This window comes from Streptopelia decaocto, assembly GCF_964273445.1.
Source record: "Streptopelia decaocto genome assembly, chromosome: 1".
NCBI classification, from domain to species: domain Eukaryota; kingdom Metazoa; phylum Chordata; class Aves; order Columbiformes; family Columbidae; genus Streptopelia; species Streptopelia decaocto.
The window spans coordinates 86,610,946-86,869,944 of NC_138663.1; the positions used below are offsets into that span (position 1 = coordinate 86,610,946).

Below are 258,999 nucleotides of genomic sequence, written 5' to 3' on the forward strand. Positions count from 1 at the left end.
TTTCAATTCAAAAGGAAAAACAACCCCCAAAAGCATAGGATCCCCCCCATGAAAGAATTAAGGAACAGATTCACAGTGTATAAAGCCAGAGGGGAGCAGCCTGCACACTGATGCTGACCTCTAGGATAGTACAGGACAGACTATTTCTTCCCTGAATTACTTCCTTTTGGAAGTAAGGCACGTCTTTAAAAGAAACAGTCAATCTTAATTTTCAAATTGCCAATGATAGAGAACCTTGCATAGCCACCAGATCTGCTCTTTTGATGATTATCTGTCCTTCTCTGGTAAAAACATGTGTGCCTTATTTTTGGTCTGAAGTTAGCATATTTTTATTTCTAGTCATTGGATCTATTATGGCATTCTTTAGTAGATTAAAACCAAACCAAATCAAAACCAAACAAAACCCAAAACAAATAAATAAACAAACAAAAAACACAAAATCAAACCAAACCAAAAAACCCACAAACAAAACCCAAACCAACCAACCAACCAATCAAAACTACAAAAATCCCACACCAAATCAAAACAGTGCAGGTAGATATAGACAGTCATCTTTATAACATCTTGAAGACACTGAGATTTTTGGATTCTTTTACTCTAGTGCAAGTTTCCTAGCCTTTTAATTATCCCCTTGGTTCTCCTTTGAGACTTTTCCTGCTATTCACTGTCCAGCTTGGATTGTGGACACCAGTGAATATAGATGTTATGGCCACATGATCACCAAACACCATGTCTTTATTCATTTTCTCCTTTCTAATTCACCTCTGTAACACTTTCTGAAGGTCCTTGGGGAGCTTCTATGTGAGTGCATGCTCACTGTGGTCCCCACCACCCTCCAGAGTACACATACAGTGTATTCTGTATGACCTGGTTTCTTTTTTCCAAACAAATCTCTTTACTTCCTAATGTGTTGCTTGCATCTGTTTCACCAGGCAATCTGGTCTACATCACTGTTTTATCTTCTTGCCTTTTTTTTTTCTTTTCCACTCCACAGTCTTTATGTCACATCCAGTCTTTGTCAGTGGCAACCACATAGTTTTCCTGGTCATTGGTGATAATACTAAGTAGTTCTATTCTGAAATCTGACCCATGCAGGGATCCTCATAAAACACACCAATTTAACAAAGATTCCAGATTTATAGTATTGCTTTCCAATTTATCAATTAATTTTTAAGCATTTAACATATATTGAATTCATTTTTATTATGCCAGTTTCTGAACTAAAACACATAGTGTCACCAAATGAAATTCCATACTGAAGGCTGTTTTATTGATATACTAATCTTTGTGCACTCTATTTAGAACTTGATCTGCCCTGTATCTCAAGCTATTTGGACAAGACAGATTTTACATAAAGCCATGTTGAACATACTAATTTTTGACTACAGAAGCTCTGTCTCCACCTCCATTATTTTGCATGCTAGCTTTAGACAGGCATCTAATTATTTCAGTCACCCTGCTTTTCCTTTATAACCGGTGTTGTCAGAAAGCTTTTACACACATCCGTACATATTTTGCATTTTAAAGACTGTCAGAGCTTACAGGCCTCTTCTTCAAGTTCAAAATTCTCCCTTACATCTCTAAGGCACTTTCCTGTGGTCCTTAGGCCAAGGAGGGCTTTTTGCACAATTTCCACCTTCCATGCAGAGTACAAAGCTTCAACAATCTGGACATTTGTATTGGCATTTAAGTACCAGCATGTTCAGAGAGTACAGTGACCGGAGAGATATCCATTTCTGTTTGCATCTATAAAGTGTATTTCATGCACGTGAATGAATGGGGAGCTAAAATGTGGACCTGAAAAATAAATGAAATAAATGAGCGAGTAGAAATATGGACAGAGAGCAACATACTAAGTGTTCAACTGCATCTTTAGCCATCTTCTGTTTCTCAGATGTACAAGGACAAGGTAGACTGTACTGACAGCTTTGTGAAGGGAATGAAGGTCTCAGTTTTGATTAGACTGTGTGACATACAGGACATGTATGCATTTTATGTATGCCATATACAGAACAAACAGTCCCTGTTTGAGCTGCAGGCACTGCTTTTGTGCTGTGTCTCTCACTTCCAACATATGAGCTTTATCCTTAAGATAGAGAAGAGCAAACATTCATCGTGGCCAAGAGTTTTAAAAGAACAGGCTAAGGAGTTCTCTGAGTCACTGACACAGCTTTTAAATAAATCTTAGATTCTTGAGGATTTTCCACAGAAATGGAAAAAAAAAAAAAAGCCAGTCTCATGCCAGTAATCATAAATGATCAACAGGAAGATCTGGGAAACTATAATCCCTTAGAAACTTGGCTTAGCAGCCCAGCATCTGGGGCAGGTGGAGAGAAAAGTTTGGAAGAGATACTTGTAGAGAGAGATAAGATGTACATTTCCCAGTGGTACGTCTAACATCTCCCTGTAGTATGTTCTCTTTTCATTGACTGAAAAGTGGGAAATACCCTTAGCTAATCATTTCTGGAAGAAATGGGAGACTCAGAGTTCAACATATGGAGAAACCCTTTGGTTTCAACAGTCTACTTTTCATGTGCATGTCTGAAGCTGCCAGACACATGCTTCCTTTACATCTAAAGTATTTCTTCTGACTGCTGGTCTTCCTTTTCTTTTTCTTCCCTCGAGACTGGGCTGTGGAGGGAATACTTTATTACAGAGAGTAGATGTTTTGTTTGCCTCACACTTTTTATTTACTCAAATCTGTTGCCTATAATAAGGTCTCTTATTCCACTTGCCCTGGAGAGTATTTACCAGGTATCAAATATCATAGTTAATTTGATGTGGGACTTCAATCCTAAACCACCTGCTTTGATTCTATTTTGCCTAAACTTGCAACAGGCATTAGTCTTGGTGCAGAAGAGGACATTTTTGGAAACCACAACAAAAACGTCCGTTTTCAAGTTACACAATGTATGGCTTTTCTGAATTGTTTTTTATGCACTTGTTCTAAAGTTGCAATTTTTGTGCCTTCATCATGGATGAACATCTGAATTTCACCAGTTGAAACTTCCCAGATGTTTATTTCATGCTGCTCTCATGTTGCAAATAAACAAGTTAAAATAATGGAAGCACAATCCACTTAACACACTTCTGTGTGCATTCATCTTCCAAAACATCTTTAATATGAAAAAAAAAGAGACTCTGGAGTCCTAGGGCTACTAGGCACCTCCATGTTATCAACGATAACGATATCAACGATAATTCCAACATTCAGACCTTGTGTAGGGGGGATGAAAATATGGGGAGAAATGTTACAAAATCAGCATAGTTCAGGAATTTTTAGCTGCCGACATTTGGTTGAGGTGGGCCCCACTGCTGTTCTAAGCAGACTGTGACACTTCTTGGCATGGAGTTTCAGATTGGTGAGTAGAAAGCTGATAGGTAATAGGACTCATGGATTTAATCATGAATCATATACTTGGTTTTGTTCAGTAATTTCTGTCTAGCATGACTGAATAGTGGGGAAATTTAAGCAGTAATAGTTGAAATTGAAAAGGATTTTGATTCCTGTTGTGTTGCCATGACAGTTTTCAATAAGTATTTCAACTGTATCAGCATAAACAGTGACTTAAGCTTCACTGTGATGATCCATCTGTTTCACTCCTTCATCTGTGGCAGCAGTCAATATATAGGCTTGTTAAGCAAAACTTGCTAAATAGATAAGTGACAACACAAGGGAAATGTTTCCTTATCTTTGATTAGGAAATTAGCTTGCATTTTAAAACAGCAAGGTACACACCCATTGTTAGTTTTGTTTTATTTTAATATTATTTTTGGCACATTGTTTTACCTATGTAGCCTGGCATCACGGTGTTATGCACAAAACAATGCCCATGACAGAGCCACCTGCACTGATACCCACATTTTTTGTTGTGTTGATAAAATGGATTTGCAGCTATAAGTACGTCAGACAATTTCTTTGGTTGTGCACAGCTTTCTTCCAGTGGTGAAAGTCTCTGTTCATTGAGAATTCAATGGTCATGGAAGTAAAGAGCATTTGACACCTGTTCTTCAGAAGCTTAATTTCCCAACTCTTTCTTAACAGAACTCCTGCCCAGCCCAGGGAAGACCTGGATTTCCAACCATGGTGTCCTTGGGGTGGTTGTTCCCCTGGGAGGAGCAACTGGATGTGTTGCAGCAGATGCATGGAAGCTTCCTAGGTGGTGGGAGGTGCATTTTAACATGATGCTCCAGGGAGGCTGAGGCTACAGCTTCCATCGGGGATGGGCTTCACCCAAGGAAGGCTGGAAAAACTACCCCTTCACAGGCAGTCTTTCATCCCAGCAGAAGCTGAAAGTGCTGAAAACCTGCCAGGAACTACCCATATGAAGATTATAAATAGTTGAAAAAAGAGATGGGGAAATGGCAGGAGCATAAAAATCTGGCTTCTCCCTTCGTCATTTGAAAAGCAACACCCGGAGTCCAGCTGATAACACAAAGAAGATTCTTAGCTTTGGCTTGCCAGAAACAGAGGCAGGAACAGCAACCTGAACTATGTGAAGTCCAGCAGGTGCTGGCACTGGTAAAAGAAGGGAAATTTCAAATAAATAAGGTGAAGTGGGCAGGCTTCCTTAGAGCACATGTACAAAATTTCATTATTGTTAAACGAGGGAGCCAAGCACAGCTTTTCATTTTCAGCTTCCTGCAAGATTGATTTGACCTGTATTTAGTGAGGGACTTCAGTCTTTTGTAGCCACCTGGAGCAGGGGACAGGCAAAGGCCAAGGTATTTCCCTGTCCAGGTGGCCCTCATAAATATCTCAGCGGAATTTATTTTCTTTCATTTACTTTGGCATTGCTTGGGCACTGCTTGATTAAGGGGTGGTGTGTAGGAACTGACATGCCCAAAGATAGACAGCCACATCTGCTAACCATTTGGATTAATTATTACACCTGTACCGTAAAACACATGTTAATAAAGGGCTGGTGAACAGGTTCAGGTTGCAGTTTTAAAAATGCCCAAAGAAAGCAGAATTCTAGCCACATACAAGAGTGAGCCAAACCTTTTGCTGATAAGATGCTGCAGGTTCCAACTATACACAAGGAGGAGGCAATGTCAGATACACACAAAAAATAAAACATACACAGGAGGAAAGTGCGTATCCTGGCAAATTCTGCCTTTGTAGTCTATTGGCTAGAAGGTGAACGACAGTACACATTCTTTCTTTCCTTCTTTCTTTGCTGCTAGATGTAAAAGGAAAAAAATCATTAATCACTCTGCAGGATACAGCACTTAAATGGGTAAAGTTGCTGAAGGGGTCTGGTTAGCATCAGCCGATTTTTCATTTCCTTTCAGTGGGGACAGTGTGGTGCTCTGGAATCCCTGGAGTCCAGGAGCATGAATGCAGGTATTGAATTTTCAGGAGGAGACAATTAAGACCAAGCATGTAAGATACAATCATATTTAAATTAATTCAGGTACCTCAGCTCAAGACCTAAAACCCTATGCATTGCTCCTTCTTTAGGAGGTATGTTTGAGAGGGCTTTACTGGACTGGCATTAATCATTAATCATACAAGGCTTGTGTCAGTTGTGATGGAACACAACGGAGCCCTGTATTTATCATTTCTTCCACTGAAAAGGTTTACCATATTCTTTCTGTGTGTGGAAAAAAAATTTGCTGAACAAGCTCTTCAAACAGCCTTTGCCAGGTTTTCACAGCCCTTTATTGTGAAATTCTCTGTAACTGAAATGAAGTGGCTATGGGCCCTGACCCTGGTGCCAGCTCTTCATTACTTGTTAGGTATCTCCTGACCAAAAACAGCTGCAGATTTGCAGATGGGTCAAAAAGGAAGAGAGAGCATAGGACCGTTGTGAGGACACCTGCAGTCATCCTCGCTTTCGGCTGTATCTGCAGTTGATGCTGATCCTTATCCATTATCTTTGGGGGTTCCTTTGGCATATTGATACTTATCACTGCAAGTATCACCAAGGAAAGGACACATCATGCTGCTCTGATGTCCAGCAGCCCTGGGAAATAACACATTGTTAAAAAAATCTTTCCAAAAGGATGAACTCAGAGCACGCACTAGTCCTTCAAACCTGCTCAAATAGTACTTCACCAACAAACCCAACAGTTAATACATTTGGTCCTGTCCTTTCCAACTGCTCTCAGAAATTATGTGATCCAGATGAAAGCTGAGGTCTGTGCTGTGCCACCAGACCCTGCAGAAGGCAGGGGATCAGCTAGAGAGCAACTGCATGCTTGGTGGATTGACCATGGGTTATGAACACTGCTGCCAGTTTTGAGGGTCTCCAGTCTGTTTCAAGCCCAGGTCTTCCCTGAGAGAATGGATTCATAAACATCACTACTGAGTCACTTGTAATCCTTTGCTTTTAGACCTTGTTTTACCACGGAGATAGCAAAAGTGTCTGTGGTGGATGCTCCAGTTGAACATTTCCAAAGCTGAGTTTGATACCAAGAGACTAGCAAAAAACTGGCAGGTCAGCCAGCCAGAAGAAATTTTCCACCAGAGAAATTCAGCTTCACAAGGAAGTTGGGCTTTTCACAACCATGGTTCCAGGCTCTGCTAAAAATGCCTGTGGCCAGGAGCGGTTTGTAAGACTTAATAGGCCTGGCTATGGGATGGACCAACAAAGACAATCTGGCCTGCTACAAAGTGAAGGATGACATTTCAAGATTTTTCATTGGTCAGGACAAAAAGATGAAGTTAAGTGTCTTCCTCACCTGTTCAAAGAAATACTTGAATGGAAATACGACAACCTGCAGGGGATGGGTATACAGAAGTATGGTATACACTGTGATAAAATTTTAAGAGGTAACCCATAAGTCTAATGAGGCTATTTGTCTTCATATGTGTGTTTTATTGTCTGAAGGTTACTTTCCCCTGCAGCCTCAATTTAAGACTTTGTGTTTTTCACCTGTATTTGTTGGTCAGTCTGTTCTGTTTGCGGTACAAAAACACAAAGAATTCCCAGAAATGAGTAATATAATATATACTATAATCCTTTCAGAGGATAACATATGTTTTGCTATATTACCTTTTACCACTGCTATAGTCTTTTCCAACTGATATCAGTACATGCAGAGGTTTAGTGCATGGAAAAAATTAATGTTTCAATATATTTTTATGGTAGTCTAGAAAAAAAGAAATGGCTTGTAGCAGAGTGACACTGATGTAAAGGTATCCTTCTAACAGATGAAAAGCTTCTGGGTCTGATTTTGGTTACTTCAATTGCCAGTTTGTTTGCAGTTTTGTTTTGATGTTTAGTTCTTCTGGTGTTGTGTTTTGGGCTTTTTTTGTTTGTTTGTTTGGATTTTTGTTTTTGTTTGTTTTATTTTGTTTTAATATCTCTTGCATATAATGCAGGTTAAATCTTCCTGAAGAAGACTTCAACTCACGGTAATACGCACATGCCAGACTAACTCTTTACAAACCCAAAGACGTGCATATACTTCGATGCTTTGGAGGACTGGAGTTAAAGTTAGTGTTTCAGTTTCTTTATTTTCAAACCATACTTTTGCAGTCTTCTTTGTATTACCACTATATTATTCAAGAACATTCTTGTGGCTACTCTGATCATTAGGGTTCTGACCAGGTAACAGATGCCAGCTTTTAGCAGTTGTAGTACCTGAATTGCAGCGCAGAAAAACTACTGGTACATCAACCACATGCATTTTTCTGTATAGAAATAATCCTTGGAATGTATTAATTGCAAGCTATTGTTTAGATTTACTATCCAGCTCCACCTTCTGGTAAACTTGTATTAAATCTACCTTGTTACATTTCTTTCTACTTGCAGAAACTAAAAGCAAATTCTTTATTTTGTAACTGTGCTACTGAACAGCATTTAAGGGTGAATTTACTGACCTATGTTGACTCTGCCAACCACTGAATTTGTACCCATCATCTGTTTCAGGAATAGATGGAATAAAACCAGCACTTTTGGAGTAAGCAATATGCGAGATCATCTGCTTTATCAAGTCAGAAATTTCTGATTCATGACATCTTTTAATAAATAGCTCCAAAATTACAGAATCTCTTCCTCATGCCCATACTGCCATATTCCTTTTAATCTTAGCGGTTATGAAAAAGAATGCACAAATGTATCTAATGATGTATCCACTCATTTTTGCATGGTTTCTCAAAAAAGATAAGCATTAATGCATTTATACTCAAAACTGAGCACAATGGTGTTTACTTAAAAATTGCTCATTTATGTCTTTGCTTCTTATCTCCCTTTTAAAGCATTTAATGTAGCAGACTGTTAGCTGTCACATACAGGGGACATCCAATGCTACTGATTTACAAAGCACCTAGGAGAGCTACATTCCTGTCTCGGACAAGGCATGGGGATGCTAAGAATTTCAAAATTAGTCATTTTATCATACCATTTATCCAGACTCTTATCTGTAGTTTTTTATGCACGCTTCTTGGCTGTGAACTTGCAGTTTGCTTTTGCACCCTCACCTTTTATATTAATGGGCTTCTGGCATATATGGCTATATCTCTACTAATAAACTAAACAGAGTTGCAACACATGTTCGAGAACTAGTCAACAATAATTTGTAATGTACACTTCTAGCACACTCCTTGACTCAGCTTTCCCAAGCCAAATGAACCTTCATGGACAAAGCCAAGGTACAAGCCTAAAGAACGGTGCAGAAAATGGTAGGTATGCCACTCTCCTTCATAGATCATTTAATTTTTCAGGACTGACATAGTCTATAGCTCCCATTTTCTATTCCTGTGGACACAGAAGACTGACAAACTGGTCCACCACGTGGCTGTGCAGGACATGCATCAGGACATGCAGTCCTGGTGTACATCTTGTGCAAAGCACTGAAAATTTGCAGTTTCTTTTCCACTCACTCCTCACAGCAGACCAACTTTATGCCTAGCTGTTGCTTGCAATGTGCTGAGAACAGGCTCTTTGCTATGCCAGTGTGCAGATAGCATACTTTTCAATATGCAGAAGGCTGAGGACAGCATATATTTCAATTATTTTGTCTCTAACCAAATCCTTAGTTCCTTTCTATCTTTGCACTCAAGCAGTATTCAGCTGTACTATAGCTAATGGGAATTTGTGCAAGAACTTAACATTTGTCTTCCTGCTGAAGGAGAACATCTTATTGTTTTTTTGCTTATGTTACTGTAGGACATAAAACACCTGTTTCTAAACCAAAGTCCTGTAGGTCTCAGGACAAAAGGAAAACAAAGTTTCACCTCTCAAAGTGATCATAAGAAAAAAGACAGAAGATCACACAGATGCAGAGAGACAACACTGGTCAGTCTGATGGGCTGTAACCTAACCATTGTCACTGTAGGCATCACTGGAAGAAAAACAATTGGAAGGAGAACCAAGTCAAGATAGGCATCTTATTTGCAAAGGAATTCACATCTCAGCACTTGGTGACAGTCCGACCAGAACAAAAACCAGAAAAGTTGCAACATTGGGTGAGAGGGGACATGGAGTCCCCCCCCGCCCTGGGGATGCTCTCCTGGCAGGCTGACCCCATGCAGGACTTGCACAACCTTCCAGTTGCAGCAAGCTGGTGCATGCCAGCAACCATGGAAACACTTCTGACACTATCTTTCCAGCCAGCCAAGCCTGAAAGAGGCTAGTGTGGCACCTTTTGTCTATGATTGCAGGGAACTCCTCCAGGAATGAGGGGCAGAAAAGGAGAAAACATGGTTATTAGATCTGAAAATGTAACATGCGGGCTATGGTATAGCACCATATGCTCGCCAAAGATCCAGCATCTTCCAAGGGAATGAGAGATGATAGGTAGTAAGAGATGTGACAGCTAAAAAGGAAAGACTAGCTCCTTGCATTTAATGCAGGAGGTGCAGAAGCAGCAGAGGAAGGTTGCAAATGAAAAGTGACATGACCACAGTGTAAGGCTAGGAACAAAAAATACAAGCTGACAGAACCTGGATGAGAACATAGATGTGGACACAGAAGCTTACATCTCCATCACACTATGCAAAATGTGTATATGATCTGGATGGGATTCATGAGTCACAGGTTCTGCCCACATAGACTCTGAGTGACTAGCAGAATGGCGATGCTGTCCCCAAGAACTGAGAAAGTGAGCTTTTGACAACCTTAATTTAAACTGTTCAACAGCTGAACACAAAGAAACGGAGCTAACACAAGTGAGATATTAACTTGGAAAAGAAAGGGCTTCTTCTCTAGCAGTTATGTGAATTGTCTACATGGAGTGGTCGGAGTGGAGACAGTCGATGGATTTGTGCCTGTGCCTGACTAGAAATTCAAGGGATTTTACATTGAAAGAGGTATCAGAAAGGATCACGCTCATTAGGAAACTCGATTCTGACTTGGGTCTGGCCAGAGGAAAGAGAAGTTACTTCTGAATTCAGTTGTCTGCAGGATATCTTTGTCCTAGGGTATTAAAAATAACACAGAAGAATGGTTGGCCACCACCACCAGAATAAAATGGCTAAAACACTTCCTCCTCTCTGAAAGCTCCTCTTTCACTTGAGTGGAAGGAGACTCACCCAAAAATGCTCTGAAAGTTGTTGAAAAGGAAACTGCTTGGCTAACGTTTCTCCTAACATTTTCTGTTGTTCACAGTCTCTTCCTCTGAGTTATCTGTCCTCTTTTTTTAAATGTCAGTCCTGAAAAGCAGTACTAAGAGGCTTCATACCCTAACCTAGACAGGCAGGGATGCATCAGAGGTATAGGTGCATCAGAAGGTCAGATTTGTGTCTCTTCTTGTTGCTTTCAGATATTTACTTGAGAAATCTAGGAGGCCACAGTTTTCTTTCTAAGTCCCTAATTGTTTTCTTTTCTCACCAACCAAATCAGATGGCCTCTGCAAAGCTTTTCCCTATTGGTTTCATTTTAACCTACATGGCTTTGGAGGTCAGCAGAAAAGCTGTTTTGCTGATCCACAATTTCTTTCTCATTGGTAATTCAGTGCCTCACTTGTTTTTTGGCCTACAATGTCAATAGTTACCACTCTAAAAACTACTGCATCTTGCTTTTCCTCGCCAGTTGAGTTCAAATGTCTTACATACTATGTGGAGGCCCATTATATTTAATCATTTTTAACTCTTTTCTTCAAGCTCAAATGGAAGTTTCCACACCTCTAACGAGTAATGGGATACAAAAATTATAACTGTGATTAAAAAAACACAACTCGTAGTCTGTCACAGTATTTTAAATATCTTTGTGTTTAGATACTCAGTTCAAAATTGTACATGCTAGACCTCTTAGTGGTTAGGGAAAACAGTAGGGAGTTACTAGTCTGGAGCCAGAGGGTGTCTGATTTTTGTTGGAAGCTGGAATATCCAAAGCAGGAGTTGGAGGAGCCAAAAGTCCTTCAGAATAATTTTTCTGTTTTGCAAAATAAACAAAGGAGGATTCAAATGAAAGCAATGCTGGGACAGATTCCCATAGGAACACACGGCATATTCTGGTGGAGTCCTGGGGCTGTTTTCTGCTTTAATTTATATCAGCAGCATAGACGCTCTTTATCATTTACCAGCTGCCAAGTACCATCTGAACCTACAGGAATATGATTCAGTAATCTACAATACTGCTATTTCTTGGTTACTTGGTAGTTTCCCCATTTCTATGCTCTCATTTAACTGCCCTTGTGCATGTGATCTGGCTGACTTCTTCATCAGAAATAATAAGATCCAGTACAATGTCCTGTCTCCTGCTATTCTTGTCTCCTTTAACAGATTTTAACACAGCCATGTTATGGTCCCTGTAGAGCAGATAGTTACACCAATGCCTTATACCACTAATCATCTGTATGTGTTGTACAAGAACAAGCTGTACCAGTGTGACATAGTTGTTGGAATAGCTGTGTCCACAGTTGGGGAGAGATCTATCAACTCAGCTCTGCTGAAATAATAAATCAGTGCCACCTGTACATTCAAATGTGTTCTTAGAAATTGTAGCCATAAGCAGGGAGTTGCCAGCTTCAGAGGAAGGTCTCACCTCCAGTTCCACATCTACCTCGACATCCATCACAAAGGGCCAGCTTAGATCAGCAGGATAGCTAGTGGGAAATTTTTCTGGTTACACAATGGGCCTGGATCTCACTCCTGCTCCCCTGTTCCTACCTCCTTCAGCCCCTCCACCTGCATGCTATAACCATGGCAAGCAACTAGGAACTGAGGGCTGAACAAACTTTGTTCATCTTGCATGACATCAAGACTATTCTGCACTGAAGCCTTTAGGCAATCTCTTAACAGTAGGTAATTGTACTGTCTTTTCCACATATCTAAATGCCTTGTGGCACACAGGGAAGCTACACTGTACAGTGCAATGATGTGTACCTCTGTGTGTGTCTTTTAAGGAAAAAATACATAAAGCAACATTTTTTTTTAAATGATAAATCTTCTTTCCTCTTAAGTGTTACTTCAGCTACTTTTCATTATTTTTCAGGATTAGAATATACCATTCTTGGCTGTTTAAAGCAATACTTGAAGTAAGATATTTGTTTGAATTCTTTCTGCCAAATACATTAGGCTAAACAATGCACTAGCATCAATAAGTCACTTCCCACAAATGGACAATATTTGCAAGGTCATAGGCATCAAATACTGTGATAGACTCAAGGTCTTGCATTCCCAGATTTCCATTTTACCCTGCACAACCAAAGAATTCCAGAAAGGATCCTGAAAAGGATGTCCAGAGACCATTTTCTGCATTCCTCTGCATCACACTGTAGCAACTCCACCTATGGCATCACCAGCAGATATTTTTCTATCTGCACAGACACAGCAGTGAAAGCAAATACCAGCTTCATTTTTTCTGAAGCCAAGAGAGTTGGAGAGGGGCAACACTGAGAGCTGTGGATATCAGTAAATTGAGAAAGTGCTTATTCAAAAGCAAGATTCCACATGCAAAACACAGGTGATCAGAGGTTTAGGTGACAAATTCATGTTTGGACAAGTTGATCTGCCCAGCTGCTACTGAAAGGCATTCATCTCTCAGGTCTCAGTTTCCTTTCCTGGCTGTGCCAGTCCCAAAACCTTGTCACTTGCTGCCATTCTTGTGCTTACCCGATCCCACTGATCCCACTGGATGCTGATTCACACAACTAGCCCAGCAGTAAAGGCAGTATTATAGTGTTTAAACTCCCTATAGCACTATAGGATTAGACTAGCTCCAGAGAGATGTAAAAGAAACAGTAGGAGCACAGAAGTGGGAAGATGTTTATGGTATGGAGAAGGAAGCAGGCCCCACAAACACCTTTCCCAACTGCTGTGTCTTAGGCTTAGCTGCAACTTGGAACAGCACCATTAACCTGCTGCTGATACTTTAGATGGGCATAAGCTGCCACTGCTGCAAAAGCATCAACTTCATTGCCAACTGCTAAACCCTTCCTCCATCCTGCACCCTTCCTCGTGCTACCCTGTCTGCCTGTTCACCCACACGAGCAGCCAGGCAATGAAACCAGAGCAAACAGTTGTCTGGGTATGAGGAAAAGGACAAGGCAGGACCTGTGCTGCATGGATGAAGCAGGGCTGGCTCACTGCCTGCTTGTGAAGCAAGTGTGGAAACCATGCCCCAAGCTGGGACATGGGCTCACTTGAAGGACACTTGCAGCAGAGCCATATGCACCTGTCACATGTCCCAGGGCAACCACCATCCCTCATGGGCTCTCATAGTTAGATAGCTTCCTTTCCCACAAACAGTATTTCCCTCACCATTTGTATACCTCTCTAAGTATCTTTAATATGATATTTTAATGAGGAGCACCAGGGAAACATTTTGTTAGCCAGCACCAGGGAAAACATCCGTTTTGTCTTCAGTATAGCACTGTCCACTCTCATGACCTGTGCCTGATGTTCTAGCTAAATCACCAAGACATGCTGGCTAAGCAGCACTTTGTGGTGTTTTGGGGTTTTCTGTTTTGTTTTTGTCATTGTTATTTGTTTTTGTTTGTTTGTTTGTTAATGCATTTAAAATAAGGCAAAGAAGTGAAAGAAAAGAGTTAGAAGCTGATATGCTAGTCATCATTGCCTGCCATGCTTGGGGATTTCATGGAAGAGACTTCTGGAGGCAAACTGATTAGGAACCGGGAGCTCAGTGGTACTTTGTCTCTGCTCCTTCCATGTTATAGCCATGGCATTGGGAGGGCTGATGAGAAAAAATGCCAGGCCTCCATTTGCTCATCAGTGTCAGACATCTTGCATTGCAAAAATACTCGCTGTAAATTCACTATGTTTTCTTACCATGTAGCATTGCTTCTCCCTGTGATAAGGTACTACGGCATCCTACAGTCACAGTACAACAGCATTTGCTGTTATTATTATCATCACAACCACCTCTGCAGACTAGTTTTGCAACACTGACAAGATCAGAGCTATTTCCCATGGCAGCTCCAACTCACTTTATCTGCTCTAACACTAGCTTCTGCTTGTGCTCCAGGGAACTACATCAACAGGGAAGTTTTTACAGCTTATACCTGTTTGGTAACATCTTGGTATGTGCAGTGGCTTTTCACCTATTGCCATATCATCTGTACTGCACAGAGCCCCAAAGGAACTTCAGGCAGTAGGATGAGGGGGAAGGCTGAGCAGCTGGAAACCTTTTACTGGTGGCAGAATGAACTACCCAACCATTTCTGATCACAGCCTGAGATATGAAAGAGCTCAGTGCAAACAATGCTGTGCTCACAGAAAAACATGTTTTTCCCTGCCTCTGCAAAGGCGCCGTGGCTTGGAGGATGAAATGCTACGTCTGAGTGACGACCGCCTGTCTGAGCCACGGTCTGACCGAGCGCTCCACTTGAACTTGGATTTTCTTTGAACCACAACCCTGCATGAATCCCAAATTATCTGGAGAAGGAAAATTAGGTGTTTGTGGTGAGATAGTCTCCACTTAAATAAACCCAAAGCAATGAGTTTTCTGTGGGATGGGTGAACAGAAGCCTTGTGGGGAGAGGATGGGGAGGTTGGGGTGAGCTGGGAGGCAGACTGTGCGGGATGCTCGGGGAAGCAGGAGGTACAGCAGAAAACAGCCAGAGCTGCTGGAAGTGTCTTGGAGATGGGGAGATGAGCCATGACTCGAAGCCGGAGCAGAGCTGGCTGTTACGTCTCCTGACCCCTGGTCAGACCTGAGGGAACACAGCCTTGGTGCTACCACATGGGATAATTCAGCGCCCCTCCCGGCTTGACCTGTAGACAGGAGTTCTGCCAGCTGAATGAAAACAAAACCTCTCCAGCTACGTACACAGAAACCGTACTCTCTGCTGGAAATGGCTTTCTGCAGTCTTGGGGCCTCTCTCAAAAGCCAAGTCAGCATTTTGCTCCGGTCTGGGTACCAGAACTATGGTCAAATTGCACTGCTGCTTGTTGAAGACATTTAACGGAACTGTTTGCCTCTGGGGAATTAACTTAATTGAAGTAGAATTATTTCACAAGTCTACGACGATTTCACAGAGGTTTTTCTTCAGAAGTAAAGCTGGAGGAGGTGGTCTAACACTATCGAAAGCCCAAGGTTTCTATGAATGAGCCTTGGGCTGTGACCTTGAAATTACTTTCTGAAGTGTTTTTCTTTGTGGTGCATATTTTGACTTAATGTTTTTAAAAGAAGGTGTCAAAGAGAAATATTTCAATCCATCTGAAATTTAATTTTTCCAGAATATTATTTCACAGGAGCGTCTATATTTCAGAGGCAGAGGAGTGCATCCTCATTTACTAAATTCCCACAAAAAAAAAAAAACCCAAAACAACAACAACAACAAAACCAAAACAGTTTTCTATATCCCTCAAAGGTCTTATCAGTCTGAACTAAAAATCTTTATTTTTTAATTCTTCTTCCTGAGGACAACACTATGACAAAATGCAATCCTCCTAAAGAATTCACTTAGTGGAAGCAGTAATTCAGGTGGGCCACGTCTTCCCAGGGGCATGTCTGAATCTCCCCAAATGTCTGACCTCCCTCTGATAGCCTGCACAAATGCTAATGACTCTAATGCCTCTCACACTCTGTGCCTAATGACAGCGACTTCTGTTGCCAATTAGATGAGATTAGGGGAGAGCTGTCTTGTGCATACTATACATGACAGCCTATTCCTAGAGCCGTACATTGCCTCTAAATTGGCTAATGCTGAATTCAGGATGGAAATGGAAAGCTATTTGTGGGAGGCTTGTCCTGAGTCCCCAGCAGGGTGTGAGAATTCATACTTAGTGCTGATGGTACAGTTATGCTTTATTGCTGATGGATGTAAAAGAGGGCTGCCAAGAAGAGACTCCAGAACCATTTCCTAAATATGAGTGATTAAAAAATACTGTTAGAGACTAAATCTGCACTGTTTTCCTGTATTTCAGGCAACTCTGAGCTGCCTAGGGAAGCAAGGACATAATTCACCCTCAGAGTATCATTATGTGAGTTTTTGTACACTAAGCTTCTTATACCCACCTCACAAGAAGGAAGACCAAAAGGGGAAACTTGGCAGGAGAGTGAGAAAGAAGAAAGTGGAGAGAGAAGAAAAACAGCCGAGGGGGCTCACCGGGACCAGAGACTGTGCAACAGAACCGTCACATCAGACCACTTCATATCGCTGCGTGGTCAGAGGCGTCTTATGAGCCCATGAAAATGCCTGTACCAGAGTAATCAAACCCAATTTTCAGGCATTCCATTTGCCTTCTGGATTCTAGGTGGGGACTGGTTTTAAAACACAGATTTTGGAATTAAATGCCCTGTTCTGATTTGTCTTAGCTATTTTAAACGTGACAGTAAATTCTTGCCAATCAAAAATTTCTTTTGGACATTTGTATTACATAAAAATAACTCTTTCTTAGAAGCAGAATTTTATTTTAAAATGTGTAGAATTTTCTTTTTAAATGTAATTTATTTTTTTTCTGCTCTCTGTCAATCAAAATGTTTCCAAGTCTTGCAATGTGAATTACAAGAGACTTGATTATATTTAGAGTTTTGTTGACATTCACTTTGTTCAATTTTTCATTTTTCTTTAAGTTTATTTTGTTCAATTTTTCAGTATTTGTTTCTTTTCAAATTGTTCACAGCACTGGAAAAGTTACAGGAAAAAAACTACAACTCAGTTGCTCTATTTTGAAGCTGATGTAGCTGCATGTTAGCAGTTTCAGTCTCAATTACTTTCCTTCTTAAACTAGTTTTTCTAAGTTGATACAGTCTTAAAAAACCATACAAAGTGAAATTAAAAACTAAAATGTGAAATAAAAGCATTGATATTCTCAGTGGCATTTTCTTTCCATGATCAAAAGAAAAAAAAAACAGTAAAAATAAAACTGTATTTGTGAAAAATAGAAAAAGGTGGGCAAACATCAAAAACTGAAAAATATTCTGCCTTTATTCACCTGAAGGAGAAACAGTTTTGTATTCGGGGTTTTTGTGTGAAATAGTTTAATAGTTTTGATGTTTTTCTAACAGCTTTCTTCCACACATATGTTCGTGCAGTGAAAAAAAAAAACAACAAAACAACAAAAAGGGGGTACGTTCAAAGCTACTCTGTTTTTCTCCAGGACAAATGGAAATTGTCCTTCCTGATGCCTATAGCAGATACATTTTTTTGATTGTACAAACAGAAAACGTATCTACCCCCCATGCACACACATGTACTTCTTAAAATAGGGAGGATTTTTAGAAAGAGGAATGTCTGCAATAAAGTTAGGAGTATATAAGAACTGATTCTCCTTCAGTTTTATTTTCACATATGCCGAGTGACAAAGCCACACAACAGACAGGTCGTACAAAAAAAAGAAAGAATACATATCTGATAGCACATTCTTATTTGTATTTTTCTATTTACACAGTCTCTTACAGAGTTTTGTGTTTGGCAATCTGATCTAGTTTTAACTTTCACCCTCCAGAAACTATATTTCTCTATAGTCTGTGCATATTGTTAATCACAAGGAAGAATTGCTTTTCAGGCAATTTTTAGATCCCCTCTGTCCTTCTGTTGCAATTTAGTTATATCTTATCAGGAGGTTCTGACTGACAGCCCCAGGACTGGACTCCCCTACCAACGAGAAATCTCAAGATGTGATATTCCTTTCCCTTTATCTTCACCTACAGAAAAAATAAAATTATTTTACAGACAGACTGCAAGACATATTTATCCCCTTTGACTTGTTAATTTTGTGTTACCCTATCATGCTAAGATCAATAATTCATTGACTCCAATCTCGAGACTATAGAGGCTGATAAATAATTTTCATCCCTTCATCTCTTACTTCTTTGCCATCTTTGCTGCATTTTGTGTTTACCATTCTGCAACATGAAACCATTATTGAGAACTTTTTTCATTTTCCTTATGCTGTTTTCACTTTATCTACATTCCACTCTTTTCCATCACCTCTTTCCTATTTTTCCTCTTTCCCTCTGTTTGGCTGAAAGTGTTGTACAGGACCTTCACCTAGAGACAGGTTTTGTCATCTATATCCAGGGGTCTCTAAATGCTCCTCATTAGGTTTTATTGGTGGGCTGTTTGAAGGAATAGTGTTAGCCAGCTGATCTTACTAGCTGTGTAGACTAGTAATTTATGTCATAACCACTGTTAAAATCTCCATCTTACTAATTAATTTAGCAAACTGTTTCTTTTTTATCCTAGAAGGTCCCAGGAATATTTCTCATAGTCTCTAATGTTCAGGTTTGTTTCCTGTGGTATAATGAGCCAGGTCTAAGGAATAATTATGACCTGCCATTTTAATATCTCTAGCTTATCTGCTGCGTTGTAATTTACAGAGAATTGTGATACAAAGTTTGCAGAAATCAATATTTCTTTTGGAGAACTCCTTTGACTCCCCACCCCACAGCTCTCGGTTCCTCGGGAAAGTCACACAGCAGATCAGATGCTGGTTCATCTGCAGCCAGTAACAGAATATTTTGGGCAAGTGTATATCCCATCAGGTCAGCTGCTAATATTTCGCTCTTGCTTTTCAGCGAGGCAGGCAGGCATGAGATACTCTGACTAAGACCCGACTTGCACATTCCCACTAAAGCTTAATTTGGCTGCATTGCAACATCTGTGTTGTGCTGAGTCCAGTATCTCTCTGCGCTTCCTGGGCCAGACTCATCTATCATCATAGGCAGCAGTTTGGAAGATGGCAACTGCTGCTGCTTCTGATCTCAACTCACAGACAAAAAGAAAAGAAAAAAAGGAACAATTTGAATTTTAAAAGGTGCCAAATAGCATCTCTAGGCAGAATCAGGCCAGAGTTACTCCCTGGACACTCCTCCCATACAAGAGGTGCATACCCTTGAAATTTAATAAAAAGAGCAAACAACACCCCATAATTCTAATCCCAAGCACTGACTGAAAGGTGACATTACACAATAAGAGTAAATCTCCTGCTCCATTTATCCCGGCCGAGTACCCAGAGACATTTCTGTCATAACTCCCAAACCAAAATAGCAATTGGTGAAATACAACCTGCGTGCTGTTGTCAAAAACAAGTGCGAGTATTGTAGTTAATACTTGGCAGCCGGCCGGGGACCCAAAGTTCACCGGAGGGGCCCTGCTGGGGATTCCTGGAGGCACTGTATAAATCTCCGCTCCCCGCCACCGGCGGAGGCTCAGGACACATTGCACATGGAAGCACCCCAAGAGGTTTATCCGAGGCTGCTGGCAGCAAACACGTGTCACAGCCCAAAATAAATAATGTGAGGAGCGAGGGCAGTTTTTGCTTGATGCAAACAGATAATCAGTTCTTCATTTGATGCACACAGAAGATCTTGATCTGATAATTGTTAACCGATCATTAAGCCTGTCATTTGTATGCCTCTTACTAGGATTTTACATATGATAATTGTGGCCTGATCCTTTCAGCTCTGGGCTGGCACCTGCCATGAATCTTTCCCCAGTCATTTGGTTTCTGACTCAACAGCTCAAATCAATCCACCGCACATCTTTTAGGGAGCCACCCATTCTTACTTTATAGGTTCAGTACCGTGTAGGATTTATCTGTTGCTTCTCTGTCCCAAAGCTTAAATAACATCCACTAATAAAAAACTTTGTCTATGTTAGATTTGAATTGTTCAGCTGTCAGATCTTGTTACACCTTTGTCTACGAGTCCAAAGAGCCCTGTAACATCAGATATCTTCTCCTCACATAAGTAATTATAGAACATGATTGAATCGTTTCTTAAGCTGTTTTACAAGTGAAACAAATAGATCCCTTCTAATCTCTCATAGTAAGCATGTTTTCCAGGCCACAAACCGTCCTGGCAGGAGTCAACAGAGTCAACTGAAGTCTGTGGAGCTACACCAGTCCTTGTTTGCTTAGAATCTGGTCCCCAAAATGTTAATATGTATATTTACAAACTAGAAAGTGTCTAGCTATGTAGCTAGACACATTCTAGTTTGGTGTCTTTTATTCAGTTCAAATAAACTATTCACTGTATTGACCACAAGTGCTCCCAATAAAAATAACATATTCATATACCTACTGAAATATTCAGACTACCTGTAAATGCAAAACTAAGCAAAATTCAGGATATTTGTCCAATAGAAAATGTTGACTTTTTGTCTTCTTATGTTATCCCAGATCAATAGCTGAAAGGTTAATATTTCTCAGAGAAAGAAAATCATATTTTTACAAAAGAATAGCAGAATGTTGCATTTTCATATTCTTCGGTGCAGATATATCGCATCAACACTCACCAAATTAAAACACTTCCACGCAGATCAATGCTGTTGTGGATCAACATTGCTTCATCGTGGTAAATTGTCTGGCAGGGAATGCAGGTTGGTACCCTAATGAATTCCCTTGGCCCTCTGCAAAGGGCCAGACTCCCTGATGAGACCACACTCCCTCTCCCCAGCCAGCTCTTGCCTCCAGGAGCCAGGCAGAAACAGGACAAGAAGCTTGTCTGGCACTGCGGGTAACAGGGACTTGCAGGTCATTTAGCTCTGTTGAAAGGTTAACAGGCTAAGTTGAAATAACATCATTTGGCCCAAGGCTGTACCGAGCTGCTCTGAAACGTTTTAAGTAAGTGGAGCATAGCAGAATTGTCTGATCTGAGTGAAGAAAAACTGAAATATTTCGTACTTACAGTTTGCTCTGCAAAAACTACTGCTGACTGCTTTTCATGCATGTGTATGTACACAGACATTGCACAAGTGTCTGCCTGCATATTGCACATAAAACCAGAAATGCCATATGGACTCCCACATATATATAGATCACAAGCAAACACACATATCCTGAACATACACAGTCAGCATACCTAAAAATTAGATGGCTAGTCTAAAAAATATGTCCTGTCCAAAGTTCCCCCTCCATCAGAGGAGATGAATCTTAGGAAAGGATGAGTTGCTTGCTTTGAAAGTTTCTCTCTACGTACTACGAACTGTGTAAGTGGATGATTTAGACTAGAAGCTAAACTTTAATATGGCTAAAAGATACATTATGCACACCAACATGTGGTTAAAGCACACGAACATTTAGTTATCCCACAGATGTATGAAAGGACAAAGCATGAGTATATAGGACTGCTAATACAAGCACATACCCAGATATCCACCCCACAAACAGAAACAGAAACCCTTTTTACCAGCTCCCAGAATTTAATGCAGGTCTTGCTACTTTCTTCATGCCTTTTCTTAAACCTCAGCTCTTACAGCCGAATGGTCACTGCAGAATCGGAAATCTGAAAATGTTGCTCTTCCATCATAGAAGCTGTAAAGATCAGACTGAGAACATGAATCTGACAAACTAAGAAAGAAGAAAAAAAAAAAAAAAAAAAAGGAGAAAGTGGACAAAAAAACCCAAAATCTGTAATTTTCCCTGATCATACGACTTACTCAGTCTTGCTCCGTTGCTTTTAACACTGTTGGCAGCACTGCAACAAGCCCATACACATTAAAAACACATTTGCAAGGAAAACCTAAAAACATAAATACATGTAGATATTACTGGCATTAACTCAAGTGTGCATATCTTACCACCACTGTGCAAATGTGGATGTACAAACTATATGGACGAGGGTACATTCTGCAAAACATATATATGTGTAACACCTGCAAATGCTCAACAAGCATCCTGCACAATACAGTCACAGCACCACAATTATGCACACACAAATATTGCAAACCCACATACCTGCAGTTTTGGAAGCACGGAATAGTCTGACTTTCTGAGGAGAAGTAATGAAAATATTTTCATTCGTATTTGATACTTTGAAAGCAAATGAAAAATTTTGTTTTAGATCAAATTAAAATGTCAATTTTTGGTTAGAAAAATAATTGAAAAGCTTTTATGTCAAAATATCAATTTAAAATGACAGATCTCCTTCAGTTTCAGTTCAAATTGTTGTTTTGTTTTGAAAAAAAGAAAAAATACTTAATGCTGAAGAAAATCAGAAATGAGCATTGTGTCAACTCGAGACAAAAATACAGGTTGGAGAAAATGAAAACCGACTGGAGAAATTGTAATAAAGAATTTTAATTTAAGATTTCTCTTGGGAACCTTTACTTTCTAGACTGTGGCAATGCACACACACAACTCCCTCTTATTCCATGTACATGTATGATCTATAAGAACATTTCATAAGGGCACACTCCGAGCACTTCACACACACACACACTCATGGGCATTTTGTGTTTGCGCTTTCAACATGTGTGCAAGCATCAAACACGCATTGGCCCACAGCAGACACACACATGTGGTCTCTGTTAAGAAACCCAAGAAATCAAGCCAATTTTAGATCAAGTGAGCTGTGGTCCCCTGGCTCAGGTTCTACTGCAGGTGATTCTATAAACAAAGTTTAGTGCCAATGTGAAAGAACAAATATGCTATAAATAGTTCATGACTTCCAAAACCCCTTGTCTCATTCCAGTCCTTGTTCTAAACCAAACCAGCAGATGGGCTGAGAGCACTTCAAACCCACTCCTTGAAATGAAATACTGGAAATAAAGGAGAACAGCATGAAGGCAGTAAAACAAAATAGGAAAAGGAGCGGGGGGGGAGGAGAGAGAAGGCTTTAATTTATTGGGGAGAGCACTGGGAACGTAAAAAAAGCAGGAGTGGAAGGAAGAAAGGGGACATCACCCTGCTTGATTGCAATTGTCATTAACTTGCAGCAAGGGTATTAAATTGCAGCGTGGGTGCAAGTGCAGGCGGCCCACCTCCAAAACAAACCTCCTCGGCATCTGATTCTTCTCTGCACTGAGTGATTTAATGCCTTGGCCCATGCGGTTTATTTACTGCCTCTTGCTCCATTTAATGGAACCCAGGGGCCTTCACACCCGCACGGGTCAGTGAGGAAGCATTTGTTACCTGTGCCAGGCAGCACACCAGAGGCAGGGGAGGCGGGGAATCAGGCGTTCCAGCACAAAAAGCAACAGTTGGAATATGTGCCGCGGGTGGGGGGATGTGGTGCACTGTGGATTCTGATTAGTTTTATGAAGCAGGAGGTTACTCTGACATCTGGAGGGAGTTTGCAAGGAACTGAGACAACAAGAGGCTGATGCAGCAGACTGCGTGTAATGGGCATTTATACACAGACAGAGGTGTTAGAAGAACTTGTGAAAATCCCCAAATTCTCTGGTGAAGATTAAGTGCCCCAAACACAGTTACGGAGGCAATTGGTTTAACTGTAGCCTTTATAGCTGCTGAATGTCAACTGATGACAGTTACCATCCACTTAAGAGTAAGAAAATGAGAGTATTAAGGTATTTACCTACACAAGAAAACGGTGATTGCAGCAACTAAACAAAGCGAGACAGCATTAATGTTAGGTTTTTAAAATTAAGATCTACTGAGATTAGATAAAAACAGAGTTGTATGTAGTTCAGTATTTCCATGTGCTGAACTATAATTCCGCTGGCTGAAAGATCAGTCTTCAGTGCTGCTGGAAAAGTCTTCACAGAAGTGAAGCAGAAACGGCAGAGAGATAGTGGATCTCCAGGAGAGGTCACTGTAATATGGCAACATATAAAAATTTAGGGTACACGCACAGCAGATGGGGCCATGGAGAGGCAGCAAGGTGGGCTCCAGAGATGGTCATTCTGCATTAGTACAGTGCTCCACGTAGACCCATCCACTTTGCTGAGAAACGTGCTCTGTTACACCAGGGAAAACACTGGTCTGGGAGCACACAACTCAGGAGTAGAGATAAAGACAACTACAGGCACCAGAGACCCGTTGAAGAGCTGCAAACGGTGTAAGAAAAGAGTTCAAAGAGAAGAACAAAAAAAGGAAAAAAAAAAAGGAAACACATAGCATAGTCCTGAGCACTGCATGAGCACTGCACTAAAGCAGAAATGGATTGGTTTTTTTTTACAAGAATCCATACAAACTGCTTTGCTACTGTTCTTCACTACATAGACTTCTAGCAACTAGATGGACTGCCAGACATTACAACAGCGACTATCACAGATTCACAGATTAAGCAAAGCAGTGTTTCAGCAGGCATGGCATACTCAAAAAACATAAGACTTTGGTTTCCTTTCAGAAAAGTTGTGGCAATTATCCATGAAAAGGAAGACCTCATCTCCATCACACAGCCAGTCAGAGGCACTGTTAAAATTGCTAGAATGCTTTCAAATTGTAGAAATTATTCACTACATTATTCCAGGACAGATAAATGCCCCAGAAAGGCACTAGTGAAAATTTTTGGTGCTTAGGGCAAAGCCAGAGACAGTGAAAATGGTAATAGGAAGGAAAAAAAAAGGCTTTGACTTGTGTCCCAGAGGTATCATAATCCAAACAAGAAGTGTCCCAGATTAAATTGTTCTCCCCAGAGAAATCTCATCCTGGGGAAAAAAGTCTCAGGTATGATACAGAGAAAACTTTGTTCATAGTTGTAAGAGTGGATATATATTTTTTTTTCCCCTGGAAGCACAGAGAAACCTGCCCACCTCAAACACACAATTAAGACAGAAGAGTAGAAGAAAAAAAAAAAGCCCATTGCACTCGTCAGCAAGAAGTGAGAGGAATTTAGTCCGGCAGGTTGGCTGGATGGAAACACTTTGTTCGAACACACACACACACACCATGACAACATCTGAGGGCAAGGTGGTGCCCTTCAGCTACAAGAAGGAATTACATTTATACCTTTATCAAAGCACTCACAAACTATAGACAAAATTCCACGCATTTTAAAGGTGTGAAATAACAACCCTTCTCAACCAAAAGAAAGCTTTTGCCTTTGCCCAGGCAATTTTACAAGGAACTGCCTTTAAAAAGCCCACATTATGCCATGTGTCAGCCAATATAAGTTTTATGAGAATATTACACAATGTTAAATATGTAAACAGGTTATCCTCCTTGATTTTTATTTTATTCTAAATAAACATGCCAAAAAAAAGAAAAAAGAAATGGGACGATAAATAATTCTGTAGTGGGACCCTTTATATAAGAATTTACAGTCTAATTCCAGATGAAAATACTGAACATTATGTGAGCATGCTGAATAAAACCTGAACATTGCAGTACCTTGGCACAATATCACTCAGAATCAAAACACATGCCAGAAGTGTAGGCAATGCCAGTCAAATGCATTGAGAAGACGAAAACTGACGTTGGAATTGCTGGATTAGGGCAGAAAACAAACACACTCATCTGCCAGTGGTCTCAAGCTTGCCTGGGATGGTAAGGACTCATGGTGTTTGTCAGGCATGCCCCAATGAGAAAATCAGTGTAACCTTTGCTATCAGGCTGGAAGCAAGACAAGAATGAAAACAGAAAATCCCTGAGCCATATCTTCTAAATTTTAAAGCTTTTAAACCAAGTACATGTAGTGTAGTTTAATGGTTGTATTGCCAAACATTTTGGAAATTTCAAAAGGTATACAATCTGTAAAATAGAAAAGGTACCAAGGAAAAGTTGACAGCTTACCGGCACAAATTTCTTTATTTCATCAGGGTAAGTTCTCAGTTCAGTACAAAGGTGCCATATTTGAAGAAAGTGAACCAAAGGGAATAAAACTAGCTAGTAGGTAAGATATGCTCAGTGAGATTTTTAATAACCATTCTAAAAGCAGAGACAACCAGAATATCTTTCATCACCATAGGTAGGGTCAGAAGATTACGAGTTACATATACAATGCTATTTGGACATCTAACTGGCTTTAGAAATCTCATCCTGTGGTAATCTGAAAAATAAAGAATGTAGTTATACACTGTCTTCCATCCAATACTTTTTCATTAAAGAAAGCAAGTACACACTAACAATCACCACTGGAGAAAAAAAAAAAAAAAAAAAAAAGAAAGGGTAAAATTGTCTAGCAAAAAAAGTTCTTGCAGAGGTGAGCAGAAGATATTTAACAATGAGTGAACTAGAGGGTTCATCTATATCACGTGCTTGATTAGTAGGTTTGGGTGTTATTTGCAGGGTATCCAGCCGTAGCTGATTTCCACTAAAGTGTCTTCTGAGCTTTAGCAACGGGAAGGACAGCTAAGTATAAAACATCAGGCTTCAATTGTTTCAGAGACAAAATCTGAGAGGGGGATCAGTGATTAGAGAGAGTTGCCAGGAAATATTTGATAAGCAGCAGACCTAAGGAACTGTTACGTATCCATTTTCAAAATCCCTTTCTTTCCTGCTGTACAAAAACAAGAGCACTATTTGGCTATGTGTGAGCCACAGAATATGAAACATCTGGGGGGGTGGTTAGACAAAAGGAAGGACAAAGAAGGAAGCACTTATGTATTCCTGTTCCCTCGCTGAAATATGTTTTTCTGCGATATGTGCTCCCTAAGTGTCAGATGTGCTGCAGCATGGGGAAAGTGGCTTGATTCTGTCTAGTGTATCTCTGTTGAGGACTTTCAGCAGAGCAACTGGCCTTGCAATCACTCTGCAGTTATAGGAAGAAACATATTTCTGGCAACATATGAAATAAATTGAGGATGTCATAGAGAAATCTGTCTCACTTGGATTCACATATTTACAGCAAAGACAAGAGAGAGGAAAAAATGGGAGAAAGCAGGTGTCAGAGAATGCCCATTAAAGCCGTTCTCACTTTGGTTGAAATGGGAAATGTCCGTGCAATGGGAGTCTATGCTCCAAATACCAGTCAGAGCTCCATACCACCAACAGGCTCCACAGGCATTCAGCCTGTCCTGGAGCTGGTAGCCCCAGAGTGACGGTGTGCGCTTACTCAGGCTTCTTTGGGATACATAAGGATTTTGAATGTGTGCACACAGTAAGACAGAACAGGCAAGACTGCCATGATAGTACGAGGGAGCATCAGGTATATGATTTTTTAAGTGCCTTAGTGTCCTTTTTTTCCAGAACTTACCAGGCAGCTCCCTGTTGTGGTAAAAATAAAGTTATTTGCTTCCCCCTCCTTCATCCCACTTAGCATCCTCCTGTGAGAAATTATGAGACTTGCCAGCATCCTTTCCACCTTGTTGCATCCATTCATTGTTCCTGCTAATCAATGAGGTGGCAGCTCTGAGCAGCCAAGCGAGTGCTGAGGAGCAGAGGAAAGGAAACAGAGTCTAAGTGGTGGGGTTTAGCCTTTGAGGACTCCTGCAGAGAGAGAACTCACAGGAGATAACTTCCTGTGGTAGCTCCTCTTGCATGACTTTTCCTGTGGCTCTGGTCCATCAGGACTCTTCATGTCACTGATTCTCCTCCAAGATAAGACCTGAAGAACAGCAAGAGCGATTGGGAGGTGGCAACCAGCACAGCGGGAGTAGCTGACAGATGGGTCAGCAGAAAGAGGTTGGAAGGAGTAAAACTTCGTGAGACCGATAGGGAAGGATGCTCACCTAGCTCTACGTTGAGAAAAGAGTATAAGTCCTTCAAGAGAACATTCCCTTTTGAGGGAGGAACAAAGGATCAAGCCCCAAACAAATGATGTCCTGCAAACTCAGATTAAAAGCTATGAATAGTGTACAGACAACAGCTTTCATTCTTCACACACAAGGGGAAGGGCAAACACAGATTTGGAACTATTGCCTGCATACTTTGCATGTAGTCATCTCTCCCATGGTGTATTGTCTCAGATTTGACAACTTGATATATCACAACATCCGCTTCTACTGACTGCTGTTGATTTAAATCCTTATATGCAGCACGCAGACTGCACAGTGTGGCTCATTATTGACTGTCTGGACAGAATACTTTAGCTTCCATGTTTCTGGGTGTGGACTCAAGGTGGCGTTTCCTCACATGTCCTACAAACTGGACCACTTGCTCATGTTTGGCACTATATTCACTTGCCTTGAGTCTTTTTCTGATGACAATGTGACAGCAGGAGAACCAGGGAGAGAAATAATGTGCTGGACACTAGGTTTGACTACTGCTTGCTGTACCTCTGCAAACATCTGTCCTGCTCCACCGCTGAGCTGGAGACCTGGGATAGATGTGTCACCAGCTGCTACTGCCAATTTATGTACCACGTCATTGAACCTTGCTTGGAACAGGTCTAATTGACATACTGCTTAAAACAGTGGTAGCAGCAGATTCCTCCATTTACACAGGGCTTTAGGGGCAGCAGGAGTGCCAGTCCAACACAGGTGGCTTGTAACTCTCCTACCATCACAGCTTGGTGCTAGAGTGAGGAGCTGCAAGCTACGATTCTGTGATTCTATAAATGAGTGGAAGAACCAAACTCTGAGTCCTGCCTTCTTGCTTCCCTCTGCCTTTCCCTAGGCCATTAGCCCAGGGGATTCAGTAGGGAAGAAGCCTGTAGGATTAAGTGCTCCTCAGTAAATACAGAAAACAATTTGCACTGGCTTTGGAGGGGTTTGGGAATTAAACACTGATGGGCCAAAGCCATATATATATATATCATGTGCCATCAGGATATGATGCACGGCCATTATGACAGATTTCTAGCAAACGTGCTTCCGTTGATCAGCCAAAATAGAATTTCACTGTAGCACTGAAAGCTATGTCAGTTGTTTTCCTCACATGCTATCTAAGATCAGGGAAATACTAGCCTGTGATGAAAATTTGCAAGAAATTATGAAAAATTGGATCCTTCTCTCTTTCCTGCTCCACAAAATGGAAGCTGCTTTCATAAAAAATCCATCCTATGCAAAATTTAGGCCTGAAAAGTTATAATCTGAAATGTTAAAAAAAAAAAAAAAAAAAAAAAAAAAGGAATGACCTTAGAATGGAATTATTTGGCAAATTCATAGATGTTAACATCAAGAGGACAGTTACTATTGAATCTCCAGTAATGTAAAACACATCTTTACTCAAAGATTTGTTTCCTTACTGATGTGATGTCTCCTACTGAAGTGAGTGATTCCATTTCCATGACATGGTGAAGGCCTTCATGAAAGAACTGCCCAGCAACCTGGGACTGGGCTGGACAGTAACTTTAAAATACATATATATTCTCAATTTGAGGTCTCCTGCCCATTACAAATTTAGCATTTCCTTTGATAAATTTTGTGGTGATTAATTTTATTTATGGTTGAGAAGTTGCATGTTTTTTCAAATTTGCATTTTTCTAAACTCAGTTTCCAGATGCCACATCTAATTATATCCTCATCAGCTAGATTAAAGGGTCTCAGAATGACACACATCATCTCCTTTTTGGAGACATCTACTGATTGCTATTAATTTACCCATTAATGTTCCTTTTCATGAGCTAAACAAAATAATTTTAGTCTCTCATTTTAAGGCACATTTTCCAGACTTCGTTCTTTCTATTCTGCATACCTACTTCAATATTCCAACTTTGTTCTCTGAGTCAACACCAAAATCAAAACCAGCATTTAATGAGTAACCTTTGCACTATGCTACACAGAGGTTTTGTCACCTCCTTAGTATGAAATCATTTGAATGGCTTCTATTTTTCTTCTGAGGCCCACAGGCTCCTGGTCTGCAGCCTTCTCAAATGATCTGTCTCTGTATTCATTTTCAAACCCCAAACTTAGTCACCGAGAAGATTCAGGCTGTGATGGTTTTTAAAATGTTTTCAGCTTCTACACTACAGGTAAGCACCCTGATCTAAACTCGGTTTAACATTGTGTTGGTCCGTTATTTTACAAAAGAAAAATACAATGGCTGTTACAGCTAATCACTAAAGTGAACGGAGCTAATAATAACATCAAGATGACACAAACATATTGAACACTTATATTCATACACTTCAGTTCACAGATTTTTGAACAAATGTTACTATTTTGTAATGATTGATTCTGCTGTAAAGATGTGTGGGAGTACAGCTTAGAATAAATACAGGAGATTGTTGTGTCAAAAATGTGAATAACCCATTTCGGAAGTACAAATCATACACAGAGATGGTTGGATACAGTCACATATGTGCAATACAAATTCACAGAAACAGGCATACCCAAATGTGAGTTTTTATGTAATCACATGTTGCATAGTCTCCGCTACTGTCAGACGATATTTGCACTGACATAAAAAAACTCAAAAATATACAATGCTGTGAAACAAGTAACCTTTTCAGAATAAAGAGGGAATAATAAAACACTGAGCAGGAAAAATCTTTTCACTTCAGAATGCCTCATCTCTTTTTGCCTTGGGAATAAAAAATCCCTTTACAGTGAGACTCACAGCAGCTCTCTCCGGACAGGCTACAGGGTGCTTATTTGTAACATTAATGTTTGTATAAGGCAGTCTGTTCAGTCAAAGATTTTTTTTTGAAAGGCAGCATACACAATCCTTTTTTCACTCACTAAAATCTGTAATTGTTCCCTAAAGTGATGTGTTTCTGTAATTAAGAAATTTGAGACAAACCTTTACAGGCAAATCTGACTGATTTCTTTTTCATGAATTGGGCTAATCCAGGAAAGAATTGTTTTCAGAGACATCCTGATTGTTAAAGAACAATCATTTGAAAGCAATATAACCTGAGAGACCCTCTTTATTGACTTATGGTCTCATTTAGTTCAAAATGAACCACTAAGATCAGCCAGGAAAGTCCATGCACACACACACACAGAGCAGAATAATTCTGTATAAATGAATCATTTCTAGTAAACCTGGAGAATAAATGCAGATGTCACGTCAGTCTGCAAATGAACTTTTGGTGAATCATTAGATGGTACTAATTTGTTGAAGTCAGAAGTCAATGAAGAGAGTGAAGTCATGAGAGAATTGTGCTCCAATGATGAGGTCACTGATTATCTCATTTTAATGTCTGTGAACCAAAGCTATCAGGTTGTCCCAACATTCATGCAGGACTCTTTACGGAGTATTCAATAGTAAGTGTCAAGGATGCCGCTGACTTTGAGATCTGTTATTTGTTTTTACCTGTCACTTGTAATTTCCTACATATTTTTTCGAAACAGTGATAGGAATATAAAGATGAGAGGGGGCTGTTGAACAAGCCAGGAAAAAAAAAATATTCAGCTTCTAATAGACAACAATTACCCTAGATACGCTTCCATCTTAAAATATTATGTATACAGAGAACAAACGTGCTGATGATGTGGTAAACCATTTGGCCCAACAGTGGAAATTACATTCAAGTACAAAATATTGAATCACTTGGATGTGGTTTTCATACTGATTTTTTTTTTTTTTCCTGCAATTGGCACTGAAGAAAACTGTTTTTTAAAAAGCCTATCTTTGCCAGTTTTTGTAAACAGCCATAGCAGTTCACCCTCTGAAGGTGAGGAGGGCACTTTGGAATGGGAAGGAGAAGAAGGCATGCACCAGTACGGAGCTACCAATTGCAAGGATGGCCTTCATCCAACTCCATTATGTCAGCCCGGGAGTCCTGATGTTAAGGATTAGTTCTGCTTTGTATGATCTCCTGAGTTTCTAATATCACATCTGACAAAAATCACAAGATGTTACTAGGTTTCTGAACTCTGGTATTGATCTACACAAAAGTTTCTGGTACATGTCAGTTGAGACAGAGTCCCACGCAGAAACCAGTTGTGAACATGAGATATTACCACTTACAGTGAAATATCTACACATCTCAGGAACTGGATGGGTCAGGATTTCCTAGAGTTGTTGGAAAACTGCTTACTACAGTGTATTTCAACCTGCAGTTATTCTACAGGAAAAGGTATTACATGTCACAGTCTATGACAATAAGCTATCCATTGCAACACCTCTAAAGTAAGAGAGAGTGCAGGGTTTTATTTCTTTTCAATGACCCCCTGTATTGTCTTTAGCTAGTTCACTTCTCTCTCTTGAAATAATATTCACAGATTTTGTACAAAGTATGCTATTTTATTCTGGAAAAAAATTCTTTCAAGCCTGTCAGGTTGTCATATGATAGCACAGCTGTCCCACCTGATCAACAGCTGTTACTTCATGCAAACCAACAGGACAGTGTTAAACCTCTTATAAACTTTCCTGTAAGTGCATGCTACCTATATGTGAAAAAATTACCAAGGCTAGGAGGGGTTGATATGTTATTTGTTTGATTTATAGATTAAAGGAGGAATGTCCAGAATTGCATATTGGCCACTGTTATGTTATTAAATATTTTTTCTGGGCCATTCTGAGCTAATCTTCTGTCATACTGCCAGGAAAACAACAGTGCTACACTGCTATACTGCTCGGGGTTAGGATAACTGATGACATCAGATGGATTTGTAGCAGACTTGAGTTTGAAACTTTGTGGTGCATGAGAGTGATTCTTAGAGAAATTATCAGTCCTCTCAGATCAATGCAAAAGGCACAAACTAAAAAAATTCTTAGGTCAGCTGATCTGGCAAGGTAGACTAAAAAATGGCAGGGCAGCTTGACAGGGTAACGGGAGGATGTCCTGTTGGCACCCAGTACTTGCCATTCACATATTTGACTACAAAGTATTTCTTGTGTGGTGTATTCCAGTGGATGTGGTTATCTTCGCCACCACAGGTGAACAACATTGTCAGCTGGCCGGTACCAAAGGCTGTGTGTGTCCATGAACTCCTGCTTTCCCAAAAAGCCACTTTTTCCATCATTTCCTCAGAGAACCACCAGCAGTCAGTCTTCTGCTCTGTCATGTAGCAAGTGTTGGCAGAGAGTGTTGCAATGAATTACAAACTTAAAATTGCACATGTTGTGAAACAGCTAATGACTTAAAATTGTAAGTGGTCGATCCGACACCGGGAGAATACTGGCTATTGATGGAAAAAAAATTCACTGCTGGTTATGCTACACAGAATAAATAAGAGAGAAATTTCTACAAGCACAAGGGAGGAAGAAAAAAACACTTATCAGAAGTGTCAAAAGTTGTCAATCCTTGCCTAAAACTTGAGGCAAGCTCCTGGTTTTACTATTACAGTGCTTCATTGATCTTGTCTACTCACACCTGCTTTGTCCTTTCCGACAATATTCAACTGCCTGACCTGGTAGACTATGAAATCTTTTGTCCATCTTTTACCACCTATAAGAAGTGAGGCTGAAGTTGCATTGACAACATAACCTTGATCCACTCCTTATGTACCCTTTATTCTGTGCACTGAATAGAGCAAGTAACCTGCAAAAAAAAAAAGTAGAATAACAATTAAGTTAACAAAACTAACATCACAACACACTTCCAAAAAAGGTTGAGTTAAGCTTTGGTGGGCAACCTGAATCTGAGGATTTCTTAGCTTTTGAATGTATAACTCCTTAGGCTTTTTATTCCTTTAATATTTTAATGCAATTGGGCATACAGAGGCATAACAAGTATGAACTTCTGTAAAAAAGGAAGCCATATGGCCACTTCTGCCAACATTAACTAGCTGCAGAAGGGAAGATGTACTCCTTGCCTGCTGCTCCAACCATGGCCAGCATGTTCAGTGGGCAGCCCACTAGAGGGACACATCTACTGAACCTCTGCCCTTCTCACCCCAGCCTGGACAGAGTCTGCATATAGCTGTCCGAAAACCCACTTGCTCTCCCAGTAAGAAAACTCTACTACACCTCTTGCATTCATTTGCAGGATTATTTTTCAGACAGCCCCATTCAAGTCTAAGTATTTCACTGTACTTACAAGAGAGGCAAGCATAGGCCAGCCTGCCCACCACACGTGTGTAAATGCCAGCTAGTACTTGTACTCAGAGCACAAGGCTACAGCCTGTAAGCATCCATCACATCCTGACTCACACCCGGGGCTATAAAATGCAGCTTGAAAAAAATAGTAGTTCTGTGCTTTTTGAAGGATAGGCTTTAGTTTAGAGAGACAGACAGAACCCTAGGGGTGCATTCTGGGCATTTCCTGCTGGACTATACAGCTGTAAAGATCAGTCACATTATAAGCCTAACCAACTTGACAGAATCCCTTTAACTAAATCTGCAAATGAAGGCAACCCCTGACAGGAAGGAAGGGCCACTGTAGCTTAATTAACTGCTAATGAAGAGTCTGGGCTTTTCCAATACTAGTAGAGGACAACTTAAAGTAATACAGCCAGCTGGGGATCACTCTTGGAAAAACAGAAAGCTTGCAGCACCCTTCACATAAATGATACTTCTCTGCCTTTTAGTGTTTTTGTGGTGCCCAGCATGCCTCCAAAATATGAGATGTAAGGCACAATTTCAGCCAACCATTGCCAATTACCTTCTTATCATACCCTGCCTCTCACTGCCCCCATATCAATGTAATAGCCATGCTTACAGAGTATTCTGACCTATAAATTATAATCTTCTGTAAAACACATGGCTAAGTGCAGAATTCACCTTAAGTCTATCCTCTGAATCTCTTTTAACATTGTCTTGAGTGATGGCCTCAATTAATTCAGTGAGATAATTCCTGGATACCAAGCAATGGTTAGATCATAGAATCACAGAATCATTTTGGTCGGAAGAGACCCTCAGGATCATTGAGTCCAACCATAACCTAACCTAAATCTAGCGCTAAATCATGTCCCTAAGAACCTTATCTAAATGCCTTTTAAACACCTCCAGGGATGTTGACTCCACCACTTCCTTGGGCAGCTTGTTCCAATGCCTGACAAGCTCTTTTGTGAAGAGGTTTTTCCTAATATCCAATCTAAACCTCCCCTGGTGTAACTTGAGGCTGTTTCCTCTCACCCTATCACTCGTTACTCGGGAGAAGAGAACAACACCCTCCATGCTACAACGTCATTTCAGGAAGCTGTAGAGAGCAATAATGTCTCCCCTCAGCCTCCTTCGCCCCAGGCTAAACAGCTCATGCTTCCTCAACCGTTCCTCATCAGACTTGTGCTCCAGGACCCTCACCAGCTCCGTCGTGCTCCTCTGCACTCTCTCCAGAACCTAAATGTCCTACTTATTATGAGGGGTCCAAAACTGAACACAGTATTCAAGGTGGGGCCTCAACAGTGCTGACTACAGTGGCACAATCACTTCTCTAGTCCTGCTGGTCACACTATTTCTGATATAAGCCAGGATGCTGTTGGCTTTTTTGGACACTCTGGGCACACGGCTGGCTCATATTCAGATGGCTGTCAATCAACACCCCCAGATCCTTTTCCACCAAGCAACTTTCCAGTCACTCTTCCCCAAGCCTGCCTGGGGTTGTTGTGACCCACATGCAGGACCTGGCACTTGGCCTTGTTAAACCTCATACAATTGGCCTCAGCCCAGTGATCCAGCCTGTCCAGATCCCTCTGTGTGGCCTTCCTACCCACCAGCAGATCAACACTCCCACCCAATTTGGTGTCATCTGCAAACTTACTAAGCGTGCACTCAATCACCTCATCCAGATCATTGATAGAGAGATGAAACAGAACCGGCCCCAATACTGAACCCTGGGGAACACCACTCATGACCAGTTGCCAACTGGATTTGACTCCATTCACTACAACTCTTTGGCCCCAGCCACCCAGCCAGTTCTTTACCCAGTGAAGAGTACACCCGATCAGGCCATGAGCTGCCAGCTTCTCCAGGAGAATGCTGTGGGATATGGTGTCAAAGGCTTCACTGAAATGTAAACATACAACATCCACAGCCTTTCCCTCAACAACCAGGTAGGTCACCTTGTTGTAGAAGAAGATCCGGTTGGTCAAACAGGACCTGCCTTTCATAAACCCACGCTGACTGGGCTTGATCGCATGGTTTTCTTGTATGTGCCGCCTGATGTTACTCAGGATGATCTGCTCCATGACCTTCCCCGGCACTGAGGGTATATTGTCAGGTTCTCAGTTGCAAAACTTCTATCTGACAATCTCAGGTACTGACCTACTGAGAGACTGAAGGATCAGTTTTCTGTCTTTCCACAAAAGTCAAGTAATTTGTGGTCACCAGCGTTCACTGATGTACTGTGGCAAATGAGAGGAGGAAGAAGGCAAAAAAACAAGGGGTGACATTAGCTTCCACACTATTGACAAAGGTTCATTACAGGGATCTGAAACACGAACATATCCATGGATATTCAGTCATCAGCAGTAATTTTCCCATGAACTAGTTCTTCATTAATATCCTCCAAATCTTGCACTCCTGTCTTTCCAGAAAAATGCTTCCCCCCCCCAAAAAAAAAAAAAAAAAAAAAAAGAAAATGAATTTCGAATTACCACTTTTTCTGTTCTAACTTTGTGGTAATTTTCATCCAGAAGATCCAAATTGCCTGTGCTGAGGAAAACAATTACATGCAGATTTCATTTTCATGGAGAGTGGGAGATGTAATGGATGACTGCGGAATATATGCACCAGTATGGAAAAGGAACAGAGGGTGGCTGTTTTGTCCAGAGCACTATTGTTATTGAGTGAACTTGTTATTATGGAAACATACATATACCTGTTTCGCACTAATGCCTACTCTGAGTAAATAGGATCTTGGCTTTTAAGGATTCCTCTTAAAAGACTTTTCACATACAGAACAGAAGGGAATTCATCCTAAGTACCTAAAAAATATTGACAATAATAATAATCTTTCACTGCAGTTCACACATTTGGCCTTCATGGGCATACACTTCTGTACCAGCATAAACTGTTTTGGTTAGAGGCTTGACTTTATTTTTACCTTTGAATTATTGCCTCAGCTGTGGATACAACCACACTTCATGCTTATCCTGGTTCACATTATCTTCCTCTGGTGAAGAGATAAGCTACACCAGTAGAAATAGGTGAGGATTCACTCGCCACAGGTGACTGTATTGTCCTCAGCAGCACCATGTGCAGTCTGCACTCTCCTGGATCACTCTGTGCATTAATGCCCATGAAGCTGCACCGCTGCCTTTGCCACCCACCCTGCCCAACTGTTAGCACCCTTTTGTGAGCCTAATAGCATGCACACAAGTGAGGGTCTTGACAAAACTTTAACTAAATGAACAGAACAACTATGTCTAAGTAAGATGGTTGCATAATCAGACCATCGCTTACAAAAGGGTATTTTGGATACAAGCAGAAATTGGGTTCCCCAGCATGAAACAATACAACGATTTCATACCATGATCGCAGAATCATAGAATGTCCTGAGTTGGAAAGGACCCACAAGGATCATCGTGTCCAATTCCTGTCCCTGCATGGGACAACCCCAAAATTCTCACCATGTGTCTGAGGGCATTGTCCAATCAGTTCTTGAATACTGTCAGGCTTGGGGCTGTGACTGCCTCCATTAGGTTCCTTAGATAACCCTTAGCAAAACAATGTTCCCTTGCAGGCTCCTCTGCCCTACCGCTCTCTCTGCCCTTGCTCAGAGATTTTACAGGTAGCTTCTTCCCCTGGCTTGTTCTCCTTGGCTTCACTATTCAGCTGGGGCTCCACACACAAATGCACCTGCCTTGGCATGGGCATTTGCCAACACATTTTTAAAGTTTTGTTCAAATAGATTTGTACAGGCCTGGGAGAAGCAATACAACTTCCTATCACCTATGACCAAAATCCCCAAGAAATTCAGTTCTTGAAGCAGGAGGTGTTTTACATCTGACTTTGATAAATCAGATATGGGCTAATTATTTCCTATAATTTGGGTTCATGCATATATGGCCCTCAGAACTTACAGACCTTAAGATCAAATTCCAAGTACTGTTCATTTTGGGAACTGGTTGAAGTGTAGAGATGGCTGGTAGCTCACTTCCTAGGCTGATTCAAACTCCATTTAAAGATGAAGTCATGGGAACATAAACATAAATTCACAGAACAGAGATCAGAAAGCGATTAGGCCATTTTGACCAATCTCCTACACAGAACTTTGGATAGTTTCGGAGTATGATCTTGCTACTCTTCTGCAGAGGCTAGTGATTTTGGTTTAACTGAGTCATATTAGCCAAGAAAAGGACTGTTACAGAAGATTATTTATTTGAAACAAAGGGACCGAAAGGTTTTCTGATGTCACAGTAGCATGACATTTGAGTAAAACTGAGATGAGACCATGAGCACAAGCCTTTTCTCCATCTTTAACAGAGTAAGAGACAGAAAATGCTCCAGGATTGGTCAACAAGACCATTTTCCATAGTTCAGCATTTTCAGCATCATGCAGCACCAGAAGCTGTGCACAGCTCACAACCAGCTACTGACTGCAACATCTACCATCTTTCTTGGACATGAGACAAAATCTGAATATGGAGCAATCTCAGTCCTGCAGACATAAGAAGTATGGAGTTAGCACTCCTTGATGGCACATCTCAGATAACAGAAAAGAAATATCAAACCTACTAAAATCTTATCTGGTTACTGGGCTGAATAAAACATAAAATTCAGATTCTTGGCCACAAGGTGATCTCTACTCCATACTGTTTCAGGATTTCTGCAAGTCTTAAAGAGCTATTTAAGTCAAATAAAAATAACTTTTCATAAATAAATAGTTTACTGACCAAAATTGCCAAGGTTGCATCTCCCCAAACCTCAAGGGAAGAACTGGCTGTACTGAATCAGCTACACTGAGAAAGGTTCCTCTCTTCATGCCTTCAACACCTACAAATCTTCCAGGGCCTGCTGGGCTGCCCACAAACTGACAGCATTTCTGCAACTCAAATAAATTGGCCGAGAGTCAATTTTACAAAAGGAAAGTGCAGGATTTCTTTCTGGCTTATAGGGGAGAAAGCTGGGGGAGGGGTTTGGGGAAAGAGGGGGTAGCAGGTACAAAGTAGAAGCAGTGTAGCAGCGGAATGATACTTTGTAGTTGCAAAAAGGTGTCCTACCTTGCCCTCGATGCCTAGAATTAGCTGAGCTTTGGCCATGTGAGAAAAATACAAGTCTAACAAGAAAAAGATTTTTTTTGGTCTTTTTTTTGGCGTTAAACACCTTGTTAATTTTTCAGCGATTAACAGCCGTTTAGCACATGGAGAGTGCGGTGGGCAACTTATGTAGACGAATAAATTAAGGGTAAGAATGCACGCTAAGGTGAAAATCAAAGCTGTCTGTTTTATTGGAAAGGCATCTGCAAATAAGAAGGGAGGAAATTGGTATCTCATTAAAAATGGGAAAGAGAGAAACAGCAAGAGAGAGAGAGGAAACTGAAATCTCGTTAAAATAACTGGAGAGTCTGTTCTAATTATACATTTCCAATTGCTAACAAGAGGCTATTTGTTAGAGGCTCACAGTGCTTTTCCTCTAACCAAAACAAACAGTATTAATGGCATTATTCTGTCTCCTTGGTGCAGTAGCAGTGACAGAATCTTTTTTCAAAATAAACACTTCAGGGCTGGAGATCAGCAAAGTTAGCGCAAGCAAAAAAAAGGTCAGTTGCTTTTTCTCTTAATGACTAGTTGGAGTGTTGTGGCCTGACCTCTACCCCACTGCATGTAAAGTGGCAGGTGGGGCTTAAAAAGAGGCAGCTCAGCTTAGTAATGAACTAGTCCACAGGGCAGCAGAGGCACCCTTGCCCTGAACAACAAAGTTAACAGCTCCCTTCAGCCTCACCAGGTGCCTGTGCACTGCACTGCAAAACAGGGAGACTCATTACTCACTGCTAAACTCAAAAATAAGGCATCATGTCTAGCAAACAAAATACCTTCCCCTATTATTTCAGGATCTCAATAGAAATGAGACAGAAATACAAAGTTGTACCACACTGCAGAAGGAAGCCTTAGGACCTTCTTTGACTACTGAACAAACTGCAATGTAGCTTGGCTACCGTGCTCCATAATTTGTCCCTCAAATAGCCACAGACATGTTTGGAAAACCCATTGCAGTTCAGAAGAGGGCTCACAGCTGGAAGGGATTGACCCCATAGTCTGTAGCCTTATCCCTAGCTCCAGCATGCCAGTGACAGTGTCACAAGCTCCAGCCACTAGTTGGACAACTTTAACTGAGACTCAGACTAGTCCCAACTAAAGGCTTACTTAGTAAAAACAGCAGCCTGCTCCAAATAAAAGTAGAAAACACATATTGTACACAGCCTGGAACGAGGAGGCTAAAACACACTAGAAATGGCGAGCTGGTTGTCATAACCTGCCTTTGTCCAGGACCCTTCTAACAGAACCTGAAATCTAACCCAAACCATGAGTTCCCTTGCCTCCTTTGCAACCCAAGAATTATCCAACATGTCATAACGGACATATTTTAGACAAAAGAATGGTAGAAGGTGCCACCTGAAATAGTGCAAGATTCTCAATCTAGGAGTTATTCACCTGGCAGTCTGTCATCTGCCTCCAGCTGAGGAACATTCAATGAACTCTCTGGTGTACTATCCTGTCCAAAACTCTTCTCCAGGCTATCCAACCTGGTTTGCCAAGCAGCATATCTAGACAAAGCATCATCCTATAAAGATGCAAAGTTTGGCAATAGGATACAGGAGGTTGTTGGTAGGCAACAGCACGTTGTACTGGTCTCCAGACAGTATCTCTGATCGCACGTGTGAATCTAATGAAAGCTGGATACAGCTACACTTTCATTGCCATTCCCTTCCTACACCTTACAAAAACACACTTAGATGTAGTAGATGATGAATAGAGCTGCAGAGAAAGTCCACCTGTGAGAGTAATCCCAGGCAGAAGTAAAGGTGGAGGATACTAAGTGGACAGAAGAGAATGATTGCTGGGAGAAAACCATAAGGAATTCTCAGCAGGAGCAAGGGGATGTTCAGACCTCTGCTCAGTATTTGATCTTCCTCTCCCAAAGAACTTGTGGTCCTTCACACAAGATAGACAAGCTGCTTGTGTCCCAGAGGTGTCTTCAGATCCTCCAGCCCAGCTATCCTGAAGGAGCTAAGAGCCAAACCTTCTAAGAGGGCAAGAGGTGGAATGGTTGTGAGCACTTCCAGGTGTTTTGATCTGAAAGAATCCAGGTGTCAGGTGTTGTGCTGTTTTGATTCCAACTTTGGTTTTCATGTGTACAGACAGCATCAACAGAGCCTCACAATGTGTACTTATTCCCTGTCCCATAAGCCAACTGGTAGCAAAGCCAAGTTGTGAATAGATGGACCAGTGGCTCAGTCCTGATGTTCTCTGCCTGGAAGAAGCTTCCAGGCTTCTCATGCTGGCTGTGCCTGGTGCCACAAACCGCCATGATCCTTGTGCTGATCCAGCTTGATCCAGCTTATTCTAGAGGGTACTGCAGCATGTGTCTGCTTCCAAAAGTATACTCCACCTCTGCTCTGCAGGAGCTCAGGGCCAAAGTACAAAGGGCATATGGCTCTGTGTGGTCAGCAGACAGCTGCAGGTCATAAGTAACATTCCTTAAATCATAGGCTGGTACTTTAAGCAATGATGACTGACATCTCCTTGGGACAACAGGGTTCTGGCCTGGCCATGTCTGTCCCAGGTTGCATAAGAATGGATATAATGAACTGAGCTGTTGTAACTGGTGTCAGTGGCTATGGGTCTCCAAAATAATTCAAAATAAGTTATACACTTCTTATGACTAATATGATCATGAGAACAACATGGAGGCAGTGTGCAGGGGTGTGAATGTCGTCCACTACTCCTCCTACTGTGACGCTGTGAAATCTTTTTTGGGTAAACGGTCCAATTCAGCAGGTCCTGACCTAGAGCAGTATGGCTGAAGGTCAGCTTCCACCACTCAGCCGGAAGACGTTTTGTTCTTTTGCACAGAGGAAAAAGCAAACCAAACCAAACCAACCCACACACCAGAAAACCTCAAAATAACAAAAAAAAAGGAAAACGTAAATGCAGACAAAATCTATTAAGACAAGTCTAGGTGGCACATTGCATGCAACTCACAGGCATTAGAAACAGCAATAAGCAACACTTCACTGAAATCATTATTGTGCTGTAAAGAGCAGGAAATACTAGCTTGGTAGTATCGTGCCTGCTGACTTAATTAAACTGTGCTTCAAGATAGTTTTGAACATGGATTCTCATCTATCTCTTCCAGGCTATGCATTTCACCAGGTAAGCATATCTTTGGGTCCTCCTGCCTTGTCTCAAGGGAAAGAAAACTTATGTGGCAGACTGTGAGATATTCAGACATTATGAGTGCATGAACAGAACCAGGCTCAAGTGAACATCACTTTAAGCTAGCAATCATTTCTGACTTATAAGGAGAAAACTGAATGCAAATCTTGGCTATTTAGTTACCTGGTTTGATAATGTTACTAAAATTGACGTACAAAATAGACATGTCATATTTCACTAGGAGGAGCCAGCAGCAAGCCTGATTCAGTTTATGATCTCTTCATTATAAAACAAAATCCTCAAATACCTTCCTCACTACTTATTGTTTTTACAAACTACAGCCAAGCTGACATTAAGCTGTATGTAAATCTAACAGAGAAGACTGGCTCTAATTTATGTCTCTATGAATCATCCAGTAGACTTCTGCTATTGTATAAATAATGATAAGGACAGAAAAGGCCTTAAGTTAATTCACTGTGTTCAGAGAAATTCTGTGCATCTGTTGTGGAAACCATGGGGAGGAGAAGGAATGCAGCGGTCAAAGTGGATGAGACTGCCCATGCAAATGAAGTGTGGGCCTGAATCAGACAGCCCTCTTTCCACTTTCCTTTATTCCCTTCTCCACTTTTTTTCTGTTTTTCACAGCCGATTTCTCTGATAATCCTGCATGCTGGTATTACCAGCAGCACACAAGTGTGTCTAAAACCTTGACGACAGTAATTAATGTATTCCATCAGCACCCATGTCTCACAGCCAGCTGTTTTGTTGTGAAATCTGCCAAGCCCTGGAGGTAGAAAACTGTGCCTCCTCCTTTCACTCCATACGATGTCTGGTGTAACTTTCACTTAATGATTAGTGGCTTTATTCAATCCATCAGCACAGGGCAGGGGTTACACTACTCTCAGGGGCATCCAGCAAAACCTGATCTGATAGAAAGCACTCCGCTGAAGGAGAAGTGCCTATCAGAAGAGTAGCTGCAGGTGGAGAAATGGGAGAAAAAAGAGGGGAGGCCTTTTAGGGAGAGAAATACCAGTTCTGTTCTGCTTAGTTATCAGAGCACACAGTAGGATGCCTGGGGAAGAAAGATCTTGGCTGTCAAAGTAGGCAGATAAGACAGGAGCTATGCTTGATTATTGCAGTGACCACCAGACTGTGCATCTGGGCTCCTGTCGTATTCTATTCCAAGCAGACTCTGAGAAACCTGTGTTGTACTGTCAAGACCCTGTTATAGGGGCTTTCTTTTTGTGGGAAGCTCCATTGTCAATAGCACTTAAAAGGGAAATGGAGCATTTTATATACTATACATACTTTCCAACCTGCAAGTAGAAAAGGAACTTCTATATAAAGAAAACCATTGTTTATCCAAGATTGAGAGGAGCTAGAAACTGAAAACCACTTTAAGAAATCCTCTTTAAAAATAACTTTTGCCCTGACTAATGAGCTTATGAGTCATTAAGGTTACTGTTGTCCTTCTCTGGTTCATAGCAAGAATGTCCATACAAATGAATTTTCCATTAATGTTGTCTCTGTAAGGCATAGAAAACTCAGACGAAGAGATGGGTCTTGAACTTTGCCCTCGAAACAGGTAGGTTTATAACCTTTCTCAAATAAGTAGTATCAAGGCAGTAGTATCAAAGCATTCTCCCCCAGGAACATTAAATTTTAAACGTGGCAGATGTGAATGTTTCATAGGCTCCCTGTTTTCTCTGGACCCATTCCCCAGCCAAACTTACATGGAGGCTCTCAATCAGTCTTTGTTGACTGCCTTAGAAATCCTTCAAATGCACCAACTATTCCCTTTCCAAGCTGCGCTGCAAGCAGTTGTCATTCCTGGTTCCTGCACTACAGGTCCCTTATTCGCACTAGCCCTCTCTAGCTTAACTCAAATTTAACTTACATCTTTTGCCTTCTCTTAGCATGTCAAGTCTACGATGTGCTTTATTTAGACTTTCACGTCTCTGCTCTTAATTCTCTCTCATTTGTGAATCAGGAAGGCTTCTGTGTTACCAACACTGATTACTGGGTGGACGAAGGAGGTGTGCATCCCTCCATCAGAGCTGCTTGTCACTGCATATACACCTTCACCATCTGAAGCAGTTGTTGCTGCTCAGCCTCCCAACACAGGCCAGTGCTACCCTGGCAAATGCTGCTGACAGCAAGTGCTTTCTACCCTCATGAGACTAGGTATTTTTCTATGCTGTTGTCTTCTTCTCAGAAATATCTGGGACTGTTCACATGTAGGAGCTTTGTTTCTTATATGTGAGGGTTGTTTTTTTTTTATTTTCAGGACTCCTCTCTTTTAGCCAGACTTTGGGTCTTCTCATTCTCTATAAAGTAACAATAGCCAAGCTTAATTACTTTCATAAAGCCATGGAGGAAAAAAAGGGAAAGCAATAACTCAATAATTTCTAGCAGAAAACTCAGCTTGACTCTTCACTCTAAAAATCAAGGATGCTACCATGTATGTATGTGTGGATGTGTAATTTTCCCATAGACTTTACAAAGTCTGGCAGACCTAAGTCGCAAGGCCTGGACCACTTTGACCAAAGAGTGTGCAACCCCACATGACCCACCACTCTTTTGCAGAAAAAGCAGAAATCGGCCCTTACTCGTCATTAGTGTGGGTGACAAATACCTTCAATAAATAGGTGCAGTATTTAAATATAGGTAAAGACTCCCTCCTGTGGAGCTTGTGGACTCTGCAAAACCTTAACAGGTTTTAAAACTGCTGGGCAGGGGAAGTTGTTAGCACTAAACACTTAGAGTTTCTCAGGTATCACCACATGTGTGCAGACCCTGCTCCAGCACAGCCAGCCCGGCACAGTGCCCATCTCACACCAAAGCCTCCCTCAGGCTCCAGAAACCAGGCACTGCTCCACTCCTCTCCCCTGGTACTGGGGCTGACAGGTGTCCCCTCAGGTGGAGTCCGTTCCCACCCCACAGTAGGGGCCACCAAGAGGGGGCCTGTGGGCCTGGCCAGCATGTGGAAGCTACTATGGCTGCTCGCCCTCTCTTTTACCCCAGGCTGCAGAGAGTCCTGGGGCTCGGGGAGCTGTCACCACTGGACCATCCCCACCCACGAAGCCTTGAAAGCCCGTGCAGTGGCCCCAGGCCTGGACTTTGCCTACTGGGGCTGCCGCTGCTCCTCCTGCCTCAGCCACACTGCTGCCCCTGCCCTGCTGCCATGTTGCCTTGGCAGTCTGAGGGCTGGTGCAGGGCAAAAGGCCACTGTGGTGGCAGCTGGAGGAGAGGGGGACACCATCTTCTTGCTGCCCCTGCCTGGCTCTTTCCCTTCCCCAGGGAAGTTTGCAGTCCCTGAATCCTGAACAACCCTTCTAAGGCCACCTGTCTCACTGCCACCAACCCTCCTGCTGCCTCTGCAAAGGGACTGTTGCTGCCTCCATGGTGGAAAGCCCAGAGGGAGACCAGGCACAGGGCATCCTGGAGGGATTCTGGGTGAATCTGCTCATGTTCCTGCAAGGCAATGGACAAGGCTGCCAGCAAGCAGAGGCCCAAACACATCACCCATTGCTGAGCAGATTTTACCATCAGTTTCTCTCTCATCTCAGCCCTGATCAGTGTTTGAGAAGAAACATGGGATGACCACGAAGAGCTGAATGTTGGCTGAGGAAAGAAGCCCTTGTAGAAGCCACAGCTCAAAGCAAGGCAGAATGCGATGGTGGGAAGCCCCCAGTGGTGCTCTGTGCAGCAAGGGATGTGTTTTAGGGGAGTTCAAGACCAGTAGCAAGTGCATTTCAGCAGCCCAAAGGAGACAGTCTCCTTAACTCCTTCCTGAGCCAAGGGTGGCTATTTAGGCTACCCAGAGGCAAAGGAGGCCTTTGTGCATTTTATTTCTCCCAGAAGATTTGCAGTCAGCTCTACCATACACCTGCCACCCTGCCAAAAATAATGTAAACAAGGTACTTCTGTTTAGTCTGCAGCCAAGAAAATCTCTGCATATTTTGAAAAAATCTGGCCCTGATGATCAGTGTTTTTTGAACACACTTTTTTTTTTTCCTTTGCTTGTGTTGCGTTTAATGACTTGTAGATGGTGTGTTCTCCAGTATTTATGCACTTATACAGGTCCAGGGTCAAACTCCGAAGCATGGCTCGAAGAACTACAACACTAACTTTAGAGGTATCCAAGTTTGAAAGCAGAATGTGCTGGATACACTAACAACCTTGCAGCAATGCTGGTGCCTCATGTAGAAGCTCTGTGTAGCTCTGGGAAAAGGGAAGGATGCTTTCACTGCTTCCTTCAGCTGTTTTCTTTATATAGACAGTTATGTGCTGCTGGGGAAGTGCACCAAGTTGGTGGTGTTTTAAAACATGATAATTGCTTTTGCTGCAGAGAATTATTTTAGTATTATTTAGGATTAATTTCACATTTCAAAATCCCTTTTTTAATTTTTTTTTTTTAGTATTCCTTGGGCAAAAAGCATCTAAACACATCATAAAATGGGAACTTTTTTCACTTGCATAACTAAGAAACATACGATGGGATTGTGGGCAAACTTTCTAAAAAATTTTACCTCCGGAGCTGAGATGATGCACTGAAATGGGAGATTATAATAAAAGTCCAAACATAACCTTAATGATAGGTTTTGCTGTTTTGAAAGCTATAATATAGGGTAACTACTTGTACCAATCCAGCATATGGAGGACTTCTTTTGTTTCTGACACTCACGAGAGCTTCCTTTGAGCGAGAAAAACATCTTTGAGTTCCTTAACTGAATCACTACAAGAAAAGAAAATAAAAAGGAATAAAATTACAAGACAGAAAGACTTATTGATCCCATCTAGTTCAACAAGCTCCCAAAGCAGCAAGAGAACTCTGCCAGACCTCTAATGCCACAAGGTTCACCCATTCCCTGGCTTGATCTTGTGTTTTTCTTTCCACACTGGGATAGAAAATTTCACTTAGCCCCTTCTGGATCTGCACATTTTGTCATATATCATATGCTCTTTCTGTACTGGGAACACCTATGGTGATAGAATAACAAGAGCAATGAGGAAGACTCAAAGAAAGGGAAGAGAGAAAAGAATCACTATGTGGAAAAGCCAGAAGATAGGAAAAGCTGAGGAGATACACAAACTAAGAAGAAAAATACAGGGAATGAAGAAGAGGGGAGGAAGGTGATGAGAGAAGTAGAGGTGGCCCTCAGAAACAAAAGGAGATTATGGAGAGATATTTTAATTTCCATCCATTAGAAGCAGAGAAAACCATAGAATTGCACTCCTCATTTCATTGTGTACTCGGTGGAATTCTCCCATCTGGTTTGACATACCAGCTGAATCTACAATCCACTCTGTAGCCTCTACAAACATGTCAATCATAATGACCTGCTGTGAAAGCTGTGAGAAGGCACTCTTTTGTGCTATCCTCACATGCATGTTAGACCCATACAGAATCCCTGCTGTATCTTATTTTCAATCAGGGGATGCTGGAAAGCTCCTGCAGATGTTATTTTTGCCATGCAAGTAAAGGAATATTGTGATGTGACTAAACCATGAAAGATGAGGAAAAGCCATGAAATGGGGTCTGGTGTGTGAGCTAGCATAAGGGAATCAGTCACACATGTGAGGCTCTGACACAGGACAAGCTCAGCACTCTTTTACGTGACTCATTCTGGAACCATGGAGACAACCAGCTTTGCAAATATTGCTTGAGAGTTGATGATGAAATTGCTACAGTCAAGCCCTTCAAGAAACTCCTGAAGCATCAGTGATGGCCAAAGAAAACTTCCCCATTACACCACAAAGCAATTTAAACAGGTTTCACCATCCAGCTGCAGAAGCTTTCTCAGGGTTCTGGTCTTTCTTTCTTTTGTGAGTCTCAGATGTTCTTGGACCCACAAAATCGGTTTGGTGATTTAATAACAGGTCTAAATCCCTCACCTCTGAGGAGTATCTTCATTGTATTGCAATGTTTAGATTTAGCTAAATTCTGAGGAAGCTGCCAGGCAGATGCAGCCTGTTGGGTCTGCCATTGCCAAGCTGGGCTTTATCCAGATACTCACAGTTATATATGTCAGCTCTAGAACTATCCCTAATTTGTGTAAGTAGTACTTACAATAAATAAATTATAATTGTCCTGGTTTGCATGTCACTATTCAAATGATATATATCTGGACTCCCTGTTGGTACTGCAGATACCATGAAACTTTAATCTGTACAAAAGTAACTTGAAGCATTTGTCATGTAAAATGTCTTTTTTTTTTTTTTTTTTTTTTTTTTTTTTTTTTGTAATTTATTTAAGCAAATAATGCAATTAATTCTAACCCCATACCATAAATTGACCTCGAGTGAGAAATTCTGATTCTGGCATTTCTGTGAAGATGACTGAGTCAGTATTTTCAAACTTCTGGTACACAGTGGCACAAATGAAATCAGAATTATTTTGTGCACATGCTGAGAGGAAGGATTGTAGTAGGCTATCCATCATCTTGTGGAGCAATGATGATCCACAGACAGAGGGGCAGGGTGGAGACTTACAATTAAGTATATAACAAATGCATAATAAAGAGGCATTATTTGCCTGCAAAAGCAGACAAAGTCAGACAAAGTCGGAAGCTTCGTTTTCTTGGAAGTCCTTCATGCTGACTCAGAAAAAGCCTAGGTGCCCAGTAGCCTTACTCCCACCTCCTAGTGCTGAACATCAAATGCTGATGCCTTTCCATTACTATCGTACTCCTGGTATGAGGTCTTCTGCAAAAACAAGGTGGCATACAGTTCCATTTAGGGCTCTTCTGTGAAGAAAGGCTCATTGTTTCAGAATAACCAGAACCTTGCCACAAGATGCTTTAGGAAAAGTTGCTACTATTTCCTTCTGACAGGTAGTCACAACTGAAATAAATGTGTCTGGGTGGAAAACTGATACAGCAGTGAACACTTGTGTATGATCCGTGATAGAGTCCTTGGATGTTTCTCTGATTAATTCATTTCAGCTTTAACCAAGTTGCTTTACTGGCTCTGCTGAAGCTAGTTAAGTTTTCAATTGGCCTGCAATTGGATCTTAATCATCCACCTCAAAGGTATGGGGAGGTGATCTGAGCCAACCTGATGACTCACTGTCATGCTAAGCAGGTCACACTTGTCTAAAAGGGTTGCGTAAGGGGAGGGGGAGGGTTTACCAAGATGAAGCTAAACTGATCTGTGCTGACCTCAGTCAAGCCTCTGTCCAGCAGTAAATCAGATCCTGTGAGACAAGTAATCCAAATAGAAATCTGATGTGCAAGTGTCTTTGTGAGCTGAAGACTGTTCCTTTCTTTAGACAGCAGATTGGTAAAATGATGCCTCACGTAAACTGAGGTGGAAACAGTTTTAGCAAGGCCTACTGTATCAAGCATATTTTCTGTTCATAGTGAGACCACTGAAAGTGCCACAGGAGTTGGGTTTGCTGTCACGTTTTGATACAAGGAATGTCAGGTCTCTCACACTTGTTCTGAGAAAAGCCAAAGCCTGTGTTTTAGAAGAGATAAAGAAGAAATTAGGAAAGTTGATGGGGAGTTAGTTTGTGCTTTCTGTATTTACATTGGGTTCTTGAATATTGGGTAAATGGATTTTCAAAATATGAATAAATAAGTAGTCTCTTGATCTCTCCTCCTAGGGGATGTTTCCTTACAGTACCTCCTCCAGGAGCCCTCCTTGCTACCCTGCTTCACAAAATTACACTCTCCATTCCCTATCAGATAACCAAGGTGAAGTTTTAAATAGGGGAAGCGTGGGACCAGCTACATAACCTCATATGGGAGAGCTGCTCTCCCTTTCCTCTTTTCCTGTCATATGATCAGATGCACAGCCACCACATACCAAAAATGCCAGCATCCCACACCATGTGTGGGGCGCACATGTGGTCACATAATGGCGAATAACATTCAGCCATGTGATCAGCTCACTCCTTGTCACTTGATGAAAGGAAGGGCTGTGAGGACTTCAGAAAAGGGGACAGCAAAGAAGAAAATAACAGAAATATTAATTCACCCTGGAACACACTCCCTCTCCAGCCACCTCCAGAAACACTTTCAAGTGACATTTCCTCTTACTACAGGGCAGCTGGAAGTCTGTCCTAGCAGAGCATGCCTTGGTCATGTCTTTGTCATCACATGGCTGAACAATTGCCATGTCCTAAACTTTAGGAAGAATCCTTTAGCTCGTAAGAAATTCCAGCTACATTCAGAGGGAAACAGGCTGTGATTTCATCCATACAGATTTGTGAGACATGACATCCAATTCCCTTGTGCTCTGGGTATGCACTGTAAAAGTGTGCAAAATCAGAATCAAGATATAGGAAATTAGGATTGATATTGTCTTTACAATCTGCTTCTCCACAGGATATAGGAAATTAGGATTGATATCGTCTTTACAATTGCTTCTCCACATACCTGTCATGCTTTTTTATGTAGTCCTCTTTAATATTATCACATAGCAGTATGCTCTTCTAACTTCTAAAAATAAACAAAATTGGCAATAAATATGTTTCTTCCTATGAAGCAACCTTTTCCCTTCCATCAGCAGCTTCTTTCACTCCTGTCTCCACTGTTCTGGAATACTTCGTTCACCTGTGCATTCTCTGAGACATTTCTGGTGCTGTCTATGGCATGCCTCCTTGGATTCCCATCCCTTCTGTGCAAGAAAAGATGATTCTTCATCTACATTTTTTGAGGTAGTTACAGGTCCTGTGTGAACAAGGTGCATGAGGCTGCATAAGCAATAAGTGGTATAGCAGATTATAACAATGCACGTCAATAAATATCCACTCCTGAAATGCCTTATCCAGCCTCAGATCATGTGATGGCCTCAAGATTAAAATAACTAGAGCACAGATGGGAAAGTTTATAGATTTGACAATTCACTCAGAATGAATCTTACATAACAAGATATGAGGACCAAGAGAGAAGCCCAAGCACATATGACTTCCAGGTAACAAGTCTTTGCATCAATAAGACCCTTCCTCTCCCTCCAGCCTCTTGTCTCCACCATCATCTTATCTGGAAGAGGACTATTTTGTGTTCTTTGTAGAACATTTAGCACAGAGAGATCTTTGTCCCATCATAGAGACCTCTGGGGTAATAAGTACAATGATGATAGTGACATACTCTGAATGAAATCTGTTGTGCCAATCCCATTGTTTTACATGTCCCTGGACAAGCAATGAGAGAAGCCACTGCTTTAGCAAATGGTGATGCAAGGACGATCATTCCTTTGGGGCCATGTTATCTATAACTTTTGCCACCTCAGTTCAGTAAATTTTTGAATTGCCTTTCCCGATTAAACCATTACTTCTTTGATAAGTGTCTGTCCTGTCAATCAGGTTCCCTGTATTACCTTCTTCTTCATGTCATGTCCCTTCTGACCAAAAATTGATTGTCATGGGTTCAGGTTGGCCGCTGCAGTCCAGCCACTGGGCTGCACTCAGAGCTGTGATAGAGGGGCATCAGCCAAACAACTCCTCAGATGGCATGGGCTATAAAGGGGACAATTCAGTGTAACATGGGTTGATGTTTCACAGAATGAACCATATTAATTCAACAAACCAACCTCATCAATGTGAGGGCGTGCATCGAGGTTTTTGCTTGGTGAAGACATCAAATAAATAAGTAAATATTCACCATTTCTGAATCACTTTTTGTGTGTGTGTGATAGGAGGAGTTTTGGTGTTTATATTCTTGTGTTTTGATTTGGGAACAAAAACGAATGTTGAAATATTGGGAACTCCCAGAATGTCATGCAATGTAGATCACTGGTGTCTCATACAGAGCCCAGTTACAGTTCCTTTTGATGAGAACTGGTGGCTTGTAACCAACTGATGATCTTTGCTGAATTTTTCTGAAATGAAAGAACAAGCATTATGTCTGTTCCTCGTACCCATCACAATCCGGCTTTGAAACTTTGGGGCTGGAAAAAACACTTCAAAACTGCAGCATCTAGGCATAGAGGGGCTGGAAAAAACACTTCAAAACTGCAGCATCTAGGCACAGAGGTGCTTCCACTTCTGCTAAAAAAGGTGGCATCTCCAGAAGAAGACAGAGGCAGAAATGCCGGAGAAAAGCAGTGCCCTTGGCCATCTCAGCAGAGATTTGGTGTACTTCATCAAATGAATCCCTTGTGCTTGCTGTGCTGCTGGACTTGCATTCCAGGAGAGACATCTGATCGCCTCAGGTGAAGGTTATTGCCAAGACATTTCTGTGGTTGGCCTTTCACTTTGCAACACAGATGCCTTAGCCCTCTTCTCACCTGGCAGTGTGTCCTTTTTTGTTCCCTGACATCTGGCAGAATTCTGTGATATGACTTTGTGTAATACACATGTGATTGAACAATAAAAGAGGAATTTGGGTTTGTGTTTGTGTGGACATCCCAGTACTTACCTTTTAATTTCTACACAAACGTTCAGGCTCAGCTGAGGTATGGTGCTTCCAATAGAAAAATAAAATATAACTCAAAAAGTCTAATAAATTCACTGACAAGAATGGCATCTTGATAATTATAAGCTATCCTGACTCAATGAAGTGTTAATGATAATGAAAATTATAATGATAATTATGTGCATATAAAATGAACTGAATGGAGTTTGTATCAGTGCTGAATCACTTTTCTATGTGGCACCTTGTGAACCGTATTTCTTTTCCTTAGCTGATCATTCTTCTCGATAAGTTTTACTGTGATTTTTTACTAAGAAAGTGGAAAAATCTTGATTTGAAGAATACTCACATCTCAGCTGATCAATCAAGACTACCAAAATAAAAAATGAGATTATATGTTCCAAGAAGTTGCATCATTTGATTCCATTACATTTTTAAATAATTATCTTTTTTAAAGTATTCACGAAAATAAATTATGGGAAAAAAAAAAAAAAGAAAAGAAAAGAAAAGAAAACTACACTAAATTAAAATGGGCTACTTTTAACCCCTAAGTCATTTACTATTAACATTTTCCAACTGGAGATCAGACTTATGAGAGCTAATGTAGAGTCTGTTGAGATATCTTCGAGGACAGTAAAACAGAACAGCAAAATAAGAATTCTGTCTTACTGGGACACTTAACCACAAACTGATTGAGTCCAAAATGAGCTGATCTTAGAGCTGGGAATGAAACTTCAGGCTTCTGGCTTGAAATCTGACATTTGAACACTATTAAATTAAGGAATACAAATAATGAAGCAAGAAATAGCACTGTTCCTGTGCCAGGCATCCCCAGATGCTACTTGCACTTAGCAAAAAAAAAAAAGGAGACGTTTAATTATATTATGATTTTCTGCATTAGAAATTTCAGCCCTAGATAGCATCAGCGTCTGAAGACAGCAGCTGTGCAAGCAGCAGAAAAATTCATTCTCTGCCTCGACGTCTGATCAGAGTGAATTCTTGAAACATTGTCTTTTGTGAACTGCATAAGAGGCTGAGATTCCTGACGAAACAATTATGTGTCCAGCATTTGACAGCCTATGTTCCAGAACGTGCGTCCTGGGAACAAAGCAAAGTACATGCAGGTACTGAGATGGGGAGATCCCTGTTGTGGGTGCTTCCCACCAAGCTGGGATGGTAACCAGCATAGTCCAGGTGTCTCCATTTCACATGGACATGCCACCAGCACCTGAACAAAGCAAGTGCCTGAAAAAAAGGGTGTCAATATTCTGAAGAAGCCCATGAATGAAAGAAGTCAGCACATGACTGTAGACCTTACTTAATAGCATGAGTATTTAAACCTCTGTTTTTTTTTGCAATAAAACTGTTATTATCTGAACTTTCCATCTTGGTTCCAAATATCTGGATTTTATCAAATTCACCTATTTTTAAGAAATTACAAAGTAACAAAATCCCTTTAGAAGGAGACAAGGAATAAAATCCTTCAGGAAAGTAACAGTTCCCTTTAAAAACCTGGAATGAGGCTCCGAGCTGTAGTGCCAGATTGCAACAATGGCAAAGGAAAAAGTCATCAAGGAAAATGCTGACTTCATATCACACCTGATGGTAACAAACCCAGCTGCAATTTTAAGCAGGGGAACAGTACTTCTCCCTCATCACATTAAAGTCTGCTCTGTTAAAATTTCCTGCTAAATTTGACAGTTTAAAGGGGCAGTTAACAGAATTGTTCCTTGTACCTCATGTTATGCTTTAGCTCTGGAAGGAAAATTTGCCAGTTTTGCTGAAGTCATGCCAGGAGCATGGCAATGCGTGCTATGTGCGATCATCCATTTGGGACAGAAGCGAGATGGTCACTTGCACAGACCTTTTATAGCCATCAGATGATCGAATGACCTGCTGTGGTTCTAATCAGGGCTCAGCCCTCTGGGAACTGCCAAACGGAAAAGGCCAAAGGAGAGAGAGAATTCAAAGCTCACATCATAACTGCAATCAAGCGAGGCCATAGTTACGGGCAAACCACAGAAATGAGCAGGATAAAAGAAGTATCCAACTATCACAGGCACATTAACGCTGGTCACATTCCAAAGCACTCATTACAGCACTCCAGTGTGGCTCTCTGTACAGCTGGTCAAATAATGCTCATCAAATAAACGATTTGACAAATTTCGCAGAGTTTCAAAAATAAATTATCCAAAAAAGTGTGCTTTCTTAATTATTCCCACAGCTGTAGTCCTGTGAGTCTAGAAATATGTTCAAACTTGCCTCTTTCCCTCAGCTTGCTCACTCTGTACTTTTTCTTAATTCATGCTCCCCAGTCGCATTTTCTGAGCAACCCTGTTAAAATAAGTCTCTGGGTGCACATTGCAGCCTTCCTAAGCAACTCAAAATAGCAACGCAGCATACCTTGTCCAGTTCTCCTGTGCACTCCTAAGTTTTAATAATAAATCAGTATGTCAGAACACATGACAAAGCCCAGAACCATGAGGGTTTCTCCCAGACAAGTCAAGCATCCAGTTATACTTTATTGTTGTTCCACTGAAGTTAATGGCACTATGTTGATTTACACTGGGTAAAGATCTGCTCCACCATCACAATGACTCAGGTCAATGCACATTTGAAAAATTAGTTGTTTGCTTAGTTGCCTGCCCGAGTTTGCTCCTCTGTTGTCTAGTACACTGGAGTTTGTAAACACATACAATTCTGCAAATTTAGAATTTACCCCAATGACCCTGTTTGAAAAAAAAAGAAAATCACAGAGCATATATTTATTGAATTGTTTTTTCTGCCTTTTATTTGTGGAGCCGTCAAAACGGCTATTTGTACATATCAGAGAGCTTCACCTGAATAACTATAAAATAACAGGTCAGAAAACTTCTCCTAGTTATTCTGAGTAACTTTAAATGACAACCATGTTGTACAGCCAAGACTGTGCAGTCATACCTGAATGCTAGACCTGACTGATTTAGTTCTCCACAGCTCTTGCCTCAAGCCCCTTCAAATGAGAAACATGTTGGTCAAAGTAAGTAATTTTTTTCACCATGGCTAGGAACAGCAATACAATGGAAGGAAGATGGTTTATTCCTTATAAGCAAGCAGAATTTCATTTCCTAGCCCTGCTGGACCAAATCCTTCAATACCACTAAGAAGAAGAAGTCGATGTAGAAACAATTAAAAACTATGTAGGGACATTTATTAAATTGTTTTATTTTGATTGCATATTCAAAGCCCTTTTGAAAGAGGTCCCAGATAGCTGGCAGATGAGCTTCTGCTCTTGCTTCTAACCAAAGCTTCCTTCTCTTCAACAGTGAAATTGTCGGTCGATAGAGGGAGGCTTCTGACCACAGGAAGCAGGACCCTGGCCAGGACTGGGGCCGGACTGCTGAGTTTTGCTGTCTGGTGAAACAAAAGTGAATGTTCAGTCTTACCACTTTAAAAATTAAATGCAAAACCCACCTGTTCGGAAAGGCTTGGGTTGTTTTTTTTTGGTTGTTGTTTTGTTTTGGTTCTTTTTAATAATACTGTTTATGATGCATTCAACTAGAAAATCAAGGCAAACTTAGTGTTTTGTCATAGCAAAGGAAGAGGATAAATGTTTTTTATCACTTATTCACTACAATCATGATAATAAAGAATGTACAAGCATCAGGGTTATTAGCAAAGTTATACTGGAACATCATATTTAGATTCAGAAGGAACTTACCACCCCACTGCTGTCCACTAAAAATGTGTATTCTGCACATGCAAAACACACACAAATACAAGTCCCTCAACATTTCTCGTCTCTTTTTGACTGGTTTTTTTTTTTTTCAAAATTGATGAAGTGACTGTGGCTAGGGGAGGACAATGGAGAGATGTGCACTTTTTCTTTAAATCCGGAGCAGGCGAAGGTCATTTGCAATAGTAAGTCTAGAGAGTAGCTTTGGAGATGGATTTATTTTCCTTAATCTAATAAAGTTGAGGGGCAGGAGGAGGGTGATTGTACTGATCCGTATCATTCTGGTAGTTCAAGCCCCTCACAAATCCTCTATCAAAATGGGTGTTAAGCAATGTTTCAGTCTCAGTGGGAAATTAAGTTCTGGATTGTTCTTACGATTCGGACAGGAAGAGTGATCTGTGCTGATGGAGGCTGTGTTGGTGATTTTAGGCACATGGCCAGTATATATTTGTTAGGATCTGGACAAAGATGTGCCGTTTCACTCCATAAAAACTCCTGGGCAGTAGAAGCAGTTCAGTAAAGTCAGTGGAAAATTAAGCATAAGGAAAAAAGTGTTCATAAACTAGTCAAAATGAAAATGTGTATCTAAAATGGAATCACGATGTTAAAAGCAGAAGTTTAAAACAAAAAAAAAATAGCCTTTTGACCTGTCTGATTATGTATGCATTGCAAGAGTTCTTAAAACACAAAATCTTATGCATTTTACCTTTCTTTCGCTTTCCTCAGTTGTGTATTTTTTCACCTTTTAATTTCTCGTTACATGGAAGTGGATTCCAAAAGCACTTTTATTAACCAAGTAGGAGCTTTCAATTCTAACAGAATATTCAGTCTTCAAAATATAGCAGAAGGAGGGTAAAGGAAAAGGATCTAGAGGTGAGAGATGCCAGAAGTCAGCAGACTATTTTTTTTCCAGATGCAGAACTACCATGTATTTTGACTTCTATAGGCCAGTCTTCAAACACAAAGGACATGCTTGCATCAAACAGGATTGCAACTGGGACTGTTAGACTTGTGGATCCAAAGGCTGCAGCCCTTTTGGGGGCCTCTTGCATCTTGTTGTTCATGTAGATGAATCAGTTGGATGTGGGGTCTTGACTCAGTTGTAGCTGTCATGCAGTCTCAGGAGTCTTCCTAGAAGCCAAGGGATGAGGAAGCTGGGCCTCATGTGGGGCCTTGACGCAATGTGCAGCAGTGTTTCTGGGGCTTCCCAGCTAAGTGGTAAGGCACTGCAGGTACAACAGTGTCTGCCACGGCTTTATGGGTGAGAAGGGCCATGAAAAGCTTTCCTTCCCTGAGCCACCTACACAAGTCTTAAGGAAGGCTCAGAGAACAGCGTTGTAGAGACACTTATCTGGGGCAATGAAGGAGTCAACAGGAAAAGAAGGCAGAAAAAAAAAAACATGTCAAAAGTAAACAAGGTAGTAGGTGTGAGCACAGATGCTAGAGACACTCTTAGGGAAGAAGATCCCAATGAGATCCTAAAAGGGCTAAGAGACAACTGAGGAAGAAATGGAAACATACAGAAAGAAATCTAGAGAGAGAACTATAAGAAGGCAGTGCTTCACAGAAAAGGTGCTGTAAGAGCAGCTGAGTAAAGCAATTGGGCCAGTGCTGAAAGGAATGAAAGCAAAAAGAAATCTACACTCAGACCAAAACATCACTGACACCACCAGTTAAGTCATTCAACATGAGGACTGGGCACCATAATGTGAGGGAGAAAGAGGTGGACAGACAAAATATTCAGAGAAACTGGAGAAGGAGCAATAAGGTAGTCCGCCAGCAACAATCAGCTGGTATCTTCAGTGCAGTAGTTGAGTCAGTCTTGTCATCAGGAAAAGACTTGGTCTTAATGACACGGAGCAGGACCAAAGACAGATCACAATGTCTGAATGAGAGTTTTAAGTATCAAACAGGGATTTGAGAGAAAGCAAATGAAGGGAAGAGGTAAGAGGCATAAAGCTGGACAGACTATGTTGAGGAGAAGGAGACAGTGTAGGGAGAGCCTGGTGTTTAGAACCTGCATATTTCTTCCTTGAAACAATGAGGCAATTTATTTTGGAGAGCTTTATATTTTGTGGCTGTAGATGATCTGTCTCATGGAAGCTACATTTGAGCCATCGGTGTCAGGTGGCACAGGAAGGGTTAACTTTAAGTCCCACCAAGTGGCTGTACAGCTGGTGAAATGCATCTGTCAACAGAACTATTACTGTCATCCCCAGATCAGCACGATGTCCTTGACCCTGGAGGCCAACTGCGAAGCATTAGCTGTTACACAGACAGAGCCGTCAGGCTCCTGTGGGAACGGGAAAGTTACGAGACCAATTGGATCAGCCCAAGAAGTGAAACCGTCCCTCCTTATCCAGTAGTGGCTTAGAGGTGCAGGTGAAGTGTGGTGTGGTGGAGTTATTCCAGCACCTTTTTGCTTTGGAAACCTAGATTCAAACATTCTCAATGAAACAGGCAAGGAGAGGGACTTTGGTCCTCGTGCTTCATAGTCCCCATTCATGTGCATCACAAAACCGTTCTGTAGTTTGCTAGGTGCAAAGCCTGCTGTAGACATGGAACAATCTCAAGGCTGGAAGGGGTGGGAAGCAGGTTTGGAGAGGGGGACCCCAGGGGTGGCATAGCTGGAGGAAAATAAGCAGTGTGGGACAGAGGTTGTAGGACTGCAGCAGTGAAGAGCTACAGGACTGCTTGTGCTTCTAACCATAAGAAGATGAACATAAGCTTTAAAAAGTCCTCCTTTCTGAAGTAATTGGTGGCATTCCCATTGACTTCAGCAATGATTTTTTATCGTTTTGTTTACAGTGCAGTCAAAGTAACAACTCTGTCATTACAGAGGTAGATGGCTGTAAATGTCACATTTCTCTGAAGGGATGTGAAGTCTTAAAGTTAAGATTTCATTAGTGAGCAATGTCATTAAACATCCTCTGATGATATATATAGACATATAATTCAGTGTTATTCAATTGCCAGGCCTGGCAATTGCATCCCAGCTGATCTGAGATATTATCTAAATTGCAGTTTTAAAGAGGTGATTGACAGTAGGATGGCAGCATTTCCCTCAATACTAGAATATGGCAGCGTGGAAGGGAAATAAGAGAGGTATGGAGAGACAGAGGAAGCAGAAAAGGTGAAAGGAAAGGGAAAAATAATCAGGTTCTCCATTTTTTTTTTAATAAAATGTAAACTGTTAATCTGGCAGCACATTGTTCAGCTTGTAGAAGTGTGTCCCCTCTTGCTCCTCTAATTTTCTGCCCCCCTTCAAAATATTTATATTTTCCTTTTGAGGCAACCTGCATTAGCAAGACATTTTTGCATTGCTTAAATAGGAGACAACCTCCCACAGCGTGCCACGCAGGGAGAGGGCTCTACTCTTTTGTTTGTCTCCGAGTTCTGCAAATCCTGCAGCGTTCATGAAGTGAGCTCAGTACTCGCAGCAGGTGGAAGCTCCCAGCCCCGCAGCAGCTGTGCACAGCCTTGATCTTCAGGTTTTCACACACAGTCCTCAAACTCCTCTGCCCGAGCCTGGTTTCCCCTTTTTTTTTTCCTCCTTTTTTTTTTTTTTTTATGTGGAAAGCAGTAACCCTCTGGCCCGGCTAGCCCCCAGCTATCAGATTCCACCAGAGGAATTCTGTGCATGAAACTTCACAGGGCAAACAGGTCTCCCGCCCTCTCTAAATGTCTCCCCCTTCCCCCCTCCCCTTCTGTAGCTGGGAATCCACCCTTATCCACGGCAGCGGGGATGATATTTTTGAATTGTGTTTATTTGTTGGCACCCTGGTGTGAAAGCGCTTCCCATCAACTGCATATTAATCTTGTCAGCAGTTTGTGAGCATTTTCCTCCCACTCCGACCTAACTAATTTATGACTTTTGGGTCTCTTGCTCCCTTCCATCCCCACCTCTCACTGTAATTAAAGAGAAATTAATCTTCCTGATTTTTGTTAAAGTGACTCCAACCATGTCAAAATGGCAAGAAAGGGACTACTTTAGCCCTAGGAAGATGAACTTAGGGAAGTTGTGAACTGCCTTTTAGAAAAACATAGGTGGTGATACAGGTATCTCGCTATTACATGTTCACAGGATCTTTGAAAGCCCTGGGTCATTTGTCCTTCTACTTTTTCCATTGATCCACAGCCACTGGTTGGAACTTCTGCTGGGTTTTCCTTACCTTGAAACTCACAGGTCGCTGCAAGTACCCTAGACTCTATTCTCCACTATCCTGAAATCTTTGAGGCCATTAGTTACATTAATTTATACAGCCTTTTATTCACCATATCCATCAATGCATTAATACTTCTTTTACTTGATTACCAAAAATGACTGGGCATTTTTTGTAATATGAGACTCATGGTCCCTATTTCTTGGGTACATAGCCCAGAGTTATTTTTATTTCAGGGTGCTTTGGGAAGCTGATTTGAATTTTGTTGCACTGAGCAGTCTTCTTTGGGAAAAGGCACTTTTAAAAGCTCCCTGGCTGATGTGGGCAAGTGCAAATGGCGTGATGGTGTTAATGCATGGGGACACTGATTAGCTGGAATTATAGAGGAGGTAACTGAGAGTGCCCACCACACAGAGAGTGCACGTCCCCACCACCATCTCCATCAGAGACCACCCCCTGGCAGGATGGAACTAGCAGAAACCCTGTTCCTTTCTATACTCATATGATGATTTATCTGATGAGCTGCTCCAGCCTTTCAGTTGCTTGGGCGCGGTTTAACCCAAGCTAGCAATGTAATCACAATAGCCACTTGCTCACTCCCCACCCCCCACCCCCAAGAAGGGGAGAGAATCAGAAGGGAAGGGAGAAACTTGGATTGAGATAAACACAGTTTAATAGAATAACAAAATACTAATACACTACTAGTAAATATATATTAAAAATAGAAACAGAGTATAAAAGAAAAGGTACTCAATGCAATTCCTCGCAAACTCCATCCACACTGAGCAGCCAGGCCCAGGAAACAGCACCTGGTCCTGAACAGCCAACTGCAGAGAGAGGAAAAAATAAATAAAAAAGGCAGAAAGACCCAGCGGCCTCTGCAAAATGGCAGGATGGCTAAAGGCCAAACTAAAGAAACTCCTGAACAGAACTCCCCTAGAGAGGTATCTGTCCCGGCTCCAAAAAAATAGAAGAATTTAGCTGGAAGATCCCAACTCCTTAAATATGAAGCATGATTCTAATGGGACGGAATTGATCAGTCTGGATGCCAGTCAAGCTCTGCCCCATGTATGCTCCCCTTACTAGCCACCTCACACCTGTGGGCAGAGCTCAGAACATCCTTGGCTCTCAGACCAGAGCAATCAAAAACATTAACTCTGTCCCAGGGTGTTATCTTCTTGTTCTTAAACTAAGTCCAAACAATGACTGTGCCAGATAGAAAAAATAAAGGTTTCTAACTGCATGAAGGAAAATTAACTAGTATTCAGTCAAACAAGCACAGAACTAGTGAAGATTCATATGTCCACACCAGTGTGGACCCAGGTAGGTCCTGGACCCACTACCAGAACACTCAGCTATATCTAGGGTGGATACTGCCAGCTTGAAAGAATCTCTACCTGATTAAAAGTGGAGCTGCTTGCTTATATAGCACCTTAGGCTACATTTACCATTTTATTTTCCCAGGAACTTGGGTAAACAGCGCAACCAAAAGCAGAGCTTCAGGCAATACCTTCTAGTTCCTCTATGGTAAAAGCCCTAGTTATCTGGAAAACTCAGCACATGCAGTTTCAGCGTTCCAGTTCTACAAAACAGATGGGCATAATTCACAGAAGCCTCTGAACTATGCCCATCTGTGAGCTAACTAAATGTCTTCTGTAGCTGTTTGGCAGTCACACAATGGTAGTAACTCTCAGCCTTTACCACCTACATCAGGGTGTGACTTTTGCAGGGTCCTATCCACTGCACCATTACAATTCATATTTTCATTACTCCAGAAACAGATCACTGTGATGTGCAAGGGAGGGGGCTACAACTGAAAAAAGATCTGCAGAGATGGGAGTGTGAAGTGAGGACTTGCCTTCTCAAGGAGCATCTTCCTATGACCATGTATCCCCAGGGCCCTGGGATTTGTACCACATGCCTATTAGACTTCACCTTTTCCCCTTTGACCCAAAATAGCCAGGGCTAACCTCCATAAAGCATCCCCTCCTTCCTGAATCCTCTCCCCACTGAAGCTAGGGAAGATACTTTGACAAATCCAGACCCAGAATCACCAGATCTTATTTTATCTTTCCTCCATCACAGTGTCTAAAATTTCCTGGATCTGTCAGCCTTTTTGGTACACCATATAAATTTTGTATGATTAGTGTTTCAGGAAAAGGGTCAGCTATAGGATAGAAGGGATAAAAGGATCTGTTATTTAGGTGAAGAAAAGTGGACAGAGGTTCAGATATATAGTGTTGGGCTGTCTGACTAAGAATACTTTGTGATACTGGCTGACAGATGTTTTGTAAGAATTTGATATAGCTACGCACTTTATCACTGCTGTATTTGCATTTCTATTGTTTTTACCAAGTATTTCACAGTATGCTAACAGAAATCATCCCAAACTGAGAGGCCAATGGCTTGGATGAAAAAATAGCAACTTGCTTCTTGGAGGCTGAAAGTAAACTCAGATTTTTGTGTTTGTAGGCCAAGTTTTTCTACCACACAGTGGAGCTGTCTGCTTCAGGCAAACTCTGCCTTCCTTGGAGTATCAAGAGAAAGATAATGTTAAGCACTGAAAAGCGCAGCAAGGTAAGTAGTCTTCTACCAGTTGAAGACTAGAAAAGCAACAGGCAGAGGACACATGACCCTAGATGCTTTAAATTAAGCTAATTCCATAACTCAGCCCCTTACTACATAGATTTCATTTGCTTCCTGACTGAATACTCATCTCTTCTCTCTGCTAACAGAGCTACATCCTTCCCTTCTGAGCTCTGATAGTGTCCCTGCTACCAAATTTACACCAGTTGCAAGCACACCACTTTGTTATTTATGTCAGCATCATCCTGGCTGGTCTTTGTGTATTACAGGGCTGCAGCTACTTCTCTTCCTTAGGTTAATGAATCCTGCATAAAAGATTTTGGCAAAGTCAAAAAAAGTGTAAAATTGATGACATAATCGTGGGAGAGTCGACAGGAATATTAAGGAGGATTATGACACTATCAACAAATCAGGTTTTAAGTATTGTTCCACTGGGCAAGGAATGTTTTCAATTAATTTGTAATTAAATAAGGGAAGCAATTTAGCAAACCATGAGAGATATTCCAGCAAATGGTTTATCTCATCAGTCTGAACCTCACATTCCTCCAGAACAGGATCATTGTTTAGATCTTGGGCATGTTATATGATACGACCTATAGGAGTAATTTAATAAAACATCAATATTTTCCTTCTATTAACCCTCAGTGTCAGGCTGAATGGAGAGAGCTGCCTCTGCCTCCCTTCACAGCCCCCATTAGATCTGCACCCTCTCTCACTGGTTGGACAGGTGTTATCACTAAGCAGCCTGGGGCTTTCAAACATAGACAAACCAGACACATTCTCCAGCAAATTCACAGGACAGCAGTTATATATGGAGGAATGGAGAGACATATAGGGAGAGCAGAGAACTATAATGGTGAAATGCATTCTGCTTTCACAGTGAAAAACATAGTGTCAGTGTGTTTGATGACACCAAACTGGGAGGAGTAGCTGACATGCCAGAAGGCTGTGCTGCCATCCAGTGAGACCTGGACAGGCTGGAGAGTTGGGTGGGGAAAAATTCAATGGAATATAACAAGGGTAAGTGTAGAGTATTGCAGCTGGCTAGGAACAACCCCAGGTTCCAGTATAAGTTGGGAAATGACCTATTAGAGAGCAGTGTAAGGGAAAGGGACCTGGGGGTTCTGGAGGACAACAGGATGATCATGAGTCAGCACTGTGCCCTTGTGGCCAAGAAGGTCAATGGCATCCTGGGGTGTATTAGAAGGGGCGTGGTTAGTAAGTTGAGAGAGGTTTTCCTCCCCCTCTACTCTGCCCTGGTGAGACCACATCTGGAATATTGTGTCCAGTTCTGGGTCCATCAGTTCAAGAAGTACAGGGAACTGCTGGAGAGAGTCCAGCGCAGGGCAACAAAGATGATGGAGTGGAGCATCTCCCATATGAGGAAAGGCTGAGGGAGCTGGGTCTCTTTAGTTTGGAGGAGACTGAGGGGTGACCTCATTACTGTTTATAAATATGGAAAGGGTGAGTGTCACGAGGATGGAGCCAGGCTCTTCTTGGCGACAACCAGTGGTAGGACAAGGGGCAATAGGTACAAACTGGAACACAGGAGGTTCCATTTAAATATGAGAAGAATCTTCTTCACAGTGAGGGTGCCAGAGCACTGGAACAGGCTGCCCAGGAAGGTTGTGGAGTCTCCTTCTCTGGAGACATTCAGAACTCACCTGGACACATTCCTGTGTAACCTCATCTAGGTGTTCCTGCTCCGGCAGGGGGATTGGACTGGATGATCTTTCGAGGTCCCTTCCAATCCCTCACGTTCTGTGGTTCTGTGATTCTGTGAATGGAAGAGATTTCCAACTAGGATGATGGGATTTGCTCATATTTTCTCAAAATATTGTATATAAAACCCTTTCTTCAATCAAATCCAGAAGTATATGGTAGTTTAAGAGGATCTGAGAAGAGATGAGCAATTCCAGATGGGGTTCCATGCAAGAATATATTCAAGGCAAGCAGAGCAGGGATTTCTTGATTGCTTAAAGGGCTTAGTGCAACAGCTGGGCACATTTTGCATGTGTCCAAAAATAAGAATACAAATGAATGCTGATGCCCAGACATCTGGCCTTACAGCTATTGTTCTTGGCTTTTTAAATTTTTTTCACAGCCAGAGTTATTCCATGCAGCATATTGAGAGGAGAAGAGAATTATGACATGAGGGAAAAGGAGGTGCAAAGAGAATATAAGGAGATAGAGTAGGAGATGAAACAGGTACAGAACTGAAGAATAAAAATGTTGGGGACAAGGAATTAGAGAAGGGACTGAATGAAGTAGGAGGAGACAAGACAAGCAGAGAGGTGAAGAGAGTACCATAACAACCATATATTGTTAAAAACTTACTACAATCACTGATAAAGAAAGACATAGGCACCTTTGACACAGGTTTCTTCCTTTTCAAGTCTCCACTCACTTTGGCTTTTTCTCTTCCTTTCTGTTCCTAGCCTGTCCAGGTCATTGTCATATTCACGATAAGACACTTTTTTGGCAAAATCAACTTAAAAAAAAGAAAAATAAAATTATGGACTTTTTTTTTCTTGTATTGAACACGTTTGTTTATTTAAAAGCTGCAATGGTACTAACGTTCAAAACAAATATGTGGTCCTGCCAGAAGCAATGGCTTTTGAGTCAGGAGTGTTCTTTCTCTCCTGTGAAAACTATCAAAGCTTGGCTAAACTGGAAGGGCCTCATTTTGACATGCACAAGTCAGAGCTGTACAGTGAAATCACCAAGGATTTTGTGCATGCTCTGCATGCATAAGAAGTTGTGTAATAGATGCTGCTCCTAGAGTAAATAGTGGTAGGAGAGATCTCATTAGGATTGCAGTGATCTGCAGTTGGCAATCAGAAAACATGGTGGAGGGGACCCACCAAATGGAAGCAGACGTGCAGGGGAGAAGTAAGGATATGGAGCAGGAAACTGACTGGAGCATAGAAATTGCAAACAGGAGGGTTTGGGTTGATGCTCAGGGCAGGGATCTGAGGAAAAGGGAAGGGTACATTCAGAAGAAAAGAGGAGGAGGAATCTGAGGAAGAAAGATTCAGCATGGGGAGAAGGCTGGAGGCACAAGCTATATTGGAAACCTATCAAATGAAGAAGTGCAGCGGGAGAGATGAGTTCTGGTAGTTGTGTGCAGGTGAAGGAGTTTGTCTAGTTAAACACAGAGGCTGGAGAGGGAGTAGAGAGTGTGGAAGGCAGTAAAGAGTATGAACACCAAGGGTGAATGAGGATTCTGAGAAGCTGGAGTGGTACAGAGCAACAGAGACTGCAAGAAACGCAGGTAGTGAGAAATCAGCGTAAACTCAGAGCAGCAGAGAAACAGATTGATTGGGGAATTAGCCAATGCTGGTGACACAAATCAGAGATGGGAATCAGGGACAAGCTGGGCAAAGAAATTGGGGCAGGTATGTGGAGAAGGGACTGAACGACAATGTGTGTGTAATGATGGATAAAAGACAGAACTGCAACAAGGACCAGGGAACAGAGATGGGGCACAAAGATCACAGCTTGTTTGGAGCTGGCAGAGGGGATCCCCTTTGATCATAGTCCCCAACAGAACAGAGTCTACATCTCACCACTCCTGTGGAGTCTCTTGAAAAGCCAATAGTATGTGGTAGTACAAACTGTATGACCTCATCTCTTTCTAATGCTCATTCACCTACCAAATAGCAAATCTCTGCTGTTACCAGTTATTCCAGTTAGCTCAAGTGACAGGGGCTGCTGAAAGTGATCTTACATTATCAGTTGTGGAGTTAAGGATGTCAGTGTGATCCTACATAAGTGTTTTATATTTCCTCAAGTTCACCTTTCCTCTTGGAGGCCTAGGAACATAAACTCAGAAAAATATTTTAAGAGAATACTATTAAACTGTTAAGGTCACAGACTTCTAAGTTGTTTAAAATAAGGTCAGCATTGTAAGGCATGCATCATGTCCAAAGTATGAGGTTATGCTACTGTAAGTATTTAACTCTGTTTTTCTTACAATTTCTCCTGTGATGTTGTATTAGTTTCTGGTTTTTATCTTAAAGTGAACTCAGTGTCCAGTTGGACTTTTAGTATCCTGAGACACAGTGTTCAGCACATCTGGAAATGGTTCCAATAATTGTCTGAGCCCTTCTCCAGCTACACGTCCTGCAGAGAAAATGCCTATGACCAGAAACATCTCAAACAGCTTTTGAGGGTTCTCTCTTTCTCTAGAAACTACTCCTTTTCCACTCCACAGCTGCGGTTCACCCTGTCCCTCTCAAGCTCCTAGAGGTAGGTCCCTTTAAGCTATATAGTGGCGAGGGGACTTTAAGGTTAAATACTGCTTGAAAAATTGCATCATATTTTCCAATTCCCACTTAGTAAAGGCTCCTTATCTGAGTATGTCTCAAGCAAGCCCACCTTCTCTGCCTATACATGAAAAAAAAACACATGCTGTTACATCCAATTTGCTTCAGAAACATAGGAAGATATTGCTTTCCTTTTGGAGAGACCAGGCAGAACTGGATTACAGAGCAACATGAAACTTTGGCCACATAAGAAATGCCTTGGTTGCAGTGCTGGTGTTTCGTATTTATAGGCTGCCCAGGCTCAGACATGGAAAGCAGCCACAGACTTGGCTTGTTTATCTTTGTTTTGGTTGCACCAAAACCTATACATGAAACAGAAACCCCAGAGAAGGCTTTCTGAGCTTAACCACTGATGAGCTTTTGCCCAGCTGTACAAACTCTGTCTTTCCCTCAGCTAATTATGGAAGGACCAGAGGCTTGATCCTCATTCATATATGAATCTTCTACCCTGCAGAAGGGGAAAAAATAGTCCTTAAAAACAGCTAAACAGGACCAGAGGTTATGTTGTAGGAAACAACAATGCATGTAGCCCAAGTTGTGGATTCAGCAGGATCTGGCTGGCATCATGTGCTTCCATTACAGATGATAAAGACAGAAGAAGCCATTGTGATCATCTGCTCCAGCTTCCTGCATAACACAAGGTACAGAACTTTCAAAATCAGCTAAGCTGATTTGAGCATCTCCCACAGGAGGAAGAAACATCCAATCTTTCCTGGAAGCTTTCCAGACAAGGGTGTTCATCACAACGCTTGCTAAATGACGCCAACCATTAGCTGCATTCCATGTTAAATATGTGGGGCCTTATTTCTAGTTTGAACCAGCCTGTCTTCAGCTTCACGGACTGCATATCATCAGGCATATGCTGTTCATATGCTGAACAGAAGAGGTCCAGTCCTCAGTCTGCCTCACCTGTTGTTCTTGAATGATAGGATGACTCCATTGAGTGGAGTCATCTCAGCAGTATAGCTCCATGAAAGACCATGAACCTGAATGCTAGTCATGAACAATGGCCTGTCTTCTTACCAAGGTTTACAGAGCATAGCTGAGAGAGTCCATTTCATTTAAAGCCCACGGGGGCTCCTAGTGGGAAAGACACTATGACTTTCAAAACACTGAAAATTGTTTATAATCAAAGTCACAACTTATAAATAGCTCTTGCTCATTGTCATGTGGCCTGCTTAATTAAGTAGCACAGAGCGTGTGCGGTCACTCACCTCAGATAGAAAAATCTGTATTGGGCCTTCATCCTAATGCGAATTTCCTGAACTGACAGATGGGGATTGAGTATCTGTTTATGCCAAGAGGAGTTTGCTAACATATTTCCTCTAATTACTAATTATACCAGTGAAAGGGGCTTTACGGATGGAGTCCTGGAAATGTGAAACTCGATCATCAGAGATTTGCAGGAAAGATGTAAGATTGATAGGTGACATCAAACAGCTGACAAGGAGGCCAGAGCAACCAGACGGACAGCAGCTGCTCCAAGGGGCTTCAGGGGTGAGGGGGGCAGCTGTTCAGGGGGAGGACGGGGGTCTGTGGGGGAGCAGCATGAAGGGGGTTGAGCCATTTTAACATTTCACGCCCCCCTTCAGTCATTTCAGATATGAATGGGCCTAATCTCCCCAGGCTCAAGGCTGTGTGCGAGAGGGCATCTACCAACAGGTGGTAAGGCAAAGCAGCAGGGATGAAGGCAGCTGCAGCTGCAGAGAGGGCTATGGCAGAGGGCTCCACAGGGTGCTGCAAACACCGGACTGAAGAAGAGGAACTGGAGGATGTACATCAGCTCCTTTGTGCCTCAGGTTTCTCAGATTCAAGCCTAAACATCAGTGTGTCCATTCCCTGAGGACCCAAGAAACCTCTCTTCCCATGCAGCTAGGAGTGAGGCCAAGGTCACTGAGAAGAGATCCCTGCAAGGGAGGTTCCTTCTCTGAAGGAGGCAGGAGTTGCATATTTTTGTCAAGCTGCATCAGTTCCTGTTTAGAAGTCCAAAACCAAATCATCCTGGTGGTCTCCGAGTCAATGGTGAGATCAGCAGTTGCCTGTTTCTCTAGAAGATGCTTGTCCCAGGCTGGGCTGTGTTACCCCTTCTCTGTTAATATCTGACAGGCTGGAGACTGGTGCTGCATTGCAGTGGGTGTACAGCCTCACTCTCCAGTGGTCCTGCCATGGTATACTTCACACGGCCTCCAAATCACTGGTTTCCTTGGCATTCCTAGGAACCACAGGGATCAGTTGCCAGAGCTTCCCCTACACACTCCCCTGTTTACACTGTAGTTCTCCTCTCAATTACAAGCCGCTTCGCCAAGTGTGAATGTCCAGACAGAGACTCCCATGCTGACAGGAGGCCTTCTTCTGCTAGAGGAGTTAAACCACCATCTTGAATGACATTCCGTGAGTGAACATAAGAACCCTGGTGCTGGAACAATTACTTTTGTTTCCAGCATTATTGCATGCTGGCTGGTGCCACCCTGAAAAGAATTCATTATCATGCCATGAGCCCACATCACTATGCCAGCAAACCACAGCCCATATCCTGCCCAAACCCACTGTCATAGAAAGCGAGCAGAGTGGCCACTGGAAATATGTACATTGGGAGTTTGCTGGGGAGGTGAAAGAAAACAGGGTTCCGCTGTCCCGGAGCAATAGGTGTCTGCTTGATTTGTATAATGTTATTTAGACCTTTATTCTTGAAGAGGGCCAAGCAAATGGTGTTTGGTTTTGCATTCCACCAATGTGAAAGAAGCATGCAGATAAATAGTGAGCCGTTCTTACGAAAATTGCTTTTTGCTGGGTGGAAGAGAGCACACAGTAGCTGTGGCATAGGGATGTGAAGATTTCTGATAACAGGAACTTTTTCACTGGTACAGTGAACTGAATTTCAAACTGGTATAGTAAATAGTACACGTGTGTATTAATACATACATAACCTCTACTGCCACCTAGCCAATAACTGAAATAGATGCCAGAAGCTCCATCTCAGGTAACAAACCTGTCTTTCACAAGATTTGGTGGAATGTTGTAATAATTATGAGTGTTCTCAAGCGCTCTAGGTTGAGTGTAAGTTTGAAAGAACCAAACGATCACATGGAAAATACTGAAGTTTCATGGTTCAGCATGTACAGTCTCATCCCACTGTTTGTGGTCCAGGTGGGTAGCCTTCATCTGAAATGCATTTGGAAGGATAGCAAAGAAGATAACTCTGCAACACATATATTCTCTTCCATGAAGGAGCCTTATTGTATCTGAGAAAGGCTGTGGTCTCCAACACTGGTTTTTGCATTTCTACGCTTGTACTTTTGTTCTCATAGATACAAAGTACTGAGCATTTATTAGCTTGGAGGAGAACAGTCTTGCTCTTTCACTGTGTGAAAAAAACTGCTATCAAGAATCTAGCCTGAGTTTTGCAGCTCCAGCTTTAGAAATGCATACAGAACCACACTGAAAATATGGATATTTAACATTACAAATATCTTTCTTCAAATTATGTTTTAAACATACTACTTAACAGAAGTATTCCATGTTCTTCAGAAAAAAAAAAAAAAAAAGAAAAAAGGCCTCACAGGATTTTTAAAGCACACATCATCAAATACTTATAAATATATCATAAATCAGCTGACAAAGACCTCCCCAGATTGATCTTTATCAGACTGATAAGCTGTTCTTTTAAAAAGTCTAATGCAAATGGTTTCCAAGGTTTCCCGTCTAGGTCAACAGCCTTTCAAAACTTGATTAAAACATTCTATTTCCCCACTGACTTGAGGAAAATAAATGGATGAAGGTCTGTTAATTGTGTTTCCCCCTTTCAACAATACTTTAAATTCAAATATGTAAGTGAAGGTCTAGAACCCAGCATGAGAGGATGGGAAAACAAATGGGTTAAGGCAGATCAAGGTATCTCAGCACACATAGCACAGTCCCTAATGGTATTATTACCATGCCCCACCAGCACCATGCTCCACCAGCAGTGTATTTGCATGGACAGAAATGGGCTTATTTTCTCCCAGCTTCAAACGCCTGCCTTTCAGTGCTTTCCCACACTTCCAGCTGCACAGACCACTTGTTTGTGTGTAGCAGCAGCCATACAGTGTGCCTCAGGGTTGTCGTTTTGAGCTTTGTCCTTCCCTTGTTCTCTCCATGCCTTCACATCCCCTCCATAGATAAAATCAGGAACAGGAATTCAGCCATTCTTTTGGAAAAACCACACTGGTCCTGGCTAGTTGATGGAATAATCGAAGATGGCATAAAAGCAGCCTTGAGGAATGCCTCTCAAAGGCCAAGCTGCATCATCAAGAGTCCCTCCTCATGAACACTCAGGCAAAGAATTTGGTTTATGGCACTCTGAAGCTTTCCATCATTTTGCCATATTTCTGAAAAGCAAAAAGAACAGTGCTTTCTACAGGGAACTTCACTGTGCTTGACAGTAAAGGTCTCGGAGTCTCTGGTTTGAACAGCACCCTAGTATGTATAGTGGATCAATGGACTAATGCTTCCTTAAAATCTATAATATTAGAACCAATGCTGCCAAACGTATCTACTATGTTGTGGGAAACTGCAGCGGGTCTGTGGAATCCTTGACAGAAAATATGGGAGTAGAGATCAGCCTTGAGATATTAAGATTTACCCTTGAGAAGGATGGGAGTAAAGGAGTATCCAGAGAGAGGAGAGATGTACCCGTGAGAGAGAAGGGGACAGAAGAATAATATGGATGATAGAAAAATTAACCAATGAGATGTTAGTGCTGTAACTTGTAACCAATAGTGAAAAGACACATGAACTGGTAGAATTGTATAAAAATGCACTTGTAGCAATAAATGGCACCTATTACTTTCATCTTGAAAGAATTTGGTCCATGTCGTTTGTCCGTCTCAACCACGACACTATGTGTTGCTAATCCACTCATTCTGAGCAGAAAAAAAGTGTAAGCCAGCTCAGTCTGCCCTGTTTCACCCTGTTAGACAGCCTCTAATTGGATGTGAGTATACCTCCAGTGATCCAGGATGTGTGGCCAAAGGTGTGTGAGCCAGACACATAAGCTCAGATCATTCAAGGTACCTGGGGAGCAAACTGTCTACAGGTCTGGGCCTCAGCCTGTTGTTCAAAGCATTTAGAATTACTCCAACTCTGATGGCAAGCTCTGAATGAGGTAAGTGTTGAGCTTTAGTAGTCAATATTTTCCTTGCTTCAGAACTGAACAGCTTTTCCCACAGCTAGCTTACTGCTGCTAAATAACAGCGATATATTTGCACCAGCTTGGAATCCCAAGTACTAAGCTCTAAAAAGGAACATAAGGTGCTCATGGAACCTTTTGTGCAAAAGCTAAGTTATGATTTCTGAAATAAAATTCCATCACCTCTGAAATGAAAACTACCCTAAGAGTGATTCGGTTTCAGAGTAGTCTTTTATTACACCTAAACTCTCACACTTCTTGGTGGCATAGGTCTGTCTTTCTAGTGTTGTCTAAACATCATTAGATCAGAAGACGGCCTTTCCATTTCAGTTCATTAATTTTCTGTCCTGGAAAGCAATAGTTGATGTTGCAAAATCCATTCCCTCAAAAAAAGAGCTCAAATAAATCTTGCAAATGTCATACTTCTGTATAAGAGGAAACCAGACACATTGCATTTCATTGATCCACACTGGTAGTAATGGCACTCAAGGTTTACTGACAGGAGTTTGCAGTAAAACTATCTAATTCATCAGTGCTTTCTTTAAATTGTTATTGCTTAGTCATCATAGGATTTTGTGGGATGACAAAAAAAGTTAAGATATTTCCAGGCAAATGGAATTTGTTCACCAAAAAAAAGCTTTCTGTTGGTATTTAACATACACTTTAAAGAAAGGTAAGAAATTCTACTTTTCTTTCATTTTGCTCACAGTCATACATGATGAGAGAAAGTCACAATGGCTTCATGATATTTGTGTACTCAGAATACATCCGCATAGAAGAGAATTAGGGTTTAGACACCACAAATGGTGTGGCCTAACTGCTAAGATCATCGGCTTACATCAAATCTCTCCACATCATTCTCAAGTGCTAACTAGTACCTCTCTTAAAAACCACTAGATACAAAATAAGCATTACAGATGGTATGATCTGAAAACACTGACACAGGCAAGTCAATATATTGGGAGCATGGCCAGATTTTAGCTAACGAGTGTACCTTTTCCATGGATGGCCTGCAGCATCTTGCAGCCTTGCCACAGTAAGTGTTTTGCTTTGTCTGAAGTAATGACATGGAGAGAGATGGAAAAAGGCCCGTTTTTTCATTCTGACTAATGTTAATGTGAAATAAGGAATCTGGCTGATGAGAATTAGTGCTAATACAGTTTGTTAACCAAGAAAAGTGCTAATTAGAAATCCTTTTAAAGTTGACCAGTGTAATGACATAACATAAATGTTGCATTTTATTTGCTTAAAGCTTACTGAACCCATATGAATGGGTGGTCATAGCAGAACCATAGAATAGTTTAGATTGGAAAAGACCTTTAAAATCATAGAGTCTGACCATTAACCCGAGCACTGCCAAGCCCATTTCTAAACCATGTCCATAAGAACTTCATCCATGCAACTTTTAAACACCTCCAGGGGTGGTGACTCAATAACTTCCCCAGAACTGTATTGTATTGTTGATAAGGTGTTACCAATTGTTCTTTGCAACTGTTATTTATTATACAACACCTGTCAGAACTGGAGCTTTTACATTAAAGCAGGTATTGGCATCTGATAGGGGTGAAATATTTTTTATCTTTCTAAAATTATGTTAATTGCTTTTTATAAATATAATTTGTTTTCTGATAATTTTAAATTAAATCTGCTCACCTTCTAATGGCTAATTTAAGAAAGTCTGACATAGCCTCATTTTTGCTGTCATTAGCAGAAACAAAGACAGTACGAATTCTTTCAACTTTCCATATTGCTATGACTCACTAAAATCTTGCACAGAGGATACGTATGCAGACTTTAGGGGGCAGGAAACTGCCTTTTTTGTGGTTATTTTGCATAGCTGTGCAGAGTCCATCCAAAGAAGTTGAAGAATAATTCCACAAAGGTAAGCCACATTTCATAACAATTTCCATCTCTTGCTTATCTCAGTAGGAGGGTGCAAGATCAGGCCCTGGCAGGCAGAGACTGCTCACAATCCACTCACCCCCATCACCTGGTTTTCACTGTGCTTTTCCTCATAATAGCTGACCCTACAGCACTTGCGGAGGCACTATACAAGGTCATGCCTAGATCCCAGTGACAAATTATTATCATCAAATTATTTGAGGGTCTATAGGATGACTGGCCAAATTACAGGTTGTGAACTCAACTCATTAACTACTGTAGTATCCAGCCTTCCCATATTCTTTTATTTCATATGTCATCTGGGAAATGGTTGTGTTGGGGTGCTCAGTGAAGTGGGAGAGAGGAGGCACTCCAGCACAGCTGATGAGGGAGAGGACCACATCTGCATAAATACTTTCCTTGGAGCTCCATGCCAAGAGCTTGCTGGCTGCAGGGCTTGGCAGGTGGATCGCAGATCACATGGACCAGCTGCATCTAGAAGCAACAACTGGCAGGAGAGAGCTGCTGGTCCTTCAAATGTGAGAGATTTGCTCCTGTCACTGCTGGGAGGTGCTGGCTTTGGGGCTTTAGGGTGCCACAGTCTGATGGCACAGGCAGGGTTATGTGTTGGCCAGTGGGAAGTGTTTCAGGGGATTGGGATCCAGCTTGAATTTTGGAGATGCAGAATGAGAAAAGCTTGTGAGGTAGGAACAGTGCATGTGAGAAAGGAAGAATATAAGATGATGTTCTGATCTGAGGTAAGGAGACTATCAGTTAGACTTCAGATTTATGGAAGGGTAAAGGATTTAGTGGATGATAAAGTATGGCATAGCAGTGTTTTGGGATACAGTTCTAGGTCTGGGAAGTTTAATTGCCGCTGTTCTATAAAGCAGCTTTTAGGCACAAATATGACCGAGAGAAACAGGTGCTGAAACAGGGAAGGAAATAGCCATTACTCCATGTACTTCTTTCCAAAACCTACTAATTGAACTAGATCTACTGAGGAGTCTATATGCTCAGCAAAATAGATTAGAAAGAAATGAGAGAGTATTAAAGTTGAAGCAACAGTTTCAAAATAGCATGTATTGTTGCAATTTAGTTATTCTGCAATTAGACATTACCTTCAGAAAATACAGTTAAAAGACATCCAAGTATGAGTTCACAGAATTAGGATACCAAGGCCAAAGAATCATGGTTCTAGCCATTTAATTACTCCAATTGCAGTTCAGATTGCATGTATTTTTATGAACAATCTCTTCTCCTTTAAATAATAAACAAATCCACCATGTCTTTCCACCACTTATTTTCAATATTTTCAGTGCAAACTCTGGCATACATCTCAAATCTGTTTGCCCTCCATGGTGTTAATGTTTGTTTTTTAATGGATTAGAAGTATTTTTATTTTTGCACCAGTAATGGTATAATGATTCAAATTCCACTTACTTAGATTTTGCTTTGTTTGGCTGTTGAGAAAGGTTAGCAGCTAGTGCTCAGCACTACTGTGTAAGACTCTCTTCCTTGATGGTGGTAGGAGTGAGGAGTGCTGCAGAAGGAGGTGTCCATGCAGGACCCTCTAACCTTAGGGAAACTCTTTTGCCACAGGAAAGCAAGTGATGATACAAGATTTGAAAGTGCAGGAGAGTGGGGTGGGTGTGGAGAGTTTGGCTTTCTGCAAGGGTGGGAAGATGTTTTCTTTGGATTTATTCCTTTAGGGAGAATAAAGCCTTGTGATCTGTTTTGGAAAGGGGCAGGAATAAAGCCCAAGATATCTGAAATTTGACTTTTTTCTGACTGGCAGCACTGAACTGCTTCCAAAATTCAGTTACTTAGAGAAAGTAGAACTACAATACCAAATGCAGAGGGAGTCTTTCTTTAAAGAGACCGTTGCAAAGCATCCAGCTGGAATTTGGAAGTCATTTTACTGACAGTTGATAATGGATTTCATTTTGAGCTGTGCCAGGAATCCTTATACCATTGGCTAGAGAGAGGAAAAAGCATTCTTCTTGCACATGTATGCACGTGGGAGAGAGCAGACTATGGAAGCACATTTTCTGAAATTAAATGTAGGGCCTTGTAAGTTTGTGGGGTTTTTTTGTTTGGTGGGTTTTGGTTTTGTTAGGTGGTGGTGTTGTTTTGTTTGTTTTTGATGTTTTGTTGTTGTTCTCATGATTTGGTTTTTCGTATTCTTTCCCCCCAGCAAAACAAAGTTGGTGGAGTCTCTAAAATGTGAACTTTTTTGTATGTATAAGGGAAGTTCGATTTGTTCTGAATACTATGCTTGTGATAAACAATAGAGGCTACATACGTTCATAGCTCAGCTTGATGTGAAATATTAGAGAGAAGAAAAAACCATGACTAGCCAGGCCAACACTAAATGCTAGAGCCAGAGGGAGAAGGGAATATGTACAACTTATTTTGATTTAGGCCACTTTATTAGATGGACAGGCTTAAGTAGGTTAGGTCTATCGATTTGTGCATATAGAGGCCAAGCATCAGAGGGCAGACCTTGCCATGTGGTGGATGGACTTCACTGAATTAAATTGTCTTCAAAATTTAGCCTTTCTCTCTAACCATCCCTGCATGTTTTCACAGTTCGGCAGGCATCTAGCAACCCTTACCTTATTAAGAAGACCTGTTACAATCTGAGGAGGAGAGCTTATTTTATTTTGTTGTTTCATTATGACTAGAACTCACTCAAATTAAAAAATTATTGATCTTTGGTGCTAGAAAAAGTATTAGCGCACCATGCCACATTCAGAAGGGGAACGCATTAATATATTTCCATTCAGCTTAATCTTTGTCCCTTTCAGGGCACATGTTCTTATAATTTATTGATGTAGAAACAAGCTTTCTAAATCCTAAAGCCAGGACAGATATTTGGTCTGCATCCACAAGGCCAATGCAGTCCATATGGGAGCTTTATGCAAATCATATAAACAAATTTAGAGACTGAGAAATAAATTATAAGGAATCATTTGGTGGCCAGAGCAGCAACTGTAGGGAAAGACCTCCTACATCCAGCTTGGTATGTGGAAGTTCAGAGAGGCTGTGGAAACAGAAGCCATAGCTGGCAAATCTGTGTAACTTGTGAGCCGGTTGTGTCCTGGGGGGTTGCAAACATCAAGAAAAAGCTGTTCCCAGCCCAGATGCTGCAGTGCTATGAAACTAAAAAAGAAAGCAAAATTAGTTTTATGTTCTTCCCCTTCTTCCTTTTTGAGGGAAGAAGGATTGAATGGTGTACTAATAATAATAATTTAAAAAAGGTTTGTGGTTGTGTTTTTTTTTTCTTTTAATACTTCTTCTTTTAGAATTATAAGGAATATGAAAAACTGTTTTCCTTAGCAGTGTTGAAGGCCATGTTTGCTGTTCTAGACAACCTTCTGGAAGGTTTTCTGAAATGGAAACAGCTTTCTGAAGCCACAATTCAGGAAGCCTCCCCATTTAAGAAACATTTAAATCTTATGAAAGCAATATAAAGCAATTAAATGTGTTCTTAAGGATTCAAGCAAAGAGGACTCTGCTCATTTCTCAACTGAATGCGAGAAGTTGATGGTTCTTACTGAAAAGATATTTTTTTCCAAATATTTGTCAAGCATTTAAAATAAGCACTTAAAAATAAAATAGCAAGCACGATTAAATTAATTGCTCTTTCAGTCAACCAGGCTTTAATTATTCCAAAACCTTTACTAGTTCTTTAGTCAACTGTAGTCTTTCAGGAAATATCAGTTAGAGAAGACATGACTTTTACAACTAGTAACACCTTTCCACTCCCCACACTCTACTGGAGAACAAGGAAGTGCAAATATTCTTCAAGTTACCCTAAAATAAAAGGCAAGCAAAGTTTCTTCTTCCTGAAGGAGGTAAAGAGTATACCTAATTTTTAAATATTCCTTTTATATTATTATTCTGTGTGCACAGGAACATGTTACTGTGTCTAGCTACTCTGCAGTGTTAAGCATGCATGCAAAGGCAAGCTACCTTCTATTGACAGAGTTTTATGCAGAATTGCAAGTGTATTGCAAATTCACAGCTTTGGTTACTTCACTCTCATTTGCTCATTTATTCACGTTATATTTTCTAATAAGCCAGAAAATAAATGATTTTTAGGCGGCCACTCTCCCTGAAAAATCTCACCATAAATATTCTTGTCATACACAAATTCATCACAGATATTCCCACTAACTCTTGCACTAATAGTAGACCAAGTTTCATTATATGGAAATTTCAGGCTTACACCTGTGAATCCTTTTTTTTTTTTTTTTTCTGTGCAGAGGGTAGCCAAACTGTGTATTGTCTCGCTGAGGCCCTAACTTGCCTATTTCTCTCATCTGGGGCCTATCAGTCCAGTTGAATCACACTCAGTTTTGCCAATACAAATTTTAAAATTGCAGCAACTTCATCTTTTAGTTATCAGAAGGAAGCTGAAGCTTTTCAGATGGCTCAGAAACAGCTGGGCATTTTGCAGCACAGACCATTTGGAGGAAACAAAGACAGTAGTTTCACAAAATTTTTTATTTGTCTTTTTTGTCTGTTGAAGAATTTAACCAAGAGGGTTTCAGTGATCTGGTTTACAGCTTCATCTACAAGCATCTTTGGCAGCACAATCAAATGGACAGGGACAAGCAGCCAAACAGGAGACTTCTTTAACTGATTTCACTACTGGAGAACCTATTTTAGGACTATACACTAGAGCCTTTTGTAATATGGAATAAATATAATTACTTTCTCTCCTTTGTTCAGGAGTGTGGTGAAAGTAATTTTAAATTAGATGGTATAAGCGCCAATGATCAGCTGTCCTATTTGGGCTTGACTCACTACTTGCTACAGCATCCAACAACAAGTTATCTAGATGCATTAACTAAGACAGAAAGTAGCAAAACAAAACAATCTCCTTAAAATAATGCTTATGCATCCAGGCAAACACACAACAGTTATCAACAGGCCAGTTCATGGTTCTTACAGCTATTGTTCATGTTTTCAGAGCTGTTTGTAGGCTGACATCAGTCTTGCTGGTTTTCAACCTTCCTCATGACCCTGAGCATACAGACTCAGGTGTGGGCATAACTAAGCAGCTGTCATTTCCCACAGACATCATGGTAGTGCATATTTCCAGCCATACCATCAGAATCTGGGGACACAACACTTTCCCATTGGTCCTCCTGAAGCTTACCTCCAACCCTGAAAACTGAGCTATGAAAAATCAGAAGGGTGGTTCACAGAAATGGATATCTGGCAATATCATCTGTGCATTTTGCTCCATATCTCTGTCCTGTTTTGCTGTATCAACTGGTGATCCTGCACTGTTCCTCCTTCCCATACTCTCTCAGTGCTCCTCAGCAGGGACAAGCTTCATATCCAAGGCTTTAATGAAGAACAAGGGTATGGTGGGAATGTCACACTGCCTGTTTCTGAGAACAATGGAAGTCTGATTTTTTTTTTTTTTTTCTGGACAACAAAAGAAAACCTCAAAAAGAGAAAAATGGACACCAGCCAAGAAACAGGGTGGGGGAAAATGTTTATGGATGTTGGCAAACCTACTGTGCAGCTTTCCCATGTTAAAAACTACATCACTGTCTGCAAAGCCAGGGAAGGTACACTTCTGCAAACTAAGATGATACTAGACTTCCCCATTATGTCCCCTATGAACCTAAATTCCTATTTCTCCACAAAAAAACAGGTAATTAAAGGTGTTTTATTCAGCACAAACACTAGGTTACTATCATCCCAGAATGAAGTTCTGACTAAAGCAATAGTGCGCTGCACAGCAGGGCTTTAAGACTCCAACAAAATTAAAATAAAGATTTGGAGACTCTGAGCAATCCTGGTCGGTGTAAGGGGGTGGGGGAAGGGCAGCATGTGGTTTGGGATATTTTCACCAAATGTTAAATCACACAGAATATTTCACTCGTCTCCAGTGTGAGATCACTACATGACTCCTCTGTAATGAATTCTTTATCTTGGCAGCTCTCCTGCTTTCTCCCAACTGTGCCTCCCTCTCCTCTCCTCGTCCCAGCGCTGTAACATATGGTAGTATTTGGAGAGCGATGCCGGCCGGGGGGCCGGCCGGGCTGCCCGCACCTGTGCTCCCCCCCGCCTGGCTGCTCCGCAGGCGGCCGCGCTCCGGTCACGCTCCAGCCCTACGGCCTGAGCTCCTTCCTTGCCGGGCATGCCGAGCGCTGCCGGCGGGCTGGCTTCGGGCAGCCCTTGGGATGCGGCGTTTCACTTAGTGGCCCCTCGGGACGCGAGATTGAACTCGGGCGGCTATGTGACCGTGCACGGCCCGCACACTTCCCACGCAGCTTAAAGGGCAGCGCGCTGGGTGGAGGCGGCCGCAGGTGGTGGCCCGCCCAGGTGGCAAACGACGATGCAAAGCGACCGAAAGTTCCGGCCCACCCACCGGCCGCCCCGCTAGCACTCTGCGGCAGCGGCTTAGAGAGAAAGCCCACGGGGGACACGCACAGACGGCCATAGCGAGCACAAAGGCTCCCTCGGGCGGGCACACACCCCCAGGCGGAGGGACCCCCGCCCGCGGCACGTACCGCACGAACCGCCCGGCGGCTTGGCGCGGTGAGGGCGCGGCCGGAAGGCGTCGCCCCGCGGGAGCCGGTCGCCATGGCGACGCGTGGAGCCTGCCCGTCGCCGCACCGCCATGGGCCCGAAGCGGCCCAAGACCGGCGGGGCCGCCGCCCCGGCGGGGGGCCCGGTCAGCAACTGGGAGCCCGCGCTGGTGTCCGCCCACCTCGAGGAGGTGAAGGCAGCCGAGGGGCAGGGCAGGGGGCGCAGCGGGGCGGGCGGGCCTTGAGACTTGTAGGTTGGGGAGGCCAGGCCCGAGGCGGCCTTCGCGGCTCCTGTGGCCTGGCTATGGCAGTGTCGCCACCCCTAAGGTCACCCCGGGCGGGGGACATTAATCGTCCCGACGCGTGGCGGAGTTGTCCCCCACCTTTGGCCCCCGCCACTGAGCGCCGACCCAGCGGGTTTCTTGCTTTTCCTCCTTGGTGCTTTTCTTTCTGGAGTTTTGGGTGCCAAATTTCAGCTCGGGCTGAACTTTTTATAAACTGCTGAACAACGAGGTTTGATGGAGGTGCTGACACAGCATTAACTGTAGCGTTGAAAATGTGAGGCTGTAATTTTTCTGCTTGAGTGTGTGCAGCTAAAAAGCACTTTTTTTTTTTCTTTTACAGTGTGTGAGGATCTAAAGGTATATTTAGGTTTCCAGGTTCTGTGTAAGCAATGTAATTCTAATAAATCTTGACTTGCAAGAGAGAATTTGGTTTCAAAATAGGGCAGTAGTTTAGCAAACAATAATATTTACCTAGTATGTGTTTATCTAACACTGCTTCTGCAAGTGAGACAAATTACTTCCGTGGCTTCCTTGTTTGGTGGCTTCCTGTTGTGCCCTATTAAAAAACCGAGGGTGTTTGTTGCTGCTGTGATTTTGGTGTTTTTTTCACATGCCAGCAGTTCTGGTAAGTATGAGGACTTTTGAATTCAGGAGGAGACCTTTAAACTGGCTTATCAGTTTTCCAGAAAACGCCACACATGTCCAAAAACTCTTAAATACTTATTTGCTTTTCCTTTAATTTGGTGGGAACCATATAGTACAACTTTGGCCAAATAAATTTGCTTTTTGAAGTAAGTTGCTCAGCTAAGGTGGTTGTTACCCATTTTTTCTCTGAAATGTAGATTTTCAGTAGCGTTCAAAGGCACTTCAGCCCATCTTTGCTTGTGAATCTCACACCTACTCTAGGTAAACCTTTCTGAAGCACGAGAAGGGGGTAAAGGTTCAATCTTCATCACCTACTCAGTTCTTGACCTTTTTCCCATGCTTACTAGCAAGGTGCCAATTAGTGATTTATTTTCTTTTATGGTGGTGTTTATTGTGGTTGTGGATATTGTCCAGTGAATTCACTGAACAAAGTGCTTTGTTTACTCTGCTGCTTCTACATGTAATTTATTACATCTGTTAAATACAAACCATTACACTGATGTATTTTAAAAGGTAGAAAGTAAAATGCTTAAAATTTAGGAAATGCCAGAATTAGGATTATTCAGGACCACACATTGAGGCAGATGGAAAGAAATGTTGAATGTGTTCACTAAATGGGTCAAGGATTCAGTAGGAAAAAATATGCAGTCATCTAATTAAAGATTAATGTAATGTATGTTCCCACAGGGCTAAATTGAGACACCTTGGTTCCTTAATTCTAGTGTTGTCCAAGCATTTTCATTTTCAGTTAAGCTAATTCCGCTTTCTCTGTCTTGCTGATAGCAGACACAGCCTTGGGAACATGGGAAAAACTGTCTCCCTGCTGCAGTCAGCTTGAACTCAGGCTTCCGTGATGATGCGCAGCCACTGAAATTTCTTATTGCAGGAAAATTCTTATTCAGCTCTTAGAGGCAGGAGCATACTCTGTGCAAAACTGTCAAATACCAGCAAATCTCTTCTGAGCATGTGTGAATCAAGATTTGTCAAGTATGGCCAAATGTGGGTATACTTAATGTAAATAAACGTGCTCTGTAAAAGCACATCTTTGACACAAGTATGGCTGCGCTGCCAAATTTTAGTTCCTTCCTCTCGAACACAGAGGGAATTGCATATCTTAATTACTTAATCACATAGAGCTTTTTATTAACGGATAAAAATGATTTTTAAAAATCAAACCTCATTCTGCAAATAGTTTAACCACAGTCTCTTTTTTTCCCTCTCCGCTCCAGTAATCTTATAACATACAGGATTTAAACTTGAATATATAAAGGTCAGGAACTGAAAGCAGCCTGTAAAAGGGAGTGTTGAGCAACTTTAAGTGTCAACAGACACACTGCACAAAATTATTTTTTACTCCTCAGTATTCTATATGTTATACCATATGAATCTCAAGTTATTTTTGAAATGACAGGAACTTCTATCAATTAAATAAATTTATCTCCTGGTAATTCATGCATAAAGACTTTTACAATCTTTTACTTGTATCAATTTGGAGAATACTCTTTTACTTTATTGGAGCCAAAAGGAATTTACTAGAACTGGCTTTAAATTGTACCAGATAGGCTGAGCAATGAAATTTCACATTTTAATGTGTTTATGACTTAAAGTATTTTATTAGCCTGATCTGTAAAAAGGAGCCATTTTACCAGTGGTGTTAACATTTTATGGATGGGTATGCTAACTAAAATATGATTTAAATGGTATTTACTAACCAAATAATTGCTTTTACTAAATACACTGTGAAAACTGGCAAACAGACAGCTTAAAAACATGTACAGGGCAAATATGGATTTTATAGAGCTTCACATTATAGTTGATATACATCTTCTTTGTTTCTAATATGCTATGCAGAAGAACATGAAGCTGCAAGTTGTTTTTGCCTTCAGAGGTTTATCAAGATATTTTGATTGGGTTCACTGCAGAATTAAATGACAAAATAAAAATTAAGATTCTTAGTTTTAAAATTTGCATGTTTTAAGTAGTTAAATGGAAATATTTGTAGAGCGAAGGCTGAATTCTGGGCAAATATAGCCCTTGACAATTGAAATAATTGTTATCCATTATATATTTTTATTAGCTAGTATAAGTAAAGATAGCAACTGGAAGCTACATTCTGCTCTGACTTTGAATCCGATGGTTTCTTTCATTTTTATTGGCATTTAAGGCCTGAACATTGAACTGAAATGAAACACTGTAAAACCCTTAAAACTGTTCTGAATACGATGACTCCACTTCTGATTACTATTCATTCTGCTTCCCCTTCAGAGAGGAATTAACATTTAATTGAGTTTTGATACTCTGTAACCTGCCCAGATTATACAGCAAAAAATCAGGCTCTTAAAACCAGAATCCATTAGTAATATGGGTGTGTGTCAATCAGCAGATAATGAAAGTGGACTTGAAGATTTCTGAACAGTGGTGCCCTGCACAGTCACTACATTAGGGCTACAAAATTGCTGATGAGCAACCTTTCCCAGGAAAAGAAAACAAGCTCCCCCATGTTGAAAGCAAAGAGTGCTAGAGGTAATATTGCTCTGCATGTTCATAAATCAGTGATAAATCTCATTATTTCTGAGGCATTACTTAAAAATCAGGTAATTAAAGAACTCTTGCTGTTTGATGCTCAAGTGTTTGGAGTTCAAGTTTTCAACTGTTTCTTTTCAGCCGCTATAGTTAAATTTGAAATTGTACTGTAATGAAATGAGCTGGTTATGGCCTGAAGATGAAATAAGCACACACACCACCCCCCCCAACAAACAAAAATATCCACAAAACCAAATGAACAAACAAAAACACCCACACACTAAATACCACAAGAATAAGTGATGGTGCAAAATGGCAGACACTTAGATTGCCTGAAAAAGAGGGGAGGGGGGAAATGAAGATGGCTGCTTGATGTCTTTTCTGATCAAAGAGATCTAGAAACTGATGCTGCACAAATAAAAAATGCATCTGGTTTGTTAAAATGTCTTCTCGAGAACAGCTGCCCTTTTGTGTCTAGGTAATGAAGCAGAAAAAACAAGATACATGTAAAAAGGAAACAAAATTTTATTAGCTATATCTGCTTCTTTTCTTTTTCAATGTGAATTGAAGATAGAGATTTTTTGTTTTTAAATATACATATGCTATTCCAATACTACTGTGACAAATAAGATAAGTTGGCCATGTGTATTAACTTTTAACAGTTGGGAAAAAAATCATATTTACAGGAGGACACAATGGAGGCTTCAGAACAAAATAAGGAAATTAAGACACTCCTGTGTTTTGTGAAAAGGATTTAGGAAATCTGCTAGCTGCTTACATGGAGCTTTCGGAGTTCGGTGGATCTTGCTAGGACTCTTCGCTTGAGGGATATACAAGCTTCCCACATAGATGTTTATTTTTAACATTGAGAGAGACTTTGGTGCTTTTCAACACTGGACATGGCCAGGAGTTCTAAAACGGGGTGGGGGGCGACAGTGTCATTTGTGACAATGATTATCACTGGATGTTTTCCTGTGAGAGTGGTCTGGCCTGCTCTTAGCTGGAGTTTGTTTCAGGTTATTTAAGGAGTATTCAGTTACCAATGCCACATATTCAGCTTCATTTTTTTTTTTTTCATTCATGTTTGAATGAGCATTGTTGATTCTGTGGGCTGTCTGCTCCCTGCATGTTGGTCGTCTTTGTTCACAGAATGTAGTGCTTGCATTATACTCTCAATGGCAGCTTTCCTTAGACTGTTTCCACACTTTCCCAGTAATTATTTTTATAGTTTTCTCTACCCTGTTCTTTAAGCTGGGAACCTCATTTGAGGTAGCCTTAGGGTCACTAATCTATCCTCTTTCAGATCTCTTCTCAGGTCTCACATCTACAATAACATTTGAAAGAATTAAACTAAGTAGAGGAGCAGTTGTATATTGAGGGAGAAAATATTTTTAAAGTAATCGTATACATTTTACTACTTTTACTTCTCATTTTTATGTTGTGATTTTAGGTGGTGAGCTGTAGAAGCAAGGTCTGTTTCTTCTCTATCCTTTCAGTGCCTGGAACATTAAGGATACTGTTACAGTATTGATAAATATAAGGGAAATATTGCAAAAATAATATATTTTTAAAGTCAGAAAAGAACATTGTCATTTAAACACCTTAAACTATGTACTAATGCCTCACATTCACTGTCCTTAATGACTTCGGTTGCTGTTCTCAATGTTCAGCTTTTCTGAGAAATGATCTTTGAGGACTTCAAAATTGACCAGTTTAGAAACAAATGACATGCTATTAGTGACTCTGGCAATTCTGGATAATTATTGCCTGTTAAAGTTTGTGTAGCTATTTCTGGTATTTATCTATCTCCAATCCCTAGGTATTACACCTTTTTTACAAAAGGAATGATGTTTCTTCATTTTGCAGTTAGAGAGGTGTGGGCTATCTCTAACACAGTTTAAACTTTTACGCAAAAGACCTTGTATTGAGCTGCATATGCTTCTATAGAAGTAAGTTAGGGTGGGTTACAATTTTCATTATCAGTTATATTGTAGAAGCTTACTCCATGTATTTTATTTTTAATATATTAGCTGATGATGTGCCACACTGATATCAAGGGCATACCTTTTGCTGAGGGCATACCTTTTTCTGAGAATGTTTGTATCTGGATAAGGGTTTTTTTTTTTTAATTCACTTTTCACAAACAGGCTTTAACTTGATGTTTTACTTTGGTGCTTTGTTACAGGCTGCTATGAAGGTGGGCATCACAGTAGAAGTCAGAAAAATTTGTTCTCCATTGCTTATAGTGACTTTCCAAGGAATGCATAAGTGTCACAAAGGAGAGTCTCGTTGCTCAGACATAACTCTGAAAGTGCCTGGGAACTATTAGAAGGGCTAGAGAAGGATTTGGAGAAAGCATCTGAGGATGGTGAAATCTGCAAGTGGGATCAGATAATGAAACTAGGGACTAGCTGGATAAGGAGACTGAGTATGAGAGCTAAGGGAGCCAGTAATGAATGCAAGAAGCATCAGGAGAACTGGTGGAACTCGGATGAGGAACAGAGAATGGAAATAGAAGAAGTGAGCTAGGGACATTTGTGAGCAAGGGATGGAAGGTCTGAGAAGAGACAGGACTATAAGGAAGATGGGTTTCACAGAACATGTTGTTGCACGTTGATGTTAATCAGTGCCAAGGAGGTGTGATTTGTGGGCACCAAGATACCAGCATGTTTTAAGGGGGAACTAAAAAAGGCATAAGGTGCAGTTTTGAGAACTCTCTGCTGGAGATTTCTTTGCATATCTGAAGAAGTGCAGGAAGCACTGGAATAGGCTGCCCAGGGAAGTGGTGGAATCACTATTCCTGGAGGTGTTTAAAAGACACATAGATGAGGGTCTTAGGGATATGGTTTAGTACTAGATTTCGGTTATGGTTGGACTCGATGATCGGAACTGTCTCTTCCAACCAAAATGATTCTATGATTCTAAGTTGTGAGAGCAGGCTCTATATTGCTGCTGGACCATGCTTCCTCTAGCATCTAGAGTAGAACCTAACATTCTTGGATCTTGTTCTCTTGTGCTGTCAGCATCTGTGCGTGAGACTTACTGAGCCTTACTCCCCTCTTTTGGTGCTCCTCACTGAAGAGAACAGCATAGTGATACCAATTGCTCCTTTAGCTCATGTTGCAGAATGGTCATTCTAAAAGCTCCAGCTCTGCTGACAAGCTCTGGAAACACCAGGATACTGCCACAAGAGGGCATTTCATAATCAGTTCAGAAAGCCTGGAAAATTATGCATTTGCACACAAGTATGGACATCTAAGTGTTCTCTGTTTAAAGAATGGTAACATTTTTGTGTCCTACTGTTAGCAGCTATGAAATGGCTAGTTTAACTTGAACTCATATTAACTGTAACTCCTGTGCACGTTTTGATGATAATGTTGTAATAATTAGCTCTTTCACAGTGTTGTGTGCTGGTGGCTATCTTGGCGCCTTTAAACAGGAAGAGGTTTCATCCTCCATCCTCCCTGGCAACTAGAAGGGGAAAAAGAAATTCAGTGTACTATTTTCTGTATTTGCAGTCCCCACACAGGCCATTGCTGCCACCTCTTTTGCACTGAGTAGTGCCTGCTGCCTGAGGTAAGCTGGACATTCTCCTCGCCTAAATTCCATTATGTCTGCGTGCTCTTAGACCATCAGTGATATTCTTGCACTCTCCTACATTTTGTAATTTTAAAACTTAAGGTTTATTTTGTGCTGCTATAAAACATCAAGGAAGTTTATGATGTGTGGAACTGTAGTGGCCCTTTTGGATTAGGTGTCTGCTCTGTAGCTACTGGCAGTTACAGGAAACCATGCTTAGTGACCCAGGTGATCTTTCCATCTTTTTTCTTTCTCTGAAGATTCCATGGTTAAAAAAAATGAGGCATGTGTGTATAATCACATATTCATGTGATGTTGTGCTTTGTTACCTTAAGACTATGACAAACAATTTCCCTCCATGCAAGCATTTACTAGTTTGAAACTTATGTCAAGTGTTGCTTTCTCCCATCCTGAGTTATCAGTTGCTCAAATTACAAACATTTAGGGTAGGCTTTTTTTCATGCTAAGAGAAGCAACAAATGAAGAAGGGTACAGCAAAACTGGAAAAATAATCTTCTCCTTTTACCATTTACATCTAACTTTTTTTTTTTGAATGGTTCTTTTCCTCACTTTGCCATCAACTCAGGTTTTGTTCCTCTTTTCCACAAGGACTTTGTACATAATATACGTGTATGAAAACATTTCTGTCAAAATCATCAAGTTACCACCCTCTCTTAAATTTGTCTTTAAATTCTTTCCCTGGTATAATGCCCACTGGACTGGTATGTGACTGGTCAGCCTCGTCCTGATAAACATGACAGTGCCTGGGGACTACCTTGATCTTACTGAAACTCTTTCCATATTTACCTTTATGCAGCTTTATTGATATCCTTGCAGTTTACACATACAGATGTGTAACAAAAAAAAAAAAAAAAAAAAAAAAAAATTGGTGATTCCTGAAGAGTATATAGCACAACCATTTGAAGTGCTTACGGTTCAGGCACCACTGATGCCAATAAAGAATACTCTGGAGTGAGATGTTCTGGAAATAGCCACTCACTTCATGAAAGGGATTCCAGTAGGTTAAAGCAGAAGAAAAGGAAGAGTAACCAGTAAAAATTGCTTAAATGATGTAAGTTTGAAGCTTTTGTGGATGTATATCACTAAATAATGTGTTACGATCTTCTCTTTTTCTGTATTTCTATAATGGTGAAATCAGATTTTTTTTTCGTAAAAATGTGTATTTTATTGCAAATTTTTGAAAATTGCTAGTGTTTTTCTTTTGTCAATATTGTAGTGAAATATAACTTGCCATTGATAAATAATTTTTCTTGGTTCAGAATACTTAGTGAAACAGTGTATACACAGAATCACGGTATACAAAAATATGCTCTCATAAAACATCATACAAAGAATTCTACAGTTTTCAGAAAATAGTATCTGGGCATTATCTAATTCCTGAGATGAGTGAGCTGAAATTTGTTTATTTTTTTCTACAGCAAATAATGACAATAATACATATATTAAATGACAGTAATACGGATATTCAAAATTCACTTCTTGTTTTCTTACTGAGCTGTCAAATCTGCAAGTGACATTTAAAAGTTATTTTATTTTTTTGTGATGCTAATGCAGCTTTTTCAAACGAGGCGTTTTTTAGAGGTTGTTAGTAGGCATTTGTGTTTTCCATAGCATAATGCTGCCACCTGATGGCAGAAGGAATTGGCACAAAGTAGTATGTGCTTTTTGGGTTGTATACAGTTTATTTCAATGTGATTAACACAGTGATGTTGAATGTACTTTAAAGGGATTAACCATCTCTAGAGGTTTACTCCTTGAAACCACAGACGAGCGCTTTTGTTTGCCTGTGTTTTAATACCTTAAATATTTTATTTTGGAAAGTAGGATGACTGGAAGCCTAGCATCGCTTTTGTTGTTGGAACCAAAATTGAGGATGAAATCCACACCAAGGCCCTGTCCCTTGCTGTGCAGGTGCCACAGCGGAAACTCTTCAGCGTGATAACACGTGAAGACATTTTCAGACAGGTACTCCAAGAAAGGAACTTTTAATAACAAGCCAGACTGTAGATGTCACTTCTAGATACTAACTTAATTGGTCTGTGGTAACTGTAAGGTTCATATTCAATTTAATTACTTTGTGGAAGTTTTAAAAGTTATACTGATTCATAGGAGTTAAAAATGGAAAAAGAAAAGCTTACTGTATAACTGTTCTGCTCCCTGTAAATAGTGAGGTTTTGTTACAGAATGTTCTTCAAGTGCCTTCCCTAAGATACAGGGGTACCATAAGATGATTCCTCTCTGTTTTGGAGTGTGAGTATAGTGTTTGCAAAAGGGAATAATGAGTAAAATAATTTGTGTAAACTTAAAATCTTCTCATGATAGAATGTATTATTTCCTTGCAGATTAGAGAATCTGGGAATCAAAAAGGAAAAAAGGTTAAGGATACGCCTATGTACTATGAGGTAGGTTAAAGGATGTATTGCACAGTCAGTGCTCTTTTACACTGAAGTAAATACAGCTGTGTAATTGCGTTATGAGTATCTGAGTAAATGCAAATCTATTGGAGGTAGCTGATAAAAACACTCAACAATCTAGATACTTAAACTGCTTCTTTTTCCCCAATACCAACACTGTTCTGTTAGACTGCTAAGTAAGTGAGGATCAAGATGTCTTTTTAGGGGTATGAGGGTTATTATATTAAGAATGTGTTATGTGGTCATATTTTGATAGTGGTGTCAGAAATTACAGAAAAAAAGATAGACTCTGCTCTCACAGATGCTCCCAGTAATTTAAAAACTTACACTTTCCTTTATGGGAATGTAGTCCTGTAAATGAAACGCCAATCTCTGTGTGCCAGTATCCATTATAACCTCAGTTTGATGTTAAATTCTAACCTGGTTCCTTTAGTGGGACATGTCGATGAGGTTAGGAATCATGCTTAGTACAAAGAGGACTTCCTTCTCCCTACCTTGTTAATGTTTTACTTACAGCCTGTGAGAGGTTATAAAATCCTGTGATTAATTAGAAGATTGTTTAAAATTTTCTCAGGTAGAGTTTTATGAGCCTACAGACCTGGAGCATAAAGAATTTTGGATTCCTCTAAAAAGATCTTGTTTGCAATTTAGTTCCGCAATGACTAATAAACTTTTTATGTGTCTCAGGTTTTGGTGGGCTTTATAACAGGTCTTTTTAGTTGCAGTCTGTTTTTCAGTAATGCCAGACTACTATCTGAACAAGTCCCTTTGGAATTATTTACCACTGACATGACTGTGAATTTTATGCAATTAACCCTCTTTGTTTAGTCCTAGCCTCCCAGGCAAACTTGCCCTTGTATTTACCTGGGATGTAAAACCCCTTCAGTCCTACTGACAGAGGATTTTGAAGTCTGGCTCTAAGCAGAAGCTTTGTATGATACCTGTATTTAATTACTACAAGCAATTTTCCTTGTGAAGTGGATACTTATTAAATTCCAGCTGTCAGTGCTGTGTCTCATTAGCTACTTACTTCACTCCTCAAAGACATTTTTTTCCTCCTCTCCTTTAACAGAGAATAGAAAATGCCTGTTCTGACCTTTTGGTTGGACTCAGTTTCCGTTCTAGCTGTAGCAAATTGGAAGATTGATAATGTTGCCACAAGCATTAGGATCCTGCCTCTCTGGGCAGAATTTGCTCCTGAGTGTTCTCTTCAAGTCCATGTGCCGTTTGTGCATTCAAAGCTTTCACTGCAGTGAGGATAAACAAGTACAAGGTTAGCACAGAACACAGGGTTGCAAAATGTCCTTCTGATGGGAGCGTTTCTGTCTTCACTCCACGCAGTTCTCTTCTCTGTGGTAGGATTCAATACACTAGCATTTCCACAAGCACATATTCATTTCAAAGGAGGCTGTAAATGAGATTCCTGAAGCTAAATGGCCTTTGAATATATGAAATGTACATGTGTGTTAATTTGGGACTGATGACATGCATAGTAATGTGGTTATTAATGATGTTAATAGGAACATTATTACCTATGTCCTTGGTCTTGCACATTGAGTCTATTGAAATGCAGGGTTTTTAATACATTTCAGTGCAGCGGTCTCCAGAGCCTGCTTCAAGTCAAGAAACTTTAACAAACTGCTCTTGGTGTATTGAAAACTAATTAGATATCATATTAAAATAATTATTTTTGTCTATTCTAAATTAATTCCCTTCAGTGTTTCTATCATCTTACTGTGTTGTGTTTTCTGTTACTCTTATTGTAAAAAGTGAAGCGGTCCAGGGCAGAGTTTATGAATATGTAAACAAAAGATTTCCAAATGTAGGAGAATTAGGTGTCTAACACCTTCTCTCTTTCTTAAGTGACTTGATGGGAATAGGAGTCCTGATGTGTAGTTTTGTGCTGATTTCAGTATTTAATTATACTAGGCTCTCTCTCTTATAAAGAGATATGGAAAGGAAAATGTTATGTTTCCTGTAAAATATCAACAGATTTCATAATGAATCAGATTAATTTATCATGTACAGTTTTTCCAACAGACAAAACCTAAAACTACAGTATGTTTGAATAAAATATATGCATTTTATAAGCAAGGTATCTGTCGTTTGTTGTTTATGTACCTATTTGTTTCACTAGCTTTTTATTAAGGTCAGTAAGGTCATGTGTAATTAAGGTGCTTTACCACTACTAAATATGACAGTGTTTTAGTTTCCAAACTTTGAATTTTGAAAATCTATTCAAGCCTATATTTTCCATACTAGATTTGTTCCTGAAGCAGATTTTTTTTTTTTTTCCTTGAAAATTCTAGTGAGACTGAGTTCAGGGGCTCTGTGGATGGAAGTTTACAGTAGCAGTTGTTTTAGTAGCAGTTTTACACTTTTGTTGGACTCACTGGGACAGGGTCGGGAAAGTTGATGTTGTTACCTGGGAAATTTTGAGAAGAAATCTTGTCCCATGATCATAAGGGGACAAGCTGAGCCTGGGGAGTAGTACCATGGTGAGAAGAGATTCTGAAAAGAAGATGAAACCTTATGTGACCCCTTCATGTGAGACAAATGGAAGTAGATAGATGGTATTGCTGAATATGGACAGTTGAATTAGGGATGTGGCCACGAAAGAGACATGGGAGAGAGATGTGGAACAATTTTGTGGTTATCTCAGATAAGCTGAGACGTTTGGGATAAAGGGTTGTGCAAGGATGAAAAAGGCACAAGTGGCAGAGACAAGAGCAGTTTTGTTTGGATGTAGATCCCAGAACGCTGCCTTCAGAATGTGTTCTTGTGCTTGTGCCAGCAAAACTCAAGTCTTGTAGCAGCAGCAGCAGTATCCTTCCCCACACTGCTCTGGCTCATTTCCACAACAACCCGTCCTATGTAACCAAAAAGCCTTAATTGCAGTTTAAAAATATTAATCTTTTTTCACTAGCTGTTAAGAATTAACATAATAATTCTGGTTTCTCACAGCATGGCACCTATTTATAGTTATTAAACTTAAAAATATTATCAATTCACAGAATCACAGAATGTTAGGGATTGGGAGGGACCTTGAAAGATCATCTAGTCCAATCCCCCTGCCGGAGCAGGAACGCCTAGATGAGGTTACACAGGAATGTGTCCAGGCGGGTCTTGAATGCCTCCAGAGTAGGAGTCTCCACAACCCCCCTGGGCAGCCTGTTCCAGTGCTCTGTCACCCTCACTGAGAAGATGTTGAATTCAAGTGCCAAATCCAAATTGTCACCCATTCTCATCCTGGAATTCTGTGAGACGGGAGCAGAATAAATCAGCTGTAAATAAGTATTTCCCAGCTGTTAATCACTGGATAGATAACCACTGGTGTCTCCTGCATTTTGGGGATGAAATGCAGAATGAACAGTGTGCACTGCCCTCCAGAAATACTTGCTAGACTTATGATTTCTAGAGGACAGGTATAGGGCAAAACATATTAGAAAAGCTCCTAAAAATAAACAACCTAAGGAGTAAATTCATCTCCTGCTAGGCTCAGTATAGTACACTGTGGAAAAGTGGAAGCATTCTTTAAGTAGAAAAGATGGGAACAACCCAGGGGAGGAGGCCATTACACAAGTAGAGGGAAGTCTGTGATAGCAGCAAATTCCATAATTTGCAGGGGGCAAGGGGAGGCATTCATATTGAAAAGGAAAAGGCAAATGGACTTTCTGGGTTTTGGACCTCAAATGTAGTGAAAGTGTTTGTAGTTGAAAGGAACTTTCCTGCAAGTGATTTTATTGTCTTTCAAATATGGGAAACCAATGCCACCTAGAAAGAATAAAATATTACCCAGAGTAAAGACATACCACCATGTCTTTGCATCAGCCTTTGCTATTGTCAGAGCATCCAAAGCCACTGCATGATCAATAGTAGCATGTGTAGTCCTTTGAGTTATCAGATTATATGCCTTCCATTTGGAATGCATTTATTCCATGAGACTGAACTGTTGTTACCATGAACTAATCAGTCCTAGAAATGGTAGTGGTTTGCAATCAATCTCTAAAGTCTCTCTAGTTCAGCATCCCTTTCCAGTGACCCCTCTAAGGACAATATGTCAAGTTAAGAAGTACCAGGATTTCTAAATACTGAAACTGGAGCAAAAAATCTTGAGCTACTGCAGGAAACAAGCTCTGTATTCTAATTTTCTGTTTCTTAAAAACTGAAAGGTCAGGCTCTACTATTAACAGGAGACAACTGAGCATGTTAATCTTTTCTTTCCATTTCAGAATAGTGAATTCTAGGATTCTAGAGGCGATGCTTTTTGCATGTATTAACATTATTATTTTACCACTGTTAGTTGTAATTATTCGGCCTGAGGCCATTCATAAAACTAAAAGTCATTGACAAAGTATTTTCTAAGACAGAAACTTGGTACCTTTTGAAATTCATCTATCTATTTATAACTTCCTTTAGAACACTGATGTGACGTTGGTTTTGCTTACTAGATTACAAGGTTTCCTGCATATATGCAGCTTGGTATAACATTTCCTGCTTTTTCCATGCAGGTTTTGTTGAAATCTCTGTGTTACTTGAGTGAACAGCAAATATGTCTGTAACAATGTCATCCTTAAATTGGTAAAGGGACCCTCTGGAGTAGCCAGAGGAAATCCTGTTTTCTATTTTGTTGCCTTCAAAAATTTCACATGACTATAAGTGGTTAATTAAGGACAATAGAGCAGGGGTATCAAACTCGTTTTCACCGGGGCCACATCTGCTTTGCAGTTGCCTTCAATGGACTGTATAAATGTAGGAGAAGTTACATTAATACAGTCCTAAAATTACATTCGGCCCTTTGAAGGCAACCGCAAGGCTGATGTGGCCCCCGGTGAAAACTAATTTGACACCCCTGCAATAGAGTGTAAGAGTGTAAGACACAAGGCCATTGGGACTTCCTGGCCCATAAGTTCTGAGGCTTCTTAGGAAGCTCTGGCAAGATGTAGCTAGATGCATTCTGCCAGCACAAGGGTTGATGAGACAACTTTGCTTCTTAAATCTTTTTGTTCCACCTCTGATTGGCTTCTCTTCCTAGCCAGATGCAACGTTAGAGAAGCATGACCAAATACTTTAGATCTATAATGCTCATTGGGTGGATCCAGTTGGCTGGAATTACTGGAGAAAATTTACTTCTCGGAGCCATAAAGTATTCTACTACACAATGGAAAGACTTGCTAGGCAGATTCATACCACTGTACTGCAAACATTTCAAGATTGAATCAGAACAATATCTCTCTTCTTCCAAGCACAAAACACAGCAAACTGGCCTACCCTCTCTCCTAAAAAGGTCTGGGTTCTGTAGGAGTTCTTCAGAAATCACTTAAATGCTATTTCAACTATCTCCCCTGTAATCAGAGTGTTAAAAGCAAACAGGAATCTGAAAGGTCACATGAGAAAACTTTCTCTATGCATAAAACTCCTCCTTCCTGAAATAGCAATGCTAGTGTCTGATCTTTGGCATCACTGCATAATTATATTGTATTTTGTCTTCCCTTAAAGCATCCTGTTCTGGTAGCAGTTAGGTGGTCAGGAAGCCATAGGAGGTACACGTCAGAGATGGTGAGCGCTCTTGTATAAGCTCTGTAATAACGACAAGGGGAAAGGTTACCCTAATTATTATGTAATGTATTTTCTTATCTTTACTTAAATTAGCTTGTTCACCTGTTTGTATTTCCCTTAAAACATTATTTAATTACTTGTAACATTAAGGCACATACCCTGTACACATGTCTTAGAAAGTTCTCATTCTGCATTGCTGAGATTAAACCAGCTAAGGTATGCCCTCAGGTTGCATGTTTTCTGTAGAGAGGTTTAAAGAACAGGCCTTCCTACAACAGGTATTTCTAACTAGGCTTCTGCTAACCAGATCAAGCTGTGTTGTGATTTGGCAAAGACCAGACTCACTCATATGAGTGACAACATATTTTTCTAGGGCACAAACAGCCATTGCTGCTGCTTTGAGAAATGTTCTCACAATAGAAAGGCAGATATTTAGTAGAGGAACAGCACACATATTTGCGTAGTATTGCTCAATACTGAAAGTGTCCTATTTGTATTTTAGTAGGTTTGCTTGAAAAGGACTCTGAGTGGCAGAAGGAATCATCAAATCTACTTTATTTTTAAAAATTCTCTGCGATGCATGTTGTTAGAGTCTTTGTTGATTAACGAAGGTGATTTATTGGCTTAGCTTAAATTTAACAGTCTGCCTTGTGGATACGTAAGCTCTATATGGAACTCTGTTCAAATATGCAATTGATTGAGCGATTTACATGAGTCCTTAAGCTCAGTTTGAAGTATGAATCATTAATTCACCAATGAACAATAATGATTAAGCAGTTGATCTTTTGACATCATAGTTGGGAGGAGGTTCTGAGAGGAAAAATGAAATTAAGTTAATAGTCTGATAGTGGAGACTAAATTGCCTTTCAACACACTGCAGGTGTTATGTGAAAGAAGTTGTTTCAGTCAACTCTACTTTTCTGCTATTCTTTGAGAACAATCCATCATAGTATGTTATAGTCAATGAAATGATATCAGCACATTCAGAAGTATTTAGTTGTATGTGTAAAGAAGTCTTCTTTGGACAAATAAATTTATCAGTATGACAAATGCAGCTTTTGTTCCATAGTCTGTCTTGAAAGCTTCTTATGAGGGATTCATTATGCTGATGGCAGATTGTAATAAGTGAAGATCACTTTTTTTTCCACTGCTTTTATTAGCTTGCTTAGGAACATACATTTGAATAGTGAATAATAACTTGGTTGGTATGTGTAGTTCATATAGCCTCTTGATTGATGTCTCTCCTGCCTAAAATTGGCTTGCACTGTGTCAGCTATTAAGGGATTTTAATTACTAAGAAGTTCTAGGAACCATTATGTTTCTTTTATGAAGTTCTGTATGAGTCTGATGTATATGTGATGCATTTCTTACAGTTCCAAGAACAGGGGAGAAGACAGAGCTTTAGAAAGCTCATCCTGAATACGAGAGAAATAACATAGGAAACAGGCTGACCACTGTTCATAGCAAGTGATGCTACTGCTTCCAAGTATCAATGAAGTTGTGGAAATTGATAATGCAATTTATCACTTTGAAAGATGTTTTTATTATGATTAGCAGGAGCAGTGGTTCTGTATATTGAAAAGGAGTAATTTCAAAGAAAGATACCATAAGGACTATGGCTTTAAATGTTTCCCTAACTTTTAGGACCCACCTCCTATCCCAGTGACACTGGTGTCTGCCAGTAGTATAGCATCACCTAAAAGCACTCGTGCCATGTTTGAATGGCTTGAAATACATGCCCTTTGCACCAGGCAGTTAAATCTCTGCGTGGTTCATACTGCCACCATATGAGATCAAATACTGCATCACTGAGGCCTTTCTGCACTTCACAAATGTGACCCCTGCTGTGTGAGGAATGCTGTTTCCTCTTCCTTTAAAGGCAAAGAGGCCCTACCTAACTGAGTTTGTCCATCCAAGTTTCCACAGTTTCTCACATAAGAAAAAGGTCATAATTGGTGGGATGAAGTACAGCCAATCTGAAATGAATCCACCTCATAGTATCCCAAAAAATTCTTTCTGTACTCCTACCAAGTCTTTGTTTTCAGCTTTTTCTTTTATTGAGGCTCTGTGGATTCTTAAATGTTTATGCCAGGTGCCTGCATAATTTACAGGGCCACAAATGAAGTGCATATGCATATGTGTAATAAATTTAATTTCTTTTATCTACTGTGCATGGGTTGATCTATGTTATGTCTTTAAAGTAGCAGTGATGAAGGATTGTTTTTTATTTGCTTATGCATAAAGCAGATTTTACATTGCTGTGTGAAAAACTATGTGCTTTCTTTGTATTGTCAAATGTAGTGTGCTCATTTTATCTTTTTCTTACTTGTCTGACCTCTCTCCACAGTCATGGAATGTATTCCCGTTAAATAGAGTTTGGTTTATACTTTGCTAACACCTCACATAAGAAAAGTTGTCCTTCCCACCCACTCAGAGCTGTCCAGCTCACTGTAGACCTTGGACAAGTCTCTTCATTTCTGCATTCTCAATCTACAAAATATTTATAAACGTGATGCATTTCTTTTGACTGGTAAAATGCTTTGAACTTCTCAGGAAGAATGGGTTGTAAAAGAGTCTTAAGTGTTCCATCCCTCTGCCATGAACAATAAATCAGCAGCTGCCATTGAGCTGGGTTACTATATATACACTTTTCAAGAATCCTTCCAGAATTCCTGTTTCCCGTCTATTGTGTTTCAAGAAATGTGCAGCTCATCTAGATTAGGCAACTGGGAAGCATCCCTTTCCATAGGCTGTTAACACTGCTTCTGAGATAAATAAATAAATCTATATGAGAATTTTTCTGTCTAAGGGAGATTACTAAAATATTTCTGCCAGAGTCTCTTTCTTTCAGAGCACAGATTTTCTGTAGCTGGCTCTGGGTGACTCTTTTTTGTTGGAAAATCTAGTAGTTTCTAGTGTGCCTACAGTCCATGGGATTTTTTAAGTCTGTTCTTAACATATCCTTGATTTTTCTGCCATGACTCTGAAGTCAATGGGAGTCTGTGTAGAAGCCTTCTATGGTTGAGTTGTTGAGATAGTGACCAGTAGGTAGTCTTACTCCCAATACGAAAGATGTAAAGCAGATCTGATCTTAACCATTATGTATTTTCATATGTGTATGTTAAGGTGATCATTAGGTTTATTAGTGTTGGAGGGGCAGGATTGTTTAGGGAGGGTTTATAAATGCAAATATTTTGGTTGTTTTGTCTCCCTGTTATGCGATTCAGAAAAATCTGAATTTTAGGAGATATCTTTTTCTGTACTTTGCTCTCATTTGTATGAAACAATAATTTGGCATATAATAGTCTGGATTTCATTTTGGTTTTGTTTTATTCAGAGAAGCATTTTTAGTGGCTATGTTTGCTTACCTAGGTTTCACTTGAGAAGTAAAATTTTCTGAGCTGGGCAAGAAACTCTGAAAGCTCAATGCTAATGGTGGTGTTTGCATTAGACAAGACACAGTTCAGTGAGATGCAGTGTGCACCTTCATTGTCTGAATGTTAGCAAGCAAAATTGACACCATATGTGCCCAACTATAATTGCTCCAAGAGGGGAAAAGAGAAACATGTCAGAACATTTGAGTAACACCTAATTCAACCCATGGTTATAAATAAAGCTGATGGTTGCTTAAAAACAAAAGTAGGAAAATATTATGGTTATATTATTCCTCAGCAGTGCTTCCTACATAGGTGAACTTTATTACAGAGACAACACAAGTGAAAAGAAACATATAACAACTTTTTATGGTATTTTTATGTTATTTTATTTTTTTCGCAGTAAATAAAGTGGTTATGAGGCTCCAAGGAAAACGGCCCAGATGTTAGTATGTTGTATGAAATTTAGTGGAAACAAGCTGTAAAAAACATAGTCATAAAACAGCCTGTCAATGCCACACATCTGGACAATGCAGCTGTATGTTCCCGCTGCTGTCATCACCCTAAGAAAACTCAATAGCCTTATTTCACCCCAATTAGGCTGCATACCAACAGAATCAGAATTACACAGGGAGGGGGTGTATTTTCACTACGACAGACCCTGTCAAATTCCTTTCAAGAAGTTTTTATCTTTTGTTCAGGGCTAATGCCTCAGACACTAATCACTTTGTAGACAGTACTCCAAACTATTCCCCTTGATTTGCTATCTGTTAAATGTTTTTTAACTTATTGCTTTATAAAAAGTAATTGCTTAATGTTGCCTCTTTGTTTAAAACCTAAAAAAATGACACTTTAAGAACTATGTGTCTGTTAACCCTTACATATATCATAGAAATTTTCTCCATTCTGGTTTTATCTCACACTGTAGCAAATGTAACTTCATTTGAGGTCTTACAAACCAAAGAATAGCTATGCATCTTACTGATACATTGTTTTTCAGAAAGTGTGGCCATTTTGATCCTCACATTGTATAATGTGAGCTAGCACTTTGTCATTTCAGCATGCAAAATATGTGCCAAATGCAATATTTAAACTACACAAGTAACAGTTACTTTGTGTTGTTTTTTTTTTCTCTGCAGGTGATAGAAGTAGCCAAAGCCATTCTGGATAGGGGTGAAGAAATTCCTGTAACACTAACTGGAAAGCTGTTGAAATTTCAACTGCTTTGTCTCAAACAGAAGGACCTTCAGAGAAGAGAAGCTGAAAAGAAGGTACCATAGTATGCCTCATGGAGGATGCTTAATTAATTTTATGAAAGCACCTCCATTCTAGTGCTGTTTGCACTACTGCTTTCTCATACTTAACTTTCTAGATCTGTAATTGGAGAGAAATGTGAATAGAAGTTTATCTTTTGAAGTTAATTAGATTTTGGAGAAGAAGCACCTACTCAAATGCAGGTGACACAGGGAAAGGGAAAAAAAAATAAAATAAAAAGAAACATGCAAGAAGTCTTTGCTAGATTAATAAGTAGTAGTGGTTTAGCTGAGTCTTACCACCAATCAAAAATAGAGCTAGAATCTGGCTTCAGCTGAATATATCTCACTGAAGTAAAGGCAGGAAAGGTTATTACTTGAAAGGTATCAAAGATAGATGCAGAGCAGCACTATGAAGAAGTTATTATCATGAATCACCTCTCTGGAGGAAATTTGGAGAAGTTATCTGTTCCATCCTCCAGCCTTAGGGCAGGATAAAATACACATAAACTATTCCTGGCAGATGTTTGTTGAACCAGTTCTTAAAACATTCTACTGCTGTGCTTTCACTTTTCTACAGCAATCAGTATTACTGCTCTACTATTTCTGCAATTTGGAAAATGTTTCTAACCTTATCAAGTCTGTTTTCATTTAAACCCATTACTGCTTCACTTCTCACTGTGTATGGGCACAGTTCTTACCTTCCCTGTTACTCATTTAACTAAAAAAATACAAATATATGTCATGGCTACTAGGTTTTGATTGTCTTTTCCTCTGCTCTGAACTCTCTCCAAATAGTTCACATCTTCAAGTCTGCTTCTCAGAACTGCTTTCTAGCATCTGTAATTAAAACAAAATAAGTTGTCAGTGGTACATTTCAACAGCTTACTCAACAGTTGGCCTTTACTATAGTCCTTTACTAGCGATCATTCGTGCAGCTGAAGACCGCTATCAGAAGGTTTCATAATTGCAGCAATAATTTACCTTGTTAATTGATCAAAAACTATAATGCAAATTGCGATGACATGGAGAGCTAAGCAGTCTATGCATGTAAAAGATGCAAGAAGAAAATTATTTCATGGATTTTGTGTAGTTGAAAAGTCTGTAAATTTCCTTATCCATAATTCTATTTGTGGGAATAATTGGTGGCTGAAGTATAGCACAGAAGTACAAGAACATTAAATGCTAGGTGATAAAGTTGTGTCCTGTTCCCAGAGAAGTCAATTGCAAAACTGATTAGCAAATGATAATGTAAGCCACAGTAATATATGAAGAATCTGAGAAAAAAAAAAAAGGGTTTTTAATCTCATGAGAAATTGAGAGGCTGAAGCTATAAAACATTTTTTTTTAATACTGAATGGAGAAAAAAAATGGCTTTTCTCTTAGGTATCAGTCAGTTCTGATAAATAAACTGTAAAAAAAAAAAAGCTTATAGATTACACACTTCAATGTTAAACTGGAGCCTTTAGCTTTGATTTAGTGAGATTCTTCTTGTGACTGTAATTTTATTTCCCTGGAGAATCTGATTATAGTCGATATTGAAGGCTGAAGAATCTCTGGAACTTAGAATTTCTTTTCTGTTTTAGCCAAGCAATCTGGACAAAGTTGTCACCTCCTCTCGATTATATCTATATCAAAGTATGACAGACATGAGAGCAGCAGTTGTAGGACAGAGTCAGGAATTGTGGAGCACTCTCAGCTATGAGTATGCTCTGCAGTGCAGAAACTGGGTTTTAATTTAGAATTCTAACTCTAAGTTGTCTGCCATAAAGTTTTTAATCCTTTCTAACTAGCTTGTACAGTACAAGTTGCATTGCCAACAACTCGGGAGTTGAAACCAGGACTTTACTAGCAGATCAATTCTCAGAAAGCCAACATAACTGTCTGTTGTGTTTTAGTTTAGTTAATATGAAGGACTGGCAGGAGAAGAGCATCAAGTGAATAAGCAAAAATAAACCATTATGAAATTTCTGTATTTCATCAGAAGCAGAAACTTGTTATAAGTTGTCAGGTGTATGCATTTAAATTAATATGCAGAAGAGAGTGTCTCTTAGTTAGAAAACTGTTTCAGGTGGTAAGGTGCTGTAATATGAAGTTTAAAATAACAAAATTGCAGAATGTAAAGCTAATGGAAGATTAGAAACTCCACAAAAAGCTGCACCTTGTAGGGAAGGAGAAATACGACGTTGAGAGGAAAAAGAGTCCTAGAAAGGAGAGACTTTTACTTCCTGAGCTATTAAGGTCATCTAGTGTTCTTTGTTGGAATCTTGGCAAGTTCTCAAATGTCTCTGATTATTTGAGACTTAATTAAATAAAATGATGCAGATGCAATAGATAAAGCTGATTGTGAACTTTGTAGCCTGATGATTGTATCGTCTGTTTTGGTGTGTTCATCAGCTTAGAATTCAAAGTAGTAGTATCAAAATATTTGGTTTGAAATGTCTGAAGTGGCATAAACTTGAAAAAAAATAATAAAAGGATCCACATCTCCAATTTCACTGCACAGATAGGTTGAAGAATCTCTTGAAGGCATTTCTAAATTTTACAGAAAGCAAAAAGCAGGGAAAGATTTTCTGCTTTAGTTTGAACTTGAACTATACACAGCTTCTGCAGCTGGACAGTCTGCTTTTCCAGTTGGATCTAGGGAAAGCAACTGTGTGGACTCAACTACCCTATCTCATTTGCATGGAGAGCTCTTCTCATTGCATTAGTAGCTTTCTAAGTGACACCAGCAGGATGGTAACAGTAAGTTAATAATGGTTTATTGTCTTTAATTTAACTTTACAATCCTTAAGTGTCATTCTTGCATAGTTAGTGCATAGCACTGCTGCTGGGTAGAAATAAGGTGAAGGCTTTCTTGCTCTTACAGCACTTCACTTTACCTTAATATCTTATGTATTATTTTAATTTTAGACTGGCGCTGAGCTTTCTGGATTTATAGTGTGAGGCTTTGGGATACTTACAAAATCTTTTTTCATTCTTTACTCTTAAATTACTGAGCAGAACTCAATGTAGGTGGTTTTGTTTGAAAATAAAGAGAATGGCTGAGTAATATCCTGTGTGAAATGAGCACAGGACTCTTGGTTCTATTTTATACTAGACAGGTATTTACATCAAAGAAAAATGGTGCTGGTACCATTTTACACCATACTCAAGAGTGATAACAGAGATAATAAAGACTTAAGAAAAATTGAGGTTTTGTCTTATTTCTCTTCAGTCCAGGGAAGGCTTCTGGCTGATGCAAGTGCGATAGTAGCATCAATGCGATAGTAGCACAATGATTCTTTACTTGTCTTTCTACCAGTATGCATTTCATTAGTTTTGTAGGTAAAATGTCTGCTTACCTCTCACAGTTCTTTTTCAATGAGAAGTCTTAACACTGTGATTTAGTAGGAATATAATAAACTGAATGGTGTGTTTCAGAAGGATAAAGCAGAGTATTCAAGACAGCTTTACCACATCAACATTATAGTGGCTGAGAGGGAAAACTACTCACATAAAAAAATTGAACTACTAAAATTTTACAGCAGTCTGCCCTTTGCTCTGTACAAAGGCTACAATGAGAACTTAGTTTATTCGTCTCATCAGGCAGAAGAAGAGCGACAAAAGGGAAAAGATGGAGGAAAAGAGAAACTTGGCAAGAAGGGTTCTAGTGCCAAGATATCTGAGAAAGAAAAGAAAGGAAAAAAGACAGAAATGGGCTCTCTGATGCCAGTCACTGTTAAAAAGGACACCCAACTGAAGCGACGGGGAGAAGTGAAAGAGGAAGCCAAATATATTGGTATGTAAAAAATGCAGATATACTACTGATACACTTGCTAGAAATCTTGCAACTTATCTTCTGAGTACTTTGTCTTCTTTTATTTTGAAAAGTCAAGATCTATTTGGCAGTATTGAAGCCTTACCACTTTGCATTTGAAGAGGGCACTGTGTTCTGCTCAGTATTAGGATAGATTGTGCAGCCCAAGAAATAAAATACAGATGAGGTATATGTAGCATGTTGACATCAAAATGTTTTAGCATGTGTGAGATTAAAAGGAAGTGGCTAAACAAATCCTACAGAAAGCCTTTCTTTCAGAAAAATGTTGGAATAACTAAGTACATTTGTGTCAGAATCCAAAGGTGGCTTTCTCCTTGTATCATAAACTATAACAGACCTGTCTACCCTTGTCTGGGGATAAAGCCAGTTTCTGTACAAAGGGAATATGATTTCACTTGCTGTAAAAACATGTGGATAGAACTGAGACCTGAAGAAATCTACTCCAGAAACAAGCTATGTGAGGTAAAGAATAATATGCTAACTATTGCTGAGAAAATCTTTATTCTTACATTACAAAAAATATTGGAGAATATGCGTAGCTCTCTTCTTTAGATCACAGTTGTATTTAATTTGGACCATAATATAGTTGAGCTACATCAGCATAAACAGGATCACTCCCACTGGAGAAGCACTTGCTGATTTTTTGGATGCATTATGTGTACCAGCTATTACCTAGTTGAACTGCTGCAGGCTTTCCTCGCTCTTTCATCAGACCTTCATCTGCATCTCATCTGAGATCAATGACACTATTCAAACATCTGAAAAGTGGTCCAGTGTTTAGAGCAAGTCTCAGTCTCTTGAGGCTGACAAAATTATGCAAGAATAGAACAGTAGCTATCTGCAGATAGCTCCTCATGTTCGAAGATAAGGTTTGGCTATAACATTCTTGTGATGATTTTAAGGTTTTTCAGGGCCTGAAGGCAGAAGTGTTTGAAGAAACATTCATGACTTTAAGAATCCAACTTGAAGTGATGTAGAGAACTCATGTCATCTTACTAAAATTGGTACTGAATGTACAGTACAGAGTGGCTTTGGATGGGTATTAATGTGCTTCCATTAGGCCACATAGAAAAAATTTTACCAGCTCAAACATTTCTGCTCCCTTCTGCCTTGAGGTATGGGCAGAAACATCATGTACCTGTGTAAGATATCCATACTTTGCTGCCTTATTAGTCACAGTTAACGAGAAGACAAAGTAAGGAAAATACAAATTGCCTCCAAAAACTAACAGCCATGAAAAGTATCTTTGTTTAGTATGCTTAGTGGCCTTATATGATGAACAAGTAGCACTGCTGTTAAACTATGATTTTGTTGACTGGGACTTGTCTCATTAGTCCCAAGGATATTTACAAAATGATGATATTTGCAGATTGCCTCACATGAGAAGTTGTTGAGGTATTTTGCGCTTGGTCACTCGTGTTGTATTTAATTTGTACTGAGCTGAAGCCATTTTGAACAATTCACCACATTCATTGTGCATCTGCATAGGTGGGCTTAATAATAAACGAATTGATTCTGAATCATTAAAAAAAAATTGTATTCATTGGATTGATTTCCATTCTGAAGACAGTAAGGAACTACCTAACAATGGAAAAGATAATCTGACCTTGCTGCTTCATGAATGACAGACTAATTTGGTTGGAAAAGATCATTAAGATCATCAAGTCCAACCATTAACTTAGGACTGCCAAATCCACCTCTAAACCATGTCCTTGAGAACCTCATTCTACCCATCTTTTAAACACCTCCAGGAATGGTGACTCAACCACTTCCCAGGGCATCCTGTTCTAATGCCTGGCAACCCTTCCCATGAAGAAATTTTTCCTAATATCAAATTTAAACCTCCCCTGGTATAATTTGAGGCCATTTCCTCTCATGCTATCACTTGCTACTTAGGAAAAGAGACTGACACCCACCTCACTACAACCTCCTTTCAGGTAGTTGTGGAGAGCGATAAGGTCTCCCCTCACTCTCATTTTCTCCAGGCTGAACAGTCCCAGTTCCCTCAGCCACTCCTCATAAGACTTGTGCTCAGGCCCCTTCACCAGCTACGTTCTCCTTTTCTAAACTTGCTCCAGCACCTCAATGTCTTTCTTGTATTGAAGGGCCCCAAAACTGAACACAGGTTTCAAGGTGTGACCTCTCCAGCACCAAGTACAGGGGGACGATCACTTCCCTAGTCCTGCTGGCCCCACTATTTCTGATACAAGCCAGGATGCTGTTGGCCTTCTTGGCCACCTGGGCACACTACTGGCTCATGTTCAGCCACTGTTGATCAACAGCCCCAGGTCCTGGCAGAAGCCTGGCAGCTTTCCAGCCACTCTTCCCCAAACCGGTAACATTGCATGGGGTGTCATGACCCAAGTGCAGGACCTGGCACTTGGTCTTGTTGAACCAACCTCATACAGTTGCCCTCAGCCCATCAATCCAGCCTGAACTGGTATTACCGGGGTTAATTATGAGGGTTTTGACAAGGAGTCCATCTAGGAAACGTGAACCTGTTGAGCAGGGAACAGCCAGCAGTGAGTCAGCTCATACCTGCAGCTAATCCTTCAGAATTATTACAGCTAATGTAATCTCTTGTAATTTACTCTGTATGTGCTCCCTGGCCTGGTTTATGCAGGATGAAATAGGATAGCTTAAACTACCATTAAAGCATGTGAGTGTGCCTTGACATTACACTCCTACTTGAAGAGAAGGAATTACAGAAATGCTGCTACAGTTAGCATTCTGCTTTTAATCAGCTTCTCCAGTCTTTCTCCTAATGCTTCTCTGAACAATTATTACTTCTGACTTCTATTCTTCCTGCTGAGTTCTAGATGGTTTGCTACAGAAGACTTCAGTCTAGTGCACATAATATTTTTAAACTTATGTTGTTATCCCAGTGAGGGTATAAAAGAACTGTTTCTGTGACCTTAATTTGCGGTATCCCTATAGCGTCAGGAAAAAAATGAATTTTGTTTAGCTGTTGAATGTCTGTGCTCTAATCTGGTTTTGTTGTGTTTTGGACAGATGATGAACCAGATGATGGTGCCCATCATTACTTTATAATTTTGGATTTCTACAACCCTCAGCTGTTGCTTGTGATGTTTCAGCTTGGGATTAACGTTTCAAGCGTAATTAGAATTTCCTCTGAGAATTATGAGCCCTTGCAGACATACTTGGAAGGAACAAAACTTGAAAAAGAATCTTTACTTTCACCTGAAGGTAATCTGGTCATATCAACAAAATCTGTGTAGAAAGGAGACTATTTTATATTCAAGCAAAGACTGTTCCTCCTGTGTTTTTCTCCTTCTCCGTGCCTTGTGTTTGCACATAGTACCTGTCAGCAGCTGTGTTTGTCAGTGCAAAAATTGGTATTGCCATTGATTGGTCACAAAACCAAATGGTTTGCCAGTGCAAAAGCTTGCCTGATCTGGAGAGTAGAAAGGGATTGACTATGCAGGCAGTGGTTGCTGCCACAGTTTTCCACAGCAGCCACCAAAGAACATTTTATCAAATGCATACTTCTGTGAATCATTAGCCAGGAAAGTGTGTTGCTAAGCAAACTTGTCTCATTTGGTAATTTCAAGGGAAGTGCACAGCTGACTACTTTGGGACTGTGGCCCCAGCCAGAGAAGAATATGCCACAGAATAACACCCTGCGATTGTACTCAGCTGTCCTCAGGTTGTAACACCTGTATTGAACTGGCATCCTAGTGAACAGCAAGCTAGATATGAGTATCAATGAAGGGTAACCATACTGAGCTGTAGTAACAAAGCCAGTAGATCAAGGGAAGTGGTTGTTCCCTGTTACTTAGCCCTCATGAGAACAAGAGTTCTGGGCTCTACAGTACAAAAAAGATATTAATAAACCTGGTTGAGTCCAGCAGACAGCCACCCTATTAGGAGTGGCTGAAGGTATGGCTTGCTTGATCTGGAGAAGAGAAGGCTTACAGGGCACCTAATAGTATCCTTCTAACACCTCTGAGAAGGTTACCAAGAACACAGAGCAAGACTCTTCATTGAGGTACATGGAAGAAGAAAAAGCACTTGTGACCATGAATGGCCTTTGGAAATCCCAGGCCCCAGAAGACATGGGGAGAGGCTGGAGGATGGAAGACATATCCTTGGTGGAAGAGGATCAGGTCAGGGAATACAAGCAAACTTGACATATGTAAGTCCATGCAACCTGGAGGGATGCACTCATGCATATCAAGAGAGCTGGCTGTGATGTTGCTGCAAGCCCACTCTTAATAATTTTTGAGCCATCGTGACAATTGGTAGAGAGGATTGGAGTAAAGTAAGTGCCACTTCTATCTTCAGAAATGGTGGGAAGGAGGACTCAGGGAGCTCAGGGCTGCTCAGACTCACCTCGATCCCTGGGATGATGGAACAGCTAATTCTGGAAGCAATTTCCAAGCACATGAGGAACAAGAAGTTGATCAGTCAGCATAGATTCACCAAGGGGAAGTCATTCTTAGCCAGCTTGATAACCTTCTTGGTAGATGAGACGAGCAGTTAATATTGTCTGCCTTGACTTCAGTAAGACCTTTGGTACTGTCTCCTCACAAAGAAACTATTGAAATATGGGCTGGATAACTAAACACTGAGATGGATTGAAAAATGGCTGGATGGCCTGGCCTAGAGGGTAGTGATCAGTGGTATGAGTCCTGCTCAACATCTTCATTAATGATCAGGATAGTGGGTCAGAGTATACCCTCAGCAAGTATTCTGATGATACAAAACCAGGAGGACTGGTTGAAACACCAGAGGGTCATGCTACTGTTCAGAGGGATCTCAACAGGCTGGAGAAATGGGCAGGCAGGAACCTCAGAAAATTGGACAAGAGCAGAGGCAAAGTGGTGCACCTGGAGAGAAATAACCCCATGCATGAGTTCATGGTGGGGGCTGACTGGCTGGAAAGTAGCTTGGTAGAAAAAGACCTAGGCAGGATGGCATCAAGTTGAACATGAGCCAGCAATGTGCCTTTGTAGCAAACAAGGCTAATGGTATTCTGGACTGTGTCAGGGCAAGGGAGTTGATCCTTCCTTTCTGCTCAGTACTGGTGAGGCCACACCTGGAGTTCTGTGTCCAGTTCTGGGCTCCCCAGTACAGGAGAGATATGGAGCTACTGGAGAGAGTAGCATCATACAACGACAATGATTTTAAGGAACTGGAGCATCTCTTCTATGAAGAGAAGCTGAGACAGGTGGGAATGTTTACCCTGGAGAAGAAAAAGCCCAGAGGGGTCTTATCAATTGGTGTAAATGCCTGAAGGTAGGATGCAAAGAAGAGGAAGCTGGGCTCTTTTCAGGGGTGTTCAGTGACAGACCAAGAGGTGATGGTAGAAACTGAAACACAGGATTTTCTGAGTTGGTAGCTATAGTTGTTCCTACATGTGTTTTTTGACTAATAATTATGGTTCCAGTTACAAATATGCATATTGACTTTCTGCAGTGTTCTCTGTGGTACTGGAAAATCCCTTGTGATAAATTCTGACACTGCTGAGATGGCACAAACAACCCAGTAAATTGGAGGATTGATGTCCTGGGTGCGTTGGGTAGGAGAGAGAGTTATGAGAGTCGGTTATGTTGGAGTGTTAAAGGACATGAGATAGCGTGGTGTGACTCACTGCCATTCTGACCACTGATGAATATAAAGTATTTACCTATGAGTGTTGTGAAGGATGAACTATGTTAGTGTGCTATTCCTTCCTTCCCATTTCTGTTGACCAAATGAGATCACAGAATCACAGAATGGTTGGGGTTGGAAGGGACCTCTGGAGATCATCTAGTCCAATGCCTACTCATTTACAGGTTAGATTGCATGGGCACTAGGGAATCTGTCCCTAAAGGTGCCAAGGTGAGCAATATGAGTTATGTAGGTTTAGCTTTTAAGATGTAGGCAATCACAGCACCAACTGATGGACTCAAAGAAGTCATGTCATGTCCGAATTTGTTTGATGAGCCATCTTACATCTGGGAGAAGAATGAGAGGAAAACATATTTTCCATCTTCTTATAGTTTTGTTAGAACTTGTAAAATTTAAAGGTAATGTCTTACTATAAAATAGTTGAAAGTGCAGAAAGCATGGGTTTGTTTATTTTCATTTTATTTACACCACCAGCTCAGGGTATGGGGGCATCAGCAGGTTTCCCCATATATTTCCAAACTTATAGTTAATTTTATTATATTTTCTTTGTCTTGTATGTATAATAACAAGAAGCTTTTAGTCAGCTTAGACAGTTAATAAGTAAAATTTGTAAGGAAACTTGTTAAAGGGGGAAAATATGAATATAGATGATAGTATATTGTGTAAGTAGTATTGTAGGTAGTAATGCAAGGTTTTACTTACTAAGAATTACTTACTAAGAATGGGTAGGTTGCATAGTAAGAAAACAGCTTGGCTAAACCATGCATTCTCTGGGGGCCTTAGATATAAGGAAGCATTTAAGAATTAGAAATAGGTCAGGTCACTAGAAATGAGAATATGTGTTTATTATGAGCCTATTGGCACAGGATCAGAAATGTCAAGATACAAAATGGGATGCAGGAGAACAACCAAAAAATATGTTTGTCCGCTGCTCAGCAGAGAGGGAGAACTGTCAGGAGGTGATCCTGAGAAGGCTGGCAGTGGTTAATGTTTGAAGGAGGCTTTTGGTACTTCTTGCTGGCATGTGTGTTATGAGGAGTTAATCTATTTTAATCACAAATACCTTTGCAGACAGGTGATAGTTATAACTAACCACCATTAATGCTGCTAGCAGAAAGATTCAGCTTCAAATTGTGGAGGAATAGATAAAATAATTGAGTGCTACTGAGCTAAGGTAGAGAACTTTTCTGGTCAGCTAATTCAGATTAATTTAAACTGTGTTCTGTTTAAAGATCTGCCTGCCATTCTCATTTATATTTGAGAATTCTTATAAAGTGAGACAGTGGAAAAAGAGCTGTGAGGAAGAGAGAAAGGAACTCAAATAGCCATGGCACTGTAATCTGGTTAATTTCTTTTTCTGGAAAAATACTGGAACAAAAATGAGGGGATGAGTAACAGTTAGTGTATGCTGTTCAAGACAAATCATGTCAGACAAATTTAACTTCCTTACAAAATGAAGTACTGGCTTTCTGCACAGAGGAGTAGTCTGTGTTATATATTTGAGTTTTAATAAAGCTATTTCATTTATATGAAAATAAATATATACTAGGTGCAGTTCCATTCAAAAATCTTGGCCTCTGTAGAGTAAGTAGGTTTACTATCAAATAGAAGGATGCATGGAGTGGACTCGAGGGAATTTGTGCTGGGTCTGGTATTATTTGGTATTGTCATGGATATTGGAATAGGGGGTGTGATTCAAATGCAAAATATTTTTGACAGAATGGAGAATAATAATCTGGAAAAAAAGACTATTCTCTTTAACGTGGACAGTATAGTATGCTTATACAAGAAGAATTAAATGTACAAATCAAGGCTAGGAAACATATGACTAGATGACAGGTTTGAAAGATAAGCTGTCCTCCTGACTTAACAAATGAGCATAAGTCAGCAATGCCACTAAGCCACTAAAAAACAAATACCATTTCCAGATTATAAATGAGAATATGTCTAAAAAACACCTGAAGTAATCTTATCACGCAAACTGACAGTGAGGTAAGACCTTGTAAGAAATGTGTGCCAATAAAAAAAATTCCAAATAATGGAAAAGCTCTCTTCCCACACTCCTCAAGCTCTCTTCCCATGCTTCTCGAGTAGAAAATGAACTGCAAGACAGGGACTGGGGGAGCAAAGTCCCTCTGACTGTGAGGATCTGATCTGTGACTACTTACGGAACCGGAACATACATAAGTCCATGGGACCTGACGAGATGGATCCCAGAGTCCTGAGGGAACTGGCTGATGTACTTGCCAAGCCACTCTCCATGATATATGAGAAGTCATGGCAGTCAGGTGAAGTCCCTGGTGACTGGAAAAAGGGAAACATCACACCCATTTTTAAAAAGGGTAGAAAGGAGGATGCCGGGAACTACTGGCCTATCAGCCTCACATCTGTGCCGAGGTAAATCATGGAACAGATCCTCCTAAAGCTATGCTAAGGCACATGGAGGAGGGTGAGGTGATATGGGACAGCCAGCAAGGCTTCACCAAGGGCAAGTCCTGCCTGACCAACCTAGTGGCTTTCTATGGTGGAGTAACTACATCAGTGGACAAAGGAAAGGCTATGGATGTCATCTATCTGGACTTCTGTAAAGCCTTTGACATGGTCCCCCACAACATCCTTCTCTCTGAATTGGAGAGATATGGATCCCATGAGCGAACTGTTTGGTGGATGAGGAACTGGCTGGATGGTCACACCCAGAGAGTGGTGGTCAATGGCACAATGTCTGGATGGACACCAGTGACAAGTGGTGTCCCTAAGGGGTCCGTACTGGGACTTGGTGCTGTTTAATATCTTCATCAATGACACAGACATTGGGATCGAGTGCACCTTCAGCAAGTTCACAGACGACACCAAGCTGAGTGGTGCAGTTGACACGCCTGAGGGACAGGATGTCATCTAGCGGGACCTGGATGAGCTCAAGAAGTGGGCCCCATGAGGTTCAACAAGGCCAAGTGCAAGGTCCTGCACCTGGGTCGTGGCAACCCTTAGTATCAATACAGGCTGGGGGACGAAGGGATTGACAGCAGCCTTGCAGAGAAGAAGTTCGGGGTACTGGTGCATGAAGGACTGGACATGAGCTGGCAGCTTGCAGCCCAGAAGGCAAATAATATCTTGGGCTGCATCAAAATGAACATGGCCAACAGGTCAAGGGAGGAATTCTGCTCTTCTGCTCTGCTCTGGTGAGACCCCACCTGGAGTCTTGCATCCAGCTCTGGAGCCCTCAGCACAGGAAAGACATCAACCTGTTGGAGAGGGTCCAGAGGAGGGCCACCAAGATGATCAGAGGGATGGAACACCTCTCCTGTGAGGACAGGCTGAGAGAGTTGGGGTTGTTTGGCCTGGAGAAGAGAAGGCGTTGGGGAGACCTTATTGCAGCCTTTTAGTACTTAAAAGGAGCCTATAAGAAGGATAGGAACATACTATTTAGAAGGGTGTGTTGTGAAAGGACAACAGGTAATGATTTTAAACTAAAGGAGGGGAGATTCAGGGTAGACATGAGGAAGAAATGTTTTATAAAGAGGGTGCTGAGACACTGGCACGTTGCCCAGGGAGGTGGTAGATGCCCCATCCCTGGAGACATTCCAGGCCAGGCTGGATGTGGCTCTGAGCAACCTGATCTAGTTGAAGATGTCCCTGCTCATTGCAGGGGGTTGGACTAGATGACCTTTGATGGTCAGAGAGAACTTTTGTTTTCCTCTGTAGCTAGAGCACCTTTGAAAAATGATCGTTACTATGCAGTAAAAATGGAAACCATATGACTTCTAGGCTTGCTGTTCATAGTAATACTGTGCCTTAATCTCCTTTTACCCTAATTTCCACACCAATGCAATTGTGATAATAAGGCTTGATTACCCTATACCTTAAAGAACAGGTTCACTGAGGTGCATGCTGGCAGCTTTGGAAAAGTGCAACCTGGGTTTTTACATTTCCTAGTTTTCAAATGTTCACTGCTGTTGTTTAGTTTGGTGGAGTGAGGTAAGGGTGTGGGATTGTATATATATATGTATATATATGTTTATATATATGTTTTGGTTTGGTTTTTTGTTTTGTTTTTTTTTGTTTTGTTTTTTCTGGAAGAACTACCATGTTTTACTGAGGATTTATCTTTCTGAAGTCTCTTAATCCCAGTGTTGGGTGTCAGATTTTTGCTGAGACTCTGAGGATGGGAATATTTAGCAGTACTTACCCAAGACTAGTATATGATTTGTGCTTTGTGTAAAAGGGAGACATTGTTCCATGATTTATCTAATACTTATACATTTTAGATGCAGAAGCAGAGAAAAGAAAGGAAGATGAAGCCAACAAAGACCTGGAAACATTTTGGAAATATCTGGAGCCAGTTCTGAATAGTGGAAAGCATGGATCAAGACTCTTTGATGTTGCCAGACTTCATCACCTAGTTAAGGAGAGTGCCTTTCCCCCTGACTGGTCTGACAGTGAAATGCTGGTCAGTAGATTCTGCTTTCGCAATGCATGGCATGCTTTGGGGTTTGTAACATTTAAGACCAGTTTAGAAATGACAGGATTTGTAGCTTAGTCTTCTATGAAACAGAAGCAGAGTAGTTAGTAGATCTGTAAACCTGAGCAAAAAGTTATTTCCTATGTATCCAAAAGTTTATTCAGCATGTATTCACAAGGAGTCCTTTGAATAAAAGTACTTGACTTGGAGTTTCTTAATATTGTAGGCCACAGCAGCAGAGTTTTAAAACAGTTTGAAGTATTAAATTTATTCAGGATCTTTAAATAGACCCAATTTGGATCTCATGAGAGAGTCAGATGTCTGTATGAAATGACACAAAAATTATATTTTTGTCCTCTTGACAGCAGGTCTACTTGATGTGTCTCAGAACAGTCACATGAGAAAAAAATAAAATGAATGCAAGAATGCTTTTTGAAATAAGTTGTCATTTTAGCATACCCAGTACCACTTGTTTTTGTCCAACCCAAAACATGGCTCTGGCTTATTACTTATTATAGCTTGGTGAGTCAGGACTATTACCAGGCACTGCAAGAGAAAGTGAACCATTAGAATTTTTTTCCAAACTAGGTTCTCAAGTATAGTGAGGTAAAAGGGTCCAGTATTTTTCAATCCACAATGGCAGCAGTAAATATATAAACTGCTAAAGCAAAAGAAAGCAACATGCCATAATTTAACCTACTGTATTTGTGGTCTATGTTATTAAGCTTGAAGGATAGACTGCATCCTCCTAACACTTATTTATAGTATGCTATATCCTGCAAATAACAATCTGGTGAGCTAGGAAGCACCCTTGTGTGCTAGTTTGACTGAAGATGAGTTAATTTCCTTCATGCAATTAGAAACCTTTCTTTGTCATAGCTAGCACGCTCATTATTTGGACTTAGAGAACAAGAGGGTAACACCCCGGGAAAGAGTCAATGTTTTTTATTGCTCTGGTGTGAGAGCCAAGGACATTTTGTGAGCTCTGTCCACAGGTGTGAGACATCGAGGAAGTGGGGCAGAGCTTGACTGACATCAAGACTGATCAATAAGAGTATTCCATCCCATTAGCATCATGCTTCATATTTAAGGAGAGTCAGGATCTTCCGGGCTGTCACGCGTTCCCTTTTCTTCGTGGTTGGGTTTTTTGGGGTTTTTTTTGTTTGTTTTTGGAGCCAGGGGAGTTCTGTTCGGGACTTTCATTAGCTCAGCCTTTTGCCATCCTGCCATTTTGCAGAGGCCTCTGGGCCTTTCTGCCTTTTTCCTCTCTCCAAGATCAGCTGTTGGGACCAGTTGCTGTTTCCTGGGACTGGCTGCTCAGTGTGGATGGAGTTTGTGAGGAATTGCATTGAGTATCTTTTATTTTATATTCTATTTTATATTCTCCAAGTCCTAGCTTGCTGCATCTCTGAAGTCTAAGATATACAGAAGGAAAACTCTTGTGACAAATCGTTAGACATAAATATAAAAATGACAGAGTATTACCTACAGCAAGTAGTCTTCACTTTCAGATTTCAGATCTTTAGAAAGGAAAATACTTTCAAAAATATTTTACTTTTTTAAGAGTCACTAATGGTTAGATAAGCATCTGTCTTGTCCTGAGAAGAGGAGAGAGCAAGCAAACTGAATCACAAAATTGTAATTATGCTTAATTTTTCATGTGTCCCATTGCGTACTGGCAGGTTTTGATACTTCTAACTTTGTAAAAAAATTTTTTTAAAAGATTGCCTATTCAAAACACTCCAATATTTTAAGAAAAATTTTCATGAGCTCTAGTGATCTCTTTTAAATAATGTATGAATGGAATGTCTGGGAAAACAAAGGTGCAAGATTATTAACTCTGAAAATTCTGTTTTCACAAATAGAAATTCTCTCCCAAATATCTCCTCTAGTCTTTAAATGTTATGAAACCTGCAACAAGTATTCCATAACTGATCAGTGGTTTGGAGTGCTTGTTTTGAAGTGCCATGAAGAGGACCAGAGTTTAAGAAAGCAGATGCCTAATACTTCTTAAGGGTCAGTTAATATATTTAGTGCTTAATGAGAGTTGTGCTTTTTCACCATGTTTTATTTTAGGAAACTTCAAATTGATGCATCCAGTGTTGATAGCCACCTCTTAGAGGCAAACTTCTTAAAACAATAGACTTCCCCTACTTTCACAAAAGTGAAAAAATCACTCATGAATGTGCCATTGATAAAAATTGTCTAAAAATTACAATAATTTCATCTTTTCCACAATGTCTAGGCTGGACAGGGGAAGAATATGTCCATTAAAACCACTGAAACTTGAATGTGGCATGAGGTCTCAGATAGGATTTTGGTATTGTACAAAAACATTTCACATTTAAAATAGCAGTTGCTATTATTCTTTTTATTCCGTCCAAACTTCAGTGAAAACCACAGTACATCACTTCAAGAACCTTGACTCTTTCCTTGTCAGACTTGTATGGCTAGAGCTCTCTCGCTTTGGACATTCGGGCAGTATGCTGACATTTCTTTGCTTGCACAGCTATGGAATTCAGAGTTCTTCAGGCTTGCTTTGCTTTAAAAGGGCAACAGAAAGGAAGAAAATAATACGAGATGACATTGATTACTTGGTTGTTTTTTTATTTTTTATCCTTCAAGGGCAGGAGAATGGCTGACCTTGCAAATATGTTGCAGGTTCATCACCAGTAGAAATATGCACATATTATATGAAACAATTATTTTAAGTTACCTCTCCTATACCTTCCCATCAAAAAATATAACCTAAATTCCAGTTACAAGAGAGAAGACCTTGAACATTTACTGTTAAGACAAGTTAGACTTTCTAACACCTAAAGCAGTTAGGCAATACTTAGCCATACTCTGTGATGTGGCAGTGTTTAGGCAGATAAAAGGAGGCCTTGTGTTCTTCAAATAGAAAACATTTTAAATTAGTGGAGAAAAAATTCCATGGAAGGTTTTTAACAGTTGTAGATCTGCTGGTTAGAGGGCTAGTGGCTCATGTGGCTAAGTTACATGACACATCTGTATGCAAACTTCATCCTTTGTATCTGCTTTTCTGTCATAGCTTGCATTTGGCACCACGCTGTTTGAAAATGTTGCTTGTTTAATGTATGACTGTCTGGACTGGAGAAGACAGCATTGTAACTACTTGGAAAACACAAAGTTTATTAATGTGGCTGCATTATCAGAAAGAGAATCAACACAACCACCTGTAACTGAGGCAAGGCTCCTTCTCTTCTTATACAGAGTAACTAGTTATAGCCTAGAATTGCCTGTCTTTAAATCTGCACTCAAAAGTTCACCTTGGACTATCACTCCATCTGTAATCTGTGAAAAAAATGGGATTTTTGTCTTCAGCGTTTAAAAACTCAAAAATGGGAAAAATAGCTGAACATTGGGGAAAACAGTAAAAGGAAAATTTGAAGGATCATATAGGCATAAATTACCACAGGTTTAAAAATTATTTAAATAGCTGCTGATTACACCTTTTTGTGTCTGAAGTATCAACATGCCTGCACAGAGCTACAATGTCTTGTTGCAGATCTGTGAACTATCAAAAAAATATTATTAGTTCTATGCAAGATCAGTTCCTTTATTTTGTTAATGGCAGACAAAAACTCAAGTGGGCAGAAGAAAGTGGCTTATTAAGACATGTACTAGTAGCAGGGAAAAAATGGGCTTACTCCATCTGTAGCAGTACTACTGAATGGTCATTTAAAGCATTCATAAAACTACATTCTTACCATCTTGTTTCATTCAAAGTTAGGTGTGATTTCCCTACCTTAATACCAGCCATTTAAAAGTTTAGCATCTAGTCTAGGGTAAGTAACCAAAGCTAAATTAAATTAATGTCTCCTACCTATTTGTGCAATCCTAATTTTTTCTCCTGTTTCTGAGTTTTTAGCTTTATTTTTGTTCCTTTAGGTACAATCAGCATCACAAATTACACTTCCAATGAAAAAAGGGCAAGCAGATGATTTTCTGCCAACAGTAATTTTGTCACAGGGTATGTCAAAAGGATTAAAGCACTCATCTGTAGCTGTCCGCTCTGTCGTACCATTCATTCACTTGACAACACAAATCCTTGAAATTATTTGCACAGTAAGCTGAAGATGTGATTTGGTGTTGTGAGAGTAGTTTCTTGGTGAATGCATTGTGAAAGTCTCTGGAAACTGTGGTGGTGATAATGAAGTTCTTTAGAAAACCACTTTTTCTATCTGTTCCTACTTACAGCCAGATTTAAGAGCTCTACAGTAGTGGGCTTTGTTAGTCTTTTTTAAGAAAAAATGTCTGAAGGTTGAACTGGTTGGTAATGTAAATTGGCATTTCTGAAACAATTTATCTTAATGTTTAATCTCTTATTACAACAGAGGAAGAAGCTTCATTTGTGGCTGCTTCCGTGGACATGAGGTATTACAATGACTTGCTGAGTCAGATTCCTGAGGAATACTTTTCTGTACCCTTAATGCTGAACTGCATGTTGGAACAGGTGAGAATATTCTCTGTAAAATTCCTGTGTCTAATTCGGCTTAGAACTGGTTTAATAATTGTATAGACAGTGTTACTCCAAAATTATTTTTTCAAGACTATAGATCCGATATCATTAAATGAGGAAAAGGGTGTAATTTCTTAGCTAAGTCAATAACAACTTTTCATGTTCTGTAGCAATATACTGAACTTTTACTGTTGTACTCAGTACAAAGGTCTTCGGGCAAGCCTAACATAAAAGTGGTGTGTATCAATGCTAGTGCTAGATAGATCTGACTCTGTTGAGTTCAGGCACAAGCTATGAGTTAGCAGAGATGCACAGCATGATCTGGAAATCCTCCTTCTTTTAGAAATAAAATTTCAACACAATCTTTTTTTGTTGTTGTTTACTTTTTGTAATTTAGTCTGAAAATAGGCTAAGGCGAAAATACTGAACAACTGATATACAGTTGGTTTTTAATTATCTGTTTTCATTAACAATGCTTAACATTTCAAGTTGGAAATATTTTTCTTCTCATCCTTCCAAAAGAGAATAATGGGAGAAAACATTTAATTCTGTTTTCCATAGTCTTTGTTTTAGGTGAGAACTAACATGGAAAATCGCATTTTTGCTACTTGTAAAAAAAAGAAAAAATAAAAAAATAAATGTTTTCGTTCCTGACAAAATTTGTGGAAGCTTATAGCAGGATCTTCATGGTAGTTTTGATGAAGTTAAGCAGCAGTCATACTGTAATGAAAGATAACATATATCTTGTCTGACAGGTTGTTGCAAGTGAAGAAGACCTTACACCACCTAGTCTGGTGGTACCAGAGGCTAGGGCAGATGGACTACATCATATCATTGCAGAACATATAGCTTCCCTCCTTCCTTCTCTTTCACTTTCTGAGAATGAAAAAAAGGTTTGTGTTGTCTTTTATTAATTTCCTAAAATGACAAATGAATCTGATTATTGGGGTTTAATACATCTTTCTTTTTTAACAGAATCTGTATGACTACTTTTCTCATATATACAATGAAAAAAAGGCTGTCACCCCCAAGTACCCTCTCTTATTTAACTACCATGATACCCTGGCTCAGCGGTTGCACCTGCTGCAGGTATAGTGCTACCTATCATATATAAACAGTTCTAAAGCCAACAGGCAGTGAATACTCAATGCACTAGAAAGCATGATGTTTTTACAAAGCAGAATAGTACAGGCTAGATTTTTACTACTGAGATAGACACACTAAAATGTGTTTAGTCTGCTTAACGAGTGCTGCTACTGACAGAGGACACGTCACAAACATGGAGCGTTATACTGATTTCAGTGATCTGTTTGCATTATTAATATGAATGTTTAGCTTTTGGCATAGATGTGAGATATTACAAAATTCTGATGATTTACTGTAGGCACTGATGGAACTGTGGAAAATGAATTACTAACTTGGTAACAGTGATTTAGCACATAGGCTACCTTAAGTACTAAGATGTAGAGAAGTATAAGAAAAGAGACAGAGGTTGTTAGTGAACGCAAGAAGTGTATTCAGGTTTGCTAAATAGTTGAAGCATAGTGTATAAGCAAGACATTGCTGAATTCTAACAAAGACAGAAAAGTTCAGAGACTGCAAGGTTTGGGATTACTGCAAAGTAACAGTTCACAGACTTTCTGAACCAAAAAACTACTGTGACTTTCTCAATTTTCTCCAAAGCAAAGGTGTAGTTTTACCATTAACCTTGGAAAATACTCTCGTGGTAATTCAAGTGATAATACAATTCTAGATTTCACAGCTAAGGTGTATCTGCCTGGCTTCGTGAATTCCAAATTGCCTGTGGAATACTTTGATAACCATTGATTAAAACAGTATTCAGAAACAGATTGAGCTTGACACATTGGAGGTATTCAAGCAGAAGGCATGACTGAGCAGTCATCGAGCGAGATGATTATAGCAGGCATGTGCTTGATGTATAAGATATACTTGCTGAAGAGGAAATTCAGGATATGGCACAATGTTTGAGGAGCGGATAGGGGAAAAATATTTGGAAGATACAGTCCAAGGCAAATGTACTGTATGTGCGTAATACTGAAAAGAGCAAAGCTGAAAGACACCAGCAAATCTCAAAAGATAAATCCTTAAATATATAGAGATGCTGCTGTCACAGACAGATCGATGAGTATTCAGACTTAATTACTATGAGGACTAGCACAGACCAGCTGAAAGATACATGGAAGGTACCTGCTGCCTGTCTGAATAGATCAGTACATATTTCTGTGTTCCAGAATTTTTGAGTCTAGCTAGTACAGGCAAATATTTTCTAACAAGTAGCTATTATTATGCCATCAGTTATTCTCTTATGTATCTCATTTTTTTCTGCCTAAAATGTCTGACACCATGATCCAAAAACACACTGTGAGCACATGCTCAAGTTTATGTCCAACTGACTTAAGCATATGCTTATGTCTTTTGCTACAAGAAGTCTTCTTTATTCAAACATGATTTTTAGAAATCCACAGATGTGAAAGTTTACTTTAACTCTGGTACTTCGTTTTTATTTCCAGGTCCCAGAGAACTTAAATCCAGAAAAGATTGAACATGAAATGATGGATAAACTGCCTCTTAAAGAACTTATTCATTTCACCCTTCCTTCAGCTGAAAACAACACTAAACACTTGGCCAGAGCTCACGAGCTCATGCATTATTGTACCAGTGGTAAAGTGATTCTCTTTTTCATTGATATAACTCCCATTATTTAGTTTTAGTTGATGATCCTATTAAGTAGCAGGGTCTTTGAGACAAGTTTTTCAGTTGCCCCTTTTCACATTCTTGCTTACATCTTAGCCTGCTATACAAGTTAGGGTTATCTTTAGATCTCAGTTTCATGGTTAATAAAAAAGGCTATATAAATGTTAAATATTGCATGACTAAGATCTGAAATATGTTAGAACTCATTTATTTATTTATTTTCACAAATATGCAAACACATACTAAATCTGAGGGGGAAAAAAAATAGTTGTACAAATTGCTGTTTTGATCCTAGAACACAGAATGCATTTTGGAAGACACTGACGCAAACTGTATGTTTATTTACCAACACCCTTTTTGTGGAGGAGCGCATGTATCTTAGGTAGAAGATTTCTATTGGACAATAAATGGCTTTCAGAATGTATTCTGTGTTGGTGTTAATAATGAAATAGCTTCTATAATAGTCTCTTTATCAAACCAAGAATACATTCACTTCTTGGAGTGTGCATAACACCATGATGTACACTGTGAAACAATCCCAAAGATTACATAAATACCCTGAGGTAGTTTCAAAAGTTTACTCTAGACTACTAAGAAATTTAAACATCCAAATCCCTTTGGTTAGATCTGTACCATCATATAAAGCACAGGATTTGAAGGTACTTTCCCATCTATTCAGTACTGACATCCCTGGTGTTGGATTAATTTACACTTGCTGCATTGCTCCTGGTTGTTGGTATATTCATTTTGGACACTAAGCTGCTAAGGTATTCTGTATTGCTGTAGCATTTCAGGTGATGGATATCAAATTTTATGGTCTTCACTGGACTATACTATACTGCCCAAATCTCCCAACTGTTGACTTAGCTATTGATGTCTTCACTGTCAATAAGATGATTGATTTGAACAAGAGATGAGATATCCAACATTTTCAAGATGTGTGACATGCTTGGCTGTTTAACTACCTTAAAGAGAAAGCATTTCAAACTGAACATACTCTTTATGTGATTTGTTCACTTAACTACCTGTCTTGAAATTCTGGCCTTCTCGTGGTTATCATTGTTACATGGACACCAATGCATACAACCATAAACAGGATTTAGCATTTGCACCTTGCCTACTTCTGTGTAAATAATTTGTTAAAATTTGAAGAGAAAAAAACATTTGATACTTGGTTTAAGAAGCTACAGATAATAACACTTATGATAACAGAAGCCTTTTCATGAACTGAAAATAAGTAGTTGTTAACTGGTTTCGTAAAGTCTACTCAGTATTTTAAAATCAACATCATTTATAGAAAGTTAATGAACCAGGAGGTATGCAGATGTAGGAAGCACTTCATTTAAGATGAATGAGTAGCTAGGCATATCATTTTGCAATTTGGAAGCATTCAACTTCAAATGCAATGTAAAATGTAGCTCACATAATTTGACCCAATACCATTAAGGAAGTTGTTGTTGGCTCTTGCAGACTTGCCAAGAATAATACATTTACATAGTCTTCTATTTATCTTCTGCTGAGCTGTAAGGACATTTTCAGTTAATTATTGTAATTCTTTTATAGAACTTCTGAGTTGGGCTGAAATAGAAAGAGCATTCAGAGTGTTTACTTTTGAAAGCCTGAGGCTGACTGGGCTCAGTGACTCTGGTTTCCTGGAGAGCTCTGGAACAACGGTTGGAGGTGATCCTGAAGTGTCTAATATCCCTTGGCATGATCCAGCCAGGTTTGCAAGACAGCTGAGACAACTCCTCCTTATGGAAAAGAAGCTTGGTGGGAGATCTCCAAGAGGCTCTGGTAAAAACCTTTCTGTTTACATTACTCCTGGAGAATTTGAATCCACTATTTATTTTACCATATCATTTGCTATTGCAGGGCTGTACTTTTTCTTCCTTTTACAAATCACCAAATTTTCAAGTATTCTATAGCCTGTACATTGAGTATCTGTGTAGGAATACAAGATAAAGACAAAAGCAGTCTCTTTTGTGTGACGTTAACAGTTTATTTAACCAACTCTTTAAAATGATATCTGTACAAAAGTATGTACTAGAAAACTGGTTTATTGTCTATGACATCCAATATATTTTATAGACATAAAATACTGAAGACATGCTTAACTACTTTTCTGAATACAGGCTTTTGTGAGTTATGATGGCAGCTGAGTCTTTACAAAGTCAGTAGCAACCATAGAGTGAAGTCAAAAGTGATACGTGAGGTTAATTAAATTACTACTAGTGAATGAGTATTAGGAAATGCAAAGAATATATAACTTAGACATGAGGATTTTAGAAGGTGGTACAAAAAGTTGAAAATTACAAAAAGGTGCGCTACACATTGTAATTTCACATGCATGCATTCATACCTTTTCCTTTCTTCTAGGCTTCCCTCTTCTTTCACATACAGGTTAATCCAGTGTAGAGTTTTGATATTCAAAATTCTGGGCCAAATTCAGAAGTAACAGGGAAAGAGGAACATATCTATTAGGTATTGAAGAAAGTGAGACCAGCAAAAACAAATCAGAATAAGGCTAACGTGTCCTAAGATAGAAGTTTAAACACTCAGTTTTCATAGTCACATGAGACACTCTCTGTATTTGGCCAGAAATATGTGAAAACTCTCAAGTTAAAATAATAAAGAATGTCTGAGCTATATTTCAACTCCATCAACTTCTCTTCATCTCCAGTCTGTGCAATTAGGATATCTGTGTGGCATTTGAGCCATTATAACTATCTTATTCATATTAGAATGGGAACATTTTAGAGAGCAGGAACAGAGATCACAGAATCACAGAATGTTCAGGATTGGAAGGGACCTCAAAAGATCATCTTGTCCAATCCCTCCAATGGAGCAGGAACACCTAGATGAGGTTACACAGGAATGTGTCCAGGTGGGTTCTGAATGTCTCCAGAGAAGGAGACTCCACAACCTCCCTGGGCAGCCTGTTCCAGTGCTCTGGCACCCTCACTGAGAAGAAGTTTCTTCTCATATTTAAGTGGAACTTCCTGTGTTCCAGTTTGTACCCATTGCCCCTTGTCCTATCATTGGTTGTCACTGAGAAGAGCCTGGCTCCATCATCGTGACACTCACCCTTTACATATTTATAAACAGTAATGAGGTCACCCCTCAGTCTCCTCTTCTCCAAGCTAAAGAGACCCAGCTCCCTCAGCCTTTCCTCATATGGGAGATGCTCCACTCCCTTCATCATCTTTGTGGCTCTGCGCTGGACTCTCTCCAGCAATTCCCTGTCCTTCTTGAACTGAGGGACCCAGAACTGGACACAATATTCCAGATATGGTCTCACCAGGGCAGAGTAGAGGGGGAGGAGAACCACTCTCGACCTACTAACCACCCCACTTCTAATATATCCCAGGGTGCCATTGGCCTTCCTGGCCACAAGGGCACAGTGCTGGCTCATGGTCATCCTGCTGTCCACCAGGACCCCCAGGTCCCTTTCCCCTACACTGCTCTCTAACAGGTCATTCCCCAAATTATACTGGAACCTGGGGTTAATCCTGCCCAGATACAAGACTCTACACTTACCTTGTTATATTTCATTGAATTTTTCCCCACCCAACTCTCCAGCCTGTCCAGGTCTCACTGGATGGCAGCACAGCCTTCTGGTGTGTCAGCCACTCCTCCCAGTTTTGTGTCATCAACAAACTTGCTGACAGTGCATGCTATTCCCTCATCCAAGTTGTTAATGAATATATAGAATAGTATTGGTCCCAGTACTGACCCTGGAGGCATTCCACTGGATACAGGCCTCCAACTAGACTCTGCCCCATTGACCACAACTCTCTGGCTTCTTTCTTCAGCCAGTTCACAGTCCACCTCACTACCTGATTGTCCAGACCACGCTTCCTCAGTTTAGCTGCGAGGATGCTGTGGGAGACTGTGTCAAATTATTTACTAAAATCAAGGTAGACCACATCCATTGCTTTTCCATCATCTATCCACCTGGTTATGTCCTCATAAAAGGCTATGAGGTTGGTTAAGCATGACTTCCCCTTGGTGAAGCCATGTTAACTGCCCCTAATGTCCCTCTTATCCTTGATATGTCTTGATATGGCACCAAGGATAAGTTGTTCCATCACCTTTCCAGGGATGGAAGTGAGGCTGACCAGTCTGTAGTTACCCAGGTCCTCCTTCTTGCCCTTTTTGAAGACTGGAGTGACATTTGCTTTCCTCCAGTCCTCAGGCACCTCTCCCGTTTCCCACGACTTAGCAAAGATGATGGAGAGTGGTCCAGCAATGACCTCAGCCAGCTCCCTCAGCACCCGCGGGTGCACCCCATTTGGACCCATGGATTTATGGATGTCCAGATTGCTTAATTGCTCCCTAACCCAGTCCTCATCAACCAAGGCAGACTCCTCCACTGTCCTGACTTCCTCTGGGCCCTCAGGGCTACAGGGTTCCTCAGGACAGCCTCTGGCAGTATAGACAAAGAAGGCATTCAGTAACTCTGCCTTCTCTGTATCTTCTGTCACCAGGGCACCTACCCCATTCAGCAGTGGGCCTACATTGCCTCCAGTGTTAGTTTTATCTGCCATGGATTTGAAGCAGCTCTTTCTGTTGTCCTTCACGCCTCTCACCAGGTTTCATTCTAAGGAGGCCTTAGCTTTCCTACTTGCCTCCCTACATCCTCTGACAACAGCCTTATGTTCTTCCCAAGTGGCCAGCCCCTCCTTCCATGACCTGTAAACTCTCCTCTTCTGCTTGAGCATACCCAGCAGTATATACTCACAATACTAAATATTTCAGTTACAAACACAGCTGCCAACATTTCAACACTTCTACAGCACAAAAGCAAATATCAGGAAGAGGAAACATTTGCGTTCAGATTTCTTTAATCTTCTAAGGGCAGACAGTAAATACATCTAATTTCCTAGAGAAGCAGAGCCTAAAGATATATGTCTGGAAGCTGAGCTGGTTATAAGCCACTAATGAACCAATACTTTCTGGTGTATTTTCTCCCAGGAAGAATATTTTTCTTATGTGTGTGAATTTTGATCATATATTAGTGATGTCTGCCCTAACTTGGGGCATGAAGAATGTTATTAAAAGGAAATTATCTCAAAAAATTATGAGAATATAGAAGTCTCCATGTGATCCTGCTCATATCAGGTGCCTGTTGTAAGAATGGAATGACTGGTCCGATCCTCAGCAGAAGTAATATTCTGTCAGGAGCTTGTGGAACTCTATAAATCCAATGAATTTACAGATTAAAAATTGAATTTTTCAGAAAGAAGTGCAAATATCAAAACAATTGATTTTGCCTTCTTTTTTATGTCATCTGTGCAAAGGAATGCTTGTTTTTGTTTCTCAGACAGTATGTAGTGAAGTGATTCTTTGTGTATGAATCTGGAGGACACTTCTTAGAGTATTTTTAATGGTTTTGACCATGCAAGGCATAGAACAGATAAAGAGGATTATTTGAGTGTGTCTTATGAAGTGTTCTTTTTTTTTTTTTTATGTAACTGTCTGGCACTTGTTGTCCCTGGATTTTGAAGTGCTTTTTTAGGAAAGAAGTGTAGCAGAGCTGATCATGTATTTCTAGGACCAGTGTCATAAAAGGAAACTTCAACTTGATGCCAATCTCATCAGGGAGGCTAAAGAACTTGTATCACTCCAACCTTTAGTGTTTAGGTCTGGAATTTCTGGAATACTTCTTAAAAGTCTCCTTTCGATTTCCAGGACATACAGAAATGAGTGACAAAGCTGGAAGAGGTGGTCTGGCTGATCCTATTTTGAATAAAGGATTGGATCTTCTTACTTCTGATATGGCAAGTGCAAGGAATGTAATAAACTGTGCTCTGTGGCCTGAGACAAGAAAAGATACTGTTCAGCGCAAGGACATGTTACTGGGGATTCCTTTGCAATGCTGCATGCAAATGTTATTTTTGTGATGTTTGGCAAATAATGCCGTAACTTTTAAGCACTATGAAATCACTTTATTTGAATTCTAAGGTGATGGGTCCTGGTGAAGCTACTAATGATAATTCTGTGCTGGTTTCACTGAATACCAGTGGTCAAATACTAGTATGAGAGTTTGAGAGAAATTGCCAAACTGTCACACTAATAAACTGTGTAGTTTGGCATCTTCAGAAACACCTGCCTGCCATACACCCCCAGATAAATATAGCAATTTTAAAATTACTTCACAGGACATATTTAAATATTCGTAATTGCTTGCAGAACTCAAAAACACATAACCTAATAATAAAAATATTTAGATTGTGTTTGCCATAAAAAAGCCAAGACTAAAACCCTTTGGGAGTAATTTTGTTTTTTATTAAATAGTGCCATACGGGTCTACACATGTGCAGCATTAGGCAATTAACTGTGATGCAACATGGGATGCTGTTTATTAAGTCAACAAGATTACAGTTAATTTAATACAATTGACACTGAAATGTTGATATTCATTATTTTGTTTTGGTGTATTTTGAGGTGAGTCCGGAAAATTATGGCGTAGGACCAAACTTAGAAGAAATAAAAAAAATACAGAGGCGTTGTTTGACAGACTGGAGTTTCACTGAGCATTTTCAACCCCATGTTCTTCTTCAGGTATCTGTGGAATGACATTCTTATACAGAATGCTGTACAAAGAATTAGCAGTGGAGTACAGGGTATTCCCTTGCTAGATGATTGATTGAGTTTTATCCCTTTCCCATTTTTACCAAAACCCATTGTTCTTTAGTTGCTTTTCAATTTCTTGTGTGAAATTTGGGTTGCAATTGTTTTTTATTTCCTGGTTTGGCCAAACTGCAGTTGTCCTTTTTGTCAGTGAGTCCTTTAGCTAAACATGTGATGGAGACAACATGATCTTACCCCTAGGAGTGATCCTCCCTGGCAGTTATGGGACTTGTTAGTGTAGTGTGTGTGAAAGTACACTTTGCAAATACCTATGCAGTGTATGTTTTATGGACAAATAGAATATTTTGTTGTAATGCATTTCACCCTTCCAGGGCTACAAGCTTCATTTATAGAAATCTTGCAAGCTGAGGACTAAAATTCATCTTTCAGAAAGACAGAACAACAAATGTGAAAGATAAATTCAAGTGTAGATGTCATAAGTTGGTAGGCATTCTCTTGAGAGGAGTGGAGCATTAGTTCCTGTGCTGCCTTGAGCTTCATGTGATGCAATTCTCATTTGATGCTGATACATGCTATACATGGGTGAATTAAAGGCTGCTCAGACTTTTTCAGCACCACTTTAGCATCACAACTTTAAGGTCTAATCATACATTTCAGTACATGGGGAATTCCTTCTTATGCAACATAAATAGCTAATGCTAACTGAACTGTCAATAATTAGTGAATCTAGTCAAAAGATACTAATGGAAAATAACTGGAATAGAAAATATCATTTTATTGCAACAGAAAATAACATTTTGTAAGAATATTTCCTTATAGTAGATGCCACATCAGAACATAATTTTTACACCAGCTGGTATTCAGGTTTTAATGTTTAAAGAGAGTATTTGTTTATATGGAATTATTTCAGTTTTATTTCAGTTGCATAGTTCTGTAAAAATAAGAGTTTAAAAGGCTTTCTTCTAGCTGTAACTATAAAATAAAAATCAGCCTGCAGACAATGTAAACATTGGAAATGATGGGACAGTACAGAACAGAGTGGAATAATTTAGAATACTGTATATCTCAGAGATGTGTAGGTCATATTTTAGCAAATTGAATACCAAGTAAACTTAACTTAGCTAAGAAAAAGTAGATTTGTTTTCTTTTTAACTACTGTATGATAGTTCTGCTTTTATTATTTATTTCTTTAAATAATTATTTAAATTTGTATAAGTATGTATTTAATATTTAAATTTATTTGTATATTATTTAGCCAAACTGCCTCTTCTCAAGATGAGTAGTGGTGGAGTTTCAACTTCCACCTACCTGGACACTTCAGACTGCTGGAATCCAAATACTTTGCATACATCTTGTAGGAGACTGAAGATCTGAAGCACATTTTGCTAAAAGCTGTACTGTGAAGCATCTGTACATATGCTACTCTCTGCGAGAGGACATACCTTTATTTCTTTCCTTTTCAGGTTCTTCATAGTGCATCCCAAGAATATAGATGTATTGATTCCTTTTATAATACCCAAGATAACTCTTTGCTAATTGTTTTTCACAATCCTATGAATCAGTATCATTTGTGCCAAGAGACCTGGGATATTGCATTGCATTCTAATGTGGGATTCAGGTAATTGATTTCATCTTTCATGTCTCGTTCACAGTTGTTTTTGATTAGAGCTTGCACGGCTATGCTTGGGGCAAAGCTTTGAAATTAAAAGATTCCATGATGTAACACATTTAGGAGAAAACAAGTCACACACATTTAAAACGGTGCTGTATCAAGAGAATACTGTTGAGACAAAGCTTTTCCAAGTGAGGACCATGCAGTAACTGTGACTCTTTATCACTACTTATAAAAATATAGATAATGCACACATACGTACAAATTCATATTAGGGATATCCACGTCAAGAAAATTGTATTGAGGACACTTCAGGTAAGGTTAAAAAGAAAGTTCTGTCTAAGAATGTAATTATCAGGTTTTTCAACTATGTATGCATAAATTGGGTGTGTCACTGATAAATTTTTTTGAGAAAATCTAGAAGCTCTTTATAAATATTAGAATATTTTTTTCCCGGAGTACCATATTCTTCGTAATTCCTTGTCACTATCTGCTTACCAGTTAGAGGTATGCAGCTGGTTGATGTGTCCACTATTAGAGGTTTTTTCAGTGGACCTGTTCTTTTTGGTATACATTTTTGCACTGAAACAGAGATACAAATGATGATGTGTATCCAACTGCTATTCCAAATAATTGACTGAAAATAGAATATGTGCCCATGTACTGACTGATATGTAAAGAAGCTACAATGCCATGGAGAAACAGCTGAGCTGTATTGTACCATGTCACTCTGGTGCTCTGTGGATTAATTAGATTTGATTTACCAAATAGAATTTCAAGCAAATTATCCAATGGACAACCCACCCCCGATCCAATTTGTCTACAGGCATCCCTTTCTAAGTGCAGTGCCTCATTTAACAGAATATGGGACTCTTAATAGTAGCTTCTGTTGGTAACTATATATTTGAACAGGTTTGAATGCTAAATAGGCAAAGTGTGCCTTCCTGAAGACATACTTTGTATTGTATTTCATATCTTTGTCCTCAGTCAGGGAACTCTGTGTGAGTCCATCTCGGCTTTCCAGGCACTTGACTGGAATTATTTGCCATGAAAAAAGGCTGTTGTGGATAGCAGTGACTGGGACCAGAGCCAGAACAGACCAGAAGGAACACAAAGTTTCTAGGAGAAAATTCTGGCTGTTTTGTGGTTGTTGGACAAATCCACTGAATGTCTGGTCAATCAGGTTTTTTGCGTGTATATAACAGCTGAAATCTCCCCAAAAGACAGTAAAAGATGGTATGCTCAAGTAAACCTGGATCTTGCATTCAGATAGACCAAGGCAGAGGGTCAGTGGTCTCAAAGTCAGTTACATGAAAGTCTATTGGAGCCCAGAGCTCTTTACTTTGCCAACTATTCTTACTCTTCTTTGGGGCACCGGATATTAAGGGCTTGATTGCAGTTGCTAAATGTAAACACCTGATGCCAGTTTAGCTGCCTAGTGTATCTGAGATGTCTGCAGAGGGCTAACGTGAGACCCATAGGAGACCCATACTCTTTTGGAACAGACACTGGAGACCAGGTCACATACCCTAGTACATCTAACATGTCACTGGGTGGTTACATAAACTGAGTAACACTTCATCTCAGTGGCATATTGTGTTGTCTGTAGGAGCAGCTAGTGAGGAGCTAGTGAGGAACCAGACCTCCTCAGAAAGCATTTCTCCTTGAAACAACAGCTCTTCATGTATGGGGTCCTAGAACAATTTGGCTGGTCACCTTGAAAGGGCATGGATAGCTGCAAATCAAATGTTGCTAATTTTTCATCCAAATAAAGAATGAAGCATATTCTCTGGTAGGTGCATTGCCATTCACTTGAGGATGGAATAGCTATATGCTTCCTCCCTTTAACTCTTTCATATACACTGAAAACAAGGCTTAGACATTAAATGTAGCTTCTGCTTGGGGCATGCCATCTTTGTTCAGGGCCACTTCACTGGATTCTGTTTCAAAGCAGCAAGGAGTTCCTAAAGAAACTGGCATGAAAGCTAACAAGAAGGTTTGGCTTTGCTCTTGTTTCACAGAAAGATGTCACTGCTACATAAGCTACTTATATCTTTGAAGAGCTATAGGACTCTCATTTGTTTCTGTTGTATGGCATCTATACCTGTCTTTTTTCTGTAAAATAATCAGCACCTTTTCTGACCCTGTTCAACCTTTTTGCTAAAGATAATTTTGATTTCCAGACAAAGTATCATAAATATTTGCTAGTGTATGTTTCCAAGCAACATAACACTTCTGTGGAAGACGGTATTTAAATACCTTGAGTGCTTGAAGCTGTTGCCTGCATTAGCTTTCGGATCCTGCTGAGTTGCCAGAAACAGGCACAAACCCTACTTATTAATTAAGCAGTAGTATTACTAGTTTTTACCTTTGTATGAAATAACTGGCTCCTGGTGAGTTTAGTAACAATTTCTTGATCTTCCCTTTTTTAAAATTACTATCATTCTAATTTTTTTTGTATTTCAGAGCCACACTTTCACCACAGGAGAGTTACAAATACACAACAGACACTGTGTGCTTGTCTGTCTCTCTGTTAGGAGTTCTCTACCTGTGTTTTACTGCTTCCTGCTTTATTGTAACATCTTACAGACCACAGACCCACTTTGTAGGGTTTTTCTATGTTGCTATCTGGAATATACTTCTGATACCTCTTTATCAGTTGGTTCCAGTGGGTCCTGTTACAGCAAATTCTTGTGCAAAGGGGAAATTAACTTTCTTATGTTGCAGCAGTTTTTACTACTGGAAGTCCCAGTTACCCTTCCTTCTTCTCTATGGATATCAGGTCCCATAGTTCATGTAGAATATCAAAAAATTCAGGAACTGTGCTGTTCAAAGGGTAGCAGCTGGAAGCTGTGTGTGAAATCCAATGGATGCTACTGGCTAAGGGGATCCAAAGGCATGGGCACGTGTGCCTGCAGTAATACAGGTGTATAAAACATTTTAACTCTGGTTAGGGTAAGTGGCCATTGTGTCAGGAAGCTACATGAATTCAGACATTATCAAAACTATTCTTTTATGCAAAGTTAATCTTAATGACATTTGTTTACTGTTTCATAGTAAACACATTACACAAGTTACTGGAAAAGAATAATCCTTTCTGAGAAATGATTCTGAGTCAGACATTGGCAGTAGTGACATCAGAATGCATATTAATAGAAAGTGTATTTTTGACTTTGAATGACTGTTTCATTGCCCTAAAATATGTTCCACACAAATAATCTCTTTTTTATTTATAACATATATTCATCTTCAAGCTATTCCAGTGCTGGCAAATCTAGGTTCCAACCTAGTTTTGCCTTTTGTTTTCAACACCTTTGTTTTTATAGCTTGTACACTTTTCTTCAGATACAAGCAGAGTCACCTTGTCCCTACTGAGTATATGATCAACAGGTTCTCCATGCAACTACCTATACTAGCTGCAAACTCCGCATCAGTTTGTCATTTGGGGCTTACTTAAACTGTTAATTGTGAATAGTCTTAATTTATACCAGGCTACAGTGCACTGATTCTCTAATCTGGATTTGGATGACAATTTCCAAGCATCTTTCTTGTCACACTGATAAAGAAGAGCTAGAAATAAAATAGAATAACACTTCCTCAGTTGCTGAACAAACAAATGAAGTGTATTCTAAAAGACAATATAAATCAAGAGCAACTAATAAAATAAGTTATCCTTGTGGTAAAAGGAGGACAATTAGTCTCAGCCTTCTTAAACTGAATGTCTCTATGTTTTCTGACCTTCTGGATTTTCTTTGAGGGCAGGCATTCCTTGGAAGACAAGTTTCTAATATCTGTGCAGAAAGGAGGACTAAAATCCCAAGCGTAAGATATCTTCAGCAAATACCAGCCAGGCAAAAGGACTAGCTCCTCTAAAAACTAAGCTAAACCCTGTCAAATGCAAACCTTCTCTCAAAGGTTATAGAATAATATTTGTATAAGAAACTGAGAAGCCAAGTGATCTTGTTTGACCTGAAATTATATTAGTGAAAACTGTATTATGGTAAATAGAGGAATGTTATGCTTTTTAGGAACTATCTTGAGCTGGTGGCCAACTCAATTGAAGACTGGGTGAAAGAGGAAGAAGACAAATACCAAGAAGAGAAGATGGCTAAGGAAATAGAGTCTCTTAAACTGGAAAAGGCCATGGCAGAAGGACCTTCTGAATTGTCTGCATCAGCTGCCAAAAAAAATGGCTCCCCTAAGAAAGCCAGAAGTGTGTTACCTTTTTGTTTTAACCTTGAAAATTCATTTTCCATGTTGAGTGCTGAGACCCAAAGTTGTTCAGAGCAGAATTGCATGTATTTTTTTGTAGGATAACCTTGTCTTGTGATCTGTATAGACATAAAATTAATTAAATATACATATTTAAATATTCTGCATCATCCTCTGTTCTGAAAACTGAGGCCTTTAGTGACAATTTACATTTACAATAGCTGTGTTTATTTAATGGAATTACTTTAAGGATTACATACAAATATTAATCTCTTTTTAGATTATTACATATACAAAAAGATGACCAGTAGTTAAAGCTGGCAACACAGTTCAAAGCAATTCCTTTTTAAATGGGAAGGATTAAAGCTGGAAGTCAGAAGCTGTGGGCTAGAAGCTAAGACTGGAAACTGGAGTTGACTAGACTGCAGAGCAAACTTTAATTACAAGCAACGTTTTGGATAATGAAAATTGTAGTTGAACCATTCATACAGTAGCTGTTAAGCAGGCAGCAAAATCTAAAAATCCCTTTTGACAAAAGAGAACTTTCATCCAAAATGTCTATTTGTGTATTTAAATGTTATGAACAGTGTTTTGTTGATATTTAGCCTTTGCTTTGTTCACCTTCTTTGACAATGCACTTTGAAACCTTATAATACTAGCAATTGGAATTCACAAAAATAGGAATGTTATTCCTCACTAAACCCAACTAACACATCTGATTATAGTATGGAAATGGAAATTATAGTTATGACTTATAAATCATAATTTGTACCTATATAGCTGTCACAGGAGATAGACTGAGTCTTGCCCATCTGATGCCTCATGGCAGATATGATTCATAGAGAAGTTCACTTACTGAAAGAAGATAAACACTTCTGTCTGGGACATGCAGATGGGCAACAGTGTTTTTAGGTTATTTCAATTTCACTGGCACTGCTGTAACCCATAGTGCAATTTTTACTTTTTAATACAAAGTAATTTAACTACAAGTTTCTGATAGTGTACTTTAATTTATCTTTTCTAGCAGGTAAATATCGGGTATCCAAGCATGATATAAAACCAAAGAGATGATACCCTTTTCATGAATCATAGATGTTATAAAGCCATAATAGTAAACAGGGGATATGGTGTTTCTTTAGTGAAGGTTTGAAGGTGCAGACAGCATTTATTCACCTTTTGGACTTGAAAGGCTGTAATATCTGTGATTCTGGTATTTAGCTTGTTCTGGCATTTGTTGAGCTGGTTAAAGCACTATATCTTAATTCAGCAACAGTGGTAGTAGCAAAAATAATAAATACTGCTTATTGTTTGTTCAGCATTGCTCAGATGCATAAAAATGAACAAACATACCTGGTTCAGGAGAAAATCCTTCAATAGCAAGAAGCAGAGAGTCAGTCTTTCAATGTGTTGATATATTGTTTAGCATATTTGGTCCCCAGTTATGACTATCAAGTAATAATATTTGTCAGATAAGTTTCTTCTAGCCTGAACAGTCTTTGTGTTTTATCTCTAAAAATATTTAACATTTTCTTTATTCTACTTTTATACTTTTACTATTTACAAACATATTTTTATTTACTTGCACTTATTTTATTTTTATTTTTCCATTTTTGAGTATTATTCAGTTTTCTTCTATTCATAAGTTCATTTGTCCCTCTTTCATTTCTCAAAGGCAAGATATCAGGACTTGGGAGTGTAATAGAGAATATTGCAGAATCTCAGTCCAACAATGAAAGAAGTCCTTTTATCAGAGAAGATTCTCTAAAGGTGAGGCAAAACTATGTATGTTTCTGAAATGGACTAAATAACACTGCTTTACCAGGAAGGTAAGCCTTTATTCTTACACTGACTTGACTCAATTCTCTTGTTTTTTCTGCTCTTGGCTATTTTTCTGTATACTTTATTTCTTGTTTAATTTATTCCTTATTGAATCAGTTATGTTATTTTCTTAAGGAAAGACTGTTTAGAGTTAGACTAGACATTCTAAAAGCAAATCATAATTGCAGTACTAGATAATGAGATTTATGGTTAATATCCTAATTCTCATTGAAGTTTTCTGGTTATAAAGCTATGAAAACATAAGATCTAGATTCATGGTAGTAGTTGTGTACCCAGCTCTTACTTTCACTATCTACATCTCTTTGAAATTAAGGAATGTAAATATGGTACCTCAGAGTTCCCTTATGACAGAGAATCCTGTTTACAGAACTAGAGCATGGTCATGCACTACAGATGAATGGACTTGCCTAGGTTCATACAGTAAGTTTCTGGCTGAGGTGGGAGTTAAGCATACGTAAGACATACGTCTTAGCATTGGCACTATCTGTTACATTGATACCTCGTTCCTCGTTCTGTAAAAGAATAAAATCATTTTACCTCATGGTTGCATTTTTGGAATAAACTAATACCAGTGATGCATTCTGATTTGGTGATAAACATTGTGGAAAAGTGCACAACAAAATATTTCTTTCATGACTAAATGCATAACATATAATTAATCATCTGATACATCTCCTGTGGTCAAGAATAATTGATCCTGTGGACTGAATGAGTCGGTAATTTTATGCAAAATATAGTGTGCAATATTGTAAAACTGTAGACATGTTTGAAAAACATGAGTGACTTAAAGTAACTTAGAACATTGGTTCCTTTGAATTTTTTTACTTGTACTGTTTTCAGCATGCACATATGAAATATCTTGTAATACAAAGAGAACAACAGTCATTTGAATTCCTACATTTAATGCAGGCTTGGAAGGAGGAACAGGACCGATTACTAGAGGAAGAACAACTTAAGAGCGAAACAAAAGGCAAAAAAGAAAAATCAGGAGGTAGAAAGAAAGGACAGGAAATAATACATGAAGAAAGTAAAGGTTCCAATGAGAAATCTCCTGAAGAGAAGTTTAAAGATGAGCCAGAAAAAGCCCCTGGACTTAAGGAGGATCCCAGCATCCAAGAAGCACATTCTGAGAAAGTTTATAAGGTAAGGAGTCATATTATTGCACCACTTTTGGAAAGTGCTAACTATCTATATATTGAGTCAGGATTACAGCAAAGCTATTTTCTGTTGCAAAATTGTAGTTTGGAGCAAAATAAGCATAACTATGTCTTGTTTACCTCCATCGTTTTAACAACAGATCCCCTCCTAAAAGTTTTGAGAAGCAGCTTCTGATGTTTAAGATTATCCTACACAAGACCACTTAATCAACTTTGGTGGTTTTTAGTGTATATGACATGAACACAAAGATAAATTGATCATGGGTTTGTGCCCATGGAAAATATATTTATGGGATGAATTTTGTCTAAAAATGTCATTTTCATGGGAGAGAATAGAAAAGGGAGACATAAATTCCTGTATTTGGGGACTACTAGGCCTAGTTGCAGTTCTGGCTGTCCTCATTGGAAATCAAGTAAAAGGAGTTCACTGTTTCTTCCATTTCCTGTTTCAAAATTCATGTTCTTGGAGTGCTCTAATACAAGGTATTCTGCCTGTTATACTAACAGAGGGATGTTTCTAACAAAGGGAACTCTTCACTAGTTGTGTCCGAAGAGTTTTTAGGCAGTTTGCACTGCTTTATATTTTCAGAGTCTAAGCCTTGCTTCCAAAAGTTGTGTAGGTCAATATATTTTAGTCTAAACTTGCAATAGTACAGACTTCAAACTCAAAGAAATGTAACATTTCAGTCTGAACTTACTTGAGTACACTCACATAGTTTTTGCCAGTTTGTGGCTCCTTGGCAGGCACAGCAATCTAAGAATCAGATTTAGGGTGTCTGAATTCCAAAATCTACAGGGCGGGAACGTGAATCTTCGTCTGCCCTTTATCCAATTGCATGGCACTTTACTTTTTCTCTTTGTACTTGGCCAGTATTTTTATTTTCTTCCCATTGTATGTTAAGCCAACGGTCTACTTGCTATTCTTCAGGTTCCATGGTGGCTCCATGGCACTGGAGGACCAAATTCTGCACTCATGTGTAACAAGTTACTTCAGTTAGTAACTGAGAAAATATTTGGATAGGAGGATAATATTCTGTGTGTTTGCTAAAGTTGTTATTACATTAGTTAAATATGTAAGCAGAAATGTTGACTAGAACAGTAGGATCCTGAGGATTTGTCCTTCAGTTGCCTCTTTTCTGGCTTCTGCCTTTCTGATTTATGCATAATCTAAAACTTGTTTTTCCAGTTTCTTGGCTACAATACAGGAGAGGATCTCATTCACGTATCAGGAACCAATCAATATCTTTTCCCATCTGATGGAGGACAGATTCAAGTAGAGAAGATAGATTTTGTAAAAGGTGATTCCTGAATTCTTTGTGCTTTTCTTTGACTCAATTACTAACTGATGGCGTAGTTTCTTAATCCATAAATGTTTTTCTTGTCTCAGTGGTAAAAATTCAGTTAAAGACATTGTGAGAGTAAACGTAATGTGAGAGTATGTAATTCCATGTTAGCCTCTATCATGACTAATGTTTACACTTTCCTGTAGTGTGTTAACAATTGGTAGATAAATAAAGTGCCAGACAATTTAAAATAGATAAAAATCAGTTCACATTTATCTGTTCAATGGCAACCAATGCATGATATTCCAAGAATGCATGTTCCAGTGATTTGTCCAGTCAAATGCAATATATCTAAACAACAGGTTATTCTGCAGCCTCTCAGATCTAATTGTCAGGAAGTTTTTGACTAATTGGTCTAAATTTGGCTAACCTTAATTTTGTCTTCTTGGTCTACTACTAAGCAATTCAGTCCACTTCTGAGCAATTTGCTTTTTTGCATGCTTTATAGTTGCAGATGCAGGGTTTCCTTGTGTGGGGGGCAGTTCTGAAGCCTGGTAGGAGCAATAATAGTATTCCATTGCTTTGCAGGTCCAACTTTTGTAAAGGTGAAAGTGATAAAAGACAACCACAATTTCTTCATTCATATCACAGACCCCAAGAAAAACTTAAAAGAAATCGAAGTGCAAGAAATTAATGAAGAACAGCAAATTAGATCAGGTTAGTGGATTGACATCACTGATATAAAGAATTAACAGTGTGACATATTTAGTAATGGAATGCAGAACTTATCAACTAACAGAAAATAAATCCCTACTAACGGCAGAGGGTAAATAAGATCAGTTTTCTGTAAACAGAGTAAAAATCCAGCTGGTCAACTTAAGTACCATGTAGAGAGATCTTACCAAGATATAGAAGCACAGTACAGGTCAACAGGTGCAAACCAGTCTCTTTTCCAAAGCAAGGAAATCAATGAAAAGAATCCCCATTCGCTAAGAATAGCATGTTCTTATTTAGTGGAGGACTCCTTCAGATCTTAATGTGGCCTGGGAAAACCTAAGAAGATACAAACTGGTCCATTGGGACCAGAATAAACGTCTGCCCTTGAAAGGGAAGATTTTCCCCTTTCAACTGGACCTCCTTTTGTGGATTAGATGACCATAGCATTAGTGCCTCCTCAGGACCTTTACTGTGGAAACAGATTTTTATGCAGTTCAGCAACTTCTACTGCTGGCTGACATGTTGCTAACACTCAGAAAGCATTTCATCCAAATCTTTTCTGAACCCAGGTGAGAGTATTTCCAAGAACAAAGCCAGTCCGTAACAATTTATGTATATGTTTGCCAAAAGCACTATATGTGCTTTTGGCACATATAGTTGGACACTATATTGTATATATGTTTGCCAAAAGCTCTAACTGAACTGAAGAGTGTTGGAAAAGTGTGACTTTGGTAGGTGTGTTAGCTCTATTAATCTTCATCAGTGTTAGAAAACATCCTGCTGGTGGTCCTCTCCGTGGCTTCAACTGCCACCAGTGATGTAATTGTAGGTTGTCTGAGTGGATAATTTCACCCCTGTCACAGGTGAGTTGTTTTTTGTCTGCCCTTCTGAAAGTAGTCCTGTATCATTCTGGGGACTGCCAAATGGTACTTTCAGTCACCAGTCTGGTAGGATCTGAAGCAAGCTGTATTCACTTGACACGAGTGAGAGGCTTTCCTCCTGTGTAAACAGGAATAGCTGCATTTCTAGGCAGAAGAATCAATCCACATTGATACTTGGCAGTGGCTAGGTAGGTTTTTAATGCAGTCAAAATGGCGAAACAGCATCCTTTAGGCAGCAGTCACAAATGAACATTGCAATGACAGACAGTAAATGGGAGCAGACAAGGTCTCAAAATATGTGCCTTGATGAAAGAACTGGGAGACAGCTAGGTGTTGGGTGTCTGCCTTAACCTTCTTTTATAGTCTTCTCTGCTACTCTTCACGGTTTTAAAGAGCTGTTCCTCATATTGGAAATCCCAAGAATTTCTTCTTACCAGCAGACAGTTTCTTTAAGGCAGTAGGAGTCGAACTAGAGGCAAAGTAGGATCCAGTGTCACTGTCTTCGGGCTGTTACCTTGCATAGTTCATGTAGTTTTCAAGAATGACTTACTTATCATGTAGCGTCTTGTCCTGCAGCTCTAAGTGAGCTTGTCTCCTGATCCACTTTCACAAATGCCAGACATATCTTTGGATCTAATTTCTCAACTTTTTCTCCTTTATTTTACTTTCTTTTCAAGGTACAGTCCCTGTCACAATACCTCGAGAGACAGTGACTTTTATTACTGCATAGGACACATGTGATACAAATGAGCAGTTTAGCATTCTTGTCAGCCAGGTAGGGAAAGAGAACTAGGTTCTTTTGCTGTTCAAATTCACAGACTTTTCACTGGTTGTTACGATTAAACCTATTTTTACACACCTAAGTAATAAGGATACAATTTGTAGACGAAAAACCACAGCTATATTACACAAAACTGACTGTTATTTTCAATACCCTAGGAGCAGAATAAAATTTTCCCCATCCTATATTAATCTATTTTACAGTTTGGGCATCAACATTGAGGTGCTGCTGTTCACACCAGTCATTGGTTTTCAGCTCAGGTGTTTCTGCATGTGTTGCTATCTTTAAAATTAATTCTCATCTTTTTTAAAGGAAAATTGAAAAATCAAAAGAAAGCTGTGAGCAAGTTTGGATCTTTTTCAGCCACCTTAGAAAATGGAATCCAGCTGTCCCTAAGCTATTACGGACCTACCGGGAAGACAGCAGGTAAAGTAAGCAAATAGAAGAGGATATTTGAGAACCATAGGGGTAATTATTTTCTTTTTCTTTTTTTTCTTTTTTTATACGCTCCCTAACACAATAATTTGTTGCATGCAATTCTCCCTTTCTCAGCAGCTGTTACTACATGTTGGGGAATTTTCAGCTAGGCTTGAGATGAGATTACATTGCCAAGGATATTCTATAATTCAAATTTCTAAATGGAGGGAGATCTCCTTGCTTTTCTACTTACTGCGAAAACAGAGCAGTGCAGGGAGAAACTTGCAAGTAGTGTTATTAAGTATCCTGGCAAAATCAGCTGATTAATTTGAGCCAAAGAAAATGTGATTTGCTGAGGAGTCTTCTTGGTTTTCCAAGAAATAATATTTTTGTAAACTTATGTAGGTGATTATGGAACTTTCATTTTACGTTAGGAGTTGGACTTTAGGTTACAGTTGTGCAGACATAACGAGGGATTTCTCTCAGCCTTCCAATAAACACATTCACCAACTGGAAGCAATTGCTTTGCAAAACCACAGTGAAAATAGCATCTGCTTTTATGAAGAACTTTTTGTTTCCATTATGTTTGAAAGGTCATCAAAACCATCATACAGATAAAAGTGAAATCCTCCTCTGATCAGAAAATACTCCCAGCATTTTTCAGCTCTTAAAATATAAAAACATTTAATTGAATGCTTCTTTGTGTGGAGTGTGAGAAACCATTCAACCCTGTACTCAGTTTTAATTGTTCAAATACCTTTTATAAATGAATTACTAAAACAATACCTTTAAAACTTGGGCCAAGAGACCATCCACAATGTAGTGGACTGTGGAAACTTTTATTTGGGTATAAAAGGGAGATATGTCAGCTGTGATGGTCAGGTTTTTTTACATGTACCATAAGCATCCTATTCTACATTAGAATAATCCTTGCCATGTTGTGCTTTAGTGCAGCACTGTTGACTGGCATTCTTTGCAGTTTTTCTACAATCACTCGCTTATGGCTAATTCCCCTTGTGGGTGTTTATTCTGTCTTGGACTATTCTCATATTTTCTTAGACTATTCTCATATGCCATCCATCGCTTATGTAGAATGGTATCACAGAATCACAGAAAGCTAGGGATTGGAAGGCACCTCGAAAGATCATCTAGTCCAATTTCCCCGCCGGAGTAGGAACACCCAGATGAGGTTATGTCGTGTAATCCACAGTATCTCTCCACTAATTGGTTAAATTGGGTGCAAATTATTCATTTCCCCTGCATTGCTGAAATAATTTTCTGGAACCTCTTTAATTCTCTTTTTTTCGTATTGTTTTTCTCATTTTATCTCTTCCCCCTTACTTTTAGGGAAGCTAAGATGACTAAAGGCCTCAGGCTGTTGCCAGCTTTATGCATCTTCTTTATTTCTTCATTCAATACTAGTATGTGTTTAAGTTTTGAGTTATTATTTGTTTTCTCTAGCATGACCAAAATCTAATTTCAGACCACCTTATAACCAGACTTAGAAGTACACTTCTCATTGCTTTGTGAATCTGGCACTGCTTGAGCAAGCACCTGCAGGGCTTTTGCCTCTGGATGTTATAGAAGCTTTGCACTTGCTCTTTGTGCCTTGTTTAAATCATGAGAGTACAATTCCAAATGCTAGAGATCTGTATGTGTGTGCAGGAGGAAAGAAACCTTCCTTAATCTGACAGTCCCCTGGAATTTCGCATCTCTCTCAGAACTTCTAAAGAGTCTTTCCCTCAGTCTCAACAATCCACTCTTTTTTTGTTACCCTCAGACGCTGTGTTTTCATTTTTCAGGGAAACCTGAAAAGCCATTGCACGGGGTTAGACTAGATGACCTTTGAAAGTCCTTACCAACACAAACTATTCTATGATTCTAAAGAGGCGGTGAAATTTGCTTAGGGGTCAAGAGCCTGTAACAGCATCTATTCCTAAATTCAGCACGCAGAAAGTAGTGTCATCTGAAACTGAGCATGCTCCACCTCACACAGTGGGTGGCTGGGAAGGATAGCTCCCCTCACTGTGTACAAGAACTTGCTTATACCCAGTTTGCGGTGTTCACATGGCTATTTATACTCATCTGACAAGATCGATTACATTCACTAATGATTTTATTGGACAGTTGCCTCAGACTCCTTCATTTTGGCTATCCTACTTGTTTGTGGAGAACTAGCTCTGTCAAAGTTTATTAGTAAGCTGTTTCTTCCCACCTTCCACCTGGAGATGGGTACTACTACTTGTTTATTCCATGGTCGTGCTGTCTAATAAACGTGTATCAGAATGGACCCCATGGAGGATTTTAAGCTCTCCTATTTTATATAATTAGCTGAAAATATCTCTAGCATATTACAAATAGAACAGATTTGTTCGTCTTTCCTCAGATTGCCAATAAGCTACAAAAGCCACACAGCATAAATTTTAGTACATAAAAGCAGAGTCACCTAGCAAAGCATCAGATTCTCATGCATCAGGCATGCATCAGCTAATGAAAATGGGGATTTCAAAAATCTTTGTGGAGATCTAAATTTTCCTTTCAGGCTAAAGGTCATGGATATATTCAGTCGCTTAAATTGTCTGGAGGGGAAACAAGGTGCTATTTCATGAGTTGTAGGTTTGGGACTTAGGCTGCCTTCAAGCAAGAAATTATTTTTTAAATCTTTCAAAAAAGTGTGAACGTTGTAGCTGGCTGGGTTGTTCTGCTTAAAGAAAAGTTCATTGAAACAAAAATGTTTTCTAGAAAATCTTAGTTTGTATTAATTTGAGTTTCAAGAAGCTGTTTTGGAAGGCAACATGACTACTTCCTGTCAGCATGCTTAGCAGGCTGCCCCTAATGCTTGGCCTTTCAGAATTGGGAGAGTCTGAGCAAGTCTAGATCATCAGAATCTTTTTGAATCATTACAGCAAAATGAGCTATGCAGTGCAAAACTGCTGGAGTCCCTCTGTGCTGGATCAGCCCATGATAAAGCATAACAATAGTGATAATTTCCTTGATACTAGATTCAAAATGTCTGCACCTATCTAAGTATTCTGGAGGTAAAAGATAATTTTTAAAAATGTATTTTCTATTTTTGAGAGGCAAGTGACAACCTATGGGAAACAATAGTTTCAAGATGCTTTTTAGGCTGATGAGTAGTCAGTCTATGGAAAGATTTTCTAAACAATATTTAGTCCTTCTATCCGAAGCAATGAACTCCCGCACTGAGGTTATTTCAAAGGTAAAATTTAGCGTACCAAATCTTGTTAAAAAATGAAATGTGGCCATCAACATTTATGAAACTTAATTGTATTAAAAATATTACTTTTGCCTTCCTTAGATGATGAAACAGATCCTGTCTTAGCAAGAATCCTGGACGTCCCTTCTGTTCATGTTCCAACCGTAGTTTCTCCTGTTACATCAGCTTCAGAAAAAAAAGATAAGCCCATCAAACAAAAATCAGGAAGAGTTCTGCCATCTGCAAAAGCAAGCCATAGCAAAATAGGTCCTTCACCACCTGATGACCCAGTAAAGCAAGAAGAAAAGGTGAGAGAATAGACATTATCCAATGACACAAAAAAGAAACAAACAAAGAATTCCTATACATAAACTCTTTGAGCTGTGCCTTAACAAATTCCTAACAATTTATGGTGCTTCTAAGGTTATGCTTTAGTCTTCCGGTTGTCCTCAGAAGTACATATTGGCAGGTGTTAATGAAGCTACTACACTTTGTGACTCCATGGTGTAGATCAGCATGCCTTCCATGATCCACATTTGTCAATTTTGGCATTACGATTACATTTGTTACATTATTAATATCTCAGTGACTAGAATGGCTCTAGAAATTGATTTTTACTTTAAGCAAGTAGGAAAACTTCTCTGTGCTTTCCAAAACCTGTATTGTAAATTCTAACCAACCAATAAATTAGTGGAGACCATTTTGCAAATACTTGCTCTGCAGTTTGCATTTATTATACCAATGACCCATTTCCACAAATGCATGCTGATGACCACGTGCATCAGAAATACACAGCATTTAATCTTGAATATCCTCCACAGAGCTCTATGAGAAGCCTTTTGACATTAAAACACATAAGTGGGGGAGGCCATATCAGTTCAGAAATGGATCACAGTGCCCCTCTGCAAAATGACTAACCTAGATTATTTCAGGTCGTAGCTAATTATTGGCAGAATATTTTAGGCAACAACAGGAGGTTGATTTGGTCCAATGATCTCACAGATCAGCCAGAGTATGAGTCACATGAAGAGTTCTCAAAGACACGTGGCAGAATGGTGGAAGAGGATACAGGATTTTTCTTTTTGAGATTATTCAATCTATTTTCTTGTCTGACACTGTTTTCTGCAACCAACAGTGCCCAGAAACGGACACAAAATACAAAACAAACTATGAGAAGGACAGAAATGAACATTAATTGTATTAAGAACCAATTTAGTTAACACTTCCAGATTAGGAAAGGACAGTCTTCTGAAGTAGGCATAATCAGAACACAAAACTATGAAGTCCATAAACAGTTTTCATTTAACAATAATGCTCTAAAACATACTGAGATAGCTCTTTAATGATAGTTATGATGTAAAGCTATCCATTTTAACTTGATCAAGTTATACAAAACAGTAGCATATCTAGATAATGTGCTTGTTAAATGTGGTTCTTAATATCTTTCCAGACTAACTGCAAAAATATTCAAAGCATATAGTAGTGTGTTTTAATTTCACCTCTACTTGGTTCCATCTTTAATCAAGTATGGCTGAAATAATACAGAAATAGGATGTCCCAGTTCTCACCCTGAGCCACACTTAAATCCAATCTACTGCATATAATACTTTCCATGACTTTTCATGTTCTTCCATTAACCCAGTCATTCCTCCCTATTATGTTCTGCTTATTCCATAGGCTGATGGGTGCTACGTAAAGTACATGAGTGGCACCAGGTCTACTTTCTTTTCCTGCACTGTTTTTTCTTTTGCACTGCTCTTCAGAATTTCTTCGTGGAAAATTAATACTAGTTCATCCAGCTGTGGTGGCTTCCAACTCCAGAGTCGTTTCATGAAACTCTACTTCAGTTCTTGTTACCATTTTCTAGGGTACTGCCCTGAAAAGCTTCATCACCTTCTGTTGTTACTTTTTCAGAACTATGTCTTGGGGAACTGGTCCTTTGTTGGATCTGGTTACTTTTGTCCACTTCTCTCAAAATCACTCTTGCTCTGCCCTTACCAGAGGAATATGGGTTATCTTCTCAGCTCCCTTGGCAAGGGAGGTTGAATGGACATTGTAATTCTGTTTGCAGAGCACAGAGCTGGCCTGAACTGTTCAGAGGTAGAATGGGCAATATGGAAATGAAGGTTTAAATGCAGTGCAGGTTAATCAGAAACTGGAGATAGCTTGCATTACAAAGCAAAAGAGAGGAGAGGGCAATACAAAAGACAAGAATTAACACATATTGAGGGCTGCGCAAGTAGCCTTGAAAGACTCTCTAAACATGATGTACCTATGCTGCTTCTGTGGTACTAAGCGGATAAAGTAGTGCTGTAGGTCTTGTTTCAACATGGATTCTGTCCATATCCAGAAAAAGTCCTACTGACCTCATTTCAAGATGTTTACCTGGGTACTTAAAGAGCATGGGAAACAGTGTAAGGAGTTGCCTAACATCATTCAGCATCACATACAGCAATTGTGTGGTACAGATTAACCCTATTCAAACAAATACCCCTACCATTAAAATTCTGTCAGGAGGACATCTAAGTTCCTCCTCTTCTTCCAAAAGGCTTTTTACTATTTGGTTTAGAATGTCTTTGAATAGAGATATCCATATTAGTGCATACAACATCCAGCTGTCTGAGTATGCCAGTATTCTGGAGAACAGGATTGGAATACGAAGCAAACCTGACAAATTCACAGGGTTGTCATCTGGAAAATAGGACACAATTCAGTAAGAATAAGTGCTAGGTTCTACAATTACATCTAAGTAATCAACATATACCTACAAGAATGCGTAACAGTTCTGTCAGAAACTGTTCCACAGAGGAAGGTCTGAGAGTTGCAATGGATCACAAGAGATACATAAGTCAACAATGCCATCTTGCTGTGAGAAGGGCAAAGACCACATTGAGGTGAATAAATATGTAAAGTTATTTTCCATTCAGGGCTAGTAGAACCCGATTTGAAGTATTGTGTCCAGTTACGGGTACTGCACTGCAAAAGAGGGTTACACTTTTTGACTTCCAGACATTCCTTCCTGTCCCCTTCTTAAATCAGTGCTGTATTTGTAGCAGACTGGAAGTACTGCTGTATTTATCTTTTGTGCTCTTTTATTTTAAAATAACTGATGTGCAACTTCAAGAATTATTTCATGCTGTTCTGCCTCACATTATACATTTAATGTCATCTCATCCAGACACTGTGCACAAGATAAAATAATGACTCAGCAAAATGAATAAAGTTAGGAAGGGTTGTTCTTCAAGGATTAATAAATAGGAATGAAAGAAGATAGCATGATCAAAGAAAATAAGCCAACATTTCCACTTCAGAATCCATAAACTCTCAAAATGTTAAAAATGAGTGGTAGAAAGCACTTTTTTTAAAATGTTTTATTTACAACTGAAATCTGTGATCTAACTTTTTTCTTCATTCTTTTAAAATGTGGAATAAAACTAATTCCTATTTCATTCTGTAGATGAAAACAGAAGAATCAGCTTCCCAAATACAAGTGATGTCAGATGCTCTTGCTTTCCCAAGTTTGAACGTCTCCTGTCCCAACGGACTGGTATTAACTTTCCTTGGTGCAAGTTTTGGAGGTTAGTTTTCTGAGGCACTGCAAATTAAGGAATTTTAAAAGAAGTTAAAACTAAAGAAGAAAACAATTTCTGCCTTGATGGGTTTAGATGTGACAATATGAATTTGTTAATGTCTCAGATTGCTAAGTCTGCCATAATGTCTATTTAATAGTATTTGCAACATAAATAATCTGTTTAAATTCAAATGTAAAATCTAGAACTGCAAGCTGTTGGACATAACACATTGGGGCAGGGAAGCAGCAACCCTAAAAAGCACTTGGGAGTCATGTTGGATAATCAGTTGAAGATGCGTGTATATTAGAATACGAAAGAAGAATGAGCAAATTCGGTTCATAAATGCATATATTTCAAGGAATCTTGAATGATAACAGGAAGATGGTTACATTACCTATATTTGCATCTCCTTTGGAATTGTATGTACTGTTCTTAAGTGTACAAGACACATTCATATTTTGAAAGATTCAGGGAAGAGTGACAAGAATGATTAAAGCATTGGAAGGTGTATCTTACAGTGAGCTTATTTCACCAGAGATTTAATAACCAAAGAGAAGGTCAAAGGAGTCACTGGTGCCAGTATGGGAGTACAAATGAAACAGAATTTTGGTGAGAGCTTATAAACACAGTATGCAAAGGTATTACAAATTTCAGGGGCTTCAAACTGAAAAGTAGTGCTTTATATTAAATTTAAGCTATACTCATCTTTTAAGGGTAAGAATAATTAACAAAACTAACCCAGGTTGTAATGGACTCTTTGCTACTGGATATTTTACAGCCAGGTTTTGTTACCTTTCTAGAAGATACTGTCAGTTTCGAACAAGAATTTATTCACAGAAGTCCTTTGGTTTATGCCATTTGGTACACACAGAGAAGATGGTGATAGTAAACCTTATTGTTGAGTTTTCTTTTGAACACCGATAGGGTATATAGATACTTGTATGTCTCTGTGCCTGACAATTATTCTATTTCCCACTGTTTTTGAAAACCAGCACAAAGTTCATCTTTATATACTCTAAACTGCAGTATATCTTGGGGTTTTGTAGTCATACCACTAGGTTTTGAACCAGATAAATGTGAATTTTGCTGTTGCCATCTGGTCAGTTTTAAAAACAGCCACTCACAGATGTCATTTAATGCCTATCTACAATACATCTGTCCAGCCCGGGAGCTATTGAGTATGTGAAAACAGATCAACACAATTGCAGAAGTGCTCCTGTCCAGGAATAAGCCACATTAATCAGACACAGAAAGTACATGCTAGCAGTAATTCCAACACATCCTATGCCTGAGCTGTTGCATAAAAAACAGCAGAATCATTTGTCTTCCTGGCAACTGATGAAACAAATACCTCTTAGACACCAGCGAAGTGGTAAGTCCAATGTATATGAATTAATAACAGTTAAGAAATTTATATTAAATAGCATTAACAAATGTAGTATGGTAAACAAGGATCCAGCACAAATTTATAATCATGTGAGAGCTGAATGTATTGCTTTTTTGGGGGAAGAAGCCACATCGATCTGAATTGATCTTTTTTCATCTCAGACATCTCTTTCCTTTTCATATTAAAATCATAGAATCATTGAACAGCCTAGGTTGGAAGGGACCTCAGAAGATCATCTGGTCCAGCCTTTTGTGAAAAAGGGATTATCTAGCACTGTGTCCAATCACATATTGAAAACCTTCAGCAATGGTGTCTACCATGCCCTTGGAGAGATTGTTCCAGTGAATGATTGTTTTCACTGTAAAAAATGTCTTTCTTATATCAAGATGAAACCTCTCCTGGTGCACCTTATACCCATTGCCCTTTGTCTTCTCCATGTGGCTCCTTGTGAACACAGAACCTCTGTCCTCTTTGTAAGTGCCCTTTAAGTGCTGTAGTACTGTGATGAGGTCCCTCCTGAGCCTTTTGCAGGGAGAAAAGACCTAACTCCTACAGCCTTTTCTCATAGGACAGGTTCTCCAGCCCTTTGATCATCTCTGTGGCCCTCCTTTGGACCTTCTCCAATCTGTCTGCATCTTTATTGAACTGTGGGGACCAGAACTGGATACAGTACTCCAAGTGCAGCCTGACAAGTGCTGGGTAGAGTGGCAAGATTACATCTCTGCTAGTGGTGCCCCTGTGGATGCAGCCAGCTTGGCAGATTTTGCCAGTTTAGCGTAAATATGCTGTGATTGATCTGATATGAAGTAAAGAAGATGCAGAGAGTTTTCAAACATAAATAGTTGGGCAAGGAGTGTAAGTTGAAAAGCTGAATAGTTGGAGTGAACAGAGCTATTACAAACACATATTCTCTTGACACAACTACCATAATTATTATCTCACTGAACACACTGCTATAATTTAATCTAAATCCCTTATTTGTTCACATCGACAAAATATGCAACTTCAGTTTCTATACAAACTCAAACTTTGTGAAACTCAGTAACTTTTTTCACCTTTATGGGCAGTTAGGAAATTCCTCTCACCTAGTGCCAGTTTTCCAAAAGTTCAGAATCTGTAATAAATCAGTCTTCAATTTTTCTTATTTTCCTTTGGAAAGACAGACACCTCTGCAGAAGGATGCAGAGTTTCTGAGTAGATGACTGCTCTGAAAAACGGTCTTGTCCCTTACTCTATGGATTACAGAGGAAGCCAAGTCTTACCTAAACTTTCACACCTTCTGTAGACACCAAGTTGCTGGATGTTTAGCACTGTTTGAATGTGTACTACACAGTATTAAGTAATTCAGAATTTGTTTTCAGATTTGAAAGGTGAAGCCATTACAGCAGAAGCTGAGGAAGAGGTGGTAAAGAAAAATGAGGTCAAAGCAAATGAAGCCAAAGAAGAAGAGATTGAGAACGGTGAGGCCAAAGCAAATGAAGCAAAGGAAGAAGACATTATGGAAAATAGAGAGAGGGAACATGAGGTTACAGAAGGTGAAATAAAGCATGAAGACACTAAAAGAAAACAGACCAAGCAGCCTACTCTAGAAATTCTGGTTAGGCAAAGTTATCCTCAAAAGGTAAAGAACTCTCATCTATATTTACCTGTGGCAAGGCAAGCAGAACAAGAGGTGTCAAGAGTCATCACCAGTCAAGGAACTGTCATAAAGTACATGATGGATGGATCTACCCAGGTATGTTTAGTAAAATTCATTGAAAGAAATCTCTGTTCAAACCTTGAACTTGTGTTTGTCAACTGAGATAGAGAAGTGTCCAGTTCGTAGTTGAAGGAGTTAAGTAACCGCTGAGTTATGCAGCCATGTCAAAACTAAAATGCTCTTGGCTTTGTTCAGAATTGGAACTAAAGGCTCATAGGGAGCTTTAATGATGAAAATTTTAGGTATGTGAAGATTTTAGGCAACTATGAGGTTAAGAAATAGCTGAATATGGTTTTAAGAACTACATTTCTATACTTAAACATCTGAACTTGATTAGTTGGGCTTTGGGTGTTTTTGACAACACAAAAGTATCAATATCTTTTTTTCAGTCATCTGAACAATCATATAGGATCCAGAAAAGAGCTGAACTATTATTCTTCAGTCCTGCAGACACCTTTAGGTATTCTAAATTTTCATCAAAAAGACTTTCTAAGTACCTTCTTTGTTTACGTGTATTTAGGTTGCCTGGAATTCTGGTACCTTTAAGGTGCCATAGGCTAGATACCATCTTTGCAGATATTGTAATCAATCTACAAGCAACTGTCTTTCTTATAGTATAAGACTCTATGTGTAGTTAGCAAACAGAAGAAAAGATGAGTCATAAGTTTTTACTCAGAAACTGTCAACATTCCTTATTTCCTCAAGTTTTTTTTTTTCCTAAGTAGACCACAACTCCCAGTACATGTTCTTTACATTCATGCATTACCTTAGATCTTAAACCATTTCGCCACAATTTCTGAGAAATATATCCATTTCAGAAGTATGCAAAGAAGCTAGCTGCTATATGTCTATGTATTCTCAACATACTGTCTCCTGACAGAAGAGTGTAAGTCTTATGTGCCTAGCATGCTTGTACCATAGTCTTAGTGCAAGCAGATTATGAGTGCATCCTTCTTTACATTAACTTAATGTTTGTGATGCATCAAGAATGCACTGCATATAGATAAGCATTTGAAAAAGAAGGATGAATTACCTTACAGTGACTGTAACTCTTGAGATGTTTCTCTATGTTATCCGTTTGTTTTCCACATTGTCTTCTCCCTAGAACATCTGTACTGTATTTGTAAATGAATTCAGGGACAGTGAGTCCCTGACACACAGGGAACATGCATATCAAGAGTTGAGTGTAATAGATCTCAGAAACCATCTATAATAAGATGAATAACCCTTACTTCATTTTGTTAGTTGTCTTGATGGCTAAAAAAAGTAACAGCAGTCCTAGAATACAAATCAATACAGTGATGCAGATTTATTACCACTGCTACAAAAAAAAAAAAAGGTCATCAGCCTTTGACCGCTTAAAGAGCCAAAGAATAATCTTGAATCTTTACTTTTATAATGCCTATTTGTTACTAATAGAGTTGCCATTAATTCTATAGGTGAACTGCAGCAATCAGCAGCCCTTTCTTTTTGAGATAGCTTCTTTATTTCTCATATTCATTCTGAGAGTTTGTACTTCTTCCCCCTCCATCACCCCAAATATTCTAGTGACTATTGCATTTGCAACATTCTTTTGAGACTTTCTATTGGTGTTTCAAGTTATTTAACCTCTAGTATGTGCTTGATTTCTGTAGATTCTGTTTGCTGATGGCACAGTAAGTAGGAGTCCTGATTCTGGCCCTGTCCTACCACCAGCTACAATTCCAGATAATGTGCAACCATTACCAGAACCGGAGCCTTTACCTGAGACCAGCACTAAGAAAGGTAACATCTCCAGTGTTATGGACAGATTTAAAATTAGCTGGGCTAATGGTACTTAATAAAGGGCATTTTTCTTTAGTCTGAAAATTCTACCAGTGTGAAAAAGGAATTTTATTTGTATTCAGCTGTTGCACACTGCTAATTTGTTACCTTCATAGCAAATAATTTCTCTCCTACTCCAGCTTTCTTTTTCTTATACGTGCAAGGATTATAATAAGTAAAAGGCTGTGTAAAAACTATAATACATCGGTAGCAGGGTGATTCAACACAGTTTTTTAAAAGAAATCCTTGTAACTACACTAGTGTCAAATGCTTACTTATGTGTTACAGAGTTTTAGTCATGGTATTGAGAAATGCTTCTCTCAAAGAGGACTTACGATATTTTTCTTTCTTGTATGTATTCCAAGGCATCTAATATTGGTCATTATAATTTTTTTTGTATGGGCTTGTGGCCCGTGCCACTATAACCATTCTTACCTTATTTTGTTTGACTGAGAAAGAACCAAATAAAAGTTTACCTCTTAGCTCAGGGTGTAGTCCAAGATCACTGTCAGTGCTACTTTGTGCAAAGAATAATTATCGCCTGTCATAATAGTAATTTATAATTTATTGGAAATATGTGAATAAAAATTGCTACCAAAGAGAAAAGTTTATAAAAAAGAGACTTTCTGACTCATCGAGTCCAGTCCTTGTTCTTAGGGTATTCCTTAGAATAACTAGAAGGATGTTTGAGAACTTCTCTGACAAACCCTCTTCTTGTTTTCAGTCTCAGTACCTATGGCCTGTGTATATCCTTAATTCCTTGTCCTTTATTTGTGATCACTTTTCTTCCCTTACTTTTCTTCTCCACTGCTTAGTCTTGATGAACTTACAGTGAACAGTTGTTTTCTTTTTCTTTTTTTTTTTTTTTTTTCTTTTCTCATGTGTATATGCTGTAGGTCTTTCGATTCCTCTCTGGACCATGCATACACTTAGTCTAAGTTCCTTTTTTTGAATATAGGAAACCAGAGTTCTCTATCACATTCTTAAAAGATCTCTCCATTAACTTGCACAGTAGAATCTCCATCCCTTTTCTTCTGATGCATCATAGGATTGTGTTTGCCTTTTTTGTCACCATATTTTCATGCTGATAACTTGTAGTCATTCTGTATGGATGATACCTCCAGGTCTTTCTTTTATTCTATGGCTGCAAACTTGTCTGAAGTACAGGTTATTTTTATTTCTTTTCACATTAAATTTCATTCCAATAGGCTGTATCAAATTCCTCTTACTTTAATCTCCAAGTTCAGGGGACAGTTTTGGATGTTTTTTTCTTCTGTAATCCATTCAGATTTTCTTTTATATTGATGGTACCTTCCAAAGCCATGTTATAATCAGATGTCATTAGCATGCTGTTTACTTTTTTTTTTTTTAATGAACACATTAAATAAGATTAGTTCAAGGGCACACCTTTGAGTAACAGCATTTGTAATTTCCCTCCAGCCTGATAAATCTTCTTTCAATTCTGTCAAAAACAATACTCACAGAAACTCCTCACTTTATTGATTTCGTCTTTTGCCTTGTAGAATACCAAGTCTGATAGAGAATTTTTTGTTTCTGTAGGAAAAGTCAGTAATAGAAACAGTGTATCACACCAAAACAAGGACGAGTTGTTAGAAAACACTGTTCAGGATCTGGATGGTTTTGAGCAACCTAAGGAGAACCAGGTGGGAACCTGGATAACAACAACTCCATCAGGCATTCGAGTGGGCACTGAGGGAGCAAAGCAAATGGATCTGGAGCCACTCTTAATCTATCATGCAACTGACCCAGCTGATGGAACGGTATTAATATTTTTGTGTTATTATAGCACTGTGTAATATGCTAAGTGAGAGGGCTGCCATCATATAGGTTGTAGGATTTGTTCTTTCAATACATATCCTACAGGTTGTATTATTACACTTTTACTAATAAAAAAGCTTTAGATTTTGAAGAAAATGCAAGTCCTCGGTCTCTGAAGTAGATAAAGTTGCAGTTGTCTAGCTTCATTGGAGTTTTGGTATGTAATGCCTAGTTTTACTGTTGTTGCTCTTAAAAGTGTCAGAGAGCTAATATAAATGAGCATTCCTTCATTCTTTCAGGTCATGACTGTACGAGATGATGAAGTGATAATTGTTGAGAAGCTGGATGGCAGCGGAGTATGTGAACATGCTGATGGTACTAGGATCACGACTTTTTATCAAAACCGTGAAGAGCTTTTTATACAAGAAGATAGTGAAGAAACAGGTAAAATCAAAAGGGGAGCACTTATCCCAGCTGTGTCTTATGAAGCACATAATTGTCAAAATATACTAAAGATAGGTCATACCAATAGCCTAGATAACAAATCCACTAGAGGAGTATAGGCTTAGTTTGTCTGCTTTATCTTTCTTTCATCAGTATTCGGTGCAAAAATTACATTGTAGCAAACAAGCAAATTCCCTTCTTTCCATGTATATACTTACATGACCCATCTTCACCATGAGACCACAGTGTCCAAGTTCTAGTATTCATTGCCTGCTTTCCACCTATCTTGGTAAAACAAGAAAGCTGATTTGAGTCTTAACTGAACAGGTGTATAAGGACCAGGGCATCCTCATATTCTCCAGAGAAGCCATGGACTCACCAGCCTTGTAGGTATTCAAAATTTGATTGAACATGGCTGTGGAAAGTGCCATACCTAGTAGAAGTGAAACTACATTCACCTGAAACAAGTGGGGCTAATGGTCATCTGTGTTTCCTCTGGCTGGTAGTATATTCTGTATACTTAGTTCAGTTGCTGAATAAGATCTGTAATTAACACGAAGTGTATATTTACTGTGTGAGTGTCAGAACTGTTGTGTTCAAACACAGTAGAAAGTTCTCGTTGTGGATGACCTCCCTGTGGAATTTTAAAAATCAAAACAACGGCCTTGAACTGGGGTGTCTATTCCGTGAGAAGGCAATGGCCAGATGAACATACCAGTTTCATTTGTGTTCCCCAAATTCTGCTGCTGAAAAGGAATTTCTGCCCATCTTGGGGCTTGTATCACAGGTATCAAAAATTTCTGTGGTCCAGGTCATATGTTACAAATATATAGATCATTACAGTTAGTACTATCCTTCATAAGTTAGAGAGTACTCTCCTGACCACACCAGCCAGAGATGGTCATAGACATTTTTTGCTGTTGAATTTTCATATATTCAGTGCACAGTCCAAAAATTTGAAGTTTGTATATTGTTTACCTAGCATAAAACTATGTGATAAAGGAGGGTATGAAGCCTGAAGGTCTTTTACTGACAAGTCAAAGGTCCAGCCTTATGAGAGAAAAAGCAAATTCTAAGATTTTTCCGTGGTTCATGTGCTCCTGTCTAGTTGTTCTGTATTAACTCTTAGATGAACCCTCAGAAGCCATCACAAGGAAGGTGAAATGTATTCAAGTAGAGAATCCAGAGTTTGCTACTGTTATAACAAATTGCGAGGACGGTACCTGTTGTACCATCTTTGGAGATGGGACATCTATTATAGCAAAGCCACAAGGAACTTATCAGGTGGGAATTATTTTTCATTTTGACAGTGAAATGTATCTTTGTGTTCCAAGTTCCCTGCCATCAGTGTCTTCACCTTGTCTATTTTAAGTCTGTTCTCTATAGCCTTCACAAATCCTATGATTCCATCTCTTTTATACTCTGCCAATATTCAGATATTATTGGTCCTAGTCAACTGGAAGCTGACAAATGTCCCAATTTGCAAGAATGGTAAGAAGGAAGACCCTGGTAATTATAGGACTGTCAGTCTCTCTTCAGTGCCTGGTAAAATTGTAGAGAAGATTATTCTAGGAGTTACTGAGAAGTACTTGAGAGATAATAATCATTGATCATCCCCAGCATAGGTTCATAAGGGGAAAGTCCTGCTTAACTAACTTAATTTCCTTTTATGACAATGTCACCCCTCTTAGTTGACCAAGGGAAGACAGTAGATGTGGAGATTTTTTTCTTTTAGCAAAGCTTTTGAGACTGTCTCAAAAGTATTCTTCTGGACGTAATGCACACAGCTAGACAAGTCTGTAATACCTCAGAGGAGCAACTGCCTGACAGGTCAGGCTCAAAGAGTTACTATATGTGGTGCTACATTAGACTGGCAGCCAGTCACCAGTGGAGTTGTCCAGGGCTTTATTTTAGATCCAGTGCTCTTTAATGATTTACAAATTATCTGGACACAGGAATTTAATGTAGATTATGTAAATTTGACAATAATACTAAACTAGGAGGAGCTGTGGACTCCCTCAAGGGTAGAGAGGCCTTACAGAGAGGTCTGAATAGACTAGAGAGCTGGGCAGTCACGAACTGTCTGAAGTTTAACAAGAGCAAGTGCCACATTCTCCAACTGGGATGTGGTAATCCTGGTTATACATACAAATTGGGGGGATGAAAGGCTGGAGAGCAGCCCTGCAGAAAGACATCTGGGGGGTTGGGTTAAGGGCAAGCTGAACAGGAGCCAACAGAGTGCCCTGACAGCCAAGAGGGCCACCCATGTCCTGGGGTGCATCAAGCACAGCATTGCCAGCCAGGCGAGGGAGGTGATGGTGCACTGCTCTGCACTGGTGTGGCCTCACCTGGAGCACTGTGTGCAGTTTTGGTCCCCTCAGTGTAAGAAGGACATGAAACTTTTAGAGTGTGTACAGAAGAATGTGACCAAGAGGATGAAGAGTCTTGAGGGAAAGACTTAGGAGGAGCAGCTGAGGTGACTTGGTTTGTTCAGCTTGGAGAAGAGAAGACTGACTGGGGACCTCATCACAGCCTAGAACTTCCTCAAGGGGGCAGCAGGGGGGAAGTGCTGATCTGCTCTCCATCATGACCAGCAACAGGACATGAGGAAATTGAATGAAGCTGTGTCAGGGGAAGTTCACATTAAGAAAAGGTTCTTCACTGAGAAGGTGGTTAGTGTCTAGAACAGGCTCCCCAGGGAAGTGGTCATGGCACCAAACTTGTCAGAGTTCAAGGAGCACCTGGGTGATGCCCTTAGTGGTGTGACTTAGTTTTACATAATCCTTTGGGGAGCAGGGAGTTGGACTCACTGATCCTTATGTATCCCTTCCAACTTGAGATATTCTGTCAGACTTCCTCACAAATGTGTAGTTTATTTAAATTGTAAGCTTAAATTTCCTGAAGTTAAAGAAAGTATTACAGAGACCAACATCAGCCTGACTCCTGGAACTCATCTTCCTTTTTACTCTCCCTCTAGTCCCTCAAAACTGGATGATTCAGTAGTAAAGGTCTGAGAGCTCTCCTCTTGATTTGCATCTGTTCTTCATTTTCATGCTACCTCTAAACTGAAGATTACACCTTCAGATTGGAACCTCTTCCCTTCTTACCGTGATAGGTTTTACCCATGAAGACAGGCTCTCTTTTCATTGATGAAGATTGCTCAGTGGTTTATACCCATGAAGCTTATAATTTCATCAGGAAGAAAGAAGAGAAACAAGGAGGGAGATACATTATGAAACACACTTCCAGCACCATTTGTGAGATGATGGATCCTGAAGGAAATCTTTTCAAGGTAAAATATATGGAAGGAAACCAGTTTCTGCATTTTAAGTAATTTTATCTTAAAAACATATCTCAGAAACAGCTTGCAGCCTTATAGTACTTACTCTTAAAGCAGCCTAGCTAGCCAGAAGAAACAGCTCCTGAATCAGGTCTCTGCAATGTTCTTGAGGATGTGATGGGTTTCCCTTTTTTAGTATTTCCACCTTTTTAGAGAGATTGAAATAAAGCACATGGTCTACAATTTATCTCACCTGTAAAGTTACCTTAACTAGGGTGACTTGTCTTATAGCAAAAAATCACCTCTGCAAATGAGGATTAAAAATGAGAGAGGATATTGGCTTTTCAGAAGGTCCATAGAAACACTCTAATCTACCTAGTAAGGCAAATATTGTTGTAAAAGGAATGATTCAGTCTTTAAAGTCACACTGATTGTGCTGTGATCCTTTCGCACCAAAGAGGAGTTTCTGAGCTAGTCTAGTACTTAGTTTTGAGTTATGGAAACATCATCTAAGTGTCTGTGACCTACATACTGTTTTCTAATTAAAGGTTCTAATTAAAGATTCTAAATGTGACATCCTTAGAGTATCCTTTCTATTGTTGCAATTGTAGTCATTTCCATTTTTCTAGATTCCTGTGAAACAGCACTGAGGTTCCCCTGGACATGTGCATTATGATACAGTTTTTAACTTGGCTGAAGAAATAGTGCTTGTGCATGTCTATGCTATCTGTCATTCTCTCCCTAACAAATTTTGAGCTAATCAACCTGAGGGACAGAAATTTCAAAGATATCAAGTTTCTAAAAAATCAAGGCAATTCAACGCAGTACAGAAGTTGCTTGGCATTGGTGTGAGCACATCCTGCTTTTTCTCAATTGATATTTGGGGAACAAAGGAAGGAGCTTGAGGCTGTGGGGCAGTATTGTAGGAGCAGTGATCTCAGAGGATATGTATTGTAGTAAGGGAGTTGAGATTAATGGAGTATGAGAGGACGCAGAATGAAGAATAACTGTAGGGAAAACATGTTTCATTGGTTTTACCATTAATGTCGTATGGTTTATTTACAGCATCTCACACAATTTTACTCTCAGAATCCCATTTTCATTGCATAAGTGCTTATGTGATGTAGCAGGTATCCATGCGAATACAAGTACCAGCAACAACTCATGGATTTAAACTTCTTGTTGTGAGGAATCCAGCTTTTAGGTCCTGTCCACTGTTACAATTCACTTTTGTTCAGTTCCTCAAGTCCAATTCTCACCTTCTGCATGGTTGTTAGGGATGGCAGCCAGGTGCAACTGTAATAGGATTGGTTTTTCCTCTGTCCTAGTCACACCAGAGACTACAGGGAAAAGGGCATGGACTGGGTGTGTCAGATTCAGTTCATGGACCATCCTTTGAATCACTCTGGTTTAAACTATCTTCCAAAGGCAACTGACTGCACTAAGAATTACAGGCATTATTATTCCTTGTTAACTTATTATTCATTGTTAGTTACCTTGTGTGTATATGTTAATGGCATGTTAGTTAATAATCGCATAGTATTTTCAAGAAGGAAAACACCATAGATATTCCCTCAGTATTATCATAAGATTATCTGAGATCATATTTTTAAAGGGAATGGATGCTTGAAAAGGGCCCCCTCTAGAAATATATACTTTTATATAGCTATAGGCAGATAGATGTAAGTATATGATCTGCATCTATATCATCTATATCTCTTCATATATCAACATGTATATAGATATGTGTATATATTTATTCACATTTATCTATATATTTATATATATACACCTGTACATATGTATATGCACATTTCTATTTGTATATGCACCTATATAGGAGCACACATGTATATACTCTGTGATTATTATCTAACATATTAGCATACAGACATATGTATATTTTTGTGTGTATCTATTTCTCTGTGTGTCAGTGTATATACTTAGGTACATATATACCTCACAGAGGTACATCATTGGCTGTTTGCTTATACAGTTACCTGGCTTGAAGAGCAAGTGAGTATTTTTGTATGAAGTTGCCTGTTGATGCCTGCAGATATATATGTTGAAGGTGGAATGTAAGCATGGGTGGCCCTGTTTGATAACTAAGAGTCCTTGAGCTTTTATTAAATATCAGCATGTGATATTAGTATGTATGATATGGTGTGTCTTCCTGTAAATGTTTGGTTTGCTTTTTTCACTGTCTTTTCAGTTTTTGTCTTAATTTCTTCTTCCTGTGAATTTCAGGTTATTCAACATGAAATATGTTTTTTCTGTCCCTTTCACTGGGCTAGGTCATATTACCATTCAGCCACAAGTTACTGTTTTAAAAGCATCATTTAACTGAAGTAATTTTATATCATTCCTATTATAGGTCATGGCTGATGGCAGCACAAATGTGTGTGTTCCTGGCATTGACACTGATGACAAGGAGGACAGCAGTTCAGCATCAGTATTCCCAGAAATTAACAAGCCTGTCACTTATGAAGAGCATGCGCCCAGGTAAACTGCACTGGATTCATAGGTTTACACTTTCTTCACTACACTGTGTTTATACAGAGTTTGTAGATTTGTCCTTCCTTCATTCAGTACTCCATATTCAAACCTTAATATCATCACGTTGGAGTTCCTTTTTCTTGATACAGTCCAATGTGTGTGCTGGCTCTGTAGGTTCTTCATTGTCTATGCAGATGGTTCTGGATCTGAGCTCCTGCGGAGCAGGGACATAGATAAGTATCTGGCTGAAGCCTGTAGTGATCCTGCTACTGCTGTCTTGCAGGATCCTGTACAAGAATGTCCAGGTAGGAAACTTTTCTCTTTGGACAAACAAATATTTGCAAAGGTGGAGTCAGTTTCAAAACTCTTACTTGGACAGGAAATTTGAAAATGTTTTTCCCCATGTAGACAAGTGCCCACACTTCTGGCAGTGAAGCATGGGGAAGAAGGAGCTTGTGGAAGAACTCAGGGAAGCAGAGAATTAACTGAATGACACTCTGAAAGGATAAGCGAACAAACAACTTTATCCACTCTCAGACATGCAAACAAGAGCAATTACAAAATGCATAGATTCTCTGTGTATTTAATATGAAAAACCATGGAATGTATCGCAGTCTTCATTAATCATATAGCAGTATTTATCAATGAAGAATGTTGACCCTTAGCCTGGCTGTTGGAAAGGATAAATATAATTTATAAGGAAGCTGGAAAAATATTACTAAAATAGGGGATGCCAATAGTACATGGCACCAAACACCTTCTAGTAGCAGTGCAAGAAGTCACATCTTGAAATGTTTGGTTATCATTCTGAAGTTAGCTGGACATACTATGTTTCTATAAAATACTCTGCATAACAGGTAAATACTAAGAAAATAAATGTGTATTTTAAAAGATGAGAACATATGGTTCCCCTGGATATGGGGAGAAGATAAGGGTAGTTTGCTTTACATACCCAGTGAAAATCTCAGTCAAGAAAACCTCACAAGCAGTAGTGATTTGTAATAGCAGCACGTCTGCTTTTCCAGACTTCATACTCCACCTTTCTCAATACTAGCTCTGTTTGCCCTGACAAAAAGGGTTCACAATTTTGTATGATTGTAACAAAGTAGCTCAGTAGCAATATCAACTTTGAAAACCACCCATGTGGTAAATAATAGTAGATTACATAGATTTGGGGGTTGGGTTGGAAAAAAAATTTCAATAACATTAAAATTAATCAGAACAATTAAAATATATAATGGATGGATTCCATTAGACATGATTTATTGATCAGATTGTGAAGTATAAAATAGAATGAAGAATTATGCTTGTTCTGAATATGATGTACCTCTTCTGAGATTAGCATTCAGTAAAGATGGGTCAGTGGTCTGCTCTTCCTTGTTTGGGATACTCCAGACACTGTAAAACTGAGCTGTTACCCAAGACTCAAAACAAGTAGCATAGGCAGTCTGTTGTTAAACATGGTCTGAGTAATCAGAAGTTGTCCAACTATTCTATAGCCACCCCAGTGGTCCAATATTATCTGTAGCCACAAGTATTGCATTTTCACATGGAGTTTTACTACTTGATAATACGGGGTTTTTATTCCTAGGTAAGTATATTTTTCTGGAGGTTTGAGACACTTGTCCATTATTTTTGGATTTGAACTGATTCTTAGCAAAATGTGTCTTTGAACCAGGTGTTTTAAGTATTACTATCCTCCGCCCTTTGGCTGAAACCTCCCCCTGGGTAATGAACAAAGAACCGGAGAGTATTGTTCCTCCAAATCTTCAATCGAGGACCTGGGACACACTTTCTTCTCTTGAGGTATAATTGTTTCAAAACTGTCTTTTGCTGCTTAAGCAATAGTTGTTTGTCACAGGGGGGAAATGGAGCTCTAAGCAATGTGACATTGTTAAGTCTGGTTTAGTAAGCAGTCTAAGCCAGGGACAGGCTGCGTCAGGAAAATGTGGTCACCTTGGGCTGCTTCTGTTCTCAGTAAGGTGATGCCAGATGAATTTTGCCAGATGAATTTTTAGAATGGATAAATTGTGCCCAAGAAACTACTGACTTTATTGTCTAGATCTATGATGCTATAAGGAGAGCCTGTGCTTTTCAGCTGAGATACATGTTGCTGATATCTGCATTTAGTCAGCAATATGACTAACCTCTTGCTCTTTTTGCTTCTTCTTGTCTGTGTTCAGAGGATGATCACAGATCCCTCAGTCAGAACATGTAGTTGGAGGGGTCTCTGCATTGGACCCAGTGAGCCGACAAAGTTGCCAGTGCCTGTGCGAAAATGTCCTAATAAACTGCAAATACGTCAGTTATTCCAGTATAAGCCACTCAGTGACGAACTAAGAGAAAAGCTGCAGCATTCCCTTAAGGTAGTACAATCACATTTATTCATTCTTCCAGTAAGCAACAGAGAACGGACAGATTAGGTGACATGAATCTGCAGTATATGGCTGAGACAAAAATTCTGCTACTTTTGAAAAACAATCAGTATTTCATATGTAGACAGGTGCTCTAAGAATAGTGTATTTCTGAAGCAGCTCACCTGTTTCTTGTGGAACCTACTTTTCTGTGCAAATATGTGGGATCCAGTCCAGTACACATCACATATAGTACACTAACAGTTTCCCTTCTGTCAATATTGATATCCGTTACTTTGCTTTTACTTTGCTTAGGGTTTATTTTCCTTCACAAAGCCTTAAAAACTTAAATCTGTGAAGCTGTACAAGAATTGCTAGCCCACCGTAGTTCAGCAGTTAACTTGGTCATCAGGTCACTGAGATTTACTGAGTTTTGGTTTTGTATTTGTTTACATTAATCAGTACAGGACATTTTGACGTTCAAGTCTGAGTTCTGTCACTCTATCTATGTCTAGCAAATACCCGTGTAGCCTTCTGACAAAGTGTGTGTCTGTCCCTCATGAGTGATTGGTTCATAACAAGGTGCAAGCTCATACATCATGTGCAGGTATTCTGAGATGGAATCTGAAAGTTCTGCAGTTGATCCTTGTCAGCAGCTTCGTAGTTCTCAGGTTTGGTATAAAACATTGATTTATTTAATTCACATTGTGAGGATGCTCTTGGAAGATATTTTAGAGTTAAAAATTCATAATTACTTGCCGGTTAGAGAATGCCAAAATAAATGTGTTCTATAATTTACTCATTTAACATATTTCAATGATGGCATTGCAGACTGAATTTGAAAGTTAACAGCATGAGAAATTTGAGAAGGCAGTAGCATGTTGTAGCCACTTGGATTTTTTGTTTCCTCACATTACATTTCAAAGAAGGCATGCTAGTAATAGAAAAACATGGACAGCTGTTCAGCCCTGGCATGTTTGGGACATGCCAGTCTACCAGAATTAAATTTTACCCTTTTACAGTCTATGAATTTATAAAAAATATTCTTTAATTTACATACTGAGCTTTCAAAGGCAATGCTATAAAAATAATATTCCACACCAAAATCCCAAGGTGAGTCTTTCCATTGACCAAATTTGTTGTTGGCTTTTAGAGAAAGAACACTGTTTGTTACATTGGGAAGGAAGAATTGCAATTATTGGCACTGGGAAAACGTTTGGAATAATTGTGTTAATATGCAGTGGAAATATCCTCATTGCTCATATACCAATATTTAATTAATGGATTTTTCCAGAAAGAGATATCTTAAATCTTTAGCCAAATACTCACTTTGTCAGAACTGAATTAAAATCTAGAGAAAAAGGTATTCTTCCTTTCTCCATCTCCTTTATGATTTAAGAGGTATAAAGGAATGAAAAAGAACTCAAACTAGAAACAGATTGCTTCTGCAAACCTTGTCTATTCATAAAGCTCAATACTGCATGTAGCTTTCTAGCAGAGTCGTGTGTTAGGACAACATTCTGTAAGGACACTTTTTTCCATCCAACTGATCTTCTAAAGTATAAGGAAGTTTGGGAAAATAAAAGTGTTCTTTTCTGTAGCAGTTAGTGGGATTCTGGCAAAATAAACATATTTCTAAAAACAGCTTCAGATTTTTTTCTGAACCTAATTTTTCCATTATGATGTTGTAAATTTCCCTTTCCCCGACAGGAGATCGAACAGGAGGGAGGTACAAATCACAGTGTTTGTTAGAACACCTTTTAGTAGTTAAGCTGATCTTAATAATATAATTGATTATTATTACTGTCAGCTGTTTACTCAACACATTCCTTTATTCACCCACATTGTTTACTCAAACACTTGCACACTCGTATGTTCTTGCCTGGCTGGTGCAACAATTGTGAGACCAAACCTACCTGCCTGCTCAGAAGCAGGGGTTAACACAGATGCACCAGGGGCATCTAGGTAGCTGTTGGATGTGGTTCATGTCACACAGCTCATTGGGGATGCTAATGTGTGTTCATGGCCCAGCAGAGATTCAGCAGACTCTTGATTTCCTTAGTATATTAGTTCTTGCAGATTCAGTTAGGTTGGGCTACGTGATCTCCAGAGGTCCCTTCCATCCCTAACCGTTCCATGATTCTGTGAATAGTCTTGCTGGTCTTCAGAGCTGGTTATTCCTTGGTGAGCTTTCACCTGCTACCTTCTCAGCATGTACTCCTCTCTTTGACCTGTTGGGCTTTTTAAAAACTCTTTCTCCATGCAGACCTTTAGATATCTATATAACCCATTCACACAAATTCATAGAAGAGGCCTTTATGACACTGAGAAGCAGTGTATGTCCATTACTTCTACAAACCCTTTTCTCTATACGTGTGCTCCTTAAGTCTATGTCTGCAAAGAAAACACCTGCCTCTTGTTCTTTTTCATTGTTCCACCAGGAATATATAGACCACATTTTAAAGCAGGAAAATGAACTGGAAGAGATAAATGTAAAAGAACCAAGAACAGAAGAAGAAAAGGAGAACGCTGCAAGTCTCCTTGAACTGGTTACAGTAAGAAAGATACAATTTTTAACTACATTTTTTGCAACAAAACCACTGTATTGCATTGGAAGTGTCAACCTTAAAATATGTCATTATCTGTTAATAAAATAGCAAATGTTAGGACAGCACAGTGCCAGCTCTGCTGTAGTTTAATGGTAAAGCAGAACCACACTCCGCATTCATTTGGGCTACTGAATGGCGCTATGGCCATTTTGGGGAAGCAATACTGAAAACAGATTCAGAGTTTGGCTCTTTGCGGTGATCCATTCCCAAACACACAGGCCAAAGTTACGGAAATGTGTATATCCCCCAACATTAGGATGAGAATGTTTCCAGTCTGTTGTCATTGCAGCTGGGAGAATTTGATTTCAACCACAGCCACCTCCATAATGAAACTTTAAACTCTGCTTTTGGGATAATCCAAAACCAGTCTGGAGGAATATTGTTATTACTGCTGAACAGCATGTATATTTTTAGAAAATGTGTTCTGCTGATTTGCAGAGCTAAATAGAGCATGAAAATAAAGGAGAGGGGAATAAGGAAAGGGAAAGGTGGGAAAATAGGGAAAGAGGGACTTAGGTTAGCAGTCAGGAAACAGTGAGGTTAGTGAGAGATGAGTGGCAAAAAATCAGAGAAGTTCAAGCAGCAGAAGTGGGTGGGATGAATGAGAAAAACACTACTTGCATCTTGTATAAAATGTGATTGATTAGTTTGCTCTATTTCAGGTATTTAAATAACTTGTTTCCTATGGCTTCCTTTAATTTGGTATCTTGCATGATGTGAATTCACACATTAGATTTTTTTCATACATACCCAGTTAAAAAATCTGGTGTTTGAAAAATGAGATCTAGACATGTTAGTTTAAATATTCACTAACAGATGATCTATCCACCTTTTGAAAGTGAGTGTGTTCTAGCAAACAAACATCATCTTAGCCTTAGTGTCTACCTTTTAAACCTTTTCTCAACATGCAAAAATGTTAGGTGTGAGATCTTTACAGTTTTAAATACTGTTAATTTCCTTTTCCTAGTTTTCTGGATAGATCTATAACTTTACTATTCTTTTTCTTTATAAGCTTAAAAAACCCATGTAATGCTAGAATTTGTCTCTGAACTTTTTAGCCAAGTTAGTATTTTCATTTGCTGAAACAAAAGCCTTTTTTATATATTATAAGATTTTGTATATATTTTTGCTGAGTACCTTCAAGTGACATACAATTTTTAAAAAGGGTGGAGAAAAAAAAATCCAGAAAAAAAACCCAAACAAATAAAAACGATAACCAAAAAAAACACAAACCAACCAAACAAAAGCAATAAGGAATTCACAACCTTTCTGGAAAGAGGAACACAGAGAAGTGATCTGTCAGCAACTCCATCTGCCTGTATACATTAGGTTTTTCTCCCAGAGGGTGGTGGAGCACTGGAACAGGCTCCCCAGGGAGGTGTCACGGCCCCAAGCCTGACAGTGTTCAAGAAGAGACTGGACAACGCCCTCAGACACATGGTATGAACTGTGGGGTTGTCCTGTGCAGGGACAGGAGTTGGACTCAATGGTGCTTGTGGGTCCCTTCCAACTCAGGACATTCTATGATTCTATGACATTTACTTGCTTTGATGAGATTGAGGTGCTGAATCTCAAATGCTGCTCAGTTCCAATGGACTTTGCTAGTGACTACTGTTAGTTTTCCCAGCTACCCTGAGCACATTTCCAGGTACAGATTTCACAATGGATTACTATCTTCTGAGCAGTAGAGTCTCACTCTGGAGCCGCTGTGACCCAGGAGTGGTTGTCAAAAGTCTCCACTGTTCCCCAGCTCTGTTACAACTTAGGTTGCCTGGTCACAGGAACTCTGGTTTCCAGTTTTTATTCCAGCATTAGAATAAAAGAAACAGCTTAGTTTAGAATGTTACCCCTCCAATACTTTACTGTAAACCAGCCACAAGAGTAACGAAGCTCAGCTCCTCATTAATGAAGCCTACAAAATCCTGAACACATTTCCTATTTGATTTCTTGTTGTGGCTGTGAGTTTAGATCTGGTTCAAATCCTTTGTAGAAGGATTTGAGCTGGTTTATTTGATTTAATAAACAGCAACCATATAAAATACAAAGCCACCTGTGAAGCAGGTCATCAAGAAGAAAACAAATACTTGTTTAGTCCAGGGAAATTGTATGGAGTGTTTCAAAAAGATGGACCCAATTTGAAATCACTATATCTCTGCAACCATGAACCGCCCATGAATGAAACTCTTACCACCAGTAATGGTGGTGCATAGAGTTCCAAATGATTACCACTAGATAGCTAATTAAACAGTTTGTAAGTTTTAGAATAATTGTAACATATTGCCATCATGAAATATACTGCTTTGAAACGGGGTCCATCTTGTTGTAACACCCTGTGCTTCATTTCATTTTCTCCTAGCTCATATTTTTAAACACACTGAAATACCTCCATTCTAGTAGTCATATTCTCAGATAACACTTGTTTAGGAAAATACTTTGATCGGGATGCTGATGTTGTAAGGTCTGTTTCTCATGTGGTCACAGTTATTCCTTCTTCGTTGCAGTCCATCCCTAACTGGGAGAAGTCATCTGAAGATCTCAGTGCTAGCGGTAACAAAAATTCAATATCTATCTTTTAAAATTGTAAAATAACGCAGTGAATTATAAAGTACTGTAGTATTATTTTTGAAGAAGGAACATAAAGGGGATTTCATCTATGTGCAATGTACATACTTTTGTCTCTTCTATTCTGAGTATGATTCTCACAGGTAATTAGAACTAGAGAGGCAATCAGTGATTGACTCTCTTTAAAAACTACTGCCTGTGTTTAGGCATGTGTATTTCTCATGTTGACCCACATCTCCAAACATATGAAGTTTTTCCAGGTATAACAACTATGATACCAGTTAGTCAGTTTTGGACTAGTATCAACATTTCAGCCAAGTATTCAAAGCGACTGGATAAGTCCTGGGTGTTTATTATATTTGAAAATCTGATCTCAAATGATAGTGTGTTCTGGTTCCATTGGTTCCATCAACCTTGCCTGAGGGAAAAGATGGAACAGTGTATTAGTTTTCCCTTGTGAATTTCCCTTGTGAATTCCCTAACCCTAACACTAACCCTAACCCTAAGCCTAACCCATAACTGTAACCCTAACCCTAAACCTTAAACACTAATCCTAACCCTATCCATAAACCATAACCCTAACCCTAACCCCAACCCGTAATCCCAACCCGTAACCCTAACACTAAACCCTAACTCTAAACCCTACCCCTAACCCTAAATCCTAACCCTACCCCTAACCCTAAGCCCTAACCCTAACCCCTAATCCTAACCTTAAACCCTACTCCTAACCCCTAAGCCCTAACCCGAAACCCTTGCCTGAGGGAAAAGATGGAACAGTGTATTAGTTTTCCCTTGTGAATTTCCCTTGTGAATTCCCTAACCCTAAACCCTAACCCTTAGCCTAAAACCTAACCCTAACCCCAAACCCTAACCCTAACACATAACCCTAACCCTAACCCTAAGCCCTAACCCAAACTCCTAACACTAACCCTAACGCCTAACCCTAAAACCTAACCCTAACCCTCATTGCCTCTCTACCAGTTAGTCAGTTTTGGACAAGTATCAACATTTCAGCCAAGTATTCAAAGCAACTGGATAAGTCCTGGGTGTTTATTATATTTGAAAATCTGATCTCAAATGATAGTGTGTTTTGGTTCCATCAACCTTGCCTGAGGGAAAAGATGGAACACTGTATTAGTTTTCCCTTGTGAATTTCTGTTAAAGTTTTTATTAGATATTTGTTAACATTTATTAATATTTTCAATAGGTAGAAATATAATGAACATTTTTCTTTCTTTTAAAAATCCATCAGCCTTTCCCACAGAAAAATCCACGGAATTCAGTCCCATATTTTTCTGCCCTTCCCACTGTGTGAAGATTATTTCTGCTTGTTAAAAAAAAAAAAAAGCACACTACCCAATGTACATTGAAACTGCTGTAACAAATGCTTGCTACACACTTCCTAATTAAAAAAAAAAAAATAAAATTAAAATGAAGGTGTACTTGTAAGATACCATTGCTAATTAAAAAGTGAGAAAGATAAGCTCTTTAAGATAAGCAAAAAAAGAAAGAATGGGAAAATAGAAATACATTTTATGTTGAAAAAGCTGTCACAAAAATACCCCTAGTTTTGAAGTTTGCAATACATAATTCTTGAAACACTGAAAGATGTCATAATCAAATAAGATCATATCTCAAACCTCTCTCCTGTCTCCCAAGTTTTGCAACAGAAATTTTTTTTCAACCAAGAAAATTTCATTGTACTCACAGTTGAGGTCTGAGCCATGACGTAAGCAACACATTTTACAGAAGATGTCAGAGGACAGTGAAAGTCTTTAGTAAAGCCCCAAAGCTGGTCACCTATGGGAAGACCAGCTTTTCTCCATTATACATGTTAAACTAGTAGTTCCTTCCATGAGAATGTTGATTATGGCTCCTTCACAGCCATGATTAAGCACAACCTAAGTAAGCTAAAAGTATTATAATAAAGGTCCCTGAATGCCCATATTATTTTGTACAGCTGGAGACAGAGACACAGAACATTGCTCCCCAGTCAGAAAGTGGCTGAATACCAGCAACTTTTTATATTCATGGGAATTTGATTTGTATTTTGAAATCACATAAAAATATTTCAGAAAACACAGGGCGGGGGTATTAATGTAATCTGCTTCTGGTTCTTTCTTACCTTGAATAGAATTAATTTCCTACCTGTTAGTGTTCTGAACTTGATTTTGGAATGAACTTCTCTCTTCCGTTTCCTTTACACTATTAAAGAATCCATAGGTTTTCATCAAGTGACACAAAGATGCATTAAAAATATATATTTGTTTATTATTCATTACACTTAGCAGAACATGCACATTTAATAATACTTCTTATCTTACAGCTCACATAACTGAGCTCTATGAACAAGCAGTATTGTCTCCTCGCCTGTATCACACAGAAAAGTCAATCATTAACCAAGGAGAGGACCAACAGCAGAGTTTCAGGTAGGATGGACCAATGAGAACTGATGTAGATGTAAATAACAGGCATGGAAACGTACTTTACTGACTGTCATTAAGGACTGGGACCCAGATCTCTAGATCCATAGCACAATGTTTTACCAGCTTTTACTATGATTATTTTGTCCCTCTGTACCTCTTTTTCCCTAGCTCAAAGGTAGTTTAAAGTTCATTTGAGAAGGATTTTTAAGGTTTCTTTGATTGAATTATATAATAAAAATGCAGATATAAGCAAGCAATTTTGTGCAAACCATACAAGTCCAAGTCAGGAGTCACCTGAGATGTTAACATACTGTCATAAAAAGCATTTTATTTCCAGGGTTATCTTGTAAATATTTTTATGCTTAGAGACCATCATGCTATTTTTATCATTTTCACTACTTATTTTTTCTTTCCCAATTGTTCAGCCCAGAAGGAGTAGCACCAGCATCCAGGTGGCAGAGCAGACACGAAGAGCACAGGTAATAGTATTAGTAGGACAGAAAGTTATTTTATGAGGCAATTGAAGCTGGCTTTTGGAAAGACTGTTACTGATTTCACCAAGTCTTGGGTAATGGTTTCAATGGGGTGTTCTCTGCAACAGAAATGCTGGATGGATGGTTTAACTGTCATTTTTTTCAAAATCTAGTAGTGTTGCTGTTAATTTCTGCTATTCAAAACAAGGCTAAAGTCAGAAGTGTTTCCTGGTTCTGTCACCAGCATGGAAAATATTAATATTTTCAAATGCTGATGCTTTAGATTAAAATTCAGGTATTCCACAAATCCCAGGTAATTTTTCAAATAGAACCCCAGACCCATGTCTATCACATGGTGGTGCTTCAAAGCTTCTCCAGGCAAAACAGTCCCACCTCCCTTAGCCTCTTCTTATATGAAAGATCCTCCAAGCCCTTAATCATCTTTGGGTCCCTTTTCTGGACTCACTTCTTTAAGTCTGTGTCTTTCAATGTATCAGGGAACCCAGAATCTGACACAGCACTCCACATGTGGTGTCAGTAGTGCTGAGTGGAGGTGGTTCACCTCCCTGCCTCCTTGGGCCTGCTGACAACACTCCTCATGCAGCCCAGGATTCTGCCGATCTTTGCCAGAAGGGTGCACTGTTGCTTCATGTTCAATTTGGTGTCTACCAAGACTCCTAAATCCCTCTCTGTAGAGCTACTTTCAGCAGTGGACAGGGTGACATAAGTCCCCCATGAGGGGTGGATATCATGAACGTGAAGCTTCTTCCAGTTGTCTGAAGAAAGCCACTTCTTCTTCCTGTCTATAGCAGACACCCACAACAATGTCATCCATGTTAGTGTGCCCACTAATGCTAACCTATAAGCTCTCAGGGGGCTCACCACCCATCCCCAGGCAGAGCTTTGTGCTTTCCAGCTGTTCTCTTACAAACAGGTCAACTTCCTCTCCTCACGTTCTTGGCCTGCCCTTCGTAAAGTGCTTGTATCCATCCACACAGCACTCCATTCGTGTGAGCTATCCTTCCACACTTCTCCTGTAAGTGCACAAGGACTTCTAATTCCTCCAATTTGTTACCTCTGCTGCCTGCAGTAGTGTACACGCATTTCAGAGAGGCACCCAGCTGTGCCAATTGCCCATAAAGAGTCTGAAAGCTTTCCCCATAATGCCATCCTACAGGCATGTATTTATTTACATGCATGTGCTTGGTGTGACCCCACTTCAGCCCTGTTTTATTGATTGTGGTGTCCCTTATGTTCACATCACCCCAGGCCATTTGTTTGCCTACCATGTCCACGCTCCCTCACTTGATTGTTGAGGCTTCTCTCCCTTCCCATTTCATTGTGGAGTGCTCTATAAAAGGCAGGATACACTCGTGGTTTACACCCTGGAAAGGCATATGCATTTCTGAGGACATTTTAGGAGCTAAAACATGTAGACAGTAAGTAAACTCATTATCTTTAAGAAGACCATTAAGATTAGGGTCATCTTAAAAAATCAATGCCTTAATAAAGCACGGCCCATTTTGTCACATTTGAACATCCTACTTTGGGAATTACCCATATCTCAGTTTCCTGTTTGTAAAGTATTTCTCATGGGAGTTCTGAGGCAGGTGCTACAATCTTCAGATTAGAATTGCTTTTACAGGAGGAAATGTGTTCATGTGTGTATGTGTATAAACATAAAAAAATCTTTATAAGACTGAAAGTTGTATTTAAGGCTGACCCTCAATTTTAATTTTAATCTTCCTTTACTTCACTTGCTTTCAAGTTTTAAAAAAATTTCCCTTTATCTCCCACTGGTGAGTTGTGATGCTGTTTGATGAATTCAAGAGAAAAATCTATAGAGTTGCTCTGAAACAGCATATATTGCTAAAAATGTACATTTCACAATGAGACAGATGAAGTTTCAGGAGAATTTCTGCCCAGATGTAAATCAAAAGTCACTGGATTTCAATCTGTAGATATGGTAATTCACAAAAGCATTTTAAAAAATATGAGTAATCTCAAAGCCACTATTAATTGAGAGAAAAATATGGGGTTTAGAAAGTAAATTTACAGAATATTATTCTATAGTGAAACATAATTATATTGCTGCATTATATAATTCTCTAGTACCACACAAAAACTTCTTATTAAAGCATTGTACACTAAAACCATTATCATTTTCAGTTCTAGAAGAAAGGGCTTTAAGAATCTGAGTGAATGACAAATTCCTCAGTGTAATTCAAGCATGACTGTTTAAATTTGAAGAATTAAAAATATGCATTTAATTTATGTTGAAATAGAAAACTTGATATGTGAACTAGAATCAACATAGAGAAAGCTATCAGTTACATACATTCATTCACAACAAACTTAAAATAATTATATTGACAGCTCTTTAGGTCATTCACTATTTCTCAGACTAAATAGTAACTTGAAATGGTGATGAACTAATACTATGATCAGAAACTTGCTTTTTCTTTCTTTTTTTTTGTGAAAGGTTAAATAGCAAAGAAAACCAAGTTCTTTTCCATACTACTTCTTAATTACTTTCCAACTGACTTGCATGATAAAAACAACTTTCATAATTTCAGATTTATACAGCATTTTACACTAGTTTGCATACTATTTAAAGAATTTCTTCTTACATATATCTCTGAGTAGCCATCACCCAAGAACATAATGTGCAATTCTAGCTTTAAAGCCAGTGTCAAAACTCTCAATATGATTAATACTGATAATTTCATAGATTATATTAGACCCTGCAAGCCAGTGAAACTATAGTAGTATAAATCTGTGTTAATTCAAGCTGAAAAGATAACTGGTTTTTGCTCTGGTGAATCTTAACTTCTGAAGTTTTAACAGCTTTTTCTGCGTATCCACAAAGCCATCAAGGTTTTCTGTGATAAAAGAAGGAAATTAGATTAATTTTGTATTATGAATTTTAGCACTGCATCTGAAATACTTATTCTCACATTTAAATGTTTGTTGGAAGGCTGGAAAGACATTATTGGTAGTCTTAGACATGTTCCACAAGATTTAGAGAACTAGACCATGATTTGAGGAGGAGCTCTTCATAGCAGCCAACCCACTGCCTATGTCAGCCCCTCCATATATCATCATATCATATCATATCATATCATATCATATCATATCATATCAATCATATAATAATCATATCATATCATATCATATCCTCCGTATTGGAGGAGGACATTGTCTGTGCATGCCAGACCAGCCTGTTCTTGATCTATCACTGAGAAAATTGGCCATGACAAGCCTTATCATTTAATGTGATTAAACAGAAAAAAAAGTGCCACTTGCCTTTATCACTTCCTCAATGTTTTAAACATAACACTGGAAAACAGGGTGAACTCAGTTATAATGCTCTTTTCTTTCTTTTCCCTACCAACAATGTTAAAACCTAGGAAAGAACTTGATGAAGGAAAGAAGTTCTTAATGGCAATAAGAAACAAGATAATTCCTCCATATTTTGAATCGGAATTCGGCAGGGAGTGTTTTCCAGAAAAGGTAATGTAGCTGAAAACTGGACAAATTTCTGTTAGGCCATGTAGTTTCTGCCATACTCCCACAAAGACAGTTGCAGGTTTACATCTCAGCCTCAATTTATCTCAAGAAACCATTACAGAGGACAGTCATGGCAGAAATTATACTGGGAATTGTATGCCCTTGTCAAAGGTAACATATCTTGGAGAGGGTATATGTTTATTGAGCACAAACTCTGTAGATTCTTTACATAAACTCTGGAGAGAGCCTGATTCAGAGCAGAGGCTGAACCTTGGATTTTTTTACTTACCCCTCAAAAACATCTCTCTGCTAACTAAAGAGGGAATCGGTAAGACTAACCTTCCTGGGTTAAAGGTGGCCTTAGGAAATTTTCCTGTTGTAATTTCACCTGCTAAATGCTGTAAGTGCATAAAGCATGCTCAAAAATGTACTTCAGAATCTGATGTATACTTATATATATATATATATTTTTTTTTTTTAGTTAACACTTTGGTTCTGCTTCTTTGTTTCCTTTGCACTTCTTTTCTTTTTCCTTTTCTCTTCCCTTCCCTTTCTCCTTTTTTCTTGACAGAGGGGAGGGAGTGGAGTCTACTTTTTTTTTTTCCAAGTGTTTAGCTGTGACACCTAAGCCCTCTTTTTTACTTTTTTTCTAGTGTCCTGATGTGGAAGCACTGTCTATGAAACTTCCTCCAGTTCAAAAAAAAGAAAGTGGGAATTTCCCTCTAGAGATGGTAAAAAAAACCAGTACAGGTAATTTGAGCTCTTCCGTCTGGTAACATTTTAGTATCTTCTTCGTTGTTTTATCCACTTGTCTCATTTTATATTGCAGTTAAATTTAAGATTGTATTATCTGACCCCATGTATTCCCAGTCATTTTGACTCCTATACTACTTGGACCACAGTGGCTGTATCTATTCTGATATATAGAACATGCCCAGCAGCGTTGGACATTGAGGCCCACCAATATGGAGTAGGCTGTGTAAATTCAGTCTCCCAAAACAAGATGGCCTTTTACCAGGCCAAAACTTGTATACCTGAGAGTGGTTTTGGAGAGACTTCTAGGTGGCACAGTCAGCATCATGCCAGTGTTCTAACAATTTAACATTGTAGATTATCGTGTTCCAGCATCTGGGAATGCTCCTGTTTAATCCACTAATATAAATGTGGTCTATGAAACCTCTATGCTTAGTGTGTTAAAGGAGCCTTTGCAGACATCACTGCATGTGGAAGCCCCATAGGCTATGAATGAGGGGTGGCTGGACACAAAATGGTCAAGAAAAACTTAAATTAAATAAACAGTAATTAGAGGTGGACGAGTAAGAACCAAGAAGGCCAAGTTTGGAAAAGGACTAGTATGACTGTAGGAGAAAAACTAGGAATTCTGAAACTCAATAGTAAGCAAGGCAGCTTGGGGACTGGGGCAAAAGCAACGTGGACTGGGGCAAAAGCAATGTGGAATGGGAAACAAGCAGGTTAAGGATAGTTTGGAGGATGCAGGAGGAAAGCAGCGAATAGATGATGGGAAGCAGTGAAAGTGAACCATCATCTTATTTTTGAGCTTTATAGCACTGAGAGGAATACTTCAGTTCTGTTTGAAAAGCAGCCCTGACAAGTTACTAAAATCACATAGCAAGATTAAGTCATACACAGGAAAGAATTGTGTCAGGAAAACAGTCCTCCATGGGGCTTTATCAGGCCCCCACTGATTCCCATATTTCCTCATCATATTGCAATCACCAAAAGACCTGTGTTGGATTGTCTATTAGACCTTCATTGCTTGTTGCTCCCTTATCCAGAGAACAAGAAATGACTAGTCACAAGGTAGGCATTTTTGATCCCTGTTGCCCAGCAGAGCAAAATGTCACATACAGAATTAACCTAGCCTCTCATGGCTATGGAGACAGCTTTCAAAGGCTGTCTAAATTAAAGTGCCAAAGACTTTCTGATTTTTTTTTTCATGTGTTTATTAAAATTATTATGATCATGAAAAACACTTATCACAGTATTCCATTATTTTCCCTTCAGATGAATGTTTTAATACCATGGGTGGTCCCCCACCTTCACCTGGCCTTCTGCTGCAGGCATATTCAAAACAAAATGAAGGTTCTAGCAGCACAACAGGTAAAGTTGCCTTCCAGAATGTAGTTTGGAGCAGGTTATTATCTGTCTTCTTATAACTTTTGACAAAATATTTACAACAGAAATTTAAGTCCATCTATCTCTGTTCCAAATTCTGAATAAATCTGAATGCAAGGCTGGCAGAAAGGGAGAGAGGTATAAAATTAATGTCAGAGATTCCCTCCTTTGCCCTAGGAAGCTGCTGTAACAACACTGGGATGATGGGGAAGGTAGAACTGAAGCCTAAGCCAAGAAGTAATTCCTCTACTAAAAAAATTTGCACAAGAATTTTTCCTGTTCATTAAGGCCTGTGATAGAAGACTCTAGAACAGAGTTTGCTGTGGTTAAACGGTCTTTGCCATTTAAACATACACGTTCAGTTTTGCTTTCCCTTGCTGTGTATACTGTTGTTCACTCTGTTCATGCATCTTCTTGTGGTGACAGCTTTGGGTAATCACCACTGGAGAGCCACCAGTCTGCTTTAATTAGCCCCAACATTTGGCTCTCACATAATGCTGCACCAGCTGAGCTTTGGCAGTGCATGCTTGCAGAATCCATCCTTGCATTCCATAGAGCTTCCATTCTCCTTTCCTTTCCACACATACTGGTACTGTTTCTTAGTAGCTGGGCTCTGCAAGAGCTGTTGCCTTCAAACTTGCTGAATTTCCTCTGTTATATATGCATAATCCACAGACCTCAGGGCAGATGTACTAATCTGTACTTCCAGAGCCACACGGTAGGTGACAAAAGGAACAGCAGCTTGGCAGGGGGAAGGGTGAGTGAAGCGATGCCAAAAGTACATCAACTTCTAATGCCAAAGCATTCATTTTGCTTACCTTTGGGCAAAACAAGAAATGCTACTGGTTCTTCCATAATATGCATGCTTAGCTTCTTTTTCTTTTTAATAAGCTCTGGGCCATTCGCTGTGTAGGTGGGAAGCCCCTCTCTACGACCTGCATTTCTGTTGTCTAGAAACAAGACGGGGAATCTAGAGGAGATGCTCTTCTCAAATAACATTTCTGCCTCCTCACAATGATTAACTGACCAGACTCAGTGTTCCAGCTGGACGGTGCCTGCAGTCCAAACTCAGAAAAAACTAATTCTCTTCAGTACAAAATATTGATCTAGATGTTGACCTCTAGTGAGAAGACAGCCACAATTGTCTTGTGTTTTCCCTTCAGAAGTTATCAGACTTTACAGTAAGCTAATGTGTCTTAGATCTAAATACAGTTTCTTTTGCTTGACAGGCTAAGTTGCTCTGGCCATCCCTGTGTTCAGTCTATCTACATTATACAGTGGAGCACATTTGAAAGATGACAAGGTAGCTAAGGCCATCTTAAGCCCAAAATCAGCAGCATATAGGTCATCCATATGAATTAATTGTTGCATTCAAGAGAATAAATCCTGCTTAGAGACGGGTTCCAAGTCGTCTGTGCTGGCAGAGCAGTACTGCTTTGGTGTCTGGACCAGAATTTGTTGTTAAATTAACATACAGATTTGACTTGACCAGCCTGGGTGTTTCTGCTGAACTGATCATTGTGCAGTGCAGGCGTGCCTTTGCAATAGCAATGTCCTCAATTTTTATTTTAGTGCTTGGAGTTTTGTACCTCCTCTTCTGTTTTTAATCACTTTCACAGGTCTTTATATCTTCGTTGTGAGTTCCCATCAAGGTGCTTCCAACTAGTTTTAATACTTACAATACTGCTTTATTTACTAATTACATTTTAATTACTCACTACTATTTGGGGGTTTCTTAATGCCTTTCTTGACATCTTAAATAAAAATGGTACCAATTCTTCTGTTCTTGTGCTAATCAAATGCTTTCATGGAAAATAAAAGTCTTACCTGAACAAGAACTTCAGGATTAGGCTGAATATAATGCTTCATTTTTCATTATTTTGAAAAATCTTTCCTTCCCAGACCTAAACAAGGCTGCAAGATCACAGGAAACGCCCTTACAACGTAAAGTTCACAGTCTGCTGGTGAATGCTGCAGGACAGCCAAGAAAAGAGAAAGTGAAATTACCATCATCCCTTCAGGGGAGAAAACCAAACTCCATACCAAACGAAAAGGTAAAACATCTTTTTTGTTGATATTAGTATCCTCTCTTTTGTAGGAAATATTCCTTCTAGAGCAATATCGTAAGGTATTTTGGATCTGTTTACTGAAACAATAGCAGTTGCAATTTATGTATAACTTTACTGGCAATTCTAAAAGTACCTTTCCTCTCACTGCTAGGACAAACTCATCTGCCAAAAGCATAGTTCTGCACCAGGCACCCACATGAAAGCGCTGATTTCCAGAAGAGCAGAACTTCCCGCATGCCCCCTGAGACATCTCGATGGCTTAACATGTCTGAAAACTCAAACCAGTATAAATAGTCAAAGTGCTTCTTCAGTTTTTACTCAAATTAGGGTGTCTTTTTGTAGTTTTTCAGAATTAGTAGACAGAGGGCAACTGTAGGTTAAGTAGCTCTGAACGTAACTCGATGGCCACCAACTCTCTCTGTTGTCTAATATTTTAATTCTCTTGCAAAGACAGAGGATCCTGTGGCAGGAAAGGTCAACACATCTTCTCTTGCAACAACAAAACAGCGTCTTAGTGGCTTCCACCTCATTCCACTCAGAGTGGATTTTGGAGTACTAAAGGAAGGCTGCACCTATGAGGTGACTGTGATCCTGAAGAATGTTGGTGTGGACTTCTTAAGGTTAGTTTGAGTTCTTAGTACCTTGGTTAACTGTCCAAATGTGCATTTCTTGTTAATTGTCAAGCTGATCTGATTAATATGAGGTAACAAATAGTATTTTTATATTTGGAATCTTTTGATAATGACTGACTGGATATAGGAGAGAATATTAGAAATACTTTAGAATTATTTGCATATTAGTATTATCAGGAAGATAGAAAGCAGTAAAGAACAGCAGGTCCTGTATGCATAGTCCTGGCCCATCAGGATTATCTACTAGTTCCTACTGAACTTCTCAGGTTCAGTGACCAAGCTCTTTCATGGTAACCAGTATTACATTTGGCTTTGGGAAATAGGCACAGCCGTATTCAGGCAGCCACATGTCTTTAGCTGCACTGAAAAACAGCTTCAGTGGTGACACTGGGAACAAGCAGAGGATGAGGATAAAATAAAGCATGTATTTATGCCCACGTTTCCCTTACTGAGTGTCACCCCGTCAGCGTGTGGGACAGGATAGCACCACACTGTGTCCCAATGTGGTGAGCATGAGTAAGTCCATTTCAAGGGCTACAGTCCAGCAGATCGACTCTTGCACTGCATGACAAATCATGAGAAATTATCAGATTCACCCATCTGCAGTTTAGAGGATATACAAATACAAAAAGAAAATGCTTGTGACTGCTCTTCTGTGCTAGAATTCCCCTTTTGAGTCACGTATGTTCACTCAGTCACTCCTGCACCAGCACAGTTCCAGTGGTTTGACTTTAGCAGTATTCAGGCAGGTGTGCTTATGACCCCTGTCCTCCCAGGTGCCATACATGTGACAGAAAATAAGGCAAAGGATATTCCTCCCACTCAGTTTGCTCAGCTGCATTTGCTGTGCTATATGTACCTTGCTTTTTAGCTTAAAGAAGAACCTGCAATAACGGTCTCTTTGTCCTTAAAACTTCTGGGCTTACATCTAAGGTTTGACACTTCAAAATAGCTTCATTTGAATGGTTATAACCCACCAGATGGTTTCAAGAATTGCAGTACTTGGTGGGAGGCTTTCATTTCAAATGGCTCAAAAGCCCCAAAGCCAAACCCAAGCTTTTCAAAACCCTGTGTTCTAAGATAGCTATTCCCACCAAAGTTTTCCATTGTCAGCTTCTCAGTCCCACCTATCCTCCATTAATACCTGCAGCTGGAGATGCTGAGTTTATTTAGCAATTAACTGAAAGCTGCTATTTAGCCAGTCTCATCCATTTGTGACTCAGGCTTGGACCACTGCTGTTAAATGGGCCTTTTTTGTGCTAGACCCACAGGTCCCGGGAGAGGGAGGCTAACTGAAAGCATGGAAATAAACATCCTACTGTAATGTTGGTCTAGGTCGTTCAAAAGCTGGTTCCTCTTCTTAGCACTGGTGATAAATAGTGTTTGTCTTTTCCTCCAACATTAGCACTGGTTAAGGAAAACAGTACGGAGGGCATTATCCATTCTTGGGCTTGAGTGTGCAAGTCTCAGGGCTATGATGTGCTGCAGCTTCTGGCTGCTGTTTCTTCACACTTCACATGAGCAAGCACCTGCCAAACCTCCCTTTTCTGGCTGCAGGTGACCTAGACTGATGTCCTCTTAAAAAGAGAGTTGAGAGAGGTGTCGCAGTGACACTACCTTGGCAGTCACAGCATCCCTTTACTCTGGTACAACAGTGCTGGAATGCAATAAACATTTATGTCTGACTGTTGTTGTTGTTCCTCCTGGGGTAGCTAATTTTCATCAAAAAAGAAGCTCACAGGAGATTCAACTTGGCTGGGATGATCATGATCTCTTGCGAGTATTCAGACAACTAGACACCTTAGAAATCTATTCAAGACCAGTTGAGAGACTGCTGTACAGGTCCTTCCATCAGGGTGGATGGCAGAGATTATTTTTTTAATCAGCCTAGTTAGATATTGCCTCAAAGAGACATTTTTTTCATTTAATGCACATTTAAGCATCATGGTACATGCCATGATAAGTCAGCAGATCACATACCAACATCCTAGAGCTCCAGCTGTGCACCTAACATTTTTCCCCCCCCCCCCCCTCATGCCAGGGCACTGTATGTAAGGAAAATACCACCAGGATTCTGATAAATCCAGATTATCTTTTAAGCCCTTTACTGGATGCTTTGAGAGGAGACCTAAGTGACTAGCTGCTGAATGACAGGAGAACATGCTGAGGGCAGGTTTAGCGCCAACAGTGGGCAATTCTGAGATGTGTCTGCTATGTGTCTTCCAAACTGTCCATACCATAGCCTGAACTTCTTGGGACGTCTTGACAAAGATTGAATCCAGTTTCTCATGACAGACAGCACTCCAGAGAAAGCAGAGTTTTCTGGCAGCCAGTTTGTAATTCTACCAGAGCTTTCCAGAAGATGGAGCCATATACCAGGAGTGTCTCTTCTACTGCTTGCATTTTAACAGCTTGTGGTGCAAGTACCTGCTGGTAACTGTTCTTCAGGTAGAAATGAAAATCACAAGATTAAGTCCAAAGCCATGTAAAAGTTGAAGTCATAGCTGCTCTCATGATCTTTAGAGATCTTAACAGTGTGCACAAAAGGACTGCACAGATGTGAAATAATCAGTGAGAAATGAAGAAGTGAAACTACTCTTAGTGGATACTGTCAAATTAAAGATTATTTACTCAAAATTTATACCAGTATCATGCCTTCTGCAATAGAATAATATCAAAGGACATAAAATAAAAATTGTGAAGGACTTCTGGGTCTGCAACCCACAAGTGTTTGCCAGGAAGATGTAATTTGTACTTCAATTCCTTTTCTGTATGCAGGCTTAGAATGCTGATATTTCACAGTCTGTTGTAAGGACCAGGGAGTGTAACAAGCTGTTCGGAGACTTACTTTGATCTATTAATCTGCTATTTTGGGCTTTTTTGCTAGAAACTTGAGCCTTGTCTAAAACCCCAGGAATACCGCTGTAGCCCAGGTTGTACATTGTGACAGGAAGGATGAGCTACAACATTCTGCTATTGTTTGCACAAGCAGAGGAAGAGCGGGGAGCCTGCTTCCCAGCAAGGCCTTCTGCCTGCCTGAAACAGTTTCTGCTAAACTGATTCTCTTCTCTATCCGACAGGTTTCGGGTGAAGCAACCACCTCCGCACACGGGACTGAGAGTGATGTATGCACCAGGACCTGTAGGTTACGCAGATGATCTTTTAGGGGTTTTTTTTTTTGCTAGATGCAGCTGGCCCTCAGGCCATCTAGGGGTCCTTTCACACCAGCTGTCTGGGAATACAGCTGGCAGGGTACATGATTTGTTTAAAATCATTTGAAGTGATACTGCCTTCTGCTGTCCCTCTGCTGCCTTCTGCCAAGCACTCCGTGCACTCTGAGTCTCAGAGCCTGTGCCAGAATGCAAAGGGATAAATGTTCAGTGGAAAGCAGCAGGTCAAGCACTGATGTTAAAGATAGCTTGTTTGAAGCAAACTCTATTACTGTTTAGGATATTTGTTATATCTGCTCTGTCTTACACCTAGACTTTTTCTTCTGTCCTAACACCTTTGAGAGTTGAAGCCTCAGCTATTTCTTCTCCTGCTTGCAATATTCTCCACCTTAAGTCTTTTATCTAGCAGAGCACCATAGCACGTGAAATTGTCCCATTAAGTAGGAAGCTTTTGTGTTTTCTGCTGTTGTTCAGTCGCTCTTCACCTGCGTGTACTATCTGAATAAATATTGTGCTGGCCAGTATCCCCATACCATCCAGGTAATACCAGGCAATATCCTTGCCAATGCTTTTACAGGCACAAAATCCAGCGGCAGTAACTTGTGCAAGGAGGCAGTGCCAGGATGCAAGTTAAACATCCTCGTCCAGAGCCCCAGCCACAACTCAGTACTTAAAACAGCTGGAATAATTTCCATTTTCTTTCCCTCTCCACACATCCATGCCTTTTGTATCTCCCTTTTCTCCCTGCCTCTATGTTCTTTTTAGAATAAGATAGAGTATTTCAGTTGGAAAGGACCTACAACAATCATCTAGTCAAACTGCTTGACAACTTCAGGGTTGACCAAAAGTTAAAGCATGTTATTGAAGGCATTGTCCAAATGCCTCTTAAACACTGACATATGGGGCATTGTTTTTGTTTCTCTTCCAGCTGTCCAATTCCCCTTTTCCCTCTGGAACCTAAAAGGAAATTTAAGGGGCAAAAATGCAAACACCCGGCAGTTTTCTTTCAAACCACAACGTGAAGAGACTGTTTTGTACAGGTCCCTCTAGTGAAACAGATATTGGGTAACTGGCAAGCACAATCATGCCTTTAATTTAATCAGACAATGCAGAACAAGAACCAGCTGCAAACACTGCTAGAGGGGACTGTGTCTGAAACATGCACCTTACCTATGAGCAATACTCTCTCTCTCCTAGGTGGCAGCAGGCTTGCAGGTGGAACTGGAGATACAGATTTTTGCCATGGTAATTGAAAGGGAGGATACCGGTGGCCTTGAAGAAATTTCCCATGATATTGAAATATTAACAGAAACAGAGACTCTTCTCCTGCCTGTGAGAGCAAATATCCTTTGTTGTCTTACTTCCCACACACACCTTCTAGTATCAGCCCTGGGGACTGTCCACCAGTCATGAGCCTTAAGCTTCATTTCCAGTGCAGGCTGCTGGGGTAGCAAGCTTTACTGTCCTTTTCAGAAACACACAAATGGTGTTTTCAAAAGCATGACAAATTTAGGATTCTGACCCCAAAAGCCATTTACATGAGAGTAACGAGGTTTTGAAAAGCGGGGAAAGGCAGAATGGTAAGGTCAGAAAGATAAAGCTTTTAAAAAAACAAATGAAAATAATAGGCACTCTTTCCCAGCATTCCCAATGGAAATCCTTTGTAACATTTTTGAACCTATAGTAGCATGTATCGTCCTGGATACTAAACGGACAAATGAGACACACCCTGTGTCAGCAGAGACAGAAGCACAAATGCCGTCAGAAATCAGCCCAGTGTGGGTTCAGTGGGCTTTTCGGTTGTTTAATTGAGGACAGAGGTAGAGTAGAAGCAAACGGCAAAGTCAAGAACTATTCTTTCTATTTCCCTTGTGCTCCAGAAACCATAATTATTTTTTAGATAAAATTACAAGCTAATTTTTAAGGGCGAGTTCACAAGAAAGGGTGAAGTTCTGTTTGACTTTTAATCAAATTTACACTTAAAAGTCTGGGAGGTCTTCTGGAAACCTATACAAGAAATAGCAAGGCAAGATACATCCAAACATGCCAGAAGCTCCACTCCTGGTAAGGGCCACCCTTACCAAATACAGGGGAACTTCAGGGTCCTCTGAGACTGACCAGAGTACTAGCTAACAGCAACTCCACTGAGGCTTTATATGCTCTGGAAGTAACATTGAAACTCCCCAAATTTATTTCATAGTGACCCAAAGAAGACTTCCATGCCCGTTATTGTGGAGCTGAGCTAGACAGGACTGGTGGCATAGCAGCACAAACCAGCTCCTGCTCTGTTCCCACTTACCCAGTCCTCAGACACACACTTGCAGACCAGTCTCCAAAACATGCCCTTCCCCAATATTTTACCTGGTCTTTGATCTTTGAGCTGGGGGCAGTAGTGCAGATTCAAGTTTGTTTCACAGCCTTATTTCCAGAATTCATTCCAGCCCCCCCACATCTTTAGTTACATAAATGCACAGAAATGTTCAGATTCTTAACACAATATTCCACCTGTGTTAACCAATGACATTTATGAGTGCCGGCCACAAGGATACCCTCAGGGTGGGGTGGCAGCAACAGTCCGGGCAGTTCCTACAAGCACCAAGACACAGTTCCGGATTACACTACCCCGAAAGCTTTCTAGTTAATGTAAGTACCGGATACAGTGATACCAGCTAAATTAAAGTACAGTTGTTTTACCTTCTCTTGGCTTCTTATCCATACCATCAAACCTCATGTAACTGACAGCAAAGCTGTCATGCATATGTCACCCAGACATGACAACCTGAGACAAGAAAAGGGAAGCACTGGATTACATTAACCAAAGGACTCACTGCAAAAGATTTACAGATTACTACAACCACTCAGCTCAGTGGAGGCACCCACAGCAGAGCTTCCCCAGTCCTGTCCCAAATCCTTCACTTAACTGTCTCCACATTAAACAAGTCATTGAGTCTCCAGGCAGTAGGAGGCTGGATTTATTGCAGTTAAGCCCTAATAAATCAGCCTCTCTTTAACACTCTTCACTTTCTAAAACCAAGTCTTACTGCTGACCCTTTGACACTAACAGTAAGTTTAATAAGGGACAGGAGTCTTACAGATGGAGCAACCATAACATGACAAGTTCAAGCACACACAACCCTGTGCATGCATTATTTCATGCAGCACATTTCTCTACCCTTACAGAATCAGACTCTATATGGCGAGTGGATATGTGTTCCCTGCCAACAAAAAAGCCTTATTGGGAATTTCTTCTCAAACCACTAGCCAACATGTTTAACATCTGGCTGCTGTTTCATCTCACCCACATCAACTCAGATGCTCTACAGTACAATCAATGGTGATAGTTCATAAACAGGAACCCTATGGATGTTTCTTCTCAGCTCAAGAGTCCCCATTTGCCTCATATGTGTAACACTGACATAATCTTTTTCTTTCAACTTCAACATCTGTAAGTCTGTCATGTTATCTAACAAGTCAGTAAAGAAATCCCAGCTGTATCTCATTTCCTCTCCTGTGGAGAAAAAGTGACCACATCAGTCAGTTCTCAAAAGATGCACAGCAAAGACATGTACCTCTGACTGCTGCATCTGCTCTAGGATTGGCCAGAGTACTTCAAACATAGCTGTTTTTCCTGTTTAAATATCTTACCTTTTCCACTGTGGAATTTTACCCTCAGAGTAACAGCCAATTATAGTCTAGAAGAACAGAGAATTTAATGCCTTCCAGCTTAGGGGCTTACAGCCTGGAGCTCATCAGTGAAGGCAAATTAGGCAAACTTCTCCCACCTTCTGTTGAGCTGAAAGAGAAGTACTCACACAGTTCACGTTTCAGTGAGACACCACACTGTCCCAACTCAGTCCACTACAGTCCCTGAACTACGATGCGGCTGTTGGATCATGTCTGTACACTGGGTATACACCAGTCTGGTGTGGTGGTGGTGTTGTTTTTCCTGGCAAGTCTTAAGTCCTGGAAATTCTTATCAGTGACATCTCCTATTAAAAGCTCTGGGTGGAGAGACATTAACCACATGGCATTTTACTCCCAGGAGACTAATCCAGCTAATCATGGGCACTGCTTTCCTAGTTGCCATGGCCATCGTCACACCTCCCTTCTGTTCTGACAGCATCTTTCTGTGAATTGATAATTGCTACCAAAGCTGGCTATAGCCACCCCAGGCTACCCAAGCAACTGTACCAAATGCTTCTTCAAACATTCCTCCCCACAAAATCTCCTGGACTCAAAACCATGTCCATCACAAATACATGGAGGAACTCCGGACTAGTTGGTCTAAAATCACTAAACATTAAACACTGACTCCTAAGTTAAATCCTCCACATGGTTAAATAGTCTTGTTCAGCCATCCAAAACAGAAATAGTTAAGTCTTTGCAGAAGCATGGGACAACCTTCCCAGGTGATTATCACCAGAGCAAATATGATTCTCTGCAGTGAGACCTAGAAATGTCCCTGCAATATTAAATTGATCACAAATTTGCCACACCTCCCAGTAAAGACCAACAAGCAAAAATCACTGATGAAGCATCACCTGACCCAATTTAGTCATATCTCATTTACATTTTCTTAGTTATTTCTCATTTATACATAAAACATTTCACAAAGATTCTCTTAATACTGTATAGAGAGCTGCCAATGAAAAGCCTTCAGTACTCCTAAATTGACTGCCCATCCTGAACTCATGGTCATTTTCATTCCACTCAATTTGCAAAATAAAAACAAACTCCTTTTCTAATTGAAGCCCATGTGAGAACCTTTTCTCACATTGTTCCCTTCCAACAGCAAGAGTAGAGGCCAGTTCTACAGAAGCCAGTCTGTGGCAATCACAGTGCTCACACAACACTTGCAAAGAATCTGGACAGAATTACTGGCTTTGTTTCAACAACTGTACAAAGGTTGAGCTGGGGTTTGATTTTTTTCCTTTGCTTTCATGTTAATTTTCTCTCTTGCGCTACAGGTCAGAGCCCTAGAAGAATAAGATGAAGATCAGTGATCCTGAAATACCAGAATTTTAGTCCAATGTTATGGAAACATCCCAATGTAGACTTTTTCATTTATCTAATCAGATTAACATGAATAAATATTTTTTCTGTCCCCTATTAATGGAAAGGGTGGTCCAAAAGTTGCACAGCCTTCTGACATGGCTGTCTGAAATGCAAACAGTGGAAAGGTTACTGTATTTCAACCCTGCTGTCTGATACTCTGCACTTCAGGAGAGTGCTGAATGGTTCCCAAGAGATCTGTTCTGGTCTTTTAATTCCTACATTTGTGTTTACTTTCACAGTCATAGGCTTAACTTCCGGTGTGTTCATCTATCTATAAATAGCTGTAGGCACCAGATGGGGATTATGAGTACACAAAGTGACACTTGAAAGAGAGAGAGTGACAGAGAGGGATTCTGCTTATATCCTCTTGCTCACTATTAGACATTATCATCTTCAAATGCTTATCTGCACATCTCTCTTCAAAGTGGAAGACTGAGCCACTCAGAGATAGGCTTTCTGCCCGCCTTTGTTCCTGTTTACACAGTAGTGACTAAAAGAAATATCTCAGTCCCTTTTTGAGACACCATATTTGTATATCCAAGTGCAGTTCTGCTTTCTTTCTATGAATTAATTTCCAATTAGTTGCTTTCCTGTCCTTCCTCCTTTTTCCAGCATGTGACATCCTGAGAGATGGGAAATTTTCCTTGATACATGCAGATGACTGGTTCTCTCAACACTTTACAGTGACTGAGAATCCTATGATCTGGGGTTAAATAATAGTTTTCACCAGTGTGAAATATGAATGCCAGTTTTAGAGTCTCCTATCCAGACTGTTAAGTGAGATGCATATTCTAATGAAGCACAGTTTAAGTTGGCCCTGTATTTGCAGGTGCTTTCCTGCTCAGGTTTGTAAATCCAGGGAATTTCACCCAAGGGCAAGGTGGCATACCTAAGCATACCAGAATTCTGGTGTATCAGGGGATTGTTGGCAGAGGACAGACCTATTTGAAGAATATGCCTAGCTCCCTCAGTAGCCATCCAAGCACTGCAGTGGTGTTTTTGTCTGCCCCACCAGACACAAGTATTTCTCCATCAGCTCTTTGAGTCAGATTTGACCTGTTAACCAAGGCTGAACGGCAGCTCAGGCATTGTTTAAGACCTACACACAGATGAGAAAACACCACAAGCAGCAGTGCCAAACTTGATCCAGGATTCTCCAACACCAATGATTTTTCTACTGACTCTGCTAATTTCTGCCCTGATGCTTTTCAGTTTTCTGCAGACACAGCCAACGGTCCTACATCAGCTTCCTTGGTAGCACATTCTGAGCTCTAAGGCAAGCCATTGTTGCCAGTATAGACCAGTAACGTGATATAATTCAGAGAACCAGAGGGAAAGTTCAATGGTGAAGCCTGTGTCAGGACCAAGGAGAGACAACAACCACTTTCCACCACCTCAAAACCTTTTCTTCCAAGGATTCTTCCCAAATCCCAGTGACATCAGAGACAAAGGTGAATGAATTCCACCTCCTCCAACTTAGATCAAAGGAGACACCTGCCATCATCATGAGATGACTCTGCATCCCAATTTACTTTTCTATACCACCATCTACATCCTTGTCATCAGTCCTTAAGTTCATGCACACCTGTGGCCATGGTTTTTCTCCCAGGCCTCCCAGAGGATCATCAACCAGCAGTTCATTACATAGGCTGCATAAAATTTATTTCCACAGCATTAAGGTAAACAGAGCACATCACACACAGAGGCATAGAGTCAGCCTTCTCCTTTTGGTACCTGGTTTTGATATCTCCTCAGTCACCACTGCTGAAGGTGCACTGTGGTATCATGAGCCACCCCTCCATTTTTAACACTTTTCTTCCTTTGTTTTCCCAGTGGGTTAGCCCATTTCAGCAGCAGCTGACATGGATACAAGATGACAACTAAGGTTACCAACATAATTCATCATCCTGCAGTGACTCCTCTCCCTCCCACTGCAGTAATCCCTCTTGTGATGGTCTCCTTTGAGAGGAGTAAAGGAATAGGATAGATTAAAGTGGAATAGGATAGAGACGTGTTTGAGTGGAGCTGTCTGATCACAAGTTTCATTCACATCTGGACAAATATCAAATTATAGACGCACCCAGAAACAACTGGTAGAGCAGTATAAGGATTGCTATTTCCATAAAGAGTCTGAGACCCATGTCCTGGAATTGGAGCACGAAGTGCTGCTGTAAATTACCGTGATTCTAAAGAAAAATGAACCATCAGCCCCCGACAACATTTTTTCTAACAGCAGTAAGAGATGTAGTTATTACACCTGAGGTGCTGCCAGAAGACTGATCAACTGAACTGTTTTCATTGTGTGTAATTGTTGATAATAGAGAACCCAAGACAGTAGTCCATCACAGCTTGGATGCAATTAAAAGTCCATATGAAGCTCAAGTTAGAAATAAGTCTGGCTTTAAGTATCCAAGTCAGACCTATAAGTCAAACTGTCAACAAACTACCCAGAATCAGCCCCCACCGTATACACCAAACCTGTGATTATTGCTAAAAAAAGAAAGAGTATACTACAAACTAATAACTTGCCAACAGCAGCAGAGACTTGTTCGCTTTATCCTGCCCTATTGCCCCCACTGTGAAAATACGTAATTTTGTCTGATACAGGGCACTACAACATTGCAACAATTCAGTGCAATTTCTAAAAACTGGAGCAAGTACATTTGAAACAACCCAGGCTTCTCATGCTCAGTCTGCCAGCTCTATGGAATAGCACAGTCCCAGACGCCAGCCCTTTAATTTGCTCCCACAGATTTTATTCTCTGAAAAAAAAAACATATCCTTTGAGAACTGACACACAGGGCAAGGCAGTTGAGACTTTACTAGAGAAACATGAGGACAAAACTCCATGAACAAAGTTGTCTTATAAAGCATATATAAATATGCCTTTAATAGAGTGTAAATATGCCTTTAATAGAGTGTAGCCATGTTTTTCCCCATCCCACTAAAAAGCAAGTGGCTGTAGACCAAGTTCTCATGCTTTGGCAGAAGTCACATAGCTTTGCCCAGAGGCTCTCAGCACAGCCACAAACCACCAGCAGGTATCAAAACAGCATAACATCTCACCAGCTGCCCTCCCTGGATAGGGCATAGTCCCATAGGCAGTCCATGTGCTGGATTCAGTTCATCCAGCTAAAACACTGCCAGAATGAGCCGACCTCTTCCATAGGAGAAATCTATTCCGTTTCAAACAGGCATTCCACTGGATGAAAAGCATGGGCCTTTGACAGACAACTCAGAAACAGTTCAAATGCATATATGTGCAGCAGGCTGCAGAGTGTTCATCTCAGAGACAAGCATTCTGGGTCGGGGTTATATGCTGGGTTGTGCCACATGGGGAGGGCACAGACTTTGTCCCAGTCACCAAACATCATCAGAGATGTTCAGCCACAAGAACACTCCCATGGCCAGCACTGAGGTTACATGACCCCATCCAGGTGCTCTGGGTCTTGGGCAGTAAATGCTAGAGCACTGCAAGAATCATCTTCTCTTTCTTCTTCCTCTTCCTCTTCTTCTCCTCAAAACGGTCAGTAGCATCAGCAAAAAATGTCACTTCATCCTTGGCCTCAATTTCCCTCTTCAGGTACTGGAGCCCTGCCATGTTGAATCCCAGGACATCCTGTAGAGATAGACCAGCACCACACTGTTGGGCACATCTCAAGCCTGAGGGTCCTCTCAAGCAGAGGGTCCTGCACTGGCTGCCCTCTACTGAGACAGGATGAAAGCAAGACAATCCACAGATATAAATAAAGCAGCATTATTTAAATGTCAGCTTCCTCTGAATAGGAGGACAATCAGTCCTGCACCATATTCTCCACAGTTCTCTCTTCAGAGCAGCTATAATCCATTGTATTTTCTGAAAGACAACTTGCTGGCAGATACCTGAAGTTGCCTCTGAGAAGATACCAGCATAGTCTGCACTATTTGAGGGAGTATTATCCCACTGAAATGCCCAAGAAAACTAAAGGGTTTATTTACCCCCTACATATTCGGAAACTAGCAAGCCAAAGCCCCAAAACAGGGTGTTTCCAAAAGATGGACCCAATTTCAGGTCCTGTTCAGTTAAAATTTGGTCCATCTTTTTAAAACACCTTGTATATACATCAAAGAAAACCAAGAATAAATGAGGAAGCACGAGTGCAGGATCATCACTCGCTAGTCTCACATCAGGAAGAACATAAGGAAAATGCAAACCTATTTGTACAGTAGGAAGGTGAAACAGACTCAGACCCCTAACCAACTTTCCTACCGGACACCACAGACAACATGTGCTTCCAGATATTGGTCCATCCTGTTATTGCAGATTCTGGCAAAGGGGAGGCTGCAACACTCACCCGGGCCTCACTGACTCTGGAGATGGTGGTTTTCTTCAGATTTTCTATCACTGTCACCAGCATATGGTTGCTTGTGATCTGCCCAAAATGTATCCTGGGAAGAAAGCAGACAACGTATTGCAACATGATTCTTAGAAACATCAGACAGCCCTTCTCCTGAGCCTCTGTATATCCTAGACACAGGACTTTTTTAAGGCAGGCCTCCCCAGACAAGACAGAAATAAGTAGATTTATCCAGAAAAGCTATTATCTGAAGTTTCTCTTTAACATACAGTGGTTCAAGGGGAACGTCTATCTGAGGTATCCTCTGAGGGAACAGGCTTCATAATGACTGTGCCAGTGAATGGTGCCATTTCAGCCTTGATGCAGGATCTTTCATACCAATGAGACTGGGGGGACCAGGACCAGCAACTCTATCTGGTCACATCAGCACTCTGCACCTGATCAGTCCATTCCCACACACCATTTGCTGCAGGCTGCAGTGACTCCACATCTCCTGCAGAGACCACATCTTTATTCCCAGTGATGCTTCCCAAGAGCTTCAGACTCAGAGATGTACGAGGAAGTCCAAATTTTCCCCACACTCATATGCTACATGCATTCACAGCAAAACACATCATCTTTGCAGCACAGCAAACAGGATTTTTCCCCAGCTCTATGCTATCCGAAAGCACGGTCTCACAGTGCAGGAGCAAGGAGCACCTCTCTGTTCACGTTCACAGCACAAAGTGAGTCCACAACATGCACCAGCACGAGGGGCCCAGAGGAACCAGCATGTCCACCACTGACCAGAGAGACCTGTCAGGGCTTCTTCGCATCCAGGTTCTGAACAGCAACAGCAAATGAACTAAGACTGGCAGATCAGTCTGGGCAGATGAAAGACTCACTTGAGCAGGAAGAGGAGAGCTCGGCACAGGAGTTCAATATCTGAACCCAGGTGAATATATTCATTGAAGAGTTTCAGCAGGTCAGGGACGTAGGAGAAGGGCAGCACCAGGAGAGACTCTTCCAGCTCACTAAGGAGAAAGCAAAGGGACAGAACCATTAGTCTCAGCCACTGCACTGCTATAGATGAGTAGGAAAAACTTCCGTATAGGAAGGCCCTGCTACAAAAGCTGTGCTAAGCGTTCAGCACTGCTGGTCTGTGACTGCCCACAAAGAACAGTGCAGCTGCATGGACTAGAGCCCCTGCCAGCAGACATCTTCTGGCACAGGGAGCAGGCACACAGTCTTGCTTACACAGCATCCCCAAGCTGCTCTTCACATAGATGTGCATCTCCAAGCAGCTAACTCACATACACAAGCTTCATCCAGCACTCCCCATGAAAGGAACAACTTCCATTCCCCAGCTCCATGCATGCTCTAAAAGAGGCTGCCAAGGACAGCAACCCCAGACTCTCAAGCTTTGCCCATACCCAGCAAAAAAGACCACCCAGGACCCCTGCCAGTCCTGGGCCAGAAATCCAATATTTGGTCACAAACCTGTTCAGCAATAAGGCTCTTGGGACTCACCTCGACTTGACCTTCTTGAAAACTTCTAGCACATATGCAGAAGGCTGTAAGAGAGGAAAGACACCAGCTCTGCATATCAAAACACATTCTGGGATAAATATGTGCCTTAAGATCCACTTCACCCAGTTAAAAACACAACCTAATCTTCTGAGATGGAAGAGGAAACCCCTTCAGCTTCAATCCGCCGCCAGTCTGGGAAGTTCTCTCTTCACTAAACATAAACCCAGCCTTCTCAGGATAATCTAAATTGTTGAAGAATATTGTGGAAAATCCAATTTATATTCAACTAGTTAAATTATCTCATATTCAGTTCAACGAAGCCTGTACAAACTGGATAAAAAGCTTGGGGAAACAGACAAATTATACATATAAAACCTTACACAAACTCATTTCCCAAAGACTTAATTCCTGCCACTCCTGTTTGTCTGTTGAAAATGCTTGGTAGATGCAGACCAGAGCTAGGAATTGCCAAAGAAAAGTGCCTAACTACTAAGTCTTAGGATTTCAGCCACTTCTGTTCAGTCCATCCAACTTATAATTACATATACCTACAATGATGGAGAAAGGGACAGAAGGGCTCTTCTTGTATAGTGATTGAAGGTGGTTAGAAGGAAGACAAAGGGCTGTTTCATCTGGCATTGACATACTCCTCAGAAAAAAGGAGAATGAAAAAACAAGGGGAATTAAAAATGCAGTCTAGGAGTGTACATTGGAACAAACCAGGAAAACCAAAATTAATCTGCTCAGAGTGGTGGACTTTTATTTATTAATTAAATCCGTGCATCCATATGTGTGTATTTTGTGTAGTCAAAAATTCTCAAAGTTTAGTGAAAATGCTTGTGTACTAGCACGACATAAGCGGGTAAAGGCACCAGCTCTGGCTTGCAATACCTGGACATTTAACTACCATACAGAACCTTCCCAATGTAAATTCTTTTTGAATAGAAACTGAATCAGTTAAGTGCTGTACCAATGCCATAGAAATAAACCCTGGTAGCTACAACACAGCCCTGCCTCACTCAGAGCTGCCCTGCTGTGGTTACAGCTGTACAGGCAGAGATTTAGGGTGAGGAAACCTTCACGTGCTTCTAGGTCCTGCTTCTGGAGTCAAGACAACCAAATAGGTACATTGGGACAGGGGTTCTACAAGCAAAGCCAGCCCCTCCCAAGAAATAGAATAAGAGACTGTCAGTACATGAAGCATTTTTGTTCATGGTCTGACATACTGAATGGTCATCGTGGTCAGTTCACCACATAATAGGACATGTCGTAACTTGCAAATATGTTTTTACCCAGAGGCCTATCACTTGGACATTCTTCCAGGGCTTTGGAAACAGGTTCAAATTCCCTTCTCTGTACAGTGGGATTCAATCAAAAGTCACTCACCTTCAAATAAATTGCTAGCTACTGAGCCATAGGATTGTCATTGGCCCCTGTTCAATCTATTTACTTGCAATTAAATATGCATGTATTCACAGAGAGAGAGAAGAGCTCTGTAAGTGCTTACTAACGTCGCATGGTGGGGGGGCACAGCGACATGGGTTCTTAATTACACACTCCAGTGGATGCTCAGATATTTTGTGTAAGATGGCACAGCTCCTCTGGAATATGCTATAGCCTGGCAACTGCACCCTCCTGACAGCAGGAAGATGTGCCCTTAGGCACAGGAAAAGTTTGAACTAGCTTTCCCTTATCTCAGAAAATACTGTAAACTGCTGGCTCATGGTAAGGTACACGATAAGGTCATGCCTACCACCTGAGTTATGCTTAACCCTCATGGGGTTAAACTTCTGTAACACACATGCAAGACATTGAAAAATAAATACAAAAACCCCAAACCGTATTCGCTCTGCACAAGAAGAAGTGCCAGGTTTTAATTTCAAGTTGAACCACATAGCTCTCCCTCCCCACAGCAACCCAGTGTTTTGGCTCAGCCAGCAAACCAAACAGCCCTGTTCCAGCTGAGAATGTCCCATGGCCTGTGGCCTGGGCATTCACTTACCGTAACGTTTCCATAGGCACGGAGGATGGGATTGACAGGATAGGGAACCTGAAGACACAGAATGGGTTAGAATAAGGCAGGAGTGTGTGTACAAATACATATTCCCAGAGAAAACTTTAACCCACAGTAGAAGAGAGCTTTTATCAAGCATCTTCCTGCAATTCCTTCACTTCCACCCTCCCCAGAATATCACTGAAGGCTTCATTTGCAGCCACCAGACAACCTCATTCTCAGACACATATGACTAACTCAGACATATATAAATTTTCTTCCACTTCTTGTCACTTTTCCCACTTATATCACAAAACTTACATCCTACTGTGACTTGAAGCATAAAGAAAGAACATACCACTAACCATGCCCCAGGGCACAGTGCAATCTTGTTCTCCAAAAGATTTCATCAAATCTTTGCTGTGTCCAGCTGCCCTGATTTTATCTGCATGCTGAGCCTTTCCACCCATATGACAGAGCTAGAAGGACACACTCGCACACTTGGGACTAGTAAATTCCTCAGTCTTTTACCTCTTTTCCTGCAGCTTTGCATATGGCCTTGTGTTCCTTCAGTTTTGCCATCTCTTCTCTATACAGCTCGATAGCTTCCATGATCTGCTCAGCCTGTGCAGCATAGAAACAGCACATCAGTGACACCAGACAAGTTAAAGGAAAGCTCAAGTCTAACAGGACAAATGGGGGGAGAAGCAGGTGGGCTGGCACACAGCATCACAGAACATCTCGCTCATAAAGACAAACTCTACTCTAGACTGCGCCACCACCTTGAGCACATCAATCATGTCCTGAAGATGTCACACACCACCCACATTCCCCACTGCCCTGCGTGCCCTGTGCTGCAGCTTCAGTTGTTGACATTGAACTCCAACCCCAGGAAACAGAGCCCCTTTGAGGCACAAGTCAGGGTTGGGCCATTCTGGCTATCCAGATGAAGGATTTACTCTGTATTTACAAGAGCACTGGACTGTTGAAATCTGCAGCCATGACATTACCAAACCCCACACCTTCCTGGGAAATCTCCCGCCTTACAGGCACTGCAATACATCTCCATCTTCCACAGATGCCAAGGGGACTGGGCAATACTTAGGGGAGAGGCCTGATGCCTAGAGAACATACCAGCTGCCTTGTGCTCCTTTGGGCTGCAAACCCCAAAGGGCAAGAGCAGCCCTGTTTGTCCCACACATGACAGGCAGAGCAAGCTGCATAGAGGAACCTCACACCTCATTCTCTGGAGAGATCTTGAGAGGAGATAATTGTTGGTGCGTGACTCTCCAGAGTCAGACCCCTCCCTGTTGGCCGCAGAGCAGGACAGACTGTCTTGCAGGCAGAGGCTGCCCGCCCTTACGTGACAGCACATGTTACTCCTCTTCAAACTAACGCTCCAACCCTGTGACCAGCCCCCCTCCTTCAGAGACTGATGAGGCACAAAGCAATGCTGTCAGACCCACACAATCTTACCGCTTTGATGGTTTCAATAGTCTTCTTTCCTGCCAGCCCTGTCTCTCCTTGCGTCTCTCCAGCCACCTACAAAATACAAAGTTTGCAGCTCCCTCCTTCTGCAGCTGATACACAGGCACCCCCTGCACACTGCCACAGTCCATACTAAAAAAATAACATCAGCTCCGTTCCCTATACTCATCATTTATGTGGGGGAATAGAGGATTTCCCAAGTGCACTGCTCTTCCTCAGGATCAGAGGCACTGTGCTAACACTGAGCTCTGGGAGGCAGATAAACAGCTCTTCTTCTGCCCACAGAGGCCCAGTGATCCGACCAGCATCAAAACAATCAGCAACACAACCCAAGCATCTGAGCAAGAGGGATCAGGCTTCCCCACCCATCCTGCACTACATGGACGTGGAAGCAGCTGTCAGAAGGCAGCCCAGCCTTGGTACAGAGCTGGTGTGGACATGAACCTGGGAAAGAGGAAGGGCAACAGCACAGCAAAGTTTCAGTGTCCACAGCTACTGTGTAAGCAGTCTGGCCAGCTCCACACCATCTCCTGAAGTTGTCTGTAGGAAGCAGCAGAGTCAATTGCATCATGGAGGAACCACAGCTTCAGCAGCACCTTCCCCCATGGACCTCCTCAAAGCAGAAAAATTATCAGTCTTCTCTGACACCTCCTCTGTCTCTCTTACAGAAATAGTTATTCCAGACTTTGTATAGTCAGACCGACACACACTCAGATGGTGCAACTCACCACAGGCTGCTCTTCCTTTGCCACGCTGTCTTCATATTCTGCTTCTCTTTGCTGCAGTGCATAGAAACACAACATATTAGCACAGGCGAGCTGGCAGCTAGCAAGGGTACAAGTCCCTTTCAGACTGCTCGAGCAAGGGACCAGCAGCTCATGCAGCGCATAACAGGATAAATCAGCAAAGATCAACAATGCCAGTGTAAAATGCACACTTGTCCCAACCCCACAGAGAACTCCAGAATCTCCCATACAGAAATCAAGGTATCTGCTCTGTATGCAGGAACAACCCTTAGCCCACAAAGCTGAGAGAGAGCTGCAAGTCAGCACCAGACCTTCCACCTGGTAGCACAGAAGAAATAAGACTAGAAAAATCCCAGGTTGGTCCCAGCCTGCAGGAGGAAAGAGCCTCCTGTCTAGTGTCTCTCACATGAATAGGGCCCCATCAGCATGTAATTCACTACTGGTGCATTCTGCCCACCTTGTTACTCAAACTTGACCCACAACACACTTTTCTGGCATCTGGAAAAGGAGCTGTCTCTGTACTTTTACCACCATCATTCATATCACCCCAACCACTGGGCATCAAGATATTGGCTGTGGCTCACCCCTGCTCTCTGAAAACAGGCTGGGATGAAAAAAGACATTACTGCAGGTTTCCCAATCACTTATTCTTCTGCATGTTTCTATACCCTTCCCCCATTGTGCTTTGAGAACTACTTTAAAAAGCGGAGACAGAGCTAGAGTCCTCTGAGGGACATGGTGAAAAAACAAGAGTTACAAATTGTTCCAAGGGCATTTCCAATTGGATACATGAAACAAATGCTTCCCCCCAACCCCAAGGGTGCTTCAAGCACTGGAACAGGTGCTCACACAGCCTGGAAAATCCCCCTCCTTGGCAATGTTAATGAATCAAAGCAACTCCCTGAGCAGTCTGATACAGCTTCAGGGTTATCTGGCAGTGAGCAAGGGGTTGGACTAGATATCCCCAGAGTTTCTTTCCCACACAAGTTCTCCTGTGAGTCTATGATTCCTCACAATATGTGCTCAAATGGAGTAGATGGGGCTTCTTCCAGCATCCCTGAGCTCTGGGGCCTGCTTGAGACAGGATTGACCTCTCACAGTTAGAAAAGAGGAAATCAAGACAAACTGCATTTAATAGGAGCAAAGCTCTCCATCACTCCACAACAGCCACCTGCTGAACTGGCTCCAAAGCATGTTTGAGTTGAAAAGAGCGCAAAAGCTTAAGAGAAGCTCAAAGGATGTAGCCAGCAGACCTATAGAAAAGCACAGCTATAGAGGAAAGTCTGGGAAGCAGAAGAGAAGAGAAGCAGAGTCAGACAGACATCTTCAACGCAGTACAGACAGAAGAGGACCAGCAACATCTGTGGTGCCGTCCCCAGGCAGCTCACAGCAACAGTCTCATCATGCAAAAAACAGCAGTCAACCCTGGGCACCTCAACACCAGCCTGTGGAGGTAGTAACAAGCAAGTCTACCAAGCATGGAGCCAGACTCCTCCACAGTGAAAAATGAGAAATCTGCCTGTTAGAGAGAAAATAAGTCTGGAAGTTGTCTTGGCATGAAGGATGCAACTCTCACCATCTCCCTCTCCTCTTCCAAAATAAGTGGCTCCCTTGTCCTTTCCCAGAGGCGCAGGGACTTGTCATGGGATGCTGACACTACGTAGTCTCCATTGGGACTCAGTGCCAAACACCACACCTCCTGGTGATGCCCCTGCATGGTGGACAGAAGTAAGACATGAACACCACCCAGCTCCCAGCCCCTGAGTAAAGTACTGCTCATGCAGGCATAATGCTTCCTGTCAACACTCTCTAAAACTTCCTACCTCCAGTGTCTGGATGTGCTCAAATTTATCTGCATCCCACTGCTTAATCTTGCTGTCCTTCCCAGCTGTGAAGAACAGATGGGATTTCGCCACAAACTGCAGATACATCACACTGGAAGGGAAAAAGGCTCAATCAAATTCATCCATTTGGGAAACACTGCAGACTTCCCCCCATTGTATGCCAGACAAAATGGTCCTTGCTGGATCACAAAACCTTGGAGGTAAGATATCTCACAGCCCAGAGATGCTGTAGGATTTGACTGACCTGTCATCATGGGCAAAGAGAGAGCGATGACAATCCCCAAAATCCAAGCCCCAAATCTTCACATTCCTGTCAGCAGAGCCGGTTGCAATTAGAGTCCCATCCTACAGAGCAACAAAGAGAGAGGAGGGAGTGGGTAGCTGCCTGGCAGCACCATGAGGAATTACTGTTGAACCAGTGCTAAAGTAGACACATGCGTGGCTCCTGGAACTTGCCTTCTTGATCCTTCCACTTCCTCTCACCAGTTGGCTCATGCTTGTGGTACTGACAGCACCCGTGGTCTTTTCTGAACCTCTGCAGGCATTTAAGACCTTAGGTATATCTTGACATTTTTGGCTTCCAATGAGCCTTATTCCAAGGACACCCCAGAGCAAGATGCAGCCCAAGAACTAAAAAGCATGAAGAGGCTGCTCCACTTCAACACCTGCTCTCTGCTCCCACTGACAAAGAGTTCCTCTCACACAGTTCAGAATTTCACAAGAGCAGGCTGTACATTTTCAGATAAGTGTATGGAACCCCCACAGCATTTTGATCTCCACTCACTCACAAAATGCCCTGATCAGTTCTGTTTTGACCACTACTCCATGACCCCTCCCAGAGAGCACAGGACTGTGGGATAAGGAGGGGCTTGCTATGTCACATCAAGAAATGGCTAAGTCAGGAGCAAGGAGGTGACAAGCAAGCATTATCCTAGAAGCCTTGCTGCCAGCAGAGGTTCTTAGAGTCATCCATATCACCATAGTCCCACCTCACATAAAGCCTCAATGATACTTACATAGGAGATGTCCATACACAGCACTGGCAGCTTGTGTCCATACAGAGAGAGGAAAAACTGAAGCAGAAGCAAGGTACAACAGTTAGACATGCTGGATAGAGGTGTGCAAAATTCTCAAGTTCCAGGCTACTTCTGCTCTGCCTCAGGAGCTCTGTCTTTCTAGCACTGCCCCACTTTCATTCTTAGCCCAAACACAGCAGCAGGGCCACGATGCCAGAACCGAGATGAGGGTGGAAGTACTCAAGCAAGGTGAGTTAACTCTGGTGTTGATCACCACTGCCTGTGGCATTTATCTCTGTTTTTCTTCGTGTGTCTGTCAATGCTGCTCTGTCCCTGTGTCATTCCCTAACATTCACGCGCTAATACACAACTCATAAAACCACCATATACTGCTCTCAGGAAGATTTTCCTCCCTCAGGCTTTGACTCTGCTATGCCCTATTTAATGACACGTGTGACACATCCATGCCCACCCTCGCAGTGCCTCGCAGCTCTGAGTACCACCATGCCCATGGGATTTAGAGTGAACCTTGTCACCCAGCAGTTTCACAACACTTTCCAGATGAAAAATGGATCTCCTCCCCAGTGTGGGCCAGACATGGTTCTGTCAGGTTTGCTAGTAAACAGGCATGTGACCTGGGATGCATGGTCTCTCTTTGATTCTCACTAATGTCCTACAATAAATATATAACATTTCCTGACAGGCTACAATTACATCATTCTTGCACAGTCTCACAACCCATTTGGTCATGTACCTTGAGTGTGTCAACGTAGAAAATCTTCACAGTGCAATCCAGTAAAGAGACAGCCAGAAGTTTCTGGTTGGGGCTGTATCGCACACAGAGAACATCTTCATCCAGCTGCAAAACACGCACATGTTTCATGGAAAGCCTGGCAACAAGAAGAGGAAAAAAACAATTGTTATCCCAAACAAACAAGTTGGGAAGAGGCATGAATACAACTCCCACATTGCACACTGGAAAAACAAGTTAATTCTATTATAACATGCAGAATCGCATTTCTCATTAGGACTTGAACAAGAATAAGCACAGCACTGCAGGCTGATAAAATTCACCACTAAATTTACTGCTTAATGATCTGGATGCCCATCCTGATCAGAGGCTAAACTCACAAGTAAGGGACCAGAATGTGGCAAGTGCCCTTTCCCAGCTAAGCTCAGACCTTCACAAAACAACACTGAAGTCACACTCTTCTCCATGTGTTCCACGCACATGTCATGGGCACTTTTTACAGTGCACAGCACAGGCCAAAGCATCCATCACTGACAATGGAAACTGCAGCCGAATGTAGTCTAGAAAGGTTTATTTTCTTACCTTTTCTGAATACTGCTCTCATCCTTCACAAGCTCAAACTCCCAGAACTTGACACATTTATCAGCACCTCCTGTCACAACGCCACGCTGCAGGGGAAAACAAAAATTTATCATGAAACTGGTTTTGCTATAGCCCAAAGAAATTCTACAGCAAGAAACTGTCAACGCACAAGGAGGTTTTTGAAATGTCCCACATTCTTACAGTATTAATGATTACATGGACACCACCAGGAGCACTTGCTCTGGCTGAAGCATGCATTAGCCATTGGCTGAGTAACAACCATTTCAAAAGCTCAAGGGGGTCTCAGACAAAGACTCCCAAAGTAAATCAAGACATGGACTTAAACTTTGGGACTGAAAGCAGTCGTCTCAGCTCTAGGTAATGATGTGCATGCATTTTGCGGGCAAGTTGACACTCTCACTGTTACTGGATCACACAACACCTTACCAACACCCAACAAGCACAGCCTTCTAAAGGAAGAACAGTTCAACGTTATCCCTTTTACATTAAGAATACGGGTAAAATCTATCCCATATGTTTTAATCCATAGGGTGAACGAATCTGAGGCAGGTTATTACTTGCTATGGTTTTGATTCCACTAAAAACCACTCCAGCTTCTAGTGCAACATAACCATGTAAGAAGAATAACAAAGGCATACAAAATAAACAGAAGAAAATGGAAAGTGACAGAAACCAGTATATACCTGAACTGTGGTAACGGAGCAAAACTCATACAAACAAAAAGACACAAACAGATTACTACAGCCTGGGTGGTTAGGCCAAATAGTGTGTGTGCATGTAAAATGGGAACATTAAAAAAAATAAGTCTTTTCAGTAGTTCTGACCCATTTCTAGAGGGAAGTATGAGACTACTAAATAGCAATGCTCAGTAAACATTCCTCATCTGTTGTGCCCAGGGAAAAGCCATGTACCATAATCACATGACAAGACAGTGATGAAAAACTGTTCCAAAAAACTCACAAGGCTGTCAAAAAGCAGCTACCTATGTCACGCATTTATAAATCAGTGGTTCAGATCCCCCAAATCCAACAGCAGAGCAGAATGAGGTACTCTCTAAACTCTCAATGCCCATTCTCAGCAACTTTGAAAATACATTAGTTTCTTCCTGGATCTCCCTTAGTAACACTGGAATTCAGAGTAAATGGGCAGGCCTGTAATAAGTAACAGGTAACTGGAGTTTCCATCAAACAAAGTGAACTGAATATGGAGAAACAAGCTCCTGGAAAATTAATTTGACTTGGTATTATCCTTTTCCTTAAGATTAAAGATGTAGTTGATAATAGTAACAAGTGTTGCTCATGCAAGGCATGCCTCTTGGTCTTGTGTTACACTTTCATTACAAAACCAGTATAATATAGTTCAATAGAGCACATACTCCATGGATTAAAGACTAGCCAAGAGGTTTCAAAGCTTAATTTTAAATGAGAGATACCTAATAACTTGACACTATGCTGCTTATAGATTTTCCGGATTATCAGAAAAATAACCAATTAAATGTATCTATATAATGTCAGAGATATTCAATCTATCTGAAAAAGACCAAAACATTGATTTATCCATTCGGAAGCAAGGATCTAAGCCCCACAGAGATGCCTTCTGCAAAGCAGTGCCCCAAAATGGGCTTTGAGGGACATAGCAGATTATTATCTGACTACATGTTCGCACTGCAGAGCTATCACCAAAAGAGCTAAGTCAGTCCTTGGACGGATTCAAAAGGCCCTGGTATATTCCCTATCACAGAGCATACCCAGATCCTGGGGTCACCAGCAAAAAAAAACACTACAGTAACTTAAAGTACCATGAGAAGAATTTAGAGCCTTGAAAACACATCCTGCACTGACAGAAGTTCAGCTTCATGACCATCAGATAGATGGGGAAGGTGATTTGGTCATTCCACAACAGTGCAACACAAAGAAAAAACATCACTATGTTATGAGACCTTTAATCCAGCAGACAAAGGAGCAGAAAATTTAACAAGGATAAACAGCCACTGCAGCAGGTTACAAGGGGCTGAAGCTCTCCACAGTTGGAACACATCCACAAGGTATGTATTGCTGCAAACATGGACTCCACCAGGGAAGTCCAAGTGTTTGCAATCATGCAGCAGCCAGATGAGGTGATGAGGATCGTCCCACCCAATCCAAAGACTCATTGCCACGTGCCACACAACTTGACAGATATTTCATCAAGCTGTGCATGTATCCACAGCTAAAGTCCTTAGATGGTATCAGCTGCACCCTCTGCATTCCCAGATGAGAGGTTCCCATGTTCCTGTAAGTACTGCAAACACGGCACTATAGGAAGGAGCTACATGAAAAGACGCACAACAGGTGATACTTAGAAAGGTGGCTGAGTTACCTGGTCTGGTGAAAGAGCAATTGACCACACCGCCCCATCATGAGCATTAAGTGTCTCCATCAGACTCCCAGAAGCCAGGTCATACAGCTGCAGCTTTCCTGTCTGGGAAGAAAGACACACTAGAGGACAAATCAGCCCCTCCGCCTTCAAAACACACTTTAGGAACACCTTATAGAGTGTTAATCACATCTGCAAACAGACCTGAGCCTCAGAGGCTAGGAAGGTGTCTCAGGAATGGCAAAGAGAAAAACAGCTCAAAGCAGACAAGAGGCAAAATGTCTGAGCTACCAGAGGTGAAATTCCAGCAGTGACCAGGCCTTGCTCCATTTGTGGGCTCTGGGCTGGACACTCATTTCTAAAGAGCACAAGCTGAACCCTGCAGGCCTTGACAGCTCTGAGCAGAAGAGTGCTCCTGACACCCATCTCCAAAACAGCCAGTTTCCTTAGATGGCTGTTACACACAGATGCCAAAGTCGTGGTCTCCATCAGGGACTTCCCAAAGCTCTCCCCAGCTGTCCATGTAAAGCCACAGAAGCTACACAGAGTTTGGGAACAGAGCAGAACCTCTCTCTGACAGAGATGTTTTTACACCTGAAACAGAGTGATGCAATGCATTTTCTGTAAGGCCACCTTATCTGGAGTGCAGAAGGACGCTATTTACCTTGGTGCCAACGATGACCTGCCGATCTCCTGGGACAAAGAGCGAGCAGAGTGCATACTCACAATCCATTGTCCGGATACACTGCAAGGTTGATCTGTGAACAAAGGCAGAGCCCAAAACCTCTTATCACACACAAAATCTGGCCCACCAAATGAGACATAGTCCAGAGTGGCCTCTGCCCACAGCTGTCTTTTCAGCTGGGGCCAGAAGATATACCGCCACTGTGCTATGACCCAAATGCTATCTAGCATTACCGCTAAGAACATTTTCCATAAAAAATAGGTCATTATGTAGTCCGCCACCCCAACTTATTGCTGTTATGAGCAAGGACATAGCTCCTGTTCTCCAACAGCAATTCCTGTCATTCAGGAGAGGAGGGAGAAGTATAAGACAGCACACTCAAAGGAAACAGAGCGTGAAATCAACAGCACGCAGGACACACTGGAACAACACCCTAGATCGAAACAGTAGCCTACTTAGTCTTATACTATATCCTTCAGATAAGACGCCAAGAAATCCACATGTTCCTTAAGGAACACGCAGTAGCTAGTTTAGGGTAACAGTTAGTAGCTCTGTTAGTTAGGAAAAAAAAAAGAAAATACAGTCTATACTGGACTGCTTCATATGACCTTTACGTTAGAGATCTGTTTTTCCATACCTGCCACTAAATTTAGCCTCAGTGCTGCTTTACAGCATCAAATTCAATGAGTTAATTATGCAGTTTTACCTCTATAGCTTCTCAGTTTGCCTAATAAGAAGTGAAAGAGTCTTGTATTTACTTCCTTTACTTCATTCACTATTTTATATTTCCCCATTGGCCTTTCTTTCTTATCACGGCCTCTCTGAACACAGCATCTCTAAGTTCTGGGAGACTGACACACACAGGGTGAGGGGACTGACACAGCTGGACTGCGTACCTGTTCCAAATCTTTATGGACTCTGCAGCTGCTGAGAGAATGGCAATGTTGTCAGAGCTAAAAGCCAACGTCCTGACATCACTGCGGTGGCCTCCAATGGTTATCTTGGATGCACGGACAGCCTGTGGGACTTGTGCTGACAGGTTCAGGTGGTATGACTCAACGATGTTGTTCTGGAGCAGCAGTACAATCTTCAGCTCTCCTTTTGGAGAGAGAATCAAGTCAAATGACCTGTTTGATTAGACAAAAACAGAGCTGTACACAGGGGTAATAAGACAAAATGTAGGCATGATCAAATATCAAGAACAAGTGATAAAGAGGAACATAGACAAGAGTGCAGGCCACAAATAAATGCACAGTAAGCCACAGAAGTGTGCAAGAAATGAAGCACTTGTGGAAGATGAGTGAATGGACTAGAGACCACGGTAGGCCTCTCCCCAGCTTCAAGCTGAACAGGTGTCGAGGGGAAAACTTTTTCTACCTCTCCCTATACTGAGCTGTGCAGAGCTCTCCTCAAGTAGCTGCATAACCACAACTCAGCCTCAACAACAGGCTTTCCACTCACTTGATTTTAGAAGAAGCTCTGATGTTAGTGACCCGCTGAATCTCCTCCTGCAGGCTCAGCTCCACAATCCCTTCAGGCTCCTCTTCAGAGTTCTGTCTAGAAACATCAGATAATGGAGGAGAGTCAAATAACCCAGCACAGCCAACTCAAACTAACACAGAGATGGAGAATAACAAAAGAAAATCACTTAGCCTGCTGAAAACAGCTGCCTTTTTATCCTGTGGTGCTAACTACATTGAAGAACAGGATGACACAGTGAAGTTCATGGTGGTATGCAGACTACTAAAGAGACAAACTTTCCTAAAAAGGGCAACCTTCTCTGGAGCCAAAGCACTCGAGAAAGGTATTTTAGAAAGATCAATACAAAACAGAAAGCTGTGTTTGAGAGGGAGATCGGCTTCTGCTCATCTCCTACCACTCACTCAAAGTCCTCAACCATTGTCAAAGTGGATCTCCAGATTTAGAGGCCCTATGCTTCAGTTTCCTACCCTGGAGCCAGACCTCTCCATAAGGGCTGTGTGAGTCATCTGTTAAATGCCAGGATACTGAGAGAGACACTTAACAGGAAGTAAACATTAAGAAAGCTCTCACCTCTATCTCTACCAGCTGTAAAACAGGAGATGAGGTATCAGAGTCACTAACTTCTCAGATAAAACTCTCACTCCCGCATGTCCTGTCAAGGTCTTTATTTGATGTACGAAGCAGTGTAAATATGAATGTGAGGTATAAGTGAGTAGCTCTGAAAAACCCATTTTATATCCATTCTTTTGCACACACTAGAATTTTTTTTTTTTTTTTGCAAGGGAAAGACTCAAAAAGAAAGGTATTCAATTAGTCTCTGAAAGTAGTGTTGCTCAGACAAGCAACAAGGATGCACAGGAACAGTGACTCCAAAATACAACAGCTAACACAGCATGACCAGTAGCTTGGAGTTCAACCACTATGCCATGCTGCTGAATGGCTTTTCTAACAGCTCTCTGGACACAGACAGCATCCAAATACATCCAAATGAATGCTTACTTGGCTTTTTTCTTTGCTTTCTTCATTTTCTTTTCCAATTTCTTTTGGACTTCCTCTTCAGAAAGGACAGAGAACACTTCCAAAACAGCATCAGTTCCCTAGAGACAGAGCAAACAAAGTCAAAGGCACACAAAGCCCTGGCTGGCTCTCATAGAAACTATCCAAGGTCTCTGATAGTCTCCTCTACAACTCAATAGCAGAGCCCCCCATTACTTACATGGCAGGCCAAAACCTTGCCTGTTCGGTCTGTGCCCAGAGTAACCACTCGGTCTCTCCCTTCCCGCATGATAGATCCAACTTTGCTGCACTTTATGAGGCGCTATAAGGAAAGAAGGAGCAGAACTTTGGTATGAAAGGTCAAGAGATCTTCTCAAGCAAACTCAGAAACCTACTGGCAAGGGAATTCAGGAGGAGAAGAGGAGGAAATGAACCTACAGGGTCCTGATAGAACAGCTAGCAAGGATAATCTTGGGATGAAACAAGCATTTGCGTGAGCTACAGGCTCACCCCCCCTATATTTTGTCGCATTTTAGCTGAAAATAATCAACAGCCTCACTGGAAGAATAACTTTATTGGAAAACCATAGCCATTTATGAGACAGAGCTGAATTTTTATGCTACAAAAGCAGAAGAGCTCAGTTCCTCTGTCAGAAGAGGCAGAGAAGGTGAGAATGGAAACTCTTAAACAGGTGGCCGAAGGGAGAGACATCCTCTGGAGAGGAAGTTGGAAAAGTATTTAACAAGGTCAGGTATCTACCATAACTACAAGCAGTCTGAAATTTGAGCAGAACCCCAGAAAGTTCCACTGGAAAAGCAGATTCAGTAAAGTCTCCACCACCAGCACAAGTGGGAATGGCTTTCCACAATCAAATCTCACACCATATTTCATTGTGGTTACTCTGACCTCTCAGCTTGCGCTACTGATCTGCAAAGCTGAGCAACAGCACTGAACTCAGCCACTGCCAACCAGCTAGTAATTATTTTATTCCTTTGTTGTTCAATGGAAGAACTCTGGTAGCTCTGTCCAACTTCAAACACTTGCTAGTCCCCCAAAACCCAAGGCAAAGAAAAAGCTTTCAGTGGGGAATTATGTGTATGTGTCTTGGCACACATAGTTCTGCTGATGTTCTCTAGGTAGATGGGACAGCAAGACAAGAATTACCACATATTCCCTAACAGGCTAAATATGACACTCAGGGTATAAACCAAATACAGAGAAGCAATGTGTTGAGTGACTCAAACTCCTCCTGGCTCTGCAAGCAGCATCATGCAAATGGGGTTAGCTACACCATCCCAAAGACAGTATGGAAAACTGAGCTTACTTCCTCAGGATGCTCATCCAGCTCTAGGGTCTCATCCTCTTCAGTGTTTTCTTCTGCTCCAGGTGAAGACCCTTTGCTTTTCTTGGATTCTGGCTCATCAGGGTCTTTTACCTGTTCACAGATTAAAAACCCAGAGGAGTACCTTAAACCATTACAGTGTTCTGGTTTGTATCACACTTCATTTCCCTGGATGAACAAGTGGTTAGTGTACACAGCAACAACGGAGCGTCCTACAGCACACCTGCAGGCCCCAAACACTCCATGTCCGAACCCTGTTTATCATCCACCCGCAAGCCTGTCTTCTCTAGCCATAAGCCAGAAGGTAAGAAGATCTGACACACTCTGGAAATCTTGTTCTGGGAACACTCACAGCTTCACTTGAAAGCTCAAAACACAAAAACAGCGAAGTCTATCCCAAGAGCAGATTCTGGACCCCTCAGACAGGAAAGACACTGCTTTGGCTCTGTTTCCCAAAACATCAATCGGATTTAGCATGTTCCAGTCCCATTTTAGTCCAAAGACAAGCAGCTGGGCAAGACTGTGAGGTGTTACAGAGGGAATATCTTACCTCCTGGATGTACGTGATATCCCATACTCTCAGCTCACTATCAGCACTCCCAGTGATCAGACGCTTCTCTTCAGATATCAAAGCCATCCCCCAAACCTGTCCAGAGGCACAATGTGAGCAATTGGTTTATGGTTCCTTCTTTAATTTATTTATTTAAATGGAAATCAAGAAGGTATTCGATCTAGCCAGGACTTCCTCCGGGGACATCTGTATTGGAACTGTCACCCACTGCATGTTGATGACAGCTCCTGGAAAGTTGGGAAGTTTCTCCTTTGCTCATCCCTAAAGCCTAATGACAAGCAAAACATATCGCAGTGACAGCTTACAACTCCTGAGAGCAGAGAAAGCACAAAGTAAGCCATGACATGTAATCCAAATCCCCTCCACTCCAACAGCTCCCCACACATCCTCTTTACCTCGGTACGGTGTCCAACCAGAGTCTTGAAGCAATGCTGAGTATCCAGATCCCACCATTTCACCAATGTGTCTTTGCCACTGAAAAAGAAAAGCTCAAGGCATGAAGAAAGATTGCCAGAGCTCACATGCTTAGCAAAGTGGCAGAAATACAAAAAATCTAAAACATGCCACAACATCACAGAGCAGCTGCTTAGATACTGAATTTCGCAAGCTCTGCAAGGACAAAATATAGGAATACAAAGGTGCTGCAAAAAAGTATCTAGCAAGTCATTGAAAACTGCTTCCTCCTCTGGATTCAGCCGCAAACCCCAGCATCACACAGCCTCCTTTCTTGCCTATTTAGGGTGAGAACAACACTCTTTACTTAGGAGGACAGCAATGAGTGCAAATTGCCAATCAATCCTAAAGCTGTCCCCTCGAACTCCCCTCCACACTCTCAACCTGTGCCATGCCCTAGCATGGACCAGGCTGCAAGAAAAGCAGGTGCCTTCACTTTGAGCAGTGATTTGGAGCTGCTTCTCCTAACAGAGAATTACAGCTGCTTCAGTCCTTCACAGCCCTCACAGGATTAGATCTCCCTGAAAACACAATTCTGGCTCTATTATGCTATTCCAATACTATAAGAGCACACAAGAAAAGTACTTCAAGCATTTATACAGATTCTTTCAGTACATCCTACAACAATTAATACTTTTTTTTTTTTTTTTAATTTTGGGGTAACTTTGTTGGAGACTATATTCCTCAATAAATTTTAATTAAATCAAAATATAAATCAAAATATAAAACTTGTTCCATTAGCAAGCTCCCTCAGGAGAGAAAAATTCTGCTTACAAGTGATATTTATTGTTAATCAATCTCTTTTGTTACATAGCATCCAAGGGTATTTGTAAACTGAACATAAGAAAATTTCACAAAAAAATCTGTACACAAAGGACTGCCATTGACTGCTCAGGGAAAAAAAAAAAAAAAAAATCTAATGGAAGCAAAACTTTGCATCTCCAAAAAAACAGGATAACATCTCTACCCTGTTTTTCTTAAAACGAGAGGAATTCTTATCTCAATTTAACTACTGAGAGAATTAAAAATCATTTCTAAAGTTGACCTGCAAAGACCTGAAATTGCATTAAGAAACAGGCACCATCTACCAAAACAACAAAACACTACTTTTTCCATTTGAAACAACAAAATACACAAGAAATTTGTTCAGATTTTACATTGAACTGATTGCATGCACTTTTCTATTACATTATTAGATGACACATTAATAAATAAAAAATTATTAACTGATATTTCAGCAATAGTATCTTCTGTTAATCATTTATCATTAAAGGGATACAGTCAACTAGCAGTTCACGTTGAATAACTAAAAACCAATTAAAAAAATCTAGCATCTTTCAATAATTTACTATAATCACAGGTTACTAGGAAGCAAATTTTCTGTCACTTTGCTGTGTGAATTACACATACAGAAGGTACATATGCTTAATTTTTCAAGATAAACAGCAAAAACGGTCACAACCATAATGAATATATTATCACTATTCCTTGTTACAAGAATTCTAAGTTGCTGTATTTAACAGTAAGCTAAACCCTTTTCCAAACACTGCTTTTCAGGATAATCATTTGGGTTTCACTTACCACATTTGGATCCACACACCAGACTTAAGTATGTGGATGTGACAAAATCATATTTGAAGATGCTGCTGATTGTGAGATATCATGAGTTAAGAAGGAAAACACAAATGGCTGCAGCACCTAGGATGTCTAAAACGCAAGTAAAACCAAGGCTGCTTTCCTGATTGACCACTACACTTAATCTGGCTCACCTGGTGACCAACAGGTTCTTCTCCTTCAAGAAAAGAACTTGAGTAACAGCATCCTTGTGTCCTCTCAGCCGGTAGAGACCACTCTCATTGATGACATCCCACACAATGACATCTGTGTCCTGGAAAAGACAAAACAAATGCCAAGGGACTGACATTTGTCTCTGCAGAACCTCTACCTCTGCTATGAGACTGAGAAGACTACCCCAGAGCACACTTTCTCATTCTGAATTTGAATGCCAGGGAAGATTAAGGCAAATTAGATTCCTTCCCCAAAGGCACACTCAGATGAATCAAAGCACCTCTGCCCTGGCTTGAGTCACTTTTGCTACTTCTGACCTCACGAGCTTCTTCACCTTTAACAGCTCTACTAATACCCTACTCCTCCCCTGCAGCCCCTGCTGCTCTCCCCGCCCTGGGCTCCCCAACTCCATTGCTGTCTTGCAGCCCTAACACTTCCCACTGTCATCCTCTGGCTACAGGCACTTAAAATACCAAACGCCTCAGTGCACATCAGCCTTCTCATGGAACATCTCTAAGAAAGGGCTTGTCTGCCAGACCTATAATCTGGAACCTGTTGCAATAGGACAAGGGGTAATGTTTTTAAACCAAAGGAAGGGAGATTCAGGCTAGACATGAGGAAGAAATTGTTTACAGTGAGAGTGGTGAAACACTGGCACAGGTTGCCCAGAGAGGTGGTAGATGCCCCAGCCCTGGAGACATTCAAGGCCAGGCTGGATGGGGCTCTGAGCAACCTGATCTAGTTGAAGATGTCCCTGCTCATTGCAGGGGTTTGGACTAGATGAGCTTTGAAGGTCCCTTCCAGCCCAAACTGTTCTATGATTCTAACCCTCACCTTTGAGCCAGATACCAGTCGTCCACCCAGATGGTCATACTGCAGGGCTGTAACTGCAGCTTTGTGTCCATTGAAAGTGATATTTGCTTCTCCACTTAGGAGGCTGAAGACACGAATTGATCCATCTTCATACCCAACAGCCAAGTGCAACCCATCCGGAGAGGGGCAGAGGTAACTGACCTCCTGCTTGAGACCCTTAAGGATAAGAACCTGTGTTTTTTAGGAGACAAAACACATATAAAGTGGATAAATGGCATGTCAGAACCAGATACCTACAGAGCAGAAAGAATACACTCAGTTTTTCAACTGACTTCCAACTAAGCACTTCTGTCTCTTTAGAAGTTCATTTTTTCAGCTTTCTGTGCTGAATACAGTGTCATTAGCCCCATTTTACAAAGCTGACAGCAGCCAGAATTTCTCATAAACAAACAGGAAACCAGTGCACAATGAAACTTAGAACTTAGAAGCCCAAATTTCTGCCCCTGCATTTTAAGTGCCTATGGCACTTAAAGGAATATTGTTTGAGAGTGAAGTATGAAAGCTTCTTCCTGACCCATCCTCTCTTGCTTTTTCAGGTATAGGGAACAGCTGCTTTTCCACTGACTGCATTATTAGTTGAGAATGATAAAACACCTCCAAACAACATGCCAGCAGTCACCACTGTAGGAGCTGTAAAGCAAATTCTGAATTCAGTTTGTGGTGGACAGTACTACTTACAATGACTTCAGCATCCGACCGGAAGAAACATGCGACAAAGTAAGTCCTTAAGTTACAGCTCACAAATCTGCTATAGGATACAACTTCCACATTGGAAGCCCAGTTCCAGAGGCAAAATACAAACTCCACATGGCTGTTTCACCCTAGAACTCTCTCACAGCACTACTGTGGTCGCCAGGTAAACAGTGAACAACTTTGCAGTCGCTGTGGCAGTAATTACTCCTCCCCAGCTAAGGAACCAAAGGTGAACCTCAGCGGATCGGCAGTGAGATTCAGCCAAAGGCGAACCTTACCGGATCGGCAGTGAGATTCAGCCAGGGCGCACCCAGAGCTGCAGAGTCGCACCACAAGCAAACCCCAGGCCGTGCCCAGACCACAGAAAAGGGGGGAAGCTGGAGGGCGACAAGTCCCTTAAAACGCGACCCACTACCACAGGCAGCTTTGCTCCAGGCGGTCCAAAATCGTCCACCGCGCGCACACACGCGCGCACACACGCGCGCACACACGCGCGCACACACGCGCGCACACACGCGCGCACACACGCGCGCACACACGCGCGCACACACGCGCGCACACACGCGCGCACACCCCTCGGCTCCTCATCAGCCCTCCCCGGCAGGGCCCCGGTCTCACCTTCTCTCCTTTCCGCGTGTCCCAGACGAAGACGTGCTCGCAGGCGGGCACGGCCACGTAACGGCCCCGCTCGCCGCGTAGCGCCACGAAAACCGCGTTGCCCCTGGCGCTGGCCACCAGCCCGAAGAGCGCGGCCGGCTCGTACCGCAGGTACTGCCGGGTGAGCCCCATGGCGCCACAGGGGGAAAGTGCTGAGAGCGGCAGCGTCCGCCGCACGTGCCGAGCGCCCGCACCCTCCGCCGCGGCCGGAAGTGTGTCGGAGCGGGCGGGGAGAGCTCTTTGCCGGAAGTGAGGTAATGAAGCCGGCGGCTGGGCGGCCCGGGGCCGGGCAACGGGAGGGCGGGATGAGGGCGGGGCTACTCCCGGAAACGGAAGTGCCCGGTGGCCGCTCCGCTTTTCTGGGTGATGTCGCTAAAGCGGCGCCGGCTGAGACCCTTGGGCCGGGCGGGGCTGGCGGCGGCGCGGCCTGCCCGTGAGTTGCTGTGGGTGGCGGCAGTTCCGCGCTGGGAGGTGCCTGTTGGGGCGGGAGGGGACTCCGCGGCGGTGCGGGCTGCCGGCAGCACGGGTGCGGGTGGTGGGTTGTGAGAGGCGGAGACAGCGGCCTCCTTCTGGGCAGGGGCAGGACACCCCCTCCGGGGAGGTCTGGACGCCTGGAGTCCCGCTGACAGCGCTCCGTTCCGAGACCCGCATCCCCGAGGGGCCGCCGCTGCCGCAGGTCGGGTGGGGTGTCCAGAGGAGCTCGTGTGCACCCCTGTTCTCCTGCCACTTGACCTCCTGCTTGGACCCCTGTTTTTGGCTGTTCACCACAGGGAACACACTGCTGTAGATGAGGTTTTGGCTGACGCCGGTCTAACTGCTCTTACTTTGTCATTCATGGCCTTTCTTCCAGCCCTTCGTGGCAAAATTCTTATTTAGTTGCTCTTATGGCCATCTTTGACCTAGTGTTGGCCTTTATTACCCCTTAGTTCAAGTTTATTTGTTGGTGGTGTTTTTTTTTCTGGTAGTTAATGAATATATTTTTTCATTCATGTTTCCAAATTATCACTTGCAGATATTATCTTTTCAAAACTTATAGATTATTAGCCTTTGAGAAAAGCTAAATAGTAGGCATGTATGTGACTAACTGAAGCTACCCATGTGAGTGCATTTGTGCTGGCTTAATTCACTAGTGTGGTTTCGCAGTTAAAGTGAAAATGCAGTGGGTGAAGTGTTACCTGCTGGCAATTGAAACGTACGTTTTGGGGAGTTTGAGTCTGTCTCTAGCAATCAGTATTATCTCAGCCTTAAAAAAAAAAAAAATGAGTCCAATGGCAGAGTTTAGTCTGCAAGTTCAATGGGCAGTGTTCAGATTTACATCTTTGATCTTTCTTGCAAAACCTTTTTGAATGAAGGAGTTTTGTGCCTGCGTGCACGGCTGTAAGAATTAAGCAATGTAAGTCGTATTTGTGGTGCTTCAAAATTTGCTGAACTGCAAGGGTTGCACAGTGTGGGGGGAGGGAGCATGTTTTCATTGGTTTGTTTGTAAGGGGTATTTTTCTGCTTAGGGTTTTTGCTGTTGTGATTTGGAGGGGAGGGTATTTTCTTCTTCTTGTTGTTTGGTTTGTTTTGTGGTTTTGTTTTCAAGTATGAGCCAGCACTAGACCGAAATCTCTGAAGGAATAAATTATACTTACCCAGCTACAAATTTGCTTTTTGTTTTGGTAAATAATAGTTTTCAAGAAAACCAAACTCTTTTTTATACTTGGGGATTTGTGTTCAGCATTTTCAAAATGCAAGATCACAAGCCAGTTGGACCAATTTAATAGAGAAGGTATTTTCGTCTTACACTATTGGAAAAGGTTTGTCTTACTGCACGTATTTACATTCCTTTTTTGCACACAGATAGCAAAACAGAGAGTGTTTGAGTTGTGAATTTATTTTTTCTGTTTTCTGCTTGCTGTAATTGCATTGCAGCATTGTGAAAGGTTTGGCTCTGTGACAGCTACTATAAGTGAGCAGCTGGTGACCTGATTTGATTTTTTTCCTTCAAAGCACCTGGAAAACTCCAGTGAGAATTGGAGTGTGACAAGTTAACAGAGGAGAGGAGTCATTGTTTCCTTTCCATGGATCCCTTGGGTGCTCCTTCCCAGTTTGTGGATGTTGACAGTCTTCCAAGCTGGACTGATGCCTATGAGGCTAAGCAGCTGGACTCTCACCAAAATCCTGTTCAAAAAGCTCAAGTTGACATTAGATCACCTTTTCCATACAGGAAAGACATCAATGCGAAAATAATCTTATGGTAAGTTCCATATGACTCTGGTGTGTTTGTCATCATCTCTCCATTTACTGTGGGATCTGACTGCCTTCTGTCGCAATCACTGCTATAGAATAAACCTTTCAGGCCTTCTTTTCTTGAATCGAATATACACATCTGGGAAGAAAATAATGTTTTGTTCATTGTAAATCTGCAGGTCTGAGATTTGCTCCATATAGAGGTTATATATATTTGCTCCTATAGAGGTTATAAATTTCATGCTCGTAGTCATTCCTTGATGCAGCAGACTGCTGCTGTACTTCCTGCTGTCATGTACGCTTAAGATCAAAACCTAATCAGGCATTTTGATACAATTCTTTAATTTTTTAAAAAATATACTTCCTGTCTACTAGCTTTGTTCTTTCTTTACTGGCTTTGTTCTGCTTTCACTTTTCTGTTTTAGATCAGTATTTTTTTTTCATGTGGTTCTTGTGGCTTGCTTTGGTTTATATTTTTTTTTTCCCTTTTCTCCTTTCATTCTGTGTTCTATCTTGATGGTTTTCTACCAAAATCTATTGATAAAGTGCAATGTGCTGTGAGGTGAACTTACTTAATCAGTTTTTCTCTCCTGTAAGTCAGACACTCAAACCTGCTCTCTAGATAAGAAACTCTTTATTAATCAGTATGAAGAGAGAAAGTTTTCTCGGGAACACAGATTCAGGGATCAGCCTGAACCTCCTTTTGGTTCATACATGCAGGAAATAGGACTGTTAATGGATTTGCTGAACCTGATTAAGTAAAGAAAGAGAGAAGTAAAATGTTAAAAATCTCTTGTGACTTAAACTTAGGTGTAATAAATGGGTGCAATTTCAACTGTTATTTGGATCTCTCCTGGTATGTGGGAATCTTTATTTCCCTTCCTATGCTCTTGGATCCCAAAATCTCTAATGGCTGCTGCTGTGACAAAAAGCAGGTCAGAGTTCTGCTACTCACTCCATTGTCTCTTGTGTATCTCTGCTTTGTTTATCTTCTGCATGTCTGATCCTCGAACAGCAGAATGAATGTGGTTGAATTACTGGTTCACAATTTCAGAACAAAAGCAATGAAAACTTGTCTAGCTGCAGAGTCACTCTAGATCCTCAGTGGTCTGAGGAAGAGCAGCAGCAGCAGTAAGATGCCCTGGATAGTGTGTATGCAGACCAAAGAAAGTACATTGAAAAAATTGTTAAAGTTCTAAAAGTAAAATACCGCAAGGACTGTCCTCTTATCTCCAAAGGAGAATCAATTTTTTTAATACATTACACTCCATTAGTTAAGCGCACTGTGTCACATGTTCTGCTACTTAAACTGCTATACGTAAAACTACAACACTGTCTTTTCTGCATACATCGCTAAGTTACTGTTGAGGCTGGCAGTTTTTAAGGAAATTGTGTGGTGTTTGCCTCTAACTGATAAGGACAGATTGCAAAGGATGATTCTGCATGGTGAGCATGTCAGGGTATGCTACACTACGTGAGCACTGGAGTACTATTAATGCTTTTCCTTTAACTTGGCATTTCTTTGCTTGTCAGCCCTTATTTGAGAATATCCTGCTTAATTTTACATTTTAGCCTGCAATAAGCTCTTTCCTTATTTTCTTAGGAAAGGAGATGTAGCATTATTGAACTGCACAGCCATAGTAAATACCAGTAATGAGTCTCTCACTGATAAGAATCCTGTGTCTGAAAGTATATTCATGCATGCTGGGCCTGACCTGAGGGATGAACTCCAGAAGCTCAAAGGTAAGTGACGGGAAATGTTTTTTTATCTTGTTGAAAACTGCTGTCCTTATGTAGTACAAACCACTAGGATTTGGGCATAGGCTCTACTCAAGGTATAGCTTTTCCACTCCCCACCGCCCCCATCTGATATTAATGCAAAATAAATGACGAAAATACTATTCGAATTACATATAACTGAAAATCTGTGGCAGATATTAGAGTTGCTGAGCCCTTGTTTTGTGATATGATTATTCCTATTGTTATCTGAAGCCACTTAGAGTAGTTAGCTTATCAGAGCTGGGACCAGTCTTGTACTTCTTCAGAGTTTACTCTTATCCTGTTCAGTGTGTACACACTGTGGAAGAGGGGCACTGACGTTCACCATTGCAGTAATTAAGTGGGTTCCAACATACACTTTGTGTATCCTTTTTCAGGCTGTTAATAGACATAGACAGTCTTTCAGGTAACTAGGGCAGTGATAGATGGAGTGATAAAACACTGCATGTCTCAAAGTCTTAGTGTCTTCTTCAGTTGTTTGGTTCAGTTGCCACTTCTGCACACCACGTTGACGTTACAGGACCATCCCTAATGGAAGGCTAGTCTGGAAATGGATGAGGTTTCTTTTACCTTAGCAGAGTTTATGGCTGATAATGACATTCACACATGCTCAGCATTGTTCCCATGCCTGTTGAATGCCCAGTGCCTATGAAAAGAAGAGTTTTCTCGTTTTGTGTGTGAGGAACAAAGAGTTTATAGTTATCAGACTTCTGCATGACCTTGGATATAATTTGCAGTTAAGAATTCACATTTCTAGTAACTATCATACTGAGCTGAATTTTGAGACTCAACTCATCCCTGAGTAGTACTGTTCCCTCTCTTGGGTAACAGATCTATCTTATTGTGTAGTAACAAACAGAAGCACCATAGTATTTCTAATATATACACTCAGTAGCTTAAATTACAATTGAATAGACATCTCCTGTTTTTACAAAATCATATTTTCCTGATTCAGCTTGCTTTCTGTGAGTAACTTCAAAGTAAAACAGCAGAAAGAGTAACTGTTTCATAGGAGAAGAAAAGTCAGCGTGTGCCCTTTGAGTGAAAGCAACTGTTAAAATACAGCAGATATTACAGGATAATGAGGACCCTGCTATGTATACCAGAACTCTTCGAAAATAAACTTGGGTTTCTTGTGTACAATGCGAAGCGTGATGAAAGGGATGACCTTTCAAGGAGTCCTTAAAATTTGAGAACTGTCAGTTCTGTATGGAGTTATTTGTGAAATCTGGGCTTAGCTTCATAAATTCCATTTTACCATGCTGAGTTTTATGTAGTTTTGCATCCTGTACCCTGTGATGATGCTGATGTCTTCTCTCAGTAATGCATTCTGCAGGCTCATGAGCACCATACATGACATTTTCCTTTGGATCTTGTGACAAGAGGTTTTCTCAGAAACCAGTTCTGTGATATTCTACTGGCATGTTGCATTGGCAAGGAAAGAGGCTGGGTTACAGCTTTGGGTTTCGTGCACCCTTAATGTGTTTGTCACGGTAGCAGAAATGAAAGGGAGCTTCGTTAAGAAATTAAGTTTATGATGCTGTTTTCACCTGCCTCCTTTTTGTGTTCTTTCCCATCTAACCTTCAACTTTTTTGTAGGATAATGGTCTTGAGGGGAAAAAGTGAAAATGTACGGTCTTTGCTCTAAAGCTGTAAAATGGGTGCAGTGGTGATTTTCAGTTAGTTCTCTCCTGTTTTAGTTCTACTGCTCGATATATATTTATACTTCATAGACTCCAAGAAAAATCATGATCTTAAAGCATGTGATGTGCTGACCTTTCAAAGGCTTGTACTTTCACTAAGGTTCAGTTAACTTGTGTGTTCCTGGAAACAGTGTGTAGTTTTGATTAACACAGAAATACTACAGCCCAGGGTCCAGGCTTCCAAATGAAGTGTCTTATCAACACATATTTGTTGCAGACTTTGAATTTTAAACCTGGAGGGAAGCTGTTCTAATGTTTGAAATCTCATCAGTTAAAAAATAAAAGATCTTGACTTTGTTCCCAGCTTTGCCACAGACCTTGATCTTGTGCATCTCACTCTACTAGCTCACCTCACCCTGTATCCTCAAATAAGAATAATACTTGCTGTTTGGTTTAGTTTTAGAAGTTTTGTAGAGATCTCCAGGCAGAAGGCATTGGGAAGTACTAAGTGTAGTTAGAGATTACTGATACCACATCTGGTTGTCTGAATTTATGAGTGTCCCTAATGAATTTACAGCTATACCTCAGTCAAACGTACTTCATAGTTTTTCCTACAAGCCTTTACTTGTTCCTTTTAAGTTGTGTGACTTGGATGGACCATGGAGAAAGAATAGTAACTTGGTATCTGATATATTAAGTGTTTCAGTTTTATCTTCTACTCTTTTGATATTGTCCTTATTTAGTTACTGTCTTGAGCTGAGGTGTCTTAGAGGATGGTATACAGTAATTCAGAAGAGTGTGCTTAGTTTTAGTATGCTGTTATATTCCTTCTGATTTACCCAGAAGAAACAAGGTGGAGGTCCATGGAAGCTAACAATAATTTATAGAATCAAAAAGTTTGTGAGATGTTGGCTTAAAGGCAACAGGTTGCTGCCATTAAAAAGATACGATTAAAGTTTTGAGGAAGAATGATTCTCAATGTAGAATGTCTCTTGCCATAAAATATGCTTTCATATGCTCAAGCCTGCCTGAGCACCACAAGAACAGAGTGGAGTGGGAGAGGTGAATGCTTCTGTTCAGTGGGCAGCTTCCTGATTGACTTAAGCCAAGCTGCTGCAGTGCTGCTGCCGGAATGGTGGTCACAGCCTCTTGTTCACGTCTCATTCCTTTTGGTGGGAACTAGCAACCTGTACAATCAGGTTGAAAGTTAATCCAGTGAAATTATTAGTTTTCAGACTGATCAGAAAGCTGAAGTTCAGGTGTACAAGCAGAAGAAAGGAGGTGGAAAATGCTTGTCTTTGAGGGCGGTGAAAGCGAAAGATTAGAAGTGCTTCTTCAGTTGTCCAGAACTGGAGTGGACTAGATTTGGATGAAGAAGAGAAGAGTTAGCAGACTTTTCTTCCAGATGCCTTTCCAGATTCTGGAAAAAAAAAACAGACTTCAGACACAGTAGCTGTTTCATTATCAGAAATGTACTGACAAACTGAAGGGAATAGAGGAGTCTATGAATGTCATCAAGCCTTCTGACAAATTGATTTCCCTTGCAAAAAGTTAGAGAAATTAAGTATGATTAACTTGCAGGGGATAGCCAAAGAGTAGTCAAAACCAAAAGAAGATAAAGAGATGTACGCTAGCATGCTGTAAATGATCCTGGAGTATATAACTGGAGAGTGCTGTGAATGGAACAATTAAATGTGTTGTTTGAACTTCCTTGCCTTCAGACAAGGCACCTATTCTGTCAAGTAAGTATGATCTCCATGAGAATCATACTCTTGCCTCGTGGGCATGGGGAAACTTGCAAAACAGAGCAAGCTACCTTGTTCTGGGAGCAGAGATGGAACAAGTGCTTGACCTTTTCATTTTTAACAGCTTTGCCAACAGCTGGTGGGTTTAATTAAGGAGACTTGTAGTCCTTTATCAAAAAAGCCATGCCCCCAAGGTAAGTTGTTAAATTCAGAAGGACTTTTTGTTGCTGGTTGTGTAGCAAATCTGTGCATCGGTTCTCTGCATGCTGTTAAATCATTTCTCCCTTTTGCTCTGTATGTAGCCTAGTAAGCATGACAACAAAGACAGCATTTCTAGCAACTTCTGGTTTGTCCTTGTATGTGTAGTTTTTAAATAGAGTGGAATGAGCACAGGTCTCACCTCCACAATCTAAGTAGGTGATACTAAGCAGCTGTTATGACATAAAATATTAAGGATAGCATTCTATGTCTAAACCACTGATTTCTATATATGAAGTGGAATTGTCTGACTCTAGAGGAAGTTGAGGGATTGAACACTTTTAATTTACTTATCATGACATTGGCATTTATTCTTATGTTAATTTTTTTCAGGGTGCAGGACAGGCGAGGCTAAACTCACCAAAGGATTTAATTTGGCTGCACGTTTCATCATTCACACAGTGGGACCCAAATACAAGAGCCGGTATCGCACAGCTGCAGAGAGTTCTCTATACAGCTGTTACCGCAATGTTCTGCAGCTTGCAAAGTAAGCACACAACAGCTTATGTGAGGGTTTGCCATCCATAGCACCTCTGTTCTTAAATAGTTGGGTCTGCAGAAAGGTCAAATGACTGTGAATATCTTCTCACACATACTGGATTTGGTTAAGTACAAGAATGTTAGTGGTTTAATGGTATACTTCTTGCCTGTTGTTATCTGTGTTGTGGTGCAGATAAAATGTGCAGAGAGATCTGAGCTGGTTCAGGACCTGCAAAAGTGTAGCTAGAGCTGTGCTGCATTCAGTTACTCTGAGGAGAAGCAGCATTGACAATTGAATTGGGCTCCATGCTGTGAAATACTTCAAATGACGTTGCTCAAGCAGCAACTTTGTGCATCTGCAGCCACATGGACCACTCCGCAGGCAGATCTGTCTGCTCTGTTGCTTCATACGTTTGGCTCCTCTGCTTTTGTACAACAGCTATCTAAAATTCTGAGTCAGGGTGGAAGGTTATTTCTCAATCCACAGTTGCTGCAGATGGGTTTGTACTTTTTCTTGTGACATCTGTGGTATTTTCTACTTCCCCTTAGCTAACAGGTTTTTTTCTTTATGCTTTCTATTTTTCACTGTTCTTTCCTGTGTTCTGTTCTTCTTATGTGATGGCTATTGTAATGGTAGCAGTCACAAAAAATACCTGAACAAGAGCAATGTCAAAATATACTTAAATTCTTCCAAGTCTGGACTGTGCATTACAGTTCAATAGTGACTGTTTCATAATCAAGATTACAACTAAGGTTTCTAGTATGTGCCAGTTCTGTTCTGCCGTGGAAGTTAACAAGCAAAGTGAGATCTGGATTGAAACATTTGAAAAACAATTTAAAAATTCTAATAATTCTGCTTACTGAATTTCAAGTACCTTTTAATCAGGCTGTTCTCTAGAGTAATTTTTGATGCTTGTCAAATTGTCTACCAGCTCTCTGCTTGCTCACATCTGACGACTGTTGGCAACACTTTTGCTTTATTCTTCCAAAAATGTGGCGCTCTGCCTGAAGCATCTTACTGATCTTAAAGTATGTATCACTCCGTGCCAATGATTGTCTCATCATAGCTAGGACTAAGTAAGCCACCTTGGTCTGTGTCCAACCTCTAACAAGTGTCTAGCAGGTCGAGGGAGGTGATTCTGCCCCTCTGCTCTGGTAAGACCCCCACCTGGAGTCCTGTGTCCAGCTCTGGGGTCTCCAACAGGAGATGGATCTGTTGTAGCAGGTCCAGAGGAGGGCCAGGAAGATGATCAAAGAGCTGGAACACCTTTCTTATGAAGGCTGGCTGAGATAGTTGGGGCTGTTTAGGCTGGAAAAGAGAAGGCTTCGGGGAAATCTTATCATGGCCTTTCAGGGGGCTTATAAGAAAGATGGAGACCAAATTTTTAGCAGGACCTGTAACAATAGGATGAGAGGTAGTGGTTTTAAACTAAAAGAGGGAAGATTTAGACTACATAGAAGGAAGACATTTTTGACAATGAGGGTGGTGAAACACTGGCAGAGGTTGCCCAGAGCGGTGGTAGATCCCCATCCCTGGAGACATTCAAGGCCAGGCTGGACAGGGCTCTGAGCAACCTGATCTAGTTGAAGATGTCCCTGCTCATTGCAGGGGGCTGGACTAGATGACCTTTTGAAGGTCCCTTCCAACCCAAACTATTCTATGATAAGTGATAGGTCAGGTGGAGGAACTGGAGAATGTTTGCAATAGAGAGTACCTTCTTTTCCCCTCCTTCTCCTCACTGACAGTCTTATACATGAAGGAAAGTATTTTGGAAAGGATTGCAGGGAACTTGAAGGAAGAACTTCATTCAGGATATGAGAAGTTGCAGGAACAATGTAGCTCAGGTAGAAGGAGAAATCTGAGAACAACCATGAGAGGAAATGGTATGGAATCATTCTTATTTGCTTAGTGGTGGTATGTAAGCCTCTTGCCAGGAAAGAATCCTTCTGCAAAAACTCAGAAGAGGGTTGCTGCTCCATAGAGGCAGGAAAAAGAGAACTGGTGTTATCTACTGTACTGACAGACATTTCTTCTCATCTGACATTCTATTCATTTGTCTTTCTCTTTCTGGATTTCAGGGAACAGGCGATGTGCTCCATAGGATTTTGTGTCATTAACACTCTGAAAAGATGCTACCCCTTGGAAGATGCAACCCACATAGCACTGCGTAAGTTTCTTGGAAAGTGATGTAAACTGGATGGCCGTATTCTGCCATATCCCTTACCTCTGACAGACTGCTGTTGATATGGGGAAACTTTTTTTTTTTTAGGGGGCTATAGTTTATCAGAGGCTGTAAAAAGGCAAGACTTTCCATGATTGATCAGGAAATGGAGGATAAAAACAAATGATGCTTTCTCTGTTGAAAGGTAATCAGTAAGATCCATGGGAAACTGTGCTGGAACTTGAAGTTTTCAATATATTCACTAATAACCTGGAAAAGATGTTGCTGGTAGTAGAAAATTATTCAGACTAGCGAAGATGAGGCCTTGCTGTGAATAGTTGTAAATGGACCTCAAACAACCGAGTGAATTTAATCTGCTGTTTTAGTGTCATCAGCTTATCAAAATATGAAGTTATATTCTTCCCCCACTGACCCACCCCTATGTGCTTCTGCCTTCACATGCAAAATGATGGGCTAATCCTAGGGAGAAAAATCTTGATATTATAATATTACAGTTCCATGAAAACAGCTCACTGGAATTCAAAACAGCAAGCTAAGTAAGACACAACAAAATGAAGAATGCTATGCCTTGTCATCCACACCTTAAAGCTGCGCATTCTAAAAGAATATAATAGTAGAATCACAGAATAGTTTGGGTTGGAAGGGGCCTTTAAAGGTCATCTAGTCCAACTTCCCTGCAAGCTGAGGAAGTCAACAAGAATAGGGAAAGACAAGAAATAACTAAGTAAGCTAAAATATTCTTCAGACTGGAATACACTGAACTTGAAGGGAGTGTGATAAATGTCTGTAAACTCATGAGTGGCATGAAAATGGTGATTAGGAATCAGCTATTCACTGTCTTCCAAAGAAAGAACCTTCAAACAATGCTACTATGAACCAGCTTCAGAACAAACAAGGGGAAATGGTTTTTATGCATGCACAATTCATTATCTGGAACTTCTTACCAAAAAGCATTGTAGATGCTAAAAGTTTGCAAACTCATTTGGGTTCAAGAGGAAACTATATTAAAGGAAAAGATGAAGGTTACTAAAAACAAATCAGAAAAGTTCCTAGGCTGAAAATATTTAAACAAGAGAAAAGTTCTCAGAGAATGTTCTATACCTGCCTGGTTCTTACTTTTCCCTTTTCTCTTTTGACTTTTTCACTTCTATTTGCCTGCTCCTGTCTGCTTTCCACCACCAGCACCCAGTCCCTGGATCTTCCTGCATGGTACTCCTGCACAATAGGAAAGTTGTTGCAAGTGGAAAGAGTGGGTTTTCGTCTTGCTGTGCAAGCTGACTGGAGAAATCTTTCTTACCCTCCGCTTAGCAGAGGTGCTGGCAACAGACGAAGAGATTTTTCTGTTGTTTTCTCTGCTATCTGCCTGTTCAGTGAAACAAATGAAAACGTCTGCTTATGTAGGTTCAGGAAACTGCTGTGGAACTGCAAACCTGTATTTGTCCTGTAAAGCAGTGTTGCTGGTCAACTCAACTACACAAATTTCTGTACAGAAGTACTTGAAAATATTAGTAGCTCTTGGTTTTTTTTGTCCTCTGAACTGCTGTTTCTTGAAGAACTAACACTAATGTAGTCTTTGTAGAGTAGACTTCCTTCCTTTATCTTTTCTTGTCTCTGTAGGTCTAGATGCCACTTGATGAATACTGCTAGACCAATCTTTATTTGTTTGGACACTCTATCTTTACAGTCTGACAGGAAAGCACTTGAAAAACCTGATGTGTCATGATTATTGCAACTCAAGCACTAGAAAATCCTGCTGTGTCATGATTATTGCGTCTGTACCAGGACATGTCTGACTGGAAGCTTGGTTGCAAAACATTTTTTCTTCTCAGCTAGGAACTTGTATGTGTTCCTGGATTATGCTGAAGCTTTGGGGGAGTGAAAAAAATGTAATAGAGAAATTATCTCATCATTTTCCAAATATCATTTTTATGTCCTTTGGCATAGCTGACCCCTGAGGTTTTGTGCAGCTGACTCTGCCTTGTACCAGCCTCTGCTATGGCTTGCTTATCATCTTGCTTCCCTGATAACTGAGGGCACCATGACTTGTTCTAGGAACATCTGGTTTCGGCAGTTGGCACAGAGCCGTGATAGAAGGATTTGGCTTGATTTTTTTGCAGGTCCTTAGGATCATATTCCACAAACTGGTATTAAGCTAAAAATCACAGAGGCTTTTTCCCATTTTTTATGCATCTCTAGAGTAAGAAGCAGGAGAGAAGGGAGATGGAACTTCCAATATGTACAACCCATTTGGTGCATTAAACTACCACTTAATCACAGTTGTGTACAACCTGTGGAGCAATTTTGTATGAGGAGAGAGAGATTTCTCTTTCTGTTCTGTACTCCATTGATTTCCTCACTTGTAGTCATGTGTAAATTTCTCCTCCTGTTTTGCTAACTACATTTAATCTTCTTCCTTGCAGGCACAGTTAGAAGGTTCCTGGAGATTCATGGAGAGACTCTGGAGAAGGTGGTGTTTGCAGTCTCTGAGCTTGAAGAGGTATCTCCCTGATGTTCATACCACCAAAATTCATGGACATGCACGGTCCTCTCTGGAGCAGTGTTAACTCCCACATTGTAGAATTGGATTTAGATTTCCCCTTCAGATCATCCTGGTTTGCACAGACTTTTTGTTCCACAGTGTCTGTCTCCGACCAGCATAGCATCTTTCCCAGAACTGTTTATGCTCTTAGCAGTCACTATGGGCATGTTCAGAGTCTTTCCACTTCTGACTTCCATGTTCCTGAGCCACAAACAGGAGTTGATACAGACCTTGTAGCATGGAGTTGTGCTGGATGGTATCTGCCAGCCAGAAGGCAAATTCCTCATATGAGATTTCCTCCTTACACAATGCTGCTTCCCTTGTTTTTTAAAAAGGCCAGTCTAGCATGCCCACAGGTCACCTGTGAACATCTTAAACATTGCTTGCTGGCTTGACATTTAATGATCTTTTTGTCCAGACAGACGGTAGCAGTTTGAATATTGACTTTGCTTGTGTATTGGACTTGCTAATGGCAGTTCCTGTGTGGAACACCCACACTGTCATCAGGTTCTGTGGCATCCGGATAAGAAAAATAACAATTTGGTGATGGTTCTAAAATAGTTAATCAGTTGGAGAGAACACATGAAGTATTACAATGTGCAGTAGAGATTTTTCACTGTTTTCCTCCAGGTGGGGAGGATTTCTCTTGGTTTTTGCTTTCTCTTTTTTCTGAGTCAGATCACTAAAGATGATATGTGCAGTGGTGCATTTTAATGTAAGCAGCATTCACTGAACTCTGTCATCTATGTATATTGTAACTTCATTACAAAGCTAAAGTATCTGCAATCTGCCTGAGCTCGTGCAGGTTAAAGCAGGATCCTCTCAAGGTCATTTGCCAGTATGACCAAAAAAATTAACCTTGGTCAAGGTTATCTGCCTTTGTTGCCAGGTAGCAGCCCAAAATAAGCTATTGAGGGAAGTGATACTTTGCCTCCAAACCTCTGAGAAGGTCCCTGCTATAAAGGCAGGTGTTACTTAACTGAAGAGCAAGGATGCGTGATAGATCTTCACGCATTTTTCTTATTTGTAGGCCACTTACCAGAAGTTGATGCCTCTGTATTTTCCAAGATCGTTGGAAGAAGAGATACAATCCTTGCCTTACCTCCCTGCAGATATTGGCAATGCAGAAGGGGAGCCTGTAGTACCAGAGCGGCAGATCAGGATTACTGAAAAGCCAGGTGTTCCAGATGGTGAGTTTTTTAACTGAACCTTGGAATAAATATCTCTGTGTGAAAGTCAATGGGAAAACAGAAAAGGCACATGAGAGGCAGAGATGTCTTCTCACCTCACCCAAGGCAGGATCTGATGAAGAGAGTTATCAAGCTGCCTCATTAGCTTCATGTGTTCCACAGCAGTAACTTCTGCTTTCTGCCTTATTGTGTGGAGTGGTGTGGTTAGAGGATGTGGTAGAGCTGTTATTCTGTCTCTTTCATTCTTTACGGGGAGAGGTGGGATAGTTCTTACCCTTTGCAAAGTTTCTTCCAAGGTGATTAGGAACTTCGCAGGTTTTTTGCAGAATCTTGTGCAGCCCTGTAACTGAAAAAGACCATCATTGTTAATGGTCCAGCTTACATATTAGCCAAATGTTGCTTATATATTAGTAGATGTCTCCAATTATAAAATTCTGTTGATACAGCACGTGTGTTAAACTAGTAAATGCTCAATGAAAACTAGCAGAAACTATTTAAAAGACAGAGGAACTAGACCAACACAGAGACCAGTGTTTGCAAAATGGCTGTTAATGCTCAGTGGAAGAAGTCTGTTTGTAAAGAGGTTGCTTAGATATCAGGATGGAGGAGGTGAGATATGTATTGCAAAACAATTTCCTATATAAATGGGCATAGCTGGCATGTTCTGCCATATTTTTTGAGCAGTGCTATGAAAGTTTTACACTTCTTCAGATGAAGCCTTAAACTATTGAAAGCAGATAATTTTGAATGGATTTCACAAGTGTTCTTCATTTGCATGGCCAGTTGGGATAAGGCTACGTATGCATAGAGGATACAGACAACTTAATTTTCCTGGTCAGTTTGATACCTGATGTACCTAAGCCTACTGATCCAATCTTCTCCGCACACCACCCTCCCACCCCCGAATCCAAACTGCTAGTTAGAGTGGTATTTGCAGCTGTGGCCGATTAGTGTGAATACTATAAAAAATATCTAAACCCAGTTTACCGCCAGGTCTACAGCATCTGTTCAAGCAGCGCCAATGATATAAAATTAAGTGAGCCTGTTCTACAGTACAGCTTCTAAACTGGGTAAAGCTGCAGCATCTATACTTCTGCATATTTATTTCCCCCCCCATGACAAGCAGGACAACTGTAAAGCCCAAGTCTCTTTCTCCAGACCTTATCCTCTGAGGGAGTGAACCATTATCCCTTTGTTACAAGCTGATGACTAGGACTTGCCCAGTTAGTTTCCAAGCAAACCAGTATTTTAAGGGAGTCCATAGTTATCAATCACATGCTATAATCTGTCAGTGCTACTGGTAAGATCTCAGAGCCACATCATGGTACATGGTGTTTTTTTGTGTTAGTTTGTAGTAAGAAACTGGGCCAGCTTGCTGAGATATATAGCAGTTAATCATCAGCATTGCTGTCTTGTACACAGCTTGAACATTTTACACACCTTTGCTTCTATTGCAGATGCTTCAGATGAAGAGGGTCTGGAGGCAGATTTGTCTTTCATTGGTTCCCATGCTTTTGCCCGCATGGAGGGAGATGTTGACAAACAGAGACGCCTCATCCTTCAAGGACAGTTGTCAGAGGCAGCGCTGCAAAAACAGCATCAGAGGAAGTGAGAATTTCCTTCTCTGTGTGAATGTTTCAGGTTAGATAGCTGTTTAGAGGACTGGCCCTGATGATGATTTTGTTACCTGTAAAACCTAATATTCTGGCAAGGAAATACAGCTAAAAACTGATGTCACCATGGATGGCTGTGGTAGCCTCTTTGGCCTGAAAGGAGGGGGCAGTAGGAGAAAAAAGGGAAGCCAGTGATGGAACCCACTAGCATGCCCAGTGCATCTGACCAGCCTGCTTATTTCTTTGCCACAAGATGTCACTGTTCTGTCACCACTTTTTGTAGTGGGGTTGTCTGCTTTCAAAACTGCTCACTTGCTCCTGAGGCTCTGGGCAGACAGCAAAACATTTTTCCTCCATCTTTCAAAACAGAACGATAAACAAATGAAAGCTGAGATGGTTTGGTTTTCTTTTTTTTCCACCCTCTGTTAACCCTAATGTGCATGATCACTTTATTAGAAGCCTGTTCCATGCTGGAGTCCTCTTGAGGCATGATGCTTGGCTTGTTTTGTCAGATGAGGCACTGAGTTGTTCACCATTCACAGGAGAAATAAAAAAAGCCATATGTGACACTGGTTGCTACATATCTGTGTTTGACTTCTAGACTTTGTGAAGGAGGTCTCTTTCTTCCTCTATTTTTTTAAACATTGCCACTGAGGTATTTATTATAAATGAGAAAAAAATCAGATGTTTTTAGCCCAAATGCAATACCACTATAGTTACCAGTTGGCGTGTGTTCATTGCCCCAGTGAAAATCACTAGATATGTAATTAAGGCACTGAATCTCTTTTTTTGATTCACTTGATAGTTACTCCATAGGTCAGAAAACCACAATATTAGAGAGAGGGCTTAGTCAGGAAGAGCTTGTTTTGTCTTTCCCTTCCCATATACGTCTTTGGGCTTCTAATGCTAATCCAAACAGGGGAATCAGATCTGACCAGATGTTTTTAACTTTCTAGTTATAATCGCTGGTTGTGTCAGGCAAGAGCTGAAGACCTCTCTGATATTGCTTCTCTTAAAGCCTTGTACCAGACAGGTAAGTTCAGCATACTGATGACTGATGTGCATTGTCTTAAAGTAAAAATATAAAATAAAGATCTAATATTTTCTTTGGACTTGAGTATATAATACATCATGTTATTAAGCTAGAAGCCTGGCCAAGAACTAGGCAGCACCTCTGCAGTAAACCAGGAATTTTCTCTTGATTGGCTTGAAAGACCACATAGTAAATTCCAAAACTGCTCTGCTTTAAAAATCTGAGGATACATGCATATCCTGAATAATCTGTAACTTTAGATGTAAATAAATAGTGTTAGATAAAGGTGCTCTGTATGAGGTAATTCAGACCAAAAGAAGAACTATCTCCACCTTTTTGTTACAAATAAATGAATGTTGCTTTCAGATGATCAGTGCAGAGAATAAGCAGTTACCAAAGCAACAGTTAATGCAGCTTTCCTGAATCAACTGACTTGCTTTGCTTCCCTCAGGTTAGGTACGTGTTGCTCTAGTCTCTGAGTCCTAGTGCTAATGGCCAAGTACCATGGGCAGCAGATCTTGCAGCCTTGAGTTCAGTAGGTGGGGAGATTAAGGACAGAACCAACAACCCAATGGAGACTTCTGTGGAAGATAATACGTTCTTGCAGCCTGAGAAGTGGAGATGGGGAACCTGTCATCTTCAATTGACTTTTGCTCTTTAGGTAGCATCATACTCAGACATCAAAATTTGCCATAGTCCCAGTGGCTTATTGCTGCTTTGCACGATGGCAGGAAGAAATAGGCAAGTAGTCAGGCTCTCAGAAGCATCACTGTATTTCTGCAGAGAATGTCTGTTCAGCACTTTGGCTGCTATCTTTGGCCACCTGAAAGTCCAGATACTTTCCTTGATCTCTTTGCTGTGTGATACCTTCTACTCAGAAGCTGCAACTTTAAATTCTTGTGTTTGCCTTAAACAAGGCTCCGTGGGCTGCACATCATCCATAAGGTGTGCTCCAGCAGTCTGTGCATTAGATTTCAGAGCTAGATTTCTAGGAAGAAGTTTGCTTTGGTGATAGAAGTGAAGCATTTTTTTTTTAAATAAAAACCATGTTATTGCTTGAGATTTAGGTAAATGTGAACTACATGGGAAATGTAAAAATGCTGCCCTTAAGACTTAAGTTTAGAATGCAATGCACCCTTCTCTTTTGGTTCAGAATAGCTATTGGTATAGTGAGAGTAGTAACTCTAAGCATATTTCCTCTGTTATTAAGATGGGAACCACATACATTGTAAAAATTCTGAGCTGTGGCTTGATCTACCTCGTTTGAAAGGGACCAATTCCAAAACCTGGCTTGACAGAGAGAAGTTTAGAGGCATATTTTTCTTTCTTTTGTAGGTGTGGATAACTATGGCCGCACAGTGATGGTGGTGGTTGGAAGGAATATCCCCGTAACATTGATAGACATGGAAAAGGTAAGTCTTTGTAAAACTAGAGTTGTGTGGGTTGAATACGAATGTTTCAGGGTGTGACAGTCTGATTAGAAAGGGTAATTTAGTGTCAATACTAGAAACATTATCTCTGGAAGACTTGGAAACTGTTTTTGTAGGCAGATAAAAATGTACTCCCTTAGAAAACTGTGTGTGTGTTGGGGTGGCTTTTTTCAAGGAGGAACTGGACTTTTTGTAGAAAAATTGACCTAATGTGGACTCATCTGTCTTCTCCAGAAGAAAGAGACTTGACTAGTGTCTATAGCTGCCAAGACATGGGTGAGATGTAACTAGTCAAATTAGTTTGTCATGGAAATGGCAAGAATTCTTCTCCACCTGTGACTTCAGCTAGACCAAAAAAACAACCAACCAACCAGAAAAAACCCAACAACAAAAAAACACCTGAATTATTATAGTCAAGTTGAAGACTTGGAGTGTTCACCTGGCTTTTTTTGTTCAAACATGTCACCCAGCCTCATGATTCCTGATTTGTGAATGAATTAGAGGAAGCATATTAAGATGTAATGCTACTGTTAAAGAGTTACTTGCAAATATAAATCTAATTTCTTTCTGTCTCAGGCTCTTCTGTATTTTATCCATGTCATGGATCACATTGCAGTGAAGGAATACGTCCTGGTGTACTTTCATACACTCACAAATGATTACAATCAACTAGACTCTAATTTCTTGAAGAAACTCTATGATGTTGTTGATGTCAAGTGAGTGTCAATAGGAAAAGAACCCCTTCTGGTCATCCTCTGTGCTGTGCAAATGTTTGTCATTCCTTGTATCTGCTTTCCCATTTATTTGTGAGAGCTGGAACAAAGACCTAAATAAATAACAAAGGCAAGAGGAAGGAAGATATGTTTTATTTCCTTCTCAGAAACATCTATCAAACCTGGAAGTTTTGTCCTCTGCAGTCTCCTTTCTGGAGCTGTTAGAGGGACATACTGTGTGTGTTGTTTGTATATATCTGGAAATAGAGCTTTTGGAGCCTGGCATTGTTGAAAGGATGTTGGTAGTTGTGAGGGAAGACGTGTGGGTAATATTGCCAGTAATAATTTGTCTGTAATTTTCACTGCGAACAGAAAAGGCTGCAGGCTATTATGTCTTTACCTGAAAAATAATAATTCTGCTTTTTTTTCTTTACATTTACTTTTCTAATATCTGCCCTTGTATTAGATCCAACTTTGTAAAATTACATCACAAGCACTTAAGCAAAATGATGTATGTTTTGACAGCTGAATTGTGTAGGTCAGCTTAATTAGAAGTAACTTCTAAAGAATTTTTTTCTTTTTCTAAACCAGGTACAAGAGGAACTTAAAGGCACTGTATTTTGTCCACCCAACATTTCGCTCAAAGGTGAGATAAATAGTATAAAAGAAAAGTATATTTTGGGTATTGGTGGAGTAGTATGTAAGACTGTAGTATGAAGAACATGGAGGCATACAAAAGACTTCCAAAATTAGGCAGTATCTTCTGGATCCAGAGTCAGAACCTGAAATTCATTCCCATCTTTGATCTACCTGTAGTCTTCCAACCTCAGTGATAAGCTGAACCCCACTGCAGCGCAGTTGTCGGTGTCTTGTTCTGTGTGTGCTCTTAACAGAGAGAGGTGGAAGCTTTGTATCTTGTTTCTTTAAAAGATAAGGGTTTTGTCCTTTTTCCTGCTTCCTGGTTGGCAGGGTGACAAACCACGACCAAAATCTCCTGGAATTATTTTTTGTGAAGTTCATTTCCTGGATGTTTCACCTTTTTCCTCTCCCCACAAAAGGTATTGTGTGCGTGCTGCAGATCACATGAGAGCTGGTCCAGTAAGGGCAGAGGGCACTGTGTCGAGCAGCAATTAGGTTAATCAGGATTATAGAGTGTAGTAGCAAAGAAAGATGGGAAGAATGCCCTTGTGCCATGGTGTGCAGAAAAATCCTGTTAAGCTTTTAGGAGACGAAAAACTGAACTCATCAAGCAGTAAGATATTATCCTTGGGTATGATCCATGTGTGGCAACAGAAGATGGAGCTCGCTCCCTTCTGTACTTGGACGCTACTCGTGCTGCAGCAGTACGAGTACTCCAGATGAACTAAGTGGCAGCAGCAGCCCTTCCTAAAATTTTTGTTTGTCCTATTGAAACAGAACTGTGATCCTCCACATTCACATCAGATTAACCTCTGTGTTTATTCTGCTTTTTGCTGACATTGATCAAATTTGAGAAAATTATATGCCTGGAAAAACATCTGTTTGCACACGTTCAGCAGGAATTTCTTTGCTAAATTTCCAGAGAGTCCTTTCTTTGCATGTGCACAGCTGGGACACCATGAGACTTAGAGCTTCCTTGTTTTTATGTAGATGAGGCTGAGGCTTCCCAACAGTGTACCTCCCAGTTTCTGCCTGGATATTAATTATTCCTTCAGGGTACAGATCTGAGATCTGAGTGCTAAAATTTAGATCTTCCAGCTCTGATGCTCCTGAAAATGTAGGAGCTGATGTAGAACATGACTAAGGCCACTAAGCTGAGTGGAAAAGCTCAAGCTAGGAAGCACTAGTGCTTTAGGTTCACAGCAGCACTTTATTCCCCTCCTCTCTTCCCATGCATTTCTATTTGCTTGAGAAGTGGGGTGGTTTTTTGCAGTTGGAGGATGAGAATTCATGTTCACATGTCCATTGCCATGTTCTCTGTCCCTTTGGGAACTGCAGTGGAACTTGACAGATCTATGGAGCAAGCAGATAGTTGAAAGGAAGCAGAGAGAGTGAGAGACATGGAGTCCTCTAACTGGGTGGAAATCAAATTGGTTTGTATCCTATTGTAGCCGCACAGCTGGAGGCAATATCTTAAAAAAAACCTTTGGCACGTTAATCTTCCTACTTGGAGCACTGACTTTCTTCCATAGAAATAGTGGAAAATACCCCATGTCCCAAATGTGGAAGGAAGGCTTCTGTATTCATGCAGCTTCCCAAACCCATCACCCTTATACTTATATCTAATTCTTAAATCTCTGTTGTAAAAGGTCCATTTTACCGCAGTATTGAATCCTGGCATAGTGAACATTTGCCATGTGATAGTCATCTTGCTTATTTCTGGGCTAAAAGGGATCAAGAGGCTTTTTGGCGTGCCTTTTGGATACACAGTGCATCCCTAGAAAACAAGCATAGTTCTGAAGGTGCTTCATTGTGCCAATGATGGTTCTTTGTTTGGTTTCTAGATGTGGAACTTTTAAATTATGTGTATTCTGAAGATAATTGCCTATCTACAACACTTTACTTTCAGAATGCAGGGAGGAGGGTTCAGCAGTTATCCTAGAAGACAGAGTAACTGAAGCAGGGTGTGCCATTGCACAATCTGTTTTTGTACGCTAACCCTGCTTTTATTCATGCTTCGGTGTGAGCATTCTTGTTACCTGTGAAGAACTTGGTTCTTCTGTTATGCTGCTGAAATGTAGCTTATGAAATTGCATCATAGGCATATAGCAATTATTTAGGCTGGCAGCAACTCTTGCAGTGTGAAGTCTTTGCCACCAGGACTTAGATTAAGATCCCCTTGAAGTGCTATCACAAATTCCTTTGTACACCTTCATGTAAGTGTATTTCTGCTGCTGGTATATAAATAAAGGGCTTTGGGGGATTTTTTGTGTATATCCTCCTTGCTTTCCTCTCCTGAGAGTTCTCCAAACAAAGCATCATAGAGCTTGGTGTGTTCTGAGTGAATTGTCAGTGGCTGGATCTGAAACACTGCACCCAGAGAAATTGTGTTCTGATAAATTTAGTAACTTACTTGTAAATCAAGAATGTTTCAAAACTGAAATATATCTGAATACTCAAATTAGATGTTCATAATCACCATAATCTTTATCATGAACAGTTTTTGTCTTGTTTTTCTGTAGCAGTCATAAAAGCGGTTTCTGAAGATCACATGCCAATATAAAGGTTTTTGCAGATCACTTATGGCTTTTTCTACACAATATCCTTCAAACTGCAATAAAATTTCCCAGATTTTAGTAAGTTTCTCTTTGGGTTATGACCCAATTAGAGATTGGTGACACTTTATCTGTGTTGTGCTGTTTTTTTGAGGGAAAGACATCTGAGACTTTAACCCTGTGGTTTTCTGACTTGGCAGCGTGATTCCGATAGCCCTTTATTCAGATTCAGTACTGTAGGACAAGAAAAAAAATGAAAACTTCAACAGATGACTAGACTTTCAACCTTTTTTGGACTGCTGTGGCATAACTTAATCTGCTTTCAGTGCATTAACAGGGATTTGGTTTCATTTAATGTTTTGGGTCCTCTTACTGATAAGGAAATGGGTGCTCTTGTTGTTTCTATAACCTGTGATTATTGAGAATGGAGATAATAGAAAAATTCTAGAACAATTTTTGTCCCACTCCCTTTTTTTTCTGCATTACTGGGTATGATGTGACAAACTGCAATGGCTTGCACACTGAGAGGGGGCAGAAAAATTTAAAAAATCACTTTTCACAATGGCTGCAAAAATATTCCCTATTAGGCTTATATACATTAAGCATCATAGCAATTATGTTTAATGATTATAATTCATAATACACCTTGGAATGCATGCTACTTTGGTATAGGATTGAGAGGGTAATTTTCACTCATTAAACTGTTGTCCAGTGTTGCTCATAAGAGGTCTTGTTAGCAAAATATAGTAAATAATGAATGCCGGTAATAGTCTCCCTGCTTTCTGCTAACATAAATCTCTAATTCTGCCTTTAAACTAATAAGCCAATCTTAAATGTTTTGTCCTGTTCTTTACCTCATTTTGTCTTTTCCATTGTTCCCTTCTCATGGCAATGTGCTGTTTTGAGGAGACAGCATAGTTAATCCAGGACAGTTCTTAGGCATCTACTTTTTCTTTAAATGTTGAATCCAGGCAGATCGATTTTATTGACCTAAAGTTTTAGTTTCTTTGAAAGTCCCGCTTTCCTCAAGGCTTTTCTTCTGGTGTTTCTTCTTTTTTGTTAACTTACTGCGGTCAAAATGCAACTATCAAATAGAATCAAAGAATGGTCAAGGTTGGAAGGGATCTCTGAAGGTCATCAGGTCCAGCCCCTTTGCTCAAGCAGGGTCAGCAAGGGCTGGTTGCCCAGGAACATGTGATTGGTCCCTAATATGAGCATTTGTTGACCTGTAGAACATTTTTTTTTTTTGTTTCTTTCCATTCAGTCTGCCAGGAAAAGGCTACATAAGAAATAAACAAAAAGTAATATAGTGCTTAATTTTGAACAAGGTGAGTTGAAAAGTAAAGGCTTGTGCAGTCAACCTAAACAGGAAAATTTAATAAATCGTAGACATATGCATGGTGTCTTACTGGCCTTTGCAAAACAAAAATTAATTGTCCCATTTACATCTAAAAGAGGCAGAAGTGTGAATACTTAAAGTAAAATCTTGTAGAATACATTGATAAGGCTTTGATAAGAAATGTGGCAAAACAGAAAGATACACTCAGCCAGCCCAAAGCAGAGAGGAGATTTCAATAGGACCTTTGAACAGCTGAAAGTCTTTCTCTCCCTTGAGCTGCCTTTTCTGTGAAAACTTGAAGGCAAAGGATTAAAAATGCTTCTGTCAGATATAGTCAAATAGGTCATACTCTGAGCTGGCTAAACAGGAAGCGAAAACATGCCACTATACTGATGGTTTTTGGAATACAAATAGCAGAGTAGCTGTCACTCTTGTACAGAAGAAAGGGAACTTAAACTGGAAGCTGGGGAGGAGTGAGAGTCGAGTCAGAAAACACAAGCTCAAAACCTCTCAAGACAGTGCCTGCCAGCAGTCAGTGGTGTGTTGTTCCTGACATTGTTGTATTATTGCCATGATATTAGTGTTTCAAGTTTAACTCAAACCTGTTTAATGATGGAGTATAATGTTGAACTTGAAGGTTTTGAAATGGCACCATCTTAATAGCTTGTTGGGGTTTATTTTCAGGTCTCAACATGGTTTTTCACAACCTTTACAGTCTCAGGGCTAAAGGACAAAATCCACTATGTGGAAAGCCTTCATCAGTTGTTCACAGCCATACCCCCAGAACAGATTGATCTCCCCCCTTTCGTCCTTGAGTATGATGCCAGGGTAAGTGATTGAATGTGGGGTCAGTTTTTGCTCGTAGGTGTAGTTTTTGTGCTTCTCCCATTCTGCTCTATAAGAGTTTTAAAGGAGCTGACTTCCACATCTTAAGAATGGGGAGAAGAAAGGGAGGGTTCCTCGAGAGTCTAGTTGTTCTTTTGTGAGTAACAATTGTCTGAAAAATGTTTGCTTGGGTTTTTTTTCTGCATCAGTCCAAGTAGAGGGCTTGGCTAAGAAACATACTCCTTTCCGAATGCAGCCTGTGCATGAAAGGCAGACTACACTTTTCAGCCAGGAACTGTAACAAAACACACTAAGAGCCCATGGACAAGATAAAATTCATGTTGTACACCTGCTATATACCTTACACTGACTGCAAAAAGAAATACTGTGTTTTATCTTCCCTGTCCCATGTATCAACAAACACACAGGAAGCTGGGGCAGGAGGCCGGGAGCGGCGGAATAAAAAAAAGTAGTGGGGAAAAAATGGAACCGTAGAAGGGCACCTTGCCTTTGTGTTGGTCCCTGTTCCTCTTCCCTTCTCCATCCCAGGTCGCTAACCAAATGGTGGATTGAGTATGGCTTGTTCTGGCCAAATCATTCCAATAGGATGTTCGATAAGTATGAAGTAATAGCCAGTGCTGTGTGTCTGCATAAGCAACTTTGTCTTGAGTGACTGGCTATGCTGGCATTTCTGTCTTCCTTGCATCACAGCTTTGGCTTAATGGCAAGACTTTAACCTGCACTTTTTGCTTAAAACAGAGGCAAAAACAAGGCCTATTTTTTTGCCTGATGACAAGCACAATACTCTCCTGGGTGAATTGTGGCAATCACTGTACATGTGGAAGATGAAGCCAGGAGTACTGGTTAATTTCTGCCTCTGTGTCATTATCCATTGCACCCAGATGTATTGGAGAGCACTTTTGTTTAACTGCTGATTCTGTTCTCATTGCAGGAAAATGGGCCTTACTATTCTTCTTATCCTCCATCCCCTGACTTGTGATCTGAAGTCCTGTGATGCTGCTGGTTTCCCATGGATCCAATGACCTGACGCCTGCCAAAACCTGTGCATTTGCCCATGTACAGAATTCAGAGAGAGGGTTTTCCTCCCCCAGCTCTGGTATTTTTTTACTGATGAGATATTTTCAAGCACTCAAGCAATCAGAGAACTTTGTGCCACTGTGAACTGTACAACTATTTCAAATATATTTATCCACTTGAAAAGTTGATTTAATGATCACTAGGTGCATTTTATTTGGGGTGTTGTTGTTTTGGGGGTTGTGTTTTGGTTTTTTTTTTTGAAGTTGTTACAGACTTTCTCTTTTCTGGGACATCCATCAAAAGCACTTGATCATGCTTTTAACTATTACCATTTTCCAGCTCCATTTGTAATACCCATTTCTGACTGGTCTGCACATATATTGTGCAGTAGCAGCCTGACATATTGCTCATCATGTGCTGCTCTCTGTGTTTCACATCTGATTACTTTCCTTTTCTGTTAGTGCTCATTGCTTTGGTCTTGACCCAGCAAAAATATCTGGAATTGGGAATGCCGTGTCTGCAGGCTGGACAAAGCACTACAGCCAAACCAAGATTACTGCAAGACTTAGTACCATAAATGCTAGGTGAGCTAGGAGCCTTGATAAAGTCCCTGTCAGTTTTAATTGGATGATGTGACATGTCAGGATGCCACTACCCTCCCAGTAAGAATAAAATTGAAAAGCATTTGTGGTTTCTTTTCTCCAACTATAGTTGTTTATGTTCTCCATTGATATGGCCAGGTGTGTTTGTATGATAATGAATGCCATCTGCCTGAAGTATGTGTGAAGGAGAAGGGGAAATGGTGACTCCAACCTCAACCTCTGGTGGCAGAGATTGTTTCTTAGAGATATCAGTGTCCCTTTTATTTGCTGTTACACTGACGCTCACTGATTTTTGACAGACACACCACATATGAGAGAGCTCAGCCACAGGGTACTTACGAAACTGGAGATGAAAAGTTTTCCAGCTTGCCAATGGAAAGCTAAAAGAGGAGGGAGAAGGCTCCCTTGTAAAACATAATCAGGGAAGCCAGTCCCAAATACAGAAGGATGGGATCCCTGGGAGGAAGAATGTTGCAACAGTACTGAATATGGAAATGATGATATGATTTTCATGTTTTCATTCTAGCTGTTTTCTTGCCCCAAGTTGTGTCTGCTGCTCTCTCTTTACCGAACTTCAGTTTTCCTTGTTCTGCCATTTCTCCAATAACTACGTTTTTTAAGCATAAGCAAAAGTCATCATGAGATATCTTAGGTGGTTATTCATGCCCATTGAGTTGATTTGAAATAGATATCTCTATCCTGTTTAAAGATCCTGTAAGTTGTTGGGATAAACAGGAAAAAAAATCCTCCTTTGGTCTTGGTTGTCTTAATTGCATGGCACAATTTGTGCTTGCAGTCTGAGAGAATGGGCTTTTGTAAGTGCAGTGAAAGATGGGCCGTACTGAGTTTCCTTTCCTGCCGTGGCCAAGCCTGGCTTAATGTTGTGTTTATACTCCATGTATCTTCAGCATGTTGGTATGTCAGTTACAGATTAAGATAATCACTTGGCTGGGATTTAATAGTCATACATGTACAACATCTAAAAAGCAAGTGGGTTTGCTTGTTAAGTGTCCCCCAGTGTCCTTATGTGATTCCATTATTCAATCCAAGGTGCTGCTAAAGCTGGAAACTGTAGCACAATGGAAAACTGCCACGGTTTTAATACTTGGAAGTGTTGTACCTTATCATCAGTTCACATGTGATTCTTTCAGCACTTCTCTGGTGGTTTTTAAGAAGGAAATAGCAGCAGTCCATACAGAGCAGCTACCACATGTCCCTACCTCCTCTTTTCACCTAGCTGTTTACAGCTGCCCTTGTCAAGTGACTTTCATAGCCAGCAATGAATTTTCCATGCTTCTCTAAAATTTGTATAGCTTTCCGCCTCCAGTAACCATCTGCTGTTTTTCACACCCGTGGCATTTTCAGTGGGGCTGTTGTAGAATAGCCAGTGTCCACTAAATAGGCAGATTAAGGGTGATTCAGAGCATATTGTGAAAACTGAACTCTCAGCTTCGCGGTTTTTAGCTGGTTTCTGTCTCTTTAGCTCACAGATGGCTCGGAGTCATAAAACCTAAACAATTCTTAGGACGCAGTCTGCACGTTTTTCAAACCCTGGTCCAGTCATTTTAAGAAATGACTTGGCTCAGTGAAGTGCGAATCTGCCTCCAGAGCATTTGCAAAGCAAAAAAGAGATCTTGGCAATGTGCATCTTATTGTGTATATTTTTCCCTTGAAAGACTGCTTAAAAAAGCTTTTTTACCCAAGTCTTGCAAATCTGAGCGGCAAGACAGACCTGCATTGTGCTGCAAAGATCCTGCATTTTCCCCTGACTCTGAAGTTGGGACAACTTACCAATTTCATTTTAATGGAGACCTTTAAAAGTAACATGCCAGTGCAAAAATAATCTAATCATTTAAGTGTTTGGGATATTCATTGCTGTTAAAATGTTTAATTCTAATATGCGAATATGTGCATTAAACCAGCTGAACTGCATTTGGTTTAGGCTGAGATGAAACACTGGCATGCCCTAGTTAAGAGTGAATACAATGCTTTCCTCTTGAAGAGGCCAGTGAGGCAGTGTGTGTATATCATAACTGTGTGCATTTTAACACCTCTACCCAGTGCAGTCACTTGCATAATTAAAATCCACACTTTTATTGCCACACTTAAGGCTATTTCACACTATCTGCAGGCTCAAAAGGGGAGTCTCCATAGGGAAGTGTGTTAGCGTGAGTGTCATTATTACCCCTGTAACTCTCTGTGTGATGCTCACAGTAGAGTGACATTGTTGTCAGTACAACTCAGATGCGGTGCATGGGCACTCATTAGCCATACCTCTTCTGAAAGCATCCTGTATTCCCTTGCTGGCACTGCCAATAGATATCATAAGAGGTGGAGTCTGTCAAGCTGATGTCTGTCCATGCTCAAAGTATCTTGGATTACCTGTTGTCATTTGGCCAAGACAAAGTTTGAAGCAACTGCCAAGGCAATGAAAGGTAAATATCTGGTGGCTGCTTCTCCCTTTGTGTTTTGTGCTTGTTTCTTAATTGGATACTGATGGGAGTAGGAAGTGGCAAGAAGTTGTGGGTGAAGTCAGAATGTCAGTTTTCTACAGGTCATGAAGCCAGCATGAGCCTGCCACATACACTTGAAGCTGAGCTGCTCTTTTCCTGTGTTCTCCTGCTTACAAGATCCTAGAAAGAAAACAGAACTGCCGATTTTTCTCTGTTATCTTCTCTTCCCCAGCAGTGGCCTAAAACCTTGTGTTTTTCTATCGTATGTGCCTCTGTTTCCTCAGCTTTGTGCTGAATTAGGCCTTCTCCCTGGTCTGTCCCTCAGTGCTTATGTGGTTGGAGTTCTGCAAAGGATTAGCATCCCACTGCTGAGCCCAGACACTCCATGTGAAATTAATTTAGATGGTTCTGCTATTCAACAAGCTGATATCAGCCTTTTTCCTTTGTCAAACTGAAAAACAAGAGCAAAAGGAATTATCCCCTTTCCTTGGCCTCTCTTGGTTGAATCTCCTGTTACATCTGTGACCAGGCAACCCAATGAATAGTCCCAATCTGAAACTTGTTTGAAACTCTAAGTGTATTACATAAATTCCTGACTATGTTGATTCTGGCTATATAGGAACTGATCCCAGTGACTTCTGTTAGCAAGTGCAGTCTTGAGAGAGAGTAAGGGAATGTTTCAGCTGCATTTGGGGAAGAAGGTAAAAAGAAGCCTACCTGGAACAACTCAATTTGTGGTCCTTCATTGCCAAGGAGGATGAACATGAGTACTTAGCCTGTACTCCTAAGGCAATTGGCCCACTGGATTTTCTTCAGTCTCCCGTGGGAAAGGATTTAGCCCCAAATTAAAGGGATAAATGACTGAGTGCATAGACCAGCAACATTCAGTTTCTGCACTAGAATAAGATGAGAATAATCTAAAGCAGCCCTGAACTGCACTGGAGCAGTGAGAGGTGAGCAAAACTGCTGCTGCAAGGTGCTGTTTCCTTCCCAAGTTGAATGAAAGATGTTTTATGTTGGGATGCAGAGCCCTCTTAGCTCATATGCTTAGAAGTAAAGCAAAGCCTGTGGGGTGGTGGGGAGGGTGTCACTTCTCTGGTCCCAGAGTAGCTGGAGCTCTTTCCTCCAGGAGAAGGGAGGAAGGTGCTGTGTAAAGGTCAAGGACTGCAGAGATTAAAATGCTACAGCCCCAGGTCCTGTGCAGCATGGGCTCTGCCTCCTTTGAATACCAGGTGGATTTCTGATGAGAACTCAACTACTTGACTCTACAATCCCTCTAAAATACTTTAAATGGCAAAATCATTCACAACATGTATAACTGAAAAAATGCCAAGATTCCTAATGCAATTTAGACATAGCTATGGGGGAGGTGGCTTTGCTTGGAAGGACATTGTGTACAAAAATGAGGGGAAGGGGATTGTACCAGATGATCCACAGCAGCTTTGTCTGCCAGCACAGCATCTGTTTTTAATTGGCTAATCAGATGCTGTTTGAAGCCTTTCTCAGCTGTTCTTCCCTTGAAAACCAGATTCCTCATCCAGATGAGGCAGGGCTGCTTGCTATTACAGTGTGGTTAGCACAAAAGCAGCAAAACTCAATGTATTGCATGCTCAACACTTTCAGAAAAATGTTACAAGAAGAATCCCTTACTCCAGGAAAGGTGTGGGCAGCAGAGCCTCTTCTTCATTCCTTCCATCTACTGGAGGAGTTTATTCTCCTGGTTTTTGGAGGTAGGGAGGAAGGTTGTTAAATGTGGAAGGAGGACTGCTTGAGGCATCGAGCAACAGTTGAGTGTTCACCTCTAATATTGATGCTTCTGAGCAGAACTGGTTTTAGGCATGAGATCTGGCTTTGTAGCCAGGGAGCCAGTAATGGCATAAGCAGCCTGAGCCAGGTCCTGGAGAGATGGTCTGGTGAGACTGTACCTGGACTAGAGACACAAGCCAGCATACACACCAAATCTGCATTGTGTCTACGTAACTCAGTGTGGTCCTGACTCATCTCTGCCTGGTGCCTACATTTGAATTGCTATCTGCATATGTGGTTTCCAGGACACCCATCAGGAAGCTGTGAGAAAATGTGATGAGCTCTTAATCTCAGTCCTTTGAGAAGGTCCTGTAACTTAGTGGGAACCAACATGAATAGCAAATGCTCAGAAGAAAGGCTCAGCATGATCCTTTTGCTGGGTTGTGGGTCTGTTGGTTTGGTTTTTTTTTCAGAAAGGGAAAGCAAAATCAATTTTTAAGTAGTTGGTAAGGAGAATGACTGATTGTTTTGACCTTTTAATGAAGCTCTGGAGTGATGCAATCAGCATCTCTGCTGGGCCTGTTTGTGTGGTGTGCTACAGACCAGTGTATGTCCTCTGCTGGGCATCTTTTCCCATAAAAGTCTGTGTGCCTGGTTCACAGGAAAGGCGGTTCCTGGGCATGACTGGAGAACGATTTGAGTGGGAGGGTCTTTGTGGTTACAACAAAGCTGAGCTGCTGCCCAGCCTTCAGTTCTTACCTGGCACAGGGATACACTATCTCTGGTGTAATCTGTGCAGCTGGGCTGTAACCTGGACTTCTGCTTTACAAAATGGGTGGAGGTGAAGTTTCAGATGTGTCTGTACTGCTAAGTGGAGCTACTTTGTCAACAGGATCATTCGCAGTCACGTAATCAGCCAGATGTATCTGCACGCAAGCGTCCTACGCTGGGGTTAGATGCGTGTCCCGCAGAACATACCCAGTGTTGTCCGTGCCGTTTACTGTGCTTATTTCCTAGAAAGAGCTGCTTGCTTCCTCGTTCTCACCAGAATGTTTGCACAATGAGGAGCTCCTAACTTGCGTGGTTTAAAAGCCTAATAACAGCAGCTGGCTGGTGTAACAACTTGGACACACTTAGGCATTGCTAATGGTTTGGCAGGAAAAGCCGTATTTACATCATTTGAACAGGTTTGCTTATGTGCAAGTAAGATGTTACCCTGTATGTCCATAAAGGGCATTTGCATGTCAAAGACTAACACCACAGAACATCATCACAAGGACAGGGAAGGTGCAACATGGCCCCTTGCCTGAATTAGTAGTGAGAAAAGGAAAATCCTGGCTGGTGTTTGTTAGCTCTGCTGGCTCTCTGGCTCACTGATCCATCGGTGTCCTCTTGGTGCATTGGGTTTCTACCCAAGCAGTGAGCTGCTCTGACCAGTGGCCGTCATGTGCCTGCTGGATCAAATGTGAGGGAAATGGCAAAAGCACACAAGAGAAAGTGTGCAGTTTGGGGCAGGTGGTTCCACAGTAAAGGAACCTCGTCTTCTTAGTAGCAGCCAGGAGCAATAACAGGCTAAGTGTAAACAAACTCTGCCCCCAGAGTTGCATGCATCATGTGGATTCAGGCAATCATAAAAGTCCCTGGGCCACATCCTCAGTAACCTGCAAGGACCCAGAGATAGGCCAGCAACAGGAGATCCCAAAAGAGGGTCAGTGAACCAGCCTGGCAAGAGGTCACCTAAAGAGTGGAGAAAGAAACCTCAGACCTTGGGGTCACTTGAATCTGCCACCATCAATAAGTAAAGCCTAATCAGACCAGCCCATCAAACACTTTGAGTCTGCAAGAAGAGGGGAAAACTGACAGAAAACTGCTGGGCACAGCTGAAACTCTCCTTGAAAGTGCTCTGCATTGCAGGCCAGGGGCAATCCCCCTTTCCTGGTCCCAGTGGACTTCAGAGACCTCTTCCAAGGGTGACTGGACAGTGCGACATTTCAGGAACATGAGTCTGATTTGTTACAAAAATGCATCCGGAAGCTCATATACAGTCAGTATGAAACATGAACTTGGTAAGATATTACCAAGCAGAGACCAGCTGATGGTCAACAGCATGGTCAGAACAATAACATTAAGCAAGAATTTCTTTAAGTCCAGAGCCATAAGAGCTGCTCTGTTATGAAAAATTCAAACCTATTTTATGGTAACTCTAGGATAGTTTCTTCTGGCAGATCCCAGTTAAGTAGTTACATTAAAGGCAAATGCTCCATGTGCTATTTCGGTAACTTTATTCGCTCTTGAGCATCTCTTTGAACTTAACTCTGTTACAGCCATATAACAAAGTATTTTTGAGGGTCTGATTCAGGAACTTTTTGAAAAAATAATAAAATTTTAAACCCCAATAGCTGATGCCCCTAAAGCACAATACATAGACATGTTCTGCAGCCTGGCTGGTGCAGTAGCAGCCATCAGTGTTGCTGATGTGCTAGCTCAGGACAGCAGAGCCCAGGGGCATGGGATGAGTACTCAGTACAGCAGAGCATACTGAGACCCAAAGAAGATGGTGGAGTTTGTGCAGAGACAGTGGCTGTGGGCAAGATGCCCTCTTAGACATTTTTGGAGGGATTGATGCAGTCAGGCAAATCCTCCTCTGCTGCATCACACTTAAATGTTTCACTCTATGTGCTGCAATCATCACTGTTACAATTAGTGAGCAAAACTACTTAAATAGTCATTACAGAAGCAACAGTGCAGAAATTTTTCACAATTAGCAATAAGCCTTTAACGTGAGTCACTAAAAACAAACTTTGGGGCTTCCCCAGTGCGAAACCCATTATTCCCTCCTGACCCATCCTGTGTTGCCAATTTGCAAGAGACACAAAGTGCAACACCTTTCCAACACCTGGGCTGGAAAAACATCTCAGTGTTTGCTGTTGGATGCAGGTTATTTTATTGCTTCAGATGGGCAGCAAGCAGCAGAAATAGAAACAGTCTTTACACCTGTGAAAAATACATTGCAGAGTCAGCAGCAAGGGTTTCTGATGGAGGACTCCTTCATTTAGCGTGGTCTTGCAGGCACCCCCTGCCCAAGGTAATGCTCATCAGCTGGCCCAATGAAACACACTGCAACCCTGGAGCAACCAGCAAGGACGACAGGGGCAGCAAACACTTGCAGTGGTGCCCCAGCCCATAGCACGGCTTGGTACATTTTTAAACTATCACCATTAAATTAAGCATGTTGACTCCAGACACTTCTGGAGGTTTTGAGGTTTTGGCTTATGGGTTTTTGGGTGGGGAGAAACAAAGCTGTTTAGGAGCTCCCTAGACTCTTCAGTTGTTCTTTGATGCATCACAGGGTCCACGAATGGAGTGTGCGCCCACACCTGGGCACTGTGGGAGAGATGGGTGCTGTGCCCCCAGCAGCGCTGCACAGCTGGAAGCTCACGCTGCTCCCAGCCCTCCACCTCCAGCTGCCAGCACTCTGTGCAGGCTAACAGCAAGGGGTTTGCTGTGTCTGGCAAATCCCAGGAGAAGGGCAGCTGTCACAGCTCCAGGACAGCACAGAGGGACATGCACATGAATCCAGAGAGAAATATTGTTTTCTCTTGGCACTATAGCAAACCCTAATGAGAAGCAGCCCACCCGAGCTTTTGAAGAATGAACTCACCAGGCGACTCCTCTGCTCTGATCAGTCTCCAACCCTCTCATCCGCTTAGGAGAAATAAAAAACTGGGACACATGAGTTATTTTCATACGCACAGTTGAGTAACCTCGCACAGGGAGGACAGGCAGAGAGGATGGAGGTGATGTTGGGGCTGCTCCCCCCAGGACCAAGCAATGCAACAGGGAGCCCACAGGGCCCACAAAAAGTCTCTTGGTCCCTTTGGGAAGATGTGGGAGGGGGCAGGAACATGGAGGTGAGGTGCTCTCTTTCCCAGGGCCCGAAAGGCTTTTTTTAACCTGGGCTCAGTCTTGGCTCATGCAGACTGTTGTGTTCTGACATGCCATTGTGTCCCAGGACAGACAGCTGCCTGTCCCCAGGTGAGCTGGCACAGTGCAGCTGGTGCCACTACAGCCCCACCAGCCAGGGCCCGAGCAGCTTCTTGGGACTGCCCAGAAAACCAGCCAGAAAGCACAGGGTCTTCTTCAGCTGAAGAATAAACTCTCAGAATATTGTCTGGCAGCCCAAACTGTGATACTGATGGGATTTTTTTTTTCTTGAATTTTAACAATTTTACTTTTTTAAACCTTTTTTTTTTCTTTAGCATTTGCTTTCCTGATCACAGACACTGTTTTGAAAGGTCACATCCCCTCAACTTCCTCCCTGCCTATTCTTACCACTTTCAAAGCCAAGTAAGGCAGATTTGACTTTCTATTCTTAAAAAAAAAAAAAGTCACAAAGCCATTTGTTAACCCAAGGATACCAATCTCCAGGAACAACAGCACAGTGAACAGGGAACCATGGTCCTGAACTTGGTCCCTCAGCCCTGCCCTTGGCACTAAGCTGGCTGAGCATGGGGAGCTGTGGTACCAGCTGAGGATGAGATTTGGTGGGGCTGGGCCCAGGGGCCATTTGGCCCAGGGGCCATCATCCCCAGGGCTGAGGCAGAGGGAAGACGAGCAGCTGTGGCCACAGGGCTGCTTGAGGGGGGGCAGCGCTGATAGGGGTGACCCTGAACCCAGACGGGTCCGCTCACCGGGGCATCTCTATTTGCGCTGCAGCGAGGGACCGAGCTGCGGGTGGTAGTGGGAATGGGCCCCATGGGCCACACAGCTGCCAGGCACTTTGTAGATTTCTGCTCAAGCTGTTCAGCTCATGGCATGCAAATGCAACTACCTCTTTTTTTCCAAGACCATTTGAGCAGCAATACAGCTCTTTCTCCCCCTCACCGCCCCCAAGTTTTAGCAGCAAAAGCTCCATTAGCGTTTTGCAAAAGGTTCCCAGCCAGGTAAAGCCAGCAGTCAAAGAGGCAGAAGGTTTTTCGAAGCAAGTTTCAATCTTTCCCAAGATAGAAACCTTATCACTTAAGCCAAAATGTCCTCCCTGGGCAGAAAAAGGTTTCATGCTGTGGAGCGAGTCAGCCCTAATCAATGTCACTGCCAGAGGCAAAGACACAGGGGCAACAGTCACTTATGGTCTCCAAAAGGTCACAGGCAATTTGTGGCTCTGTGATAGTTTAATTTGTTGTAGGACTTTTGTTTTCTGGTCTATAAAAAACTCAAGGTAGGCAAGAAGGGGTTTGGGTTTTATTTTTTTTTTGACATTGCTACATTTTTTAATCCTGAATTGGGTTCTCTTTGCATAACTTGCTTTTGCGTAGCATCTCCTGTGTCCTTCCTGGTTCCCGCAGGAAGGTGGTTAGATACAGATAATTAGACATGGAAACCTTCTCCGTTGCTAGCTGAAGCAGTGACTGCTCTTGGAGTTTTCATACAAAACACTTCTGACCACTTGCCAGACATCTGGAGACAAATGCTAAAGGGAACCAACATTAAACATGCATGTTATTAATCGTTTGATTAGCTGAAGTATTTTTGCCTTGTGGTTGCTCTTGTTTTTTCCTCCCTTGCTTGGATTGTGTCAAATCCACCTTCTACACCACTGGTAATTGGCACCGGGCAAAGTCTTCCAAGAAAAAGAAAGAAATCAAGACCTAATTTCCTAAAATAAAAAAAAAAAAGACACAAAGAGAAGAAACCCAAGTCTGCCAATATTGCAGATATTTGCATCTGCTTCTAAAGAAACAAAGAGCTAAAAACCATCCCCCAAACAAAAGGAACTGTCTTGCCTCTGCCCCCTCGCAAGACAAGCTAGAAAGCCAAGTCTCCTTTCTGTTTTAATGCTGCTTTTCAATGAAAAAGTAAGTTTTTCAAGTTGGAGACAGTATGAAATGGGCTAATTTATGCCAGCATTTTGCATTGATACTTCCAAAAAGCAGTAGCCCACCATTTTAGAGAAGTGCAGACTGATAGGGCTTGTACCCCTACCTGGAAAATCACCGGAGGCCATAAATAAAGAAGAAGAAAAGAGACATTTAGAAAAATCATAAACCCACAGAGTGTAGCCAGGGGATGCCGGCTGCAAAGCAAATGTCATCATCTCATGAACTCAACGGGATGTTCAACTGTGTCAGCCAAAAAGTGGCTAAAAGGGAATGAACTGAAATTTATTCTGTCTTTCAAAGATCTTTAAGAATAATGTCTTTTCTAAATTAATCTGCAGGCACAGTATATGGATATAGGGTTGCAGGGTTTTGTTCTTTCTAGACATTCTGCCTCACGGTGTTTAACTTAAAGGTTATGAAAAAAGATACTAAACCTTCCTTACTCGTACAAGGACATATGGACTTGACCTGTTGGTTCCTGACTTGTATATTTAAGGAAAAGGAAAGCCTGGTGAGTCCTGCCTCCTGTGCAACACGGAGAGGAACACTGCCGTGGCTCAACACCAGACGAAGGGGTAGAAGCATGGGCAGGAATATTTGGTCAGGCTTCCAGGGCAGTGATTAAGATTAGCAAACCTAAAGAAGGAGTTAATTTGTGTTCAGCCGGGTAATGAACAGTTTCAAGCATGGCATCCACAGACCTGTCATGGAGGTACCACGTGCAGTTTCTCTTTGAGACCCGAGCATCTCCCATGCTGCCACAATTGTACCAACCTCTTCCAGCCTGGGAGCAGCACACAGCAACTCAGTAGACCCCTTTTTAAAATTATATTTGGCCCACTTTAACTGGAGGTCCTGATTGCCCAGTCCAGCATCACCTGCCCCAGCAAAACCCACCTGTCAGGCTCTGCCACAGTAGCAATGCTGGCAGCATGTTTGATGTCCAGCAGCTGCCCAGCTTGTGACACAGCCCCAGCAGCGCTGGTACAGTCCAGAATGCCAGCACTCAGGAGAGGGTTTGATATGGTTGCTGCGTCCCCAGGGATGGAGGTTCTGCAGCATCCCAAAATGTGACGTGTGACTGGAGCTATGGCACAAGCTCAGGACTCATTTTACCTCCCTTTTCCAGGTCACACAAGCCTGGGAATGCACACCAGGGCAGTGAGTGTTGCCAGAGGCTGTGTGGACCCACGAAGGGTCTCTTCAAAAAGCCTGCAGCAGGGGGAGGGGTCTCATCCTGGCACAGAGAGTCACCTCACTGCCTCCTCGAGGTCTTTTCGGGATCTTTTTCCTCCAGGACAAAACATCAACAACCTTGTGCACAGCTGATATTTATTCTGACCTCGCTGCTGTGCCTGCAGCCTGCTGCTGCCTCACAGGATCACTGGCTCCCAAGCATTTTGCACCACGGAGCTCGCAGGTGGTGACTGAGCTGTGAGGTTACAGAACCTTAGCACTAGTGCTGGCTCCCCTGCAGCTCCCTGGGCTCCATACGCTGTGCAGGATGCAAACACCAGAGGACTGGCACCCGACATGGAGCAGAGCAGGCAAAAGGCTGAGCCAGCACTCTGAATGCCATCAGATGCACCACGGCTGCCATCCACAGTTTCCAAACTCCCTGAAAAACTCTGACTTCTCCTCAAAGAGTCCCTTCCTGTTGCAAAACAGAGGGGTCAGCCAAGTGAGCATGGTACTTGTTCCACCTGCTGCACTGTACTGCTCAGACATGGGGACATAAACCCTCCAGGCATCACAGAGACCTTTAGGGAGGACCACAAGTTGGGCTGTTCTGCATTCCCAAAGGAACAAGTGCCTCCGGGGACCAGATGCATGGATATTTCACAGCAGTTACTAGGATGGACTATGAACAGCCCACAAACTTCCTGAGCTGGTAACTCATCCACCTACACTCATACATCGCTCCTCCAAGGTGGGTGGAGATGTCTCCACCCAGCCACACCCCGGCCCCTGGGTGGGATGAGGATGAGCACCACCAAAGCAGGGTGTGGACAGCACTGGGTGCACAGAGGACAGGATTCAGGTTTGGGAAGCAGCACAGCCAGCCCACTGAAGCACGGAGCAGGTGCTGCATGAGACACAGAGCCCATTGCAGGACACAGCTCTGGCAGTGGGCACCCAGCTGGGATGGTGGCTCAGTCCATCACCAGGCTGAACTGGGGATACAGCAGAACGTGTGGGATTTTGCTGATGTGTGGCTTTTCACTTGCCAGTCGACCACTGGAGAGCTGAAGGGCTTGAAGGCATTGTACCTCTTCTTAGAGACCCTCACCCAATTCAGCCAGCTGCCTGGGTGCAGGTCTCCACCTGCCTGCATCAAAGCCTGTGGCTTCAGGCAACCACACTGATGGTGACTGATGAAGACAGAGCAGAGCTCCACTGTGACTGGCTTTCTGCTGGCCATGGCCCACATCTACCCACAGGTGCTCAGGTCAGAGCACAAAACCGGGGTCAAGAGTCATTTTATGGGGTGCAGGAGCACAGGAAAGCAGTGGGGCACATTCCTTATCTCAGGGGCACAGAGGAGGCTCCGCTCTCCATGCCATCTGAAGGCATGAGGGGCGAGGAGGAGGAAGATGGGGAGCAAAGCACCCTGCAGAAAGGTGGTAGCTGCAGGGACACCCTGCACTCTTGCACCCCAGGAAACACCTGGTTTAGACTTCAGTCGGGAGCCTGAGACACTGTGGGTGCGCAGGAGGACATGGCTGGTTTCTCTCTCCTTTTCTCCCTCCCCTATTGAGTATGTTATCGACACCTGGGACACTACAAAGGTTTTCATGCAGGCGGCACCTGGACCTCCGTCTTTGTCCCATTTTAGCTGCTGTGTCCTCTCACAGAACTGCTGTTCTGAGTCAGAAAATGGCACAGAGAGGGTGGCTGTTTCCAGCCGAAAGCCATGCTGTACCACTGCTCGGCCTCAAAAGCAAACAGCCCTTCTGAAGAGGAGGTCAGACAAGGGGTGTGCTTCACAGGACACTGACAACCCTCAAGTGTCCCGGCTTCAGTGTAACCAGGAGGTCCCTGTTTCTGAAAGTTTTCCCTTTTGGCTCCAGCTCTCCAGGAAACCTGGCCTCTCCTCCAAGGCTACAGCACAGCCAAGATGGCCATGGTACGTGCCAGCCCGCACCACTGTAGCACTAATGGGAAAGCCAAGAATCGCAACACCTCCAACAGAGACATTCTTCTTCTGAGGTTGCTGAGGTTCTGTTGGTCCCTGCTTGATCACAAGTCAGTTCTTGCCTAGATTCAGATGTAGGAGAACTCTAAGCCTGGCCCTAGGTTCAGAGGTTCCATTTTCTCAGGCCATGTCTGACACACAGTTACCTCATTCCAAGCTGTGCCCAAGCCTACAGAGAGCTACAGGTGGCTCTCCCCATGTAGGCTGCCTGGCATGGCTGGGGAACACGAGCTCGTCTCTTACAGCAACTCCCTGCAAGCTCAAAGGGGCAGCAATTTACTGGTTGCAACGAAGAGCATAGTCCCTCTTAGCACTGGTGGGCACCCAGCAAGCCAAGCCATGCCAGGGAAGGGATGCCGGGCAGCTGCAGCCCCCCCCCCCACCATAATGCCTTCCAGGGGCTGACAGAAAGACTGGAGCCACCAGCATGCTTCACCAAGCCAATCTTTCCACCATCTGAAAGCTGTAACCAGACCCATCAGAGAGGCCAAGCTGAGCTGAATCTGACCAGTAGCTGTGTTGCAAGCAACATTACTGATCCACCTTGCTGCAGAAGCAATGGGCTGGAAGAAACTCAAATGTCAGTATTATAAGACCTCCAGATGCCTAGCTTCTTGTTCTGCAGATGAGGGGGAAACTCCAGGCTCCAGAGCTTTATTTCAATTCACCTCACCTTTCTCAGGTAGTGAAACATCCTGGGATATGGAGAGCTGTCTCCCCTGCTGGAGCTTCAGCTGTGCTGAAGGGTTATGCAGAAGAGGGACACAGCCACTCAGCTCTTGGTCCAGGAGCAAGCCACAAGGCTGCTCTGAAATGCCAACTGGCACCACGCTCGGCTGTTTTGGTAGCAGCACTGGAGTTAGCAATGGAGATGGAGAGGAGGTGGGGGGGTGGCTGCAGTGACTCTGCTGGAGGTGAGGGACTAGCATGGCACTAGGATGTGCACCTTGCAGGTGATGGTAAGACTCCAGTCCTGCATAGCAACAAGGCTACCTGTGACAGGCTGTTTCACTGCCTGTAGCCTAAATTGGGCCCTACGGCCAGCACCAGCTTAGAAGCCATGGTGAGGGCAAGTGAAAGCCACAGGGATTGCGACACCTGCTCTGCCTAGCTGTTTTGCTTCTCTCTCTCTCAGGAAACCTTGAGTTGCTATATTTGAGCACTGATTATGTCTTGGCTGTGTTCTTATCCTTGTTTGTGAAGTTTGACTGAGTTCACACACTCTTGTGTACACAGCGTGCCACCTTTTGGCTGCCAAGGAGTGCTCACAGCTGGCCAGGATCCTCCCACACCACAGGGACACAGGCTCCCAGGGAGGATGCCAATGCTGTCCTGTCCCCGGGCTTTCTGCACCACTCACGTGCCAGCACATGTGGGAACTGGAGAAGAGCTGCTGACGGTGCAGGCATGCAATTCAATACCTTCATGCTGCATGGCAAGAAGTGCCCAGAGGTGGAGGATATTGGTCCTTGTCCTACAGAGCAGAGCACCCATTGGCAATTAAAGAAGAGGAGTACAGGGTTAAATTCAGCCCAGCTGCAGAGCAGTCCTGCAAAGGGGTGTGAAGGGAAGGATAAGGGGCATGGGGGGTGCACACACACGGAGCCAGCAGAGGCTGTAAGGGCTGGGACCTGTGGGAGAGGAAGGAGAAGAAAGGAACACCACTAATCCCCGGGCTACTCTGGGTGACTAGGCTCCTGAATTCCTCATTGTCCCCCATCAGTAGCACCTTCTTTCTACTGAGGGTGATAACAATGATTTTTCCACTCTAGGAAACCTGCCAGCCTGGGGAGGGCTGTTCCACAGCATGACCCCTCTTCTAATCCCATGCCAGGGCAGTGTTTTCTTTCCATCTGTTTTTCTACCATTGAAAGAACCTTTAATTCTCTTAGATTTCAAAGATCATTCAAACCCACTCAGGTTTTCAAGCTAACCCTCAAGTCCCCTCACCCTTTTTCTCCCTGGTGAGAGGGGGCACACTGGAGGGAGGCAGCTGAGGTGGGCAGTTGAGTCCTCTTGGACTGGGTGCACCAGGCAGAGCTTTAACGGGCAGCCCCAAAAAAGGTCATCTGTGTGTCCAGCTCCTTCCTCCTCTTGGCATTTCCATTGTCAGGCTGGTCTAGTCCTGACATCTCTATCCATAATTACATATTCTCCCTTCTGATATTTTCTGTCTTTTAAACACTGGTGTTACACTTTTGCATACAAAGGTCTACACAAGAACCCATGCAGCATGGCCTACCCATTATTTTTCTGCCACATCTCATGGGGATTAGAAGTTACATGTTAAAGTATTGCCCAAACACTGCTGCAAGCTAATATGTGGTCTCTGGCCCCAGAAAGCAAGCAGACTGAAACAGGGCAGGGAGCTCACACTGTAACACCAGAAGAGAAGAGGGAATGTGCTATCCAAAACTGACAGCCAGGTAAGCATTGCCTTTTAAATGTTCTCAGCTGGCTGCAAACAAGTCCCTAGTGTTTTTTGGCAAACGTACACTGAGTGGGAGCTGAGATGGGGAAGCTTTTCTTCTCATATTTCTTCTGTTAATCCCTAGTCCTGAGTTACTTTTTCTGTGCAGCTGCCTACTAAACAGAATTTGCCTTGAGACTTTGCTTGTCTGTGCTTTTTGAGGAAGAAACAAGCCCATGCTGCAGAGAAGAGTTTTTCATGGTAAATGCAGAGGTGAGCCTGAAGGGACATAAAACAGCAAGGTCCTGAAGATGGGACCTCACTGTGTCACTACTTCAGTTTTTTTTCTCTTTCCTTCTCTTTTCAGGTCTCCACAAATAAAACTGAAATTAAAATACTTTCTTCTCTCATGCCAAAGGGCAAATTATCCTTACGAGACTCTCACAGTGAGAGGATCTACATGAAATGGTATTAACTATTTGTGACCGAGGAACTGGCATACATATGCCACAGCTGTGAGTAGGTGGATGCACAGTATTTGTGTAGGTGACAAGTGCTAGACAAGCCCTGAGAAGGTTGGAAATGAGTTTTTGTCTTCCCTTTATACTTCTAATCACAGGAGAATGTAAGGATGACTTGCAAGCTCAGGAGAAGTTTCGTTACAGACAGGCTTTCTAAGGAAAGTCTCCAAATTCAGTCCTTCCATTAGCTGTAGGCTGGTACTTGCTCAGCAAACAAAGATACAGGCTCAGTCACATGCTGCCTGATCAGTGCCTTCCCTGGGCTCAGGAAGGAGGCTGTCTTCAGAAAGGCTGGTGGGGAGAGGTCTTAGAGAATAAACACTCACTCCAGAGCCTTCCATTCAGACCAGGATTGCAGGGAACACGGTAGCTCAGCTTGCTGAACTCCCCACCTTCTTGCTCACCATCTAACCATCCCTGCAGCGTCTCTGCCTCATTTTTGGGGGGTTTCTCCATCAAGAGAGGAAGCTCGTAAGAGAGTTGATTAACTCAAGGATGTGCACAACATCCAAACTTTGCTCTCCCCTCCCTTTCAGACCCCTCCCATCTGACAACACTAGTGTTGGTGGGGTCCTGCGCAGTCTGCATGGGCAACAGGTCCCCCACTCCCCCATTCCATTTGGAGAGCAGTGTAGGGGAGACAGACCTGGGAGACCTGGTGGACAGCAAGATGACCATGAGCCAGCACTGTACCCTTGTGGCCAGGAAGGCCAATGGCATCGTGGATGTGATTAGTAGGTTGAGAGAGGTTCTCCTCCCCCTCTACTCTACCCTGATGAGACCACATCTGGAATATTGTGTCCAGTTCTGGGTCCCTCAGTTCAAGAAGGACAGGGAACTGCTTGAGAGAGTCCAGCGCAGAGCCATGAAGATGATTAAGGGAGTAGAGCACCTCCCGTATGAGGAAAGGCTGAGGGAGATGGGTCTCTTTAGCTTGGAGAAGAGGAGACTGAGGAGTGACCTCATTCATGTTTATAAATATGTAAAGGGTGGACGTCATAAAGATGGAGTCAGGCTCTTCTTGGTGACAAGAGGCAATGGGTGCAAACTGAAACACAGGAGGTTCCACTTAAATATGAGAAGAAACTTCTTCACAGTGAGAGTGCCAGAACAATGGAACAGAGCCGAGGGGGCGTCGGGCGGGCCGGGCCCGGGAGCTGCCGCCTCCCCCCGCACCGCGGCGGCCGCCTACGGGGGCGGCCCGGGCGCTGTCCGCGGTGCTGAGCGCGCCACCGCCGCTCCCCGGGGCTTCCCGCGGCGCGGGGCGTGAAGCCGGGTGACGCGGGATGGGGGGTGGAGTGGGGGGGCAAAACAACAGCAACAAAAACAAACCAAACCAAAACAAAACAAAAACAAAACACCAAAACGTGAATTAAACACTGGACAACGAGTTTATGGCATGACTTTCTCCAACCCCGTGCCAGCTCAGGGGTATTGTCATCTCCCAACCCTAAAAGTAAAAAGTAACTATGACCCAGTCCTCTGTGTACTTCACAACACACTCAGCCCATATTCCAAACGAAATTCCCTGGCCATTGAAGGAGAGGGCACCTTACTGAACTCCGCAGCAGCCTGACAAGCAGTGAGGTGGGAGGTGTAGAGGTTGAGGAGTTTCAGAAAGCTGCCTCTGTAAGGATACATAGTTAACTGCCCTCACAGCTTTCAACAAGCATCTTTACAGACATTTACAGTTAGAGTCTCTCCAGGCCTCTCTCTGATCTGGAATTAATATTATTCATAATATTATTAAAATTATATCTATTACATATACTATTATATGTAATATCTATTATATATAGGATAGGATAGGATAGGACAGGACAGGACAGGATAGGATAGATATTAAAATTAATAGAATTCATTAAATGAGAATCAAAGAAGGGGTAGACCATTTATCGCTGGCCCAAACAGGCACATGCAGCTGCTGAACAGGTGTGTGATATGTATAAAAGGTGGCAGTGAGTAATAGAAAATGACTCGAGGATTCACCCAAAGAACACAGTAGGAATGCACAAGTCACTGCTCATTCATTGAGGCAACTAATCTGAGACAAAAGAGAGAGGGGAATAACTTATCTGAGACTTAAAAAGGGCATTTAAATACCTGCCTCTCTTCTCTCTCTTACCTGTAGAGCCCATGCTTCTCCAAAATGAGAAATTAAAACCAAAACTTTTCGTTGTTAGCAATATTTATTTACGGTGAGGTGAACTGGGTTTGGAGACAGCAGGAACTGTTTTAGAAATAGGGGATAAAGTTTATTGGCTAAGTTGGGCAGAAGTTAAAGCACAGGACACACATTCCCACTTTTACAGGCAGGCTCACTCAGCAGAGCCACCATGTACCTCGTGACTATTCCTGGAACTGGTGAGGCTGGTCTGCTATGGGATGCATTCTAATTGCTGCTACTAAATGGGACAGAAGCAAATGGGAGAGGGCTACTGTGGTGGAAGCCCTACAGCTAAGCAAGGGCTGTCAGAGCTGACATCAGGCTTCCCATTGTCAGTCACATGGAGTATGTGATCTCAGTTTTGGATGGGTTTACTAGACTGTTTCTGAGTGCTAACTAGGGCAGGATGGGGGCTTACACATTTGCTATCCAAGACTAGAGATGGCCAGTCATAGCTACTGGACCCAAGAAGAAGTGGCATATCTTGTATCATCCTCCTCAACTGAGTTCTAGATCCTCTGTGGCTGTATCAAATGGGGACTACTGTGCTGCACTGTAGGAAGTTCAATGGCCTGAAGCCAAAACAACACCTTCAAGAAGCTCATGGCAAAAAAAAAGAAGGGAAATCTTTCCCATTCTTATCTTTTAAAGCCAGCATGAAGCTTCCCCTTGGACCTCACTTAATATTATATTTAAAGGCTTATGGGAAAAAGTCCTCTGTTCACCTCATGTGCCAGAACCACTTCTTCACGTGTACAAGGCATTTCTTCCACTAACCTGTAAAACTGGAGTCCAGAGATAAGGATTTATGTGGTTCTCCCTAGATTTCCTCCTACAATATTGGAATAGAGGCCTTATGTTTTAATTCTACTCAAATTTACCCAGTATTACAAGACGTAACATTAAT

The 258,999-nt window shown here is 40.9% G+C and overlaps 3 protein-coding genes and 1 long non-coding RNA gene across 7 annotated transcripts; 3 read left to right on the top strand and 1 right to left on the bottom strand.

Annotated features, from left to right (window-relative positions):
* The first annotated feature begins 14,936 nt into the window (after positions 1 to 14,936).
* Positions 14,937 to 16,902, top strand: LOC309449974. Its single transcript, XR_014186030.1, has 2 exons — positions 14,937 to 15,407; positions 16,283 to 16,902. It is a non-coding gene; the product is annotated as an uncharacterized lncRNA (long non-coding RNA).
* Positions 16,903 to 80,836: 63,934 nt separating this feature from the next.
* SPAG17 (sperm associated antigen 17) lies at positions 80,837 to 187,756 on the top strand. The gene is made up of 50 exons (XM_082076152.1): positions 80,837 to 80,964; positions 89,650 to 89,790; positions 90,168 to 90,227; positions 100,312 to 100,443; positions 104,014 to 104,206; positions 107,258 to 107,452; positions 114,145 to 114,326; positions 117,391 to 117,546; positions 118,251 to 118,332; positions 118,697 to 118,815; positions 119,577 to 119,714; positions 119,797 to 119,910; positions 121,353 to 121,503; positions 123,100 to 123,330; positions 127,228 to 127,316; positions 127,984 to 128,100; positions 129,594 to 129,748; positions 133,771 to 133,955; positions 135,627 to 135,721; positions 136,703 to 136,936; positions 138,137 to 138,248; positions 138,822 to 138,950; positions 140,925 to 141,038; positions 144,349 to 144,554; positions 147,704 to 147,824; positions 150,567 to 150,940; positions 152,539 to 152,668; positions 154,268 to 154,488; positions 154,786 to 154,930; positions 156,060 to 156,214; positions 158,046 to 158,222; positions 160,585 to 160,712; positions 160,881 to 161,011; positions 162,385 to 162,512; positions 162,890 to 163,072; positions 165,502 to 165,615; positions 168,171 to 168,216; positions 170,558 to 170,660; positions 171,083 to 171,136; positions 171,826 to 171,848; positions 171,971 to 172,166; positions 174,541 to 174,643; positions 175,294 to 175,390; positions 176,666 to 176,761; positions 178,679 to 178,830; positions 179,296 to 179,465; positions 182,558 to 182,618; positions 183,845 to 183,989; positions 185,153 to 185,290; positions 187,615 to 187,756. The coding sequence occupies exons 1-49, from the start codon at positions 80,866 to 80,868 to the stop codon at positions 185,287 to 185,289; spliced, it is 6,819 nt and encodes a 2,272-aa protein (XP_081932278.1). The 5' UTR covers positions 80,837 to 80,865; the 3' UTR covers position 185,290; positions 187,615 to 187,756.
* A 2,854-nt stretch (positions 187,757 to 190,610) lies between these two features.
* WDR3 (WD repeat domain 3) lies at positions 190,611 to 214,103 on the bottom strand. The gene is made up of 26 exons (XM_082074450.1): positions 213,846 to 214,103; positions 212,496 to 212,705; positions 211,643 to 211,761; positions 209,816 to 209,894; positions 209,400 to 209,495; positions 208,832 to 208,942; positions 207,728 to 207,829; positions 207,511 to 207,608; positions 206,491 to 206,586; positions 205,926 to 206,156; positions 205,009 to 205,102; positions 204,348 to 204,449; positions 201,969 to 202,054; positions 201,390 to 201,525; positions 200,636 to 200,692; positions 199,864 to 199,964; positions 199,599 to 199,710; positions 199,352 to 199,486; positions 197,758 to 197,808; positions 197,018 to 197,083; positions 196,073 to 196,165; positions 195,551 to 195,598; positions 193,549 to 193,592; positions 192,924 to 193,052; positions 192,037 to 192,130; positions 190,611 to 191,321 (listed from the first exon to the last, which is right to left on the bottom strand). The coding sequence occupies exons 1-26, from the start codon at positions 214,014 to 214,016 to the stop codon at positions 191,166 to 191,168; spliced, it is 2,817 nt and encodes a 938-aa protein (XP_081930576.1). The 5' UTR covers positions 214,017 to 214,103; the 3' UTR covers positions 190,611 to 191,165.
* A 105-nt stretch (positions 214,104 to 214,208) lies between these two features.
* On the top strand, positions 214,209 to 239,306 carry GDAP2 (ganglioside induced differentiation associated protein 2). Of its 4 annotated transcripts, none has more exons than XM_082055419.1 (14): positions 214,209 to 214,317; positions 215,877 to 216,123; positions 217,720 to 217,859; positions 221,875 to 222,028; positions 224,101 to 224,189; positions 226,625 to 226,701; positions 227,774 to 227,933; positions 229,391 to 229,541; positions 230,503 to 230,579; positions 231,915 to 231,991; positions 232,586 to 232,725; positions 233,314 to 233,368; positions 237,940 to 238,083; positions 239,033 to 239,306. In XM_082055419.1, exons 2-14 carry the CDS (start codon positions 215,948 to 215,950, stop codon positions 239,078 to 239,080), a joined length of 1,488 nt encoding a protein of 495 aa, XP_081911545.1. In that variant the 5' UTR covers positions 214,209 to 214,317; positions 215,877 to 215,947; the 3' UTR covers positions 239,081 to 239,306. The 4 variants fall into 4 exon arrangements, with proteins under 4 accessions (XP_081911545.1, XP_081911548.1, XP_081911547.1 ...); XM_082055421.1 differs by lacking the exon at positions 214,209 to 214,317 and adding an exon at positions 214,382 to 214,560; XM_082055420.1 differs by lacking the exon at positions 214,209 to 214,317 and adding an exon at positions 215,259 to 215,277.
* Positions 239,307 to 258,999: the final 19,693 nt, after the last annotated feature.

Coding starts and splice junctions, on each gene's coding strand:
- SPAG17 (XM_082076152.1), top strand. CDS start 80,866: ATGGGCCCGAAGCGGCCCAAGACCGGCGGGGCCGCCGCCCCGGCGGGG. Junction 89,791..90,167: donor GTGAAGACATTTTCAGACAG/GTACTCCAAGAA, acceptor ATTTCCTTGCAG/ATTAGAGAATCTGGGAATCA. Junction 171,849..171,970: donor TACTTTCAGCAGTGGACAGG/GTGACATAAGTC, acceptor CATCCATGTTAG/TGTGCCCACTAATGCTAACC.
- WDR3 (XM_082074450.1), bottom strand. CDS start 214,016: ATGGGGCTCACCCGGCAGTACCTGCGGTACGAGCCGGCCGCGCTCTTC. Junction 199,965..200,635: donor TGTGTATGGACATCTCCTAT/GTAAGTATCATT, acceptor GTTGCTCTGTAG/GATGGGACTCTAATTGCAAC. Junction 193,593..195,550: donor GTGCCTATGGAAACGTTACG/GTAAGTGAATGC, acceptor CCTCTCTTACAG/CCTTCTGCATATGTGCTAGA.
- GDAP2 (XM_082055419.1), top strand. CDS start 215,948: ATGGATCCCTTGGGTGCTCCTTCCCAGTTTGTGGATGTTGACAGTCTT. Junction 230,580..231,914: donor TAAAGCCTTGTACCAGACAG/GTAAGTTCAGCA, acceptor TTTCTTTTGTAG/GTGTGGATAACTATGGCCGC. Junction 231,992..232,585: donor CATTGATAGACATGGAAAAG/GTAAGTCTTTGT, acceptor TTTCTGTCTCAG/GCTCTTCTGTATTTTATCCA.